The 265,301-nt window shown below is 39.8% G+C and overlaps 11 protein-coding genes across 24 annotated transcripts; 6 read left to right on the forward strand and 5 right to left on the reverse strand.

The window, feature by feature from the left end:
* Positions 1-697: 697 nt before the first annotated feature.
* LOC146645424 (sodium- and chloride-dependent GABA transporter 1-like) lies at positions 698-9,803 on the forward strand. Its single transcript, XM_085393247.1, has 15 exons — positions 698-972; positions 1,992-2,375; positions 2,575-2,706; positions 2,880-2,980; positions 3,129-3,238; positions 3,396-3,528; positions 4,180-4,314; positions 4,408-4,511; positions 5,107-5,231; positions 5,414-5,526; positions 6,187-6,318; positions 6,549-6,651; positions 6,954-7,054; positions 7,218-7,385; positions 7,531-9,803. Exons 2-15 carry the CDS (start codon positions 2,144-2,146, stop codon positions 7,969-7,971), a joined length of 2,130 nt encoding a protein of 709 aa, XP_085249373.1. The 5' UTR covers positions 698-972; positions 1,992-2,143; the 3' UTR covers positions 7,972-9,803.
* Positions 9,804-25,408: 15,605 nt separating this feature from the next.
* Positions 25,409-33,604, reverse strand: LOC146645425 (transcription cofactor vestigial-like protein 4). The gene is made up of 6 exons (XM_085393410.1): positions 33,503-33,604; positions 32,848-32,967; positions 31,600-31,762; positions 30,587-30,812; positions 29,142-29,250; positions 25,409-28,221 (listed from the first exon to the last, which is right to left on the reverse strand). Exons 2-6 carry the CDS (start codon positions 32,912-32,914, stop codon positions 28,031-28,033), a joined length of 756 nt encoding a protein of 251 aa, XP_085249536.1. The 5' UTR covers positions 32,915-32,967; positions 33,503-33,604; the 3' UTR covers positions 25,409-28,030.
* syn2a (synapsin IIa) lies at positions 33,557-47,615 on the forward strand. Of its 3 annotated transcripts, XM_085393408.1 has the most exons (13): positions 33,593-33,675; positions 33,995-34,115; positions 36,938-37,280; positions 42,450-42,507; positions 42,618-42,709; positions 43,050-43,206; positions 43,403-43,492; positions 43,575-43,637; positions 43,759-43,901; positions 43,991-44,065; positions 44,514-44,616; positions 44,778-44,924; positions 45,108-47,615. In XM_085393408.1, the coding sequence occupies exons 3-13, from the start codon at positions 36,940-36,942 to the stop codon at positions 45,240-45,242; spliced, it is 1,404 nt and encodes a 467-aa protein (XP_085249534.1). In that variant the 5' UTR covers positions 33,593-33,675; positions 33,995-34,115; positions 36,938-36,939; the 3' UTR covers positions 45,243-47,615. The 3 variants fall into 3 exon arrangements, with proteins under 3 accessions (XP_085249532.1, XP_085249533.1, XP_085249534.1); XM_085393406.1 differs by lacking the exon at positions 33,995-34,115 and having other exon boundaries at positions 33,557-33,675; XM_085393407.1 differs by lacking the exon at positions 33,995-34,115 and having other exon boundaries at positions 33,589-33,688.
* Positions 47,616-54,124: 6,509 nt separating this feature from the next.
* raf1a (Raf-1 proto-oncogene, serine/threonine kinase a) lies at positions 54,125-66,648 on the reverse strand. Of its 4 annotated transcripts, XM_085394860.1 has the most exons (18): positions 66,587-66,648; positions 66,376-66,477; positions 63,321-63,547; positions 63,033-63,145; positions 62,824-62,926; positions 62,573-62,730; positions 62,094-62,183; positions 60,245-60,389; positions 59,471-59,495; positions 57,994-58,109; positions 57,724-57,841; positions 57,495-57,579; positions 57,161-57,337; positions 57,032-57,078; positions 56,788-56,906; positions 56,338-56,469; positions 55,437-55,571; positions 54,125-55,341 (listed from the first exon to the last, which is right to left on the reverse strand). In XM_085394860.1, the coding sequence occupies exons 3-18, from the start codon at positions 63,519-63,521 to the stop codon at positions 55,207-55,209; spliced, it is 1,899 nt and encodes a 632-aa protein (XP_085250986.1). In that variant the 5' UTR covers positions 63,522-63,547; positions 66,376-66,477; positions 66,587-66,648; the 3' UTR covers positions 54,125-55,206. The 4 variants fall into 4 exon arrangements, with proteins under 4 accessions (XP_085250986.1, XP_085250987.1, XP_085250984.1 ...); XM_085394861.1 differs by lacking the exons at positions 66,376-66,477; positions 66,587-66,648 and adding an exon at positions 65,158-65,649 and having other exon boundaries at positions 62,824-62,923; XM_085394858.1 differs by lacking the exons at positions 66,376-66,477; positions 66,587-66,648 and adding an exon at positions 65,158-65,648.
* A 1,508-nt stretch (positions 66,649-68,156) lies between these two features.
* cnbpa (CCHC-type zinc finger, nucleic acid binding protein a) lies at positions 68,157-71,918 on the forward strand. 2 transcript variants are annotated; one of them, XM_085394865.1, is made up of 5 exons: positions 68,157-68,295; positions 70,166-70,280; positions 70,413-70,478; positions 70,580-70,778; positions 70,933-71,918. In XM_085394865.1, exons 2-5 carry the CDS (start codon positions 70,169-70,171, stop codon positions 71,048-71,050), a joined length of 495 nt encoding a protein of 164 aa, XP_085250991.1. In that variant the 5' UTR covers positions 68,157-68,295; positions 70,166-70,168; the 3' UTR covers positions 71,051-71,918. The 2 variants fall into 2 exon arrangements, with proteins under 2 accessions (XP_085250991.1, XP_085250990.1); XM_085394864.1 differs by having other exon boundaries at positions 68,158-68,295; positions 70,166-70,286.
* A 773-nt stretch (positions 71,919-72,691) lies between these two features.
* LOC146645429 (haloacid dehalogenase-like hydrolase domain-containing 5) lies at positions 72,692-77,480 on the forward strand. The gene is made up of 8 exons (XM_085394863.1): positions 72,692-72,951; positions 73,678-73,881; positions 74,534-74,646; positions 74,750-74,843; positions 74,933-74,966; positions 75,107-75,281; positions 75,417-75,605; positions 75,984-77,480. The coding sequence occupies exons 1-8, from the start codon at positions 72,832-72,834 to the stop codon at positions 76,378-76,380; spliced, it is 1,326 nt and encodes a 441-aa protein (XP_085250989.1). The 5' UTR covers positions 72,692-72,831; the 3' UTR covers positions 76,381-77,480.
* Positions 77,481-77,888: 408 nt separating this feature from the next.
* gp9 (glycoprotein IX platelet) lies at positions 77,889-79,141 on the reverse strand. The gene is made up of 2 exons (XM_085394659.1): positions 79,004-79,141; positions 77,889-78,768 (listed from the first exon to the last, which is right to left on the reverse strand). The coding sequence occupies exons 1-2, from the start codon at positions 79,036-79,038 to the stop codon at positions 78,030-78,032; spliced, it is 774 nt and encodes a 257-aa protein (XP_085250785.1). The 5' UTR covers positions 79,039-79,141; the 3' UTR covers positions 77,889-78,029.
* Positions 79,142-81,547: 2,406 nt separating this feature from the next.
* LOC146645431 (IQ motif and SEC7 domain-containing protein 1-like) lies at positions 81,548-173,685 on the reverse strand. Of its 6 annotated transcripts, none has more exons than XM_085392982.1 (16): positions 172,998-173,685; positions 154,549-154,578; positions 147,907-148,014; positions 94,843-95,122; positions 93,342-94,618; positions 92,538-92,699; positions 92,076-92,198; positions 91,509-91,675; positions 91,113-91,252; positions 90,082-90,111; positions 87,774-87,899; positions 87,591-87,690; positions 87,172-87,333; positions 86,610-86,786; positions 84,833-84,882; positions 81,548-83,482 (listed from the first exon to the last, which is right to left on the reverse strand). In XM_085392982.1, the coding sequence occupies exons 1-16, from the start codon at positions 173,255-173,257 to the stop codon at positions 82,955-82,957; spliced, it is 3,720 nt and encodes a 1,239-aa protein (XP_085249108.1). In that variant the 5' UTR covers positions 173,258-173,685; the 3' UTR covers positions 81,548-82,954. The 6 variants fall into 6 exon arrangements, with proteins under 6 accessions (XP_085249108.1, XP_085249110.1, XP_085249109.1 ...); XM_085392984.1 differs by lacking the exon at positions 172,998-173,685 and adding an exon at positions 171,000-171,072; XM_085392987.1 differs by lacking the exon at positions 84,833-84,882 and having other exon boundaries at positions 83,319-83,482.
* Positions 173,686-178,319: 4,634 nt separating this feature from the next.
* nup210 (nucleoporin 210) lies at positions 178,320-210,222 on the reverse strand. 2 transcript variants are annotated; one of them, XM_085393080.1, is made up of 40 exons: positions 209,618-210,222; positions 208,985-209,124; positions 207,275-207,406; positions 206,299-206,389; positions 205,697-205,847; positions 204,962-205,094; positions 204,570-204,728; positions 203,373-203,441; positions 203,171-203,277; positions 202,923-203,063; positions 202,667-202,804; positions 202,283-202,438; positions 201,700-201,898; positions 201,009-201,154; positions 198,819-199,037; positions 198,406-198,579; positions 197,900-198,092; positions 197,565-197,671; positions 197,043-197,147; positions 196,423-196,524; positions 196,181-196,309; positions 195,804-195,931; positions 195,582-195,717; positions 195,418-195,480; positions 194,549-194,728; positions 194,384-194,464; positions 194,096-194,227; positions 193,691-193,849; positions 193,217-193,308; positions 192,890-193,064; positions 190,720-190,895; positions 186,884-187,104; positions 185,352-185,488; positions 184,536-184,650; positions 184,069-184,215; positions 183,244-183,494; positions 182,929-183,133; positions 182,214-182,333; positions 180,604-180,684; positions 178,320-179,582 (listed from the first exon to the last, which is right to left on the reverse strand). In XM_085393080.1, exons 1-40 carry the CDS (start codon positions 209,776-209,778, stop codon positions 179,479-179,481), a joined length of 5,655 nt encoding a protein of 1,884 aa, XP_085249206.1. In that variant the 5' UTR covers positions 209,779-210,222; the 3' UTR covers positions 178,320-179,478. The 2 variants fall into 2 exon arrangements, with proteins under 2 accessions (XP_085249206.1, XP_085249205.1); XM_085393079.1 differs by having other exon boundaries at positions 182,214-182,336.
* A 7,626-nt stretch (positions 210,223-217,848) lies between these two features.
* LOC146645433 (fibulin-2-like) lies at positions 217,849-242,579 on the forward strand. The gene is made up of 17 exons (XM_085393923.1): positions 217,849-217,944; positions 220,276-221,674; positions 227,898-228,012; positions 228,383-228,512; positions 231,191-231,392; positions 232,631-232,849; positions 233,587-233,685; positions 234,158-234,259; positions 235,002-235,133; positions 237,266-237,403; positions 238,735-238,875; positions 239,042-239,170; positions 239,668-239,793; positions 240,170-240,286; positions 240,393-240,521; positions 240,862-240,985; positions 241,631-242,579. The coding sequence occupies exons 2-17, from the start codon at positions 220,348-220,350 to the stop codon at positions 241,986-241,988; spliced, it is 3,588 nt and encodes a 1,195-aa protein (XP_085250049.1). The 5' UTR covers positions 217,849-217,944; positions 220,276-220,347; the 3' UTR covers positions 241,989-242,579.
* Positions 242,580-245,846: 3,267 nt separating this feature from the next.
* On the forward strand, positions 245,847-254,945 carry LOC146645434 (complement C1q and tumor necrosis factor-related protein 9A-like). 2 transcript variants are annotated; one of them, XM_085393959.1, is made up of 7 exons: positions 245,847-246,138; positions 248,678-248,815; positions 252,300-252,362; positions 252,474-252,578; positions 252,671-252,754; positions 253,279-253,410; positions 253,495-254,904. In XM_085393959.1, the coding sequence occupies exons 3-7, from the start codon at positions 252,302-252,304 to the stop codon at positions 253,776-253,778; spliced, it is 666 nt and encodes a 221-aa protein (XP_085250085.1). In that variant the 5' UTR covers positions 245,847-246,138; positions 248,678-248,815; positions 252,300-252,301; the 3' UTR covers positions 253,779-254,904. The 2 variants fall into 2 exon arrangements, with proteins under 2 accessions (XP_085250085.1, XP_085250086.1); XM_085393960.1 differs by lacking the exon at positions 248,678-248,815 and having other exon boundaries at positions 253,495-254,945.
* The last annotated feature ends 10,356 nt before the right edge of the window (positions 254,946-265,301 follow it).

The following is a 265,301-nucleotide window of genomic DNA, read 5'->3' on the forward strand; positions in this document are numbered from 1 at the left end:
TTCTCATATCATCCCCCCATTTGTGGAAGACGTCGGGCTTTGGACGATTACAGGCAGAGTTAGACAACCAGCCAATGTTCCCTCCCTTTATTGACGGGCTCCCTTTATCACAATTTGCCAGATTTGCAGACAGCCGGTAACTGGCCTCCCCTTCCAAATACACGCGTTTGGAGCAGATAATGTTGCTTATATTAGCCCCCATATGTTTCCATTTTGCACCTCGATTTATTAGTGCGGGGGGGGGGGGGGGGGGGGTCCTTCCGTGTGTATCTGAATGTGGAGGGAGGGGGGGGGGGGTCATCTTTTGTGTAGCCAGGAGCAGAAGATCCCAAAATCTCATTTTGCCACCTGAATAAAATTCTGAAATAATCGCAGTTTATCGCTTTTAAAATGAGGAATAATTGTGAATGGGAAATCTTTATTTCAGCCAGTGTTTTACAAAGTTGCTCTTCTTGTTTGGGGGGGATAATAGTCAAAAAGAAAAAAATGTGATTACCTATTTGACAACAATAATTAAAATGTAAAGGGGGAAATCGTTTGAAATAATAAAAACAAACAGGCTGCAAGTGCGATGTCAGTGCAGCCTATAGATGAGGATGAGGAGGATGAGTGGGGGGGGCGACTTTGAGATGACATTGAGGCTGTGTAGATGGGAGTTGAGTCTCTGGTTGTTGATGTTAGTCGCACAAGGCGAAGCGGCTGCTGCCCGTGTTGATTCAGCCTCCTCCTCCTCCTCCTCCTCCTCCTCTTCATCCTCCTGGTCTTCAGCACTGCTCCCCGCTGGACAGCTCCTGCTTGGACCCCTCTAATGCTGCATGGTCCCTTTAAGTCTTTTAATGGAAGTAAAATCTATTTATGTTTCAAGAAATATTGGGAGTTTACAACTTCACCCACAGGAGGAATCTACGGATACCTCGTTCCGAGATTTGTGGCAGGCAGCGTATCCTCGGCGGCACAGATCACAGATTGACTGTGAGTAAACTGGGTGCTGAATTCTTGCGTCTGTCTGTGCGTGTGTACGTGTTTGAACACCTATACAAACGATGCTGGTTAAAGCATGGTTATTATTTTTATTTATATTATTTTTCGTATCATGTGATAATGATTAAACTCTGAATGGGGCTAGCGACATGTAGCTGGGATTCATGTAAATTGCACGATGATCTCTGAACCTACGCGCTGTATCCAATTAAATGGTGTATTGATTGCTGCATGCCAGTCATTTGGATGTTGCAAGTGTGGAGAGGACGCGATTTCATGCGTTTAATAACGCGCAAGGTTCTCAATTATTCGGGTAGATTGGGGTAGGAATTTGTGCAGCCTGGTGCGTAAAGCTTTTACGCATTGGAGATCCCTTTGTCCCTACAATGCGTTTTGCATTCGAGTTTGTTTGAGAGGTTTATTTTGTATCCCTGCTGCTTTCAGCTCTTTACGTGGTTAACTGTTAAGAATCTGTAGGTGGTAATTGGTGGACTTCGCTGTGCTTAGATCTCATAGGCTATTTGCTATCGCTACGGTGCGTCTTGCGCTTATGTGTGTGTTTTGGATCCTGTAATTTGTCTCCAAGTTTGTTTGCTTTTTTTATAAATATTTTTTTCGGTATCTTTTAATAATATTTGCTGGATAATTAATTGCAAATATTGTTTAGGCTTCCATGTCTGCTGGTCTGGCTTTGAATGCTGTTAATTTATGTGCAATCTACCGTCTGTGTTTTAGTTCTGGAGCAAGTCAGCATGACTTTGCCCTCGATGGTTTTTGTTGTTTGTTGAGTCTGACATAAATGGAAATTTTTTCTTCAGGGTGCCAAATGATCGGGAGGTTCGCTAGTCTGCGTTTTCATATTCATACATCAGAGATAAACAGTGTTTATATTTGATTTCCATTCTTTTATTACACCTGCCGGGAGTATAACATGTCCATATTTGCTTATTAAATAACCACTTTTTCTGCGCTCCCTTGAAGAGACAATCAATTAGCCTACTCTATTACAGGTTAACGACGACTGACGAGCCTTGTGCGCACAGGCTTCATCTCCAGACATTTGGTCCAGGGGTTAGGTCGAAAAACCGCGAAACTGCTGTCTACGTGGACTGGTGCTGAAGCCTCCCGTCCGACTGCCAGGACCTCTGCCAAATCCAGAGACATGGCGACGAACGGCACCAAAACGGATGGACAAGTCACAGAACTGAATGAGGTGGCCACTAATAATGACAAACCCAAGTCACTGGACGTGAAACCCGAAAAGCAGAAAAAGGAGGTGCCTGATAGAGAAACATGGAGGGGGAAATTTGATTTTCTTCTGTCGTGTGTGGGTTATGCAATTGGACTGGGAAACGTATGGAGATTTCCCTATCTCTGTGGAAAAAACGGTGGAGGTAAAGATTATTTTCACAGCTAATTTAACTGCATGTATCATTCAGTTCTATGATACACATAGTCGAACTGACCAAAGTGATCGTGCTGATAACATAAAAATAATTAAATCATCGCCATGTAATTAATTTACTCTAGGCAATTTTAGCCTAAAATTGATAACTCGTAAGTGCATAACGTAATCTCCTTTTGTCCATCCAGGGGCCTTCTTAATTCCCTATTTTTTGACCCTTATATTTGCTGGGGTCCCCTTGTTCCTGTTGGAATGCTCCCTCGGTCAATACACATCAATTGGAGGGCTTGGTGTGTGGAAACTGGCTCCTATGTTTAAAGGTATATGAACAGAATATTTATAGGTAACCAGAAAATATTTACTTTGATGAAAAAAGCATGAATATTTATGATGTTGATGCTTATAAGAAATAAGTATGGCCATCACTATATGTGGAGGCCACACTCAAATCCAATAATAGTTGTATAGTGGCTAATTCATTTTTCTGTGACAGGTGTGGGCCTTGCAGCGGCTGTTCTGTCCTTCTGGCTCAACATTTACTACATTATAATCATTGCCTGGGCCATTTACTACCTGTACAACTCCTTCACCACTGTAAGTATTATACAGTGTGTTTCATTTAAAGCTGAAGGAAAGATAAGAGCAAGGTTGTTCATTGGGAATGTAGCCTGCAATATCTGCAAGAAACTGGTAATCCCTAAATTTGTCATGGAGAAAGAAATCGCAAATTTCTATTTTTCAGGAACTTCCATGGAGCTCATGTAACAATGAATGGAACACAGAGAGATGTTATACAAACTACAGCATTGCAGACACCACCAATCTCACCAGTGCAGTGGTGGAGTTTTGGGAGTAAGATATTGACTGCTTTCTCTTGCTTTTCACAACAGCAGCGCTTTAAACTGTCCTGCATGCTTCCCCGAGCTACATAAAAGGCAGCCTCCTCTGCTGCATGGTTATTTCCCTGTGTGTGTATAATAGTCTTATTGTTGCTTCCTCTGACTTATAGGCGCAACATGCATCAAATGACTGATGGCTTGGAGAAACCAGGCCAGCTTCGAGTGCCACTGGCAATAACGCTAGCTATTGCCTGGGTCCTCGTGTACTTCTGTATTTGGAAAGGGGTTGGCTGGACAGGAAAGGTAAGATGTTTGATAGATTTGGTTACCCAAGACCTCTGATGCTATGCTGATTCCAAAAGTGGAACACTATGTGAGCTATGCAATATTAATCACTTTAATATCAGCTCATCAATCATTCAAATTGCAATCAGTATCGTCCAGATTTGTTTCAAAATAGGAGAGGAGTTAGCATAAACTCATGTTCACTAATCCTGCTCTGCCTTATGGTGGCTCCCCTAATTCTGCTACTCCTGACACTTCCTCTATCCTGCATGTGGATTTGTGATAGGTAGAGCAACAAACAGCCGCTTGCAAGAATCTGGCTTTATCTTTTCCCTTTACTTGGGGCAGATTCCCTCTCTTGGGGTGCCACATTTTGAAAGTGAGGTTTATCACATGACCGTGGAAAATAATATTTGGTTTGGTCACAAAATATCCCATCCCCCATCGCCCCATGCTTTGCACACACATATCTTACACTGTGTGAGAAATTCAGAGAGACAAACAGGCCAGCTGTAAGTGAAGTTTCATTTGCTTTTTTGTTGTTGTTGTTGTTGTTCGGAAAAGCTACAGAAACTTTACAGATCTCATGAAAATGTATAAATCTATGGATCATATATATTGTTAAAATGCAGCGATGTTACCCTGCTGATAATGGTCTTACATTTTCAGGTCGTTTACTTCTCAGCCACATATCCTTACTTCATGCTGTTTATTCTCTTCATCCGTGGGGTGACTCTACCTGGAGCTAGAGAAGGAATTTTGTTCTATATCACCCCTGACTTTGAAAAGCTCAAAGAATCTGGGGTAATGACATATTATTACATGATTCATACCCATGTACTGCATGCCTGAGTGAGCAGATGACGGCCTCACGCAGTTATTTTCTCCTTTTTTCAGGTATGGCTCGATGCAGCTACCCAGATCTTTTTTTCCTACGGATTGGGATTGGGGTCACTTATAGCTCTAGGCAGTTATAACCCTTTCAATAATAATGTTTACAGGTAAGACTGGTGATGATTCATGAACAGGATGTAATCTTTGAGACAACGACAAAGACTGCTGCTGAATTTAATATATGAGAGTAAATTGCAATACCTGAAGATAGAAGTAATTAAATTGTTGCTACTTTATAAGATAAATGTCAGTTCCTGGCATGAATATAATAAAAATCTAAGGCAGCTTCTTTCTGTTGGTGTGTGTGCTGGAGGAAAAAAAAGTACTATTCTTGCAAAGCCTGTTTTCTCCAGCAGCCCCATGGTTCTGGGTCACATAAACAATCAGTTACATAAAAAATAGTTGCATTCATTTTGTGCATTTTGTGCCCTTGATTCAAACGGATCTAGCTTTCTACAACATCTATATCTATAAAAATGTGACAATGGTCATGTTTGATGTGAGGTTTTGAATGGAAATATATTTATATCATTCACAATTAAGAAATATTGCATATATATATATAAAACACTACAATGAAAAAGAACAGGTAACAATGATGACCTCATTTTGAGGTTTTTCAGAGAAGATCAGTTAAGAAGCACAAGAGTTAATCAATTTAAGTCTTTGACACAAGCTGTATTTTACATTTCCTCTCCCCAGAGACTCCATCATTGTGTGCTGCATCAACTCGTGTACCAGCATGTTTGCTGGCTTTGTAATCTTCTCCATTGTTGGCTTCATGTCACATGTGACAAAGAGACCCATCGCTGATGTAGCAGCTTCAGGTAACTACAGATTGTTTTCTTCTGTAATGATTCTGCGTCTGCACAAAAAAGCTGCACTGTCATTGATGCTCACTGATGAACAGCATCAGTCAACACTTCTGTGTGAATATGTATGCATGTCGTTATCAGAATACTGTGAGAGTAACCCTGACGAAATATGATTTTTCCTGTTTTCCAACCAGGTCCTGGCTTAGCTTTTCTGGCCTATCCGGAGGCTGTAACCCAATTGCCCGTTTCCCCTCTCTGGGCCATTCTGTTCTTCTCCATGCTGCTCATGCTGGGAATAGACAGCCAGGTAAGGGGCTTGGAGATGATCTGCTCATGGGCTGACCTAAATATTTTAAATGCAGGTACATATCATGCAGCTCACCCCTGCTCTCTGCATGATAAGCATGCAATTTGCTTCTTGTGGACAGATATAGCTGGGCTTTGACATTGGCTGTCAAGTATTTTTAATGCAACTTTATCACCTCCATTTGCCTGCAGGTCCCTTTACGTGTGCGTGTGTTTTTTCTCTTAATATATGATAGCTCAGTTTGAATAAAGCTAGAGAAATTTGAACACCATATATGCAGTTACACAGTGCCCATGAGCATCAGCACTTCAAAGTAAAAGACTAATTTTAACCCTATTCTAATATCAACAGTGCTTTTGCATACAAGAGCTATTACCAAAATGGCATCCAAGAAGTGAATGCTTGGTCATTCAGAAGATTACATTAGTGATTTTGTCCCATGGTTTGCTGCACACTGCGGTTCTTTGTTAGTCTAACCAGTTAAATAAAGGTTCTCTGTTAAAGAATGCGTTTTGCTATATAACTGCAAATCTCTGCAAAACGTAGAAATCCGTTCTTTTAAAAACACCCACATTAAAGAATATAAAAGCAGCAAAGTGCAAAAAAAGTGCTAGTATTCATACTTATCCCTAATGCTGTTTCTATGACTCTGTCCTTCAGTTCTGCACTGTTGAAGGCTTCATCACTGCTCTGGTGGATGAGTTTCCCAGAGTTCTTAGAGGTAGACGAGAGCTCTTCATCGCAGTTGTCTGTCTGGTGTCCTATGTGATTGGACTTTCAAACATCACGCAGGTACAGCAGGGCATCTTTCTCATATTACCACTGACTATTCATGGCGTTACGTTACACAAATCAGTGAAAGAAAGGAGAAAAATTATTAAAAGATACAAGTAAAACATGTGCATCTATGTACTATGCAAAAGGCAATTTATATTTTAATCAGTGGCTTTAATTGATTACAGCACTAGAGTATATTTGCACATAAAGTTTTCAATAACACCTATCAATTTCTCTGTAACCAGGGAGGAATCTATGTGTTCAAACTGTTCGACTACTACTCTGCCAGTGGAATGTCCCTGCTGTTCTTGGTCTTCTTTGAATGCATCTCCATATCCTGGTGCTACGGTGTGTATCGGGAATGTTCCATTAAACATAGCAAGAGAAACAAAATAAGCTTCTTTTTTTTTCTTTTTCTTTTTTTTACAATTTTAAAATAGGTTTGCAAAAAAAAAATCTAATATGTGAAAGGCTGAAAGCCTCAGGTGCATCCAAAGATATGTGCACAACTTCAAGCGACGTTCAGCCTCAAGGTCACGAGCACTCATGTGTTCCACCCCACCATCCTCATCATCATGCATGGCAGACCAGGGGCAAATTGAAATAAATTGGATATGAATATTTTGATCATAGATTCATTTGTCTCGCAGGTGTGAACAAGTTCTATGACAACATCCAGGAGATGATTGGCTACAAGCCTTGCATATGGTGGAAGTTGTGCTGGGTTGTATTCACCCCTCTCATTGTCGCAGTGAGTCCTCCGAACTAACAGAACAGTACATCTAAAGTCACGACATGAAAAATGAAACAATAAATAAAGTCAATATTACCTGCCTGCAGCCATGTCAGGCTAAGACAGCGCTGCCTGTAGTCAGTGGTGTCAGGATGCATAAAGGGTTTCATGTCTCCCACAGGGGGTGTTCTTGTTCAGCGCCGTACAAATGGTTCCTCTCACAATGGGAGACTATGTGTTCCCAAGCTGGGGTCAGGGAGTAGGCTGGCTCATGGCACTGTCCTCCATGATTCTCATACCAGGATATATGATCTACATGTATCTCGGGCTCAAGGGCACTTACAAAGAGGTAAGAAGGAAATCATCTGTTGTTGGGTCACTGGGTAAACAGCACAGATTTTGCCAGCTTTTATTTGTAGGTTTTTAGCTTCACTCTGTAACCTAGTATCTTCTTTCTCTTATGTAATTATTTTCACCACGTGTTCTGCTCCCAGCGACTTCGGATAATGCTTCAGCCCCCTGCAGTTGTCAGGCGACCTCAGGAAAATGGACCGGAGCAGCAAGTGGAAACCAACACCGCTAACCTGTCCAGCCCTGCCAATCCAACCAGTGCTGCCAGCCCAGCCAACGCGGCTCCTGCGAACACCGCCAGCCCCACCAGTCCAGCTCCTGTCAACTCAACCAGCCCAGTGACACCTGCTGTCCCTCCACCAGCTAATCCAGCCAGCGCCTCTAGCCCTGTGAATCCTGTGACAAGTCCTTCCACCACTATCACCACCACCACCACTACCGCAACTGGTCCGGCTAACCCTCCCACCACAACAGTTAGCCCAACCAGCCCACCACCCAACCCAACTAGCCCACCAGAGCCCGTCAGCCCCCCGAACCCAACAAGCCCGACCTCTAACCTGACCAATGCCGAGGCCAACGTGTAGACAACAAAGAAACCCTCATGGAGCATGTAGACAAAAGAGAACATTACAAAGGACTTCCAAGATTATAATTGATTCACCTACCTCCAGGGGCAATATGTGATCAAAACCGATTTTCAAACCATGTTTAATTTTTTTCTGCATTTGTAAAACCAAGCCAACGATGTCTTATTGTTGGTTTGCATTCCGAAAACAATATCAAAGACTGTTAGTGTCCACAAATACAAGCATAATTCTGGGTAAAAAAAAAAAATGTAAACATACTGTGTAATACTGTGAGAAAAGAAAAAAAACTTAGAGATATAGATTAGAGATTTGTTGAATATCTTCATGAATCAAGTAAATTCCGTGTGAATATAGTAGATGAAGTAGTGAACAAAATTGACAGTGCAAAGGATGGCGTCAATTTTCCTTTTTTTTTTTTGTGGATGTTTTCTAAACCTCACACAGTTGTCTCTTTTCCAAATGTTGCTCTCTGTGAGGTAAAACATGGCCACACGGCAAACGGGGAGCTCTGAGTAAGCCCAATGCCAATAAGAAGTTCATGTTAAGGAGCTCTGGAGCGATCCAGTATTTGTTGCAAAAGATTATGTGTGTGAGAGAGACTGTTATTTTTCCTTCATTTTTTCAGTGAAAAAAAGAGAGAAAACTTTTATGTGATCAAAACATTTTTAGAATTATTTTTAGGATGTTTTATACTATATGTGTTGTGATGGAGGACCAAAATCAATAGGCAGACAAAAGCAAAAACTATGCTATTAAGTATTCGGTTGGTAAAGCACAGGGTACAAAGAAGTACAATAATAATAATAATGATGATGATAATAATAAAAAGCACAGGGTTCAAAAAGCGATTTACAAACATCGACTATCCCTTAATGCTGACAGTCAATCCTGTTTACGTTTTGCATGCTTTCCTCAGGAACATCAGTGAAATACTGCTGAGATGTCTCCTGACAAACAAAAGAAGAGAAACAGAGTAGGCCTTAAGCCAGTACACCAATTCCAACTAAGCCATAGTCTGTTTACATGACTGGGCAGAAGTACAAAATAGCACTTTGTATGCTAGCACAAAAAAAAAACTGGACCAACTCTGTGTTTAAGTACAGTCATGTTTTTTTTCTTTGTGTGTCTTGATCAAATATAGTTTGATCAATATGTATTCAGCAATACATATGTAGGTGTATAAGCGCAGGCCATTAAGCAAGTGGTCTGTTTCTCTTTTTGTTGATGTTGTCTTTGCTTTACCACCGAAAAAGCATAAGCTTTAATTTTACCAGAGTTTTGCCATGGTGTGTCAAGACAATGTTAGTTTGCTTCTATGGCAGCTACTATGAAAGGCATCTGGTTGAACAGCACATGTTTACTTTGAAAAGCAAAACAACTGAGCGAAAATGTGAAATGGCTACAGTTCATGTCCTGTGAATTTTGTATAAAGTTAATCTACCACAGTTTTCTCTGGAAGTTTGTTGTAAAACTGTACTGTGTAAAACATGTAACTGTAAATGTCTGTAATACATTGGAAGTTATTGTCTAAATGTTGAAAAAACTGAGTTGCTGTTTTCTGCAATAATATTTTGATCACAGAAGCTAAAGCACATATCTTACAGAAATATACGAAATGATGATGATGATGATGATGATGATGACAATGAAGATGCTGACGATTATATTAAAAATAGAACCTATGTCTAGTAAAAAACAATATTGTTTTGTATATTTTTAACTGTCTCACTGCCTAATGTAAAACATAATATAAACATGATATGTATCTAAATGGTGTCACATGATAAAGCACGATTGTTATGTTCTACAAACAGAAAAAGACTGAAAAAATAAAGAGTTATAGAAAATATAAATACAACACATGCCTGGCATATGTCCCTTATAGCTTTTGTTTTTTAAACAAGCAGAAAGAAATAGTGGTTCTGGTAACACTGTTACCAGAAAATTAGGTCAACTCCAAATATCCTATCAAAAAAATAAATAAATAAATAAAAACATCCTGCACTGACTCTTCCTGCAGTAATTGGCTGTTGTTCCCTCGCTTGTAAATAAACCCTGTCCTTAGAGCATTTCTAGTCAAAAGATATAAGAAAGTGTGAAACCAATAAAATTACATGGATGGATTTGGTGGGGGGGGGGGGCTTGAAGTGTTGTGTAGCTGCATTCATCTTTTGTTCTTTTAGAATGAGACCAGGTGGGACATGTAAAATAGCTGCTTCTGTAGCTTTGGCTGAAGATGACATCCAGTTTAACTCTATCATGTGGGTAAAATTAAACATCATTACAGTTAAAAAGTAAATAAAAAGCAATTACACATCAAAAGCGAAATTGACTGAAGCCCTTCCTTGTGGTTTACTGAGTGTCAAAAACACAAGCTGATAGAGAGGCCTCAGCAAACAAGAAAAACATCACCACAAAACAACTCTTGCCCCGGGGCCTGCCGTCCCCACCCGCCCCATCTCCCCAACCTCTTACGGCTCCTTGTGTATTTATGTGCACGTGTGTGTGCGCGTGCGGCTGCATCTTCTCCCCCACCTACCACAGTTGCTGCTTCCATTAGCTTCCAGTGTGATAAAAGAGACGGCACCAGCTGACACCACAACAATGACTCGCCGTGGATAAAAGAATGACTTGTCCCCTGTAGTAGCTCATAGCAAACTGTGCATGTGGGCATGTGCGCGTGTGTGCATGTGTGTGTGTAAGAAAGAGAGCGAGAGAGCAAAGAGAGAAAAAGAGGCAGGTCAGGGATAGAAAGCTATCTGTTTGAGTGGACTAGGCTTTGAATAATGCCTCTAATCGCAGCTCATATAAACTAGCCACTGATGGATGACTTAGTAGCCTCCTTTATTCCCAGTTGTGCAATTTAACATCATTACCTATCAAAACCAGTCACCACTGAGACAACCCAAACTGATGTCTTCTGTCCAAAAGAGAGGTGCATCATCATTTTTTGGCAGAGGAGGACAGGAAGAAGGAGCTCTTTATTAGTTAGGCGCAATCTAGCAGAACACAATTAGCTTTTGGTTAGGGCAGGCAATTTCTGCAGTTTCCCCAGTGACAGATGTAACTTTATAATGTTTTATTGCATTACCAATGCTTCCAGCAAAATGTTTAAAAAAAGAAAAAAGACAAAACAATGGGATTTTGGTGTTAGGGTGGGGTTATGACTATGGTCCAAAATCGAGACATTTTTGTTTTCCAACATAGCAATTGAACTATTTTTTGACTTTTATCCTCTTTTTTCCATCTTTTGCAAAGGAATCTCGGCCATATTGCCACTTCAGGTGACTTCATCATTGTGACATCTAGAAAAATGATCGCTCTGTCGAATCTATTTCACCAAAAATATATATATGATTAAAAATATGACTCAATAAGATTTTGATTAGGTCACAAATTTTCATTGTGGTGGCCACTTGTGCATAGATCTGTCTATAGAGCACTAACAGCTCATCTGTGTTCTTCCTGTTTCAGCATAACATCTATTTTAGCATTTCTTCCTCTGATGAATAAATTGGTGCTGACTCCCTAAACAGCCTCTTCTTAATTATTCTCCCTGCTAATCAGGCAATTTTCTCTTTTTGGTCTTAACAAGCAGATAAAGGAAACGCCGCCAAAGTCTAGTGAGGACGACACTGTACGGCCCTCTGTGACTCCGTATTTAAAGGGTTTTTGAAGAATACTGCACACATTATTTGAAGTAGACAGCATTTAAAGACATGATAGTATTTTTTTTTAAATTTCTTTTGTCATGTGGAGCACGGTGTCTCTGTGCTGATCGGCTCCATTTTGTGGACAGATCTGAGCAAGGGGACGTTGTTTGTTATTTAGCATTCCTTGGCACTCTCTGTCGTGAGCCTATTTTTAAAGTTAAAAAGTGCTTGCAGTGTGGCTGCAAGAGAGGACACTGAAGAAGAAAACTGGTGATCCATGATGCTTTTATGAAAGGATGACAGAACGCTACCGCTTATAAACTCACACAGACGGCAATGATTAATCCTCATAGCCCACTTTGAACAAGAAAAAACAATTCTGCGTTGAAGATGAAAAGGCTGATAATTATGTTTATACTTCCTCTGTTTTTAACCCCAGTGCCAAAGGATTTTCTTAATCACAGCGCCCATATGGATTTATTCTATTGTGGGGTCACTGAACCTGCATTTTTTTTTTCTGTGGATTTTGTGTGATCATTTGTGACAATTTTCCTTAGATGCATTTGGCTTGCCCCAGACTCCTGGCTGAGGTACACTCACACGAGAATTCACAGCAAATACATTAATGAATAACTAATCTTTGCAGATGCATGAATCTACATATCAATGTAATCAGAGGATGTTGTGTGCATGGCTATTTCCAGCAGAGGGGCTGAGAGGATGTCAAGCATGCAAAGCCTCTCTGCACGTATGCTAATTGGGCTCCATTTTCTCAATATGAATATGAACCTTGCTAAAATGAACTTGTTTAGCAATTTACTTTTAAGGATCCAACGTCTCATTTTGCCCATGCACGCAAGCTGCACTGCTGCTTGCATACTAAGCATGCATTCATGCACTGCACCTGGGAAAGATGTCAGTTTAATGGACACACTCTGAGACATCTGAAATGGTGGATTCCCAAAGATTTTGCTGTTTCATTATTTGTTCTCATGACACAGCAAATATTTCATAGCTCAAAGCTCAGAGGCAAACAGAGCATGCAGTTTTGGTACAGATGCTCTGGAGGCTAGGTCAAAATGGTTAACCTGTCTTACGTATCACTAGAGATTTTTAAGTGTGCTGTAAAATATCTGAAAGTTTGAATGAACAAATCCTATTTCTCTGGAACTCATGCAGACCCTTGAATTGCTTCTGTAGCAGCTCATAAACCTACAATATTACAATGCAAAGAAACGTCTTTGCCCAACATGGTGTCTAAGGTAAATATTTATACTGGTGAATTTCTCTTCTGTATATTTGTGCAACAAAAGCCATCACCTCTGATAATAATATTAAAAAAAAGTAGTTTCAAGTGTAACCCAAACAGTGGAAAGCACTTTGACTGAAGGAAGACTTCAAAAAAGCAGCTATGATTAATATGAATCTCTATAAGTGAGAGTGAATTTAGGGACACGTTCAGCTAATCAGGAGACTATCCCTGCTACCTTCAGTTTGCTCTAGTGCTTCTCGTCTTTTGTCACAGCTTATAACATCTCCCCAATGTGCCAGAGGCTTATGGGGGAGTCACTGTAGATTACTGCCTGGGTCAAAAACTGAATGCAAATCAGGACGAGGAATATGCAAAGTGAAACACTGAGGGAAAAAATCAGGGTGCAGAAAAATATCTACCAAACAGCAATCTTTTCTTTCGTTCCCATTCTAGAAATGTGAAGTACTCTAAATTCCAAATGCGTGTGTGTGTGTCTAAATATATACAGATGTATATATTTAAGTATTCTGAAAATGTTAGAAAATCTGAACGACTGTATTCTAATGTTAACTATTTTTAGAGAAGCCTAATTTACAAAACTGAATAGTTCATGCTAAACATTTCCCAGTTCACATGTTGCTGTGCGTGGATGTCACGCACAGCGGGTGCTGAGCACAATCTTGTGGTCTGATGTGAAGCCAGTGGGAGGAAATACTAGTTCTCCAGTGAAGCTCCTCTAATGGCTTTCTCCTGGATTCCCTACCCAAATGGGCCTGTGATCTACCCTGGGCCTCTTTATTCTGGAGTTTTTGCTGTGGGACTTTGATAATAGCTGACAAATGAAAAACTCTTCCAGCATCAAATGGAGTTATTTGTTTTTCTGCCCTTACACAAAAATGACAACAGAGGAAACATACCCTGTGTTCCACTGAATTTCATTACTGTGAAGCTAATCTCCAGGATCTTAACCCACACTGACTTGCAGCGCTGCACGTTCATGCATCCTTTTTTCTATCACAACTGCATTTTTTGCATAGTAATACATGAATATTATGTCTTTATTTATACAGTAATTTCTGCATAAAATAGAAAAGCATGTATATGCATGTGTGTGTTTCCATCGGCATGTGTGTACGGGGTTGTTACTGTATGAGAATACGTACAAACGCTCCTGTTAAGTGTGAAGACAGGACCAGGCAGCTGCTTCAGGCACAGCTTTAGTAAAGACCTGCATTCTAAATAAGTTCTGTCAGATTACGCAGGCACACACTTTACACTTCACTCCTCAGGATGTTGGCTGAGTCTACTCAGTTTATTACAGCTGGGACCTGAAAGTAAAGTGGAAAGTAACGAGCAGGTGATTAAGGAAAGCTCATAGCATGACCTTAAGCTATTGTTATTTCACTTCAAAACAAGGTAATGGATTATATGATTTACTTTTTCTATTCTTTTAAATGTGATTTGGATATATTACAGGCAAGAATCCCAGTCGGGATGTCTATGTTTTTGGTGAGAGCAAATGAATATTAATTTGATTATTTTTGGCACATTGTTATATGCAAATGTGGCCAACTGACCTCCACACGTGCTTTGCATGTATTATCCCTACAGTTGCATGACATTTTCACTCATGTAGTTATGCCCTTGACTGCACATTTTAACTGTGCAGAATAAGACACAGAAATTTCAGTCGCCACATATGAATAAATACCATCCTCGCTCAAATATGAGCCGAAAACTGCAGCGAGCACATGAGACGCGTACAGTGCTGTGCTCTCAGGAGACATTTTGAGGGCCTGTTAGGATGCTGTTTACTCTTTCTGACATACAGAAAACACACAGGCAACTTTTATAGAAGCACTGTCATATGCAAACAAGTTCATTCATTCCCTGTCTCTCTCACTCGCTTCCTTAAACAACACACACGCAAACACACATACGCACACGATGATTAAGAGTGCTGAGGGTCTTCTGGGCATGCTTGGACTTGAGGCTGGAGTGAATCACAGCTATGATGTGGTGCATGCTTTCTATTCTGATCTGTCAGAGAGGTTTGGGAACTGTGCTCACAGATGAGTGAGTCGGACCAGGCTGGGCCACAGCGGCCTGCCCAGTCTGTCGTCCTCACCTCGGGCTCCTCGGCTCTGCACACTCCCTCCCTTTAGCTAAATAATGACAGGTAAGACACCCCAAAGAGCAGACGAATGGACGCGCAGCAGAGGTGAATGAGGTCAAGAAAAAGCCAAGCACTGGAGCAAACAGGGTACATTGGTGTTACCTCACAAGACACACATCAACAGCGGAACCAACCTCTATTCAACCAAAAGAAACATGTTGACATGTGGAGACAGAAAAAAAACAAGCATAATGTTCCTTTTTACTTTTTCAGATATAGTAATGCATTTGCCTAAAGCCAAAGTTCAGTCATAGTTTGGGTTTCTTGGATCAACATAAGTTTGGTCTTTTCCCTCAAAGTCAGTGTTGTTTATATTATATGTAGAAGATGGTAGCACTGTTTTTTATTTATTATGGTTTATCATCAGTTTTTATGGTCAAAACTACCTTTAAGCTCAACAGTGTTGAGAACAAATATTATTTCAACTGTTTTTTAGAATTAGTGCAAACCCAAAAGCTGCACAAGGTCTGTAAGTTTCTAAGATTTCTTAACTTAAAACTTAAGTGTAGCATAAGTCTAGCATAAGCTAGACTTTTTTTTCCCCATTTGTAGATAGTATCATAGATGAATATAAGTTTCTTGAATACATTAATGCCTGAGATTTTAAGAATATTCAGCAAGAAGAAGGGAGAGTTCTGCAACAGATGGCATGGCCCCCACAGAGGCTTGATCTCAACATCATCAAAACAATACTGAGATTACAGGAAGACACAGAACAACTGAGACAGCATAAATCCACACACACACAAAAAATCAGTGCTCAGTTCTTCAACATGCTAGTTTAACTAACTAAGGAATACTGAGGATTTGTGCTGTTGTAATAGCAAAGCAGCAGAATGTGCATTTGATTTATTTATTTATTTTATTACCATTAGTAGCTGAGTATAAATAAAAACTGCACCTCATTAAAAGCTTAACTTATATTGTGTCCTTTAGTGGTTCCTTGTCTAGTTTCTGATAATCAATCCAAGTGCTGGTTAGGGAGGGCGTGGTTGGAGATCTCTTAACTTTCTTATTACTTATCATTGAATATGTGGACAGGACTTAATGATCTCATGCTCACATGACAGGTTAGGTGGAGAAAAATGGTCACGCTGAAGAAATCCCTTACTGATGAATCACAGTCCTACACAGGCTTATCAGTTTGTTTGTTTTTCATAACAGTGACTGTAATTGGTTATTGAATGTGTAATTTACAGAACACTTTTCTTTTGGTTGTTGTCAAAGTTGACAGTAAAGAAAAAACAACGTAAGCAATGATTTTTTTTCAGCGGTGGTAAATCTACCTGTTTGCGTCTGTTTGCTTGGCCCCTTACTTATGTAATAATCAGATAAAACAGTCGAAATCCTTTAGATATTTTTTTAGATTACAAAATGATACGTTATCTGTCTAAATATTTGGTACAAATGGCTCAAAATGTAACCTTTGACATACATTTCAGAAACAAAAATGTAAAAATTTAACAAAACACAATTTTTAAAAAATTCTATTTCGCTAGAATATTGGAGTTTTATGGAGATGGTTGTTGAGCACCATGAAAAAAAGTCATTTTTACCATAATTTTACTCCTAAAACATGCACACATATATCAAAACTTGTAGACAGCAGTAAAATGGGAGGCTTGGTGTCTGTAAACATTTGAGTATGTAAGTATAAATGTGTGATTTAAAAAATAAAATACATATTATAACGTTTCATATATTTTTACTGGTAAACAATGAAGGAGTGGAGCATGGCTTGAACTGTGTTTGTGGTTGACACAAAAGTCCAATAATAAAACACTACTTTGGTTCAGATCAGGAAGGCTGTTCCTCACTGTTGATGCCAACATGAGTATTGAAGTCTCCCAGCAAGACAATGGCTAGCTCTTGGGGAAGAAGCCTGAGCTAGTGCAAGGAAGCCACTTTCTCATCTACTTGGGAAAATCCCAACATGCAGGCAGTGAACTGGGGGGATACTAGTGTACACACCTCTGCCACCTCTCACCAAGGGCAATCTATCCAGATGATATCTCTGAACCTCGTGCACTAGCTCAGGCTTCTTCCCCAAGAGCTAGTTTCAGCAGCCAGGGACTGGCCTACCAGGAAATTCACCCATGACTGCCACCTGAAAATACTGTTCACTGGTAAAAACTTATACACGTCACCTAGTCGATTACTAAAATTAAAACAATTATTCTTTCTATTACAAGTTAACTGAATTTTTATGTTTAAACATACAAATTACATATTTTGGATAATTTCTTTTTACCTTAAAGGAGGCATATTAAACCAAAACTTGTATAGTCTTGCCATAAGCTGTTTGATATATTAAGAAAATAAGGTATCATTGTGATATGACATCATGAACACATCACATTCACACAAAAAAACGTAAATAAAAATCATGGATGAAACTGTAATCAAAGTCTGTATTTGATTAAGGCTCCACATGAGAACTTGGAACTACCAAGTAGGTCTGACAATATGAGTCAAGGCAAAGCTGGAGTAAGTTCCTGTGGTCTGTCAAACACATCCTCTGGCTGGGCTTAATGTGGCGTGTGACACGTCACACCCTATCACTCTGCCTTACAGATGACCAGCCGCTTACGTATGCCGCGTGCACCACTGGATCCCAAACCAGACACTGTCAGGTGTGATAACAGTTTGAGCGGCAAACCCACTCTGAAGCCTTGCCCTCTCCCATTCCCCCGCAATTCATTTGATGCTGCAGCTGCACAACTTATGGTCTGCTATGCACTATTGCAAGCATGTGCTCTGTCCTAAAGATGCTTTTATTCCTGGTTCACCTGCTCATTCCCCCCGGGCTGAGGGCCAGTGATAGCCCAGCCACTCTGTTCCCTTGGACCAGTGAACCACTCTCCATCACTGGGGGGTTAACAGAGATAAGGACTGCTGCTGATCCCAGCTGTCTGGAGGGGATCAAATACTTCTAAATCAGCTGACGCTCACTGTGAAGATAGACACTGAGAAAAAATGTTGTATACATGGCATGTATACCTTTATGTATCAAATGTAACTTATGTCATGGCACATATCAAGGCACACTGGCAAGTGTTTGCTCCTTTAGAGCATTTATTCTGAAAAATGAACAGCTTCAGCTCTTTTGGTGCATTATATTTTTTTACATTCACCCTTTAGTCTCAAAATAGAGGTAAATGTCCCTCCAGCACACACTCATTATTTCAATCCTCACAGTGTTGTGGACAGGCCCAGCCCCTCTGACAGCATTTGATGCTCTCTTGCTCTTTGTCTCTCTGTGCTGCTGTTTCCTCCTCTTGATGGAGACTTTTATTTTAGCATGAAAAAGAGGTGGCATGGTCTGCTCTTTTATTTGACTGTTTCGTTGCTGGATTCGTGCATACATCTAGTCAGGTATTTAGTGGAATTAAAAGAGAATTTTGCAAAATGCTGATTGGAAAGCCTCTTACAAAAAAAAAGTTTTCATTATAATTATAACAGGTTTTTTCAGGATATATGAAAAAGATGAAGCTGAGTAGCCTGAGGATATTTAAATTCATTTTATTAAAGCATACTGACTGTTACTGTCTTGATTTTTTTTTTTTCTGACCTCCAAAAGTGAGGCTCAATTGGAGCATCGTCATGCCCTGCCGACCTAACTTTTTTCTTTTTTTTAACAGTCAACCTCAGATCATTCCCCATTTTGCTGTTTGGTTTTCAACATGAAGGGGAATGCTGAAGCGGATAATGATACAATCTACTGTACAGTCTCTTGGTACTGAAGTCTGATAAAACAATGCGATGGTGGAAGAGAAGGAAAATCAGCAAGGAGCAATTTTTCTGTGCTGGATTGTTCTCTTTGATCTGGAGTGCAGTGAAAGGAGGGCATTATGTAACGTGTTCAGCACACACATGGCCCACTGTGTGACTGCCAAACACACAGGGGGGAGTGGTAGAGTTGGTGGTGGTGAGGTGCTGTGGCAAAGGAGGGCGGCAGACAGACAAGAGGAAAGAGATAGGGCCATGGAAGCCAGTAGTAGACGGCCGTGAGAAGAAAAACATTACTGCTCATATCGGTGTTGGGTCATTTTCCTTATTATGGGTGCTCAGTCGAGCAGCTGTAATGTGGGCCCTAACAAGCTGTATAATGAGAGATGAGAATGCCCCTCAGTGATGGTTCAAACATCTATCTTCTGTTCAGTGCCCAAAACCCAATGTTGCAATGCACATCCTTTCTGTCAGTCGTTAAGAGAGGAAATCTAAATAATTATATGGTGTCGTTATAACATTTAGTAAGAATGGAGTCGCAAACTAAACAGAAATATTTGCGCATCATTTGATTGTCCTAATTGGAAGCAATTTATTATTTTAAAGGAACAACAAAACAACAGAACATTCATGCTATTGTGCAGCAGATGGCCCTTTAAATCAATCATTTACAAATCAATAATATATAAAAGAGAGGAATTTAAGCCAACTAAATCAGTGGGAGATCACTGGCTGTATCGAGCACCATACGGCGATATGGCCCGCCAAAGTGTTCAGCAAAGCAGGTCAATAATGAAGCTGATTGAGTGTAGAGGGATGTAAAGGAGAAATGTATGTATAGGATCCTGCCAAATCAGTGTAGCCTGCGTGCCACACAAGGAGGCCTTATGAAGAAGGATCTGTCTTAACTGATGGATGGAGGAAGAGCGGAAAAGGCAACGAGTGATTGGTAGAGTGTGTTTGTAATGGTGTGCAGCTGAAAACTGATGTTGAGATGGCCTGACAGGGTCTGTTTCTGTTCATTGCAAGACTGTTATCTAGAGTGACCGTGTTGTCTTCCCTTCCCTCCACAAAGGTTATGCCATTGCCAGCAGTCCACATGACACAATGAATGAGGCACAATTGCCTGAGCCAGAGACGTTCATCAGGTCACTCTTAAAGCACAAAAGACCCCTGCGCGTAATTAAAACACATTCAGGAGTCCTATAGGTGTAAGCCCGCATTGGATCTCAACTTTTCCTCTTTTGTTTATGACCTATGGTGAGGCTGCGGCTGCATTTTAGAAATGACATGCTTAGTAATCGGGTGTGTTGGGCTGTCAGCTCAGGGTGCATGATCTTGCCAGCATGACTCAAGTCTGCCCGTGAGCTGCTTCCTGTGCCTGTGCATCTACTCCAGTTGCTCGTATGATCTATTTTAGATTCTTTTGCCCAAGGATGTGTGTGCATCCTCACAGCAGAGAGCCACAGAAATAAGAAAAAGAGGAGGGGGAATAGATGATGTTCAAATAATCTACAGGCAATCATGAAAATTCCCGAGACACTGTGCACAGGGGGGTTGCTGTAGATAGGGATGCAGCCTTGGATTCTATTCAGGCACAACAAATTTGGAATTATGCAAACGAATGAATGAGATCTCTATCAGCCATTTGCGAAGGCCAGCATGTGCACAATATGTGAGCCAACATGTCTGACACTCCAAGGACCACTTTTTAAAAAATTGAGTCTATGGTGAAATCATGCATTTATTCAATTAGACCGATTATAAATCCGGAGCCTGTTTTCATTTGTTCATTCGTTTTTAGGTAAGCAAGAGAGCACAAAACGACGAGGACAGATTTCGACATATGTTTGTCTCGACTACGTCTGAAAGCAGCAGAGTCCGTTCTGTTACAGCTGTAGCAGGAGGCAGCGAATGAGAGACCAGTCCTCCATCCCGAGCACAGATGTCATGCTCCTTGTGGCCTTCACACATTGAAGAGGCCAAGCTGAATTTGGCATGACCCTGATGTGTCATCTTGATTTAGACACTTGTTTCGTGTCGACTAACGATGCGGCCTGATATTTGCGTGCGTGCGTGTGTGCTTGTGTGAGTCGGTTTTGTGAGTATCTGTGATTGGTTTTGCGCAAGCAGGAAAATGTGGATCTCCTCCCCGTAATCCCACATGAGGAGGCTTCCTTGGAAGGCACGGTGCAGCAGCAGAAGCAGGGGCATTGTGGTTGGTGAATGGCTGGCTAATCTTGTGGAGGCAGTGGTCTGTTGGAGGGGCTTTTGAGCAGATTTGAGCCTGAGGGGTGAAAGCAACACCAAACCACAAAAAAAGGGGGGGAGGGGGAAATCAAATTTGCTATAGTAAAGTGGAGGTAAGCTAATTTACATTTTCATTCTGCCTTTGAGAATTCTATTTATAGCTCACCTTTTTAAAAAATCATTAATCCACCAGAATTTCTCCAATTCAAAAATGAATGTAAAATAAAATGTCATAAAAGACCCTTGAAAGCAGAAGTCTAGGATATGGGGCCATGTTGAGTAATCTACATACTGAGAGCAACGCATTCTGCTCCCAGCATTAAAGCAATGTATTGTTACTTATAGAACCTTTTTATGTGCAAAGTGCATTTGCATATTACCAATAGACACACTAAAAGAAATGCTGCATCCACATCAACCTTCCCAGGATGATGACGCTCTTTGTTTGATCTTCAGCAACTGTAGAATTTGTGCGTGCTGTAGCGCAGTTTAACAACGCCATCTGCTGTTTGAAAAGAAGACATCACAAAATCCCAGATACGATTACAATTGTTTTCCATCATTATTAGTTCAAGGGATAACATTTTTTCTGGGTTGATGCTTAATTGTCCATCAGACAATCCCCACCACTGAGTCACCAGCAATAATTTCCCCTTTTTCTTGCCTTAAAAGTAACGGATTGTTCCAGCTGCAATTATCCAGCCTTTTGTTACCATGACACCAAATCAAACAAACACCATCTATGGCCAGCTGAGCGCAAAGAGGCTTCAACCACAATGTCAAGGGGAAGAAGTCAGCTGCTTGTGGAGAACAAGCCAACTTGGCCGTATAATTTATTGCATGCGCACACAGCCAGTAAGTAGAAATAGAAAGACATTAAATATACAGCTGTTGTGAGACCACTTTGTCAACAGGCTTTTTATGCTCTACTGGAAAACTAAATCTATAGAGAACATTTTAGCAACCGCAAATGGGACAGGGACCGAAGCACAAAGACAGAGAAGAAAAAGTCTCACGGTGTCAGCAAATATTCAGGTATGTAACTAAAAAGCAACATTTCTGAGTAATTCTTTAGGTTTTGTCAACTTTATTTGTAATATTTGCTTAGAAAAAGTATGGGTACCTCTGGGGAAAAAGTTAATGTTTCAGATATAGAAGATAATTGTGTTTTGTACTAAGGAAATTTTACCTACTCTACATTTGACATTGTGTAAATACCTGCAGCCAACTCAAAGTCTTTCTGTTCTTTATTTAAGACATTTCATACATTAGTTCTAAGATGTCTCATACCCTTGTGTGGGAACAGCATGTTTAAGTTCTATTTAAAGACTTTCAAGTCTGGGAACTGTGAGAGTCGTTTCAAAACTTCAATTTTTCACTTTCATGACTGAGCGCATTAAATTTCCAATCAGAGTTTGTTAATATTTGGTGGAACCCTTCCCGACTTCTAGTAAAACCTCTTTTTTAAATTCTACCCATCTAATGTTTTTTTTTTTTCGGGGGGGGGGGGGGGTTGCTAGTTGCAACCCACAGGTTAATATTTCAACTCTCATGTGTAATCAAACTTTTTTATATTTTCCAAAAATACTTTTGTTAATTGTGGACAAGTGGCACAGTTTGGAGCCTATTTGCACAAATGCACAAAACAACTCTTATCAACCCATTTGTTGACCCCTCTTTATCAAAATTTCCACAGTGGACTTTTTAAGGGTTTGCTGGGTTTGCTTATGATACAGTGGAGGAGTGCATTTGTGTAATTTGTGTGAATTTTCACTCTGTTTGTATGCCCGACATATACACAATTTTATCTCATACATTTCCTAGTTTCCCAAAATTTGTATTGACCTCCAAAGTTCCCCTTAACTGCCACTTCTTGCAAGCCCCAAAGTTGTTGTGTGAAGTGTCAGATTCCATCAAGCTCCAACACCGCCAAAGGTGGATAGTTTCTACTCGCACTTCTTGACCTGTCAACATCTGAGGAAATCAACTATGCTACAGTAACTATTTAAACGTTTATTACATTTTTTTAAGTAAAATAATGCAGTAACAATTAAATAAAGGCTTGTTTTAATGTGTCTTGAATATTCAAAGCAGAGTTTGTTTTCATTCAAGCCCAGAGGTGTGCTTACTATGCTGCTAATCTGCATACCCAGTGTGATCCAAGTTTTCTAAAGCCATCTTTTACAGAAAATAAAATATTTTTGCAATGTTAGTGGCTTTTCAGAAGAGTTTTCAAAAGGCAAAAATCACAGGGTTAACAAAGTAGTAACAGAAAAGCAGGTGATGAAACACCATTACACACTGCCATTCCCCAGCCCTGATTCCACTTTGTTTAAGTGGTCTCACTAATACATTGATAAACCACTTCATTTCAACCAGCAGCAGTAAGTGAAAACAGAACATGAGCAATGATTCCTGATAAGATGGTTCATAAAAGGCAGCTTTAATTACTGAGACCGTGTGATTGCACCATTCCAATTTCATAAATAATCTTCAGATTTGCTACGTAGCTTTTTGCATCTCCAGATAACCCTCAAATAGCTTGTATGTGAATAAGCATGCCATATACAGTGTCAACAGCTACACTTTTGTGTTAATCAGAATAATGTAAAACAATGAAACATTTTTGTACAACAAATTCACAAAGTATTCAAACCCCCTTCATTCCTTGCACATTTTTATTGCATGTTTTCAAATGGATTAAACTTGTTTCTTCTCCATCACATGACAATAATTAACCCATAATGAGAAAGTGAAGACATGTTTTAAAACTGTTTCTGCAAATTTATTCAAGTGTCTTTTAAAACACAAGCTCCCCATTTTCAAAAATATTAAAAAAATAAATTCAGCACTTTGTCAAGGTGCCTTTTGCAGCACTTGTAGCAAGCACACTGTGCATGTCTCATTAGGCTCCACCTTTATTCTTCCAGGCAGACAGCAGACTCCCAACACATTGCTGACACGTCAAGGACAGTCTGAAAAAAGGATTTACCTAAACACTGGCTCGAGAGCTACGAAGGCTGAATATTTTTTTGACAGGTGTTTTTATTTAAATAAAACTTAAACTCACTTCACATTATGAATAAAGTGTAGATTCAAATGTTACAGACTTTAGAGTGAAACAGCCTAAATACTGTGTAAATCCCCCATATACACTACTCTGAATCAAGGCAGCACTGTATGGGAAGATTGTGAGGTTTTATTTATTTCAGCTCATACAAACATCATACCCATTGTTTTCTGGCAAAAAAAAACTATTTTAACTACAGATTTGTGTAGACAATAAATTAATCTCAAACTGTAACCATTCACTGTATTTGCCACTACTCTCTTAATTTCAGTTACAAGTGATTATAAAGGACAAAAAGACATATGCAAAGGCAGGCATTATATGTTTATTTTGAAGAAATGTAAGTAAAAAAACAAACAAACAAACAAACAAACAAAAAAAAAAAAAAAGGTGGCGTTTTCTTCCAGAGAAATAAGGACAAAAATGCACAACTGTTTTTTGTATTTGGATGACACCTTAAACAGTCTGAGATACAGGTAGTGTAAATACAGAAATTAAATAACAATTGACTAAAACCCCAAACATATTATTGAAAACCCTACTTGTGTCAAACAAGCAGATCCTGTGACAAACCCTAATTTCTACTATGGTACGAACAAATCCTACACAAACTAATAGTGTTACAGAAGTACTTTTGACACAAAGAAAGTCTTGGATCAAGAGGCTGTTGTGTTCCTGCACATAATAATCATCTGACAACTGTGGGAAAATAATCAACCTGTAGAAAGTTAGAATCCATGATTACAAGATATTGAGCATCCATGCTACAGAGAAGTACACTACCGAAAGAAAAAAATAATAATAAAAATCAATCATTCCGCACGGCGCAATGATAGTCTTGTGAGTAAATTAAAGTATAAAGTCAGGATAGTGTATGCAATGACTTAAAAATTGCAGAATATTAATAACAAATGTATAGATTTTCACAGGCAGTTAAATGACCAAAATTAGACTTTACAATACCCCCATCTCAGTCAGTGTGGACAAATAGTTTACGCTAACAAAAGAGAATTTGACAAGAGGAAAAATTTAACTTAACCGAAACGTCACTGCAGAAAAAGACAAAACTTTTCTCATTTTTTCCTCAATCAAAACTTTTGCAGCACACACCATGACATCACCTTGATTCAAAACAGACAAAATACTTGTAACAGTAAAAGCTAAACACAACTGAAGTGACAGCTTGGCATCAGGCAGCAGTGATGGAATGTTGATGCCTACTTATAAAAGGACACCCATATTGCATGTGCATGAAAATCTAAAGCAATGGAGAAATCCTTTGTTGTTCTTACTGTTGGGGGGAGAAAAAAAAAAAAAAAAAAAAAAAAAAAAGCCCCCACCTGATCGAATTAGCTGATTTTTTTTATTAATGTGTTTGATGAAGCCATAAAAGTAGTTATCTTCAAAGTTTGAGCAAATTCACTGTTCAGTTCGATACTTGGTTCAATATTTTTTCTATACAAAAAAAATGTTCATGCTTTTTTAATTTGTCATTTATTAAAATTATAAATATATATTTTAACTCAAAAGTACAGTTTTTAAATTTAATGTTGCTGAAACAACAAAGGGATAAAATAATAAATTGATCTGATCGAGAAATCACTCATCTTTAGAAAAGAGACTTTATTACAGAGAAATGGCTCTTTCCAAAATAAAAGCTATACTATACGCTTCTTCTGGGCTATATTCTCAGCAGCATATTAAACATATTAGGTCCCCATAAGGAGAATCATGTGCTAACGGCTGTCTAAATGACGCGGGTAAAGTTTGTAGCATGCGTGCTTGTTGTTTTTGTCTGCTTCCACTTGTCTTTGCACTAGGATGATGTCAGAGTAAATGTGCAGTCATATTCGTTGTGTTCCCACTAGTGCTGTCAGCGTTAATCTGAAATGACGTTAACACCACAACACGGCAAATCTCTGTTAACGAGCTACCGCGGATCGCCCCGTGCGTGGGGCTAGACGGCGTCAACACATTAACGAGCAAACTGCGCTAACGCAGTAGTTCCCACCAATGTAATTGAGCATTGCGTGGCACATCCAACATACTGTTTTACTTTTGTCCATGATGCGCTTACCTTCAGGGTCATACTTCACATGAAAACCAAAATAGTTCCAAACGCCAGATCTGAATGAGGGTGGGGGAGGTTAAATTTGCCATGTTGCAAGGAGCTTAGCATCGGTCTTGCTACCTTGCGCTGCGCTCAGTGGATCTGCGCTCGACAGTGCAGCCTGAGCGGAGTAGTCGAACGCAGATCCACTGAGCTCTCAACACAGACAGCATCCTCAGAAGAAAAGTTGATAAAATAAATTAAAAATTTTGTATTGTTTGATACATATGCATACCGAACCGAAAGCACTGTATTGAACGGTTCAACCATAAGTTACATTTTAAGGTGACCCAAACAATGACGACTACAAAATTAAGGGAAAAAAATATCACAGCTAGAAGATCAGCCTGAAGATTTCTAGAAGATTTCTTTTGAGAAGATCAAATGTATGAAATAACCAATTACTCTAGATTTTTTTAAAGCTTGTTTCAGTTACTCTATATCACAAATTAAAAAGTGCAAAAAATTTGAATGCACCATTTAGTTTCCTGTAACTTTCTATGGCTTTATTAAGCATACTGTAGTTACTGTAGAAAAAAATAAATGTGCTTACTGTGAGGAGGTGAGGGGTGGGAGGCACTAATGAACTTTACATGGAATTACACATTTAAAAAAAAAAAAAAGGGAACAACAAAAAGAAACACATTAAAGTCAAAGATCTGTTGTCACTGCATTTTGCCAAAAGTCAACATGAAACTATCAACATGTGAAGAATAAATAAAGTCACTGCTAATAAAAAGCTACAGAAAGTCAGATTTAGCTGTATTCAGTCTTGTGTAAAGCCGCAGTGTTCAGCTCCACAGAATTAACAAACAAAAAAAATAAAATATAAAAAAAAAAAAGCAATGCAGCCTATTTAACTGTATTCATACAACCTTGCCAGAGGCTGTGACTTGTAGATGGATGCTAGGATATACATCTACATATACTAATGAAAACCGGATACAAAAAAATATATTGAGTACAACTGTACCAGCAGTGAGTATTTCTAAAATGTTACAGATAAAAAATAAATTCTGAGTAAATATATAGTATAGAATAAGGATTGTAATAGAACCCAGCTATTTAAAACATGCTGTCTAGTTAGATATCTACTGTGATATTAGTTTATTAAGTAATCGCCCACAGTGAGTGTATAGACAGGAAACTATAATTATTCAACAGTGGATACGTCCAGTTCACCATCATAAAGAAGACTGATTAGGCTAGTGTCTTCACAAAGCGGGGGACCAGAGCCTTAATTGCATTATCACAATCACAAATGTATTCGTGAACACATCAGTTCCAACTGAAACAGGTAACCTGCTACCTTAAACGGTCAGAAATGTAATAGTGCAAATGAGACCTGGTTGTCCTTTTCAAGTAATATAAATTCAAAAGCAGTGTGATTTAGATGAAAATAAAGAGTAAATCCATGGCTTATATGTTGATTGGAAAGGCAGGAAACTCTTTGGCTATCAAGGCAGGTGAAAGGCAGGTAAAACAGAGCATGAACTCTGAACAACTGACCACTGTGAATCTCATTTTCATTTCAAAATAAAATCTGTGATTGTTTCCACAACTAACACTGTCAACCCAACTATTCAATATTAAGATTCTCTTCTATTATAAGAGAGATTTAATGATTTCAGATTACAAATCTGAGCTAACAGAAGGTTGACCCTTGAGGTCCACAAGCGAACAGCCGGTGTGAGCACCATATGTCTTACTCTGTTCTTGGTTAAGGGAAGTTGATTCTTGGCAAGAAATGAGAGCGAGCGATCTCTACTCTCATTTGCACATACTTAAGTGATTATAATGTTTACTCCCCTCTGATTCACGGATCAGCGTCTGGAGTTTGATGGCCCCCACCCCTGGCCTTGATTTGGAGCCAGGCATCTCCCAGTGCCTTGGCAAAATGGTCATCCACTGAACCCGTTATGGACACTGAGTTAGACACAGACTCTGCTTCTTTGTAGTTCTCTCCAAGACTTCGACGAAAGTGCTCCTCAATCACAGGATCGCATACTAAATTGGATGGAATAACATCACGTGGAGGAAGAAGACCAAAAAGAAATTGTTATTTCCATGCATCTAAACTGAAAACTGAATAAATACCTTTTGATTTCTCAGTTCAATAAAAAATTAAAAAATTAAAAAAATTAAAAAAAAAAATCAGCTTTGGAGATGCTCTCTTATCAAAGTCTAGGAAAAACACAGCTGGGTATTTTGAAAAATAGCTTTGATTGCAAATTTGATGCAAAGTGCAGAACATATAATAGCTTGAGTGCATGAAAGTTAGTTTTTAGATTTATTTTTTTTTAACCATTTCATTTTGTTACACTATTTGGTACATTTACAATAGATCAAATACAGATTCAGATACAATTTGTTTGATTCACTACAGTTTTTCCTAGGTATGTGTCATTTTCAGAGGTTGCCTTTATGATTCAGTTTAGACAAACTAAATCAGAAATCTTAAAACAATCTAGTGCAATATACTGGTGTAATTCATTTTAGGATAAGCTTTTGTTGTGTGCAACCATTGCAATAAACTAGTTTGCATAACAGTGAGTCAAAAACTCAAACTACATCTGATTAGGGCTGCATGATAACTCAAGAATTTTCAAACTGGCCAATGTACAACCACATATTACTTTTATGTTTGGAAAGAGACTGAGAACACATACACAAAGGACAGAGACACCAACTTGTGGCAGCAATTGCTCTTAATTATTGACAAAGTTGGATTTTAACGTTGATAAATTGGTTAAATTAGCAAAATAAAAATATGTAACTTGGATATATTTTTGTGCAACCACCCAGCACTGTTGAAATTAAAACTCCACAGGTCTTTTAGATCTTTTTTTTTTGTCATACTTTAGCAAATCAGTACATGGAAAGACAAATATATTAGTTTGTTAGTGCAAGTATCTTAAAAGACTTACCATTAGCCATTCTCGGATCAGTAGGTGGGCTAGTAGTGCAACCATTCATGTGGCAGTGAGAGAGGTTGCAGTTGCTCGCAGGGGCACAGGTAATAACCGAGGGACGATTCTGTATAAGAAAAGGAGGAAGAAAAAAAAAAAAAAAAAGATTCATTACTGACCCACATTACTGGTTAAATGTTTGTTTGTTTTTTAATCCATCTGTGATCAACCATAAAGTATTTACACAGTACTTCCAACCATCTTGCAAAGGCAGATAGATATATATATATATATATATATATATATATATATATATATATATATATATATATATATATATATATATATATATATATATATATATATACACACACACACACACACACATATATATATACATACACACACACACACACACACACACAGGGGTGCACATAAGTGGTCCGCAGGTGCGCAATCGCTGTCAAAATAAAAGACGCGCACCAGATAAGAAGTTGCAACGCACGTTTGCGTACATAAGATTTTCTGGAGGAGGATAGACCTTTGTTTAGAACTCTTAAAGATGTCGAAGAAGCAAGCTCCTTTAAGCAATTACTTTGGTGTTCCTCCACCTCCAAAGAAATGTCAGAAGGAGTCCGAAAAGAAGTGTGGATTCTCCGAAAAGTGGTTGCAGGCGGTGAGCTGGCTTCAAACAAATGATGAACGCACAGAGATGTGGTGCAGAATATTCTGTGAAAATCCCACTCTAGCGGACAAAAACAGTGCCTTTAATATGTACACAAACGCGCGTTGCAACTTCTTATCTGGTGCATGTCTTTTATTTTGACAGCGAATGCGCAGCTGCGGACCACTTATGTGCACCCCAAATCTGCAAGACAACTCTAGTAACAGGACAACAGGAAACATGGCCAACACACTGTGAACACAGTCTTTATTCTGTCATCTGTGTTAATCGTGGCATTAAATCTCTGCTGGCCATCACATGTAGCAACCTTTACCTTTATACATATCTGTTATTTTGATCTCCTTACACTGACTTAAATACATAAGCCAAAATATATAAAGATATTAAAAATAAACTGATATGTTGTCTTTACAGGCAGATAAGAAACATTTTCTTTGTTCATCCTCTTAGTGAAATTCATATTTTTATTTGTTCTCACATTAGCTCGTAGTTGTGTTTTTCTTTACTGTTGACTGTAATAAACCATAGAGGTTTAAATAGGTCAGTATTTAAACAGTTTCTCAAAACTGATTTTGCCAGCCTTACAATACACCCTTACAATTGTTGTTTTGCACACAGTAAATGCATTTCAGTACATGTTTTATCCATCCACTGGTCATATCTCACTGAACAACAAGAAAGGTGAAAAAAATTAAATGTGTGCAACCTTTTTAAAAAACAACAACAACAAAAAAAAAACCATCACAATGCTCTCTTTATGTGCTACAAGTTGACGTACCTGCTGTCGCTCTACAGTTCCACTTATGACAGACCTCTCTGTTCCCCTAACTCCAATGTCATGGCTGCTTTTGGTCAGAGGTATCGGCTGGTCTACAGCATAGCCAGCAATGGAGGCATACAGATGGTTCCCATGGAGACCATTAGAGGAGGAAATAACGTGCTCCACAGGACTGTGGCTGAGGCTCCAGTGCTCACTACGGTTGTCTCCAGCAGAGGGACGCCCCCTTGATAAAGACAGTTAAAATAAAATGTACTAGCAGCTTCGTGGACAACTTTTGTTTTAATTGTTGTGCAGAGGGGATGTTTTTTTTAAGCAGACACAGATGAAGTACAGGAAGGGGTTTTCATTTGTAATGTGCAGCTTTATAATTATTATTATTGTAGACTTTTCTTAAGATTATATACAGCTTCATTTTAAGATTTGTTTATATCAGTGAACTACTTTGTGTCAAGTCTTGATGCATGCTCAATCAACCAGGTAAGGAAGTATGTCCAGACCAACAGAATCAACTTTTTGGGGTTCTCTGTGTCACACTTTACCATCAAACTTTAAGAGGCTGATCATTAAAGTCATGGTCAGATTTATTTTTTTCCTTTCAGCCTGTATTGTGAATAACATCAGACTGAATGTTTTTACCCATATTGGATAAAATAAATACATTTCACAGCCAGAACACACTGAAACACTGAGTGCTGTATTTATTTATAAATAAATAAATAAATAAATAATACCATATGCTGGCTTCGAGACTTAAATGAAACCAAACGAAAAAAGGAGATGAATACAAGGTTGTTAGGGCTTCTTAATAATTTTATATTTTTGTATGACAATCAGAAAAGTATCACGGGGACCCTGTTTGTAATGCATGACTCTTGTCACATGATGTATTACATTTACAACTCATATATTGCACTGCATACAATTTATTCAATCCAACAAATATAAAAAGCCAATACAGCAATAATTTCAAGACCCACACAAAATCATAATAATTTTTTAAAGGCACTTACAGCTGGGTGGCAAACAATCTGCTCATTTTGGTCATGTGGTCTTCATCACAGTGGAATCGGTCTTCCATTTGTTCTTCGCCATATTTTCGTTTGCTTGGGCAGTGAGGAGGAGGCCCACTTATATTGGACATAGTGGCAGAAAGGGAGGGCATCTTGGACTCATCTGTGGGAAAGAGTTCAGTAGTAGAAATAACTTAATTAAATTAATTTAGACTAAAAGGAAGTTTCCAGAATAAAATACACAATAAACACAGTAAACTATAAGGACTCTGTGTATTCCATCAATTCATTTTAAACTGACTTTTTGAGACTGCACTGGTAGGTGATCAAGAGTTTCATAAATATACCAAGTAATACAATTTGGCCAGATTTTAATAAACCATGAGCTACAAAAAGCAAAGTAGAAACCAGTTTGACTAAGTACATCTTGCATAATGTTAAAACAATGTAAATAACGTATAATAAAGTTGACAATATTACATAATCTGGGGCTATTGCACAAAGGAGAACACTTGATACATATAGTTATAATGGAGAAGTACTTTGGGTTTTGGTGAATTAAAAAAAATAATACCAGATTTATTGGGGGACCGGAGATCATAAATTAAGTAAATGGCAACTAAATTATAATTTACATTTATTTTTTTGAATTCCTATTATAAAACGACTCTGACTTTGTTTCATGTATGGAGGTGCAATTTGTTTGGGAAGTAAACTTTGATCAAAAAAGCCAATAGAGCAATACACAAGCAGTTAAAAATCACCCACTCATCTAAGCCCAAAGGAAACTGTGTGTAGAAACATGATAAAGCACATTTTTGAGCAAAATTTCCTGATTTCTTTAGATGTTTGACTAAGCAGTGGCACAAATGAGTGTTACACAACCTGAAGCTTAATCACTGCTACATCATATGAAGCAGCATTGTAGTGTATGCTGTTATAGCTTGGGAATGTCTACAAATTTCAAATGAATGTTATTATTATTCAATGCCAACTTGTTAAATACAGGCTATAAAAATCGTATTTTAAAGTTGCGATGTTATTAAACAAAACAGTCGTTGTTCTCCGCACCAACAAGTTGTTAAACATGTCGTCAGTCTCGACGCTAGAGTCAGGATAGTCAAAAGGGTAACGCAAATCACAACACAGGGGTATCTGGCGCTGAATTTAGGGAAACCACAACGTGTTGCGTTTTATAAATGAACTCAGGAACTATAGGACCAAAAGAAAGAAAAAAGACAAACTTACCTTCGTAGTGCAGTCTCCCAATGTTATTGTTCATCTTGTCCAGGAACTGAGAGTTTATCATGTCCATTCTAGCATTTACACGAACAGGCTACTTGCTAACATTAACGTTAGCAAGCTATCCTAAAGGAGATAGAAATGTTGTCATGTTTTTAAAAATGGCATACGTTTACACGCCAGTTAATGGTAATCCCAAAAGACATTAGTCTTTATTTTGTTCCACGACAGGCACTTCATGACACTGAAGACTACAGGCTTTAGTGCGGCTAGCTAAACACGTAGCATACGCTGAGCTAGTTGCTACTAGCCGTTCATCAGTGCGAGCTTTAAATTAAACTACGACGTTTATAAACGCTTATATTGAAGAGGTTGTTGTTATTAAAATACAATGTTATACATGTATTGTGACCAGCGGTCTGCTTAGTTGCTGAAGCCAAAATACAAGACAGCGAACTTTGTCTACTTTACTCACGACACAAACTTACGTTAGCCAAGTCGCTAACTTTTCAATGCGCTAGGTCAATGGTTTTCGTTTTAACTAGCAAAAACCTAAAAACTACAAGTCAGTATCTACTTAGTTCCAGGTTAGGTTCAATAGTCTACATCCAACAAACTGAATTCCAAAAAATGGGTATTCCTATTCTTCCATGATACTTACTTCTTCGACAAAAATTAGCTTTACGGCAACACCATAGTTAGCGGAGTCTGCCTACGTACTCTGCCTTCTTCACGCACTTTCACACAGCAGCAGTCCTCAGACAACAAAAGAGCTGAGCGGCCCTAGCGGAGAGATACGAGGCGAACCGGGGCTTTTTGAAGCATATTTAAAAGGTACTTTTATACGGTATGAACACTTTGATATTAACCATTAACAAATTATCCTATCATCCTAAAAGTAACATTGTTTTTCAAGTTTATCAAGCTACGCAGCCTATGAAGATGCCCAAATGAAATGGGTTTAACGTGAAACACAATAGGCTACTTGATTTTTTTTTTTTAATGACACTACTGACCATATAGATAATGTTTTTGATATGTGAAGAAAGTAAACATACAAAGAGCTGCTTTCTCTGAACTGCTGTTGATTTTACACGAATCATTATGAGGAGTTTCCAGTGATTTTCACTGCAGTGAGTTTAGTTTCCTGCAGTCTGACTGCAGCACAGCACATTGAGGACAGACTGAGGGCACAATGCCCTGGCCCTGCTGGAGCGTCTCATCCACAGACATCTGACTAGAATGGCTGGGTTTCAGACTTAAGCAAAGCTGAGGTTGGTTTTGTTGCTCAATACACTGATACTACCACATGGTGTCACAATAGCACACATGTTTAATAGTCATTGCAAGGTACACCATCTTTTAGCAATATTATTTTCAGATTATTCTTATTATTTATTTCAGCCAATAGATTCTCTACCGATTCTACACACACACACACACACACACACACACACACACACACACACTGTAGGTGCAAAATTACTAGCATATAGCAACAATCAGCTTTACCAATAGCATCATTCTAGCTTTTGATTAAAACCATGGACAACAACTCCAGTCAGCGATCGAGAGAATGGTCACATTTATCTAAGCTCATGTATAAACTCATATTATCTTCCTCAACTATGCTGCCACAACCCCAAAAACAAAATTCACCCTTGTTAAAGTGACATAAAGATAACTGTAATGTCTGCCAGCATGCAACAAAACAGAGGAGCCTGTTAATCACAAATCTTTACACCATATCAACTGATAAACTGGACTAGCAAAAGCTTTGAGAGGGGAGAATTGGGCTCAAGTGATCTTGGTATTCCACCCCCCCACCCCATATATGCAAGATGCACAGCTACAAGTATTCATGCATAGTACATTCATAAAGAAATAGCAGCTAGTAACAGTTGTAAACATGCCAAAGCAGGATACAAACACAAGAGACATTTTCTCTCAGTACAGAAGTGGATCAATGAATTCACCACACACAATATCTCCGTGTCCATGCTTGTTGGCTGTGAGCACACAATATCTTCAATACAGTTCCATTTGTTTAGCAGTTTTCAGTAAGGTCATGTATTAAAGCTGCACAAGTTGATAAATGACATCTTTTTAGTTGCAGAAACATGAGGGGTGCTCCCCAAAGTCTGACCTGCATAAGCCCATCTATTCAGTGTACTCCTTAGTCTCGCTAGTTACTACAGTTGCTGCAGAAGCACTAAATTATTTAAACTCAGGAAATAAAGTGAGCCCACACTAGCTTGTTAGTGAAATGAGCTTTAACTTTAAATTTTATGAATTAGTATAACTTGTAGTTGAAGTGTGTCAGTAGGATTCAGCTGACGGGGCACAGTTAGTAGAGGGCAGGCCTGGACCCTGCTCAAATCTAAAGTCCTAGAGGTATACTTATCCCGCTGTCTTCTCTCCTTCCTCTTTTAAGCACCATTTATTTGCTTTGGCTCGCTAAACATAATCCAAATTGCTGCTAACAACTAGTCCTACAGAGTCAGTAAAAGATATATAGTAGCTGACTGTCAACAGGTTTACAGGCATTTTGCACAAATGACAGAGATCAGGGTCAGAAAATACTAATATCATATTTCCCAGAATTTCCTTTAATCAGTGAAATGTAAAATGAATGAATAAATAGTTGTAGACCTGAAATTCAATTCATAAGGTAAATTTATATTCCATAGAATTAATTATATAAATTATTATTATTATTATTATTATTGTGTCACGTTGCCAAGCAACAGAGGAATTTTCTCCAATTTCAGATTTTTAGTATTAGAGGAAATCTTCAAATTCTGTAAAAATATTTATAAAGCATAAAACTAATTCCATGTAAAAATTTAGCAATTTGAAATGTCATAAACAACATATAAAATATACACGGTATGTGCAAGTATCTCATAATATCTAAAAAAGTATTGTATTAATATTTTACCATGTTATTAACCGTTAAAATGCAGGACTGAAGTGGGGCTGTAAGATTTCTAGTTAACAAGTCATGCCATGATGAATGAAGTCATATAGTAATATTAGCCCTTCATTAGAAAATATACTCAAACTGCGATATAAAGATTCAATGTCCTGACTTGCAATTTTTTTATGTGTGCCTATGTTTGAATTTATCTTTTTACACTTTAACAACCTTTTACCACTGCACATCACAAGTTATTGATTTATTGAATTGTTTAAAAAATCCAGTCTTTTGTTTTGTCTTATATAATTAATAAGTGCTTTACAGAAATTACTGTGTTTTTAGTGAACCTTGTGATAATTAGTGCTAAGAATATTGCATGCAGTGTTTTTATGCTCTCATAAGCATCAAACGTTTATATAAAATATAATGAACACAATGAATTGTGCCACCCGTAATGGAGACATGTTAGCCAAGTGAGTTTGTAATGTTTTTAAATTAAACAACTATTGTAGTAAATTATAATAAGGAAAATTATTACATAGAGAGAGATTCATTAAACAATTAAGACAGAGAGTTTTAGTGCATGAATTTGTTTCTCAAGGGACGGCTGATGACGCTTCTTCTCATTCACCAGTCCTAACAGCCATTTTAGATTTTATGGCTGCATTCTATAAGCAGGGAAAACAGCACCCAGACAGAGGGCAGGGTGAACCTGAGTAACAAGGGGAGTAGGAGTAAGGGGAGGGTGATGTAGTACACAGTACACCTTTTTGCACTTTCACTGGAAACCCCTCTATTTTTCATGCTCTGGTTCAAAAAAGGATGACGTCTCTAAGGCAGTAGAAAATGGGGGAGGGGTAGAAAAGGCAGGCATGCCGGGGGGAGAGAGAGGAGAGAGTGGAGGGCGATAGCAGGAAGGAGAGGCACAGCCAGAGCATCATTTGCAATGCTTGAAGAAAGCACGGGGTAAAGTGATTGGCTATGGGAAAGTGTAGCGTCACTGCCAGTGAGGGGGAGCTTCGAGGATGCTCCACTGAGCTGAGAGGGAATACATTTGTTGGGAGTTTGCACTGAGAGCTCAGCCATTATCAGCTGTACCACTGAGAACAGGGGCTTCTCGGCAGAATACTTTTCCACACCCAGTGCTTGTTGACTCTTCTTCTTGCTTCTCTGCAGCCATGAATTATTTGCGTCGGCGTCTCTCAGACAGCACGTTCATCTCCAACCTGCCCAATGGCTACATGACAGACCTTCAGAGGCCCGATCCTGCTCAGCCTCCTCCACCTGCCTCCAACACCCCTGCCAAGTCTCCGACATCTGGGCCAACACCTCCAGCCACTTCCCCTGCTCCAGAGAGGAAACCCCAGCCAGTTCAGTCGACAGGAGCGGGTTTCTTCAGTTCCATTACCAACGTTGTTAAGCAGACAGCTGCCTCTGCAGGGCTAGTGGAGCAGACCCAAGTCACGACACCTAAGAAGTTTAAAATTCTCCTGGTCATTGATGAACCACAACAGGAGTGGTAAGAGAAAATGCTGCTCTTATATCATTCGTGTTGTGTCATTCAGATGCTGCTGTAGGCATTGTTTCTATGTTTCAGCCATATAGCTGTTAGGTAATGGTTAAAGAACTGCTGAAACAACATCTCTATCAAGCACCCTGCAGAGATGAATGGGGAGTGCTGCTGTGGTTTGATGTTACACCATGCCAGTGTTCAGAATAATACACTCAGGCAGCCAAAACTTAATCAAAAACAATCCACTGATTCTCAGCAGTAATGCCATTATCCCAAGATGGAGGACTTTAAATGTCCTTTGTTTGCTCTTTTTTGTAAGAAATGCAAATGCTTTGTTTAATCGTTTTATTTAGTTTTGCATCTGTCTGTACAAAAAGCTGATTAATTAATTAAAAATGGTGAAATACTGCACTGGAATGTGATTTTTCACCATTTTTTAAAAAAGGAATGGTATTCCACAGGTTGTGCAGCATTGAGAACTGCATGTTATTTCTAATACTGCAGTGCTTCCCCTCAATCAATGGGGTTTCCCCCTGCTCACTGATGGAAGATCACATGGCATGACAAGAAATTAAACCTATGGTGCATAGGGTTCTCTTAGTTGTGAGTCCAACCTTAAAATGTATAACATAGTTATGTTTCTCAACCCTTAACCTCAATAACCTTAAGGCATTAAGCAGTTGTACTGGCAGCCGTGTCCTAGGGGATCTTAGTCAGAGGTAGCTTAAAGCAAGCATCTTTGTCAGTCGACTGCTTGAAGGACTTAAAATGTTCTAAATGAGTGTATGCATGGATTTATATGGAAATTACTTTGCGTGTTGTCAAACAATAGAATATATTTGATTAACTCTCTCACCACATGACAAACATTTATTTACGCTGGTGGCATGTTTTTCACTGCAGCATATCCAGTCATTTTCAGTTACCACCTAGACATAGAAAGCATAGAACTGTAACTTAACTCTTTAATGCCTTTGATGCCTTTTTAACTGTATACCACAGAGTATACAGTGGTATACAGTTAAAAAGAATGAAAAGAATCAGCTTGCTTCACTTTTAAACATATACACATAAGATATCTTGCAGTTACATGTATTTTCAGCAATGTGAAATTTGTTTATTTACATTGCTGAAAATACATGTTTATTCATATTCATAGACTACACCTTATTCCAAGGTGTAGTCTATTATTCCCCCAAATCAGCTGGGATAGGCTTCAGCCCCCCAGTGTATCTAAAGTGGATAAGCAGTTAAGCAGTTAGCTGGATGGATGAAAACACCAATAGTTGAAGGAATATAGTAATAGGTAGACAGCATGGTAAAATTTGTCAACACATCATGTCTCAGAAGGTTAATATGTTACCATTGTTCTATATCATGTATCAACCTTAGCTAAATGCCACTGTGTGTGTGTTTATTTGTGCAGGACTGGCCATTAATGGATTAGAAACCCTGATCGTTGTTGTTAATAAGATGAGACCCTCGTTAGCAGGATGGATGCCAGCTTTTATATTCACTTGTTCTATATTTCTTATGAGAGGAAAGGAAGATCAAATATTGCTCTGCATATCTGGCACAGAAACAAGATATAGTAAATTCAACTAAAGTTTTGCCCTTCATCAAAGACCCTTCTTATAAATAATGTAGGTTGAGTCGGTTGAGCTGATAGGATGTGGCATTATTTTTACTGTCAGTATACAACAGGAGCTGATATGTAGAAACTCCTGTGTAAAAACCTTAGGTAATTATCTGCCCTGACTGTACCTATATTGCAGATAAATCCATTTTGAAGCTTGATGTGTTCATAACATGTGCAGTTTACTGTTGTTGCAATGTGCATCTAGTGCATAGCCACTTTGGACATCAGCTTTCAAAGGGCTTCCTCTTTCTTGAGCCTGCATCTATTTTTTAGGCCTGCTCAATATCACCACGAGGGAGATATTACATGTTTGACTAGGTTTTGTTTCTTTTGGACAGGTTTTATGGGACCTTTTGCCTAGTGATTTATGGTCACTATTTCAGTATAAACCAGTTTACATAGTGTAGGCTGGGATTGCTTTGTTTTGTTTAGCCTTTGTACTCATTCTGTTAGAGCATAGAAACCCTAACCGAGAACGATTCGGTGAAAAAAAGTTTCAGAATAGATGTTTTTATATTAATACATGTTTTGTTTTCCTTTGCCATGTTGGCACAGTGTACGTTTTTGCTTTGTATTGCTTACATGCTCACTGTGTGGCAGGATGTCCAGACTTTTGTCTGCACACTGCTGCAAATGTAAGGAAGATTAATGAGAACCTGCTGGCCCAGGACACAATTGAAATCAAGAGAGGTCTCCGGGCTAATTGCATCTGTGAGAAGGCTCAACCATTAAATTCTGTTTACTTTCTAAAACATTTAATTATTTTTCACTTCTGAATGTTTCTGTAACATATCTAATTGCCTGTAACTTATATGTTTTATTATTAGATATCTCATGTCTTTTATGTACCCAGAGCTGGGCAAAGATGAAATCACAGTAAGCGTAGAATGACACGAAATCTAGAATATAGAGAAAACAGAAGATATTAGTATAGACATTCTATTCTCTTCATTATACAACAAGCTAAGCAGAATACTTACAGTGTGTCGTGAAATCTGGGTGTTTACCAGGGTCAGAGCGCAGACTGATGCTTTTTGTTATTCAGCCAGTGTTTGACTTGTTAGATGAGGCTGTCAGTCATGAAGAGTTGTTTATTTTGTTCCAGGATGGCTGTGCTATAATTTGCTTTTACAGGACAGGAGGAGCAGATGGCTCACTGTCTTACTTATCAGACTAATGGCTGAGATGCCTTGGTTCCTTGCACACACTATATAATGTAGCTCAGTTTCAGAAACAGCATTTCTTTAATTGAATTGCTCAATGTTAAAAATTACCCAAAAAATAATTAGTCTACTGCTTCATCTGATATCAGAAGAAGATGCTGTGAGCTTAATCTAGTTCAGACATTGCCAATATGTGAGAGTGAATGTTACGCAAGCAAAGTAATAAGACATTAACATTCAGCAAGGATTCTGGCTTACCAAGCCCTCAGTGACTCATCTGAAAAAATGTCTTTCATAGCAATCTTTAATTTGGCAAATGTTTTACAGCATTTAGCCAAAACCAGCATCCCCTTAAACCTTAGATGATCCTGAGGACATTGTGTGCCATTCCATTTTATATTTTTATGCTATTTTGGCTGTGCTGAATGAATATTAATATTATTAGGATATTAATTTTTTTAATGTTAGAATGTTAGAATTCTTGTCTTGGTTCCTTAAATGAGCAGCTGTGCTGCAGCCATAGTTATAGGTATGAGCATTAGTGCAGGAACAGTCATTTTGGAGCTACTAAAGTGATAAGTGTGTGTCACTATTGATGTTGGATAAGGGTTTATGTGTGGTGCAATACAAATAATAATCAAACTCTCGTTGAATTAAATGAATTATTGTAGTTTTTTGTGGAGCTATGTAAACATATTGGCCTTTAAAGGGTTAAAATAAAAAGAATTATAATTAATTTTTCCTATTTATATTTCAGATTGAAGTAGTTTTAAAAGCGTTATCACTGAAAACAAAACATTAATTTCTTATTTGTTTTTTAACCTCATGTTTAATTCAAGTCAAAAGAACCCCTGTTGATTCTTACAAATCAATGATCCATGTAAACATCTACTGTCATGCTTCCTCGTTTCAAACCAAGCAGGTGTGAAGCCAGCAGTCAAATCCAAAGGAAGAAATAAATATAGTTTTATATAAAAATAAAGTTATTGGTTTTTGGACGAAAGCTAAACTTGACACCAGAGAATCTGTTTGCTGCGAGCTGACAGCCACATTCTAATGCATATTAATGCAGTGCATTGAAAGATCACTTCTTTAAATGTGTGGCTTCGGTGGCCTTTTCAGTGTGCTGAGCTGAGACGTTCTTTGCACAGTGAATAACCATGAATCAATCACATAACCACACCTCTTCTATACAGTCATTCCTTATGCTAAAAAATATTATTATTATAAATATTAATTTAAAAAAAGCTTATTTGTACAAAATAAAACTTATCGTGCATGATGTACTTGATTTCAGGGATCATGTTTTGGAAATAATATCTTTTTTGTGTAGGTTGGCAGAGAGCATTCATTGCAGTGCAAAGCAGGCTCTTCATTTTCCTAAATATTAGAGCGGTGATTCATATTTTAATGCTTGTTTTCTTCAGCAGCCAAGTAGATCCCAATGCTCTAATTACATTTTGAATGAATTATTCAGCTTTTCCTCCCTGTGTGACAGGAGGGTGATGCAAATGAAAAGGAAGCCCAAGTAGGAAGTGAAAAACATGTTTGCAAAATATACTTACATCATGCGTCATAATGTCACATTGTCTACAAATTTTCTTTGAATATAGCTATAATAATTTATGTAGCACACTTGCACTGTAGTAGCTGGTGGTTAGATTTAGTATGAACTTGAACCTGTGGAAATTCAAACCAAAATTCGAGCTTAACAATGGCAGCTTGAGGGAAGGATCTTTATTTGTGCTCTCCCTAGTATTGATTTGTCCCAGTAGTATCTGTGGCCACAGCTTATCTTGTCTGGGCCATCCCCTGTATATCAGTAAGAGACACAGAAATAATAGGCGCAAAATCGCTGTGAGGCTTTGGCAGTTTTCATCCATGTGTAGTTTTTGGTCACTGATCCACCTTAATCGCAAAACCCCGTGATAAGACTTCCTCTTCAACAGTGATCCAGGTGACGAAAAATGTGGGGTGTCACATTTATTTTTAAGAGCTGAATTACAAGTCTGAAAGGTGCAACCATTTTTGGGAATCTTTGAATTCAGTGAATGTTGCCTCATTGCATCATCCGTGTTATCCCCCGTAGGCACTACTGTTACTGCCAGATTGAGGGGGAAAGGTGTTGGAAATCTGCAGTTAGAAAACCACAAAGTGACATGTCTGGATTGTAATACTTCATGCACTTCACACATTTGCATATATTGAGCAGTGATTTATGATCCATATTTTGTGTTATATTTGTTGCAAAGTAAAAACTAATATGATCATTATACTCAGAGGTGCAGTCAGTTGAATCTATTTTGGAAATCTCTGTAATCCTGTTGTTGTATTTGTGATTACATTAAAAGTTAATGCTTTCTTTTTACCCAGGGCCAAATTATTCCGCGGAAAGAAAATACTTGGGGATTATGACATCAAAGTGGAACAGGTACAATTCATCAGCCAAATTAAATCCATTGCAAGTACGCTTTGAGTGCAGAGTATGCGAGTTCATAAGTTTAAATGCACTGTTCTCTTTTCTAACGATCAACTCCCTAGGCTGAATTCAACGAGATCAATGTCATAGCTCATGCAAATGGAACCTGCGATGTTAACATGCAGGTTCTGAGAAATGGTACCAAGGTTGTCAGGTAAGACACATGCAAACACACACAGAGAAGATTCAATGTAAAGTGCTGTTTATGTAGCACTTTTCTAGTTTTACTCAAAGTACTTTAGACTGCAAGTCACATCTAACCATACAGTCATGCAGCCCTTTACTTTGCACACTTCTTATCTACTTCACATCCCATAGTTCATCTTCACCAGTTAATCTAACAAAATGAGTCACTTTCGCTTTCTTTTTTTAAATCAATATATATACACTAACAGTCCCTACCTGATTTATCTACATTGTTATCAACACTTTAAACAGCCTGTCATTTTTATGGTGAGTTCTCGCCACATCTATGCTGTAATTCTATTTTTTAGGTCATTCAAGCCAGACTTTGTCCTCATTCGTCAACATGCCTTCAGTATGACCCAGAATGAAGATTTTCGCAACCTGATCATTGGCCTGCAGTATGGTGGTGTGCCAAGCATCAATACCCTCGAGTCCATCTACAACCTGTGTGACAAGCCGTGGGCGGTATGCAATCAGCAGTCAGGCAGTGGTTTACTTAGAACAATAGTAGCAGGCAGATGGATGAAAACACTGATCTTTTCTGAATGCCCTGGTTCTGGATTGCATTTCATATTGTTTAAAAAATTCTGTGAAACAATTTCCAACTTTTGTATGTTTGTCGGTTATTTCTTTATGTGTGTTTATCTTTATGCATGTGCAGTTTGCCCAGCTTATCAACACCTGCAGAAAGTTAGGTCCTGAGAAGTTCCCTCTGATCGAACAGACTTTTTACCCAAACTACAAGGAGATGGTGAGAACCATGTCATCTCCCCCATTTTTACTGCACAAATTGAAATGTAAGAAGTAACTCAAATTATAACTTGTTACTTTAGGTAAGCATGCCATCGTTTCCTGTTGTTGTGAAGATTGGACACGCCCACTCTGGTATTGGAAAGGTATACAGGTTGTTCCTGTTGCAATAATATGAAAGTATGCAGACTGTGGATATACTCTTCATTAAAACAACTATCTTTTTTCAATATTTTACTATTTTCTGTCTAATCATTTTGTGCACAGGTGAAGGTGGACAACCACAGTAAGTTCCAGGACATAGCTAGTGTTGTGGCTCTTACCCAGACCTACACCACCACAGAGCCTCTCATTGACTCCAAGTACGATATCAGAATCCAGAAGATTGGCACCGACTACAAAGCTTACATGTATGTAGAACACTTTTGTTGCTTGGCATTACAAATAAAACAGAAGATAGGCTGACATTGCTTTAATTTGTGCAATTTACCCATATCAGGAGAACTTCCATATCTGGTAACTGGAAGACCAACACGGGCTCAGCTATGCTTGAACAAGTGGCCATGACTGATAGGTGAGAATGCTACAGTCAGTGTTTGATGTTTATGTAAGCATTGTGGTTATAAAGGGATAGATGGTCAGCAACAATGCTCATGTAGGCTGTGGTGTTTAAATGGTATTCACTTGGTACTAAAGGCCTTTAATTAAATAAATAAAGGTATGAAGAAAAGGATCTCTGAATGTACACCACATCAAACCTTCAAGCACCAGGTGTCACTCATGTCAGCTAAGAACAGGAAACTGAAGCTACACCAAAACTCCCTGATCATTGCACTGCCACCAGCCTTAATCATTAATCCAAGACAGGATGGATCCATGTTTTCAATTCTCTTCCTATATTTGGCATCAACAAAGCATTTTTGCCTAGAGTTGCTCAACTTAAATTTCAACCGGTCATCTTGGCAATGTCTGTATGCCTAAATGTATTTAGTTGGTTTCAAGTTACATATTTTTTTTGTTAGGTACAAGATGTGGGTTGACACCTGCTCAGAGATTTTCGGGGGTCTGGATATTTGTGCAGTTAAAGCTATCCATGGGAAAGATGGCAGAGACTACATCACTGAGGTAGGAATCTAGGACTGTCATGTTTAAAAGTGAACTTGTGCATTTGAAACATACTGAATATACTGTTTGACATGAATGTCACATTTTATATTAGGCCAAGCTTTTTACAAGACACTGCCCTCTGCTGTCTCTCTACTGTAACTATCTTCCACTTGTCATAGGTGGTTGGTTCTTCCATGCCGCTGGTAGGTGAACACCAGGCTGAGGATCGACAGCTCATTGCAGACATGGTGCTAGCAAAAATGAACGAGTTAGTGGAGAAAGAAGCTAATGCTCCCAAGAGACCCACCACCATACAACCATCCCAGGTACAGCAACACACAGGCACAGCAGTTAGAAGCAGTAGCGTTGTGCTAGTTTTGTTTTTGTTTATGTTTTTGAATATTGTCAGTGGTGTGTACTATAAGATTAAAAAAATATTTAGCTGTTATAATTTTTCACCAATTAACTGTTGAATGAGTAAATTCCTAAAAAAAAAATTCTGTTTTTAGGGGACCGGCCAGAAGGGAGAGATTACTGGTGAACCCACCAAGAACGGTGCTGGGCGCCCGCCTCAAGGTTGTCTGCAGTACATTCTTGACTGTAATGGCGTTGCAGTGGGTCCGAAACCAGTCCAGGCCAACTGAGTAACCCAGTAGAATGGGGATATCTGAGAGTCTAGATAACAGCGATGTACCTGCTGAACACATGCACAGACGTGTGTATGCGTGTGTGCGTGTGTGGATGCTCATAGCTAGAGTCAAATTTTTTGGTGGCGTGAGCTCAGTACAGATGAGTGCTGGCCTGGACTGTGTTTTAAACTCTATGCAGTGTCAAAACGTACTGTCTACTTGTTGACCTGTTGATTTAAGTGTGCTTTTATAGGACACCTGTGTTTCAGTAGCTGTGGTTTTTCTTTGGGGCTGTTGTTGATGATGTAAAATGCAGATTGTGCCTACACTGAGTTCGGTGCTGCTCTGTGCTACTCGTTTAACCCAGCTATGGATCTTTCATTTGCCCTTCCCACCCCTTTTCTTTTTGTTTTGGTGTGTACCTTTAGATATTGTTCAAACTGTGGAAGATTGTACAGTTTGAAACTTGTGTATATCTCAATATGTAAACAGTGGGTGTGTATGGCTGTAGTAGTGATTATTTTCGTACTAATACTAATAAATAGAGTTTTTTTTTGTTTTGTTTTGCATGATTGATAGAAAGGCAGGTGCAAGTCAGTTATAAATGTCTGATCAAGTGGGATGTTCACGTAACATCGCTGTTACACCGCTGTATTTATCTAAGCTGTGTTCCCTGTGATTCATGCATTGTGAATGTGTCATAAGAAATGCATATTATAAGTTGTACAGGATAAAGTGTAGAGATACAGTAGAGACATACAGTATATTGCCTTTCCAAAATCTTTTTTTTCTCTTTTTCATTACTAGTTTCACTAGAAAAGAGATTATACAGAGTTTTAATAGATATTTAATCAATAATAGAATTAGTCTAAGATGTATTGATGATTTTATTATGCAGAAGGTGTGCAGGTGTCTACAGACAACTTCTATATATTTTGAACCAAAGAACATATCGGTTACTTTTAATCAGTCTTTGCACTCCAGTAACCCACAACGTAAGTACCAGTGGTGAGACCGTTAATTCTGCGGCTGTCACACGGAGTGTGCAATTTAATCAGAGCTGAGCGCTCCAAGACAACAGTTATGTTTTCAAATTGCTTGTTGTAAGTCACACAGCAGTGAACTGACGCTGCATTCAAGCTGTTGTGTGGAGGCAGACATTGTTTCTGATAATAAAAAGCTGTGTAATGTATGATTTGCCCCCTCCATTCCTTACTCTCACTCTGGAGATCAGCTATCATTGGAGGTGTTGCCATGACAACAGTGCAAGTGCTCTGAGATTTAGTCTGGATTCCGGTAGTAGTACTGTGTCCCCATTACTGCCATTCAAAGATTCCTGTGAGATGTTGGAAGTTGCAATAATTTATTTATTCATTTTGACTCTTTTAGAACAATAATGTATTTTTTTTAATCCAACCAATCATCAAATTGATACGACAAAGCTATAGCCATCCATGCATTAAATTGTGTTTAGACAAGTGGATTGTTGGGTTTTGTTTTGTTTTTTTTACACAATCGATCGTTGTCCAGTGGCTTTTGTGTGGAAGCCATTTCGCATATCCAATACAATAAATGGTGTAACAGCTAAAAAGCAACCAAATCAACTTTAAAAAATAAATCCGCACCATTTTCCAACAATTTGTTTGTTACAGCAGTATAAAACATGTTCAGCAAGTTCTGTGTGCAGTCTTTTTCTAAGTTGTATAAAGTGCCATTGTAACTGTGAGCGTGTCCTTGTAAAAGCCATGCCTGCGGCTTATTGGATGTGTTGTTCTGTTTAATAGGAAGTATGCCATGACAATGATTTTCAAAGGAAGAACATGCAGAGGTACCCCATCAGTAATAGCTGCATAGTGACGCCTTGGTCGGTGATTGTGATTATTTGGTCACTGTGTTGAGGTGGAACTTGTGTCGTCAGACCTAGTGAACTGTATGCGTTAAAGACCGTGGTACTTCTGAGGCCAGTGTTGAGCTGTTCGTATCAAGATCAGAGGACAATATATTGTAGAGGGGAAAAAATCCTCTCTGGAAATTCAACCTCTGTCACTGGCAATAAAGCTTCCTTTGCAATACATGCTTGGTCTGTGTCCTCGTATGTGTTACGATTTTATTAATTTTATTCATTATGGCAACACTGGGTAATATGACAGGCTCATCTAAATTACAGTCTAGTAGGCAGAAGTTCAGCTGCTAAGTGCACATACTGCGATGCTTCCAATGCATGAAATTATATCTGTATTGTGAAAGAGATGGTGATAACACATCTCCTCTGCTTTGTGCCTTCATATTGTGCTGTTTGTCTTATATGTTGAGAATGTGGGATATTTTATTTGTATCAGACAAGTTAATAAATAAAACAGTAATCATGGAGAACTGGCTACTCTACATATGAACACATATGAAGCTTTCATTTATCATTTTGTCTCCATAGCTGTGATACACTTTACAATCATAATTATTATTTTCACAAACACCTGCTCTAAAGCTCATCCTCAAATGTAAAGTGTTTAAAAAAACAAAAAAAACAAAGCATAGCAGATTTTTTCAGACACTGCACCAAGAAAGTCTAAGGTAGACACTTAAGATTCAAAAACCTTTATATTTTCAGTGCACTCAAGTTCCAGGATTGAAGCCAACACTTCAGTTTCTCCATAGAAACACTTCTACCTATCTACACAGAGCTATAAAGCACCAAAACCACTAAAAAAAAAAAGAGCATGACAGTGAGGAAAACCACAATGACCTCCAAAGATGAAATAGGAATACATAGATTCTGTCATCAATGCTCACATCAGGGCTCTGGTTTTCAGTTATTCAGAGAGCAAATATACTCTTGCATGAATTCACACACAACCACACACATGCTGATTGACTCTGCACCTAAAAGGTTATGATTTTCCTGTTTTTCAGTAAATCCCAATCTCTAAGGAGTGCCTCTGGAATGAAAGAAAAAGGCTTTTTCTGCATTTTCAGTGAAGACAAAGCCCATCTGCAACTAGAGGAAGTTTATTTTCTGAAAAAAAAAGAAGTAATTTTCAACCTGTATCATTCAACATGTTGCAAAATAAACAGAAAAGGTGCCTGGTGTTCTGAGGCCTGCCATAACAAGATATACAAAAAACGATATAAATAAAGAATGGAAAACATGAAAATGTACATTTTCAGTTTTTGCATCATCACAAAATTGCTGAAATCTCAAAAGGTTTTTTTCCCCACAGTGAATGTATTTCAAGTGTAACTATGAGGACATTTTACTTTCGATTATCTGATTGTAAAGCTAGTGTTATATTTTACCTATATACTCTAGCATCACCTGTTATCATCAATATTACAGTTATAGACATATATGTACTTTTTGCACCTTGCATTGTTGTGTCTTCTGGTGATATAAAATGACTATTACAATAATTACAAAATACTCTGCATAAAAAGTGGTTGCAGGAGAATTTTTATTTGTAACTCTGTTCATACCTTTGAGGTGTATGTGAGAAAATTTGGACAAAAATGCATCGCTTGTATTTACAGCTCAGTTGTATTAGTATTCCACTATTTGTATCTTATTAAGCTTTCTTATGCATTAAGTAATGAGTAGTAAGGACTAGATTGTATTCTCATTCTAGTCCTGTTTTCTTATTGAAAGATTGAAATAACAGAGCATCTGCTGTCTGATTGAACACATTTAAACATTTAACTATACTTAAATAGGTTTATATCAAGTCTTCATGAACATAATATTTCATTCTTTTCACTTAATTTGTGCTGTGGTGTGTTCATTCTCTTCCTGATATGAGTGGCTGCACAGAACAGCAGTCAGCACTGATAATTTTTTCTGCCGACAGATGATCCATGAATAATTGACATGGCTGCAGAAGCCATCCTGCATTATAATAGATGCATAGCTTTGCTATGAATTCTACTGGAGTTAGATGACAATCAAGTCTGTTGTTTACTTTAGAAGATATCAATATTCACACAGCAGATTAATTTTATCTGTTTGAACAAATATTAGCTGTCTCCCACAGATAAAATATGTTCCACAGGCAGCATTTGTCAGACTTACAGATGGTCCTTTCTCCTCACTACAAGCAGACCGACCTGGCCGGTTGAAGCTTCTGAAGAACTCAAGAGGAATGAATGTGGGTTCTTGAAGCTCCAGCTTCTGTCCAGACTCCTGCCAGCTGTCTGCCAAGCTGCTGCTCAACATGAACACTTTGTGGCCTGTAGGGGCACGCTGCACTGACCATCTGGTGAAGATCACAGTGGATCACCACTAATGAAGGAACATGTAAAAGTGACCTGCAATAAACAGCAGCATCTCTGAAAGTCATTAATTGCACCCAATTCTAACATGTTATATAGATGTTTTTTGTTTTTTCCCAAAAATGTGAATAAAGGGGATAAATTTAATTAAATCAGACCTGTCAATCAAGCTGACTGTTTTCGGATTGATTAATTAATTAAAAACTACTAACACATTACCACCACAAATGCTGAACGTGACATCCTACTTGTGTCCTACTTAAAATTTTAAACCTAATAAAAATATATTAAATGTGTAATGAAACCAAATTTATTATTATCAAATAAAAATCTAAATTTATTCAGTTTACAATAATATAAGACCATGAAAAGTTATATTTCATCTTATGTGAAGAGCTGGATCTAGAATGCGCTTGTTTCAAACGTGACTGGTTATGTTTCTGTAAATCAACTGAAGAATAAAGGAACAGAAATATTGAGCTTTATTGTTGCCATCTGCTGGTGGAGTTGAGGTACAAAAATACTATATATAGTATCTTAGTTTGTAAGATTGCATAACCAGCCACTTGAGCTGCATAGTGTACCTTCAATTTTTCACAGACTGGCATCACAAGAATACATCGATCAACTATCCAGCTAAAAAAGGAAATTAATTGCTTTCTATTTATTGTTACTTATTATTTATTGAAGGTAAAACCCTTGAAAGAGGAAGGCAAGTAGCTGTCTGGCAGACAACGTCAGATAAATCAAAGATTGGTACGACATGTTTTCAGGTCGTTTGTGAAACTGCATTAGTCTAATGGCGGAGAAGAATACATCTTGTTGTGCCCCGCCTGTCTTTGTGGGAGGCTGTAAGGTGTAGACTGGAGTTTAGGGTTATTACAGCTTCCCCTTTTACTTAAAGCATATTTCAGATGGCAACATTTTTTATTGAACTAGATCTCCCAAAACAAAGATCAAAGAAAATAATAATTTCAGAATAATTATCAGATGGTGTAAAACTTAAAAATAAAATGTTTCATAAACAATGATATTAGTTACCATCTGACTTTTAAACATTTTTTAAAAATGTAGATATTGAACTACACAGTCTTGTCACAGTTATTCCACATGTTTACCCCTCGAATAGATATACACCCCTTTTCATATTTGTCCATACTATTGCTTTTCTTTAAATTAATGTTTCCTAAGTTCGCATAAGTTCACATCTTTTCTCCTCTACTCCACAATCTCATTAGCTAAGTTATAGCCAACAATTACAAAAAAGAACAGGTTAACTATTAAGATCTTTAGTTTTAGCTATATTATTTTTACAGTGTAATTAGGATAGTTTGCTTTTTCACAACTTGTGTCAAGAACTGTCCATGTTTCTTAAGTTACTGCTAAAATATCTTGTAATTATTCCCTTTCACTGAGTCACTAAATATTTATTTATTTTAATGTATTTTACTTAGGTCTACTTTTAAAAACATCCTATTATAGTGCATCGTCCTTTATACATGCACTCTCTATTCCCTTTGTGATCCATGGCTTATCCACATATGATTGATTCCTCGTGAATTTTTTAATGGACATTTTTCATCACAAAGCATTATTAATAGGCTTTGTTTTGTTTTGTTTTTTCTTACATTAGCTCTGTCTAAAGGGCAGTGATGGCTTCTGGTGTTCTGCTTTAGATGATTCAATAGGTTTCATATTCTTTCTTAAAAGGTTTTGGAAAAACATTTGTAGACCAGCTATTATGTTGCTCTCTTTATACCTACAGTGGCAGTTCATTACACTACATTACGTTACAAGTTCAAATGCTTGTATTCTAACTGTATTTTACCTCAAAGTATTTCTCGTTTCTGTCTGTTTAAACCTATATTTCCCTGTTACCAATACGGATTCTGAAGTACAATTTCACTAACTCGTGCACACAAGGCATTTTATAGAATGTATAATCTGTGGTAGATGTTTGACTTGAAACAACAGATTTAATCTCCACATTTCAACTTTTTTCTTAAAATAGGATTTTGAATTTTAGCACAAAATTCCAATTTTATTCACAAATAAACAATTTTTTTTTTCTTAATACTCTTTTGTGCACTGGCAATGAATAACATTCTTTTAAACCTTTTTAGCATGTGAGCCCTCACCAAAAAGATTATCCGGTTAATTCAGATGTCTATGAGTGAGGACATTTCTACCAATATAAATAAATAAATAAATAAATTTAACCTAAAAAAAAATTTGTGACCAAGAAAAAAAGAGAAGAAGATACATTTCGGTCCTTGGACCCACATACCTAAACCGTCTAAAGTAGTAGTTTTAAAGGAAACTACTGCAGACTCATCTCACCCTGCTACATCAGAAAAATATTAATGTGTATCGTGATATCGCAATTTATATTTGTCCAGTAGGGATGTTTTGTGATAAAGTACATACCTTCTGATGACATTACATCTTCCTCTACTGACAACTATCAACACCTAGGAAAAACCAGTAGATGGTGCTATTGTAATCCAAGAAAGTAGGGCAGTTAGGACCTGTTGACTTCATTTTAACCAGCTTGTGTGGCTTGTCAGGTTGCAGAAATAGAACAGATAAACACATATAGCAGTTGTAAAAATAGATGACTAGTGGTTGACCTAAGAGTTTGCTCTTGTTGTGTTGCTCTACCTTTGATCACGTCATTCTGTATTTCCCCCGTGCTGGGCATCATTTAAAGGAAAACAAAAGAAGAACTCGAAGAGCTTCCCTCTTATTTCCTGCTGTCTTCAATGCAAAGGGCCACATACAAACAAAACTTTCCACATTTAGAGCATGGTCATTTTCCCCCTATATTTACTATAAATTTGCTCTTGGGACTAAACCAATTAAGTGGTCCTGCCCAGCAGGAACTGCACATTGGATGTTTACACTAAAACAAAATAACTGTCCTCTCTCTTTCCACCACATGTCCCTCCCTTGCTGAATGATTGTTGTTCCACTGAGTCTGCCAGTGGCTATACAGTGCACAGTGTCATCAGCCAATGGTGGAATCCCTTGGTGGCGTGTCTGGACTGTATCCCCTGTGAGGTTGCAGCACGTTGCCACTGCTACAGCAAACATGCCACAAACCCTTACACATGTGTGGGATTTTGCTGTGCTAGTGAACAAGAACTAAGGCAATAATAATAATGTCTACATCACCTGCTTTCATTGCTGGAATTAAAAGTATTTTTAATCAATATGCAGTTTTGGTCGAGTCTTTTTTTTTTTGTAACTTTGTCTCTGTACACTCCCATAGTGAATTTTAAATCAAACTATTGGGAAGTGATTGAAGCACAGACTTTCAGCTTGAATTCAAAAGATTTAGCAAAAATCAAATTTACTGCTGAAGGATGGCTTCAATTTTTTGTACATTTCCTCCCCATCCCCCATTTTCAGAGACTTAAAAGTAACTGGACAAACTAATATAATTTCAAATATACATAGAATTTTTTTAAAACCTTCATGAAAATTCACTCAATGAATGCCTGAAGTCTAGAACCCATAAGCATCACTCCAGCTGGTTTCTGTTGCTGCTTGTTTGTGTCTCTGCCTTTTGTTTTGTCTTCAGTAACTGAAAACCATGCTCTGGCCCCTTGAAGAACATAACATTTCTCAGGCTTGAAACACTCAAGTTTCTTTTACAGTTTGCTTTGGTCTTTATCCATTTTCAGTGCAAAGTTCCCCCCAATTAGCTTTGCATTGCAGCATTTGGCTGAATCTGAGCAGGGTGTGTAACCCTGTACACATCATCAATAAACACTGATGAACCAGTTTCATCGGCAGCCTTATATGCCCATCCTTGAAGACTGCTTCCACCATGTTTGACAGATAATGTGGTAGATATTTTTCTCGTCCACACTTCTTTTCCTAAAATTCTGGTACAAATGAATCTGGTAGTTTCATCTAGCCAAAGATTTTTTTTCCAGAGCTGTGGAGGCTCTTAGAGGTTTTCTGGCAAAGTTTAAACTCTCTTTCCAGTTCTTCAGAGCAACTAGTTTAAACTGTTTTCAACAGTTTCTATTTACATTCATGAAGCCATCTCTTAATTGACTTTGACAATGACACATCTGCCTCAAGAGTATTTTTCACTTGGTTACATATTGTGGTCTTTCTTTATAAAATATAAAATTCTGCAATCACTTTGTTGTCTGTGGTTTTTCAGGCCTTTTGAAATTTCTGAACTGGCCTGTGCATTTCTTCTTGTAAAGATTGTACCAGATTCCTACAAATGTTTTGTGATTTATTTTGGTTTTTCAGTTTAATGATGGCCTCTTTCACTGGCATATTTTGTGCTCTAATGAACAGTATATAAATACAAGTTGAAATAATCTTCTATCAGCTTAACTTGTCAAGGAATATTGAAGTAACAGGTGAAACAGTCAACTGTCCATTCACTTAAGTAGAGGATTGTATATAAAAATTACTAATTCTTCAACAGCTAATACAAATTTCTGTATTAAAGCTGAAAGTCTATACTTCTATCACATATGAGTGATTGAAAAACCCACCGTGGAGGCAAAAAACAATTAATAAAATATGTTACGGTCCAAAATCTCACAGAACTACCTACATGTCCATATGAGTTACAAAGACGATCCATATAGTCTATTTTGGCAAAGGAATTTAACTTAATTTTTATTAAAATATCAAATAAACAACTTTCTCACCAAGTTCACAATAAAACATTTAACTGCCTGAAAGTGACATGGTAACCAAATACAAATTAGTTTCCAAAGAATTTTAAATATTTAAGACAACTGCCTAATGTCCAGCTCATCATAACCTAACAATGTAAGAAGTGATAAAGACGTGTGGGTATCGGTTTACTCAGAGGTATGACACCTTTGTGCAGACTGCTGAAACATATCCATTGTTTTTGCTTTGAAGAATGTGCATGTATCCAACATCACATATGCCAGCTGTCTGACAGACTATAATTCATCCAAAAGGACCCCAAAAAATAAAGACAATTAAAAGAAGTCAACAACAACACAAAGACAAAAATCCCCCCACGTCTACTCCATTATCATTTAAGACAACGCAAAAAAATAAAAACATAAATCAACTACTACTGTGCAACTAAATGGACTACATCCAACTGCTTTGTGATAACAGGAGGAGGTGAAGTTGTGCAGGATCTTAATCCAGGCTTCATTTCCTCTTAAGGCAGGTAAGCTTAAAAAGTCCTTTTCATCAGAGAACAGAACATTCTGGTAGGAGAACAGGCTTCACATCACAGAGCCCAAACTGAGAGAAACATCTGTCTTGAGCTTTCTTCAATGTCCATTCATGGTTGTCTTAGGTAGGTGTGCGTGCATTTATTTACAAGTTATACCAAATCCAATGCCAGCATGAAGCCCTGGCATACATTTAAAATATATATGGTGATAACCAAGACATCACCTTGACGTATCTTATGCCATCCTCTTCATGTGTACATCCAAATGCAATCCAACACTAATCAATCCCTTCCGTAGTTGCAGATGCACTTCCCTCTCTCCTCTTTTTCTTACACAATTTACTGATTAGCATGTATGTATGTAATTTATGTCTTGTATGACTGGATATGTATCTGTCGAGCTACATTAGCATCTTTATGGAGAATTTGGGAATACTGAATGTTTGAGCTAATTCATATAAGTCGATGAGGCAGAGGAGGTGGGTGAGCGGAAGCCGAGGAGGAAGGGTAGTGCTGTCTGAGCCTCTAAAAAACAGGCACTCTGGTCAGAGTACAGGCATTAATATCCTCAGTGTGAGTGGCTCTGTGCAGGGACGGTTCTGAGGCACTGCGGTTTATCTTAGGGAGGGCATGCTGGAGAAGCTCAATGGAGGACAAGATCTAAATTTTTTAAAAAAGAGAGAGATTTAAACAGGGTTAAACAAAACGCTAACAATTGAGCTTGATGATCTACAACTGCCATGAGAGTAGCTCACCTGTGGAAAGAGTGGCCTCTCATCCTTGGACTTCTTGGTGCAGTCAGCCACCAACCTTTTCATGGCTTTGGGGCAGTTTTTATAGAGCTTGCTGAGGTCTGGAGATAGATAGCCTCTTCCCACCATGAAGATAATCTAACGGGAAAGTCAGAAATAGCAGACCGAGTAGAACAGCAATCACATTTTAAAGTATTTTAAAGCCAGTACATCTGTAGTGGACGACTGATCAGTGCTTGATCAGTCCATCTTGCAGATAAAGATATGGCATGAGTGCGCGATGCTGCAGAGATAAAGGATGACACGTACTCTATGTGCCTGCCAGATCAGCACAGTTCAAAGTCATGCTACAGTATCAAGGAGAACAGAAAAGAATAGTGGATCACAAGATTTACGGGTGCACTGTGCAAAGGTTTTAATTGAATCTGAATACAAACACAGTGAAGTAAATTCAGTAAGACGCCACATATGACCCAGGGCAGGACTCATGGTCTACGAGAGGACAAAAACACCTAAACATGCACATATGCACACCCATGCTCCCCTTTTCTCACACACATACAGGGTTGTGTTACGGGGTCTAAAATTAGGCCAGTGGCTCCATGGCGCTCGCCTCTGTTCCACAGTGGGCCTTGGGCCAGCTCCACAACCCCCTTCAGACAGTGACACAGTGTCTTTCCACCACCTTCTAGCCTAGGTTTGCAGAGAGCTACAGCTTAGACATGTGTCTGATTGCAGGCATACAGCACTGGAACCCTTAAGTTAACACTATGTCTAACAAAATCAATGTTCTAGCCAAGTGACTTTTATTTGCATGACAAAAGAGACTTAAGTTCTTTAATGTCATCAAAGATGCAGTGATATACTCTTAAACCATTAGTGTAATACATTTAAACATCTTTACCTGATCTCTATTTCCTATCTGGGAGTATGGGAGCTCTCCCGTCATGAGCTCAAAGAGAACAATTCCATAGGAATAGACATCAGACTGGAAGCTGTAAGGATTATTATCCTCCATCCGGATAACCTCAGGAGCCTGTAAACATAGAAAAAGAAACCAAGTCAGGTTTTTTTAAATAGATGAATAGTTGGTTTAATGCTACTATCTAATCACAACTCATCAAGTCCCTTAATATAGCCCACTTGTGGCTACAGCGGAATTAAGTTCTTAGGGATGAACTTTCAAACTTTAACATAGTTAAAATAATCTTATTCCTCAATGACTGACAGTCCCAGCTTGTTCCAATGCTTTATATAATCTATGATAATTTTTTTAAAAAGAAGATGATAATTGCATCATTAGATGATAATTAAAAAATGTAACTTTGGATCAGCACCATATGGTGTTACTAACCATCCAAAGAATGGATCCAGAAGGCTGCTCGACCTGATGTGAGCCACTCCACCTTGCTTTCACCGTAGCAAGACCAAAGTCGCCAATTTTTACTGTTAGCCCTTCATGCAAGAAAATGTCTGCACAACAGTCAAGGAATTACACTGAGGAAAAACACATCCTGTACACCAGGTGGATACGTTTTTGTTTTTTTGGGGGTTTTTTTCCCCATTAACAGACACTGAAAAACCAATAGAAAGGATACTGTTTGATTTCATGTCTCGGTGAATGATGTTCTTTGCATGAAGATAGCTGAAAATGAAGAAAAAAATAATTATATCCCAGTTATTGTTGATTTGATTTTAAGAAAGAAGTGAGATTCTGTACAACTTACTCCATGCCCTGAGCAGTCTGCCTGGCAATATCTATGAGCTGGATCATCTTGAAATTTGTCTCCAGGACATGTATGTGCTTGTAGAGGCTGCTACCCTCACACCACTGTGTCACAATGGCCAGGTTGTCCTTAGTCATATAACCCATGAACAACAGGATGTTGACATGTCGTGTTTTCCTGTGACCAGATGCAGAAAAGAAGAGGAAATCACCATATCAAAGATCAGAAAAACATTTGAAATGTAGATGACTCAATAAGAAGTCAAAAATATAAAATATTAAAAACACCTGAAAATCTTAATGCTGGTAAGAAAAACATTTTTATGCACTCTCACCTGAGGACTGCCACTTCATTTCTGAATGCCTGGAACTGCTCTGGTGTAGGGTCTGTCACCTTTAAAATCTTTACTGCTACATCACCTACAGCAAAAATAATAATGAAATCCACAAAACTCGTATGACCAGCAATTCTGCATTCACTCTGCTTATTGTTTATTTTTTCTGTCAGGAAACTCTGGGAAGTGATACACGTGATGGTGCGTAGCATCTGCAGCTCATTCCTACCATGCCATTTTCCTTTGAATACAGTTCCGAAGGAGCCGGAACCAATGCGGGAGTGCAGATAAACCTCGCTGGCCTCAATCTCCCAGTAGTAACTGGAGTCACGCTTATCCCGAGGCCTCTGAGTAAACAGGAATCAAAAAGATGCAACTGATGTCATACAAAGCAGAAATACACCTTAATCATAAGGTTTCATTCTGAAGGGGAAATCAAGAGTGCACCAAACTGTCTGATATCATTAAATATACAAGACAAAAAAAAAACAAAGCTTACTATTTTAATTTTGTCCTGAGTGTTGAGGGATGGGGCCCTCTCTCGCTGGGCAGGTGCAGGGGTTTTGGATTGGGATTGGGTCCAGCCTGTAGGACTCTGGTTGGGTGAACTCCCCGCTTCAGGAATACAAAGCAAAAGAGTATATAGGAATTAAGCATAGAAGACTTAGTGAATGATATGGATCCAGGTTATGTGTTATATAGGCATCTCATCAAGTTCACTCTTTTATAGGGATGGGAATCGAAAACCAGTTCTTGTTGAGAACCGGTTCCCACTGTTTCAATTAATTGGAATCGTTTGCCATTTTTGCAAACGATTCCCTTATCGATTCCAGTCGCCTCGAATGACGTCACCACGTTGCGTAGCGTCATTTACCTGACAGGAAACATGGCACCTAAGCGGCACAAACGCTCAAAAGTTTGGTTATACGGATGACAACAGGGCAACTTGCAATACTTGCAAAGTAGATATTTCATTAAAGGGAGGAAACACTACGAATATGCAAAAGCATTTGCTCACAAAACACACGATAACTTTAAATGAATCTCGTGTTTTTAATTCCGCTCCAGACTCGTGAATCTCAACCCAGCAGCGGCGGTAATGTTTGCACGTCCTCTCCCGTTAACATGGCAGGTAAATAATCAACTAACAGTGCATATTATGTTAGCGCGATCGGCCTTATTACAAAACCTGCCTTTACTGTGCATTTAGATGACCACGATGAGAGTGACAGAGTCTGGCTGGCTCAGATGCTGGCAGTTCTCGCTGCAGTCTACCGGTAGCGTCTCCTTTCAGGCCAGGATAGACGAATGTCACCGAGCAGTGACTAAGTTTGTGGTCAAAGCCTTGCACCCATTTGCCACAGCAGATGCCCCGATTTTCAGTAAGTGAATGTGTTTAATTGTAGGCAGGGACATTACTGGATATTCTTGTGTAATTGTTACAGAATAATTTATGTTATACTTTGTTATTGCTACAGAAGAATATTTATTTTATTAATATTTTACATTCACATTTTTTTTCCCCTGTGGACCCGTGACACCCCATCAAAGGCTGTGGATCTCTTAATATCTCACTGTTGGGTTTGTAAGGCCATGCTACTCCTAAATTTCTATCTTGTTCAAAGAGAAGACATAAAACAAAGTTCTAAGTTAATCGACCTGTGTGTTCTCCTTTTTAAAAAAAATAAGAATCGATAGGAGAATCGATATAAAGAATCGAATTGTTAAACAGAATCAAAAATGGAATCGTAATTGTGAAAATCTTATCAATTCCCATCCCTACTCTTTTCACGCATGATGGTAGTTAATGCTCAGTGAGCATATCAACAAAACACTAGAGGGAGCAGGAGATCGCGAGATATTCAGTTAGTCAAAATAATTTGTGAACTTTTTGTTTTGCACAACAAAATAGGAAACTGAAGTGAGGAAGAAGACACAAAAGTACATGACATGAAGCTAATGAAATGCAGACTTACCCGAGTCATGATCACGCATTGCATCCTAAAGAGACAAAGAAAAAAAGAAAACCACAAGCAAAGTTTTGTTAGCTTGTGCAAACACCAGGCCTTGTGCTGTGCTGTCACTCATGGTTTGACAGTACATCTAAGAGATGTGAATGAAGATAGCCTGCTTGCAAGGCATGCCATTGAGACTGCACACAGACACTCTGCTTTCTAACCTTTTCTGGACTCTCAGGTGAGGCCTCAACAAAAGACTGGGAGAAGTGCACAATACCTACTTTCCTCTTCAGCCAGAATCTATGGCACCAGGAGCTGGGGGAGGTATTCAGGCAGTCTAGCTACTCCCCAGAAGGGTACAATACAACAGGCCAGTGAAGAGACAGGAGGCAAAGGGACAGAGCAAAGGAAAGTGAGGAAAGAACAAAGACAAAATGGATTTCCAGGTTTTACCTGGACAGAAACTGGGGAAAAGATCTACAAAGCATTCAAAATGATTGAGCCGATTATGCAAGAACAGCAGCTGCAATAAAGCAGAAGCTAGAACGAACCAGGGGGAAGTCAATTGTCACAGATAATAAAATTTGTTAAAACAGGATGCTATCGGGCTGAAAAACAGACCAAGCCCTTCTGAGTGGCTTAGCTAACACTCAGGTAGATAAGTAGGAAAAAGAAAAGCAACTCAAAGATCATTGGAATGGAGGCCAAGAACACTTGCAAGCACAAGATATTTTAGGAGTGACAGCCTGAACCTACAGGAGCACCCAAGGGGCCCATTTGGTGTGTAGTTACCTCGATCACGCTGCTGTCTACAGGCAGAGTAGTGCTAACCATGTGGACATTTGGTGTAGAAGTGGAGCGCTGCCTCTGGGAGAGACCGCCACCAGTGGGTGGTGCGTAGTTGAAGGCATGAGGGGTGGAATAACGGTAGGCTGAGCTGTGAGGGAGAACAAGATTTTAAATATTAAGAATCAGGTGGTTTTAAATGTCAGTGCTTCAGATGGCACAAACCACTGACATTTAAAAGAAACACAAACTGAATTCTGTAACTTCTTTAAAATTTGGGCCAAGCTTGGGTGTGGTTATAGTTAGTCTAGAGCCTTTCTGGTTTCATTTCTGTCATTTTTCTTCCATTCCCTTTCCCAACTCACATTTTTTGCCAACAACAGATGCCCAACAAACAAAGTCATATACAATATACCATACTGTAACCACAACAACAAAACAAAGGGAAATTAAAAAGAAAGAAAGAAAAAAAAACATTACAGGGAAGTAGTTGTTAGCCAATTGCATTGTAGCCATCTTCTCATGCCATTTTTGGCAAACTTGAAATTCAGAGGTATTTTGTCCTTGATATTTGCCAAGATCAGCGTTGGCTCAGCTGAAGAGAACAAAGCTCACTAACATCTAAAAAACATAACTCATTTAAGATGTTCACTTACAGGAAAAACAAATCATTTGAACCCAAGTTCAAATATCCACAAATTTATGATCACAATTTTGCATGAATGAAAGCTTCCTTTTTTTAATTTATTCAAGCCTCTTGGTACACCCCACTGTTACCGAACCAGTTGTAATGTATTGTAGCTGCTGGTTAAAATTGGGACAGCAGGACCCCAGCTCAATGACGTATATAAACAGAGATCATATTATATCACACCCACAAACATGGAGAGCACTCTTTGAGCACAATCCCCTTTTTGGCAATATCCCACTATGTTTCAAAAGAGCACTGGGGAGTGCTCTACATGGAACAACTTGATACTTTGTAAGTGCTAATTTGGCAGCTCAGAGCACTTTTTAGCCATTTTAAGAGCTACTGAAACAACAGATTCTTTTCACACCGGGCTCCTTCAGCCCTTGGACTGGTTAAGCCCTCATAAAGCCAAGGACGTCATTCAAAAACAAGATTTAATGTAATTAAGATTACGGTTCTGGTAGAAATAACAGTATAGCCATCCAACAGCATCACTCTCCCAAACACGCATGCATACAATATTAACATCTTAATAATTATTGAAGTACTTTCTTTCTATATTTCTCATCTAGTTGCAAGTAGCAGCCTGCACTATTAGCTCTCCCTACAACATCAAACAATGCCTGATAGGGAAAACCCCCCAAAACAAACGCTGGACAAAAGCAAACAAAAAACAAAACAAAAAAAACCCCTTCAAACAGCACATATGTATTCATGATCAGAGCCTTTACACCTTATGAACTTAAAAGTTCCCTGTGGTTACTGCTTTCTTCTGCTAGTTCCATGAAGCTGTTTACATAATTGAAACCCCATTTTGTTTATCTCTCTCTCACACACACATGCACGCACTTTGATACAAATGCATGCTAGTGACATGATACACATGCTGCTAATAGACTGAAACTATCCAAGTGATCTGCAGGTGGTAACATGCAGGTATCAGCCAAAATCAACACAGGGTTTCGACTGCTGTTTTGTTTTTTAATGTTTCGTTCTGTCATTGTCGTGTCATTGTTTTTAAGGGTGTAAAATATATTAAAACATTTCAGAGAAGCCTTTTAAAAATGAAGTTGTTTTAGGCTTTTTCAGAAAAGGGTAGATACATTAACAATTTGAGTTTTATTTGAAAATAACGCTAAGAGTGCAAATTATACCGAGACTCACCTTGGAAGCCGCGTTAAAGACTCTCTCATACGCCGGGACGAAGGCGGTGGCACAGACGGGGCATTGCACTCGCCGGGCGTTTGACACAATCTGACAGAAACAAAGTGTTCGTGCAAACACACCAGTGTTTAATCAAGTAAAAGCTGACGGCTACACAGGACAGTGGTTGTAAGGGGAAATAGCTCATCTATTCAGTGTCATTGATAAAGATCTCAAAAAGATTACCCACAGCCTGCATGCAAAATGCAAGTAACTGAGCACAAACATGCAAAACTGTGTATATGAGCTTAGGCCTACATGTAAAAACTGTAGCATCAATAAAACCTTTTTTTGTTTATTATCCTGTCTGCATGTTAAATCCTACCTCATATATATATATATATATATATATATATATATAGTTACAATTCCAAAAGCTATTATTTTGATGTAACATACAAAAATACGGACAAGTTGTTTACACGCTTTCATATACTTACAAGAGTTGCCTGATATTGATCCAGTCCACACACATTGTGGGCACTTTGGTGCTACAATGCTCATGGAATTTGTAGCCACATGTTTGGCAACGGAAACCATTCAGAAGGAACTTCTGGCAAATATCGCAGAACGCTAGTTTCAGATATGTTTTGCGAACCTGAAACAGACAGGGATAAATATTCATTTGTTTCTTTAACAGTGACACTCTCTTGAGAGCTGAGGATACTTTTGAGTGCTTTTGGGTACTCACAAAATTATGCGTTGTCAAGGGGACGTGATCTAAAACCTCCACCTGCAGCTCTTCCCCAATTAGTGAAGTGGAATCGGTATTCCAATCCATCCGTGATTTTCTACTGAGGGAGGGAAAACAAAGGGAATGAGATATCTAAAAAAGCAGCTACACTTAGCTCTGATTCTCATTACCCGTGCTTTGAAAATCGACAGCAGTCCTGAGCTCACCTCCCCTGTCCTGAATTCAGCCTGAAGACAGCGCAGCACTGAGGCTGCAGGCCCCGCACTCTCAGTGCTTTAATCAGGCAGTGGTAAAGAGTCATACCTGGTCGCACGTTTACCTGAGATGACAAAAAATACCCCCAAAAGAGAAATCAGTTATTTTTTTGTGATGTTCCATATTGCCATGAGTAGTTTTATACCAGTACAATACTTTTGAACTGTTGCTATTTGCAGTTATGATGGTGAAATTTTCTGAAGCACCAGGTATGTCACCGTTAATAGAAATCAACTCACCACAGTGCGTTGCTGGTTCGGGAGGTAGACACGGATAGTGCTGCTAGCCTTTGAGTCGGGCATCTTGCTGTCATCTGAGGAGCGACGCTGGCAGGGATAGCCCTGGACTATGGTCGGAGAAAGGCAGGGGCCCTCAAACGGAGAGTCCTTCATTCCAAAACCGTTGCTCAGGCTCTTCCACACTCCCTGAGGGTGCGCCATTAGTAAAGCCAAGTGCTTACAATAGTCTGAAATGTAAAAAAATAAACAAGATGAATAAATAAAAGATTAAGAAGACAGTAGAAAAGCCTGCAAATTAAAGAACATGAAAGACATCAGCTGCACCTGACCATTTATCTTTCTGACAGAACTGAGTATTAACCTGCTTGTACTGAAAATCAAACATTCAGCCATGCAGTTTAAGGTTGTTTTTTTTTTGTTTAGTTTTTTTTTTTTTTTTAATAGAGACAAGCACAGTTGACTTGTATGCATGCCATCTACAACTGAATGAAATGGTGACACAGAATGCAAAGGTACCACAACAAAGACATAACTGGTTAATGCAATGACAACTTTTTTGCTGCAATCACTAAATATAACCTCAAAGAGTGCAGACTTCTTAGATTATAGCAAGATTGGGCCCAATGCTGATATGAAGGGTATCTAAGCAGGATGCCTTAAAGTGTGACAGGAAACGTAAAAGGAATCTTTCGGTTAGCATCAAATTAGTGGTTATTTGAGTTACAGAAAACCACATTTTGGTTTAAATGTATGATTTAGTAGTCTTGCCATCTTGTAAAAGAAATGTAGACTAACTATACTATATTAAAACCAACAAAATCTCTAACAGGGGTCAGTCACAGTTACTCACAGACAAGGTTCACAATTATTTCAACACAGGATGAATTGAAACAAATAAAAAAGGGTAGTTTTCATGTCAACTGGGACTCCTTACAACTCAAGGTGTATGTACCCACCACAAACAAATAGGTTACTGCCCCCCCACTCCCCTTGTGCTGTTTTCAATATAAACTATAGCGCTTTACACAGGTCATCACATTTAGTAGGTATGCCCTAATTTTCTGTGGTGTCACTTAAACAAAGCCCTGTTAGCACTGGTTAGCTGTCATAGCAGATACACAGGTTTGTTTTTGTTTTTTTCAGAAGTACAGAAAAGCAGGAACTTGCAGAACTGTGGCTGGGCCACCTTCCCCACCATGCTGCTGGAACTGTGTCCAAAACAAGTGCTGTCACCCATCCAGGAAAGAGCCTCAAGAGAAAGCATGTTTGCCAAATCTAGAATAATTAAGATTTTACTCCCATCAGCTTTGATCTGTTCTTCATAGCAAGTCAGTCTAAGCAACACAAGCCCACATCAGTGGTGCATCCACATAAGATCCTGTGACAAGTATCCAAAGTCGCAAATGTAGGTGAGAGCAATCTCAGCAGGTTAGCATTATTTGTAGGTGTTAGGTTGAGGGGATCACTTTACTTTTGAGTTTTGAACTTTGTCCAAATAAATAAAAACGTGCTGCTGAAAAAGACAAGAAGGTACGGCTATAACCGAAGTGCGTGAGTGCTTTGTTCTGCTACAGCAACTATTAGAAGTTACGTGTTTTATAAGGCCTGGTTGATCCAGTTATAACTATGGAATTGCCTGAAGGCCGTCAAACGCGGACTATATCGTCAAACTTCACTGCACGGCTCCGTTCGCCCTCCATTCAATTTTCTCTTGCTCAAACGATTCATTTCTTTGGTAATGCGAGTCGTGGTGAAGCGGTTTTAACTAAAGAGTTAGCACTTCAAACATGAGTCAAAGAGTAGCAATGCTAGGGGCCAGTAGCCTGTATATGCTCACCAAGAGAAGTTAAAAAAGTTGTGCTCCGCCATAACTTCAGGAAAAAGTGGCCTCGGTGACATCATCATATTTGCAACGCATTCAAAGAAAAGAGGAATAATTCCAAGTCGGTAAAGATCCAGACACTGTATCAAATAACCCTGTATCCGGTAAATGTTGCATTAATGTAAGAGGGTAAGGTCATAGGCGGGTCTCCTTTTCGAACCACCCAAAATAAGAGAAGAAAACTTTTTTTCTTCCTCTTCTTTTTTTTAAATCTCCAATTCGTGGTAAAAGCGAAAAAATCCGTCTGTCCGTCGGACCCTCAAAGTGACACGACGAGGGATATTCTTCAAATCCAGCGAAGCACTTTCAAATTAAAACCTCCCCCCACAAAAAGTAGGTCCGCAGTGCTTCGCTTTGCAGCTCAATGTTTACGTTGTTCGGGAGAAGAAGGTGAAGCAGTTTAAGTTGGTGTCGTGCGTCCGGCTGACGCCACTGATTGAAACAGGACCTTGCAGTCATATCAAGAGTTGCAAGCATCATTCACACTGCGCAACTATAGCACAAACTAAGCCCTCCCACTTTACTGGTATTGTGGTTTTTTGTGCTCATAAAAGAGTGAGTATGATTACATCTGAATTTACTGGGTTCGCAATAACATTACATATAAGATACTTTGTAGCCATATTGTGCAGCTTACGCCACCCTCATACTATCGTGCTGAGAGCTCATACTTGCAAAAACATGTTTTTTCTTTTCCTCAAATGGTACTGCGCATGAAAATTTAACATGCATTGAAATTATTATTATTATTATTATTTTAAAGTAGTCGCAAAAGTATCTTTTGAAAAGCAAGCGAAAAGGCCCACTACCGGTTTGGTGTGAAGGAGTAATCCTCTCCAAGGGCACCATCATCTGGAGACTTTAGAGCAGTGCAATTTTGTAGACCTGGACATAATTTTATAGCCTTTTCACCTCTTAATGCTAAAATTCTTATACTTATGTGGCAAAAAGGACAATGAAGTCTTGTGGTATGCCATGCAGGCTGCAGCTATTAAAAAATGTAATCAATACAAAAAACAAATCTCACTTATAATGTGCAGCACAGAAATGCGTCATTGTTTTATTTCTATTAGATTTTTATATGCTTTTCAAACATCCCAGCTGTTTGTTTTTTTTTAAATCATCGAACACCGCCACTTCATCCTACCCAAACTAATACATTATCACACTCACCATGTGTTCACCATCTCTGTTGCTTCCAGGTCTGGGTCCCCTGAGGTGTCCTAATCACAGATGGTTCATAAGGTCTTTTGAGCAAGCTGTAGTTGACACCATCTGAAAATAAAACACCACGTTCCAATCAGTGGTTGATTAAGCATCCTCGTGTTGTTTTCATATAGCACTAGCAGATTATTTTAGTCAAACAACAAAATCAAAAACCTACCATCCATAATCCAGTTCAACAGGAAACTCTACTTTCAGTTCTCATATGTAACTTTCCAACTAGGTCTTCTTTTCTGAAAATGACAGATATTCAACCAAACAAGTAACAGAAACACCGAATACTGTTTCTGTGAAGATGAGGGCAGGGCTTTGTCATTGTGGATCATTTTAAGGTACCCCACTCCACATACAATAGGAGCACAGTTTATCAGTCAGTGAGATATATTAAAATTCTCTTAATATGTGCAGAAATATGCTTTACAGGTGGTTATATTTTGCCAGATCGCCAGTAAACATTTTGAGCTGCAAAATTAAGTCTAGAAAGGAGAGAAATTGCCACCCTGAAGGAAAACAACCAAAGCCACCTTAAGACTGAAATGAATGCATTTCCCACTTATTGATTTGGCACAGCACTCAGACCAGTTAGCTGAGATGCTTGCAGCTCCCACAGATTGTCTCTCTATCAGTTATCCTGTATTCAAAATGTGATGCTCACAGTAGGAGTTTTTAAAGAGCTGGGGTTGTGCAAATGAGAAATCACCAGCTTGAAACACATACCCTTGTACTCTTTATCATAATCAGTGTTACAGGTTTATTGACAATAACATTCATATCCCAGATCCTTACAAGTTTTCAGAAATACATGTTAATGTTCATTTCTTAACTTTGGGCACTCACAAACACGGCAGTTTGCCTATAAACAGTAAATTCAGATATGCTTAATAAGAGGAAAAACATTAGTGTAATGTAACATTTTTAACATATTTATTATTCACCTGGCTATTCTCTTAATTGACCTAATAACGCAAAATAATTTCAGATAAATCCAGTGTTGCTTGATTGCTCTGTCAGAGATTATGACAACGATACTCCAGTCTTTGCCAATTTATGCCAAACACATTTAAACATTTTCAACTGACTGGATTAACAAGATAAATGTCTAAATTGCTTATTGTATTAATTTTGTAAACAAAGCTGCTTCTGAAATCTTTCTCAGCTAATTTAAGTTGTCTTAAATCAAACTGCTCAAGTCTCTATGATAGGGGCATACATGTACAGCCAACATTTTTATTAAATATTGTGAGATCAAAGGCTGTACTTGTTATGATTTTTTACTTAGATGTGGCCTATGGGGACATGCAGACCAACCAGTTTTTAACTTGCTCAGTCCTATAGGCAAATTAACCTCAGTAAAATGAAGAAAGATGATAAATAAAAACTGTCACGTAGAAACCTTTTCAGTTTCCAGATTAAATGTGAAGAACTGTGAGTATTTTGTATGGGCAAGCCTACTGTATCCATGCTGTGACTCTCACATGTGGTTAATTTTTGAAGAACGTATTATTAATAGTTAATAAAAGCGCTGTGTTGTCCTCTTGTGTGAGGAGTGTAGTGCAGGTAAAGCGAAGACTATAACATTCTCTAGCGTTTGTTTTAATAAGATGCTTTTAAATGTTGAACATGAAGAGGGGGGAAAAATAAGGTCAGTCGATTAAGGGAAAAGGGACCGTTCTAAAGCCACGATTGGCTGATTCGCAGAGGCGGTGTCCAGAGCCTCTCATGTCTGATTGGCCGCTCGCAGAGTAGTCGACCAATGACTGTGCGAGCTTTTAATGGATACGTTGAATGACAATTCAGGAACTCCTGCTCGCACCGCATGTAGCGCAAAGAAGGAGGCGTAAACACTGACATAGCTAGGTAGCCATCAAGGTAAGCGATAAAACGACATTAAAATACTTTCATCAATTTACGTTGTATATCTTTTAACTTTGAAACTAAGGCATGTTAAGATTGATGTTAACCGTTACTTGAGCGTTTAAACGAATTTTCTTTATTTTTTAAATACGCACTGGTTTAGTTTAGACTCATTAACGGAGCGTCGGGATCTTGGTCAGGCCCGCTAATGCTAGCTCGTCACAACGACTTTGGTGTTTGCTCCCTGCGCGGGAAATTTTATACTTATGGTAAATTTACTCAAATGCCCGCGAAAACAATGTATTGTGAAAATGTATAGCTGTAACGGTGGGTGAGACACTTTTCTATATGGGGAAAGAGGACTGATCGTCGACTGAACCGTGCTTCTTGATCGTGGTCGTGTGGTGGTGTGCTAGCATGTACTAGCCAGCAGCATTGGTGTCTCGCGAGTACGCAGAAAAATCAACGTGACTAGGCCCGTGTTAGCGTAGCTTCAACCTTTGGTATTTGATTTCTGTTTTGGAAACGCAAAATATTTCTGAAACATGTAGTCAGATATGTACATTTAACAGACATACAGTTATTTTTTTTAAACGACTCGGGATATCGTGCTATTGTTTGTACCTCGAGTTTGCTGGTATCTTTGAAGGCGTTAAATCAACAAATCAACGATGCGACATGCTGGCCTCTGAAGCTAGCTTTCTAAGTAAGCATGCTTTCGTGGTTATTTACGTAGCAGTCAGCAGTGGGTGGCATTAAATTGATTGTTTTAACGAGGATTACTTCATCACGGCTTTCTCCATCAAATCGAGGCGCTTTGGGTGTCCCCATGTGGCCCGTAGATAAACGTTATACGAAATTTTAGAAGGCGTTTAGTGACGAAAGTTGAAGTGGGACGGACACTTGGATGGACAGTAAAGCAAAAAGGAAACACGTTTCACTGTATGCAAAGTCAATAAAATCTGAGTCATTTTGTGTCCCCAGGTCTTCTTTTGGGTGGGTAATACGCGAGAATTGATTACTAATTAACTCACATTCTTCCTGATTTGAATATCTTCAGCACTATCAGCAAACAGAAGTTTGACCTAGGGCAATTACAGCATGATCTCGCTGAGGAAGCCTTGTAAGTTAGCTTAGTAGTTCAGTGTAGTCTGGTGGTCAGTTATGATAGACTAGAGCTTGGAAGAAGAAAAAAGCAAAAACTATTGTTTGATTTTAGATTAGACCCCACCCCGTAGTCATTATACTAGAATGACTCCTGTAGTAACTGTGTTTCAGTTGTGTGGTAAAGTTGTTTGACACTGGCATAAGCAATTTCAAACATGAGACAATAAGAGTTAGCCTACTTTGTCCACCCTTGAAAATCATTATTATTTTTGTTATATTCATGTACTTTTTGATGTTAGGTATTTATGGCAGAATTTTTTTTGTTTAGCCTTAAATTGTTTCATCAATTAAATTGCAAGATTTTTTTGATAATATAAATGTGAAATAGTGGTCTGCACATAGAGATGGACTTAGATTAATGTGCAGATTTCACATTTAAACTTCATTCTAAACTTAAACTGTCATCTATAGAATGTAACACAAACTGGTATCCAAATTTAGCACCAGTAAAAGGCATTTCTTTCATCTACAATGTCCATACATGTACCTCTCAGAGGTTAGACTTAAGTTGGACTTTATGGTCACATCAAAACTGGAAGTTTGGAGAGTGCCAAAGATGATAGCCACATTCTCCAAGGGGGGGAAAGGGGGTCTTTGTTGAAATTGACACAAAAGCTAAAGCGAACAACTGAAAAACAACTGAAAGTCAGTGTTCATAAGGATCATTGAGTACATGAAACGATGTGTTAACTAATTTCTGTTTTGTTTTTTCTTGAAGGTAATGGAGATGAGCAGCAACAGTGAGTGCTTTGGATGTGGCCGCTCTGGACATTGGGTCAAGCACTGCCCTAATGCCAGTGGTTCGCGTGGCCGTGGCAGGGGACGAGGACGAGGCAAGGGTACTATACTATTCTTGCCACACCCAATATAAACTGGATTTAGTTATAGAAGGCATGGGTGAAAATGAAAGGAAAAGGTTGATTCTTGTAGTTTTCTGCTTTGCTTATCTATCTGTGTCATTACAGAGCTGTTCTGTTATCGGTGTGGAGACCAAGGACACATGGCCAGGGACTGTGACCAAACTGAGGATGGTGTGAATTCCAATTGTTTTTCTTCAGTTTTACTTGGTACCAATCTTTCCCAGAAATGTTTTTTTTTTTTTTTTTTAATCGTTTTTTTCCCCCCTGATCAGCGTGCTACAACTGCCACAGGAGTGGTCACATTTCCCGGGACTGCAAGGAGCCCAAAAAGGAGAGAGAGCAGCTCTGCTACACTTGCGGGAAAGCTGGTCACATGGCCCGTGACTGCGATCACGCCAATGAGCAGAAGTGCTACTCCTGCGGTGGGTTTGGCCACATCCAGAAGCTGTGCGATAAGGTGAAATGTTACAGGTAAATATGGTTCTGTTTGGAGAAGCAAGCCTGGTGCTACAGTTTGACCAAATTTCTACTATTTTGAAGCCCTCCAATTCTAATCTTTAGGTATACTTCTGTGTTAATTTTACAGTCTGCTTTTATCACACTCGCCACATTCTTTCTTTTTCAGGTGTGGTGAGATTGGTCACGTTGCTGTACACTGCAGTAAAGCAAGCGAGACTAACTGCTACAACTGCGGAAAGGCAGGCCACCTGGCAAAAGAGTGCACCATTGAAGCCACCGCATAATCAGTGCCCTCTGTTGCCCCTCCTTTTTTCAGATTGATGGTTGGTTGTATTATTTTCTCTGAATCCTCTTCACTGGCCAAAGGTTGGCTAACAGAGGCTAGTCCCAGGCCAGTGAGCCTCTCGACATGTAATACAAAGAAAGGGGTGAAAAAAATATCTTTCTGCATTCAATACAAAAAATGTTTTAGTTTGGTAGCGGTGTTATGTATAATGCTTTGTTAAAGAACCCCCCTTTCCAAGCCACTGGTGACCAGAGATGATGAATAAACGGGACTAAACATATGGGAATCTATAGGACCTCTGAGCTTGTGGAAGTGTATCTCAGTAAAATGAGATAGAAGAAGGGAGTAAATGGAAACCAAACTTCCATGTATGGTCATTTTGGTTTGTTTTAGTGGGATATGAGTTGGCCAAGAGAGTATGACATGGAAACAGTTCATAACATGATGCATTTCAGCCCTACAGCAGCTAAGTGGGCGATAACAAACTACATGTTATATTACTAAGATATAAAAATTTTGGAGTTGTTAAAAGGAACATGCTCTTTTATAGAAATCTGTTTACAATTTAAGTAACACGGTAGTCCAAGGCAGACTTTTCCTTTTAAAATGGCTTTGGAATTATTTTTTTTTTACCTTGGCAAAACTTAACATCAACAGTTGTCAGAACGGCAGAATTAGGAGTTATTTGGGAATGAAAAATGTTTTCACAGAAAATCAAAAATGTTATTTTTGTACAATATCACTTAGACTACTGTATAAATACCATTTGCTTGTACTCAGTTTTTAAGTCGGAAGGAAAGTGCAACTGAAGTCCTAGAAAATAGAAATGTAATTTTAAACTATCAATAAAGCTGGAGGAGCACGGGGAGGATCTTCTTGTCTGATTTCTTTTGCAATACACGCAGCATGTTCCACAGCTCGTTTTGCCACACTTTATCTTTACAGATGCTTCTGTTCTCAACTCGTCTGAACATCTTGCGCAAGATGTGGGACGCTGATAACTTTTGAGCTGCTGCTTGTGTCCTAGAAGTTCACATAAAGGATTATCTGCTAGATAACCTACAGATTATTGTGGGATTAAACAACATGCAAAGCTGGATCTTGTATTTTATATTAATCTAGACATTTTGTTAGTCTGCATCTGCAGTATTATATCCAGAAAATTACGTGTTTAACATGAGCAGCCATATTTCTTCCACTAAGAAATGGTTAAACACTCCCTCACTGGATGGATCGCTTTTGCCTATCAGGCTTCCTGCAGCACATTCCTGGCAATTTTTGGACTCGACGTACTCCTGCATGTGACATCAGCAACTAAACCGAGCTATTTGTGTTTGTGTCATTGCTAAATAAGATTCACCCGCATCCATTTTGAGCTCTCTGCTGTACATATACTTGATCCGGAATGACAAGGAGCGGTGATCAATGAGTTCTGCTATTTTGTCTTTACTCTGCGGCCTCTGTGATCCATGCGTGTCTTGTGCGTACAAGAAATGGAAAGCTCCACCTCGGTGTCTAAAATGGCAGCGGGGGTTGCGGTGCAGATGCAGCTCCTTCCGGCAGAGATGCAGCAAAAGACCCTCCTACTCCTCATATGTCGTCATCGGGTCTCAACCAGTCAAATTATAGGCGAGAAAATATATGCGAGAAAACAAGCCCAACCAACCAGCCAGCCAGCGCGGCCGGTGCGAGCCGGCTCAGGCTTCTTAAGGGGTTTAGATTTACACATTATTGTCTATTTTGTTTTTTCTCCATTAACCCGGTGGGTAAGTAAAGGAGATGAGGGGACTCCTGCCGTTTTACCGGGGTTTGTACACCCTGAGTAACCGCCAAGCCAGTCGTAAAGCTGGGATTGTCGGTTCTCGGTGCGGGCTTTGCGGAACTCAGTCTAATAGCAAGGTACGGTTCGAGCTGTTGCTGTTGCTGTTGCTTCGGGCTCTGGCAAACAACATGTCGTTGACACTGATAACAAGGCGGTACTTTGTTTGTTGTTCTCTCGCATTGTTTTTTTTGTTACAATGTATCGTATCGACGTGGCGTGCGGGGTTGCTCGCAACTTTCTCAGCTGTGGATGCGCTCAGGGATGAAACAACAGAGGCGCTGACATCAGGGGCAGCAGCAGATGTAGCTCGCTGTATTTTTGCCCCCCCTCCCACCATGAGAAAAACAACCACTGATACACTGTGTTCTTTCTTTGTTTTAATTAGTCCCAGCTCCAGGGGGGGGAAGAATTTTGAGGTTTGGGATACTGTAAGATTGATTGTAATATGCTAACAGGCCTGTGTACTGCTGTGTCACCATAGCAGTTCTCACTATAGATTCCTGTCTCCCATGTTGACGTCAAATAGAAACCAGTTGTTATCATTCTTACACGATGATAATGATGATTGCCTACAAAGAATTTAAGTTATGTAAAATAATAAATGATCAGTGTCATTGGAAATGTCATACTGTGCAGAGTAATAGATTATCCTTTTTAAGACATCATTCAAACCCATTGGTTATTCAGTGAACCGTTATTCTACTTAATTTGCCTGCTATTAATCACTCATGTTGTTTCCCCGCTTTAAAAAAAGTTCTTATTTGTTTGGCTGATAAGTGTGTGTCTGTCCTTCCCTTCTGCAGCCACAGCCAAGGTTTGGGCTGTTGTTCGACATTGATGGCGTGCTTGTCAGAGGGAGGATGCCAATCCCTGCGGCAACAAAAGCATTTGAGAAGTTGGTCGACTCTCAGGGACAGTTTGTGGTGCCAGTCGTTTTTGTCACAAATGCAGGGAATTGCCTCAGACAAACAAAAGCGGACCAGCTCTCTCACATACTGGGAGTGCCTGTGAGTTTTAAATTCCTGTGCAAGTTTTAATGGTGTTAAGGGTGTATCCCCTGCTCTTTGGTGTATGCATGCAGTGCATTCAAAACTTTTTCAGTTTCCCCTTATTTAAGAAATAATAATTTGCTAGGAAAATAAGAAATTTTATTGAAAGATGCACAATGTACAAACTCTGTACAAACACACATGTTTGTACAGAGTTTGTACAATTCTAACAAGCTTTAAAGTCAATATTTGCTATCGCCACCTTTGTTTGTTTGTTTGTTTGTTTGTTTGTTTGTTTGTTTGTTTGTTTGTTTTTTCAACATAGGCTGAAGACTGAAAATTGTCCATTTGCTAACCTGTAGATATAAAACACTAGTTCATCTCTTGAGTTCGGCCCTTTTTTTTTAAATGCTTGAATGAATGACAACAACAATTATTATTTTGGAAATGTTCAGGTAAAAGGACTGGACTGAAAATGAGTAAAAACGAAGTCAGTGTTCAAGAAAATCTGGCTCTTTGGAAGCAAAATGTAAAGAAATGGGTGGTGGCTTGAGACTTGTGCACAGTACTGAAACTGAAGTTGTTACGTTTTATCTCTGATTATTTTTGGATAATTTGGTCTCACCTGACTCCTTTGCTATTAACCTCACTACAACTGTGCTATTTTCAGATCACACAAGACCAAGTTATCATGTCCCATAGTCCCCTGAGGATGTTTAAGAAGTTCCATGACAAGTGTGTCTTGGTGTCAGGACAAGGACCTGTCCTGGAAATTGCTAAAAAGTATCCTAGAAATCTGCTTTGTTTAAATTTACAATATAATTTATATATTTACATTTAAACTTGAGTATTACTTCTTCATTTCTCCTTAACGTTCTGTCTTTAGTGTGGGCTTTAAGAATGTAATCAGTATTGATATGCTTAGAGAATCGTACCCATTGCTGGACATGGTGGATCACAACAGGAGACCAAAATTGCCGGTGAGATTTTACAATCTGGTGCACAAACATGATGTTGGAGATATGTATAATATAATGTCATAACTTTAATTTCCCTTCTTTAAATCTAGTCCAATCCTGTTGTCAGCCTTCCGAAAATTGAAGGTAAAAACAGTTGGCTCTTCTCAAATTAAACGTTTATCTTTTGTCATTGACATGGTACACTTACTAACATCTGCTTTGATAGTTTTGAAATTCTTGCAATTTTGATGAACGCTGTTCTAATCTTTGAATTCCACAAACAGCTGTGGTTTTGTTCGGCGAGCCGATCCGATGGGAAACCAACCTGCAGCTGATAGTTGACGTTCTGTTGACCAATGGTAACCTCGGTAGTAGTCACCAAACCCAAAACACTCCTCAACTTCACCTGCTGGCCTGCAACATGGACCTCATGTGGATGGCTGAGGCACATTCTCCTCGGTAAACGTTACAAAAATCTGTCTTTTTATATAAAATGTTTTTAAAAAAATTGTACTTAAGAAACTAAAACAGTCTTTCAAGTAATCAAATCAGTGTACTGACATATCTGTCTTTCACCGTCTCATTTTGTTCCAGGTTTGGCCATGGAACATTTCTTGTGTGCCTAGAGAACATCTACAAGAAGATAACCGGCAAAGATCTGAAGTATGAGGCTCTTATGGGAAAACCCAGTGAGCTGACTTACCATTTTGCAGAGTACCTCATCAGAAGCCAGGCCATGCAGAGGCAGTGGGAACTTCCCGTTACTTCCCTATATGCTATAGGGTGAGACACCAGCTTTTAACTCTGTTTTGCCTTTATACTTAACATAAGACCAGAACTCACTTATCATGATGTCTGATAGACAGATAGGCTATCAAAAGAAGATTTTACTGAAACGTTGCTCAATAATTTGATGAGAAAACTGTTCGCTTTTAAATGCTTACGTGTGTTAGTTAGCATGTCATTCTGTCGTGCTTTAATTTGGGGACTTGCATGTTTCACTTCAGCTTTTTTTTTAGCTGATTGTTTGTTCTAATTCATGTGACTTGCACTCAGCACCAGGAAAAAACCACACACATTTCAACATGTACTGATATATAGGTCAACTTCATGCATGCTGCCTGGGGCACAGAGTAATACCCTTTTCTTCTGCATTTTTAGGGATAACCTCATGACTGACATCTATGGAGCCAATCTGTACAACCGCTACCTGGAGGAGAGAGTTGCGAGAAAAAACCCCAAAGCTGTTGCTAAGATGGTGTCTGCCACTGGGTCCACCACAGCGGTGCCCAGGGAGGAAGAGATTGACAGCCTGTGGGAAAGCGAGCTCGCTCTGCCCTCTGCTACTTCCTGTAAGTCTGTCCTAGTCTGTACAGGGGTGTATAACCCCAACGCAGAGGTGCCGTCTGATGCAAATCACTGCATCAAGGAGACTGTGTTCCACGGGCACCGGGACTTCATATTTGACCCTGGTCTCGTGGAGCCAGGCCATATCGTGCAGGATGTGGCAGAAGCTGTTGATCTCATCTTTGAGCAAGAAAAGTTTGTGCCTCAGTAGTATTTTGAGCCAACAGGCTTCGTGTGGTCATGGAGATCCAAGCAGGGGGAAAGGGAGGGAAAGCGAGCATTAAACTGGTAGTACCACTTCATGTTCAGACCTCTAGAAGCCTAACACTGTGGACTTTGTTTAAAAACCTGACAGGGCATTGAGATAATATAGGTCATCTAAAATTTTAACAATAAAGGAGATTTCAGAGGGGAAAAAAGATTAAATAACTGTTGTTTTTTCTGATAGTCATTACCTGTTTCTTTTTTTTTCCAATAAGGAAATGTGTAAGAACTGCCTTATTTGACCTTATTAAGTATCTTTGTTAGATAAAACTACTGTTCTAGATTGTTACAAACCCTGAAGCCATCCTATATTTATTTACAAGCTAATGACAGTGTTTTTAAGAAGCATATTAACATTTAATCTTTATTCTTACGGTGACCTTTTGTTATTGCATTTTTAGCTATTTGTTTACCCATTTGTCATGGTAAATCTATGCATGAATATAAGAGTAATTCTTGTATCTTTAAAACAACTGTTCGATGTGCAATTTTTTTTCCTCTAATAGCACTGTCTTGACAGTTTCAGTTTCGACAGCCTTGACCAGTTTTTGCACAGATCAGCCTTTCATCTTTGTGTTACCATATCACCCTTTCATAACATGGTTGTTATAATTTAGAAGGTCATTCTTAGTATAACTGACAGACCACTTGTAAGACAAATTTATACGTGTATACTGTATGTAAATACTGCTCAGAAAACTAGGAGAACAGTTTTTAACTTTGCTTTTTGGTGTAATTTTGAATCTAGCACACGAGGGGGTTGATTTCGGTTTTCAATGAGTCATTTAATTTTACTCTCAAGATGTTACGCAGTGTCTGTTAGTATATGTGTGTATGTTTCAACTTGAATATTTAAAGAGCCGATATGTGTTTTTCTAGCGTTCGCTTAATTTTTTGAGCAGACCGATAAATGTGTTAGGGTCAGAGTAAGGTTAGGGTAACTGTAATGAACAACTTTCGCACAACAAGTCAGAAAATGTTCTGGTGCATTTAAAAATGTCAAATGTTTAAAGGGTTCTCTGATTAAAAGAAAACAAAGAAACAAAATGTGTCTCCCCAAGGAATTCTTGTTTGCTGAATCATGAAAGATTTTGCCCTTGTTTTGTTGGAGAAGCTAAAAGCTGAAATGCATTGGTTTGGACTTGGACCTACATGCGGTGGTCAAAGGAGCAAAGGGTTCAAATGATTTGTAAATTGCACAACTGGGTGATAATGACTAAAGAAGCTGAAATACTGAAAGGTATAGTATATTCCACTAAAACATGACTGCAAAGAAAGTTCAGATGACTTAAAAAAAACAACCAAAACTGACTTTTGATGCATCATCTACAAAATAACCAAAATGTTCAGAGTTTAATCCTTCAGGACTTAAAGGACAATTAAGGGTCTGTTATAGTTTAAGGTGCGAAAACATGAATAAAGGAGTGAAAAGTCAAGGACAAGACACTTACCAGCAGAGGATTTTTATTTTTTAAAGGAAAAATGATTTAGGCAAGCAAGCCAATGGCTACTATTATGTGCATTTTATTTCAAAAAGCCAGGATATTTTAGGGTTCCCTTTAATCTTTAAGAGTAACTCTAGTGGACTAAGATCACTCAGGTAGCCTTTATCTTTATATTGTGCTTCTTGTGCAACGCATCCAAAACTTGTGGCAGTAACTCCATGTTGAGAAGCGGCCTTTCTAGATCCTCCGTATGACCGAGAGACTCTGAGTCGACACTGACCTCTGATAGTCCAGTGTGCAGTCTCTTCCTGTGTTTGGGCTTCAGTGAACGTAAGGAGTCGGCCTCGAATCCTGAGTGTCTCTCATCTATATCCAGAGTGAAATTGGAATTTCTGGCCAGACTCAAGCTCCACAGAAGCAGAACAATGAGGCAGCATAGTGCTACTCCTATTATGATGTTGTATATCCCATTAGTGCAGTTTGCAACAGCGCAGTGAGAAAAGTAGTCGTCACTAAGTTCGGTGATGGCTTTGTTAGACACAGAGCTTGGACTGAAGCAAACGGGCTCCTTCAAAACAATAGCCCTGTTCTTCAGCAACCAGTTCCTCAGGTAGTGAATTTGACAATCGCAGTGGAAAGGGTTCTTGGACAGGGAAACCTTGTTCAGCCCAGTATATCTGTCAAACAGGCCTGGAGACACCGAGGTGAGCCGGTTGTTCTGCAAATGGAGCTCTGTGGTGTCGGAGGGCAGATTAGGCACCTCCACGAGGTTTAAAGCGCTGCAGTTAACTACCAGTCCAGCAGGCCCGAGGGTTGAACAGTGGCAAGGCTTAATGATACTGTGTGTTACCAGGACGTGGAAGAACACGAAGCTCAAACTGAAGATCATCCTATAGGATCAGAAAAAGATTGAAGTACAATAAAACTGCTTAATGTGAAAATGTCTCATGTAAAATGGTTTAGAAGATGCTATAGAGACCGAAATCTTAATGTGTATGAGTGAAATAATGTGTAAGGTGAATTCAATTGTTCATGGATAGCCTGAAGTTTTAGAAAAAAATATTAAGTCATTAAATATAGATATATACCCATCCCATTAAATATAGATATATACAATTTACAAACCTTCCAGAGTGCCAGTCATCTTTAAATGTCATCATACTGCCACCGTCCTAGTCCAGTGCAAAATCTGAGCCCGAGAATATTTCAGAAATGCTCCCCATGTCAAGGTATCCCTGTTTTGTAACTGATGTGCTGCTAAGCTCACAATAATCACGCGCGTAATACAGAACGGCATCAGTTTGAGGATTCCACCAATGACAAACGGTTATAGCGCCTACGACATGAAGGAAATCCATCTGCTTAAAAGAGATAAGAGTTTATCTACTAAAATAGTGGTGGGGCCATCTGAAACTCTCCCGCAGAGTGTTTATTACTAGCGTCCACGGCGATGCTGAGGGCACGAGGGGCATTTTGCGGCAAATTACAGCTCTGAGCATGAAAAGCTTTGTGAGGATTAGAATGCACATAAGAAATTTTTTGGAAACCTAACACTGTTTGAGCTCGAGGGCAAGGAGAAAACGCTTCTTAATGGAAATGTTGAGCTACAAAGCAGAATGGACAGTGAGAGTGTCACATTCAGATTTACAAAACTGGTTTAAAGCTGAAAGGTAAGTGTAGGCACAACCATTTTCACAGGCTGATCTTTGTGAGAACTGTGTATACTTTTCACCCATAGGTGGTGTCATGGCACAGATTTTCAGATCTCATGTCATTTTTATTCATGTCCTCTAGTGGAAACACCGAAACACTAGTGGAAAGTGGGAGATATGAGAGGCTAAGGATAAGACCCTAATGTGAAATGCCTGGCCCGAAAAAAGGGGGAAGACAGATTGATTTGTATTAACCATGGAGTCACAACAAACGACACACGTATACCATAAGTCATATATTTGTTTATTTTGCGTTCAACATTGTCACAGTTGAAGTTTTACAATAACTGGGGTCTTACTGACTCACTATTCACTGTACAAACAGAATGCACATATAAATGAGGCCATTCCTCTCTCCTCCTTTTTTTATAATGTGTCTCACGCCAGACTGAACAGCTTGCAGCAGGATGTGTGTCATCTGTCTATGTGTACGCTGGGCTGTACGTATGAAAAGAGAGCTGGATGTAAATGGCAGGAAACTTCCTAACAGTCTGTTTTTGATTTCTACAGCAAATGTCAGTTCACCACTGCTGGAGGCAGAGACAGTCGATATGTTCATATATCACCCCTCACATCCATCCATGAGGTGATGTATATACATCCTGATCTTAACTTAATAGAGTACTGATCCTATACACATTATGTACATCTCCTTTAAGCCCCAGTCTTGGTCCCTTTACAACCGTCATAAAGATAAACCCTCTAAGCCAAGCAGCTCATCTGTTTGCACATCAAAATCCCGTATTTACACGATGAAAGCCCTCAGCTAAGGAAGTGCAATGTTCTTCATGTTTATAATTTACACAATGGCTTTGTTGATGAAATGCATGCTGAGCTTTAGTAACTACCAGGCTAACATGGAACAACAAGAACACATCAACATCTGAAAATTCCAACCTAATCAAAACCAAAGGAGAAGTCAAAATTCATAGGCCAACTTTTTTTTTTGAATCCCCCCATTAGCTCACAGTGAATAGGACACATGATGCATCAGATCCATGCAGTGCATTGCCGGGGTACTTTCTCGCAAAGAATGACTGTAGACATTTGAAGAACTACAACACACACACCAAAAAAATAAACAGATTAAACAGTCTCAAATCATCCCAAGATATCAGAGTTATAGCAAAGATATGATATCAGTGGAGCGACACATTCAGCTGATCATTAATGTCCAGTATGTGATATGTCCGTCTTAAGTCACATGAGTACAAACGTGTGAGTGTAAGCCTGACTTATGGCGATGGTTTTTCTTCGTGAATGTTAAAATACATTTACAACCTGAATATCGGGACAAACAGTTTACTGTCACTAATTTACACACTAGAATAGACTTTTATTTGTAGAATGTAGAAAGTTATTCTTTACATATACCCAGTTTGTTTCTTCAGTTTGCATTTTTGTATATTGTAACTGCATTTCCTGAAAACAATGAAAGTGTTCTTTCAAATGTGCTTATCCAGCAAAATATTTCTGTTCAGCCCAAGGAGAAGTATATTCCCTTTTATTAAAATATATACACACATTCTTCTTTCCACTGTGAACTGTGTAAGTATTATATATATATATATTTTTCCTTATTTTGAATGAAAAAAAAAAAAAAAGATTTTTCTTTTTTCACCTGAATCTTGTCCTGACGACAAGATAAGAGACCTCCACTTTCAGTACAAGTCTGCATTTTCTGAACATGATTGCACTTAACTTGCTATGGTAACACTGACTTGTTATACAATGTGCAGAGGATAGCCTCACATCAACAACATTACATGCAAAATTATCACTTACTTGACATTCCACTGAACTCCAAGTCTGTACCTCTAATGAGACCGTGAGGACAGCCAGACATTAATTTACTGAGAAAAGACTCTTGACAGGGGTCAAAAAAACCAAAATAAATAAATAATGACGCGACACGAAAAATGCACAGATAGGAGGGACACCTTGCTTGTTCTTAATGTACAAAATCAGTACAAAGATATTGCACATATAATAGAAAAAAAGATGAAAAAATACTTCACTATGTAAGAACTGATTTTATTCACTCACCGAATCCTGGTGAATAAAAAAATATTCTAAACAAGGCAAAAAGAAGAGCTAAGAAATGTTTCTGATTTTGAGAGTCAAGGAGGCAGATGTTGCACATGTTAAAGGCAACAGACTTAACATGTCCAGCACTTTGCTTTTGTAACAGAAACAGAGCCACGTAGCATTGGAAATGCCTTTTTCGCTGTTATTCTTCACTACGTTACGTCTTATGCAGCCACAATATTGGAAGGAAGCAGAGCTAACGAGCGACCTACTTTATCGGCTCCTAAAGTTGACAAGTGGAGTCTGCTTTGAAGCTTCAGCTGTGACTCCACAGCATTTTGAGGCCCATATGCAACAGCTGCCATCCAGAGACTCTTTCTAATCCATTTGGAAAGGCAAAAATTCCAGAATAGATTAACAGCCGGACTAAATGGGAGTTCACTCCTTTCAGATCTACATCCTGTTACCATAGAGTCAGTATAATACTGATAAAGTTCATTTTTGCTGATAATAATTGCAAGTATAATCTTACAAATTACTTTACACACAATATACTGTACATGAAGTCTTGACTAAATAGATTATGCAGTAATAATTGGCACATTTATTTATGAGAGCTAGGAGACAACACATATAGCTGTCATCTACAGTAAATACAGCACTAGAACTACTATGACTGACTCAGTCAAGTTCTTCACCTGTCCTTTGATTTAATTTAGTGTGAAATGATTACATCTAGGTTTTTCACTACATATGAGCTCTACAGGAGGCAACAACAAATAGCATTCAGATGATGTTGGGATCCGCAAAACCAAAGATTTGAAAAACTGACTTCCTAAAGGCTGAGCACGACAAGTGATGTCATTGCGACAGAGAAAACAGTCAGCTGAGTTTTCGTCTCAGGCCATCTTTTCCCCGTGGTTACGTGAAGGTAAGACAGGTTATTGAGGGAATGGAGTAGCAGGGAGAAGCTTGGTGAGAAAGCCTATTTTCTCCTCAGCTGTCACGGCCGGATGGTGTTTGTGGAAAACAAAGAGCATCTTCCTGTGCAGAACTCCACCCATACCCAGTACACCCAAAACCCCGATGGGACCAAAGTCCCTGATCAGGCAAGCTAGTAAAGGCCCTTAGTGGAAGATTTGAGTCCAATATCCATCCTGCATATATTTATTGGACCTGGAAGTGAAAAAAGGTGGCTGCATGTGATTGGTTTCCATCACAGCAGCAGAAACACAGTGGACAGGCCATAGAGTTATGCTGTCAGTCCCTTTGGTGTAAGCAAATGTCCCTTCTTCAATAAGTTCCCTCCTTGCTTCTCCTCTCTGAGTTAGGAGCATCACACTACGGTGCTGATGCCACTGTGTTTGGGTTTGGGTCCGCCAGGCGCCGAACCCACTTGCTGACTGTGGTGGTGAGAGTGCTGCGAGTGCGAGGTGTGGTGGGAATGCTGGCTGTAATGGCCGTGCTGCGAATGGCCGTGTTGGTGTGCGTGTGAGGAGTAGGCTGGGTGCTGGTGGTACTGCGTGTGAGGTGGGGGGTGGTAGTGGTGGTGGTGGTGGTAAGGCGGGGGATTCTGCGTGCAGTACTGGGGATGGTGGCCGTGGTGTTGGGTCTGCACTGCGTGCACCACCTGCGCCGTGTGATGGAGGTTGGTCGGGTGGGGCTTGTGCGATATGAGAGTGGGGTGACCAGGTTGGGGGAAAGGAGGGTGGCTCTGAGACGGCGGTTTCCCTCGCTTGCTGCCAAAGAGCGACCCGAGGATGGAAGTCGATGCTGAGTTAGGGATGGATGGATGGCCGCGGGGCACGCTCTCGCGAGGCGTGTTGGCTCTCCTTCGTGTGTGTGGACTGCTAATGATGGACCCCTGCAGGAGGGAAAAAAACAAGGTAACAGTGCGTCTGTGAGACACTGCGCTACTGCAGAACACCTACACTAAATTATAGCTACAAGGCACCAGCAGGATGAATTCACAGTTTTCTTTTTTTCAGATAAACAAGTAGCAAAATGTTATAGGACATGCAAATGAGAAACCAAAAATGTTTTCATGAGAGGCAGCACCAACACTAGGAAAATTTTAGCTTGGGAAAAAGACCTCACGATGAAGGGAGCTTAAATCCAAAAAAAGGTTTTGCTGTAAGGGAACTAACTGCCTTGACATACAGTAAATCTGCAACAAGAGAAATTAAATAAATACTGTTAGAAATATAGATCATTACATTAAGGAAGTTAAGAAAAAAAAACTTCTTCACTGTAGTCAATGTGCCAACCCCTCTAAGAGTCACACATGCAACGTGTTATAATCAAATGAGGCATAGTTTCCACATGCAGAGGGTGGGGCAGGCAAACTCGTCATCCACACAGTAGCATTCATCTAGAAGACAGAAGGCAGGAGGAACTAGGCGCTCATGTGCAGACTTCTCAACACGCCTGGACACTTTTCCCCATGTTTTGGGTCCAACATTACTCGATATCCAGGTGTGACTCTCCTAAAAAAAGGCTTTTCCTTTGGCACATGCTTCATCTAAGACTGGAGAAAGACCACAAGATGCCTTTGAAAGCAGAATGAAATTTACAGCGTCCAAGACTACAACTGGACACATGAACTAATGGACACATGAAATGAGTGAAATATGAATGAATGAAATCCACATCCACATCTAAGTCCATGTGAAACCCATTGCTAGACCCCTGGCTAGGAAGGCTACATTCCTCCCTGAAACTTACATCATTTAAGAGAGGTTGTGGATAAGAGAAAAACAGAAAGACCCAGACAGGGAGAGAGGCTGGAGAGGGTGTACAGTTTCCTAGTGTCTTTCAGAGCTACGACCCTGCCAAAGAGAAGAACCAAATGAAAACCGCTTGGATGTGATTGAATGAAAGACAGAGACAGGCGACAAGGGGAGGGTTCAGAGGAGGCATTAGTAGAGTCATGCTTGTTTGAAGGTAAAGTGTATATTGGTCATATAACATGACCAAATCAGGGAAATTCTCTGGCTTCCAAAAAAGGGGCAGGATCAGAGGCAGGCAACCCACGCATGCACACTAACTGAGGCAAGCAGGTTATAAGGCATCCCAGGAAGAAAAATAAATGATCCAAACAAATGGACTGAGTCTATGAAGCAAAGAAGGTGTAAGACCAAAAATAAAGTTGAGTGTTTCACAGTGCACATCATCACATAGAGAATAGCTTGGATACCAGCTGCTTCCAACTTACTTCCACATTGCTGTCTAGTGATCCTGCACTGCTGCGACGCCCACGCTTGCCTGCCCGAGACATGCAATACCAGAGATTAGAGATCGACAGCACTTCTGGATCGACTACACACGTTTAGGCCGCCCACCAGTCCCATAGGGGGCAGTGCAGTGGATTGTGACTGTGAGTAAGATCCAAATATGGGCAGGTAGGGGGGAGGGCATTCAGGTCTGAGAAGGTGGTGGTTGACAGGTGGTACTGTGGTTTTCTTTATGGGGAAGGCACATCTTCACTCAGGTTCAAATTTCAGCTATTTTGTTCTTAAATCGCAATACGGAGGCTGAGTCAAGCAATACCTAAAGATGTTTGAATGTATTATCATAAATCTCAATAAATACAGACTCCATGACCATCGAGTCTTGACAGAACAAGGAAAAAAGTCCACAGTCAAGTTTTACCAAAACACAGCCGCTATTTCTAAAAACCTCAAGCAGGACTGTTGCTTCACCAGAATTTTCCCAGATTTTATTTTTTTTTTATCGGTTTTTATTTTTCCTCCGAGAAATTCGACAACTTATTTTTAATGTTGTCGCAAGATGCAGATTTTCATCCAGGTCAGTGTCGGCAAGAAAGCCAGTCTCGGTGACAGTCGCAGAGGAGACATCAAAAGCAATACAGTGGTTGCTGCACATGGAATGTACAGGCATATAAAGGTCTGAAGGTGGACAGAGCACTTTTGCCATCGTTAGGCACACTCAGCCAATGATATATGACCAATAATTACACATAAACAGGAGAATACCTGATGTGTATGGGCAGAACACAGTAAATACACATGAAATGTCACATGGCAGGAAAGGAAAAAACAAAACAAAATAAAAAACACTTAACCAAAGTGACCCCACTAACATGCCACGTCCTGCACTGAAAAAACAAAGGAGACAGGAGGGCAGATGGACTTCTGCTACAGACTCCTTCACTGTCTGATCTATCATTTCCCATTCAGGTAGTGATCATAAGAACAAAGCATATCGTATTACCAACAAGTGAGGCAGACCCCCGACTGGATTTCATTTTCTTATCAAGTTAATCACCTGATAACTTCACAAAGCTGTTATCTGTAATGAATGAAATGTATTCTTGCTTCAGAGACACAGCAGCTGTGTTAAACACTGATATTCATGGGTATGACGTGATTCTTAACACCAAGACAGAAACTAAGTCTTCATCTCGTTGCTGCTTAAGAATGGTGTTGTTTATAAACATACAGATGAGGAAATGAGACATGATTGCTGATTAAAACGGAACAGATTGTAAGGAATGTCTTTGGATTAAACAAATGCAAAAGTGCTAAATAACAGGAAATAAAGTGATGATGAAAACACAAATGGGGGAAAAAAACTGCTCATAATAAATCATCCAAATGAACAGGGGTGACACCTGCCTGTCGGTTTCATCAATCAGTGAAAAGAAAAAATCTGCATTGCTAAACCTCTTCTTAAACAGGTCCGTTTTCAGTCTTTGAGCTGTGGAAAGTTGAGGTCTCTCTAAAACAAAGTATGCTGAGTACAAAAGAGGCGCAACACTGACAGGAAACACCGTCCAGACCAAACCATCCAGTCATGGGGGAGGGGGGAGGGAGGGGGTGTTAGATTATGGATTTAAAGGGAAGAAGAAGGTATGGTGCTGTGAAACAACATTTTGCTATTTTTATCCCCTTGATATCATCATAAAGATGTGGATGACAGAAGGAGTGTACTTCTCCCAGCTAGTAAAAGCAAAGATGTTTTGGCTATACCTGCTTCAGAGAGATCTCTAAGGGAGCTGCTGAGGGCACTCCTCTTCAGGCCCTCACCCATGGCGTAGCTATCATCCAGACTGGCCCGGTTCATGTTCCCATTGCCTGCTTCCTTCTTCAGGCCAGAGCTCTGCGACATGCTGGGCCTCACTACCCCTTTCTGCTTCTCCAGCTCAGCTGTAATATTTAAAAAAAAAAAAAAAAAAGCCAAGGAAAGACTGAGGTAAGTGGCAGCGGTTTTACATCTCACTTTGGCCATGGAATGCATTTTTTTTCTGTTACGTATTAAGCCACCCTTTGCTGCCTGAAATTTATGAGGTGTGCAGTATTGATATGCTTAATTTTTAACATCCTGCTCTTGTATGTAAAAATGGAAACCGCTTTAATGTCCCCAATAATCTGCCGCCCCTTCTGGTAACCATCCTGTGAACTTTGTAAACATTCTCTCTTGAAATCTGCTGCATTTGAGTAATGAGACCCATGCTCTGTTTCTACTTTACACAGCCTGAAGCAGACAGAGTAACGGGGGTGGGTGGGTTGGGAGGGGAAACGGTCAGCTCACACTCTATTCTGTATTTCTCCATTTCCTGGACCTCAGCAATGGACTCTCGTAGGTCATCTGTAAACTTCTTGCGGTCCTGGGGGTTGGGCGCATTAAAGTTGATAAGCACTTTGATGTCTGCACCTGGTATCGCTGATGTAAGTCTGATTCCATTTGGATAATCTGGGGCAATGGGAAACGGAGAGAGAGAAAGAGAGAGAGTCATTTACAAAAGGTTCATTCATCAAAACCGAGGCGAAACCCATCGGGTGAATTCTGTCTGAAGTTTTGGAGAGTATAAACAACGTCGCAGCCCATTTGGTTCAACTTCCCATTCCAGCTGCCTGTGTTAATGTGCAACGTCAAAATGTGTGATGTAAATACTGTCAGCTAGCATGCTGCACGGAATATAATAAATGGAAACTCTCAGTGCAACTTACACTGATTTTCAAACAGCATGACTTGCATCCCATATAGAGAAAAGGACTGTCTGAAGCTGTAGGTCACTGAATTCTTCTTTTTTTGGAAAATCTTGGTTACCTGAAATTATACAAAAATAACCCTGTAAGGACGGTTTGGACAGGGGAGGGGAGGCAGAAGGGAGAGGACAGGGCGATATTTACCACTAGGAGGTCGTTGAACAGGAAGATCTCCCGCTGATGCAGGCCTAGCTTCTGGAGCTTGTTTGGATCTGGCACTTCAAACAGACGGCAGTAACACACCAGTCTACGGTGTGGCAGCGATAACACCTACAAGGCAGAGGAAAACAGCACAACACTTTAGAGGTAATTATGGCCTCAGTCCATTGCGTAACAAGGAACAGAAGTTATTCTCCATCTGCAAATTTGAAAAAGGTATGGCCAAGAGATGACTAATTTATTCCTCCCTTGGGCGCTTTTCATTATGCCAACTTATGCCTCCTCACTTCCTATTTCCTCCAGTGACCTAGAAATTGTTAACCTCTGCCATTAGGGAAGATCTTCAAACTCCTAAAGCGCTCCAATTTACAAGGAGAGAGGAGGCTCCTGAAGGAGCCAAGAGCAAGGAATCACAGATGTATCCTTTCCGAAAAAACCTTTTACATTTTACAATAAAAAAGACGAACACTTATTATTGAGCATATAATTATGCTCTTAAGTAAACATGGCACACATAAGAGATCCTTACATAAGATTTAACAGGAATATTAAATGCATATTAAATTTAAAAAACTGAGTTTTTTCGCACTGGTATGTGACTATGTTAAATCACAGTCTAGCTCAAGTGGCTCAAGAGTTAGGAGTTCGCCTTGTAATCGGAAGGTTGCCGGTTCGAGCCCAGCTTGGACAGTCTCGATCGTTGTGTCCTTGGGCAAGACACTTCACCCGTTGCCTACTGGTGGTGGTCAGAGGGCCCGGTGGCGCCAGTGTCCGGCAGCCTCGCCTCTGTCAGTGCGCCCCAGGGCAGCTGTGGCTACAATGTAGCTTGCCATCACCTGTGTGTGTGAATGGGTGTGTGAATGGGTGGATGACTGGATATGTAAAGCGCTTTGGGGTCCTTAGGGACTAGTAAAGCGCTATATAAATACAGGCCATTTACCATAAATATACACCCATAGACCCATAAAGCTTTAGTGTTCATCTTGAGGCAACTGTTGTGATTTAGGGGCTATACAAATAAACCTGTATTAAATTGAACTGAACTGCCTTTCATGAATAATGTGACTCTTCTTCTCCTAATATAAATTTGGCATAATGGAAATTTATGGTAGTATTCTGCAAAATATTGTGAACCAATTCTGTTTTCAAAAGCCACTGTAGAAATAAAACATTTTAGTTTGTTATAAATGTCATTATTTTGGGGGAAAAAGGCATATGTAAAAATTATATATCGAAGACTTTTTGTCTGTTTTGTTTTAAATGTCTTGGTATTTCTTTGTGAAGTGCTTTGTAATCTTTGTCTTAAAAGGTGATATATAAATAACATTTTACTTTACTTACCTTAATTACACGTTTAAGACATTTAGGATTAGAATTTCACATTTCTTCCTGTAAAATGATTCTTACATGAAAGCTTCTTTGGATTTTTGCACCAGTTTGACAGGTGACACAGCTGTGGAGCATGTTTTAAGCAACCATGCTCAAGTCTTCCCCAACCCTCCCCCACACATTCTTGTTGGCAGTAGCAAGGATGCAAATGAAGTCATGCTAGCATAACAAAACCACCTGATGTTTTGGATTCTCCACCCTTTTCGTGACACAGGGAAAATTGTCCGACAGTGAATGCTGCTGCTGGATTTTCTTTTTGAATTCAAAGTTTAGTGATTTATTTTCCTGTAGCAAGTCCCACAAAAATGCCAAGAAAGAGTAATGAGCCATTAATCCAACAGTCGTACAAATGCACACTGTGCAGACTGATCCAATAGGTGTTCTCTTTGAGAGTATTCAATAACTTGACAGTAACAGGTGACAGGCTACCTTCTGGGTTTTTTGTTGTTGTTGTTTTAAATACCTAGGTTACTGTGCACAATGATGAAAACTGTAAAAGAGTTCATTCAAAGTTTAGGTAGCCTTGCATATATAAAAAGCCAGTATACGTGGCACTCAAATGAATGCACTACTAGTGCTAAGTCAGCTTAGCATAGCTCATTCCTTAAGGATTGATGTGACAAGCACACCGCAGTGATATACACCCTGCTGAGCACAGAATTTGTAAACGCTGCGGCTTAGCGCCACCCAAAATTTATGCCTTTTGATTCTGCCACCAGTGTAAAAACACTAACTGTCCATCTCTCACCAACCAGTGTAATGTCTCTGGGAAAAGTCGTTGCCAGTCTTGGAAAGCTGACTTAAAAAGTAACTGCATGATGTTGAGGAATCACTAAAGAGACAGAGATGCAAAGTGAAACAAAGAATAATAAATGATCATCTGATTTACAGATAATCTACTTACACATCCCAGGCCATGGTGGAGAGATCCAATCTAAAAAGAGAGGACAGAGACGATGTTAGGTGCAGTTAGTATATTGAGATTATTTTCACTAATCCATCTTATAACTTAAAAAAAATAATTATATATATTCCCTTCTTAAGAAGGATTTGCCCTTGTTAACAGTTTTCCCATTATAATGCCTATGAATATGCATGCACCTTATTGGTTTGGTGCAAAAGTCGTCGATTTTTCTTTGTCTTCAGATTTGTAAGAATCAATAACGATACTGGAATGAATACAGATCCTGTGCCAGCACTAGTGGACCTGATTATTATAGAGAGGATTTCCAGCATGCCTTTTATGTTAAACTGTTTTACTACGTGTCCTCCTTAATTATGCAGCTAAATGGTGACAAGGAATCATTTTTCAATACATTCAATTATTACTGGCAGAGCAGAACAGACTCCATTCATCTGAAAACCGACTAAAACAAAGTCATCCATGCCAGACAAGCCTCTCCCTGAGGGTAAGTTAATCACACCTTTAACCTTCACACATGGCAGAAACAGTATTGCCTGCAGAATACTGCAGAAAGGCTGTCTCCAGCTGCCTACAAGGGAATGGAGTAATGGGAGAACAAAATCTGATAATAACTTTGATCCAGTATGTATGGAAAGAGATAAACAGACTAATAACTAATCAACGGATTAAAGCAATGCAACTTATGCCAGTCAGTTAAAGAAAAATGGATTTTGCTCTGCTCAAGGATAGCAACTATTATATTGTGTTAAAATGGCAGGATGTGCCTATTTTTCATCAGACTGCAGCAGTGTGCGACATTTCACAAAGGCCTTGTGTGTGTTGAAATCACCAGTGCGTGTCTGAAGACTTTTCTACATCTTAGCGTTCCTTCTCTGAAATAAGCTACGTAGGAGAGGGTAAAGGATATGTCCTGGTCTGTGATGTCTTGCCTTGTAATAAAAATGAAAAATAAGAAATCCAACTAACACTTTTGTGACCTTGACAGAAAGATTAAAAAACACATAACTTACTGGTTTCTTTCCCACAATGAGCTTCTCAACCTTCTGCACCTGGGAGACGTGGTCTTCGTTGGTTTTGAGCTCTCGTTTACGAATCCTCTCGTATATGCCGACCAGAGTCTCCCGGGGTATGTCCTCTCCATCATCCACACCTGAAAGTCAACGTACACATACACCTGAAGGATTAGAACAACAGTAAAAGGATTTTTTTTTCTTTTTAAAGGTCAGGATAGTGAGAGAAGATATTAATAAAGCAAAGAGGATTCAAATTGTAAGGGTTGGTCACCTACTCTGCTCCTCTGTAGTGAAAGGTTTAATTTATTTTTGAAGCTGAATTTCACTTATTGCCCCGTTAAGGTCTATATATAATGCCTTCACATGTATTTCATAATAACAGTTTTCTGTTACCTCTTAAGTTCTTGATAAAGTCCTCCAGCTTCATCTTCCTCTCTGGCTTGACGTTGGGGCTGTACATGTCGGTGTTGAGGAGGATGATTGCAAAAGCTAGGATGAAGATGGTGTCAGGGTTCCTAAACTGCCGCACTACTGTTGGGTTACAGATGCAGTAGCGCTGGCTAAAAATAGAAAACGGGAGCATTAAGTAATGTTAAGGAAGAGCAAAACTCAGACTCTAAACTCGATGCAAGCGAGTCAGAGTGAGGAAATGTTTTCAACACTGCCTGAAGAAAACAGAAGTAAATGGGTTCTCTTTATGAACCAATAATTATGCAGATGACACAGCTGTGAGGAAGACCGATGATGTTTATTAAAATGCTTTCAGTATTATGAACACTAATGCTAATGTTTTACTGCACTTGACTACATGAAATACACAGGGGTCGTTAAGAATCAGCTCGGTTTAATGATCATAGTAAATAAATCCATTTTCAGTAGGAGGATTGGGTCACTAAACTTTCTCAAAAAAAAAAAAAAAAAGTTTATATTGCAGTTTTTTATACGGCATAAAACCCCAACCTGAAAGCCTCAATGAGCCGCTCCACCTTCTGTGCTTCACCCTGGACGCGGATGTGGTTCTGAAATTTCCTCAGGGCTTCGTCGAGCTCCATGCCCTGGAAGTCCATTTCGTCTACCACACAGCTGGTACGTGAGGAGAGGGATGAAGAGAAAAAAGGCAAATACATCAAAACACAGACTGCCACAGTTTTTGTGCTCATCCTCATTCACTGGTAGCTCAACAGGGATGGTTTGGCCCAGATTCTATCATGGAGGATATGTCAGTGAATTCTTGTCATATTGGTGCCATAAGTCACTCTCATAGACTGTGGGATCTTCGTTGAGTAAATCCTCTGAGCAATTGCTTAACTGTTTTCATATGTTCCACACTCCTTTTTAAAAAAACAAAACTAAGTATGCTTTGGATTATGTTGCTGTCAGTAATAACAATATTTTTTTGATCATTCCTGTGGCGATACTTACTCCAAGACATCTCTGTTGAACTGCTTCTGTCGATTGCCAAGAAATTCTCCAATCATCTGCCTGCTTAGCCCCTTTCTCTGCAGCAGGAAGTGAGCCACTCCGACTGGCGTGTCAGGGATGAATCCTCTCTCAGTAAGATACTGAATGCCCTTTTCTGGCTTCCTGAAAAATTCAACATGTCCCCAGATGGTTTGTTTTTAATTCCTGGACAGATGCTGGCACATTTTTAAACTGGGAAGAAGAATATGCTGCTGCTTAATCTTGTTCTTAGAAAATCCATCTATATTACTGTTATTACCCAAAATTTTGACACAGGCCTAAAAACAAAACACACACACACTTCAAACCTCTCATCTTATTGTCATGTAGTTACGTCAGATAAAATCTAAGTAATACAGATGAGTGAAAGGCTTTCATTAAGAAAGAAATATATCTCTGGAAATATTAAAGCAGTGATGGTGCAATTTAGTTTTATCAGTCTTACTAAGCAAACAATAGAACTGCTGTTTGTCAAACACAAATAGAGGTATTACAGTTTGTACTTTTCAATATGAGTTTCATTATGTTGAGTGGGTTTATTATTTTTTTCTATTCCATTTTTCTTTTAAAAATAGTTTTATTAATTCCTAATAAAATTAATTTTTTAATGATTTTTTTTAACTTAAAAAACAAACAAAACAAAACTATAAAAGGATCAAAATTTATGAAGTTCAGAAGAAACATCAGTGATGGCAGCAACATGCGTTTTTAGCCTTCACTATAAACGCAGGTCAAGCATGTGCTCCAGCAGAGCAGAGTACCTACTTGTTGAAGAGATTCAGGCCGATGCGGTAGTGTCGCTTCCGGATAACATCATTGCTGAATATGGGCGAATCCCAGCTATTGCGAGTCTCTTTGTGGTAGGTCTGCTTACTTAGGGTCTGCTCTCGCAGGCTGTCTCTTGATGAGGACTCAGAGCTGCAGTTAATGGTGTCATTTGAGTTTGATGTGCTATTGATGCTGTCATTGTCCCCATCTGAGAAATCAGACTCTGACTTGCTCTGTCTGTTAGCTGAGCCGTTGATAGCCAAGTGGCTTTCTAACTGTCTGTGGCGGTGGCGAAGAGGCGCGTCGTCGTCACGGGAGGGAGCTCGTGGTGGGGGCCCGTGGGAAATGTGTTTGGGGCTTGCTTGGGACGATGTTACAATGTGGCCGTGAGGTTCATACACAGGTGGCCGTTTGACAGTGCTCCGCTCTGACCGGTCGCTGAGCTCTGCGGAGCTATCGCTAGGAGGTTCTATGGTCAACAGAGGAAGATGGTCCATTCTAAGACGCTGCTCTTGGCACTCTAGAGAAGGAGTGCTGCGGCAGCTTGTGTCTGTGTCACGACCCTCATCTTTGGGGTCAATAGGCCAGTATTCTTGAGAGGAGTTAACTGACCGCAACCGTAAGTCTGATTCTGTGCTGGAGGGCTGGTCCCCTGACCTGGACAAGGCAATAGAAGGGGACATGTCCTCCTCATCGATGAACAGAGTAACATCGCTATAAGACGCCATCGTTTCATCGCGCATCCGTCCAGCTGCCCTATGGTGGGACTTCACCTGATACTGCACATCCCCCTGTCTCTCGGAGCAGCCGATAGCCTCTGGGTCAGGACCCTCATCCCCCTGAAGGCTGCGACAGTTCAGAGCATCATCTATCGACTCAGCCAGAGACTTGACTTGTCTTGAAAAGGCGTCCTCCAGCTCTGTGATGGCATCTGTAAGGTCACCCTGAGGTGGAGGGTGTGCCATGTTGGCCTGCTGGTGAACCTCTATATCTCCGCATTCTGACTGCACCATGGACAGCGGGGTGCCGTCCTCCGTCATGGACACCTGCCTCCCCTCAAAGTATGAGCTGTGGACTTTTTCGGGGCCCTCAAATGAGAGCTGCATCCTCATGTTAGAAAGTACAATGCGTCTGGACATACGGTTCTCTGACATAGAACTCCTGAGACGTTCAAAGTTCTTGTTCATCTGATACTGGCGGAACGCCGTCTGAATGGTTCGAGCTGCATGTCGAGTTATGAATCGTCCACCATATTTGCGCTCTAGCATCTCCACCTAACAAAAACACAAGTAAATTAACTGTAAGACTCATGGGTTACTTAATTGGTTTTCTTAGCTGCAGATGGTCTATAAAGTCATCATCGTGGATGTCCTGTTAGAAGCTAACAAAGTGTTCTTTACACAGCTAGCTTTCTGACAAGAAAAGATTCAAAATATATGATTTTTTAAAAACAGATATCATGTGACTCTTTGAATTTCTGTCAAAAACAGTCTTTTACCTGTTTATCCTGGAGGTCAGCAGAGAGCTCATAGCTCTCAGAGAGCGATCGGGACCGCTTGATGGCCTCCTCCTCAGCCTGCTTACGGAGGATGGACTGTGAGTGCTGGAGCTTGGGTCGTCGGGGCCTCTGAGGCCCAGGCTGGACCCCGTGGCTGTAAAGTGGGCTGTCAAATCGGTCGGGGCTGATGGCTGAGCCGTGGGTCACGGGACCCTGGCCATAGCTGGCTCCCCCATCCAAGGAAGGGCCACTATCACTGGGCCGTGCATCCCCTTCCACACTACAAACATAGGAAAGAGATGGATGGATGATTAGAGACGGTAGAAGGAAAGAAAAATCTCTGAGGCAGTACTGGATTTAAATATTATCAGGTTAGTTCAATCCCAAAATGCCTTAACAAAGAGTAGCTTAAGTTAAATATCCATTATATACAATTAAGTATGGTATTAGAAATATGGTATTGCACAATAGCATGGGTGTGAATGAATATAGCCTTTTCTGGGGCATGCAATCCTGACATAGTGCATAAACCACACTTAATTAAATTCAAAGCTGTCTGATGCTAATAGATTTCGCAGAAGAAATTACTAGTGTGTCATAGTTTTTGCTGTACCACATTTAGGAGACACAAAAGACACATAACCGCTCCTAAAATAAAATACATTTGCAGTAACACAGTCCTTGTGCAATTGCTTCCTTTACAAATACTGAGAAAGGAACAAAAAACAAGCGATTACTCACTCACTCTTACATTCTACCACACTAGAGGTCTGCCTCTTACGAAGAGACCGTCTATTTTCAATAAAATGCCAACTCTTCCTCCATATCTTGTCCACCATTCTTTCTGTCAAATGAAGTCCAGAGTACACAGAATCCTCCAGGAAATCCAGGTTTATGTCAGCTCAGAGGCCAATCAGTGGCCCAGGAGAATTACATCATATTCGCAGTAGCGACGACACTCTGTTCCAATTCTCGTTACAAAGTCCAGTTTGGAGAAGAGTGAGTAAATATAACTTCAGTGATCCCTCAGTCAAAAAACAGAAATGCCTTTCAGAGGTGCCGACCCGCTCTGTAACTATCATCACACCAACTAACATTTCTTCCCTTCTCCTCTGATACGATTAATGCACAGTTCACTGGCAGCCTAATGTGTTTGAACTGTGACTTGACACACCCATGCAGCGTACACATCTACTTCCTTTATTGGACTGCCTGAAATCAACATTCGGCAACAGCCTGTCAAACACAGCAAAGAGCACAAGCGAAAAAGTGGAACTGAATTTGGTTCAGGAGTTCAGATGGCAAATGTACTGTAATATAAGTGTAAACTCTTTTTGTGACTTCCGAGTAACCCCGCTCAGCACGAGGATTTTATGGTTAATAAAAGACAGCGAGGCTCAGATGTAATATCTGCCTCAGCTGAGTTTATACTTGTCATTTAGGAAATTTGAACTGGATTTACAACCCACAGCATGTCTTTTGATGTCCCTAGATTTGTGATTAACAGAGAAAGTGCAACAGAAATTGAAAATGTTTTCAAAATTGCAATAACTACACTTGCAAGGCTTAAGGCAAGTCATTATTAGTGATTAACATATGAGTCATGGATGTTTGCAAAGGCTTCAGGCAGCTTAGTTTTCAGATCAACACAAATGCTTTGGAGAATAATGCCCCCCTCCAAAAAAGCACTACTGCTTTTCAACTAAAGATTTTAGAGTGAAATATTAAAACAGATTGCACTTGGCTGCCAAACCATCATTAATAATTTTTAGGAAAAGCACAATCCCAAAAATACTCAGCCTAATTCCACAAACTAAGATGGCATTTGGATGCAAGTGGAAAGAACACACTCATAGAACACTTTCATAACTACACCCATTCAAAAATGTCTAATCAGCCAATCATGTAGAAGCAACTTAATATGTTTAGGTATGCAGACACTGCCAAGATAACCTCTTGAATTTCAAACTAAGTATCACAATGAGGAAGAAAGGGGATTTAAGTGACTTTGAACGTGGGATGGTTGTTGGTGCCGAACAGGCTGGTCTGAGTATTTCATAAAATGTTGATCTACCGGGATTTTCAACCATCTTTATGATTTACAGAGAACTGAAAAGGAAAAACTATCCAGCAAGGGTCAGACTGCTTCAAGCTGACAGGAGGGGGAAAGTAACTAAAATTTTTACTTATTACAACCAAGTTACGTAGAAGAGCATCTCTGAACAACTTAGACAACAAACCTTGAAGCAGATGGGCTACAGCACCAGATGACCACACTGGTATTACTCTTGTCAGCCAACTCTCCTGTCAGGAGACTGAGGTTACAATTTGCATGACCTCACCAAAAGTAGAAAAGAGATGGGTGGAAAAATTGTGCCTGGTTTGAGGGTCATTCAGACGGTAGGGGTGTTAACACCATGAAAGCATGGATCCATTCTTTCTTGTATCAATGGTTCACACTGGTATTTCACAGGGGATATTTCTTAACTGAGCATTGTTAAATCACCACAGCTTACCAAACTAATGGGCTGATCACGCCCATCCCTTTATGACCACAGTGTACCCATCTTTGATGGCTGCTTAATGTGTCACGTCACAAAGCTCAAATCATCTCAAGCTGGTTTCTTAAACATAACAATGAGTTTACTGTACTCAAATGGCCTCCATCGTCACTAAATCTTAAACCAATAGAGCATATTTGAGATGTGGTGGAACAGGAGATCCACTTCATGGTTTTGCAGCTCACAATTCTGCAGCAACTGTGTGGTGTTAACACGTCAATAAGGACCAAAATCTCTGAGGGTGTCTCCAGCACTTCGCTGTATCTGTGGCACAAATATTTAAGGCATTTCTGAAGGCAAAAGGAGCTTCAAACAAGTATTAGCAAGATGTATCTAGTAAAATGGCCAGTAAACTTATGAGGGAGTGGAGGTGAGCCATTCAAGGTCAGCCAAACCCACAGTCAGACAGTGAAACGTCAAGCTAAGTAAATGCTTACCAACTCCCCTCAGGGTAGAAAATACACATAGTGTTTTAGTATGGACCAGTGCACAGCAACAGAGCCAGACTTGCCCTTTACATAGCTGGAACAACGCTAGTACCTAGCAAAACACATTCAAGATCATACTTCATTGCATAATCACAGCTGGGATAAAAGTTCCCAACCATCTGTCAAAGCTGTCATCCCTGGAGTTAAAAATTACACTGTGTGTGCTGTCACTGTGTGCTTGCAGGTGGCAGTCATTGTTTTTTTATTTCTTCATTTGAGATAAATGAAGAATTAACGTTATGATGACACAAGGGATTTGGACATTAGTCAGGAGGAGTGGGCATTTAACAAATGTGACATTTCTCTGACATAGACTTTGTTAGTTCATTTGGCTTCATTTTTCTTTTAATACCAAAATGATGGTTTGTAATCAAAGTCTACAAACATTTTTAGCCAAACCAGCACCAATGTCCATTTTTGGGTCGGTGGCTCAACTCATTTTAATTTTTGCGTTGCTTGCAATGACATTTTGTACACACAGTGAGTTTAATGACTTTACTGATCCTCCTAATTTTCATCTAGCACCATTGTCAGGTCAACTTTGCGTGTCTTATCTGCTTCATTAGACCCCGTAGATGTTATTTAAGCTTAGCACTGTTAATGTGAAAATGTTAGAATGTTAATCTCAGTATTTACCTGCTAACGGTAACCTGACAGAGCTCTTAGGATGACTAAAGTATTGCTATCATTATGTAATGCAGTTTAAATATTTTTTTCTTTTGTACCAATTTGTTGGGAATAATTGCCTTTTCATTGTTTTGCTTAATTGCTTCTGTAATTATTTATGAACCAAAATAAATTTCAATTTATGCTAATAAGATGGTAAAATGAATTGAGTTTAATTGAAATCAATGAAAACACAAAATGCATGCCACCGTTAATAATTACAGCAGTGCACATCTAAAAAGAAAAATAATAATTATATTAATTTAAAAACATATTAAGGCAAAAGTTAAAACTCTAACTGTAATAATTTTCCCCGGGTGAGACCTGTGAGCCAGCTTCTTTACTACATTTTGTTAATAACTACTCTGCTTTTTACCAGCCTAGCATCCAAAGAGTGTTTGAGTGAAAGCAAATGGAAGAAAGAGAGAGAGAATAAGTACTGCTGTGCAGTCAGTGAAAACTCTACAGAGCGAGGTCAGCTGCCAGTGGTGGAGGGAAAAAGCTGGGAATAAGAAGAGAGTGCATCATTTTAAGATCTGCACTGATATTTTAAGCTTAAATGGCTGGTGGAAAAGGGAAAAAGAGCGGGAGAACTATTACAGAGTCAGATATTAATTATTCGGTGGACACAAGTGGCTTCAAATGACTTTGAAATGAATGTTTTATACATGTTTTGGACTTTAATATGTGAGCATTGTGGAACCCAATGTTGAGTGGTGGGGGAAGCAGTGATGTCATGCCACACCACTTCCTGATAGTGACTGTACAAGCCTTGAAATATGATCTCACAATATTAGCCCCGACTGTCCCTCCGTCTGGCTCTTTATCCACCAGGAGCCCCCCCTCCATGAGCTCTGATGTAGGCATGGATAAGCATGTCAGCACGGCTGGCAGTGATTTTCAGCCACAGGATCCAGGGATTTGGAGGGGTGGTGGGGGGAGAATCGACAATCTCTCTTTCCTCCAAACACATCCTGAACAAACAGGCCGAGGCCCCTGCCCAGGCCTCAACCCGTACCATCAGTCGGACCTGAGGGAGAAACATTCCTCCATCCCGGAAAAGAGGAGTCACATCTACAGGAGTTCTGGGAATAGCAGAAGGCTAATGAAGTACAGGCTGGAGTTAGAAAGGAAGAGACTGCTGCACTGTGTAACTAGCGCAACTTCCAAGCAACGTCACAGAGAAGTTTACCACTCTAAAACATAACTCAGTTGTAAACACTAAAGCGATACACACATAGAAAAAATATTTCTACTAGCATTGCATTCAAGGCCTCACTTTTGCCATTTTTCCAACTTTAAAAACATGTAAGTAATGTAGTGAGATTTCATTGAAACCAAGCAAGCTCATGGGGGAGTTTCTTAAAGTGTTAGCATGTGCAGAGAAAAGACTCATGTATGTTTGAAAACATTGTTGCTGGGGAACAATCTAGACATTGTTATATATTAAATGACAGTACCTGTAAAGTTACAGAGGAAGGTCAAATCTGATTTAAAAAAAGTTACTTTTCTTCTGTAGCTTCTTTGTAGGACCTTACCATTTATAGAAATATATTTCTTTATGTGTGTATCTGAACAGAGGCTGTGAAGTGACCCTTCTAATAAAACGAAACAGCGCTTCCATACCGCACCGCACACCCCACATGCAGTGACAGCATGCGCTCCAAGCACAACAAAAGCAGATGTTTTTCCCTCTTTTGAAAGCAACTCAGAGAGCTCATAAATACAGATGCACACACCAGATCTCACTGCACACAGATGTGATGGAATAAACTTTTCAGGTAAAAGGTCTCGCAGACCACACAGAGGCATAATGATGAAGCCCAGCATTAAAAGCTCGAATTGCCAGAAAACACTATATGTCATTTCAGTACCAATAATTGGACTAATGAATTACTTTTTTAGCTGCTCTAAACACACACACACACACACACACACACACACACACACACACACACACACACACACACACACACACACACACACACACACGCAAGTTGGGAATTTACAGTTGGACAAAGCTACGAGCTGGAACGCTGCTCTGGCCAGCAGACTGACAGTAATGCTCCTGACAGTTTGCAGCAGACAGTATATAGTCAACTGGAGTCTCATAAGCCTCGTGGCTGTCAACTACTGTAAGTTGTATCATTCAGAATGAGAGTTTTAGGATCTGACTGTCTTTATATATTTCAGACTGCCATTTGGCAGCTAATGTTATCAGAACCAAGGGTATTAAATAGCTATACCCGAGAAAACACACTGCAAAAACTCAAAATCTTACCAAGTATATTTGTCTTATTTCTAGTCAAAATTATCTTGAAACTAGAGAAAAACTAGAGATTTTTCACTTGTTCCACTGGCAGATTTTTTCACTTATTTTAAGCTAAAATATCTTGTATTAAGTGAAAAAATCTGCCAGTGGAACAAATGAAAAATCTCTAGTTTTTCTCTAGTTTCAAGATTCACTGTCTTGAAACAAGTTCCTTTAGCTTACTGAAATGTTGCCCTGTAGCTGATTGTGTCTTATTTTAAGTGTAATGAGATAATTTTGACTAGAAATAAGACAAATATACTTGGTAAGATTTTGAGTTTTTGCAGTGCAAGCACATTTTTCCTTTGTTTTGAAAACTACAACCATAGCCAATTGAGGATAATTAGCAACAGTAAAATTCCTATTAATACCGGAAAAGCAGCTTTTCATTTCTCTGCCAAGGAGAGAGCTGAGGCAGAGCCTTTTGATAACTAAGCTGAATTGGGTATTGCCTTGGTGGAGGACAATCTTCAAGTTCCTCTCTATTTGCATCAAGCTTGCTGATTACAGGTATGCAATCATTCATCAGGTGCCACTTAATGTCCACACAATAATGAAAAAAAAGTATACAGTAGCAAACTGAAACATACGCCACTGCCAGTATGATGAGTAATTTGATGGTTTGTACATGCCACTGAATGACTTGTTGCTTAAGGAAATCTAAAGTCAATATTACTCTCACGCAGTAACTAACAGTCCTGGTTCTGTCTGATCATCCATCCTCCCCCCTCATGTCAAGATTCAGCAACAACAAAAACAACAACAACTGAGCCACTGTCATTATCTTTCAGTGATGAATCATTAAGCTGTCCTCCAGCACTACGCTCAGCACCTGCCCTTGAAGACAGAGCTATGAAAGAGCACACAGCCGTGGCCAAGTAAGTGGGAGGGCCACGACACACCACAGGAATGCCCTTCAACGGAGCGGAGGGGGAACAATCCAACTCAGATGGATTCTGTACAGTAAGACTAAACATATTATGATAGCACAGGCATACAATGACGCACAGAGAGGGCATGATCTGTTTTTAATTAGAATGGAGTCAGAGCTGGAAATGCAGACAACACTTTAAAAGTCAGTCATTTAAAGTGCAAAGCTTTACATTACTGCCGTCATTATAAGAGGATCGTGTGAAATCATAAATGGAGTCCTGGAACACGGTGAATGATTCAAACTCATAGCAGCTCTCTTCCTCTCCAGTGTTTATTAAACACAGGCTTATGAGGGTTAGCAGCCAGGTGTATCCTCATTCAATGACAACACACACACTCACACATTAAATCAAGCACAGTGTACACTCTCCTATTACTCTTACCAGCTATTCAGCTCCAGCTCCAGCAGTGACTGGGTCTTCTCTGAATTACACTGCAAACACCACATGCTGGCCAGCACTTGTAAGAAGATGTACTCCAAACATTAGCAGATCTCCCACCAGTCCCCAGTGCTCCCTAAAAGGCTCCTCTAAAAGACAGACACAACTCAAAACTGCCATCTGCTACAGCTTGTAGATCTCTGCCACTTACAGACGTTTTCATTTCGTTGCCTTGTGATAGCAGTTTCCTATAGATGGTAGGCGTGCATGGTCAGTACTAAGTGGCAGTCTGCAATCTTTGACAGTCAAATGGAGCCCTTTCTTTTTCTCTTTCTTCCTCTCTGTCGTCAGTGCGCGGGGCTGGTAGGAGTATAAGGGGGGTGGAGGCTATGAGACAGGGGAGTGTGAGTTTCTGCCAGGGCCCGAGCGGTATGGAAGAGGGCGGGGTGCTGGGAAGGGGGTGTGAAAGTGTGGAGGCTTTGTAGCTGGGCAGGAAGAGAGAGAGATGGAGATGAAACACTTATCATGCAAGAAAGGGACACACATGACCAGAGAGGAGGCGACGTGGAAAAGAAAGTCATGTTTTTCAGGCACGCTATCAAAGTGTAAAGACATGAAAAGGAGAGACAGAGAGTGACAGCTGGGAATAAAAGATAAACCAATGCACTAAAAAAAAAAAAAAAAAAAGCCAGGAGGGAGGGTAAGAGAGTGGCAGCTGAGTTAAGTGCATATAGGTATAGTAGAAAAATAGGAGTGAGATGGAACAGAGAGAAATGGGTAAACAATAAAGTATGAGGAGAAAAAAAAAAAGAGAGTGGTTGAAGGAAACAGGGTTTGGAGTGTTTGAATGTCAGGATCTTTTGTTAGCTCTTTTTACACAAAAGGAAAAGGACTGACTTGGTAGCGACTGCAAATAAAAGAGAGCGCCTCTATTAATAGAGCCTTTCAGGGCTGAGCAGTGACTGTTAAGATGTGCACTAAGAAAAGGGCTACAGATTCGGTGTCTTTCGCTGCAGAAAATCACAACAGATACACAATAGAAGCTGTGTATCTTTATGTCTTCAATTTTCACTCGCCTTGAAACAAACACTTCTTCATGGATAGTGTTACACACTGCATGAAATTCCCCTCGTACTGCACCATCAGCGCAAACCTCACCAAGCCCCAAACACACAAACTGTGATGGTGTCTTGTCTCTGGACTTCACAGTGTTGTTGAGACAGGGCAGAGACTAATCACCCCTCTGAGAAAAGGGGGTTGGAGTAAACTGCCCCCAAGCCAAAGGTATTTTCTATCTAATGACAACAGGCACAGGAAACGGAGGAGAATGACTCCCACATGGAGCCAGTTTACAGGGACACCAATCATCCACAGAGGCGTCCACACCAGTCTGTAAAAGAGAGGGATCCTGAATTCTTCTAATTACAGACTCGAACCCCTAAAATGATCACCTTGTCCGAACTGTTTTCATCTGAGGCTTCAAATGAAAGATGCAGAATGAGAGACAAAAGCATAAGAAAGGGTTACTTAAGGAGAAAAAGCAAGTGTATCTCAACATGTGTCATGGATCACAGCAGGGGAGACTTACTTGCAACGTGTGACTCAGTTACAATGAGTATGTGTAGAAAGGCAAGCAGACAGACAGTAACCGGCCAACTGGTCTATTTCAGTTTGAGACCTTGACCCGTACTGTGGCGGCTACAGCTGCTAATGCCTTATGGAGCTGCAAGATAGTTGACTCAACTTACAGAACTCACCTATCACGCAAACACACCATAAACAAAAATGGGAACAAAAGCAATTTAAGACCTCCCTGTAATAAATCTGACATCCTCATTACTGAATCATTTTGTCACACTTCACCCAAGACACAAACACAGATGCAGGCATTTAGTTTGGAAATATGTGCATGATTTTAGATATTTGCCCCAGCAGATGCTTTGTTTTCTCTTCCCCCCACAGTGGACCACAGGGAGCCGCTAACTAGAGTTTATTTGTTTTTGACTGCGATATGAAGTAATATTGTGGTCTCATTTTGAAGGCGAGCGCACGATGCGTATCAACCTCAAGTATATTATGACTGTTTCATCATGGGGCACAGGGGTAACGTCAGTTTAGGCATCAAGGAGGGTTATGCTGAAATGATCTAATTAGAGGTATTCCAGGTAAAACTGGGCTGTAAAAGTTTTCACAAACCTAGCTGTCCTGTGTAATGTTCCCTGTCTGCCTGCCTCCACGTCTCTCTCCTCCTCTAGTGTTACAACCCAGTCTAGTCGTCCCGTCTGGTGAAGGCCCACTCCATCTCCCGAGCCCTGGCTGCACAACGCTTTACTCCAAAATGATGTCATTGAGAATTCCAAGCAGAGGCCCACTCTCCGCTCATAAAACTGTATTTCTCCAACTCAATACATATGGTCTCTCTGCATTTCAGCTCCTACTCTATCACTCTCCTCCAAATCCAAACCCTCCCTTTGTTTCCTTCCCTTTCTTGTCTCAGAGTAAAAAGAAAGCTAACTACAGAAAACAGGGGACCAGTCCCAACAGGCCCCAAGCGGTCAACATACCTACAGCTTTATCAAATGCTTCCCACAGATGTAGTACCCGAGTATCAGGCAAAGAAAAAACACGGACTTTCCAACTGCAAAGAGAATGAAAAAAGGCAGAGCAGAAGAAAAGAAAGCAAAAGAAACGACAGGGGGGGAAAGTGATATCTTCCTGGAAACTTGGTCACAAGTTTGGCAGACGGTGCTCTGTCTACATGACATCATGCATCGTTACTCATTATCTGCTTTTGCTGGATGCTGAGCGACTGAGACCTGCGCTAAGAAACGGAAAATAAAATGAAAACTCAGCCTTCGCCTGGTCTGGAAACAATTAGAACAGGCTGATGTCATAGTTTGATACAACAGCATACTAAATGAGATGTAGTGGCCTGGGATAGTTTTGTGAACACAGAGAACTTTGTATAGGGGGCAAAAAAACAAAAACAAAACAAAACAAAAAACACATCATTCCTCTGTAAATTCTCAGGAACAAAGAATTTCTGTGCATAAGGAGGGACTGGCAGCAGATGTTTAAATAGAGCTGAAATAGAAGTAATTAAAGGATATGCAGAATCTGTTCATCACATCCTGGCAGCAAAGCTGGAGCAGATGTGTTGCCTGTGGGATCCTATGGGAATGATCAAAGATCATCAGTGGCAAGTGATGTCTGTGAGGCTTTTCTTTTTCCCTGTTTGCATATTGTTGCAGTAATGCATCCAGATGCAAACAAAAACTGAAGGTTTTGGGAGAGATGACTTTTTAATTTACCATATCCTTTCCTCTAACTATAAGTACATTGTGAGATTCTTTTGAACTCTTACTGAAAATTGTCTGGCGACAGGCTGACCAGTAGCAAGAGTAAACAAAATCCTGGTGAAAAAGCAGGCTTGCTTCATTATTCTTCGAAGCTTTAGTGGGACATTTTTCAAAAATATTCACTTCCTTGTTTATTTACATGAGAATATTCATACCACTTTACCTTAGATTATCATTAAGGATGGATGCAGGGAGGAACAGTTAGCTAGGAGGTCACGATGCACAGCCAAATAAATGCTCCAACAGATTGCTTAGCCTTAATCCACGAACAACTGAATGAATGCACGAGTTTAAATATGTAAAAAATGAAGCAGTGCAGGCAGGTAATTTTTAAAGCATGAGCCAGAAGTTTAGGATCCATTTGTGCTGCATGCAGTTTTATGCTATGCTCCTGCCTATAGCATCACATGTGGGCAAAGATGATAGTGGTTTCAAAAAAAATATTTCAACAGTGGCTTTTTCCAAAAATGCACTGATCTAAATTACAAATGTGCCAGCATGCTGAGAACAATTTAATGACTTTGGGCCTGCTCGTACAAGGAAAGAAGGTCTAAGGTTTACTTCTTCTTGGTTAGAGTTTTTCTTTGGTCTCTTTGTGTTTGTGTGGGTGTCCTCTGGTTTCTTCTTACATTTTAAAGACATGCAGGTCAGGTGGAGTCTCTAGCTTTGAAATATGAATGGAGGAAACTTGTGATCAGCAGTCGGGCACAGGTCACAAGACGACACTGATAACCAAAACAAATCTTTACTATATAAAACCAGCCACATGCTTTTGTACTCTTTTTTGTGTCTGCATTAAAATAAAATCGCAAAAAAAAAAAAAAAAAAAAAAAAAAAAAAAAAAAAAAAAAAAAAGGAACTACACTAACACATCACTTCAAAATAATCTTGTCTGCTTGAAGATGCCCTCTCCCTCTCAGTTAAAATATAAATAGAGGTGGTGTCTTTTGTGCTGTAACCATTATTAGAAGCAGGCCCCCTTTGTCCAGTAACAATATTTCCCCTTTCAGCTCACTCCATTACCAGATACTGTATTTCTCCAAAGCTCTTAACGTTAGCTCCACCCATCAGGGACACATACTACAGCACAGTTCTCCCCTGCTAAAAATAGACCCATGTGAGGTGACACGCTCTGGTAAACACTCCGAGTGAGACAAAGCTTTGAAGAACAAGAGAAAGAATACACATCAGGAGAATGGCCATTGAATGCCCTGCTGATATCATCTCATTATCTGTTTCTTTGTAGTGCATTGATGTGCAGCGTTTTTTAGTGACACCGTGAAATCTTGAGGTCAACTGGAAAACAGAGTGGTACTCGGAGCAGCCATGACTGTAAATGTGACATAAGCCACAGCGGGTATAAATACTCATGGCGGTCGTGATGACCGCAGGAGCACAGCACTGCCACCAGAACAATAAAACAGACCCGACAGAGGATTTGCAATGATTGGACCCAGTCCACAATGGGCTCTCAGAGTGACATCGCCACCCACTGGTTAGATATGATACTATATGTTCCCTTAAAGATGCACATTAGGTCTGGGGGCAGATATGCGGTTGATGATGTCATTCAGGACAACTGGGGTCAGACATGTTTGTCACAGCTGCATATCAGGAGGGTGGTGGGTTATTCAAAGGCACCGGGATGTAACGAACCAGGTTTTTCGGGTGGGGAGGGGTTTGTGCAATAATCTATTTGAGGCAGCAGCAGAGTCCCCACCTGTCTCAAGTCACACAGTCTGCGGTTTAAATGCATTACAGGTCAGGAAAGATGAGTTTGTGGCATGCTGCAAGACCCCACAGCGAAGATGTCTTATATATGTAACCTATATCTTATATAGACTTAAATATATTCAAAGCTTTTTCCCTTTCTTTGAATCACATTTTAAGAATGTATAAAGTTGTCCAGTACAGTGTAAGCAACTTAGGCTTAACTGATTGGCTAAACATCTTCAACAAATATCAGAAAATATTTCTAATATCGTTTCCAACCTTCCTAAAACATCCATCTTTCTAACAGCACCATGCTGGCCAATCAGTCTTCAAACAGACTCCTGATTTATTGCCAAACACTATCAAAATCACGTCCTGGTGCTACACAGATTCCAGAAATGATTCTGTGGAGCCATCTATCAATATTATCTTAGATTTTTTTTTTAAATAGATAAATATATATATAATATAATCCATCATTTGACATAAACCAAACGTGTTCCTAAAATAACTACTTGTGCATGCACTTTTGAGCATACATGTGTATCTCTCAGTGCAATCATTTTGGAGCCATGAGCTAAGTCACATCATTGAACTGGGTAAATTGACTTCAAGGCTTACAATGATAATAATTGCTGTTTCAATCAGATTCCATTCATTGCCGACAGCAACAGAGATCTGATTAAATAGCTGATGATCTTGAACACGTTGTGTTGCTCAATCATTCCAATCTCTCACAAGATTTCATTAGCAGTCAAGCAAGAAATGATGTTGTGGCTTAGAGGTGATTGTAGTATAATTAAGTGTCTAGTGAAGACACATGCTAATTGCATGGAAGGTTTTGAATCAGAGTCTCTTTTCAAATGTACGATTCAGCATCAATAAAGAAAAACTGTTTATTTAAAATCGTCTACATAAGTTGCTTATTTTATGCAGAAGATGATTGAGATTGAAGAGATACAGATACAGTGAGGAGATGCAGATTGAAATCTCTGCATTCCTATAAAACTCAGACTGCTTACATTCCACAAAAAATTCACCTCTCCGCGCACAGCTGTCTAATAGCTTTACCAGAGCTTGCCTCACTTTGTTTTCCAACAGCCCTGAACTCCCCAGTCAAGACTCCAGTTTCTTGCCATGCTTTGCTGCCCTTCACAAAAGCAAAGCAAACTGCGCCTCCATGGCACCCGAAGCCCACAGCATAAACACTACGACTAAGCCTCGAGGTGCCCTGAGGAGCTCCTTCCCACTCGGCCATATACACTGGCACAAGCCATTGTTTGCATTGGCACATCATGTAAAGGCGGCTTCTCTCATGTCTGCTTCTTTACGCCTTTCAGATTCTGCTCCACTTGGAAGTGAAAGCGTAAAATGTATTTCATTTTAATGCCCCTCATTAGGCTGACAGGGAAGGAATCATTCAAGAAACCCAATGTTATTTCAGGAGAAAAAAAGAAAACCGGAGAACTGAATACAGATGTGGGGAAATGAAGGCAGCTAAGAGTATCTACACTGTATCTAGTGTGCAAATACTATGAATAAGCTTCAATCAAGTCATGCCACAGAGGAGCTCTTACTCGAAAGATTAATGCACTTTCAAGCTTAGCTCCATTCTAATCAACCTAACCACAGCACTGACAAGAGAAATTAAGCAAAACAATAAAAACAAAAAAAAAAAACAAAAAAAAAAAAAACAGATCAAACAACAAGAAATATTTGTTAATGCCCTGGGGAAAAATATCTAAATGTATTTGCTAGTACAAGTTCACTGAGTGCAAACGTCTTGCATTGATCGTTTTAGTCTCTAAGAGGCAGGAGGTTTGAGCAGTACTGAAAGGATTGCTGTATCAGGATCCCAGCTGTCAAAGGAAATCCTGACTGTTAACTTTTTCCTTTTTCCCCTTTTTTCAAAAACTTTGCACATCTAAGCAGAAACACCAAATCAGCCACAGAATTAACATGAGAAAACTCAAGATTGGTTTACATGTTATGAGAGCTTTTCCCTGCCGTAATGAAAACTTAATCAGTCGTATTTAAATATTAATTAAAAGCCACAGCTGAAAGCACCTCAACAATGGGAGCAGAATTAAAAAAGAAATAATTCATGATCCCCACCTGTCCTCTTTATAGATTCGTAGAGACACACATGTCAAAGTTTTCATAACCCTCTTGACAATGAGCCTAAGGTTCAAAAGTTATAAAAGTTGAAAAATGACTAAGTGGCCATGATTCTTTTTTTCACCCCCCCAGAGCCACAGACAACCAGGAAGCAATCAATCACAGAACAAGAGCGCAGAGATAACGCATCCTCGATCTACGTTCCTTTTCCTCACAAACGTAAAAAGGAAGCTGAGAAAACCTTTTGTGCAGGTCACGAGAGTGCTGAGAAATGGATTCATGTTGACATATTCCACAGTGGAACAAGATATCCTGAATGTGCAAGTTCCATTCATACCACATTTCCACAAGACCCGGTGGGTGCATGTCAGCAGATCTTATGCTTCTACATATACTCCATTCAGGCAGTCTGGCTGGGACACGAGGCCCGGCTTTTACAGAGCGATAGAGATTTTTTGAGAGGAGCAGTTATGCAGCACCGTGTTTATTGTTTCATTTCTCTAAATGCCTCCTGTAACCTCCGCTTGAGATGGTGCCAAAGCATTTTACAAGAAAAGGAGGTCACACATGGGCGCAAGCTATGGATTAAATTTGCCATCTCAGTGACAAACTACCTGACACTGACAGTGGTTAATGGTGTTTGGGTTCCATTTAATTTGCACACAATCAAAGCATATTTGACAGCTACGAACTCACATTGGAAGTCAATAACAACCAGTCCTTTAGGAGTAAGATACAGAAGAGACAGCCAGCCGTGTCGTGCATGACCACAATGCTTGGAACAGACAAATTCCCGTCATTTTAAAGGAAAAGGTTTATTTTAAAACAAAATTGTAAATTTGTCTGCTACCTGTCCTTGGAGGCTGGATTTTTAGTCCATAAAGCTTTCAGTCTTATGGACTCAAAATATGTCTCTATAGGCTTCAGGATACATCGATCTGTAACCCGTCGATTACTTATTAGAAGCCCCTGGTTGGTTTTCTGAGCCCACAGGACAAAACGCTAACGTTTAATGGAGTTGGCTCTTTTTATCAAATATGACAATAAATGTCAAGACACGTCAGCTCGTCAGCATTAGAAATAAAGATACCAGATGTTTTTGTTTTGTTTTTTTAACCTTGAGTCATTCTTTTTTCCATGATGCATGTTTCCAAGATAAACAGGTTTGTACACGGGGGTAGAAATATAAGAAGGCAGAAAGGATGTTTCTCTATTTCAAGTTCTTTTTGGAATCCTTCTTTTTTTCCTTGAGAACTCAAGGGTGTAACTAGAAGACTGAAGTGTCTCGACATGCTGGTTTGGTGTTCTTTTTATTGAATAAAGAACAGACTAATTCTGTCAGACAAATTTTAATCAGCTGAACTTCCTTATAGCCTCCAGGGTCAATAACAAGCAGGAGGCTGTATCAGTGGAAAGTAATTCTCACACCCACATGGATCTGTGATTGACATAAAAATCAACATGGTCCAGAGGAGAATGTTTTCTCTTTTGGTGGAGTTCATTTCCCTTTTTTTTTTTAAATTAAAAAAAAAAAAATAATAATAATAAAAAATACTGGCCTGGCAGAACTTTGGCCAATATATGGGAAAAAAATGAATATTTAGGCTACAGCAAAGAGAAGCAGACAGAATTTTGCACGTGTAAAACTGACAAACTTATTTCCAGGTCTGGAGTCACGTGTCTATGTCACACTCAGGGTAATAAAACACATCATACAGAAGCTTTTATGACAAGTTAGGTCATGTTGGTGTATTAAATTTGATAATTTTCTACAATTCCAGTAACTGGAGTGACTGTTGATTCAGATTCATTTGGTAGACTTCAAGGATAAAGTGCTTTGTTGAAACTTTGAGCACAGTTTAGGTAACTACACAGAAATGCAGACACTGTGACGGCTTTCATTATACTGAAGGGAACTGTCAATGTCAGCTTTCGGTGTACTTTGTCATTCCTGCTGTTCAACAAATCCACTGTGTAAAATAAGGTCAACCCCCTCACTTGAGTAAACTGTTCAGCCTACTACAACAATCCTGCAGTAACAGCTGAGAGGAGCCATTCCAGAGGGAGGGACATAACATCCTCAAACCAGCCATGATAACAGGATGAGATACTTCTATAATCTGTTTACGTGTTTGGAGCAGAGCACTTACAGCTCAGTCTTAATGCTTTGAGTTCCACAGGAGGGCCACTGTGAGTGTGACGGGTCATATTGTTGTCGGCTAAACCTTTTGTTCAAGTACATAAACATCTGGCCAACATAAGGTAAATTCTTCCACATGATGCGTTTCTGCTTCATGTTAAAAAAGGAAGAAGAAGAAATGCTTTGTTTTCATATTTTAATGGTTTCCCATGTGGACAAGAATAATGAATAGCATTTTTAGAAAAGCCAGTTCACCATTTTTTGAAATTAGCGTGCATTCGATGATGAAACACCAAGAAATTCTGTGTACTAAAAAGCCATTGAGATTCATAGCAGCTGTACCATGCCTAATTGTCCCAGAAGGGAATTTTGAATTTTATCTGCTATACAATAAGTCAGCGGCATCCTGTGAGGGGACAGAATGATAACAATACATGTGATGTGAAAGCATGTAAACACAGGGCAGGGACATAAATGGACTGAGGGAAGACTGAGAGGAAGGTTTGAGTTGCGTGCGATGTAGGGAAAATGCAAAGTCTGCATACACGGAGTACAATGCAGCTCTGTTTTGTATAAGACTGAGGGAGGGACACGCAGTGTCACGGTCAATGCATCTAATAGGTTCTAATGATGTCCTCACCAAAGCATCCATTCTGTTAAGAGGACTAACGAGAAGATGTGTGAGTGGACAAAGCACACAGGCCCCTCGCAAACACATGGAAAAAAACAGAACGGCAGCCGCCTATAGGTTGAAAATACATCAACAGGATGTGCCTTATGAAGGAGACAATCAGCAGGAATGTGCTGAGACTCAGCCTGGTGAGAAAAAGTCTTCACTGGTAAAAAGGTGGAAATCAGAAAGATGGCAAACAGATGGCAAATCCTTTTTTTTTTTTTTTTAAATGTATCACGAATCTTAAAGAGGTTGAATTTGCACTTTGTAAATAAGACACCAAGTAAGAAGAGAGTAAAGCGCATTAGAGTACAGCCAAACTACAGTGCAGCAGCTACAGCTCTATTTCATATAATCTCCATACATATAGAGCTTAAATGTCTGCATAAATGAATTATTACAGTTCAGTTTCATACAGCCCGATATTATATCTGCACATACCAGTAGCTTGTTTTAACAGAACAATCGTCCGTGATACACCCCCCCCAAAAGCAAACAAACAAACAATTCTCACAAATAGATTTTCAATCGTTTAAATATTTTTTAAACAAATTTGTTAGTAATTCATGATTGATCGTGCATGCAAACCAGCCTGACACGCTGCTGGACAGCTGGACAATATGTAAACAGCTTGAACCTGCACTTCACATCCAGATATACCGCACTCACACGCACCTGCAGACCAGAGCCCACCTACCTCCACACATCTGTCTCCAGGCTGGTCCATACAGTATCAAACCAGAGCCAGGCTCTGATGACAAACTGCTGCTTTAGAGAAAGTTAAGGTGACCGTGGTTACTGGAAAGCTGCATGTTTTTGTTCCCAGTCTCCAGTCATACACGGGGGACTAGGAACCTCCATCTGAATGATGTACTTTCCACTAATCAGCACATTCTCCTAAACGTCAATGAAAAGAGGGGGCTCTCCGCACACTGCACACCCTCCCCCCTGCCTCAATCATCAGCTTCACTTAGCTTTGTCCCTCACAGCCTCAGTTTCTTTGAATCTCTGCCCTTCTTTCTTCCTTTAGTCAGCCCCTCTCTCTCTCTAGCATCAGCTGTCTTCTCACTCTCCCATCCAAATATGCCTCTGCAATGGTCTGTGGTCATTTATTCAGCTGCTGGGTTGATGTCTGTAAATCAGTGGGGGCATGTGTGGAGCCTGCGTGTTACAGCTCTACAAGGTCACTGATTTTTTTTTCTCTCCTTTTTTCCTTTTTGCCCTCTTCTCTTTAGGACACATGGTGTTGCCAAAGGGTAAATCTGAGCTCTCAACCAGAACACATCCTCAGACAGCCAGAGCATTTCTAGTTAGATAACAGGTCGTCTAAGAGTGCCTTCAATTCTGATGCAAAAATAAGAATTCTATTCAGATTATGTCACATGTTTCATGTGTCCTCCTTATATGGGATAAGAAACACTGTAGCATCTCACATTGAGGGATAAGGCTCCGTTTCTCCATGGTTCATGTGCTTTGGTTTCCTGCATTTTTCCATCAAAAATATAAATAAATAAATTATATATATATGATTTCTCTTTTTTTTTCTTAAAGTGTGTCAATGGGGAAAAACGCAAAGGGGCCAAAAAATAAATTAATTAATTAAAAAAAATGACCTCAGCTTTCTTTATTTAGAAGAAAATCAAATCAGGACAGAAATCAATTTCATCAACAAAAAAGAGGTTATTTTTATATTTTTAATCTTCCAGATAATATGAAACAGTTAAGTAAGCCTTGGTAGTAAAGCTCAGTATCAGCAATCTGGGAGAAAAGCCAGAGAAACAGGCTATAAGGCTACAGTAGCCGCTGTGGGACTCCAGACAAAGCAAGAGCCCCCATCTGCCTTAATTTGTCTTTTCTCCCTTCTGCGATGACTCACAGTGGAATTCAGGTCCACTCATTTATATGACTCGTAATATCTCCCATTGTTTAATTTCTTAGCTCTCTGCACTTGACTTACTCGCAGCGGAAAGCCCGACTAGTATGACTCTGCGCCCATTAACAGGCAGGCAACTCTGACCGTTTCTCACTTTCTTCATAGAGAATGCAGCCAAACCCACGGACTATCCACACAGTGGGAGGGAGATTAACATAAGACCTCTATCAAGTAGTCGCAGGAGATTCTCTTAGTCCTTGAGGCTTTTCTCTGTCCTGAAGTCTTTCTACCAACAGATGGTGCTGGTGTACAGTCCACTGTACATAGAATGATGCTGTGCTTAGGGATATATGACTGATTAAAAGCATCCCACTCATCTTTATCAAGACGGGGGAGGAAAAAAGTTGATGTAAAGTAGAACAGCAGAGGGAAGGATGTTACAAAAAGAGGAAAAAGTGTATATATAAAGAATTTAGAGCAAAGGCTACACAAACCGAGGGAGTGGAAATTACTCAGCTCCCAAGGGAGCTTATTTAAGCTGCAGGCAGACATGTACATGTCTTCATGAGGAGAAAAGTTTGATCTATTTGACATGACCGGTCCTTGTTTATTGAGAATGAATGATTTCTAGCGTGACTGTAAAACACCGACAGCTTAAAAAACAAAAATAAACTAAATTTAAAAGCAGATTGATAATGATAATGATCAAAAATGTTTTCGTAACAAGTTGCTAAGCAAATCATTGTATGTATTAAATGCTTCAAACTGTCCATTTTCAGGGTTTTCCTTTTACAGAGCAATAACAGTGTTGATTATTAGAATGTGTTATGGTAGGTATTATAGATAAATGCTTCAACGTGCATCTCGTAGTTGTTTCTATGCGCTTTCATGTTGCAAAATAATTAAAACCAAAATATATATATATAGTACAACTCCTACTATGATGGGCACTGAATGATACAGGTCTCTGTGGATGGTTTCTCATAGATTGAAATCAGGATTTATCACAATTACGTGCACGTGCACAGATCTCCGAGGCCAGTTGTCAAGGCAACAGCTAAGGCTGACAGGAAAAAAAAAAAAGCAAACAAAAAAACCCCCCCAAAAAAAAAAAAAACCACTGTCCATACCTTTAAAAGATGCTGAAGATATGTGTATGTGTGTGAAATAAGAAAACAAAATAACCTCCATTTAAACAGTCCAAACCAATGAGCCCAACCAAGATAAACATTTAACTTTAATGACCATTTACCAGTCGCAGTCCCAGCCTCATGACAACATGCTTATTTCACTCTCGTGCAGGGACATGTGCTAATTCGACAAATCATGCTCACACACAAGCAATAAGATTAATAAAGTATATAATCAAATATTAATTGGTGAAAACAACACATAGTATACAGAGAGCGTTATGTGTCACATCTAATTTGTATTCTTATAATATGACATTGAAAACCTTGAAGAGCTAAAAAGCCCCCAAAGGAACCACTCTGTTTTATAGAGCAAATGCACTGGCGTGCCATTTTAACCCCCCCCCCCCCCTCCCCTCCTCTCTCATCCTTTGACCCTTCCCCACCTTGCTCATTTCTGGCATTAACTCTGGATAATGCAAGTCTGCTTTGTTGCTGAAAAGAGTTTGTGGATTAGCACCAATAGTCAGCCTGAGCTCAGGAGGCTCAGCTTGTTCACAGCTGAGCTTCAGCTCTCTGGACCAACGGTGATGCAGGTAAAGAACAGTGTGCACATGCCAATTCCCATTCATAGCAAAGCACTGCCAGAGCTAAGCGATGAAAATATGAAACCACAGGCACATGATCGAGCTGAGAGCGCATACCACTAATCTTCTGAGGACCGACTTGCAGGTTCGAACACCAGCTGGCGGAACCACTTACTGAATGTCAGTCCTTACTTTCTTCCCCATTTCCTGTCTCTCCCTCATCATCAGTTATCAATAAAAAAGTGGCAATATTTCAATAAAGTTATAAAAAGCATGGATGGCAGCCTGCAGCAGAACGCTAAATTCTAATTACAAAATTATGATCTGCTCTTTTTCATTCTACATATGCTTTATTTTTGAAAGTGAATCAGTCGACCCGATGCACACAAAATAAGCCTGCACGAATGCATATGTGCATGCGCAATAACACATGGCTAAAAAAAAAAAAAAAAAAAAAAAAAAAAAAAAAAAAGACCACAAAATGCAGAGTGTGTCTATAAGAGCTGCAGTGCAGCAGCATGAGCTCATCACTCTTCTCTTCCCCCTCCTCCTTCACTGCCCCCCCAAACTCACCCCTCCTCTTGCTTGCCATTACATAAGTTAATACAGCACACATGCTCATTATTCTCCAGGCAGGCGCTGTGAAGAGATGCAAAGGAATATGTCATCAAAAGTAGTACAACAGCCAAAAAAAAAAAAAAAAAAAAAAAAAAAAAAAAAGCCACAGAAAGCGACAGCGACTGTGCTTCTCGGAGCTCGCGCTGTCCCCGACTGATCACAAAGAGCAGAACAGAGGCAACACATATTTTGGCCCTCCTTTAATCACACACATAAAGTACAGGAAAAAAAGGGAAACTGGGAGACATTCTAGAAACATCGCACTTTTTTTCCCCAGTGCATTTCTGTTTAGTGCATTTTCCACATCAGACACCCCAGTAAACACTGTGAACGTGAAATGTGTCTCCAGAGGGAAGCTTTCTTAAGCATTAGAGTAAACAAACTTGCTTATTAGCATTTCAAAAGCTGCACGGCTTAACATGAGCAGTGTAGATACTGCAGCACAGGCAATGTTCCCGAATATATTCTCCCATAATGTTGCAGCCCTGCAGCAATAGAAGGTGAAAAGACAGTGAGAGCCTATAGCACATATACCCATCTATTACTGTCATGATCAAACATCTACTCAACACAGCGGGGTGACCAAACTCTTACAAATGATTATATGAATTTCAGAAATAATGAAGGGAATAAAACTTTTCACACAATATGATGTCCCTCCGGTAAAGACATGATTCTAAATTATTCAGCAGTATGTGGATACTGACTCCAACTTAAGCACTGATCGGAAAAAGGCACCTTTAGACATCAATACTGAAACGAAACTGAACAAAGTAATGAATGAAGGTCTTTTTTGGTCAACCATACAAAGAAGAGCAGTCGGAACCAGTTTTCTAGTAGATACAAGCATTTTGTCAAGCTTCAGGGGAAAAATAAAGTTTTTAATAGAAGAAATAAACCGGAAAAAATGTTTTACAGTCGTGTCAACTCTTCATCGCACTACTTCTTAATATTTCAGAACGTTAAAAGATGGGCCACTCAGATCAGCAAATGCCATAGATGTAAGTCATCAGGACCAATATCAACCATTATAAAAGAAATGTTACTCTCACTTTAATACACTGAACACCAAATGTGGAAGCCATTAGACTAACTGCAACTAGAGAACCTCTTATTAACAATAACAGCCTGTTCACGTCTTCATCATTGTGACATTTTTGAGCAGAATACGGCTTCTATCCTAGACACGTCTAAGCTTTTCCACCCGGGAGGGTTTTTTCTTTTTCTTTTTTCCCTACCCTCACCGCAGTGGAACTGCAAGCTCGTGCTGGCAGGTTGCTGCTTTTCCATTACAACCCCCCCCCAAATAGACCCAACTTGTCCTATAGTCAGTATGCCAAAGTAGGAAACCAACAGAGAGGTCAGTGTCTGCTCTCGTTTCCCGACTGCCAGCTAACACTAGGCTCATGTCTGAAACACCTAGTTAACCTCACGTTCCAAGTATTAAGGTCCTCTTTACCTATCACGAAGCGCTGCAGGTTAGCATCACAGTTCAGTCAGAATACACTCCGCAGAGTTTCCTTTCAGTACTCTGTCCCGTGAAAATCCACTGTGGATTGAGGAGGCATCACTGACAAGCTCCAGATCCACAGACATTAAATAAATAATGCTCCCGTCGTCACACACTTTGACATAGAAACAGCGAGATCAAATGCTCCCTGGTGTCTACAGTGTCACAGCTAAAAGAGTCATGATGTAATCAGACATGCATGCATCGCCTGAGCAAAGCAAATGGTTATCAATAACCCATTCGCGAAAGATCCACCTACCTGTGCTGTTCATTTTTTCTTGGTTATATTCATAATTTAAGGAGTAAGAACTTATTTGGGGTAGGTTCTGTCTAAAGAATTACACACATGGCCAGCTAATAAATATCTTTACAAATATGCACGGAAGTTTGTCACATTTTATAATGAATCTTTAGTGTATAAGGTTAATGTTTATTTAAATAAATGGTAAATAAATAATCACTACACGTCTTACTCCACAAGGATTCTACTGCACAGACACTGAACTACAATGCGCCAAGAATGCATGTGACCTTGAGAAACATTTCAAGCAGCCTTGAAAATAGTCTAATAAGAGCGACTGCTCGTCTGTGGCACACACAGCTGTTTATGTGCAAATGAATATAATCCATGCATGATACTTGTGCAAAGAGATCCATCAGACATGACAACTTGCAGACAATACAATTTCTGCATCAGTGTGACTTTGAAATCCAACCTCTATTATGTAGATTAGGTCACAAACAGCAAATTGTCTTTAAAAAAAAAAAAAAAAAAAAAAAAAAAACTCTTCTTGAGTGCTTAGCAGCACAAACAGAACCTAAGGTCGCATACTCAAGATTTAAATCTTCAGAAGTTCAAAATTAGATACATGTTTAAATATAAATTAACAACTGATATTCTTAGATCGCATTTTGTGGACAAGCGCCCACATTTTAGGTTCCAAGTTTTCAAGTTTGAACATGCTATGACTGTCATGGAGACTTGCCATTGTGAAATGGCCTGATTATTCATGCACCGTCATATATCGCAGGTAGACTCGGTGACGTTAGGATCAGGGCTATGTGGGGGGTATTTCATCTGCTGCAAGCCTCCTTTTTCCGTATTCTTCACAACAGTCCTTTATGATTGGTGGTGTATATCCGGGGCCACTGAATGAATTTGGGACTGATCAGACTTCTCCCTGATGTAAAAGATAACTAAAAATCAAAACTTCCCAAAATTCCTGTACGGATAATGACTGGAAACTTTGTTTTGCCAGTCGGTCAGGAGCATTTGAAATTCATTTTAAGAGACACAAATCAAAACTATTATAAAAAGGCCTGTTTGACTGAGGTCATATGAACACCTAAGAATACTTGCAAGCTTTATAACCAGTTTGCCAGTTGAATATTAATAAAAAGACACAATGAAAAGGTCACTTAGTATTAAAATCCAATCACTATAGACTGAATAATGTAAGGTGGAAAAGAAGATCTTTCCTGAATGTTGGTTTTTATGTTCATTCCCAAAGTGATGTGTCAGAGGACATTTCTGTTGTAGTCCTATGGCAAGGCAAAGATAAGGGAAAGGACTTAAAGGAGATAGAAATAAAAGAATGACAGATTCTTCTTAAGTCTTTATTATTAAAGGCATGTCCCTGATAAGGTAAACTGTCAAGTAAGACCTTGAAAAGTCTTGACTGCTTCCAGTCTGCTCTCTTCTGCTTTGTGATAGTACATTTCCATAGTTCTAGAAAGGAAACCACCGAGCATATAGACAGGAATGTTATTGGATTAGTCAGAAATATCTGCACAGACTGCTGTGGTCAGTCGGAAAGACAACCATCACTTTTCGGAGGCCCCTGCCATCCGCAGTGGTCAATGCCAGATGGTCTCCTACCTTATAGTTCGGCTGGATATGCAGTACTTCCACATGGCATTCCAGACGGCAGTGACATCACCAGAGGCATCAGACATGCCCGAAAAAAATATACATGGCACCAAGAGGAAGTTTAAAAAAAAAAGTAAAAAAAAAACAAACAAAAAAAACACAACAACTACAGCAACTCCCCTTAAATGAGCCAGAAGAAGAACAGTCTGTGCTCACTCCTTCCTCAACCACAAATTACACCCCACATCCTTCACTTTCCATAGAAAACCCACAGAGAAGTTCATTCTTTCGCTGCTAAAGTTACTTTGTGTGTGCCTTTTCAAAGTTCTCCTCGTCCTAGTTTGTGTAAGGCTCAGAGTTGCTGCTCTTGCAAGCTGCCTGATGACCAAGTAAGGTAAAGGCCCAGCATGTATAGCAGAAGAAAATCATCCCTCTTTTTAACAAAAGCTCTCCACCCACAATAAACCGCGCACCAGTCCTCTCTCTCTGCCTCTCCCTCTCTCTGCAGACACCCCTCTCTGCTTTTTGTTACTTTTTCTTCAGTCCAATGTAATCTTTCACATATCTGCTGCTCCCATGATGCATGCTCCCCAGTGGTGATGGGCTGGGCCTATGTCATGTGTTTCATGGTTACTTGTTTATGTGGACATGCCTTTTAATGAGAGAGAGAGACAGAAGGAGAATGTGAGCAAGAGAAAGAGAAGTAGATGAAGAGAGAGCACGAGAGCTTTTTGTGCCTGTCTACATGGTAATACTTCGGCAAGCATCCAACAATCACACTGCGCTCAATGGGAAGGCCACGCTGGAGGGAGGGTGAACCCCAGTTCAGCAGCTGGGAGAGGCTGTTTTGAGTTACTACACTGACATTGCTTTAACAACACAGGCTGCTACACTGAAGCCAGTGCAATGTAATGAGTTACACCCAGTGACCAGCATATTCCAGTAACTCTGTGGGATTAGACACATAATGAGTTGTTTGCAGTTTTTGGAAAGAAAAAAAAACACACACACACACGAGTGTCCTAAATAATTCCAAACAAACCACTGAGTCATAAAAGTAAGAACAGCTGTTGATACAAGAGTTTGCACTAAATAAAGCACTACGAAATATCGGCTAAAAAATAAAAAATAAAAAAAAAATAAAAAATCGATTATTATAGAATGCATAAATGATGAAGATGCACCTAAATCTGGGGGATTCCCTGAGGCCTACATTCACAGTTTCCTGCTAAATCCGCGATGCATTATTAATGAATCATGGACATACTGTGTCCTAGCCTTCAGAGTACTAATGCCAAAGAAAAACTGCGTGTTTATATACATACAGAGATTCAACAGAAGGCAGGTGCATCTGATTTTCACAGGTCCTTGATCAGCGTCATCACACTGCAGCTTGCTTCTGTTTGAGACATCAAACAGCACGATGGGATGTGCATAAAGGAAACCTCTGCACACATATGTGGTTAGATCTCTCTGGTGTAGCAGGGGGATAATGGTGCAAAAAAACAAAAAAAAACAAAACATTGCAATCTTTTTCTGTGCAGCTCTAAAACCTTGCGCCTAAATTATATTGTTTAAAAGGGAAAGTAATCATTTTGGGAACTAGTGTCTGAGCCTAAAACTGCTGCTTGAAATACTTCATGACTGGACATCAAACAAATAATAGACCACCCCTTACAGCATCTTTATCATTATGGGAAATATATCCATTTCTATTTTTCTATTCTACCTAAAGAGATAATGGTGATTTTCTATTTAAAAAAAATGGGTGTCTAAACTTTAAGGATATGTGGGATATCAGATATTACAAAACACAATTTTTTTATGATTTCAGCAGAGTGGCAGAGAGAAGAGGTGGGCATAAATTAAGATGAGTATATACCTTTAAACAGAAGTGGAAGCTTTGAAACATGAGTCTTAAAACTTGTGTGATATGTTCAATTTAACAGAAATTAAAACATGATTGTCAAGACTGAGCAACTTGCAAGCTTAGATTCACTGCTGGGATTTATGAATTTAAATGTCATCAAGGACACTTAAATCAAGTCTTAGGTGAAGTTTGGCATTTTGAGGTGAAAGACGAAAGAACACAGCCAAATTTAATATAAGCTAAAACGCTAACCTCATCAATCATGCATCGATTGTGCTGTAGGTGAAAGGTGAACAAGAAGAGGCCCCAGTGGGACGGAGACGAATAGATTCAGTGATAGCCGCGAGACACTGACACTGACTAAACAGACACTGACAAGACAGTTACTTAACCAAGCATTTCAATAACAGCTGTAACCTCGTTTGCTGGAAGAAATGGATAATGGTTAAACCAGCTCACTCTCCCTTGAATTATGACTTTCAACATGAGAACCACTATGTCAGCAAGCAGAGCTGAGCACTAAAGTTTTTCTATTAATCAGATGTTCTTTATGAAGTAATTCGAGGGTTGGTTTTAACAAATTGAACTGCTTGATGTTGGGAGTACTTCAGCACAGGTAGCAACATCAACAAGCTGCGAGCGAGCTGTTCAAAACACGTAGCACTTTCAACTTCAAGAAATGATTAAGCCAAACGTGAGCGGCTTCAAAACATACCTTTTATAAAAGTTGTTGTGTGGGTGCAAACACAGCACATGCCAGTAATCCAGGCAAAAAGCTTTGAACTTCCACATCCTCACGTCAAACAGTCAAACGGTTGAACAGCTGTGGAATCGAACAACATTAAAAGGCACCATGGCACAAGCAGAGGAGCAACCAGTGAATCCCAGGCATGGACGATAAATCTGTTCTCCTCTGGAGCTCCAGCTTCGCCACTGCCACTGGATGGCAGCCTGAGTGGTTTTAACCCGCCCAGAACAACCACATCACTTCTGGACCCGTCTCAGTCATCGCCAAACCCAGAAAGCCAGGCCTACGAGGAACCCTCTGGGACTGATTTGGACCAAGTATTAACGCTTGGGTTCCACCTCCCAAAAATAATCTCTATATTAGCTGCTTCTGCTTCGTTTTAACTCTTATCCAGGTCAACCGTGTGTCCTCTGTGCTGGTCCCTTCACACAGTGCGTCAGCCTTGGATCCTCAGAGACATCATGCCTGTATCTAATGCTCTGCGTCGCTCCAGCAGGCACAGGTAGTGGAATGTGTAGGGACGCAGATAGGAAGAGGAATTCCAAAACTCACTCATCTGTGTTTGAACAGCACATACTCAACAGGAATCCTCTTCTGTCTCCTCCCGCTGCAGGAACAAACTTTCCTATGAGGCAAGAGACCGGATCTTTTCTCTCACTGCCAACATGGATTCAGTAATGCCATCTACTGCTCCTGTTCTCCTTCTTCCAGCTAAACCCCAAACCATCTCTGTCTCCTGCTCCTCATCCTCATCCTCTTGCTCTCTCTGTCTCTCCCTCCCTGTTACAGCCGCTGCCATCCACACAGGACCTCCCAGAAATGTGCCGATTCTGGTTGCTGGGCAACACTACCGTACTACTGAAGCTTCAAATGGAAGCTTCGCAGAGCAGCCAGTGATTGGTCGTCTTTTCAGCGAGGAGGGACTGCTGCAATGTTGTATGACCACATGAGTTTATATGCATGCTTTGTTAAAATAAATATGAGCTTCGAGGTTTCTCCGATTTTTGTCAGCATAAAGAAATATTTTTTAGACTCTTTTTTTAGACTCTTCAAGGTCATAGAATCATCATAAAAACCATAAGTGTGCCTAGATTGCTGGAACAAATGTGAGATTATAGTCAATAAAATGATTCATACACTCCAAGTAAGATATGAAAGGTGCATTGGCAGACCTATTCAGAAAGAATGTAATAAAGGAAGAATGGATTTCAGGTGCATAAATAAGGCCGGCATATTAAACCCCTCATAGATAAGTTTGTGTCTGTATTAAAACTGTGCTCATATGTGCTGCAGGTCCTTGTAGAGCTATAAGGCTTAAAACGTTGCTCTCCTTTCTGTCTAAAGGGGGTTTTGCATTTGAAGAGAAGCACAGAGCTGTTCTTTCTCTGCCTGAGATGCAGTGCCACGCTGCAGTGCCACCCAGTCCCAGCAGTCATGGGAAACGGGCGTGGAAGGGCCTCTCATCAATATTCAGCCATTGTTTATGTCCAAACACACAAACACTCAAAATGCCACATATTTACACAAACAATTAAACTCACGTATGCAATTACAGACAAACAAACACGTGGAGTAATGTTCATATTTACATATTAATATACTAATTACTATAGTTAGATCTGTTTGGGCTGAGGAGTCAATCACCACATGACTCCTTTCACACAATATGGGCTTCATGTCCGCTTTCCCAAGCCAAGATATAGAAAGACCAGAGCAGGACAAAGGCTTTAGTGGGAGCCTATGTGAACAGAAGGGAGACTGAGGAATTAATGAACCTAAGCACCATTCATCAGGCTTTTGTCACAACTGAGGCCTCCTGATTTACACACATCTCACAGAAAAATCAGCAAATCTGTGCTCTTCCTGTCAATTTACTTCAGCGAAAGCTGTAAGTGTAGAAGTGCGCTTACCCTCCTGTGTACATTACTGCACTCTGAATTTTAGTGGTTACATGTCATGTGACATTTAAAGACGATACCTAGAGATGAAGACGACAATTAAGCTGTAGGTAAAAAGCGTGTATCTGCACTTAACTTCTGTTCTTCTCACCATTTGGAAATGGTGATGAAAGCCCTTTTAGTTGTCCCTTTCTTTTTCACACCAGTGGTTAGTGTATGTAAAAACCTCACTGCATTGTTAGCAGAACATATTACAGTCTGTCAAGGCAAAGAAGTATGACTCTTACAACAATATAGATGGCATAATAGCTTAGCGGCTCTGATTCAAGAGCACATGACAGACTATTATTTGGGTTTTTTTAGGACAAAGACTTGAGTAAGTGCGTATACAAGTGCAACAGGCTGTAATTTCCTGAGCAGATTGACGATTGTTCAAAATTGTAAGCTTAGGCACGTCCACATGTGTGGGGAGCAAAAATGTGAGAGCAGAGAACTGTTCTGTTAACTGTGGTCAAAATGGGTGCTTTTCACTATAAAGGCTTTTACTTTAAGTTTTTACCCTGTAAAACAATGTCAAGTGCATTTTTGCACAGGTCAGAGTCAAGAGCAGTAATCAACTGCATCGCCCCAAGTTACAAAAAATAAATAAATAATGTAAGTCAAACACAGCCAAAAATTGCTGGCGATAGCTCAGGAGCTAGGGCAGGTCATATGGTAATTGGAAGGTTGGTGGTTCAATCTCTGGCTGCTCCAGTCTGCATGCCAAAGAATCCTTGGGATTCCGCTTGATGCATTTAGAGTGTGAATGTTAGATTGAAAGCACTTGATGTAGAAGAAAGTGCTTGTATGAATGTGTTTGTCAGTGGCTGAAAGAGAAACATTGTATAAAAGCACTTTCATTACTCAAGTAGAGTGGAAGAGCACCAGATGAGAACAAGTCCATACACCACGGATCACACATGTGGACCAATATGCTGAGCCATCTACAGTACAAGCTTTTCCAACTTCTCTTTCTAAGGCTACGTCCACACAATTTTACGTAATTTTTGAAAACGCAGATTTTCTATGTGTTTGCACCTTCCGTCCACACGTAAACGGCGTTTTCGGTCACTGAAAACGGAGATTTCTAAAAACGCTTGCCAGGGTGGATATTTTCGAAAACTCCGTTTTTGCATTTACGTGTGGACGAGAAAAACGCAGCGTCAAAGGTGTGCGCCTTTTTTGACGTCACACTGTGCGCCACATTATTGTTTTGGTGAAATTAATTTCTACAATACTGTTACTGGTAATTGTACTCTCTACAGTGTTTAAATGCTTACATATACACACACAGTTACTGTCCCTCCCCACATACGACTTTGGCATGTTCCTGGCAGCGTTTTCCTTAATTTCTGCGTTTACGTGTGGACAGGATTATTTTTTAAAACGGAAACGGAAAATCTCAGTTTTCAAAAATACCCGTGTACGTGTGGACGTAGCCTAAATCCTTGGCATTAATACAGAATAGTTCCCCCACTTTGCAGCTGTAACAGCTTCCATACTTCTGGAAAGGCCTTTTAAAAGATTTTAGAGTGTGGTTTTAGGGGATTTTTTGCTCATTCACCCAGAAGACCATTTGTGAGGTCAGATACCAATGTTGGCTGAGTGGGCTTGGCTTGCAATCTCAGTTCTGGTTTATCCTAAAGATGTTCAGTGGGGTATAGGTAAGGGGTCTGTGCAGACCAGTCAAGTTCTTGCAAATCAAACTCATTCAAACATGCCTTTATGGACTTAACGGTGTCCCATTGCACAAAGTAAAGCTGAAACAGGAAAGTGTCTTAACCGCATATAGTAACCACAAAGCTACAAACACAGAATTGTCAAAAGATTTCTTGATGAATGGAAGTATTAAGACTTCCCTTTACTGGAAGTAAGCGACACACCCCAAACCCAGAAAAACAACCCCATAGTGTTCTCCTTCCTCCACCAAACTGTACAGTTGCCACAAAACAGTCAGGCAAGTAACATTCTTCTGATATTTGCCAAAACTCAGACTGACCCATCAGACTGCAAGATCATCACTCCACAGAACACGTTTCCACTGCTCCAGAGTGCAGCGGCGGTGTGCTTTGCATTGACTATTGAATGCTTTACGTCACAAGGCTTCAGCTGCTTGAGCTTGGACGCCTGTTACATGAAGGCCCAGGGACAATTTCTGTGGTGATGTTAATGGCAGAGGGAGCTTGGAGCTCTGCCGTTATCGAGTCAGCAGAGAGTTGGCGACCGCGGTCTGTAACTTTACAGTTTTTGCAACTTCATGACCAAGTTGCTGTGGTTGCTAAAGACTTTCCACTTACAGCTGATCATGGAATATCTAAGAGGGAAGAAATTCATGAACTGACGTATTGCAATAATGGGATCCTATTACAGTACCATGGTCAAATTTAGTCAGCTGTTTAGAACGAACTTCACAAATATAAAGCCAAATTGCATGGCTAGGTGTTTGATTTTATACACCTGTGGCAATAGGGCTGAAATCACCTGAATTCAAAGATTAAATTCTGTGTGCCAACACTTTTGTCCGTATAGTGCATGTAAAATAAAATAAAAAATATATAAATATTCCAAATCTTTCATGACTGAAATCCTCAGAGCACTGCAGGTGGATCAATACAGCCCACACTCTCTGAGATCAAAAAGGCTATAAAATACCTGTTCAACCATCAGTCTGAATACATGCCCTCATTTGAACGGCCTTGTGACAGGTTTTGTCTCCACTGTGCTGCTGAATTAAACTAGTGTAGTGATAAATGATGATACTGAGCACTACAGCCACAGGACCCCACTTCTCCCCCATGACTGCCACAGTCAATCACTGATAAGGTTGCTTAAAGACTCCATGATGAGGGGAAAATATGGGGAAAGATGGTGGTTGCCTTTGCTAGTAGGAACCTGGTAGGATGATGGCCTTTACCAAAACCATGCCAGGCCTTATAACATCAGGAAAAAGCTACACAAGCACGCATTATGATGACATAATTATACCCATCATTTCATTAAGTGCACAGTTGATCCTGAGCTTTTGATTTATTTCTGTGTGAAGGACAGTCTGTCTGAATGAATATGTTAGAAAAGTTCACCCCCTGGTGGCAAATTTGGGTAACTTTCATATTTTAAAGGCATCGAAGCCACAAAAGCTGATGTAATCGGAGCAACGAGGAGTCTGACAAGTTTGCCGATTCACTCAAGAAAACAAACAAATAAAACACCATGGAAGTTATTTCTTCCTAATTCATACCACATCACATAAGCAGGGCATCACTTAGATCTCCAGTGGCCAACTTCAATAGGCTTCACAAAAGGATCCATTTTTAAATCACTACAAATGTATTTATTATAAATAGCAGCATAAAATTTAAGAGTGTGCCATGCAGCTTTTCTTCCTCATCTGTTTGGGATGCTGACGTCCTGAGCCCAGCATGTTAATTTCATTACAAGCAAAATGGAGACACAGAAGTTAAAGTGTCCAACTAGCATGACAGCTTATACTACAGGGCAGCTAATCTTACACTAAAGTTACAGCAGTTTGCATGTGCACAAGCTCCTGTATCACACAGACTGTACAGTACAGCTGCTCAGCTGTCAGCTGTCAGCCTGGAAGCAGCCATGCAGAGCATTAGTTGGATGGTGAAAAAAAGGACAGAAGCAGAGGCGAAAGAGAATGAAAGAGAAACAGAGGATGAGCCATACTGACTGTAAATTCACTCCTCCAGTTTTTGTTTTGCATTGAAGAAGAAAAATCCAGACACAGTCATAAAGCAAAGCACAGACAAAAAGAAGAAAAATAAAAACAAAGTGGGGGAAATACTTTGTGGCTTCTGGAGGAGGATCTCACAGCTTTTAGTCTCTCTCAGCCGTCCTGAAGCTGTGTTATAACCTTTGGGCTGGTAACAGAACTGCTATAGTATATGCACTTGTCCAGGATTTGTGAATGCAGGTACACTGCTTTGAAATGTTTAATATCCCTGATAGGATTAGCATGTCTTGTATGAAACAATGTAAGGCAGCATGAGCCACTTGGTAGGCACTGTGCAGAAAAGGCTTTAAGTGTGACAGTTACACCTTTCCCAATTATGAACAGAAAACCATGAAAGTCTCAATCAAAATGAAAAGACAACAGTAGTCAGTGATCGCTTGGTTTGGTTGTTATTATGTAACATTGTTGCAGACAAACACACCCGCATATCCATTTTTATTTTCGCTAAAGGAACAAAATGTTCTGGAGATGCATCCTTTTCTAAAGCACCCAACTCTCCTCTGTGCTGAGGCTTCTGACGGTGCCATTGGCAAAGGCAGAGGCTTATTATGGGCTGTTTCAAACCACAAATGCATCAGCACTAGCTACTCCCCTGAGGAAACTTCAACTCACTGAGATGTGCCCCCGAGAGCCCCACAGCTCCCACTGGTTTGATCATCCTCACACATGGCTGACACAGCTCCAGCTGCAAACTCAGCCACTATCTCAGTGTCAGTCGACAGATGTCCAGCTGCTGACGTTTTAGTGTGCAAATGACAGCCTTTGAGCTGATTGAGCACAGCCAAGTTTGTGCCATTTCGGCAAAAACCAAAATGCTACTGTACTGCTGGTACATTTCTGACTGGATGTTGAAGTATACTATGCACCTGCACCTTCAAAAAAAAAAAAGAAAAAAAAAAGCATGGCATTTGTTTTCATATATTCTGTTTAGTTTTCTGCCAAAAACAATGCTGATGAGGTAAGAGGGGGAACTATAAGGTGTAAATATCCTGCCATCAGTCAAAAATTAAGGACTGATGAGAACGCAATTGATCGACAAACACATTATATATTTAAGTCCTTGAGTAAATTAAGAATTGCCATGAGGGACACTAGACACAGACAAATAAAAGAACAAAGGGCTTTCATGAAGACAGGTTTGTACATACAAAGAGCATGTGCTTTAACAAGTGACTCACTTCCTGCTTTTAAGCATTATGCCCCATCAGCTGATGCCATGTGAACTGACAGCATGCTCGTCGTGCCTTGTGCTGGCAATGCATTACATGCAGTTGTTGTCTTATGCAATAGCTCCATGCATCTCACAGTTCCTGTCTACAGCAGAGGCATATTCAGAGCAGTGCTGGCAGTTGTCTTTGAGCTTGAGCCTCTGACAGCAAAGTGTGCTGGGTCTGCAGACTGAGAGAGCACGCAAAGTGGAGGAATGTGGCGTCACTGCCTTACCCCCTTGGTGACGCATTCTCTTTTTCATCAGCATTGGCGTCACTTGATCAGGGGGCAATGCATTTAGAACATCTAGTAACAGGGATTGGCAATCCTGTTAAAAATTAATTCACTCCACAAATGCCCTCCAAGAATGCATGGCTCATCTCAACGAAAGATAAAGCCAGTTGATGCTTATTACCTGCTTTGTCCATGAAATGTTGTATATTCGGTGCACTGCAGAATATATAAGAAAGTGATTCTGAATCCCAAAAAATAATCCATGCACAAAGATCACACCTTGTGGATGCGAATGTTACGGACAATAGTGATACCAGCTCAATTGATTTTTCACGCATCTCGACTCCAACACATGCATTTTTTATGATTTAGAAAACCAAAAATAGTCTATTATTAAAAAGCAACAACTCTTTTTGTGCACACGCTAAATCAATAAGTACTGAATAATGTGGCTGCTCAGCATTTCTGGTGCAAAGTGACTACTGATTTATGTCCCTCAAAACAACTCGTGTCAGTGTGAACATGATGTAGAGTAAATGTTTTGCATAAAATACCTTCTGAAAATGCCTGAATTCTTCTTCTTTAAGCTTTCCTTGCAAGAATAGTATATATACAGGAGCCAAAACCAATGCATGCTTGTTCCACTGTACTCAACTGAACAAATTACACTTTGTGTATGATGGTGTATTCAGCTCAAGACAACCTCTGCATCCCTTTAGGGCAGGAAAGTCTTTGGTGAAACCCAGGACATCATCATCCTTTTGGCATTCCACTGCTGCAGGGACAGCATCGGAATTCCAGAGTGAGGTGGGCGGCTGCCAAATACGATGAAATGACATTTACAACACAACATGCTTGTCCAACTCCAGCTCCTCATTAAAGGAGTATTGAACAGACATTGTGATCCTCAGTTTGTTTGACAGACACAAAAGTCACAAGCATTAGTGTCAGTCAGCAATACATCTTCTCAGTCTCCAGACAACAATAACCACAATTTGCACAACACTTTCACTTTCCTGCTGTCAGCTCCTCACCCAGGTCATGTGACAGTCTTTGGTTAAAGATTTTACTTGGATTAGAGCTGAGAGGGAATGAGGATGAAAGAAATAAGCGACCATCTCTGAACACAACTGCTTAATATGCAACAACAAAAACCAGAAATGCAATTCAAAGTTAAGCATAAAATTACAAAATTGTAATTATGAAAGAAACTTTAAAATCTGAGGAGTGTCCATATTTACTAATACAGGCTGAACAGAAACAAGGCAGAGATTAAATCTACTAAATGGCAGTGCCAGATTGCCTGTGAAAGACTCAGTGGAGACCCATGAAGGTCTCATATTCATTAAGATGACAGATACCCACGTATGGTATTAAATCCTGACATGACAGCGTAATACAGCTCACCGTTATGCATCAGTTAGTAAGTACATGTGTGAAGTTCAAGTACATGGTTACACTCAAAGGGTTGTAAGGAAATCAGAGGGTCTACAGTGATGCAGCAAAGACACGCTTTAAGAGGGAAAACAAACCTGAAGGTCCCTCTGCAGAGAAATAAGGCAGCGAAATGCTTATTCAGCTGATGTGTTTATGTGCTAGACAGCAGAAGAGCACATGTAAAAAAAATGTGGAGCGCAACAACAACAATAATACTATTATTTAGCTTCAAAAACACATAAGAGGATTTTGTCTCTCTTTCATTACAGGAGAATTCACACATAATTTACTGAAGCAGAAATGCAAGCTTTCCACACAGACCGTAGGACTCATCGCCATCCCAAAAATAACAGCTTAGACCCAGCCGCATTTTACACACACACACACACACACACACACACACACACACACACACACACACACACACACACACACACACACACACACACACCCTCAAATATACAGCAGAAGCTGTGAGGAACTCATGTGCCCAGTACGAGCTGTCACAGCATCATCCAGAAATGAGTCATGTTTCCCAGCCACCAGAGGCTCTAAAACCATTATTCACATGACTCTGTTGTGCTTTCTGTTATAATGGCAGACTCAAAATACCAAACAACACATAGGTTTTATCAATTTACATGGAGACACATGGTATTAACTCATCTTGCTGAAAACTGAGAATGTCATTCAAACAAACGTATGGTCCACCTCGCCGCCCCTCCCCAGGAGAGACGTTGTTTACGATGAAGGCTCAGGAAGGGAACACAAGAGGACGAAGCAAGGTCCGGATGCCATAGGTGACTCAGCATGGACACCAGAGAGGTAGACACCCTGTATTCCACCGCCACCCACTCAACTGCTGTCTCTATGAATGGGAGCTGCATCAGTGCCGCCCAGGCAGGCGAGCCCGCCTGTCTGGCTGTCCTGTCTGCATTCGCACAAAACATGTTACTCACATGTCGTAGAGCCGGTAACCCATGGCGGAGCCCGGTCTGCTTGAATGGGACCCGGGGTCTCTTGTTCTCCTGGGGTCTGTGCTGCTCACCACGGCGCGCCAAACACTTGGTTTGTCCATCCTGTATGCTGGTCAACGGGACTCGACAGTGGGACAGCGTGCGCACACGGGCTCACTCACATTCACACTCCCTCTCCCTCCCAGTCACAAACACGAGCTGCCAGAGGGCAGTGCGTGTGATGTAACAAGGAGCATCCAAGAGGCTGGCAGCTGGTGGGGGGCTAAGGGGGGTGGGGCTGATGGTGGAAGAGGAGGTGTGGGGTGGGGTCTTGTAGAGCTCTAAAGGAGATGTCTCGTGATAAGCCTCTCTTCCTCTTTTTCTTCTTCTTCTTCTCTGTGATTACTAATTCTTTACTGATATCAATGCCAGGGGTGACTTCCACATTTAAAGGAAAGCAAGAAGGCACTACCTCCTGGAGAGCTACTGGGATTTTATTGGCTCTCATAAACAGAGAGGAGCCTCTGTGTACACCTCTCTCCACCCTCTTATCTGCTCTCAGTAGTACAGTCCTCAGCAGGGCTGTATGATTGGCTCCTTGGTCTCCATAGAAACAGGAGGATGTGTCAGAGGTAGGGCTCATTATCATGCCTTCTCTCTCTCTCCCCTCCCTCCCATTTTGTTTTCACTCCCTCTCTCTTTTACCATTTCTCTTCTTCTCACATACCCAACCCCTGTTCCCTCCCTCGGCATCTTTCTCTCCACTGGAATCAATGCACTTTTCTCTGTAGTGTCTTTCAAAACACACAGTCTAATGAGGAGTGGCGCAAGCAGGTAAAGATGCAGCATGGCTCTAGTTAATTATGCCTGCATAAAAAAATATTTTAAAAACTATGAAAGAACTAAGGAGATCAGTTCATGGATATATGGCAAATAATCGTCTAGAAATAAAGGTAAATAAGTTACAAATCATATTACTGCAGTTCATAACTTTGCAATCGCTGACACACCAAGTTGGGTATTAGAAACAACATGGCTTGCACAGATATTGCATCATGTGCAAGTAATTCCAAAACCAGACAGGAAGTGTGAACTAACAAGCAGAAATACAGTTATATTATGGAGAAAACTGAAGTTTTGGTTGCAAAAATGCATCAAAACAACCACAAGATGCACATGATGTACAGTGTGTCTTATTATAGCTACAATGTACCATGCCCTTAGGAAATAGATGTTAGTGTTGTTGACTTGACACCCTCAACAGCATCCAAAGCGAGACTGTAGGCAGGGAGGATAATGTGTATGAAGAACAACTCTCATAGGGACTTTACAAGGCCACACACACACACACACACACACACACACACACACACACACACACACACACACACACACACACACACACACTAGAATATAGACAGAAACCCAAGGCTTGTGGTTCAAAGTCCAAGAAGAATGTGTTTCATCATCAAAGTTAACCTCACTTCAATCCAGTGTCAAATTAGTGCAACCACTATGTTTGTTAATGAGCATGTGCAGTGGTTAAAGATGTACAGCACGTCCATTATCTAAATTGCAGTCACACAAGCTGTGTATGCTGTAATTATTAAGAAAAGTGCAGATTTCTCAATTTCTGGCATAATGTCTTGAATTTGTGATTTATGAGTATATGCATGGAAATCAAGTAATGTTAATCACAGTCAGTTAACACAGTCACAGTCATTGATCAGTTCATACCTCTATACGGAAAACAAGACTCCCAAACAACGAATGACAAGAGTGTCAAATGTTCCTGGGTCATGGCTTGCAATGTGAGATTTAAAATTTAAGATTTAAATTTACATGTACCAAAGGAGACAAGCCTTAGTATAATGCAGGGGTGGGCAACTCCAGGCCTCGAGGGCCGGTGTCCCTGCAGGTTTTAGATGTGTCCTTGAACCAACACAGCTGATTTAAATGGCTAAATTAGCTCCTGCAGTTCTCCAGATGCCTGGTAACGAACTAATCATGTGATTCAGGTGTGTTGACCCAAGGTGAGATCTAAAACCTGCAGGACACCGGCCCTCAGGGCCTGGAATTGCCCACCCCTGGTATAATGGCTATACCACAGTTTTGCTGTATACATCTTGTCACTTCCCAACATTGACAGCGATGGCAACCAGTTGAGTGTATAAGTAATAAGAGCATTCATTTTAATAACCTCAGCACATGCTTCCGGTTCTCATCCAGGGCTCTGATGTTAGCATTGATATTAGTTCTACTTAACATTTTGCTAAATGTATTGAATATTGTACCATCTAACTCACACACTAGTCGTTTTTATTGTTGCACTTTTGAACACATCTGATGTTAAATTCAACATTGGATTGATTGTGTATTTTTTCTTAGATTGAGGGGATGTTGCTCATCTACCTGACAAAGACTGGCTGGAAGATTCCAGGTGCTCAACTGTTCGGGGCCTTTTTTTGTTGTATTTTTAAAATGTATAACTTTATTTCCATTTCTAACTCTAAATACAGGGCTGTAATGTAAAATGTGCATTTATTAATTTTTTAACCAAACTGGCATATAAACATAGTCAGTGTAGGTGTTTGTGGGCATGGATGACAAAAAGATACTTGGTGGTTGGAGGTTGATGGGAACGATGGTAAGTTCCATTCTGTTAAACGGCAAACCAAGAGCAGAGATTTAGTAGTCAGGGCACATACAGACCGAGGAGCACAGTGGCGAGAAAGATGTTCTTTAAACCTGACAAATAACATTAAATTCATGGTTACCATATTCAGCACAAAGGAGAGGTTTTCAGGCCTTCACAACGAGAATGAATTACAAGTGCTGAGGTTGATATTTCAGTTGCAATCTTATTTTATTGCCAGGTGTACCTTTGCACACATTAAGATATGCTTCTGTGCGACCTTTATGTACGATGTTGAATTTCCAGCCGTAGACGGTACGCGGGATATTATGCAGAGGGCATGCACACAAAACCAGACGCAAAGAACACCAATATCTTGTCTGTTTACGTATTTTATATGAACACACAGGCTTTTATACAGGTCTGTCTTCTTAAAGGGGGGCGCCAGACACATTCGCTAAATGTTACGAAGGCAAGTGAAGATGGAAATAGAGATGGTCACAGGACTGTCTTAGTGGATCATAAACAGCAAAGGAAAAAAAACAAATCAAAAGGAGCTGACTGAGTGTGCCTCATGTTCTTGCATGAAAGCTGAAAATAATTTAATTGACGGAAAATTAATCAGCACCGTTTATGCACAGACCTAAAAATCATTAGAGCCACATTCTTAACAGCACATATTGATTGATTTTTTTTTTAAACTGTACCGACAATTTGAAGATTAAACCTCTTGTACTAATTGTGATTGACTTTTTTCCCTCCTGTTGTTTAATAGTTCAACAGTTTAGACAAATAATCACAATCACCACTGTGTACACTTCATCACTGATAATAATCATTAAGCTTCATCTTACACTAAAAATGTCTACTGCTGTACAATACTGCCATTGTCCAAAAACTGTTTCTCAGCTCAACTTTAAAGTTGATGTACAAACATAACAGAGACTGACAGATAACAAGTCCTCTCCATAAAGCAAGTTCTGCTTGGTTTAATGTCTAAAAAAATAAACTATGTATAAAACAATGCATCAACACATTTCCAGTGAAGTGCAATCTATTTTCTTCTCTTCTTCGGGTGACTAGGTGCCTCCTATTTCATCAAAACTGCACACTCAAAATGCAGTGCTACGCATGTGTCTGCACAATCTGTAAAAAGCACTGGTGGAACCGACTGTGCCAGCAGGAAGCCATATTTTGTCCTAAAATGAGCCGTCTCCTCTCATGAGATTTCAGCCCACTTCAAATCAAGACAAGCTGAGTGATGAAGAGCAAGAAGAGAGCAAAAGAGAAGACATTAAGCACAGCACTTACAGTGACAGACCACACGGTGGCAGTGCACTACATCTTCTGCAATAAGATGTGACAGGATGTGATCAATAAGCTTACTGATGCTGTCACTCATGGGGGTTTAGTGTTGCACCAGATGCTACAGTGTTGCTTAATTTGGATACATTAATCAAATGCATGTGGTTTTTAAGCAATCTCCCTTTAAGAAAGAAGGCTAACAATGTATCAAAGCAAACCCATGAACAAAGATTATGTACCGTTTATGTACTTTCCAACAAAAAGGTATCATTAAAGTGAAAAACATCACAAAACTTGACGCTTCAGTCATTTCAGTTTTGTTTTCAGCTTTCAGTAATAATACTTACAAAAAAAATACACCCATAGCTTTTTTGTTCCATAAAAACATTTTCCTAATCACAACAACTACAGTCTCAAAAGCTAGGAAAACTGACCAATCCCCTTTAGATGGGGACCTCTGCACAATGCTCTGGGGAAAAGAGGTGAGAGGGTTAGTTTGCCTGTGTTTTTCCATGCAACAACACAGCACATCCTCTCTGTAGTTCGCTGGCAGAGGGCACAGTGCTGTGCAAAGGCTCCTTCTGTCACTGACTTGGCCTCAAGCCTAAGAACATCAGAAGCAAAAGACAGACAAGCTTTTCATTGCAGGCCAAACAAAGAGCTGTCTCTCTGCCTCTAACTATGAAGTATAGACAAAGACATTACTTGACCCCTTGGGCCTCAGCTGAGGCTCATCACAAGTTTAGACTCCTCCATAAGCCGATGTCAGTAATACTGCTACAGCACTTGGTATATATAACTGATACAGCATGCAAAGGAAGACGTAGAGAGATCATTTATGGCACAATTACCAGTGAATTAATGTAAAAATCCTACAAATTAAACTGACATATTTAAACATCATATGAAAGGGAAACTATATTGCTATACACTTTTTTTTTTTATACTGTTCTAGGTGCTCACTATAAATAAGCACAAATTTAACAACTTTGGGGCTGAATTTCTTTATGTTTTATAATCAAATTTTGGAGAGGTGACCAGACAAATGAGTTGATGCCAAAAATATAAGTCAGTTAAACATGTTTGTTTTTTTATTTATTAATGTGCAATTAAAGTTGCCAGTTCAAAAAGCATATGGCATGACCGGTCACCACCCATGAACAAACAACTGTGCCCTGCTGTTGTTCGTTCTCTCTGTGAATAGAAGTTGTAAATGAGCAAGAAGGAACCAGCGTGGCTGCGCTCTACTTTAGCCGCGTCAGAAAACAAATAATGTAATATAACCAAGCAGCTGACCACTTTCTACACTGAGTTATAGACACTAGAATGGAGGAAACCTAAGCTACCACTGCTAGCACTGATAAGATTAGCCAAATTGGAAATTAATGTGTGCATTTGCAGCATCATCAACCAACCAAAAAAATATTTCTTTGGCCAATGTTTAACTTCCATGCATTTAATATTTTCTTAGATTTTCTGTTATTAGTTGCCAGGAACATCCATAGTTATAAGCTTATCACACAAACGAAAGGAAAAATAAACTGTTGGACTATGTCTGTGTGTACAGACAGAACAGGTATCAGCTCGGTTAAAGTCTGTTGACTGTGAAGGCCGCAGCATATGATTTACATCATGTTCATACTCAGATGGAGCATTGTCCTCCTGGAGGAGACCATGACTTTGTAATTATTAGCACTGATCCTTTTCTCTAAGGAACAGGTAGATCCAAACCACTGCAGCGAAATAGCCTCCACAGTATAACTGAAGCGTTCATCTGAGTCTTCTTTTTCATTTAAAAACGTTAATATGAAAAGTAGCATAATGCTATTACTTTTTTCTGTAAAGCTCACTTACTTTTGATAATATGTACTGCATGGTTCCATGTTTGTATACAGTACAGTACACAGTATGCAATTACTGCATTTGGTGATAAAAATCCTGTTTAATTAGAAGTTTGTCTTACTGTAAGGTCACAAATTGCGAGATCTAAATCCACTTTTCTTGCTCAAGCCTCAATTTCCACCAATTACAGCACTGCTTGACTCGCATAGTAAAAACAAGTAGGAAAGAAAACAATCCAGATACATGCAAATTTTAACTAAGGTTAAAAACAGAGCGATACAGTATGTATTATCGTCATAATTGTAATGTACAGTTTGTCATTCATCTCCTCGCTTGCAGGAAATTTCACCCCCACACAAACAGATCATTCATCCAGCAGCAGCAATACTTTAATATCTTGTTTCACATGCACAGACAAATCCCTGCTCTTGAGTGGCAGAGCTGAAAAAGCAGAAGAGAACAAATGTTTCAGTTTTATTTCCTGGATAAGCTACTCCTTGCGCCTTCACCTCATCCCTGTGAGCTCTTCCCCCAGCTCGATCCGGGTGCTGATGTGGGGCTTTGGAATTGCAAATGCCTCGTATCAAACTGAGAGATAGATCTGAAACACTCCCAGTCTCTTTTGCCTGATATTAATGTTGCACGGAACTAATGAAAGGATAAGCTCTTTGAGGCAGTCGCACAGTAGCACTAATCTCTCACTATATCTAATTTAACACGGAAAGTGGCAGTGGGTAATACAGTGAAAGAAAAGCACTGGTTGAGGAAAAAAGGATGCTCTGACATGTTTTTTCTTCTAGCTGGAGGTGCAGTGCTTGCACATGTATCACCTAAAGGCTCTCCAAATCATACTTGTGTCACACATGATTTTGTCTTGAAATGTAACACCTGTGCCCTGTCACCACACATCTGGGTGACTTTTCATTACTGCTGACGGGATGCATTTATAACAGACACATCGGATTTCAGTCATGCATGAAGAATTGCAAACTCCTGCCTTTCTGAAGGGGAGCACACAAATACATTTTATTCTAATTAAACCACTTTCCTGTGCAGACACATGTTGTAGTTTCAAAATTATTTTCTCATCTGCTGAAAACACAAAATTATTTTTATTTTATTTATTTATTTTTTTTAAACAAGAGCAGTATGTCATATCGCAAATCACGCCATGGCAAATTATTAAACTATTATTAGGTTTTCTGGCTGATAAATGATTCAAGATTGAAGGTTTTAAGGCTACGACTGTAAGCAGAATGTGTGCTCATTTTAATAATGTCTTAATTTTTAATTGCAGCGTGGTTATTATGACTGTCAAGGTAATAGTGCATCCAATGGCAGGTCTTACCCTTGGAAACAGACCAAATAGAAACTGCACAACAAACACAAAATGTTAGGCAATATCTTTTTAAAAAGCTACTATGCCAACAGATACTTAATAATGTAACATGTTTAGAACTGATTTTGTTTTGTAATCAACTTAACCCTTAAAATTCTTATGAAATGAAATGCATGTCATTTACCATTTCCATGAACCATTTCAAAAATGCTCAGCATCTTCCCAAATAAAAGAAACACGCTCAGTTTCCAAGGAATAGGCAGAAAATAATCAACAATGAATGAATTACTTTAAATGTTATTTCTTTCTCAAAACTCTCAAATTTTCAGTCAGCTATTTTATATAATTTAACTGATTGAAAATGAGTTTAATTTTAAAACAACAACAAAAAGAACAAACAAAAAGAACTTACAAGTTTTCTGGGGTCTTTTTATACAACTTTTAGCAGTCCTGTATAGATTATTGAATTGAATTTGCTGCAACATTAAAACCACTGAAAGGTGAAATGAACAACATTTGTGACCTTTAAGATGCTGTTAGCTGTTACTAACTTAGCGCCCACCTAAACACCACAGGGCACCCCCAGACGTCCTTTTCTAATTCCCCCCCCCAGTGTCAGAGCTGTTTTAGTCACAGAGCAGTATAAGCATCTACACAGTATAAGGCAAGTTTTATTGCTGTGCGGGTGATATGTATAAATCATCTGTAATTCTTGATGGGGAACTCTACAAGAGAAGCTTTGTGTGATAATATTTAAAATAAACCTTATTTATAAGGTGTTAAGACACCTTTTCCCCCCACACATGCTATACGCCACAAGTAAAAGACAACAGTGAGAGGGTGAGACTATAGTGCTCACCACTACTCAAAGTTTTGTTAATGTCTAATATGAGCATCCACCATTTTTAAACAGAGTTAAGTCCACACGTTATGGGCAATTGTCAATAAATTAAAAAAAAGAAAAGCAAAAGAAGAAAAAGAAAAAGAAAACAAAACAAAAACCCACAATACACACTGCCAGGCAAACTACGGCCCACAACAAAAAAAATCCTCTCCTGCACATCCTACAGATTCTCACTAGGGTTAAGGTCCGGATCCTGTGGTTTTCGTTCCACATTTGAAATCATATCTCATGTTCCCTGAACCACTCTTTCACAATTTGAGCCTGATGAATCATGGGAATGTCATCTTGCAATATGCCTGTGGCATGGAAAAAGAAAACTCCACTGATGGAAAAACCTGGTCATTCAGTATATTCAGGTAGTCAGCTGACCTAATTTTTTGACACATAATGTTACTGAACTGAAGAAACCCCAGATCATAATAGCGGCCCCACAGGCTTTCACGGCAGGCGCCAGGTATGATGGGCGCATCACTTTGTCTGCTGCACCCATCACTCTAGAACAGGACTCATTAGACCACGTTACCTTTTCCCTCTACTCCTGAGTCCAATCTCTATGATCACTGATGAGTGGATTACTTCAGCTCTTTAGTCCCAATACCCTAAGGTCTCTTTACATTGTATGCATGGAAATATCCTCACTTTCACTATTAAACATGGCAGTGAGTTCTACTGTGGATTTTTTGTGATTTGATTTTACCAAATATTTGAGAAAATGCCAATCATGATTATACAAGTTTTTTCCCAACCCATTTCTTCCTCGAAGGTGATGGTTCGCCACAGTCTTTCCAGATCTGCATAATTCTTTGGACAGTTTTTAATTGAACTGAAGTGTCATTGTCTACAATCTACTTTCAGATGCTCCACATGGAGTCACCACAGTAGATAGATTTGAATGTTTGATTTGACAGATTTTCTTTTCTGTCTGTCCTCCTGGGACTAAATGTACAATCTTTCACTGTTAGGTGAATGTAACCATATATATGACAGAAAATAAGAAAAATCATAAATGCTCCCCATTATGAATGAGTTAGAGTGAAAACATAGCCATAACATCACAACTGACAGCTTGCCAGGCTTTATAGCACAGCATCGCAATCTTTGAAAACTGTTTATGTGCGGCATGGCTGTCTGCATGCGAAAGTGACAGCACACATACGCAGATCAACCACACATGCGTGCATCTTGCCCAAAAGCATTAACTGCAAAACTGAGTCAAGTGAAAGGCACATGGCACAACAAAAAGCATCAAATTCTGCTCTGCTACTTAGAGTCAAAGCAACTTATTACGAACCAAATGGCCTGCGTTTACTTCTAAATCAAAACTGTGTGTTCCCAGCTATGCAGCTTCAGAGCGCAGCGTGGAGCCTGTAATTAACTCTTAAGAGAATGTGATGACGAAACAGAAGCTGGGAACTTCAAAGAGTTTTCTCAAGAGTTCAAACACATTAAGGTAGTGGGCCTTCTATTTCACAGGCCTATTAAATCATTGCACAGATGTAATTTCCCATCTGGTGGAATCAAACCTTTTCAATATTGACGGCAGTAAAGAAAAAGAACCAAAAAAGAAAGCATTAAATAACAGTCTGAATTTTATGGAGGGCGGAAGGCACTTTAATTGCTCTTTTTTTTTTTTCTTCCTTTTCTTTTTAAAAACCATCACTAACTCTTGGACACAACTGCTCATTCATTTATCCGGGACTGTTTGCAGCCACATACAATAAATGTTTAGTGCATCGTTAAACTCCTTTCCAAATGACCACGGATACTGTCAAGGCCTTACAGAAGGGGAATGCTGCAATGAAATACCTGCAATAACAGTCATGATGCAGGGTTCATGAACCTACATATTGTCATTTTTCTGTGTATGTGTCGCTTTGCACTATATTCACCCCTGCAGCTAGATCACAGTCTCCCGGGCTGCCTTTCTGCCTCCAGCCATCAGCAAATAAGACATTGGCTGCATCAGCAGAAGGTTAGGGTGGGGGTCTGCGATCCCAGGAAGAAAGGCCAATTTGCAGGAATCAATGAGCTCTGCAGTGAACGTAATCACAGGTCCTGTTATGAAATAGCCATTTAACTTTATAATTATAATTAAAAACATAAAACCCCGGAATTAAATATGTACTAGTGGAGATCCAAGTTTAGGTGTTTTCTAAAAGTCAAATGCCAGATAATACAAACATCAAATTCAAATAAATGGACCAGTCCAGTAACAGCAAGTTTACAACCTACTGGAGCCTTAAGAGAGGGGTGTAAACACTTCAGAAAGAGTTACACTTCACCATCCCACTTTTACTTCTGCCCCTTAGCTATTAATCAAGTCAGATGGGTTGTTTTAATTGATGAGAGAAAAAGGGAGACACAGATACGTACCACAGAGTCAAAGGAGGTGAAAGATTACAGACCAGCAGATGATATTTATTTATTTATATTTGATTGAGTGAAAGAACAAAGAGAATATCTGGAGAAAAAAAGGGGGGGGGGAATTAAAAGAGAGGCGTGAGGTGAGGAAAGCGTGAGAGGGAAGAGAGGGAAAGCATCTTGGGTAGTTAAAAGCATTCATTCAGCCTTGGGCTGAGCTTGATGGGTGCAGAAGAAGTCTTAAATCTGGACGGGACTGAACTAGAAGGCAGCTGCAGGCAATGAATACATGCAGCACCCAAAATCAGTTAAAACATGCTTTCTGTTCATGTAATTTACAGATACTGAGGAAGAAAATGTGTTTTTTTACCCTTCATTTCATGTGGTTGTCTATATTCCTATATTATAACATATAATATGCTGCTTTTGTACCATTTTCTTTCAAGTTTCCATCACATGCCTGCAGATGAATTTGGATTCTTTTCCCTCAGTAAACCGTATAGAGCAATGATCCTTTCTCACAATAAGCTGAGATCCTGCATCCCTATTGGACTGGCTGTATGCTCCAGTTTCGCTTTCTTAGTCTGACATAAACACACTTCCTGTTTTCACCTCTCCCACTCTACGCTCAACAGTCATGGGAGAGGAGTAGAAATGAAACAGCCACTACTCTTTACAAATGAAACCAGAGCCACAGAAGAGACAGAAGTGGGAGAAATCGTTACAGAGGCGGAGATGGCAAATGATGAGACTGAAAGCTAAATATTTGGCTGTATTTTGAGTTTCAGTATATCGCTCACTAATAATAACAACTAGTTATTTAAAGCAGCACTTAAAAATCATGTTGCGAGATGCTACACAGGAGCAATACAATAAAACCAAGACTGAACAAAATAAAAACAAACTAGAGCTCCACTGACGTTTAAGACCAATATGGACACAGATATTTGGTGATGTAAAAATCTGATATACTGGCAAATACTTTTTTCCTTCAGTCACACAAAATAAAAAGTGAACAGTTATTTATGTGTTCTTTCTTTCTTATAATACAACAACAAGTCACAGATTACTCTATTATTCTCTGCCCGATTGTGCTTGGATCAGCTGGTTGTTTTATTTGTGTGTTGTCAACATTTTTTTTTGTTTTTTTTTTACATTTCATTTATTGGCCATTTTAAATAAAGCCAACATCAATTCCAATAAGTTGTACTGAGTAATGTACTGAGGAAGTAGACTATTCAAAGCAAGTGAAAAACTCAAAGGGAAAGCATTGTCATAAAAATGTGTTTTAAGACTCAAAGAAAGACTGACTCGACTTAATTTCCTCTAGCAGGTCATTCCAGAGCTAGGAGCAAGCGATACACTCAGCGGGATGCTGTACAGGTAAAATTCACACACTGGTGATGCAAGCTACATTGTAGCCACAGCCACCCTGGGGCGCACTGACAGAGGCGAGGCTGCCGGACACTGGCACCACCGGGCCCTCTGACCACCACCAGTAGGCAACGGGTGAAGTGTCTTGCTCAAGGACACAACAACAGAGACTGTCCAAGCCGAGGCTCGAACCGGCAACCTTCCAATTACAAGGCGAACTCCCAACTTTTGAGCCACGATCACTCCGATAAACCAAATGTCATTTTTTTTTACCATGGTTGCTGGGAAACTTTAACCTAATCTCTTTATAGTTTCAGTTCTTAGGTTATTAAAGCCTGTTATCAAGTGTAAGTACAGTACTTTCACTTCTATATGTAGAAGTAAAAACATTTTGTAGATAACAAAACAGTATAATTTATAATTAATATGGAAGTCATCCATTTTCTTTTTGTGAATTCACCCCTTTAAAATAACTTTCCTTTTTTTTTTTTTTTTTTTTTTTTTTTTAAATGTAGTTATGTTTCCTCTTCTCTGTTCCACTTTGGTCTACAGACTCTGATTTGTCGCTGGCTCCTGATTTACTGCACTTTAAAGCAAGTCAAGAATGGAAAAAGAATTATATATCTTGAGGAAAATGATGTGTGCGTCCTGATAGAAGTCAGGCAATCCATCTTCTTTGTTGTGGTTCACATATGCTATTACATTGCAGGCCATCATCACACCAGTAACATTTCAGTGTTTCAGCTGGGTGATTTACGTGTGAATGCTTGGAGCTTATGCTGACACATTTTCCTGTCCAAGGTGCTAAAGACCACCACCAAGAGTAGCAAAATGTTCACAGTTTTTCTTACTGGTTTAAGCGGGCAGAATCCCATCACCAAAATGCTGGTTCCTCTCGACTGGCTACCAGTACGTTTCAGATATCATTTTAAAATTTTCACTTTTAAAGCAAGTTTGAGTCTGGCCCCTTAGATACACAGGAACAATGTTGACCCTGTATGAGCGAATTCAACCTCTAGATGGGGTCCTCCTGGCAGTTCCAAATATCAAGGCTTAAATCTAAAGGCGACTTTGCTTTTGCCATCAGGGACCCTCAGCTTTGGAACTACCTGCCTCAGGAGCTCACACGATGTCCTTCCAATAACTTAGAAACTCAATTAACTGATCTCAGCTAAACATATTTGTTTTTCAGTTATTAAATACAAAACTGAATGCAGAATGACGCACAAACAAGAAGCAACTGAAGGCAGCTGCAGTAAAGGGCCAGGAAAGCTGGGGGAAAAACAGGATTTGATGATGTCCATGGATTCTAGATTTCAGGACTCATCTGTGGCAAAGGACTTAGATCCTTATATTCATCTTAGTATGTTTAATTACTTTTGAGGGGCTATGCATAAAAATGTTTTTAATTCCTAAAGAATTAATGCGATAACTTTACTATACCCCTTGGATTAAAGCTAAAAGTCTGCACTTCATTGTACACTACCACCATAGATTTTAAATCAAGTAGTCAAGATTGAACAACATTTGTGTCATTTTTCCAAAATGTATGGGGCAGACTGTAAGTGATATCTCTTACTGCCTGTGATTCTCTGTAGTTTCTGGATGTTTTGACAGTTTCTGAATGAGAAAAATCGACAATATTTCCATTCTGTTGTCTACATTAAAGAAAACAAATCATGCACTGACAAAACCTGCTGGGACCAGTTTTTTGTGCTCCAAACATTTGAAGGAGATTACTTTTCCACACTGGTGGTATGAAAGTGAACTTTTTCTAGGCTTATTGTTGTTGCACTGGTCTGGTCTGATCTGTACAGTCTCATAATATCACCAGATTTAGTGAAAAAAAAACATAATAATCAGATGTCCATTATTGACTCAAACAGACATGTTTATGCATGAAAAAGTGTTTTTCACATCTAAGCTAATGGATTGCCTTGCTCTAATGGTGATGAAATGGTATTTGATCATGTAAATGCTTTGATGTAGAAGAGAACAGAGAAAGAACAAGTACATAGTAAATAAAGCAGAGCAAACAAGTAAAGAGAAGTAAAGAAAAGTATACAGCAGAAGCAACAATTAAAGTCAGTGCCTGGAGTGTGTTTATGCTGTTGCAGTATAGCAGACACTCTACATGCTCTGAATGTAATTGGCCGCCCCCAGAGACTGCCCTAACTCTGGAGGATGAGGAGCAAGCTGAGCTCTGTGAATGACACAGCTTTGACACCAAACTTGTTCCATTAATCCCTAATAAGTCTTTTAACTTAGTTTCCAAAGTCTAGAATTACTAAAACAATATGAAATAATCTGCAGGGCATAGCACAGCAGGCCACAAATGCCATAGTAATTAATATTTCACCTTCTCCATTTTGTTAGTGCCACAAAAACATACGGTACTTCCAAAAAAAAAAAAAAAGAGTCACCCAGTCGATGAGAGCCTCAAACACCCAGCGTCCCTCGAGAAGGAAGGATAACCCAACATTTCTTTTCAGACATGATGTGAAAAAAAAAATATTGTTTTCTAGTCACTGTGGTGTACAGTGCAACATCCTGGGTTCAAATCTGGCACAGGACCTTTGAAACACCATATGCAGCGAGTTTCCTCTCTTTCTAAAGGAAATAATACCCTCCAAAACAAGTCAAGCATGACAAAAGACAGCTGTGACCAAGGCCTTTATAACAAATGTTTGCTTACATTTTGGGCCATGCAGTGAACTGATTTGCAAACTTCCAGTCCACCCTGTCACTTACCATTTCCTGTGAGTGTGCAAGCACCGGTGCAAGTGTGTAAATGAGTGTGTGTGTGTGTGTGTGTACTATGTTTATATATCTTTGTGGGGACCAAAACACTTGTGGGGACCAACAGCACTTATGGGGACATTTTTTGAGACTCAAAATGTGGTTTTGGTGTTAGGGTTACAACCAGGTTATGGTTAGGTTTAGGCTAAGGGTTAGGGTTAGTCATTCAGTTTTTATGGTTAGGCTTAGGTGTAGTGGCTAGCGTAAGCACTATGTCAATTAGATGTCCCCACAAAGATATGCAAACATGACTGTGTGTGTGTCTGTGTGTGTGTGAGACACAACTCTATCATGTTGACCAAACTGATCCATTTTTCTGCTTTTGCTGTTGGTAATTGTGAGCTCTCTAACTAAAAGGAAAGATCAATAATAATTAACTTGCGCACATTAATAATTACATCTGGGACGCAGCATTAAAGCAAGACCATTTGAAATCAATCAGCAAAGCCAAAACGATCAGGAAGGGGGCTCGTTCTCTTTTACCATCATTTAATAATTATCCCATTCTAACTGTGAGATAAGTAAACGCTGACGGACGCAAGCAGTGCTGCTGAGCTGAAGAGGAAAATATTAAACCTCAAAGCACAGCCATCATCTTGTTTGCAGTCATGATCCATTTAACCCATTAACTTTACGCCTGAAAATTACTTACTGTATAACAATCATATTGAGACAAATAGATGGAGCATGAGTGAATGAGATATTAATCAGCAAGAAATAGCAAAGCCTCCTTTCTGCAGTGTTACAGAAGTCTAAAAACAACCCACAGATGTTACTACTCATCAGAAACCTCTGAACACTGCTCTTTAAAAATAGAGCATGTTCCCACTATGCAGTAGGATTTATTTTTGGGTTGCACGCGAGCTAAAATTGGGCTGTGGATTAGGGCACGTTGCTTTTTGATGATGAAGCATACAGCACAGGGAGGTGTCTCTTATGAAACTCATGCCTTTTAAAGACCACCCCCAAGTCTGTCCCGTCGATGCAACTTTGTGCTCTGCTCCCTCCTCATTGTTGAGAGATTGTCAAGGTCCAAACTCAGCACGGCTAATGGGTACGCAGCAATGAAGGGTCATATTTCGTGAAGGCTATACTTAATGATTTCCTCCTACAGTGCATTTGGTTAGAAGACTTTAATGTGCAGATCAGAAAAAAAAGGCACTGCAGCAATCAAACTGCTGTGTCATAAAAAGCTGATGAGAGCAGCTGCAAAGCCTCGAACATTAGGACGCGGCAAAGTTTGCAGCTGTCAAGCTGTCACGGCCAATACTTCCGACATAGAGAGGCTAATTAGCAGGGCGATCAATATCACCAGTGAAGAGTTTTAGACATTAACAAGAGGAAGACAAGGAAAATATTGTTTTGCTGCAGTGCTTATGAGACAAACTGAATGTGAAGTAACTGTTAAAATTAACATCTCACTGTACCCAAAGGAAGCAGACTTCCACTTGCGGCAGGGGGTGACTCTTCTGCAACCTTCAGAAACCAACCTCCCGGGATTCTCTGTGACTTCAACTGGTAGAGATGTATGTCTCCTACAAAAGGACACACTGTGTTACAAAAAACAAACAAGAAAAAACAGAAATGTGGTACCTGCAAGGACAGATATGACAGAAACATTTTTAAAATGAAATGACGGCTGTGTGAGTCTGTTTGTGTGTGCGTGCGTGCGTGCATGTACACGCCCATGTTTAGACTCTTTGTGAGGACAGAAAATTGGCATGACACTATACTTGTGGGGACCAACAGTCACTTATGGGGACAAAATCCCCGTCCCCACGAGTTTGAAGACATTTTAGAGGCTCAAAATGTCATCTTAGTATCAGGGTTACAATTAGATTATGCTTAGGTTTAGGCATTCATTTTGATGGTTAGGGTTAAGGTATGAGGCCAGGGAAAGCATTATGTCAATTAGATGTCCTCAATAAGATATATAAAATGTTTGAACTCTTCATGTACAAGAAATACATCCAGGTATGCATAACTTCATGCTCTTTTTTTTTTTTTTTTTTAATATTACTCCAAACCTGTTTCTCATTTGATTTTGTGAACAGTGGTGCAAAGTAAGTGCTGCACACTGATAACATAACAAAATGGTGTCTGTACTGCCAGATAATTACATTTCTCTGAAACAAATATGGGTAAAATGCCAGTAGGTAACAGTAAAATGTAATGCGTGTGAAAACTTGGGGTGAAAAAAAGACCTCAATCTGACTGCGTCAAAGAAAATAAATGCAATCCCTTAGCCTCCTAAAACAAACCTATGGTATCAATTTCAAAATAGTATGTTCTCAAGTTATCGCATCGCATTCACAAGATTTTCAGAAAACTTGACCTCTGACCTTGAAGTCGAGATCACTGAGATCTTTAGTAAATACACCAACGGTACCAATTTGTAACTCCTATGTCGCCTCATTCTCAAGTTATCCTATTTACATAATTGGGAGTTCACATAAGTTAAGCTCCTTTGTTGAGTATATGCAACTTCACGGCTTGTGCTTTGTCTGTAAAGTTAAAATAGTTTCTTCCTCTACTACTGATTATTCAGGCATTTCTCATCTTCTTCCACAGGAGATCACTTCCACAGAGATATTTCTCTCTCATCTGTTAAGGTTTTCACTGAGCCAGCCCCCCGTTGGATTGCATGTCTATCATGGGCAAAGCACATTTCTCAAGCTGTGGGTTATAGTCAACCCACCCATCTCTGCCAGAGAATGAAGTCGTCATCGAAAACATACAGCCGCATCTTACTTCAGAAGAAAAACGCTATTATTGTTCATTGTTTAACTCAGTGTCGAGATGAAAAATCTTGCACCGAGGCCCTGAGACATAGCAGTGGCTAATTGTGTCATGGCTGCTGCCATTTGCTGCTGTTTCGGCACAATGAATTATTAATTTCAAAAATGCTAATGTCTCTGCTCTGGCTCAGTTGAGAGTTATGAACCTTGGATTAGTCTGAAATTTTCTTCCCGTCCTCCATTAGTTTTTCAGAAAGTCCCACAGAGTCAAGGCTCAGACTTTGCTTCAGACCATAAATAAATGTCAGGTCTTTCCCATGAGAGTGACACGTCATGTGACTTTAATTTGCATCTTCGGATTCTGTCACCACACACTGCACACTCCCGTGTCTGTAGGGGATTGTTTCAGGACAATTCCTTGTTAAGATCTGAAATGCAGTTTTCTTAATCGGGAAGGACTCGTGCAAACAGCAGGCTCTGTGTCCTACCCATCAAAATTGGCAACACGAGATAGGTTTGTGTGATCCCTGAGGAGTACACCGGCCAAGGGTTCAAGACTGCACTGGAGCAGTTCTGCGACACAGGCCTGTCACGTCTCGTGCTTGTAGACAAGTATCAGTTCAGCTGCCTGACAGTGCACTGGAGGACAGCCCGGCTCTTTGTAGGATAGATTTGTGAGTGAATTAAGTACAGTTCACCCCACGCATTGTGCGGATCTAGAGAGATGCCCTCTCTTCAGAGAGAAATCTGCAGTTCCAAGCCTATTTTAGGAAACGCCTCATGAGCAATAGAAGTTGCAAGAGTGCAGTCTCTTTGCTCCTCTTTAATGTTGTATGTTAATTCTTATAGTATATCACTGAACGTCATAAATCTTCCCACAATCCTGTTACAATAACAAATTACTCTGACTTAATGTTTGAATTAATTGGAAGGGCTTTGCCTATGGTATTATTTTGAGATGCACTCTAAAAAGGGGTTCTGACGCCCCCCAAACAACAGCCCAGCAAAGCTTTATTCTCTTCATTGTCATTCCTACAATAATGACTGAGCTGTATAATCCCCTCCTCTCTGTTTCCCCAACTCTCTGCGGAGGACTACGGGGAAATCAAAGCTGCAGCCCTCGCTAAGGCTTTCCAGAATACCTCCAGTCACCCACTATTACTGCAGCTTGCTGACAAGCTGGCCTTCGTGTGCGTGAAGCCAAACATGTTCAATACAAAAAAAAAAAAAAAAAAAAAAAAAAAGACAGAATGTGGAGTGCTCAAAAGGGCCACGGTCATGGATACAGCATATGAAACAATATGAAATTGGAACTTGCTCTTTGTTCTCAGACACTCCCAGACAACTATAACAACTGCCATCCATCACAAAACACAATCTCACCGAGCCCAAGTAAACAGGTATAAATAAGACAAGAGCATTTTCATCCTGCATTCCCATTGCAGTTGGCGTGATTAAGTGCCCGACTACTCCTCAGCTCTAGGCTTTGGCCATGTGCTCGTCGGGCTTATGAATGAGTGCTGTACAAAATGTGGAGTGGGAGAACACCTTATCATTAAACATTCACTGAAGAACAATCCAATAAAAGCAGGTCACTGAGGCTGATGAGCGCCTGCCTTCCTATCTGAGCCCGGGTGTAATCACATCTGAATGAAACCATCCATTCTGATTACACAACAGCAGACCAATTAAACACCGCCATGTTGCTACTCCTCTCTCATTAGCCATGGAGTGTGTATAAGAATAATCCCCCATCGCCGACTGGGCCAATCTCTCCCCACACGCTCACTCAAACTTCTATCAAACCAGTGCAAAGCAATCTTCCGGGAGCATGGCTTATTTATTTATAGCGCCTGAACCAAGTTCGGTGGCTTTTCCATTATAAATGATAATGAAACCTACCAAGCCATGTAACACACAAAATTTAAAACAACCCGACTCACTTGTGTCATGGTGTGGCATATTAACAGGGTGAGAGATGTAAGTGACTGTAAGTCTGCTGTGTGTTGTCAGCAGAGTGCTGTTTTGGCAGTTGTAGCGATTTTACAGTAAACAGCTTTAAGCTGCGATACAAAAGGAAACTCAAGGCCAAGATGAATCGAGTGAGTGACGGAGAAATTTATGGTAGAAATCATCATTTAAAATCCGTTCTGTAGATCTTATATTTAGAATTTCTCATTTTATATCTCAATTGCACCACTGCTATGAGCATCTTGATTGCCTTTACTTGAATTTGTAAATACATCTGACCTATACAGTATTTTAGATTGTGGACAGTTTGAATACATAAATTGTGAAATAAAGCATCTAACTGAGTACCTAATTTGTATTTCCAAAACTCAAAATAATTAATCAAAAGTCAAAGAGATAATGAATTACGCTCAAACCAATAAATGTTACTTTTTTTTTCTTTTTTCCTTTTAAAAAATACTAGCACGCTTGTTTAACCTAACACAAAAGGTGTTTTGTGCATAAATGCTAAGACAAGGTCTTGTTAGCATGTTGCTAGGTGGCTGCCAAGCTACCTGGTGGCGTCATAACACATCATGCTTAATTTAGATTTTGTGGATATAAATTAGTTGTTATTATACTGAATTTAAAATGATACAAAACCTCATAAAAGCACCATAAGAGCATGAACAGAAAAAAATAAAATGGGCCATATTATCCCGTTGCAATGTGGTTGCTAGGCAATGCGACGATATTGTAACATAATTCCACTTTTGTTGATATAAATGAGATGATACTGCCATGAATTAAAATGATGGGATGAGTTCATGTGTGTAGGCGCATAAACGCAAAAAACTAAGTCTTATTTGGCCATTGCTAGGGGATTTCCAGGCAACCTGATGGCATCATAATATATAATTAAAGACTTAAGTTTTGTGGATATAGATTAGATGTTATTTTCCTGACATACAAATACAAGTAACCACTGGTGTTACCCCTCAGCCTCGAAGTACGTGCGCCTATAGTATAAATTTGAAAATCCCAGGTGATTTTCAGAAAAGCTGACTTTTGACCTTGAGGTCAACATTCAAACAGCGAGACTCAGTTGTTTCGAACACCTCTGAAATTTTTAATAGATGCACCTATGGTATAAAATCTAAAATCGCTGTACTCAAAAACTTGAATACACCGCCTGCCTGCCCCGCTGGGTGATTATAATACCACATCAGCCTTTTACGGCTGAGGGGTAAAAATGATATGATGCTTTCATAAGGTCCTATAGAGGAAGCGTACATGTTAAATAGAGGTATTTTTAGCGTACTGCTAAGTGGTTGCTAGGCAGCACGTTGACATCATACTACGTGATATAGATAAGAACCGTCAGGTGCCTAAGGTATAATTTTGTGTCACATTTGCTTGCTCAATTCCTGATCATGTGGGAGGAGTCTGCAGACATAGAAACACAGCTAAAAAGGCTTTTTGTGTTATATGATTGTGTGTATTCATTTTAAAATCAAATATAAGTTTCTTCGTTTTTGTATTGGTAAATTGTTCTTTTTAGATTTAGTTACCCTCTTTAACCAATTGGACTATTTTATACATATCAACCTTCCCTAAAAGCATTTCAGCACTTTGCTCTAATTATTCATTCAATTAAATCAATGCTTGAATCTTAAACTGTTTGCTGATGGATTTATTCATAGGCTTAAAAAGTATTTTATTATTCTCTCAGCACACATACCAATCCATTTCTAAAATGTAATGTAGATTTAGTCCTGCAATGTGGGGTGAGAGGTCATGAAGCTTTTCACTGATTTACACAGACTACCATAAATTTTATTGCTAAAAAGTGAGCAGCAGCAAGAATTCAGTCACAAGTATTATAAGTCAGTATCAAGTTTGTGTGCAGCTCCCAGCAAAGCTGCAAGATCCAAACTGTGCTGGCAGAGATGCTTAATGCTTGAATTTCGAACCACATTTTACACATAAGCATATTAACAGTTTTGGGACACTTAACGAACGGAAGATTCTGGGACTTGTGGCCAAATTCACAAGCAAGAATTGCAAGCAGAAGGCTGCTGCCATTTGAGACTTTTCCAACTACATTAAAACACCAATTTGGTGAGATGGGATTATTTGGCTCTCAAGCCTTGTCCTCCATTTCTACTGCTTTGCTTCTTTGCTTTTACAGGGCTGAGGTATATGAAAAAAATCAAATTATGATAACCAAAAAATCTGTTCACATCCGTTTCAGACACAGGAAGAAGACAATAACCCTGATAATGTCCAAAGAAAGTCTTGCAGCTAAAAACTCAATTCAGATGTTTTAAGTGAAATTAATATTTGGTAATAGTAAAAAAAAAAAAAAAAAAAAAAAAAAAAAAAAAAGAAGAAGAAGTCCAAAATAGAAAATTAAGGATAAACGCTTTGATTTATCCAAATTCATACAGAACACATAAAAGTTTCATATAACCCATTTTCTGGGATGATTTACACACCGAGTGTGAAACAAACCTCATATACACACACACGTCTCTGCTTTGCAAGCACATACTGAAGTACACATATCCTGGGACTGTACAAAGACAAAGACTGGCACACATCTTCAGGCTGTGGCCCTCTGAATTTACTTCAGATTTGTAATGGGACATTTAGAGCAGAAGAGAAGCAGCCTGGGAGTGCAGACAGCAGAGAGTATAAGGAAAGAACAGACACAGCCTGGAAAATTGGTATCAAAAACACGGGACAGGCTCTGCCACAATTTTTCAACTTTTCTAGACTCTGTTAGGTTCTTGATACACCGCACTACAGAGGCAGGGGGAGAGACTGTTTGGATCCCATAGCGAGACATCCCTAAAGAGAGAAACTGCAGATAAGGAGTGTGTTTACCAGCAAGAGAAGCCCATCTACTCTCTGCATGCAAGCCATATTCCCTCAGCTTTGTTCACAGCAAATGATGGACTCACATTACAGTTTTAAATCAACCCACAACTTAACTCTGTCAGGAGAAACAAACCTATAAATCTCCAGCTATCGAAGTTCACACAGCCAGCAACTATCAACAGAAGAGTGTGACCTTGGACTGGACATAAAAATCTCATTACTTCCTCCACACTGCAATATCAAGAAACACCAATAACAGCCCTACCTCAGTTCCTCACTTACCCTGGCTAGCCTCATGATCCTTGGTTATTCATTTTCCTCACTCAAACTGAAAGACTTATGTAGGACAGTGTCTTCACCAAAGTATTTTCTGGAGCAATAAGACGATTTCCCCAAAAGGCACAAGCTTTTCTTTAAATTAGATAAGTATCAGGCAGATGCATCAACCTAAACAGATAAAAACAATAATAACAGATTTTTAAAAGCAGGTGGACATACCTGACCATTCTGGAGGCGTCACATTCAGATCTGAAAAACAAATGAGACACACGGTTTTAATGGTTTTTGTTAAACAGGTAGAAACAGGGATGCTGCAGTGCTTCAGTAGGACAGCAAAAGACAAGTGAAGTTACATAAAATGGCTCACTAACCACCAGGCTTTGATTCAGCAACTGCATTATTGCAGTAAAGTTCAGCCATCTGACACTGACAGGTGCTACACTTTTAAACAGATCAATCTGGTCTCCTGAGAAGTGGACACAATTTATATTCTAGATACAACTTTGGTGTGACATTTACAAAATATTCCACTGAATGTGTCAAAAATGTGTCTACTGAATCCAGTATCTTGTCCTTGAAGACAAAAAAAAAAAAAAAAAAAAAAAAACACCAAAAAAAAAAAACACCAAAAAAAAAAACCACCAAAAAAAAAAAAAAAAAAAAAAAAAAAAAAAAACCCCAACCTTTTTATACTTTGGTGTTTAGATAGGCATGAAACTTTCATGATGGCCTGTGTAATAGAATAGACGACTCGTGGACAAGAAATGTGAAACTACAACTATTCTGGTTGTAACAGCCACAGTGCTGTAAAATACACAAATAAATAATCCAATTAAATACAAAATGCAGTAGTCACATGTTGATTCATTTAAGGGAATATGGATCAAAAAGGGAAAAAAGGGATGAAAAGCACACATCGTGGCTACAGTGGACACTTTCCATTGCTTGTAAGGCTCTTTATATGTTAGAACTTCTCTGTGGCTGGCTGACTGACCGAAAACAGCATAAGCAAGGGTGGCCCACATGTTAAAAAGTATGTGGTACAACCACATACTATAGTGAAAATAGTCATCTATGTCCACTGTGAGCGACCATCTTTGAACAGAGGCGGGGGTTTACGACACCAACTGCCTGCCATCTATAATCCAGTTTTGAGTTCCCTCCCCAGACGCCTTAACGCCCACTCACATCCTGGGCCATCTGACCTCAGGAAATCGCATGATAAGGTGGGGTCAGGTTTCACAATGAGCTCACCCAAAACCCTGGCTGATTGGGACCCACACCCGCTTTCACACCTTGGCTCATGTGATTAGAGGATCATCAGGGGGTCCTTTTGTCCCTCTTTGGGGGGGATACTCCCACTGGGTTTAAATATTTGACCTTAGAACTGAAGAAGCTTCTCGGATGAGAGGTGAAACGTCTTCAAGCAACTTAAAGAAGTCCAGACGCTTTTCTTTGCAAGCTCCTTTGACTACGATGACCTGGATGACTGAGAACCTTCACAGACACTATAGTGAAAGCATAGTGGATCTCTCATGAGAGCCTTCCCATGAGCGGCTGGCCTACCAAAATCTCTACAAGAGCACATGAACGACTCATCCATGAGGCCACAATAGAACTGGAGCCCTCACTTGCCTAAGTTAAGTTCAGTGTTCATGATTCAACAATAAGAAAGAGACAGGACCAGAATGACATATCTGGCAGAAAACAAATAAACAAACAAAAAAAAACCCCACAAAGTCTTGTCTCAGATTTCCCAAAAAAAACCAAAACATCTTCATGATGACTTGGAAGGTTTCATTTGAAGTAAAACTAACAGCATAAAATGAACATCATACCAACAATGGAACATGGTGGTGATGGTCTCCTGGAACCATGGATTTTCCTCTCTAGCAGAAAATCTTGGAGAATCTCCAACGAGCATGTCATGTCCAAAAGCTCAGGCTTACTTGTGTTATGACAATGTCCCAAACACACCAGCAAGTTCACATCTGATTGACCATGAAGAAAAAGAAAAAAGGTTTTGGATTGGTCTACTCAAAGTCGATGGACTAATGGACCATAAACAACCACACAAAGAAGAGTGTGGGCCGATATCCTTCCACAGTGATGTGAAAGACTTATTGCCAGTTGTTCCAAATGCTTGATTGCAGTTCTAGCTGCAAGCTTGGTCGGTCATACCTATGAACCTTTGACCCTGCCATTTCATAGGTTCTTTTAGAAATTGCCTTTAGTAAATAGCATTTTAAAAGCAAGTACAGTGCTATTCACACTACAGAAATAAAATGTAGTCTCTACTGTTAACCAAACCAAACAATGAGGGATTCATTTGTGAATAGACGGTATAGTTACTGGTACTGTACATACAAAGGCTTTTCTTAGAAGGGTTGTGCTGTTCATCCTTATTGTTGATGATTCTCTGCATAGTTCTTCATTGGTGATTGTTGTCCTCCTCATCATTCCAAGTCATTTTACTTGTTTGCTTGCCTGGGTGTTGGCCATGTACCATTCCTCTCATTTCAAATATCTATAGCTCACCTAAACATCTCCTTAAGACTGTCAGCAATTTTTCAGCAACGGCATCCAAAAATCTTAATTATTTCCATAAAGCACAGAAGAAACCTGATACCGTCTGCATTTTCATTAACGCAAATCCCATTTGGACTGTGGAAATAGGCTGAGGTAAGAATACAGCGGAGTCAATATAATGCAATGGTGGGATGAGATTCATTGACACACATTCTCCAGTCCAGATACAATTACTGGAGAAATTGATTGCTGTGTATACAATGCATCAGTGAAAAAAATGATCAGACAAAAACCATGCTTCACAAATCTTTGACTAAATGATATTTCCATCTTTTAAACAACTTCCCACTTTCTAACCCACCATCCTCAGAGGCGGCCACAGCACACAAGAAGTGGTCAGTACCCTGGACAGCTCCTCCAGCCTACAGATTGAATATGACTTCTACTACTACTAGTACTACTACTATTACTGTTACTACATTTGCAGAAATCCTGACTTGTGTGGTGAGGCATTCATTTTTATGGTCTTTCCTGCAAAACTGTCACCCTTGTACAGAAGACAAATGGACAGCCTGCTGCATCTTATACAGCTCCATGTATCATCAGTCATTTGTATTCATATGGAGCCTGACTTTCTGCCCCTGAGTCACTAACTTGTTGGCTATGGAAGGGCACTGGCAAAAAGGCTGCAAATGCAAGTGCTCATACAATTCTTAATTTAATATGGGAAACTGACAAGAAGCAGCTGCTCATTTACAAATCCAGCTGTTACAGAGCAACTAAAATTAGCATTCACAGAGTCATGTTTCTGATCACTTGGTGAATTTCATGTCTAAAAATCCAGTGCGTGCATCTCTATTGATCCCTTAAGGAAATATTTCCCTCTTTAACCGATGCTCACCATCCCCAGCAGTCAGTGCTCAGTGGGTTTTAGAATTGCCTGCAACAGCTGAAAAAACACATACGAGCTGTTAGAACGATTCAAAATGATCAAGTTACCTAAACAGTAAGCAGAAACTCACCATAAAGTTCTGTAACGGTTACAGTGACATGATAGAAGCACCAATTAAAGCCATTTTAAGGCTGTAAGTGACAGGTGCATCCATTTAAAGACATTCTTTTGCCTTAATTAGTCACAGCAGAGACAGGCAGAAAGAAGGTGAGAAAGAAAGCATGAAGTACACATCCTGCTGGCTAGGAATCAAACTGAGGACATGCTGCTGCTGCTGATATTTTCAGCAATGTACAATGAACTGTAAAAACTCTGATGGCTGCTTTACTGCGATTTGCAGGACCTGCCTCTTTGACTGAGTCATTAGAACTCAATCAGGAATTGTACCAACTAGATTTGAGCCAAATTAGATTTCCGAAATGGCTACGGAAAACAGCGAGTTGAGAAAAAGCGCCTTCAGAATGTAGGGTTATATGAGAAAAGAATATTAATGGATTATTAATTCACTCAGGTTCTCAAAGCTAATTTGGGTGGTAATGGAAATAAAAATGAAATCCACTTTTTATTGCCTTATTTAAGTGGAAACTATCATCTTAATGATGACAAATACATGAATGAAAGCAAGAATCCAAGTTGAGCTGTTTTTCTTCTGCATTGCGCTGAAACACCAGGCACTTTCAGGTGCATTCCCAAAGCCTTTTAAATAATGCATGAAATGCCAAATCCCATTGGAAGTATCATTCCACAGGAAGGCCTCCTCAAGCTGTGAGGGTGGTTTCTCCAATAGCGGCCTGCAGAGAAGTGAAATCTCAAGTGGTAGAATTAAGATTTCCACCCCACAACCAGTATTACATTTACTGCCATCTCAGTGGCTTCCACTTGCCCTTTACCTCACTGCATGTGTACGGTACATATTTAAGCCCCTTTTTTTCTCCTTTGGATCAGATACAGAGTCTGTTGCTGTGAGGACAGTCTGTTTCCTGTTGTGAGAGAGGAAATGATCAGGGAGGGCAGAGCGAGTGCAAAGAACGCTGACTCAGAGTTTATCAATCTGCGTTTCTGCAAGAGTAAGTGCAACTGGACACGGCTGCAGAAATGCATTAGTCTGCTCATTTAATCATATCTCCCTGCTTAGCATCAAATAAACTGGAACATCATCTACTGTGCAACACACAGACAAACACACCTTGCTTCCAACAAATTCCTGTTTTTACACTGTGTATGGCTTATTGTAGGTAAAACATTTTCTTCGCTTTCAGATACGTTACCATGTATTATTAAAGCTTGGGCACATTTTCCTAAAGCTGTTTTACTTTCCTCACCTCTTTCAGGAAAGGCCTGTCCCAATGTAATTAGAAACCCATTATTTGTTTTTCACTGTAAAATATTCAGTAGGGTTAGGCCTCGAAGAAATAGCTTCTAGCACTTCATCACTTTTAATGTGGCAAAAAAAAAATAAAAAAAAAAATAGCACTGGGCAATAAAGAAAAACATGTGCACCCATTTCCTTCCACTTATTTAGAAAATATCAGAAGCTACTGTAGTTATTATTATTTATTTTTTTAAGGCATTTGATTGATGACATTGCAAATAAGACTACTGCACTGGAGACCATATTTAATACTGCATGCAAACAGTGCTGTACCACATTTCTACTGCAATTCTCTTACTGTACTTTGTGTTCTATCGGCCTCAACATTTAAAATAAATAAATAAATACAATCAGGACACACAGACCCATCTTCACCTCTGACCTCTTCACCTCGCACTTGACAAGGCTAACAGCAGGAATGCCATTATGAACGTCGCAGTCCTTGACTGAACTGGATAGACCAAAGTTATTTCCAAAGTTACCTAAACAGTTAGTGGCTTTACTGAATAATATACTGTGGAATTCAGCAACAAGCGTGGCAGTTATGAAATGCTTTAAGCTTCTGCGATCAAACTCCTTCAAGCCGTGATGAAAAATAATAAATCAAATCCAGAGTTGCACTCAATTTTCAAAACTTTCTACTGAAAGCAGAACAGGCCTTGTTGCAATTTCGTGGCTCTTGCCTCCATTCAGAACAATGCCATCAAATGATCAATGACTTGAACCTGCGGTCGGCTATAACAGCTCACTCACGCTGACAGGTCCCTCAGAGGAGGAACACCAAAGCTAGACGCTCTTGTGTACCTTTTCACATTTATTGTCAATATTTTATAAGATGTTTCCTTTTCAAAGAACACTGCAGTCAAGATGCATCATTTTAATGTTTGATGTAGATTTTACACTTGCTTCTCTGGTAAGATGCTTGTTTGTGTGTCTTTATTACTACTTCCCATTTTTTTTCCCCCAGTCAAGTACATAAATTAAGGCCATTCATCAAGTCTTAGGCTCCTCAGTGCAATACACACTTCTTGTGTCCATATTACTGAGACCTAAATGATCTGTATTAATCAGCAGCTAATTAAAAGCACAAATGTGTCTTGCTAAGCAGATCTAATGAGTCCTCTCTGTAGTGGTTTGTTTCTCATGGTGCTGTCAAATTATGTATCTCTGAGGAGTTACTGGTGCATGACCCCCACAGGCTGTCAGCTCCTGCATAAAAGGAAAGTGGCAATTCTTCACAAACACACATTCGTACACACATACACACTTGTACAAGAAAACTGCACAAAGCCCCATTCTTCTTTTGCCCACTTTAAGTTCTCATCATCTACACTGGAGTACCAGTCAGAGTTTTCCCATCTGTGCTTAAGACTGTTTTTTTTTAGCTGCCCAAAAGGTTCAAGACACTCTTTGTAATTTTTTTTGTTTTCACAATGAGCAAAAAGATTTTCAATGGGTTCTTTCAGGTAGTTTTTCTTTTCCAAGCAGCATTACTCTTGAAATATGTGCAGCATATGGTTTGACATCACCTTGCTAATTTAAGCAGTCTTCCTTGAATGTTGGTCAAGAATCAATAAGGCCTCACAGATATGCAAGTTGTCCATTTCATGTACAATAATGTTGCTGAGTGAAACTGGTTGTACAGAAGGTGATGCACTTTCACAGACAAGTCTGTCGCCTCCATTAAAACTATGACCGCGGCGATTAGCTAGCGAACAAAAGCAATCACAAGGAAGTGGTTTGTAAACTGGTTTGAGAAATTAAAGTTTATTCCCCTAGTGGTTGTGGACATCACTGACCCGTCTGTAGACCTGTGTTAACTAAGACTTCGCAAATCATTTTCTGAGCAACTGCCATCAACCTCTAGCAACCAATTGCAACCAGCTGTGGAATATTCACTTTTACTTTATGACAGGAGGTTGTCAGATGGTCGCAGATCATTTTCTAGCCCTATGAGACCGGGGCCTTATTCCTACATAGTTACCATGATTGTCAGACAGCCAAAATGGACAAGTTAATCCCACCTGGTTAGTTGTTAAATATCTGTAAAACATCAGAAGTAGTAAATAGGAGAGCAGTTTTCTGACTCTATAAACCGGCGGTCCCCAACCCCCGGGCCACGGACCGGTACCGGTCCGTGAGTCGTTTGGTCCCGGGCCACGAGAGTTGAGGCTCGGCTGTGAAATGTATGGTTTTCAGGGTTTTTAGTGTTATCGTTTTTATCGTTAACTCTGTTTTCCTGGGTCTTTTCATGTGTGTTATGATTAAATCTTTTTTTCGGTACCGGTACTGGTTTTATTTTGTTGCATTTATCCGCGACACTATAAAGGCCGGTCCGTGAAAATATTGTCGGGCATAAACCGGTCCGTGGTGCAAAGAAGGTTGGAGACCGCTGCTATAAACGCTTTCCTAATGACTTTAAGAATCGTTAGTCGTTAGCCAATGAGCATGCAGTTTAATAAAAAAAAAAAAAAAAAAAAAAAAAAAAAAAAAAAAAAAAAACACCTGCTTTTCACATTCTTTTTTTTTTGGCTGCGCTGGAAATGCTCAAAATGGGACTTCAAATACCAACAGGTGACATTAGTAGCTATGTCCATCTTTTATACTATGTATGAGAAAAAACTACATATGGCATGACAAAAAACTCTGCTTAAGAAAGAAAAAGCTCAGTGATGTCCCCATTTCAGACACTCTGCTGGATGTTCCCTGTGCTCCTTAGCTTTGTGGACAAAGTGTCCAAATTTTGTTTTGCAAGACCACGGGACAGTTGAGCTCTGGTCCAGAGGAGTAAGCGGACATAGTTTATGTTTCTTCGCATGGTAAAATTTTAAACTACATTATTTCTGGATGCAGCAACACATTTCCACAACAGGAAAATGTCTATTTTTAATAAAGTCATACCTAAGGGCCCAAATAGCAGGGCCATTCAATATTAGTTCTTTGTCCATTTCATCCAGAGATGTGGATTCTCTGCCTCTTTAAAGGGAATTCCCAAATTCTTTGCAATCTGACTTTAGTACTATATTGTCAAACACTTTGAACCAACAATATTTCACTTTTTCGCAGAAGACGATCCCTCAGGGAGTCTCTTTTTATAACTAATCATGTAAATACTTTAATTAAACTAACAATGTTGTCCCTGATTGCTGGCATCAGATTCAAAATAGCTCTCTATGCAATGTTCAAAATAACATAATCAGCATGTTTACCAGACATGGATTAACTGCAGTCCCAGACCAAATCTAACCAGTAAATTTAAATTTTTAAAATAAAAACATTCAAAGAAAAGTTTATGATCTACAACTAGGTATAATTCATGTCTGGGAAACTGAGCCGTAGGCTTTAAATGGTTTATAAATTAAAATTTAATTTTGTGTTTCTTCGTATATAAACAGCCTCTCAACTTTTTGGATGGTCGTGTTTCAAACATAAACACAATCAGCGAGATTACAATAGCATCTAAATAATATTAGACTTTTGTTTCCAGACATTTAAAGCTCTTGAGCATGTTAAAAAGGCGCACTGGTTTTTTCCTCCCACTTTGAATCCAAGTGGTCTTAAACACCTGACCTAACAAAGTGAGCTGGATACAGGGGGATCTCACTCTTACTCATGCTGCATTCCTGAACATATTGCTCGGATTTGGGTGAGCCCTCAGAGTCTCTTGCAAAGTCTGAGGTTATAAAGAACAAGAGAAGAAGTGCACTCCATCTACAAGCATCTGAAATGCACATACCGCAAGCCAACACCTGAGTGGAAGCAATTGAACCTGTTAAACCAGCAAGTAACCATCAGCAAACTTAAATACACAAACCAGTTAAGTACTCGCAACAGAAAATTCAGCCCAGCCAGCTGTAACAAGGCCTGTGTTGACATCTATCCATGGTGACTAAGAAGAGTGTGTGTAAGCAGTAGCTCCTCATCTGTGTTTAACTGTTGACTCAGCCTCCACCTTGTCAGCTTTTCACGCACGCACGCGCACACACACACACACACACACACACACTTGGCAGAAAACTAGTGGCAGCATTTCAAACAGCTCTCCACAGGTACTATGCTACAAATTGCCTTCGATTCAGCTGCTGCATCAGCTGGTTTTGACAGCTGTGAGGCAGATAATTGGTTCAACTGTGAAGAAATAAAGAATGAACAGGCAACTATACTTTGGCCTTGTGGCCGCTACAAGTGTGCTGTTTCAGTGCTGATCACAGTTTGCAATAATAAAGAAAGCAAAAACATCAGGGAATAAACAGAGAAGAGAACATTTTATCATCCATAAATCTTCTTTAACACAAAACTGACAAAAATGAAAAAGATGAGACTCATTTAGTACATTTTGAGTAAACATAATATTGTAACTTTCTAGCAAAAAGCTGTTTTTGTCTCCATGAACAGTTTTTTGTTTGCTTTTTTCTGAAAATAACCAACTATGAGAACACAGAAAAAAAATCTTGTCATTGTAATGTGCTACTTGTGAATCGTGAGCTCAGTGCTCCATTACATCATATGCAGTATGGTACTATAATACGCACAATATCTAATTGTGAGTTTCTTCCTTTGTCTGCCAAATCCTACTACAGCATCAGGGGCTGAGCAACCAAACCTGGCCAATAAGTACATCTTGGGCCCCTGAAGGTTCTCATAGGTATCAGATATTATGATGTCATGCAATCACACAGCAACATGTTAAAATAACCCGTTTTTAGGTTTTATAACACATCAGGCAAGCACACTGTTCTTTTTTATTTCATCACAACAACATCTCATTTATTGCCACAAAACTTGAATTGCACATGATATATTATAACGTCATCACGTTGCCTAGCAACTGCCTAGCAATTGGCTAAAATGACCCATATATTTTTGCATTTCGGCACCTACAACACCGTAAAAACAGCACTGTATCATTTTCATTTCACGGCCAACAGCAAGAATAGGCCAAACAATACTGTATCTGCAAAAGCTGTTCGGCGCTTTGAGAAAACAGCATGTGTTCTTTCTTTCCTACTCAGAGCAAGGTGAGACAATTGATATACCTCACTACTCATACACTACCATCAGCAGCGAGTTAGATTAAATTATTAAAAAGACACCCCCCCCCCCAAAAAAAGAGAAAAACACATGAGAAGTTAGGTTTATATGACTAACACTTTAACCATACGTGTTTACTTAAGCTTCGATGTCCATCAACACACCTTAGTCAGATCTATTGGTTTATCCCTGAAGTTCCCGATCATAAATCATTTAAGCGCAATGCAAACAAGCCACACAACTTGACTTTCAGGCATCCTTGTTTTCACTCATTTCATTCACTGAATCGACGCTCAGTCACAATCCAATCATTGTGGTTTCTGAAACGCATGTCAAATGGCGCCATACTATCCTTATCTAGTCCACTGACATCATTACTCTCAAATCCCACAGGAATTGATATCAAGACTTTACTTGCAAGTTAAATCCAGCTGAGTTTGGTGATTTAAACATAAACGGTTTTTTGGTGAAGGCTTTACTTGTAACCCCATGAGGTAACAGTGTTCATTATGGCCATAATTATCCTATCTTATGAGACAACTAGCAAGAACAAAGGACACAAAACAACTGTAACAGTGTCGTGATAGGCCTGATTGGGGGAACCAGAGGTCAGCAGTGCCTGGCTTCCTTCCAGCAAGACTGCAGTCACACTGAGGGGGGACAGTCTATTACACCTAAAGGCAGCCTGCAGTTGATTTTGAGTGCAAGTTTCAAATTCTCTTTGGCCATTGCCTGAAATTTATAGGTGGGTCTGGATGCAAATCATCCCTGTGTAGACATTAATCTAGTAGGGGCATTTCATTAGAGGGGGCTTTGCTGGAGAATGGGAGCCCATGTGCTCGTAAATTTGGTTTGGCACACTGATTGTTCAGCAGATCACCGGGTAAATGAGTGGACACCACCAGCCACAAGAAGCAGCTTTCTCCATTATGCTATTCTTTCCAGCCATGTGGTCCCAAAACACATGCTAAAGCCGTTACAGTGGCATGGGGTGAACTATTTATGAACCTGCCAATTTCCAGTCGACAAGCTCAACAGAGGGGGCTTAGGAAGGGCAACTAAGTTGTTCTTAGGCAGCAAATTACAGCAAAGAAGCCAAGACATAACATCTGTAACCCACACAGAAAGCAATACAAAACCACAGATGACAGTGAACAACAGTACTGACCAAAATCAGCTACCTGAAAGGACATTTATCAAGTACTTGAGTATCTATTGATTCAATTGACGACACTAATTCCTATCAGTACTAACAGGCTTGGTTCCAAGCACTGGATCTGCAATATAATGAGATAAATTAAATAATAAAAAAACCAAAGCTTTAGAAATTGAAATGCAAGTTCCTTATTTAGGTATGAATCTCACGGAGCAACTCATAATAGCTTACCACAAAGATATGTAGCGGTATCACAACACAACGCACAAAACAATTTGTCTATCTAAACCAGGGGTGCCCAATCCCGGTCCTCGAGAGCTACCGTCCTGCAGCTTTTAGATGCATCCTTGTTCCCACACACCCGAATCAAATGAATGGCTTGTTATCAGGCCTTTGCCAAACATGATGGCATGCTGAAGAGGTAATCAAACCATTTGATTCAGCTGTGTTGGAGTAGGGATGCATCTAAAAGCTGCAGGATAGTAGCTCCCGGGAGCTACTATCCTACAGTCCCAATCCCGAGGACTGGGATTGGGCAGCCCTGATCTAAACAGAAAAGAGAACGGAAAAAGAGAAAAAGGAAGAATTGTTCACTTATTGCTGTATTATGGTGTTTTGTGGATTATTATTATTATTATTTAAGTTCAATAAATGTGTCACTTGAGTTATTTATTTACTTCTCTCATTCATTGTTTCTTATGCTCACGTTACCGTGTTTGATAAGTGCAACCAAGAGGAGTCATAAAATAGTGACTCTGGTTAGTCAAACTGTCTGGGACTCCATTTTTTACAAGATAGGAATGGTTCAGATTTTGTTGTTGAACATTTATTAAAGAAAAGCCAAATCTCAAATGCATTTTAAAAAGAAAATGAAATATCCAACTGCTTTAACTGTCAAACATTTGCTCCAAAGCACAGTTTACCAGCTGCTGAATATATGAAATGACAGTAAATGAATCTATAAAACATATACTGAAAATGCACTGCTTGCCTAAAAATGTTCTTCTTGTTCTCACAGCCCTACAGAAACTATGCAGTCTGTGTCTTGGCAAGTAACCAAGCCTAGCACTGCACATCATCAGCAACTCAAGAGCTTTGCTGCTCATTCACCAGCATTCAGAAGTCTTGTTCGAGCACTGGTGTTTGAAATAATTTCTTGTGTTATTGATTAATAATTGATCACTCAAGAGCACATATGCTTCTTTATGCTCTTCATTTTCAAAGACTGCCTGGAATTTAAAAAAAAAAAAAATTTATTAACAAAGTCTTCTCCCACAGTCGCTGAACTCAAATCTCTAACATGACTCGGAATTTTCCACTGTTGTTTCAGTGCATAATTACATCAGATTTCCAAACATAGAATAACCAAAACATCTACATTCAAATATCTCTTTAATACACTTTGGAAAACTAAAAACTCAAAGGCTGAGTGAAAAAAAAAAAAAAAAAAAAAAAAAGAAGAAGAAGAGTTTCAGAAATGACATATCAGCTGTTTGTCATCTACAGTTGAAGTTATCACACCAGCATCACAAATTTTGTTTACACTCGGTTGGCTATCTGGGCCTGGGACACAGTCTGAATGCTAAATGTGGCCTGGCAGACGCATCCACCAGCTCAGAAATGAAAGTAATAGCAAACAGTATTCTACCCCCAAACCCCAGAGGACCTATTCGGATCACAGTGGATCCACTCTGATTAAAACAGCAGCTTCTACTGCATCACGCATGGAAAAACATTTTTTCGCAAACACTGAAAAGGTTTCATTAAAGGTTTAATTTGTGGCTGTAATTGTTTTAATCGCTTCTGAGACTGACCTGGGACACGTGGCCGAAAAGCTGCCACAGTCTCAACATAACTGCACATGTAACCACTTATCATTAATGCGTGCAGCGAAAACTTGCAACGCTGTCTTGAAATACGTGTAACTTAATTCCACTGTGAGTACAAGGAATACAAGAAACCATAGAGGGCTGTTAAAAACAAACTCCATTAGGAAAGAAACTATATGGTCAGCATAAATACTGTTGAACTAAAGGGCTGACAAGGCAGGCAACCATAGAGCCAGAAGTAACATAATATGTATGTGACTGTTAACTCTCACCTGAATGCCACACACCGACACTGACTGGGAATAATTCCTATTCTGTTAGTCTTTCTAAGCCACTATGTAGTCACCCAGGTGGACAAGTTTATAAAATAACAGGGTCTGTGCAAACTGGGAAGATTTTTTTTTTATATATACCTTGGCAGTGGCTGTCCATCCTGAGAACCTGACTGACAATGTTACAAGAACCTTTTCTGTAGAGTTCACTGATAAATAGGTTGACTCTTCACCACAGGTTCCACTATCAGTTTCACATCATATTTCCTGCTCTCTCTGTGTTGTGTCCAAAAGAGGACAAAGAGAAAAAAATGTAAAAACAACACAGAGGGAAAACCCGTCTGTTTATAGCCAACCAGAGACACCAGTAAGCAAGGTAATGCGTCATTCAGTAGACTTTTTCCCCTTTTCTTTGACTTGTAGTCCCACAGCTGTTTTACAGTGGTTGTGTTTTTGTTTCTCTCTTCATGGCCCTCTTGAAGTGACTTACAGATGTCATCTTCAGCCAGCAACAATTGAACCTGCCAGCATAGCTCAGCGCTTCCCATATACAGTATGAACAAACATCACAGACTCTATTCAAGATCACTATCTAACAAGAAAAAGGCATGCTGGCTGCAGCAGACAATCAGGAACTAAAAACTATATTTTGACCTGTAATGAGAGCAAAATGAAGTAACACTAAATCCGCTACATATTGGTAGGGATGGGTATCCGGTGCCATAATGGTTCTGACATAAATGGTAGTAACCAGCGCACATTTCGGTGCTTTATTTCGGTGTTTTGTTTTTTTCCTGAGATGTCATACACTTTGGATTCTAGCCAATAATTTAACCTTTCCAAGGATAGTAGGTGGGCCCAGGTACGTACGTTCTCTTAGAGCAGAGCTACAGATTAAAAATGCCCAAGGCGAAGCGGTCAAAAGTCTGACTGTACTTCACAGCAAAAGATGCAAACTTAGCAGCCTGCAACAAGTGCTTCAAGCACATCTACTGCGGGTGTGGTAAATCTCCATTAGCGAGTTAGCGCGGATCACCCCGTGCATGGGGCTGGATGGTGCTTATCATTTTGCAGAAAAAAAAGAGACTGCTAAAAATAAAAACAAAAGAGGTTTTTGGACAAAGTTTGTGTTCTCCATTCTTTAAGCACCGATTCGAGCACTGTTTAAGCACCTGCACCGTATCAAAAGTACCGATTTGGCACCGGTATCGGATAAAACCTAAACGATACCCATCCCTACATATTGGTACATTTAGCAGGAAGAGTTAGAGGTAATGGCTTTAATCTCAAGAAAAGAAATGAGCAAAACAATGGCATAATGCATCACGTGACCATGCCCCCAACCCCCACCATGCTTTTTCCCCCCTTCCTAATAAAAAGTTTAACACACAGCATGAGCTCAGCAGTTACTTTTCTAGTCTCACAGGAACATATATCTATATCCAACATCTTTCCACAGCATGGTGAATCACACCACATGTAAATTGGGGAAAAGACAACATTATAAATCCCAGTCAACTAATTACATCCAGTTTTCTGAAATTTTGCATTTAAAATATGCAATTGAGCCCTTATCTGGTTAAATATGTGTTAACTACACTTGTTTAAGAACAAATAACAACAAATCTAATATATTAAAGTCAACATTTTACACAGAGGGGATTCTGGAAATCTCTGGTTCACTCCATGAATAAAACCATTGCTAGGTTTTTACAGTGTTGGCTGTAAGTGTTCAGATTAATATTTTGGACTCACAGAAAATTACTATTAAATATTTTTAAGAAACTGACTTCATGCAGCTCTAATCATATAAATTCCATTCCCCAAGTACTTAAATCAACACGATCTTTCTGTGATGGAAGTTGCATGACATTTTATGCTTAAATAGGCAAATGAAGTGCCAGTTTTTCAAGTATCCATTCATTTGAATAACTGTCTAATACATAACACCTATAGTGACATTTTCTTCCAGTTAGTCTGAAACGTACAGAGACAAACTGTCAACATTTACCAGTGCATGACAAAAACATGTTGTTGCCTGTAATGCTTCGCAATCAATTTTAAAAAAGTAAAAACAATGATGCACATGGGGCTGGGTGGAGTTTTACAAAGGTAGTGATCATAATCTTAAAAAAAAAAAAAAAGTTTATCTCTACCATTGAATTTCAGGCTTTGCCTTCCTGAGAAAGACAAAACTCAACGAAACCACTCGTTGTCTTCGTGACAAAAAAAAAGGTGATCAGACAGTCATATTAAATTACTATAGAGAAATGTTTAAAAACATTGCTTTTGGTTAAATAAAAGCAATTTTTAAAAAAAGGTATTAATTAGTGAGACTTAGATGTAGTCAGATTTTTGACATCTTCAAACAAAAACCAGGCAGACTGTTATTCTAAGTTAAAATAAGCATCTCTTGGAGTTTATATCCAGTATATAGTCATGAGTTGGTGCTCTAGTTAGTTCATGCTTAATATTCTCCTTTATTTCCAAGAAATAAAGGAGAATATCAGAGGGTCAATCTATTCCTCAAGAGGAGACTTTTCACACAGACAACTGGCCTAGTTTTGGGAATTACTTGTTTTTCTGGTAAGGTATTCGCTTTCCTTTTTACTGTACTTTTAATGCTAGTCACTTCCTCATTACGTAACCGGAATGACAACTACCACAGTAAGAGGAAAGAGGACATGCCTGACACAGCAAAGAAAGCTTTGTCTACATTCCCGGCATAATGTAAAAAAGAAAAAAAAGGACAAAAGACTGCGTTGACATGGGGGTGGGGCGGGGGCATGCTTTGCCTCATCCGAAGGATGATTTTCAGGACAAAGAGCCAAAAGGTCTGACGTGCGTGTGTTTAAACAACATTATCATCTGCTGTTTGCAGATAATTTTGATATTCGGGCATGTGATGTTTGATTTGCACTGAAGTGTTTTAAAAGCTCATTGTGATCACAGGGGGCATCAGCATGCATGTTTCTGAGATAGGAGGCAGCTCCTCCTGAAGAAAGAAACGAGTGGAAATGTTGTGTGCCTAGAATGGGGGTAATCATACAAGTCTTACAACTGCCTTTCATCGGCCAGTATTTGTTGTGACTCAATGACAAGCGCTGGGTGGTAAAAATAGAAAAGGAAACTGCAGATACAAGTAGCAAAATGAGAGCTCTCTGCTGAGCAGCCCAGAAGGATTTTTGATGGAAAATGAGCTTCTTAGATGTGTCAAAAGATGGGAATATTAGTACAATAATTGGTGACATATACAAAAAAAACCAAAAAAAAACAAAAACCAACCCATTACAAATTAGATGTTAGTTTTGCATGGCTAGGATTAATGTGCTAAACTAAAAGCCATCTAAATACTTTGTGTTAACAAGCATGTCAACATCCTAATTTTCTATAAACAAAGTACAGGTAAGGCTGACCGCAATCTTAATATTTTGCAGGTAAATTTTTGAAAAAGTAGATACCTTTTGGTAGATCTTTGATCAATTTAAAAAACAAAAAAAAAACAAAAACAATATGCGTGTATACATACCATAACTGTGGCTCATCTAACCTACAGACAAGGACTGCTGTCTCTTGGCATGGGTAATACCAAAGCACCAAGTGGTATCAGCACATCTCCTAGCCTTACGAAAGCTGCTCACTCCTTATGGAGGTATGCACAGATATGGCGAAACAGGAGAACACTCCCAAAGTGGGAATTCCTCAGAGAAACAAGTTACTCAGTAGAAATATATGGGCCTATTTTTCTTGCCGACTGTTACCACTGTCCCTGACCTTGTAACACGGGGGGAACATTATGCACTCCACACTGTATATAAATGCCACTTGTTTTGCACATATTCAACTCTGTATATTTTATATATTTTATTATTATTATTATTATTATTATTATTATTATTATTATTATTATTATTATTATATTTTATTTTTTTACTATTTAATTTGTAAAAATGTGTATACACACACACACACACACACACACACACACAGGAAAATATTTAGTATACACATCCAGAAATGCATACACTATTATATATTGTACATATATTTATTAGTTTCAGGTTGGCCATTCTTGTATTTTGCTCGTTTGTGTTGTTGTGTTTGCACATCTCTGTTGCTTGTGGGGCTCGCACACAAGAATTTCACTCGCATGTGCTGTGCCAGTGTGCCTGCACATGTGATGTGACAATAAAAAAAAAAAAAAAAAAAAAGTGATTTGGAAGCATGACTAGACAGTTTAATTTCCAAGCATATGCTATTTAAATCCCATCTTCTCTTTGCTAAAATGACCTTTGCAGATCTTAGAATTAGTCTTGCTTAAGGCATCTGCATTCCTTAAATTACTCACTGCACTTAAGTGGCATTTTTAATCCTGCATCCTCCATAAACCCCACTTTACATTATTAACAGCTGCCATATTTTATCAAGTTCACTGGGTTAATCAGGGGCTCCTCTGTAACCTTTGTGCCAGTCTACCACAACTGGACTCAAATAGTGTTCAGACACTGACAGTACAGAATGAGATGGTGACAGGCTTTTTCCCAGCGAAATCAGCTAGAATACCCACGTGAGATTTATAGATGGGGCTCACTAAAGGTCAGTGTTACAATGTCCCAATCTCATGAGTCTGGCTTTATCAGCTGGCAAAGACATACAGTCCATGAGTCATCAGTATTGATTTGCTGCCAGTGATCTTCATGACACTAACATGCCCCTGGAGATGAAGGTCAAGCACAATCACATGATCCTGCAGAGCGTCAAAACTGAGTTAAACGTCTGCAAGCATTTTGGAGATACAGCCAACAGGGAGTGAAATTCAACACAGAAATGGTACAGGGAGGGTAAGACAGACTGCTAATACAAATGCCCCACAACTATCCTACCTCCTCTGCTCTGCCTGGGGCTTAACCCTTTGGGTCTGTCCTAAACTATTATTGCATAACAGATTCATCCAAAGTAGCATATGTGTGATGTTTCCCAAAGACTGCAACTACTGGTTTCTCATATCAAGGATATTTGGAGGATACGTGTTTGTCTACGCACATGAAACCCTCCTTCAAGTGATCTTTTAAATGAGTTCAAACGATATTCTGCAAGTTTAAAACTCTAATTTTTAATCCAAAAGAACCAGAAAAGGGGGTTTTCTCAAGTGCACAGAACCATGATCATGTTTGTGTACAGCATGTTATCTGCACTAGATCTGCAGACCTCTGAGTGTGTAACTGACAATTGCTGTGCAATTTTTAAGATTTATCTGCTGTTTATTTGACCAACAGACACATAACGATGATGGCTAGTATGGTCACCAACCCATCAGCAACGTTAATAAAAGGAGACCGTTGATTCCCAAAGCAGCAGCTCCGTGTAACTGTGTGCCATGAATGTGGCTCCGCGCACTTTGGCTCTCGTTTAGCATTAATTACTTCACTCACATTTAGAACTTTTTTAAAGACTAAATGAGCAAACGCAGCTCTACGGCATTAATTTAACTTTGACAGAAACAACATAAGATGCCGTTGTGACTTACTTTTCCTGCGTGGCGTGCTCCTTTATGGCTCCCAGCGTGGAGAGGCTGTTGCTGCCCTGCAGCAGCCTGCAGGTTGCCAGGTGCCGCTGGTACTGCTCCTTCAGACAGGCGTTCTCCGAGCATAAGCCGGACACTTGCTGCTCCAGTTCCTCTATCCTCCCCCTCTGCCTCTCCAGCAACTCCTGCTGCGTCTCGATTATTTTATTAAGCTCCTTCAAATATTCCGCAGCCCTAGTAGGGTTCTCCATTGGGCTTTCCATGTCGCTCCAACTGCCGTTTTTCTCCTGCGTTCCCTGTCGTAGCGCAGAAGCCGGGGAGATGGTCCTCTATAGTCCAGGCTCGGGTTTAGGCGCAACAATTCAGTGCGTTGCGCCTTTTACGCCTTGTCATTGTTTTGTTTTGTTTTTTTTAACAAACAAAAAAACAAAAAAACGATGAGGGTGATAATAATCCGAATCAGAAATACTCCCGGCTACACGCGTTTCCAAGTCCCACTGCCACGAAACTAGAAACTACTCACATATCAAGGCTGGGAATGTCAAGCAGGCTTCAACATATCATTCACCCGCATGTGACAGACTTCACCGTGAGGATCCCGGCTGGCTCTCTAAAGTGTGCTCATTCCCCTGTTGGCAACGCGGTATGACATTTTCTATTAGGTCCCTCTCGCTCCATGCCGTTCCCGTGACTTTTCGTAAACAGACGCTTGGCTGACGGAGTGGGCGGGGTTTTCAAGTTTTATGAATCTACCGCTCGCAGGCAGCTGTAATTACTTTTGGCCTAATGCAGGGGGGTAAATGACTGTTGAGTTTGTCAGGAGCTTAATTTTTCCCACCCTTTTCCATTTCAGCGGATCTATTTCCTGTGCACGTCCTCTTCTCTTCTCCAGGCAGGCAGACAACACACGCATCGTCTGTTCTCTCCGACAAGGATTCATATTGCAAAGAGCCGCACGCATTTTGATCAATTTTTGATTAGGCAGAACTTTGTTGCGACTGTGTTTTGCGCTGTAACACAGTCTGGTAGACACAGAGTGCTGCTGCGTCTTCCCTGCAGAGTTGTTTACTATGCTGTTTGTGTATTGCCATTTTCTCCAGCAGGCTATATTCCCCTCTAATGAAATGATCGCGTTAGCAGCAGCATACATTAGTTTTTGAAACAGAAATGACTGATGTGTTCTGTGCATTTGGGACAGGGGGCTGTATATTAAACACGAGGTGTCCCAGAGAAGGCCAAGAGCAAACTGCAGCACCCGACTCTGATGACAGAGGTCGATGCTTAAGTTTCACCTCATTTGTTCGTCACATCCTGCTTTTAAAGCACAGACTTTTAGATGTCGATGTCTAAGAACTGATTCCTGTCCTATATATACTGCTCTAATGGCAGATGCTCATATTAAGCATGATCAAAGTTTCAAATAATGAGGGCAGATATCTGGAAGCTATCCCCAGGAACCAAAAGCTTGGGCTCTAGCCTACCTCGGAGTGTTTTTTTCCTACTGTTGGCTCCTTGTGGTGTTAATAAGTGTGGATATTGTTAATATGGTGTCTCAGGGCTCAGAAGAAAGTTGGGTTAAGGCACGAGGAAAGGGTAGATCAACTTGATGCACACAGATAATAAACTGATGCCCTGCAAGAAGATGAATAAAAATGACTTTCAACTGCAAATCAACAGTATGCAAAGCTACTGTAGAAGAGTCCAAGAATAAAATGGGAGTTGGAATTGAGCACAATGGGTACTCTGCAGGATGTGGTTTTACAAACACGTGTGTATAGGAACTGAGAGGAAGATGGCAGTTTGCTCTTGTAACCATTCCCCCATTGCTGGATTTTTTTTTTAAGAGAAAAAGAATCAAAGCAACATGCACACTCACACTTTAGTTGTCAGAAACTCTGCTGCTCCAACTCTCTCATAACTCCCTTCTCTCATTTTCTTTTGATCAATTTTTCAAAGCTCCAGTTGAGATGCTGCGTTCGTGGATACAGTTACAGTGCAAATGGAGAGTGCGTCATCCAAGAAACTGAGGGCTTTACCTTTATGCTGCACCACCTGACGGCTGCACTTGGATCATCTGAGATAACTTGTTTTAATGTGGAGACAGAGCATCAGCAAATTCATTCAAACCAGGAGCAGTGGGAAGCAGTTTAAGGACATGCAGTACAGATGGAGTACATTAGGTTTTTCCCTGTGGCTTCCTTATCCACATGGCAGGAGGCCAAGGAGAGCAGCACGAGCCTTGAAATGCCACCCAGAAGGATATACCGTATACAGCTATTAACAGCTGAATGTCGCAGGCTAATGTCACATGTCAGCGCTGCGCAATGCCTTGCTTTATTTCTTACTTCTGAAGCATTTCTCTGTGATGGCACATAATGCCTTCAGGTAAAAATGTATCTCACCAAAACTGCCATTTTACTATCCATTTACAGGTCCCCTCAAGCCAGTGTCTTTTAGACAAATTAAATTGCCTTTTAGCAAGTCACTGAAGCCCATCCAGCAATGATGAAGCTGCTCTTCAAGTGACCCTGTGTTTTAAAGGCAGAAAGTGGGGATAAAAAGAATCCCACAAAAATCCCAAACATAAAAATTTGATTCCTTTAAACTTTGTCCACAATTACACTATCAAACCACACAGCTCAATTAGCCATACCTTCAACTCCAAGTTGAGTGTACTGGAACTCCTGTTTTGTGGATAAGCAAATGCCAGCAACCACATAGTATTAACCACTTCAAAACGCACTGTCTGTCAGTATTATGCTCTTGGGCTGGCTCCTTTCTTCCTCTGGCTGACCAGTCATACGGCGTTGCCAATGTGGGTGGCAGCCAGTGAGATTTATTTTCTGAAATCGCTCATACAGTATATTTGCCCCTAAACAAACCCAACCCGAAGCCTCTAGGTTCAGCCCTACAAAACATTTACCAGCTGCGATGAAAGAAAGACCCCAATAATCTCACCAGCAGAGTGGAAAACATTTCCTTTTTCCCTCCAAGAGAATACAAAATAGTCTCTACTGAGCCGACAACCACCTCATATAGATGTGCATTTGTGTGATGGATCTGAAATGGCACACGAGAGGAAGCGTAGTAGGTGTTAGAGCGATTTACTCACTGATCTCATATTGCACGAAATATATAATTAAAATCATAAATGCATGAACCAAATGGGGAGTTTTCTGAATGGTGCTTCTGCAATAGTTCAAAACAGTAATAATACAGAGCGAGTTGATTAGCCTGAGTGATTTTATATGAATCCTGAAAATTGAACTTCAGCACTTCTCTCGTCATACTGCCGCAGTGTTGCTTAGGAAATGCATCGGCAATGTATTTACATCCATTATACAGATATGGAAAAAAAAAAAGACTATTAACTACCAATACTGTCATGAGGTCCATCAGCCTCTGACGTCCCTTTTAAAAGAGATCTTCACACACAGTCTTGAAAACATGTGGGAGCTGCCTTATCATTCTTGTCAGGTCTCATTCAGTACCACATCATTGATCCTCTCCACCTCCAGCACAGTGACACATCTGGAACAGTGGCGGTTTTGCTTCACCCGAGACACAACAGCCTGATAGGCAGTTTTTCCACAACCTGTGTCCCTTAATGGCGAAAATAAATTGAGTGTCATTTATCCACGGAAGACTGCCTTAATAAGCCATAAATATACTGTACAGCCACATGCAACTACCTGTTGATGGGAGTAATTTAAGAGACGTTCACTGCCGCTTTTGAATCTCAATGAATTTTAACTGAAGCAGACAGCAAAATAACAACTGCTACCAGTGCCTCCTGAAAGCAGTTATTGAAGTGGCAAGGCAGTCAAAGGTTGGTGGGTTTGCTTACACAACACACCGGTTAAATGTTTCCTTTTTCTAAGGCAGCCAACATCTTAAGCATACCCACGAGCCCCCGTTGTGGCCACAGCAGCTGGTGTTCCTGAGCTTTCTCATAAACAGCTCTCAGGCATGAGTTGAGGCTTTGTCTGTCTAACACCCCCTTTGAGAAATAAGGAGCGTGGGGGAAATAATGCAAAGACTATAGCTGGAGCTGAATAAGTCCCACTCAGGATTCTTCTTCTTGTGCAGCAGTTTACATTGGTGAGGGTTTATGTCTCACAATATGGTTTCCACTGAGCCCTGGGACTAGCCTAACAACAACACTGGAGCTGAAATGATTTAATTAACAGAGCATCAGAAAAATAATCTTTTCTTCTTCTTTCTGTTGCTTCCTTTAGGGGTCACCACAGAAGATCATCTGCTTCCATCTCACCCTATCCCTAGCATCCTCCTCTGTCTCTCCATCCCTTTGCATGTCATCCTTCATCCCCCTGTCCAATAATCCACAATGTCAGAAATGTGCCTTCAGTTCTTAAATGTAAGAATTGTGTGCCTTTCCTTATTATACATCATCATGATTTTACCATTTTTTTATTTACAAGGCATTTACTTACACAAGGCATTTAATCAAAACTGCTGTCAGGCTCGTTAGCTGCAGTCCTAAATAAGATGAAGTCGTAAATTACTAAAAAGTGCACATGTCGACAAAGTGAAAACCCCTAAGAGCTACTTTTTGGATTGTAGTGTATGTGTGCCACGACTGATGTTCTGCTGCTTTACAAACGATCCTGTGGTGCACGGTCTGCTCTGCTCACCTATTTGGGTTTGCATTTGCTGACATGCAGGCGGCTGCTGAGGGCATACAAATAAGCCAGGTGACCGAGTCCCACCACGGCAGCCCAGAGCAGTGTTACAGACAGATGGGAGATATTTGATCAGTGGCCACAGACCTTTACATGTCCTGAGGGAGCCCAGGAGAAAGACGCCCCACCTCACCCCCCCCCCGTCTGTTTGTGTGAAATAAGGCGAATGCGTGTATAGAGCGTGCTGGCCTTTGGATACGTGGGAAGTCAACCGTTGCTAATGCAAAAATCGTCCTCCTTTCTTTCCTTCTACTGCTATTGATGTTTTGCAAAACTAATCGTGTTCAAGTAGTTTACAATTTACTGAGAAGTTAAAAATATGCAACTTCAACAACACTGAAAAGGATAAGAACGTCATGTCATCAAAAAGCAACAAAGAGGAAAACAAAATGTATTAATGAGCACATTAATGAAACGCCGATGCAGAAATCCACAGCGAGTTGCAAAATTGCCAAATGTGAGTGACAGAATCGATGTTTCTAGTTTTCTGCATTTTGAATTATTCAAAGAAGACAATGCTTTCTGTAAGTCTTTGCATCTGCCACAATTATACTAAACTGACAGCATGTGGAAAGAAGAGAAATTCACAAAAGGTTTTTGATGAATAATTCTGACAACAGTGAACAGAAAAAGTAAAAACTTTAATCAGCAAAGAGGAGAGTATATTCACACAAATTCATAACTGCATCATGTGCTAAATGCAGGTCAGATGTGACAGTAAGGCATGGATCTGGAAAAAAAAAAAAACAAACAAACCCAGATGGCTAGCATAAATACAATTCCTGGTCGTTAATTTTTTTTTCTTCACATACAAAAATATGGCATTTAAAACAAAAATCACACATCAAATGTTCAAGCAATTCAACAATGCTACAGTAATCTTGTTCAGGATAAATGGGCTGTAGGAATAAACAGAAGCATTACATTTTCAGAAATGAGACCTGGTCACATTTGAGTGCTTTTTGCAATCAAGCAACACTGGGATAAAAACTAAATGACAGTTCACATTTCGTTGCCGTTTCACATTAATGAATCAGACAGAGGCTGGATGCATTGTGGCTCGAAAATCAGTAATATTGAAAAATGGGAAAAATCAAACTCCCCCCAAAATGCCCTAAAACAGAAGTAGTCCAACCTTTTCACGGTCAGTAATATGCACATTTAAAGGGTTCATTATCTTTGTGGATGGATTCAGTGGACGGCACTTTTCCTCAAAATGTATACACTACAACATTACAGAGAACAACATCTGCTCGTAAAAAATAAATATTTTCAAACTAACAGTTGATTTCTGTCTTATAAGAGAATGTGGTTTATCCTGAGTTACTGCATTTTACACTTCAATTTAGTAGCCAAGCAAACAAAAAGAAAAAGAATTATGAGCATAAACTAAAAGTTTTTAAGTGCGCTCCTCACTGGGTGTCAGTCAATGAAGTGGTTTTGTATAAAAAGCTATTTTCATGGCAAACCACAAAAATACATACAGGATATGTAGAATTGTGCACACACATATAATTTATATTTACTTCCACACACATAAGCAAACACACAAGAAAACTGGAAAACAGCCCTATAATAATCTTGCATCGCCTTTTAACTGATCTTCCACGGTAGAAATTGTTTCATTTATGCATCTGTACCAACATTTCAAAACAAAGATACTGAGATTTTGCTGTCACCTCCCCACAGCATTCATCCTGAGGGACAGAGGCACATTCTCTACACTTTAATGGCCTGGGGTGTTTTCATTTTAAGGAGGAGAGACTAAGCAGCCGGCTTCATCAGGACTTGTAGTCTGGGGAATAGAGCCGGTACCTGGGGCTGCTGTTCAGGCTGGTTCCGGGTAACGTGCGGTTGAAAGAATTTGATAATGGTGAGTCTAAACCTGAAGAGAGAAATGTTAAATAAAGAGTGTAAACAAGGCATCAAGAGCCAAATGGCACAACCACTCTGTGTGACACAAACCACAAGTGGAAGAAGTCTGTTAGAAGTTATTAGTAAATAAAAGCAATCTAGAAAACACTACATAGTTTAAATGTCATTTAACCAGCATAATTTGACACGCTAACACATACATCTTATATCAACACTCCAGCTTCCTTCAAGACAAATGAGTCTGTAGAATGATAAATAATTTATGCTTTAGGTTCACATCCAAATGATCTTTATAACATGTTGAGGTGACATCAGTACAACCAGGCTAAGGGGGAGGGAAATACTAACAGCTGATCATGTCCAACTGAAAAGTAATCAATTACTCAACTGGTTAAAAAGCTTTGACTCAAGTTGGAACATATTGTGCACTTCTGGAAGAGTTACAATGTAAAATCACTTTAGCTGTTGTTAATCTAACATGTTTAGTTGTCTTATACTAACAAATTTCCAGGGAAAACACTACCTAGGCTACTTTTATGCTTATATTTCACTTATTCTGAGTTACTACTATTGCACTATAGCACTGCTGCTGCCAATGGCACCTCATTTCAATAATTTCACAGTACAAATTAAGACGCATCTCATCAGTGACAGCAGTTCATTGGAAAATTATTTTTTCCTCATATATTGTTAGAAATACCATCATTGCCAATTTTAAATGGACCTCCGGTGTCCATGTTTTTTGGGGGGGGGGGGAGAGAGAGAGAGAGAGAGAGAGAGAGAGAGAGAGCTATCACCCAGAGCCCAAACAATAGTCCACACTAAGATGCCAACTTCAGATAATGTGGGGAGCTGTGTAAAGCTGCATAAGGGGGCTACTTTGAAGGGGACAGTAGCCAAATTAAAATCCGATATCTTTCTGCTTTTTAGGCACAGTCAGCTTTTTGATCAAGCTGTATATTCTCATGAATGTATGTTCTCATCTATTTACAAATCGCTGTTTGGGTAAAGTCACAGTGACATTGCCCTACCTGAGACTGGTGACGACGGTGTCCTCTGGATGAAAGCAGGATGATAAGTTCGTTCCCTTGGCGTGAACACCGAGTGGAGGACTGCCCGGGGGGGATACATTTAAAAACATGAGTGTTTGTTGACCTTCCTATATAAAAACTCTTAGCCACAAAACATAGTATTACAACTTTAGGTGCTTTAAATTATGACCACCACTGATAACTGACTGTCAAGTTAAAGAAGTACTTCACTGTGAAAGAACTTGTACCACTGCAATACACTGATGCATCAGCTTGTGTTTGAAGGATTTAAAATTTTAAAATACAAAACATGTTAATAGCTTTAATGGATGTTCCAGTAACAGTGGAAAAACCTTGCTTGTACACAGTCTGGATAATGAGTACTGTAACTTTCCTTCAGGCTCTGTGCTTTTAGCATAATTAATTTTGACAAAGTAGTACCGCATTAAAAAGATGCAAAGTCTCAACTTTAATTTTGTTTAAGACGTCAGTATTGAAAGGGTTTCATGTGAGATGCACCCCTCAGGGCACAAACAGTTATTCAAAAGTATTTGGACATTTTCCTAGTTAATGTTCTTTGGGCTGTGGTTCTGTCTCATTCACAGAAGACTCCCTTGTGGCTCGAAGTTGATTGATATTTGAGAATTGATGCGACTTCCACAGGAAGGACAAATCATTTTAGAGACTGGACTACACCTACGTAATCATGACCCGTTTCCCTGTCAGTGGTCATAGTACAACTTCATGACCATACCCTCAAACTGATGGCGAGCTTCACAAATAGAAAAGCCTAGTTGGTAAAATGATCCTGCCTCAAAATGATAGACTGTAGTGTAGAAGAAAAGGGGAAAAGAAAAAAAAGGGGGATAAACTCAAAGCATGACACCTCATCTGTCAGAGAAGGTGGTGCATCCGTTATGGTTGCCTTATTGATTTCAAGGCTGACAGAGGCAACAGAACTGTAGAGGTGCACAGGAGCATTCTGTGTGCAGTGATTGAGTCAAATCAAAACTAATTGGTTGCTTCGGCTGTACTTTTGGGATCGCTGAATGATGAAACATCCTAAGAGCTTTCTAGGCTGAGCACTTGGAATAGCTTTGATTCATCAGTAAATATTAAAACATTCCAATGTGCCTCAACCTAAATGAAGAGCTGACTCCAAGCAGGGTTACCCCCACAACAAGCTGGAGCTGAGGGTGGATCTAAAGAAACGCATTAAAGTGTAAGTTGAGACAGTCGAGGAGTGCAAAAGTTTTCCACAAAATACTCAATGACATTTTAATTGGCACTTGTACCTGTGATGTCTTTTACATGGGTTACAATTCAAACAGCAATTTTTAAACCTACTAAAATGCATATTTTGTAGTATTTTTGTGCATGAGAATGTGCACAGAAATCGATTCCCACTCCCTAAAAAAGTAACTGTCCAAATACTTATGGTTTGGTCTGTGAACAGCTGTCGAAAAGGACGATTTTGGTACACTCCAGGTACATAAAAATATTACTTTGATGACAGAAAACAAACTAGAGTGCAGTTCTTTAAAATGTGATCTAACAGGTCCTCCAATTATGTAAGGCTTAGTAATTCCAACAAGAATAAGGCAACCCACCGATTATGAGGATAGCTGTACCAGCCAGCAGAGCGAACAGGGTGCAGAACATCATCTGGTAGGAGTTTATGAAGCTGTGGAAGGAGTGGCCCCCCTCCATATAACCAACTGGAGAAGCAGCTGCTGAGAGAGAGAGAGAGAGAGAGAGAGGCGTTTGAGATAACAAGCCCATTTGAAATGCTGAAATCACACAACACACTCAACATATTAGCTACGGCAGAAAGGATAATGATGTTGTTACAACACTGGTGATGTCTGATACCTGAATGGAAAGATGGTTACTAAAAATATGCCATGTCAGTGTCCTCATTTCCCACAGATGGCAGGGCTGGTTACGTGGCTGGCATTGATTACTTAGCAGTAACCCATTTAAACAGCTAATTACCTCAATACAGAAGGTTTTTTTTACATTATGGCCACATTTCTATTTTCTGTTCAATTGAAGGGTAAAAAAACAACAACAAACTGTTAAGCACTGTACGTTGAGATGTGCATTTTCTGTCATTGAACAAAATGATGATATGTATTAAAAATATAAGATTAAACAATGTGAATCATTTACGATGAACTATGAGTAGCTTCACATTTATAATAATACATTGTGAAACAACCCAGCTACATTTCCTGCAACATTACACATAAAATACACTTAAAGTAAAACGACAAGTTTGGCTTTAGGTTCTGTGGATTCTCATTTGCACTGTTAATATCTGACCTTGAATTGCAGCATTGGGATCAGCTACGTGAATCAAAGTGACTGGGATGACGAGATTCTGGTCGGAGGAAGTGCTGCTTATAGAAATGGAAGCAGAAACTGCTAAATGGGGGTCCACAGCACTGACGGTGTACTTTGAGAAACTGGGGAAGTTATGGTGTACCTCCTTCTCTTGGACAACAATGTTGGGAGAAGTAGACGCCACCTAAAGATACCACAAAGTGATGCATGCTTCTAAACATCATATCTTAAGTTCACTAAAACATGGAGAATTAAATTAGAATAGCATTATTTAGCTTTAAAAACATATTGTACCTCCACATTGGACAGGGCTGCAGTAGGGCCATAGACTGTGAGTTCAGCTGATGGGTGTAAGTTTGAGAGCAGCAGCTCAGTCTGGTCTGAGTACAGGCCTGGCTCAATTGGCAGTCTGGCACTGACTTGTACCCCAGAGAAAGTACTGCCCTCCAGGCCTGCCTTCACCAGCAGGTTGGTCATGGATACGCTGAGCACACGGGTCTGCTGGTCAGTGATGGGCTGCAAGGTCATGGAGCATGTGTAGAAGCCTGAGGCATTGGACACAAGTAAAGGTGATGGTTAGAGATAAATTACTAATGTGTACATTTGGTACAAGACCTGATCATGAATACCACCATGCATGTGAGCCCTGATATAACTTTGGTTACAAAAAAGATGCCAGGTACATACAAGAAATATGTATTTTTCCCCTTTAAACTCTGAATATCTGAGAAAGTATCACTTCACAATCACATAGTTCTATTAGAAACCCTTTAAAATTCAGCTGAATGGTTACAACCTCATGAACACACTGTGGATCCCATTGTACATAAGCCAGCAACTAGGGAGAAGTCCCAAAATCCCAAACACAATTAGACCAGTGATTTCAGGCAACAGGGCATCTGCTCGGTTCAATACATCACCCGGACAACTTTTATAGCCCCTGCTAAATTCGTTGTATGGGCAATGCAGGTATTGATTATGCCCTTGTAAACAGTACTTTCCTACCCCCTTTGCACACCATACACATAAAAAAATAAAAAATAATAACCTATGTAGTGGGGAGGGAGGTTATGTTTTAAAAGTATCTTTTAATTTAAAGGGGGGGGGGGGCTCTCTTACCAATGCTGGGGTCAAAGGTGACGTGCGTTTTAAAGACGTCATTAGCAGAGAAATCGACAATGTCGCTGGTAAAGCTGAGATGGCAGTTTACAGATGTTTCTGGCTGCAGCTGTGAAATAGCTTCAATCTGGTTAGAGGAACAGGTTCCTGTAGTTTAGGACACAATAGAACAAGAAATTTGTTATTAAAAAAAATAAAAATAAGACTTCATGAATCTTTACATTTATATAAGGGGGGAAAAAATCCAAAAACAACAATAACAGAAAGTTTTGATATTTGGGATGTCTGCTAAAATGGTTTCTCATATAGAGATGATTTACACAGCTTCCATATCTGCACTATAACGTGATTATTGGGTGAAAGAGCTAGCGTGGCTGTGTGAAAGTAATAAATTCCTATAACATTTCTTCTAAAACACACAAATAAACATTTAAACAAAAACAAAAAACTAAATATGAGTTCAATACCAATGAGGTTGGTTCCTCTTTCTTTGGTTGTCAGGAGAACCTTTGTCTCCTTGCCATTCCTGACTGGTGTAGCCTGTGCCATAGCTGCTGTCCGTGTAGGAGTTTCCACTACTACCTACAGAGGCATAGAGAAAGACACAACAGCTAAAGGAAAATCCAAGGAAGATATAAGTGTGTACATGGAATAATCACACTGAAATTTGCATTCACTAGTAACCGTTTACATCAATCAAATCAAACCGTCGGGGAAGCAAACTAATTAAAACACAGCTGAGTGCTGAATATAACATTCCACCCACTTGTTTCAAAGACTTTCTCACACTGATAAAAAAAAAAAAAAAACCAACATCTTAATTCAGTTCCTTTTAAAATGCATGTGAGCTCTTTTCTGTTTAAGATAGATAGCCAACATAAAAACATTTTAACTGCTCTAAAAGCAAATATTCATTAAAAATTGTGGTCACATTCAGGGGGAAGGAGCATGATTTAAAGAACAGCAACATCCAGAGAGCCAATTAATCCTTTCCACGCACCGTGTACAAGAATCCTAACAACAGCATTTCATGCGCACACATTATGCATAAATTAAGTGTTGTGGAAGTGATGATGGATATGCAATCCACTTGTTTTTAATTTTTGTTATGATACATGTCTAGAGGATTCCTGCAATATTCTGCACTAGTAGAGGAACAAATGTATAAAGAGCAGCGAAAGATCAAAATGGTACTGCATGCATAATTAGAATTCTGTTTATTAGTGCACATTCATTAAAGCCATGGCTAAACCACATACCAAGCTGCACTATAAGTAACATACCTCTCTGTATGTTTTCAAAATACCAGGTATCTCATAGTACACAGTAGCTGTCCCAGAGTCTCTAGCTACAGCAGCTCCAGTTTTAGGGTCCACCTGAAGAACACCATCTGCAGTGGAGCTCCAAGTGCCATGAGCACCTACAGAGAAGGCAAAGATAATATTGTGCTTTTAAAATATGTACAGTACACTTAAATTCACGTAAATTGGTACTCCTTTAGTTATTTTTGTGACATAAAAAGTAGGGCTGGGTATCGTCACTGATTTCTAGAATCGATTCGATTCTGATTCACAAGGTCCCAAATCGATTCGATCCACAATTCGATTCAATTCGATTTGAATATGGGAAATTTTGACAGTCAGAAATATTATAATTCAGATCAGTAAATTGACATATTTTTGTATCTATAAAAAGGAAGTTGACACACGCAAGATTTTATCAAATCATCACACAGATGCCTTCGTGTCAAAGTAGCTGAGGATAAAACACAGAAAAACATGAAGATTTTCCTGGCCTGGGATTTTATAAAAATACTCTGCAGTACATCAAAAACGAAAGAAAACCATTAATGAACATATGAACGTTACCTCTGACGTTACAGCGGTTTTATTAGAGACACGGCTGAGCGTTTTGCATTTTGTATAATTTTAAAAAGTTTAAATTTGTTCAGTATTGAACGGCAGAAATTAGGTTTGATTTTCAGAAGTATGTAAACGAAAAAAAAACAGCGGCCGACAGCGCTGTAAACAACGGTAGACTTGTGCGTAACAAACAAGCGAATAACGAAGAAAACAGTACAGAGAGAAAGAGAGAGAGAGAGCTGTGCATGAAGTGTGATTTTATCGTGGTGGAAGCAAAACAGTAAAAGTAAGAGGGAATTCATGACGATGTTTATGTGAAGCGTAGTTTGGATCTTCTTTTGCTGCTGGTTCAGTCAGTTTTATTTTTATTGTTTGGAGAGAGATAAAACTAACAGCTTTAGAATCGGCGCAAAAAGGGCGTAAACACAAAGCGCGGATCCGCCGACACATCAGAGTCAGCGAGCTGTCGGCTTTCAGCCCCGACTGTGTCCGTGCCGTCGGGTGAGAAAGTCACATCTCACTGATTCTGATCCGCGGGTCGCGCTGTGTGTTTAAGTCTTTGTGCAGAATCCGTGTTCCTGCTCGCATTTACTGTCTTAGCTGTTTGGTGGTTGTTGAAATTTTGTGAGATTTCACCTGAGATTCTGTCATTTCGGGCAAAATAAATTTATATTAAAAAAATCGATTCAGGATTTTAATGAATCGATTTCACGTTATCCAAGTCAGAATCGATTTTAATCGATAAATCGATTATAAAAACCCACCCCTAATAAAAAGTACTTTGTCCTTATGGAAAGTCAATGAAAAGCAATCAGAAAACATAAGAAATACTTATCTAGACTGTAAAATTGTGCCAAATTTAACAGACATTTTATTAACTTTCACAATGTTTTGTTGTGCTTTTTATTATTTTATGACAGCATTTGTGACATTTTAACGTGTAAATCTCTTACCACTGGGATTGGTTAACTGGATGTGGAAGCAGACCACATCTCCCACCATCAGTTTTTTGGCATCATCCATATGAATAGCATGTCCCACTGGAATTGGAACATAGTCTGCCACACCCATGTTTTCGCTGTCCCAAACTGCAAGGAGTGTGAGTCCTACATTAACTGTTCTCACTGTGAGGGTGTGATTACCAGGCCCAACCCCAACCTGCACAAGATCATCTCTAAAGAAAAGAACATAGGAACAGATTTAATTATGATTATCATTTGTACACGTTTCTGTGAAAGTCCTAATTTTTCAGGGTGTTTCAAATCAAGCGAGTTAGAAAAAAGGTTGGCCAAAACAGCTCCAGCCTTAGACATCAGTAAAAGAAGCTCTTAGGGGAATTTTATCACAGGCCAACAATCAAAAATGTGATACTTTCCCACTAAAATCATCTGTCAGCACCTGGAGAAAACCATAATAGAATCAATTTATTGTATTGCCAGGCGTGGGAGTCCCTCATTGGAAAAAGTGCAACACTGCTCTGTTCAACACACACATTTACCTCGCTCAGTCAGGTGGAAACAAGTCGTTCTGAAACTGGGGTTAAAGGAATACCTCTCTAAATTAATCAAATTACTCCTCATACAGGCTATCACTAGATGATGTTGTGACCTCAACTGCTCTGGTTGGATTGTACAGAAAATGAATGTACAACAGTATGAGTCAAGAGGAGTAGTAGAGTAGTATCGTGCAGAAGAATAAAACAAAAATAATGTTACTATTAAAGATATACGGCGATGAGCCAAACATTATGACCAACATTGGCTAATAAGCTGTTGTTCCTTCACCTGCAGTCAAAGTAACTCTATGCTGCTGAGGCGTGGACTCTAAGTGACCTTTAAAAGTGTCCTTTCACAATAAGACCATAGTTTTCCAAGTTGTGAGCGGACCACATCTCCAGCACACTGTTCATGGTTTGTCCAATCTTAGACCAGCAGACAGTGCTGACCCAGAGCACTATGCAAGTCTTGCCTCAAATCACCTGAGTGGCCAATATTTTTTGGTCACACAGATGAGTCATGTGTGAAATGAAAGACAAAAAACTCCAGGTCAAATATTATATCTTATTATAATACACAAATTCTCTGTTCATGTGTTTGCCTCTTTTTCAATTCCTACTACACAATCAGGAGTTGTATAATATATATTTTTTTAATTTCATCACAACAACATCTCATTTCCACAAAACTTCAGTTATGCATGATATGTGACGCCATCAGGTTGCCTGGCAACCATTTAGCAACGAGCTACAATGACATCTTTTTCTTCCTTTATGCGCCTACAAAACCTTATGAAAGCATCCTGTTGTTTTCACAGCAGTAACATCTCATTTATATACACAAAAGCTGAATTATATAGGATATATTAAACCATCATGTTCCTACCACCTAGCAACGGGATGCAATGGCCCATTTATTGCATTTATGCACCTACAACACCTTATAAAAGCATCACATTTTCATTTCATGGCCGACAGCATGAACAGGCCAAATGATACCATATGTACTAGTAAATACATAGACATAAATTATACTAATATATATATACATACATATATATATATATATATATAAATAAATAATGCATATATATCGGGTCCTGTACCAGAGGCCTGGGAGCTTGAGGGTCCTGCAGTATCTTAGCTGTTCCCAGGACTGCGCTCTTCTGGACAGAGATCTCCGATGTTGTTCCCGGGATCTGCTGGAGCCACTCGCCTAGCTTGGGAGTCACCGCACCTAGTGCTCCGATTACCACGGGGACCACCGTTACCTTCACCCTCCACATCCTCTCGAGCTCTTCTCTGAGCCCTTGGTATTTCTCGAGTTTCTCGTCATTCGGAACCGCTACATCGATCACTACAGCCGTCTTCTTCTGTTTGTCTACCACCACTATGTCCGGTTTTTTAGCCACCACCATTTTGTCCGTCTGTATCTGGAAGTCCCACAGGATCTTAGCTCGGTCATTCTCCACCACCCTTGGGGGCATCTCCCATTTTGACCTCGGGACTTCTAGGTTATACTCGGCACAGATGTTCCTGTACACTATGCCGGCCACTTGGTTATGGCGTTCCATGTATGCCTTGCCTGCTAGCATCTTGCACCCTGCTGTTATGTGCTGGATTGTCTCTGGGGCATCTTTACACAGCCTGCACCTGGGGTCTTGCCTGGTGTGATAGACCCCAGCCTCTATGGATCTTGTGCTCAGAGCTTGTTCTTGTGCTGCCATGATTAGTGCCTCTGTGCTGTCTTTCAGTCTAGCTTTGTCCAGCCACTGGTAGGATTTCTGGATATCAGCCACCTCCTCTATCTGCCGGTGGTACATACCGTGCAGGGGCCTGTCCTTCCATGATGGTTCCTCGTCTCCCTCCTCTTTCTTGGGTTTCTGCTGCCTGAGGTATTCACTGAGCACTCGGTCAGTTGGGGCCATCTTCCCAATGTATTCTTGGATGTTCCTTGTCTCATCCTGGACTGTGGTGCTGACACTCACCAGTCCCCGACCCCCTTCCTTCCGCTTAGCGTACAGCCTCAGGGTGCTGGACTTGGGGTGAAACCCTCCATGCATGGTAAGGAGCTTTCTTGTCTTTATGTCAGTAGCTTCTATCTCCTCCTTTGGCCAGCCTATTACCCCAGCAGGGTACCTGATCACGGGCAGGGCGTACGTGTTGATGGCGCGGATCTTGTTCTTACCATTCAGCTGACTCCTCAGGACTTGCCTGACCCTCTGCAGGTACTTGGTGGTTGCAGCTTTTCTAGCGGCCTCTTCATGGTTCCCATTCGCCTGCGGGATCCCCAGGTACTTGTAACTGTCCTCTATGTCCGCAATGTTGCCTTCTGGTAGTTCAATCCCCTCAGTTCTGACTACCTTCCCTCTCTTTGTTACCATCCGACTACACTTCTCCAGTCCGAACGACATTCCAATGTCATTGCTGTATAGCCTGGTAGTGTGGATCAGTGAATCGATGTCTCGTTCACTCTTGGCATACAGCTTGATGTCATCCATGTACAGGAGGTGGCTGACAACTGCTTCGTTCCGTAGTCGGTATCCGTAGCCAGCCTTGTTAATGATCTCACTGAGGGGGTTCGGGCCTATGCAGAACAGCAGTGGGGACAGAGCATCTCCTTGGTAGATCTCGCACTTGATGGTGACTTGTGCTATGGGCTTGGAGTTGGCCTCTAGTGTTGTACGCCACATCCCCATTGAGTTCCTGATGAAGGCTCTTAGGGTCCCATTGATCTTGTACAATTCTAGGCATTCCAGTATCCAGCTGTGGGGCATTGAGTCATAGGCCTTCTTGTAATCAATCCAGGCAGTGCACAGGTTGGTCAGTCTGGTCTTGCAGTCTCGGCTGACTGTTCTGTCTACCAGTAGCTGGTGTTTTGTCACATATTGACAGTGGCTCACCGATGCCAATGACATAATTACCCAGCTACACTTAAGAATCTAAATAGAGAACACTGATGGATAACCTGCTACCTGAAATACAGTTGATAATGGCTAGGAAGGCTGTGGGTTGACATGACTTGGTTTGCTGTATTTGAAATAATTGTAGACATTAGCTCATGTGAGGCTGGGCGAAGATGCACAAAAGGAGTACTCAAAGTGAGGCCTTGCTTTTTTCCCCTCTATAAATAGGGCCCAGAACAGAAGGATAATAGCTTTTCAAGCTTGGGGTATTACACTAACAGAAAAATAAATCTTCCTCTTTTTCTTTGTCATGCTTCGATCTGAGAATCATACAGCCTGAAGCTTAATGAGAATTGCTAATGAACCTATAGGTTGCTTAGTCTCTCACCTGTTTGTGGTAAATGTAAGGTGGGAGTTGGAGCTGTGTAGTGCTTCTCCAGTGCTGGCATGAAAGTGGACAGTAAAGGTGAGTACAGTTCCCAGGGGGAAAGCCTTCAGGTTCTCTTTGGTGTTTGTGTGGAGCACCGGACTGGTACTGAAGCGCAAATAGGACACAGGCACCACCTGAAGAATAACATTAGTGTCGCAATCAGTAACTGCAGCGAGATGTCAGCTGTCACTTCAAAGGCCTGTGCTGTTGCTAATAGTTACAGAGTGGCTATAACGATTCCAGTACGGGCCAATTCTCAGTGGGCAGAGAAGAAAAAGGAGAAAGGCTCAGTCCGACATACGACAGGCAGTTACTACTGATAATATATTTTTAGAAAGATTCAATAAAGAAAACTGGCAATAGAAACCCTCTCCTGTATTCTTACTGAGTTCTAATGAAAACAAAAAGCTAGGATTTTAAATAAGAAAAATAAAAGGCGAAAAGAAAGTTGTCTTTTTGTTTTTTTTAAATACAAGCCATACCACACAAAAATACCAGATTATTAAATGTCTATCACTCCTAGTGCTATGCATTTTTGTCACTTATGTTTTAAATTTTATTATTACACAAACATAACAAAAGTAAACACAATATTCAGTTTTTAAATGATGATTTCTCTGATTACGAGAGAAAGGTTATCCAAACCTACCGCATCCTGTGTGAAACAGTAATTGCCCCTCTTGTTAAATCATGAATCAAGTGTGATTAAACAGATTTTTTGGAAAGCTTCAGTTTCACCAAACACACTCAGGCCTGATTACTGACAGAACAAGAGAGATCACTTAAATAGAACCTGTCTGATAAAGTGAAGCAGGTTAAAAGACCTCAAAAAGCAACACATCGTGCGACGACCTAACAAAACACCTGAGAATTAAAAGTCACTGTCATCTCTGTCTGGAAAGTGTTACAAAGCCATTTCTATGGCTTTGGGACTCCAGTAAAACACAGTGAGAGTCATTACACACAAATGGAGAAAACTTTGAACAGCGATGAAGCTTCCCAGGTGTGGCCGAGCAACCAAAATTACTCCAAGAGTGCAGGAACGACTCATCCAGGAGGTCATAAAAGACGCCAGAACAGTATTAAAGAACTGCAGGCTTCACATGTCTCATTTAAGGTTCATGAGTTCATGTTATAACAAGAAGAAAGAGACTGGGCAAAAATGGCATCCATGGAAGAGTTCAATGAGAAAACCACTGCTGACCAAAGAACATGAAGGTTCGCCTTACATTTACCAAAAAACATCTTGATGATCCCCAAGACTTTTGGGAGAATATTTTGTGGACTGATGACTAAACTTTTTGGAAAGTCTGCGTCCCATTACATCTGGCGTAAAAGTAACAGCGTTTTAGAAAAGGAATATCATACAAACAGTAAAATATGGTGGTGGTACTGTGACGGTCTGGGGGTTTAGTGCTGCTTCACGCCCTGCAAGACTTGCTGTGGTAAATGGAACCATGAATTCTGCTGTCTACCAAAACATCCTGAAGGATAATGTCCAACCATGTGTCAGTGACGTCAAGCTGAAGGGCTCTTGGGTTCTGAATCACTTAAGAAAAACAAAATGAAGACTTTGGAGTGGCCTAGTCAAAGTTTTGACCGGAATCTGATTGAGATGCTGTAGCATTACCTTAAAAGGGCAGTTCATGTACGAAAACCCACCAATGCAGCTGAATTACAGCAATTCTGCCAAAATCCCATCCTGTGCTGCTTATCCTTTTCAGGTTGTGGTGGGGCTGGAGCCTATCCCAGCTGTCTTGGGGCGAGATTTGCCAGATATTGCAAATGCTTGATTGCAGTTGTTGCTGGCCTGATCAGTTATTAGGTTTAGGGGCAATCACTTTCACACTGGGCCATATAGGTATGGAATTTGTTTTTTTACCCTTACAAATAACACTGTCATTTAGAAACTGTGTTTACTTGTGTTATGTTTGAGCCAAAAGCATTAGATCTTTATATTGTTGTGCTTTTTAAGCTGCTTAATTTGTTTAATCAAGGTTTCAGCAGTCAGACCGCGCATAGTTTTTGGCAGGAGGTCAGAAGATGTGTTTTATAGTCAATATCCACATGATATCATGTTTAAACCATGAATCTCAAACAATTTTCACATTGTAGCTCTTAAACTGACCTTCACAGCAAGGATGAGAGTTTGATTGACACCAAAGGTCTCTTGTGAGGTAACCAGCAAAGAAGAGATGCCAGTGAGAGAGCCAGAGAAGAGGAAGCCCTTATCGTCTACTTGAGCAATAACAACCTGGTCGGGACCATCTAACATTCGATAGGAGAGAGCACCCAAACCATCCCTATTGGACAAGAAAAAACAAAATCACATCATTCATTCAAACAGTATACATATTTTTATTACATGCTATAAACTACTGAAGAGCTGTTTTTCACCTGTATATGGAACAGAAAGAAAAAAAAACACCCCACTGTGCAGGTGATTCCTACTCACCTGTTAGTCTGGAGTTTCAGAGCCGAGTTCGGAGCCATCAGTAACTCCCCAGCCTCTACTTTGGGATTAAGCATGTGCAGCTTGTCATAGACCTTGATCAAAGCAAAATGTTGAAACTCCAATTATGCGAGAGCCTTAATCATTCTTTGATGTTTCTGCACTAGTGACATGTCATAGTTTAATACAATTTGAAGTTGGATGCACTGCGCTCCCAATAATCTGCAGTGTTATCACTTCAAAGTTAACAGCTTCAGATTTTTATTAAAACTCAGCAATTTCAATGCTCTGCTGCCTTAAATGCCAGCTTTCCCCATTATGGAGAAGCAGCAGGGGACACAGTCAAGATATGCAAAGCACTCCATAAAAGGGGTATTTATAAAATACCTGAATAGGATGTATTTATGGTACTTTGTGTTTCCCTTCCCATTGTTTACAGATGTCTATAAAAAGTGAGCTATAGCCATGGTGCTGTACCTGAATCTGGATCTCGTCACTGAGCTCCTGCAGGTTGTTCACAAGCTGCTGAGCCGTGTGGTCAGAAACTCTGAGTACCACCTTCAGCCCTGTCCGCCCTCTCGTTCTTCCAGTCACCCTCATGCCAAAGTTGTGCTCTGACTGAAGCTCCACATTAGCCTAGATAAGACAAGGACCATTATGAGCATGGCAAAAATAGAAGCAGCAAATCAAATAAAAAGGCAACAGCGATGAGGAAGCAGGGGAAAAGCAGAGACAAAGCAGACGCTAGTTTTAAAAACCATAGTGAAATGGATGGACACCAGGTCTGAAGTAAATCTAAAACGATCAATGGGAAATGAGAGACAAAAATAGAAGCTGCTTATGATATCAAATACAAGAATGAAAATCCTCAATGCTGGGTACCTCAATGTGTCTTGGCTGGACATCCAGGATGTCTCTCTTAGTAGTGGACCAGTGGAAGGTAAAACCAGGTAGCACACTGCCAAATGAGAAGGGTGTTTGACTGTTGGTCAAACCCATCACATATACAGGCATCTAGAAAAGGAAAGAAGATTTAGAAATACAAAAAAATAAAATTGCGCTGTTCAGTTATTGGTTTCAATTTTGAGTCTAAAATTGCTATTTGGACTCTAAACAGCAAAGAATCGATTTTGAGTCCGTTGTACTGATTCAAGTATAAAACGTTCACACCTGTGCTCCCGTCTCCATTCTTGTAATAGGTGCTCTGATTCGAATGGCAGTCAAAACCACAACTTCGACTTCTACTTGATCCTGAGGAAACAAAATAGTTTCGTCTGTCTTATGTGCAAAACCCACCCAAGCATTACACTTTTAAAACCACAGATATACATTTACCTGTGAGACAACAACTAGCTTCCCGGTTTCTGCGTCAACAGCTTGGACCAGTCCAGTAACAGAAACATTTCCAACAGCAATACCTCTGACATGGCCCATGGGATTAACAGAAGCTACTTCCTCATTAGAAATGGAGAACAGGATATTGGACTGAGGCTGAGGACCACCTTCAGATGTGATCTGTAAACAAGCAGGATTGAAAAAAGAAGGAGTAATTTAAATTTAAAGAGTAATCTTGACTAATTTCTCCACAGTGTAGTGGTTTACACATTTCCCAGCAAGCAAAAAACCTGGTCCTGGGAAGAAACACAAAAAACATGGAGGTACCCATTGTGAATCAGGGAATAGCTAAAAGTTGATTTTTTCTAGGGCTCTTAACTAAACTGAATTAACTCATGTGTGCTGCCAGTGCAACGTAGACCTATTGTGCTCATATCCAAGTCTATTTTTTATTTCTTCTTACTAATCTACTGAAGACGATCGTCTTGATTCATGGTTTGAAATAATCCTAATTTTGATACACTGATAACCCCCACAGCCCATCCACATGAAAAAAGTCATTGTAGTTCTGTTCCCTCTTCTTTTAACCCAACTTTCTTCTGACTGATTGTCCTGTCTACTGCATGAGAGGGGGGGGGGGGGGGGGGGGGGGGGTGTACACTCACAGTCAAAGCTATGTGCCACAGATGAGCACATCAGGGATACCTGCTCTGACAGTTTTTTTTTCCCTTTTCCTTTCATTCTCTCTCAACTGAGTGTTTGGCTCAGTTATTGCACACACAGTTGACCACCATCTTCTACTGTAACAGTACACATTAAATATTTTCTAATTAGAGTGTGAAATGAAGCAAATGACGTATTAGACGTACCTGCATCATTGCTCCAACTAACAGGGTCATCTTCCTTGGGATTAGCTTGAAAGGTGGAAACACCTACAATAATAAGAAGAAAAAAATGTTTTTTCCCCCTGTATAAAATGTGCCGCTAATAGAAGACCCAAAATAGACTACAAAAAAACTCCACAAAATTATACCTCTATTTGCTGGGGTGCTGAAGCAATTTTTCTCCCATTTTTATCCACAACAACAGCTGATACAGTGGTCTGACCGATGGCAACACCTTTCACCAAGAAAACAGCAGTATCGCTTTCTGTGGACTCCACTAATGGTCTGCAGAGGAGACATTCAGAAACAAAAAAAATAAAGCCTTAGATCCCCTTTCACTCTAAAGGTAAAACACATTTTCTACTACTTACTTCAGAGAGACTATTGCAGAAGCTGTCTTGAGTTTAAGATTCATGAATTGGAAATAGCTGGCAGGGAATGGCTTCCTATTATCATCCAAGACTCTGACATAAGCTCTCACAGATTTGCCAATCTCCACCTGTAAGAGATGAAAAGCATCCATTAGCAGCAAAATAATTCTGGTTCACAGGAAGGGTAAACCTAATGATGAGTGTTAAAGACAAGCTGACTTTCAGTGGAATTTGAAAGGGAAGTGCTCAAAGACAATAACCATATTTAGTGCTTATAAGTCACTGAAGCATTGCAGGGATGTGTGATACTGAGAGATTTTTATAGTCAAGTAGTGCTTAGACCCCTCCAGGATGAAGGGCTGAGGCAGGACACTGACCTTGTCAACCACTCTTACATAAACCTCCAAGATGTCAGAAACATGTACAGTTGCTTTGGCGGGTGCGGGAAAAGCCAGGCAAAGGTCATGAACCATCACCTTAACCATGCCTGGAAGGATGGGAGAGACCTGGGCAAACAGCAAATGAAACAATTACATTTCAATACACTTTTTTGAAATTCTACATTTCGTAACGTGTGCAGTCTACTATAGATAGACACAGTTAAGATGTTCCTTCTTACCTGAGCGGTGCCCTGAGCCTCCTGGAATACCACATTCACCATCCCTTTAATGCTGGTATTGACAAAGAAGTGCCCTGAACCCTCTCGCAGAGCCAGATTCACCTACAAAACAAAACTGGAGTGAGCAGTCTGCAGTGAAAATTAATCACAAAAATGATTCAGAAGACCATCTGTGTTCACAGTTGTTTTTCTGACAGGCAACTGGCCTTGCATGTTACATAAAAGGGGACAGATAACCACCTCTTTAAAATCCTCTAACACAGGTCACCAACAGTTATTTAACCCCCTACACCTACTTAACCCTGCTCCCATGTCACACATGATTAAGAGGGGAATGCTTACTGAGTAAACGGGGCAAAGGGTACACATTACAACTACGTGTGGTGATAAGCACCATCTGAATAATTCAGCAGTTACCTGAGGGAGTAAATCACATTTCTGCCCTGCTGAGGTGAAATGGTGAAAAGATCAAATCACATCCCTCATAATAAACATTAAATATACATTTTGGTAAAACAAGCCATGAGAAGTCAGTGAGAGTGTTGATGTCCAGACTTAGGGGGGTAAAAAGTAAATGTACTGATGTGTCTGTCCACTGGAACAGTAATCCCATAACTTACTCGCACATCCGGGTGGTTGTATATGGTCACTATGTCAGGAGAAATCTTCACATCTTCAACCAGCAGAAGCTCCAGTGTGGCTGAGACAGGAGTCATGGGGTCATACTTAGGAGGACAGAGGCAGAAGAAGGGGAAGACAAGTTCAAGTATGATGACTGAGGCTATTAAATGTATGATGTAAATATACAACAACAAAATTAAAGCTTTCCACACATTCATTATATGCAAAAATAGATTTTTCCTCTCCTGTACAGAAACTGAGTTACAGATGTATTTAACAGGACAACATGGCTGTTTAAAAAAAACAAAAAACAACTCAGCTGATGAAGTCCTGTTCACTAGAAAAGCGTTTACAAAACAAAACGTAAACTCACTGAGATGAATCTCTTTTGCAAAAGAGACCTTATTACAAAAACAATCCATAGATCTTGAATAATACTTTAGTTAACCACTTCTACTTTTTAAGAGGAAGCGAGAAGCTGTTTTGCATGACTTGCTAGCGGAGCAACTATTTTGACTTACTGGACTGGGGACTTTGGCTGCAGCCAGGTGTGAAACCTGGTAACCGAGAGCTGTTGCTGTGATGGCAGCAATGCCTGTTTGCTGGTGGACAAGAACTTCCTGCCGTCCTATCACAGATCATAAAAAGAAGTAAAAAGTAAATACATGAAATCAATGCATTTTTCATTTTGTAACTTATGAATAATATCGTAGATAAAAACAAAAACAATCTATTCCTGGAGATACTTAAACTGATAACTGACCATTCCATTCAAATGCCCTGAGATTAAATTTTTCTCCTGTTTTTCTTTCATAAATTTGAAGTTCAAATGATATAAAATGATATGATCTTTTACCGTGAAGTTTCATCTGTTTGTTGCCCTCCCTGAGCAACTGAAGCTTCATTGGCATAGTAGGTTCAATACTGGCCAGCGATACCTTTGTGGATTCCCACAGCATGCTCAGAGAGCTAAAGTTGTCAAACTTCCTCCCTTGATGATCAAAAGCAGCCAAATCCAAAACAGGGTTGCGGTAATTTGAAACAGGCACCTAGAAGATCATTGTTTATATGATGAATGTGCTTTTCAAACAGTTTAATTCCATTACACAAAAACAAAACACCAAGATCTTGGACTTCTTTTTGTTAACAAATATAATTAGCTATTTTCCAGTGCCCCTTCATACAAATCAAATTTCAGAAGATCATATTAAAAGAAATAAATAAATCATAAACTTGACATTTCTTCAGCTGGTGTTGAAAATCAATGGATAAAAAATTAAATGAAAGAAGTAGCAGTATAAAAATCAATCTACACATCTAAACACAGCAAAGGAGTCTATTAAACAGTGACCACATGCATACCACTTGTTTATTCTGCTGCAGCAGCGGACAGGTCAGGTCTAGCTGTGGGCTCGTATACACGGGCACCAGAGTAAGGCGGGATGGAGGAGCACAAACGAACTTGACGACTGCTGGCTCTACAGCGGGATAAGGATTGGTCACACTGGCTTTGTTCCCCACCATCACCTCCAGAACCTGGAAATAACATTTAAATTCAGTTGAAAGATAAACAGCTGTACTTTTACAATGGTTGTAAAAAAAATCAAAGTAATTTATTAAGGACACCCTTGAGTTATGCTAATCGCAATGGCAATAAAACGAATACGATTTTAGCTATGACTTCAAACCACGATATTCATTTTAGAAACACACAATATTTTAGTTAGCGTTGGGAATGGTAAATACAAGATATACAATTACACTTAAGGTCCTACCTGCTCTCCCAGGGCTCTGCAGGTTGCCCTGACCAAACGCTGATTATAGTTGTGAGACAAGGGACTAATCAGGGTAAGACTCAGGCTGGCCTCATCTTCAGCACTCAAGTTGCAGAAAAACTTTGAGGGCTCTAAGACCCAAGGCCGCGGCCCACCCTCAAACAGCATGTCTTTTGATGATCCCAGTGTCACCACAGCAACAGATACAGGGTCAATCGCCTGCCAGAATAACATTCAACTGTTAAGAAGAACTTGGCTATGGAAATGTTAATACAAGGCATTACACAGCAGAGAAATAAAACTGGGTCAAACTTTAGCTGCTAGGGCAAAACAAGCGAAGAAACTCCACAAACATGTCTGCAGTATTTTGAAAAACACAAATCAGTGCCATGTGAGGCATTAAACAACGCCGTATGCTACTGACAGCTCGATTGTAATGTGCACAAAAAAACGACAGTATGTATGTTGTTCACAAAAATGACTACCGTAAATGTCGGGCTATAAGCCGCTACTTTTTGCACAAGCTTTGAACCCTGCGGCTTTTAGTCAGGTGCGGCTTTTCTATGGATTGTCCGTGATTTTTGTCATATCGTAAGACGATTTGTTTTGTGTGTTCCGCTGTTGTACGGCACTACGTTGCCTGGCGGAAGGATCGGGGTTCAAGAGTGGTATGTTAGTCACATGTCCGTCCGCCAGGCAACGTAGTGCCGTACGAAGTAGCGCGAAAAACAAACTTCAAAGTAGCGCTACGCGTTCAGCGGGAGTCGTGGATGATGAGCGGCGATAAACTTGCAAGTTATGCCCAAAAAGCAAGTTATGCCCAACTCCACCGGTGGATTCTGACAGCGTGGAAAAGTGTGAAAACATCCACGATCACCAACGGATTTTGAAGGGCTGGACTGCTGCATGATGGAGAGGAGGACACCGCCACGGCCCTTCTGAGGGTGTTCGACTCTGACACTGACAATGAGGATTTCTTTGGTTTTGAAAGTGACAACGAAGGAGAGAAGAAGAGTGGATGATGAAGCCATCATGAGCCTGTTTGTATCCGACACTGGAGAAGAGGACTTTGGTGGTTTTAGTGCAGGAAGAAGAGAAAGATGGTGGTGAATGACTGACTTTTCTTCTTGTTAAAGCTGTGTCACTGCACCTGAGCCTAAAAGGTAGGCCGAATCTATTTTTCTGGTGTGCTGTAGGTTACTGTTATGTACTACATGTGCAAATATGTACCCATAACTTGTTTTTCAAAATATTAATAAAAGTGATGTCTCCAAACAGCCATCTCTTTCCTGACAATTCCCTTTGTGCATATTCTCTTACATATGATAAGTCAACATTGAAACACCTGCGGCTTTTGGTCAGGTGCGGCTAATGTATGTACAAAACAGGATTTTCCCCTGATTTTAGCTTGTGCGGCTAATATTTAGGTGCGCTTTGTAGTCCGGGAAATACGGTAAATATTTTAGCAGAGAAGATGTGACATGTCAAACTGTTGCATCCAGTCACTGTACTGCAATAGCTGTCAGTTTTATTCCTTTGTCTTACAGTGTTTGTGTATTTAAAAAACAAACAACAAAAAACAAACAAAAAACCACAAACACCTGTGTCCCCTGTGTATAACGAAATACTAAAATTCCCAACGAAAACCAATGAGAAGTAAAATATAATACTCGCCAATCGTTGCATTTCTGTAGGGTTAGTCTGCATTCACTAATCTGCATGAATGTGCTTCAGTGAATCTGTTTTCTTATAAGATCCATGCTTATTGGCAGTTTACTGCAATTTTCTTTTCTTCTTTCACCTCAAAGTCCAGCTTAATATATTATTTATTTATTTACTACAAGGTACTTAGCAACTGAAATAGCAGCTCAGCCACACTTTATGTATGGTATCATTTATTAAAGGAAGATGGGTGTGTCTTTGTTTGCTTGCACAACCCAAAATGCCACAAACAGAATCCAATTCAGTAGAAAACACTGAGATATATATAAGTATTTGTGTATTTCAGTGTATCTCAGACATACACGCACTCACACAAAAAAAAAGAAAGAACATAACTAAAAATGTCCCAAAAATGAAATCAGTAATTGGACATGAATCCTGGAAGCCTTAAGAAAAAGATATTATGTACAAATGCCTCATCCATCGTGATGAGCCAAGTCCTGAAAAGGACATGACCTTTAGACTCACTCTGAGAGGAAGATAGGCAGCAATGGTGATCTTGGCACTGAGATGAACATTGCCGTGAGTGTAGCTGACACTAAGCACGGTATACCCAGGAGCCAAAGCTTTGGCTCTCACTCCACTGCAGTGGTCCTGGCCTGCAGTTAGCCTCCCTGTGAATCAGGAAAAATGGGGTTGGAGAAAGTCATAGTACATGATAATCTGATATGACAATGTATTAAAAAAAACAAAAAAACAAAACTCACACTCTACAAGGTTTAATTATACATTCGTTTAATTGTAAGTAAAACAATTCCATAACGGAAAACTAAAGATTTTTGGAAAGATGTAGAATATAATAAATACTGTGATGAAATCTAAAATGTTTTCTTCTCATTCTAGTGTTTGTTTCTACTTGAAATCAACAATGGGCGCCACCAGTAGACCCACCAGTAGTCCACCCCCCCAAAAAAAGCAGGCAATGTGGGGCCCACATTGGATTGACACTAAACATAATAATCAATCCCTCGCTCGACAGAATGAGCCTCATTTGTTTGGTAGCCATTACCAATCGTCTATCTAAAAAGGACAGTGAAATAAAACCACACTATGCATTACTATTAAACCAGCTCATACTGCTTACATTTTTGCATCTTCTTTTTTTAAATTTACTGCATCTTCACAGTCCAGTCGAGGCGGACAGACAAACCGGACTCACCGTCTAGTATTTCAAAGATGCCATAGTTCTCCTGTTCAACCACCAGGTCAAAATGGGAACAGTCACTTAACATGACCCGCTCTTTTTCCCCCTCTTCAAGCAGACCAAAAATCCTGAGAGGCAGATCCAGTATGAGGCCCAACCTGGCTTCTACTGGGCAAGGAGCAAAGTCCATTGCTACAGGCTCAACAACATACACCTGGAAGAAAGCATGATCCAAGACACGGTGAAGAGTGTTACTGAAAAGTGATTAATGTACTTTTGCCCTTAACCTCCTAAGACCCAAACTCTTTCATGGCATGCATTTTTATTTTCTCTTTGCTATTTGGGCTGATTGGGACCTAATGAATGTAAAAACAAAGAATTTTCTTTTTACCTGATATACACTTACAAGGACAATACATTACCACTGTTCTATCAAATTTAAAACGAGTCCATTTAGTATTGTGCTCTAGACAACCCAAAATGTGATGTCCACATATGTGGACGCCAGGTCCTATGAGGTTAAAGTTGGAAGAATCAATGACATCTCATACAATGAGATATAAATATCTCATTTAAAATCGGTGTTGTGTTTACTTACCTTCATTTGGCCAAAGTGTAGTGGGTTACGTAGATCATGAGCATAAATTACACTGACGCCTATGTCACTAACTGTGGTCATCACCCCTTTCACAGTCACTGTGGCAACAGCTGCATTTGAGGAAGTCCAGCTGAAATTTCCACTACCTCCTGTTGCCTGAAAAGCACCAAAGAACAGGTGTCTTTTTTTTTCTTTTTCTTTTTTTTTTTAAATAAAAATGACATCAAATTTTTGGATCTGACAGTTAGACTTGGTGGTAACAAAGCTTGATCTATGGTGTTTCACAGAATATGAAGGAATGCAAATGCTAAAGCAATTTATACAGGATGTTAAGTTTAAATTGCCTGCCCCATAACAGAAGTCACTTAAATAAGGAATGATTACCTTTATTGTGTACTGATAAGCTCCAACTTTGGGCTGCCATGGAAATGTGAGAATACTGGGACTAAGAACTATGGGGTTATAGATTTCCACATCCTGTTCATTGTGGACTGGGTTGGCGAGAGGATGGACATTTCCACTCTGAAAGAGAACAGATAGCACAGGAAATGATCGAGCCCTCTCGACTGAAGCGGAAGAACGTGTCAGTAGGTTGTAGCAATAATAATAAATCCAGGGTCAAAGCTGCATCTAAACTTACTTTATCCACGACAGCTTTTAAGGTTGCATCAATAAGTGTCAGGCCTTCCTTGAGTGCTCTGACATGGTGATATGATCCATTCAAAGAAGACTCCAGGATTTCAAAATACTCCAAAGGGAAAGTAGTGTCAATATGGACATTCTGCAAAATAAAAAAAATAAACCACACACAGATTTATAAAACACTGCCTATATATTGATTTTTATCTGCAACTAGTACACTGCAAATGATTTAATGGAAGCACTTACATCAGATAGGTAAATTTTGTTGCTAGATTTGTCAAATACTTCAATGTGGATATCATACACTCTTCCACTTTCAAGAATCCAACTATCTCCTGGGTGAATTTTAAAACCTAAACAAATTGCAGACAAAATATTGGTCAACTTAATCTAAAACACACACAACTTTTTTTTAAATTAGACTTTCAGTGAAGAAAAAGAAACAGACCTAAATAGCCTGGTTCAACAACATATAGGGTGCTATTGGGTAGGCGAGACACTCCTTGCATCCGAAGGCCTGAGAAGATACTGTTAAGGAAAATTTAAATGATAGACTCCTCTTAATAAAGAAAAAAAAAAAAAAAAAAACTGAATCATTTCAGTTAATTGACAAATAACAGAATACACATGTTGTAGTAAACATTAGATTAAACAGTACTATGCAAAAGTCTTGAGGTACCACTCAGTTCTTTATATTATGCTTCAAAAGAGTCAGACTTTCTTGTAACTGTTTTTCAAGTGATCTTGAGCAATAGTTCTCCAGGCTTCCTGAAGATCTTTTCTTTGGAAATTTTTGTGAAGTCCCTTAACATCAATTCAAGGATAAAAAAGGAACCCAACTCAATGGATGAAGCAATGTTGTGTCTACACAGACAGTTTAGCAAAGAAACCAATTTTATAATACATCTGTGTGCACTTTGCTACCAATTTGATGGCATTTGTTCAGTTTAATATATGAAAAATTCCAAAAACAACACATACTCCAAAATCCACTGTAACAGGTGTGGTGCCTACATTTCAGCCAGTGATGTTTGAGATCCTGTCAAATTTGATGGACAAATGAACACAGAAAAGTGCCATCAGATTTTGATCCACCATCTGGAAAGTGTGCGATAGGCAGTGGCTTTATTTTTCAACTTGACAATGATCACAAACACACTGCCAATGCAGTAAAAGCATACTGAAACAGAAATAGCACACAATGGAACACTATTAGTCATGGATTGGCCTCCTCAGAGCTTAGACTTCAACATTATTGAAGCAGAGTGGGATCATCTTTACAGAATACAAAAGAAAAGTAATCCAACATCCAAAGAAGAGCTTTGGATGTCCTTCAAGAAGCCTAGAGAACTATTATTGATTTAACTACTTAAATTACAAGAACACTTGCCAAAGAGATTCAGGCTGGGTTGAAGAATAGAGTTGATCATACTAAATATTGATCTTCAAGCTCACTAGAATTATACCAACTTTATTTTTGTTTTATATACTGCATTTCCATTTATGTTTGTACATGTTTAATCATTCCGTTCATAAACGATTTTCCTAGTAAAATATCAACAAATGAAAGGTGCTCAAGACTTTTGCACAGCACTAGACCAGAACAGTAACTGCTCAATAGAGGTGCAATAGGTCAGAAGGATACTCTTATGATCCAGCACCACATTGATGTGTCCCAACTGAACTGCTGTAACAGTGGAGGTTCTTGGATCCAGACTGGCCACAGCAACATCTGGGTTTCCATTAGTACCAACAACACTGTTCTGAAGGTGCAGCTCATACTGATCACAAGGCATAGAGAGCTCTAGACAAACAAAGAGAAATTAGCTGAAAGGTTGGCATTTATGTACCATGCAGAGCTGCTCCTCTCATCTGTGACATCAATGACTCGACTACATTTTCACTTCATATATTAGCAACACTCATGCAAACTCATGTAGTACTACTGAATGTCTTTGCATACAGCTTCAGGAAATGTACATCAAGTTAAGTAAACATTGAATGAAGAACTTCACTCCTCATTAAACAGAGTCAGACCTGTTATCGTTCCCTGTCTTATCTTCAAGACTCTGTATCTGATCGAAGTTCCGGCCAGCAAGTAGATATCGTGTGCGGGGCTCAGCAGGATGTTCTCTAAGATCAGCAGCCTTACCTCTGCAGCACCCACATCCTGTGGCATGGATACCATGGTTACACAACACAACACAGCTTCAGCTTCCCGCCTTTTCAAACCAGATCAAACGGACTGCAGTTTTATAAATGCTGATATGAATTCAAACTACAAGTGCCCAACAGCCATTTTCGCAGATTTTCTATACTACCAAAAATAACTTTCCTTTGTTACATATGGACTTAATTGGACATTTATTCAGAATACAAGTGCATCAGATGAAAACAAAATGCCATCTTAACAAAAAAAACCAACCAACCAACCAACCAACCAACCAACCAACAAAAAAAAAAAATTAAAAAAAAAAAAAAAAAAAAAAAAAATGTTGACAAGACAGAAGCACAATTTAACTGTCAGAGCAGCCTTGACATCCTAAAGTACTGCTGCTATGTAATATTTTGCTATTTTTAGATGTCTTCGTCTCCAAACTAAGTTATTACTCAAAATGGGCCAAATTTTACCAGAACTCTGACTTCTTTTTACCGTCCAATAATAAATACATAAATAAATAAACAAACAATATCATTATAACAATAAAAGGGAAATATTTCTACTCTCTACTGGTGACAACAGCAAATAAAATGTCCTTTGCACCATCTTACCTTATAAAGAGGTTCTTGTATTTTTGCCTTCAACTTTGCATGTCCCGTTTTCAGGCCTGATACTAAAATAATATCACCCTGTTTCCCAACACGTTCCATTTCAGATATGTATCCAGGAGGGGTGTATGTGGACTCTGAGAATTTAAGTACCCTTGAACACAGAAAAGAAATCAGAAATACATTACTCAAGTCAGTGTAGTTACATTTTTGGCACAGCGCAGAATGGACCACCAACACCAAATCAAGAGATTAATACCATAAGAAGTGTTTAATCTTTACTATCAAACAACTATTAAACAGCAGAACATACGTACTTCTTCAATACCCCTCTATCCATAGCTGCTATAGTTTACATATGAGGCTACACCGTAAGCTGCGATCCTTCTGTATTATATTTAACCTCGAGATAAATGGGTTTTTACGGGACGTAAAAATATAAAATTAAAATACCGCACAGGGAAATCCAACAGGATTGTTCAATAAGCTGTTTATGATTACACTAGCAGTCAGTTTGCTAGATAACTTTTTTTTTATTTTTAGTTTACCATCAATAAATCACGTAGTTCAAGACAGCCTTAAAGTAATAACACACGCAAACCTACCGTAATGAATTGTAAGAGTCAGAGAATCCATTCACATCTTTCACTAAGGTCCAGTCAAACACTAGACCTGCAAGGGTGCTGAAGGTGTTTCCTGAAATAAAGCAAAATATTTATTTAAGTCACCAAATAAAACATGGCTGTGTGAGACTTGGTGAGAATTATCTGCAATGAAATTCTAACTTGTGGTTTAAGGCCAAAGTCATTAGTGGCTGTATCTAATTTTTTTCCTTCTTCTTTTAGCTGTTGCCTTTAGGGGTTGCCACAGTTGATCATCTGCCTACATCTCACCCTGTCCCTAGCACCCTCTCCTTTGACACCAACCCTCTGCATTCCCTCCTCCTCTGCATCCATGAATCTTCTTTGTGGTCCATGTCTTTTCCTTTTGCCTGGCATCGCCATGTATAACATCCTTTTTTCAATATATCCTCTATCTATTTAAATAAAACTTAAAACTGATCCCTCCCTTGAACACGGTCCAAGCAGTCTTAGCCTTAGCCTCGCTATCATTGTCTCCAAACTACTACTAATCAATTGTCTGTCTTTAATAAGCAGGTGAAATAGGTGAAAGAAAACCAAAAATGAACCTCATTACAAGATGCATACAGACCCTTTAGATTCCTTAGATGGTGTATACAAAAATTGCATAACACCCATAACACTAGACCCTCGAGCCACCATCAGAAAGAATCAGGCTGTAGCTACAGCTCATTAAACTAAGTGTGCCAGGCCTAAATGGAACCAGTCGAACAGAACAAAAAGCCACCTCACAGCAGCAGCCTGAGGGGGAAAGAAAACACTACCTTGAGCCAGCTCACTCATTACTCTGAACACTCAGAGCACAACATAAACACTGTGGACTCCTTACAGCTTAAGAACTGAGTAATAATACAATATGAGGAACTATTTACCTTACCAATAACACCAATAGGCTAAAATTAGAATAGCACTCTCCAATAAGAAGCCATTTTAATGTCACCTTCAGAGTCCAGTGCATGAATCCTGAGTGCCAGTGGTGAATCCTCAAGATGTAGCTCTCTGGTGGTGGACACTATCTGGATTTCACTGATGATGTCGACAATAGCATCGCAACGCAGCACCTGTCCTGTAACTGCAAACAGAAGGCAAGACTATTAAGTACGTAGGGATGTTTTCTCCAAATTGAATCAAATGCATTTCAAGATTTGATTTGACATGCAAAGCTTGAAATCTACTTCCTCACTAAAACATTTTATCGCGACTGTATGGAAATGAGAGTGGAGAGCAGCAGCTCTAAAGCTTCCTTTATTCCTTGTAGTATGCAGAGTTATCAGTCAAGTCAAATGTTGTGGCTTTTTTGGTTAGTGGGCATGAAAGAGTGAGCGAAAAGGCTATATTAAATTAGGCTTTTAGAAACCTAAAACTGCTCAGTTATTGTGAAAAAATAGATTTATTTATTTTGTTTGAAACATTTCAGATGTATGTGGCAGGGTAACCATGTCACAGCAATGACACAGGGTCTCAGGCAACAGATGACAGCTTATTTCACAACTGCAAAGAAGGAAGGATGGAGAAAATGTGTTGTGCAACAATGATTTGTATGAAGCTAACCATTAGATATTATTTGGATAGATTATAAAGTAATGATCTAACCCTAAAGAGACAATAAGAGATCCAGGGGGGGCATTGATAAGAATGAAGTTGTAAAAATTAAACCGCAAAAATGTGCGGTTGTAAGCCCATAAAAAGTGAGATAAAGAACCCTCTGTCAATACAAAAAAAACCTAGACAACATGCCACCACATTGTAAATATCAAGAATTTCTAGGCTGTTTGAGTTCTGTTATCTAATTTGAATTAAACTACGGGGAACTGTGAAGCCCATTTTTAAACATGGGGCAACATAACTTTGCAGTCATTACTCAGTCCTATTATTCTGACATAGCTGATTTTCCCAATCTAGTGCTCAGTTTGAAATTCAAACAGAGCATCAGAATGAGGAAGAAAGGTGATTTAAGTGACTTTGAATGTGGCATGGTTGTTTTTGCCAGATGGACTTGTCTGAGTATTTCTGAAACTGCTGATCTACCAGGTTTTTTTCAGAGAAATTCACAGTGGTGTCTGCAGAGTGCACAAATACTTCTTTGCAGACAGGCTTAGAAAGGAGATGTGTCTGCTTGGATCAGGAATAGAGTAAGAGAATCAGACGAACGTCTTCATCATACTGCAAATTAAAAACAGAGCCGCTGAGGTTAATTACGTTCCCATTTCTCTCACTTAGTTCTCCATTTTCCAAAACAGTCTTTTGAGACACATGCTTGTTCTTGCACTGGTCTAATAAAGTGACTACATACACCTCAGACTTCTGGTGTTTTCAAAAATATTTAAATATTACAAGCAAAATTGCAGCCATTGCACCTGTCATGACTATATCTCTTAAGTGTTGTACTTCATTTCCACCTTAAGCTGTCATTTCTACTTAATAGCATCTTTTTTAAGCTGGATTGCACACTGTAATTATACAGCATGCAATTTTTTTCCCCTGATGGAAGCTGCATGATCATGAACATTTCTCTACATCTTTATGCAACAGTGTGGAGAGTTATTAAACCATAACACAATACATTCTTTAATCTGACGGCCTGGTTGACAATCTGACTATCTGCATCAATTTCCAATGGCAGTTGATTTAAGGCTACTGCTGTTCTTACCAACATCTTCAGCTAGGATAATACTGGTCAGTCGGGACGGCTGTGTTGAAAGAGCCTGGAGAACAGCTTTCCGGGAGCAACCCCTGATGTGGTCCTCATCCACAGCCTGGATGCTTGCGACCTCTGGTCTGGTGGAGGACCTGAAGAACAAGGACAGCGATAAGTCGTATACACTCCCTGGTTATTTTATAACGTACTGTTGTTATAAAATTCTGCTTTGCTCTACTGTAAATTATACTTTTACAAAGCTTTAACATTTTATTTTTTTTTTTTTTTTATGTACTTGGGTAATATATCAGAAACAATTGCAATGTAGCTTAGTAAACCACCAGGACCACCCACTATGAACTCCTTAGTCAACAACACTGTCACCTTTTGACATCAAGAGAAACTAAGATTATATATATAGCAGTTAACTTATATTAGCTTTAATTTGGATTAAAAGATTAACTCAAAAACTAACAAATGACACTGGAAAGCCATGTTAAACCTAAAAAGTTTAGCCTCTTTGTGGTCCTCATTATGGCCTCAAATGTACACACAGTGCATACAGTAGAGATTGCCATGTGGCCTCATATGCACCACACACCTCGACACCCCCTTCGGCTACGAGTTTCCAGTTTTTCTACTCACCATCTGTAGCAGCCTTCAGTTGTTTCCAGTGTGAAGTTAATTCTTGTACTTCTGGCAAGCGGAAGCAACACTTTGGGAATATTGAGCTTGGAGGAACACTTAACCTGATAAGCGGTTAATAATAATAGCAACACCAACAGTAATAATGTCAGCGCTTTCATTTCCGATTCACAAGTGATTTACCAACGGTCGAATGAATGAACGCTAAGTTTCCGTCCTAGCTAAACTTCCTCCGTCTCATTAAGTTGGCTATTTCCGCAGTAGTTTTGGACTTATGGCTCTGAGACAGGCGGTTAGGTGAGCTAGCATTGCCAACACTGAAGCTATTTCTCAATCAAACACACGCTGCCTTCCTCACAGTTTCAGTTCGTATCAGTTGTTAACGGAGAGCTGCCGCATGACGATAAGAACTACTAAGTCCTCCTCGGTGCTCTATTCGACTCCTCAGCCTTTTTTATATTCCAAGGTTCTTCGAGACACAAAGCAACTATTTATATGAAATTTACTCTTTCACAGTCAGCAGACGATAGCTTAAAATACGCATGTTTCGTACAATACCCGCCATTAGCAATAATTGGACTTCCAGTGAGCATGCCGGGAGTGAGGAAACGTCATAACAAAGGAGGGAGGGGGAGAGTGGGTGAATTCGTTCTTAAAGGTATACTGTCAATTCAATATAATTCAAATGACAAGTTTAATATACTAGGATATATTGGGGACAGCTGTTCATCTACACGTTGATGCAAATATCTAATCAGCCAATCACATGGCAGCAGGTCGGTGAAGTTAAACAACCTGATGAAGCATCAGGACAGGGAAGAAACGTTGTTTATGTGACTTTGAAAGTGGTTGTTGGTGCCAGATGGACTGGTCTAAGTATTTTCCCTCACAACCAATGTCTGAGGTTTACACAGAATAGTCAAAAAATATATATATAGAAAATATCTGGGGAGCATCAATGACCAGACTGCTTCAAGCTGATAAGACGGCAACAGTAACTCAAATAATCACTTGGTTTGCAGAAGAACATCTCATTATACATTTACCTAACAAGTGAAAACTCCTGAGAGGAGATCCTGAAGGGGTTGGGGAAGGAGGAGAAAGGCATCCAGCATAAAAATCTGACAAATCAAACATGGAGAGCTACTAACTGTGGTGACCCCTTGTAATTAAGGCAGCAGCCAAAAGTAGCTTTATGCATAGGGACATCTCATCCTTAAAGCAAGTGAGCTACAACAAAAGCCATACTGGTTCCATTCCTGTCAGCTATGATCAGAAAACCCGATGCTACAATTTGCACAGACTCACCGAAGCTGAACAACAGAGATTGTCTGGATGCTATGGTCAGCATTTGGCATATACAGCATAAAAGCATGGATTCATCCTGCTGTATATCAGCCAGAGTTATTTGTAATCTCTGGCTCTCTTCCACAGTTTGATTTTGACCCATCTCTCTGCCATTGCACCCAACTTGGTTGTAGCAGATGACTGCCCCTCCCTGAGCGGGATTTTTTCTGAGGTTTCTTCCTGTTAAAAGGGAATTTTTCCTTCCCACTGTCGCCAAGTGCTTGCTGAAAGGGGTCCATCGCGCTGTATAAATACAATGTAATTGAAATTAAAATCAGGGATTCAGAATGGTGGTGGTGTAATGGTGTGAGAAATATTTTCTTGGCACACTTTTGGCCCCTTAGCAGAATATATAAAATGCCTTGACATGACTTTTGTTGATATATATATATATATATATAATTATTTTTTCTTCTGAAAATTGAGGAAAAAATGAATCTTCCCATTGAACGTTTTTTGTTATTTCCTTCCTCTTTGGAGTTAAAAGAGGACAGGACATATCAATGGAAATCCCAGGATGTCGTCTATTTAGTAAATCAGGACTTATAAGTCAAATGATATAGACCACAAACAAAGCTCCATTACAGAACTGAACAGAATAGAACTAAACCTGAACTGAAATCATTTCAAGTAAATTCAGCTGAGCATAGTTTGAGCAACACCATAGAGTGCTGTTGTTGACAATACCTATCCCTTTATAACCACAGTATGCCTTATATCTTATGATGACTGATTCCAGGACAACAGTGCACAATATCACAAGAGATCAGAAAGATCAAATCTTGAACATAATAGTTTCTTGAGCATAGCAGTAACTTAACTGCACTCAAAGGCCCTTCCCAGTCATTAACTAAAGTAAATAAACAGGAAATGTCTTTATTTTTAGTCTTTCTAAATTTCGCCAAATTTAGCATTACACCAAGCAAAAGGAGACAGTGATGCATAATCTTCAATGAGACTGGGATTGTCTATAGCTTATGTAGCCGTGTACCTCAAAACTACTAAAAATACTCTATTCATTTTGGGCATGTTATCTGAGAGCAGGAACTCCGAAAAACCCTTGGAGTTTAAGAGGACTGTAATTGAAATGAACTGTTAATTTTTGTTAATTTTTGTAACTTCTAGTTATTCAAATAACTATAAGTTACAAAAATAAATACACCAACCCAACTGTGATCCTGAAAAACATCCATCCAGCTGATAAATCAATAGATGGTTGGATTTCAGCTCTGTCAAAACATCTGACTGACTATAAATTGCATATGATTTAGAGGCTAGCTGCCATAAGTAACTGTTATAAAGAAAATTTGTACTTTATGACAGGTTTTTAAACCCATAGTCTATGATTCACACATCATGGCAGAAATCATTCACATCTGCTTATTACATTTATTTTATTGATGTATTTAAAGAAAATCTACCAATATTTGCTTGTTTGGGCCTCGAGTATTAATCATGAACATGCAATGCTCAACTTTTTACCCCTAGGTGTCACTGACAGCTACCTGTTTGTCATCAGGCATAGATAACAGTAACATAAAAAGTTCATTTTAAATTCCCTTGAAAGACTGCAGCATTTATCAAATGAACAATGATTTGAAGCCATATGAATAAAAATGAGCTGAATGGTGATGTGTTTGAAAGATTAATGCGTGAAAAAATCAAAGGCAATGCTCTAAAAATCTCAAATCTTATTTCCCCTTGTGTGTGAGATCATTTCTGGCATTAAAAATTGGTCCTGAGATAAAACATAAATTGTTAACAGACTGTTAATTATACACTGCAGATTCAACTGGCAGCAGCATTATTTCTGATCCGTCCTCCCGTCTCCTTTGAAGTTAATACAGCAATGCTCCTCCTGAATTGTTCATCTTCTAGACACATAGACACGATTTGATTAGCAGATGCACTGTGGTTTTGATATGTTTTACATAATGCTGCTTTGTGCCAAAGGTGACATATTGTTTTCGTCAGACAGCATTAACAAAAAAAGGTCCATCACTGTCTGGCGCTGTGTTACAGCAGATTTTAATATCACCAATGAAGTTGCATTCAAAATATATGATAGATGCAGCGTACGTTCACTCTATACAAGGAGCGTGAACTAAAGTGATGGCTGTTTCAACTCGTTTTGACTTTTTCAAGCTGTTTTGGGGTTGAAATAAAGTCACACATCTTTCTTTAGTGCAGTAATACCAGTTGAGAATGAAACCCGAGAAGAAAATAAAGCTTTCATTTACTTTGACAAGGCTGCACTGTGAAAGCTCCAGTACCACATTTAGTTTCATCTTTGTACCCTGTCCATGGGCAGCTCACATATAATTGATGTTAGGAGTGAATGATGTAATGTCTGTGAACATGGAAAACAATACCTGAATGTCACGCTCTGTGAGTGCAGGAGGAGGCTAAAGACTACAAAACACAAAGCGGAGGACTGAGCTCATTCCAAGGCAAATGTGTTTGTACTCAATATGAGTAGTTTCTTGGTAATAGATAGATTTTTATGTGATTTCTTCTCAAATAAATTCTCAAATAGATGGGAATATTTATGCAGAAGATTTAACTAACCATTATTTTTTAAGGGTTACCATTTCACTTTCCAATGTGTTGTAATGGGAAACCACTTAAAAATTAGGTAATGGTCATTCAAAGCTTTTCACCTACACTGTGAGTCCAAAATTATGTTGCAGCACTCATACGTTGTGCATTAAACATCTTCCTGCATCACAAATGCCTGCAGAACTTGGCAATCTTATGTATTGTCTCCTCATCTGGTATGCATCAGCAGTCACATCCTTCCTGGTTTTAAATCAGGAACCTTTCTTGGCCACCATGCTTGGCTTGGTCTAAACAAGTGGGTGCAGAAGGCCATAGCGATTACTTAAGCTCTTACTTATTGGCAATCTTCTCAAATGGTGGTTCTCCTTTCACCAGAAATGTAATAGGCTTTGGAGGGGTCACTTCTTCAAATAGCTTTGGAAGCAAAAACCTTAAAGGTCCCCTAGGTGTGAGGCGCAGTAAAAGCTGCTGTAGGTAGGCATAATAAAAGGTGTTACTATCCGGTGAAATAAGCCTTTGCCTCGGGGAACTTTCTTGGGTGTTCCAAGAAATGTAAAAAGGGACAGGGAGATGGGAGTGGTACAAATGATTACCATGGTACCACTCTGTGATAAGAGTATAGATGTCCACAGGGTTTGTTTTTTGGGGGTTTTTTTTACTCTGTGCAACGCTACATTAGGTGATGTTTTTATGAATTATAACAGAAGAAAAAATCTTTAAATATCGACATTTCCCTTGAGAAGTAAAACACCTTTTTACTTACAGATTAACATGGTCTACATAAAGTAAAACAGGCAGAACAGGGAGGGCTAAAGAGCTGTGCTGCAAGTATTAAATCCACTTACACAATCTACAGCATGCTTTAAATTCCCTTGCCATTTCCTTAGCATGGCCAGCAGTCTGAGCTCAGTGGGCTTGGGTTTGCAGCTCTGCACATTAATAATCGTGGGCATTGTAATTTTGCAGAAGTGATTCTATTTAAGTGACATTTAATATTTAATGACCCACTACAGACTGTTAGATATTTAATTAACAAACCAAGTAGAATCCAACATTTTGCTGTAGTTTAACTAAAGCCAGTTGTGCTATGGGGCTGCACCCTCTATCAGCAGACATGGCTCTTTACAGCAGCCTGGAAAGTCTTTAGCAGACACATGTGGGGAGCTACTTTCACCGCATTATACTTGGGTCCTAATTTCCAATGGTGTAGCCCCCTGCAGAGCTTTAGTGCCCTGTCGTTGCTGGTTACTTTAAAGACTTCCTCTCTTCACTTTATCCAGTGGACCTGCAGCAGAGCAATGACAAGAAACATATTGGAATGCACAAGAGGGACATTTTCATTAAGAGGTTTTACAACATTTACAGTTCATTAGCCAGATGTTAGGGTTTGTTTCTGGTGACCGGTATTGTTAGAAGATTTATCTGGAATATTCTGTTTGCATGTACTTATTGATAGGATTCGGGCTGACGAACTGTATTGCTCAGTGTTTTAATCACATTACGTGTTACGATGATTATAGTGACATTTTGTTTAATTACTATTAAAATATATGCAATCCATCAGCTGACACCATTTCATATTGCTTGTTACTTAGCAAGGGTCACAACAAATACTATCCAACACTCCTATTTAAACAAAAGCAGAAGACAATGTATCACCAAATGGAAAGATAACATTAACTCCAACTGCATTAATGCGTAGCACTGTCACCATCAAATGAACTGAGGATAGAAAGACGTCACTGCTCTCGATAAAAAAATAAATAAACACTCTGTATGAAACTTTAATTCAATATTTCTTGCATAATAAAGAATTTGGTAGGATAATACAAAGCAGAGGTGCAGTTATTGGGCTTGGGCAATTATCAGTGGCCATAAGTCACCATTCAAACATGCATGAATAAGAAATTACAATAGTGTGGGGTGCAATTAGCTCTCCTAAATCAGTGCGTTTCAGATGACATTATCTCACCGGCTGTGAGCTATTACTGCACTGAGAGTTTCAAGACCCAGAAGAGTCAGTGGGGTCAACTACTGTGGGGGAAAAGATCGTTTGGTCCCTGCTTGTAACATGAAAACATCTCTGTGGAGTCTGAGATCCTCCAATGTTCTGAAATCTGCAAAGCCTGAGGCATTTAGGATTTCATTTCTGTTAAAACATTGTTAATTACAGGCCTCATTTTAATTGTATAGTATGTTGAATCTGATACAATGTGTTGGTTTTAGTACAATTTAGAACTGAAACCAGCATATGTGGTTGTTGAAATTGTTGTGGTAATTACCAAAAGTGTAAGTAAAGTGCATTTTAACATGCATATTACTGCAGGTGCAAACAGGAAATCTGTTTTATATCAGCTTTGTCATTTGTCTGTGGAAGAAAGGCTCCTGCAAATCATTAATACTTTTGATGGAAATTTTACTTGCCTGCCACTCAGTCTAAAGGTCAGGAGCTGATGGCCATTGTGTAACTATGTTTTAACAGCTACACAATGGCAACGCATAGCAGGGCAATGCTCTGAAAAGGCGTGACTGTCACGGTCTGCAGAGGCAGACCGTGCGGAAATGTGTGTGGTGGACCCAGGAGCGAACACAAGTGAGGATGCAGGAGTGGAGTTAAACAAAAGCGAGCCTTTTATTCTGGCTGATGAAAGGAACAAAACAGAGTGAGGGCAGCATAAGAGTAATAGTTCAAACAGAAACCTAAACTGGACATAAACTAAGGCAAAGCTATGGCTGGAGATACAGAACACAGGGGGTGGTAACACAGACGACGCGACACAGACTACATGAAACACAGAGACTAAATACACAAGAGGGATGATCAGGGGAAGTGGCCACACATGGGAACACAGCTGACACAGATAAACATAACAAGACATGGCAGGAGTAAACAACACTGACGGGAGACTGTCAAAGTAAAACAGGAAGTACACAGGTGCAAACAGGAGGAGAGAGAGAGCACGGGCATAGTGGGCTGGGGAAACATGGAATGAAACAAGGAGGGGAGATGAGGGCTCACAGATACATAGAGGGGCACACAGGGGATAAAAGTCACAAGGGGAAGTCAAATAAGGAACACCACAACAGGACAACTTAGGAAACATGGCCTAAATAAGGAACGAAATACAAAAATACAAGAAACTAAGAATACTGGGCCCACATGGCCCAGGACCATGACAGTGACAACAGTCTCTCTGCAGAATAGCTCCCCAACCACTTAACTCATTTGTTCTGATTTTTAATTATCTTATGTGTGGGTCAGTTCAAGGATGAACTTGAGTCCAGTGGACGTCATACATGTTTCTCCTGCTGGGGTATAACACAAGTTGCCTACCAGGCATTCTGGATGAGATCATATCACTGACCCATGAAAAAAAAATTGTAGCTGACTCATGCACTAATCTAAGTTGTGCAACCACGTTTAAATGGGCTGTCAAGGACTTGGATGCGCTGTTTCCTTGGATTCTGTGATCCATGCACTGTAAAGAAGTCACAAAGACGTAAAGCAGAGTAGTTATTCTGAACTGTGTACTAGATGAGACATAAAGATTTCATTTGAGCAGGACATACATATAAGAACCTGGGAGGTCACACAAGAGTGTGACTTGTGCAAATGTACCTGCATTTGATTATAATAAGCAGAGAATACTAATAATAGGGCAACTGTCTCATCCATGTCATTGATTAGTCAAGGGAGGGCCCTGAAACAAAGTGGCCACTTGCCCATCCGCTTGGCTGATCAGTCTATTCACCAAACCAGGCAGCTTTTGTTTGTTTTTATTCCTAAAGTGACTCTGTGATTCCTTAAGTTTAAACTGGAAAAAACAACAACAGCGAAAACGTAGAAAAGATAGAATTCACAGAGGAGTCCTTTTTTATCCCGTCTGAAAAATTTAAGCTGTAATACACTTACAGCTTTCTCTAAAACCCCATTGAAAAAGATCACAGACAACATGTGATGTCTATAATGCTGGTATGAGCTTTACTTGTGAGTAAACGTGTTAATCTGGCTGCTAAGGTACAGGATTTCAAGGTGAATTGTGCAATACCTAAAAAACAAAGAACAAACGTGATGTTTAAATCGTCCTTATATTCATATAAGACCACATCATACTCGGCACTGTTTTTTCATTGTCGTCATTGGATTGCATTTCCAAACAGGCTTACACAACCTCAACTTCCTTAATTTTTTTCCTCGCAAAGCACATTTTAGTGTTGTCATTTCTTGTACTTTGGCTGAATCATTATGCTCAAAAGGAAGCTGAAAAAGCTGGGAAAAGGTGGAAATAATTCTATAGCAGTCTGTCCCGCCCTTCCCCAAAAAAGAGAGCGGAGGCGCTCCCATCCAAAGAGTGAGCCCGAACTTTACGCACAACTGTTGCTCAGAAGCACACCAGCGCTGCAAGATCCTGGAACGCGAGGTAAGCACTTTTAGAAATAAAACTGAAAAAGTACTTGCAAACATGAGTTTCTTTTGATTTTCACTTAGATCTCATGAAACATGACGTGAGCATATGAACAGACGCTTAAATTAAACTGTGTATTGCACAGTCTAATTACAGCTAATATTAGTTTAAGTGTTTTGGACTGCCGTTTCTTGTTCTGACCGGATAATTTGATGAATGAATTAAAGCATCGGTTATGTAATCTTTATGTGCGGCTCTGTGACTGAGACGTTCAGTCAAGGCACCTCTAAGGCGGGGTGTTGCTCATCACAAATGATTGTAAATGATTTGGAAGTTTGTGCTTTGCTTTAATAGGTGTGACACTCTGTTTTATCAACCATCAGGGAAACGTTTAAATTATGACAAGTCAGCGCGTTTGCTTCTGCGCAGAGGGCAAAAGCGGTTTTTACAAGTTTTTGCGTGCACGCGCGCGTGTCTCGGTGGGCACAAGGGTAAAGGTCAACTTTTGGCTACTGCGTTGGCAAAACACACAGATTGAAATGCTTTGCAGGACATTTTCTGAGCCGAACCGAACCTGAGCCGAACACACCGGCCCACAGACTATTTTTCAACATTATGATTTCCTTATCAGTGGTCCTTTCCATGTTTAACTTACCATTTCACTTACTATGGGTTTTATAGACAAACAGGCAGAAGCTTTAGTACTTTTAGGGCTGAGTTCAACACTGCTAAAGCACCACAACAGAGTGCTGGTTAGAGGCTGTAAGATCTGGTAAAATGATTTTGCAGCAGGAGCACAAAGACATCATTGATTCTTTAAATGGAGCTGCAAAGCACTTTGTTGTTCTGCCTGTGCCTGAATTATGAAAAGAAGACATGGCAACAGATGTCACATTATTGACCTGGAATCCATTGTGATTACATCTAGACTTCATTTTATTACCTTGGCGTAGATGCATTTCATATTTTTTGAATAGTTACTCAACGTTACATGAAAACAAACTTACAACAAGATTTATGTTTAGATAGCATCGAACCCAAGTCAGGTGTTTATCCTTAAGAAAAAGTCACCTTTGAGCATACACTCTTACGTACCCTCTACAGCAGCTCTTCACTGGGTGGGGATCTGCTCCACAATGTTGCTGGTGCAAACGTGATAAATGGCCTGCATTTGTATAGCGCTTTTCTAGTCCCAAAGGACCCCAAAGCGCTTCACACTACATTCAGTCATTCACCCATTCACACACTGGCAATGGCAAGCTACATTGTAGCCACAGCTGCCCTGGGGCACACTGACAGACAGGCTGCCAGACACAGGCGCCACCAGGCCCTCTGACCACCACCAGTAGGCAAACATGGGGTTAGTATCTTGCCCAAGGATTTTTGGCATGCAGCCCGGAGGCAGCCTGGGATCGAACCACCGACCTTCTGATTAGTGGCTGACCTGCTCTGCCACCTGAGCTACAGCCAGAATAAGCTTCAGGAAGAACTCTGTTTAAGTTAGAAACATTTCAGCAGGAAATCGCTTAAGACAAGTTTGTCATGCAGAACAGTTTTGGGCTATTCTCTAATTTTAAAATCATACTGTTTAGTAGGAAATGTCACATAAGTGTTTTGCGCTTGGCACTAGAGCAAGCAGAGAGGAAAAACAGGAAAAGTAAAATAGAAACCACCTGGTTTTCAGTATGCTCTCTGATCTGAAGTCACATCACTTTTCTCACAGGATCAGGCTTGACACACTCTGACTGCATCTTGCCACTCTGTCTCTGCACTGTATTGTATACAAAGAAAAGGCTCCAGATCTTTAATGAAAAACATTTATAGCTCCTGTATAATTCTTTGTATAGATCAACGTGTCTGATGTACTTAAAATATTAATTCAGTGTAGGCAGCAGCAAGAGCACAGTTTGCTGAAAACAATTATTATGGAAAGATATCAGCAAGTGACTCGGTCAACATATCCACCATAATCTAGGGATGCAGACAGGACTTTTAAGAATATACTACATGCATTCAGACACTCAGATGACAGATTTTTGAATACTGAACTATTGTATTGTATGAAGGGTGTTTTTGTTATTGAACAACATTTTTTTTTCAAGCACTGAGAAATGTAGCTGGCGTATTATTGTTTATATTTCCCTCAACATCACCGTTTGCCAAATTTCCATGTGCAATCAAAATATAAACCACAGCTTTCACCCTCCCTGGTGCCAAAACATTAAGCATGGAAAATATGTACATCTGGCATGTTGTCAAATGAAAACAGACAGGTCATTAAGTGAAAAATATGCTTCTGATAATAGCTGTGAAATTTATATCAATAATCACTGTTTACTTTTACAGGCTAAAGAATGCAAACATCCTTGTCATTTGGAGGCTTATTTTGAAGAAGTGAATACAAAAAAAAAATCGAAAATGAACATGCAAAGAGCAACATTGTTTCTATGTTCGATGATTTTGTACGTGGACGTCTGTCTAAGCCAGAGAGACTGCACAGGCGTGGACTGTCCTGTTCTCCAGAACTGCATCGAAAATGTTTTAGAAAAAGGTGCTTGCTGTCCTAAATGTATACAAAACGGCTGCACCTGTGAGGGCTACCAGTACTATGACTGTGTGAAAGCAGGCTTCAGGGATGGGAAAGTCCCAGAGGGGAAATCTTACTTTGTGGATTTCGGAAGTACCGAGTGCTCCTGTCCTCAGGGAGGAGGGAAGATAAGCTGTCATTTCATTCCATGCCCTGAAATTTCCCCCAACTGCATTGACATTTTACAACCTGCAGATGGATGTCTGCAGTGTGGTCGTATTGGCTGTGCCCATGGCAACAAGAAGTATAAAGCGGGGCACTCCTTTCAGATAGATCATTGCCAAGTTTGCCACTGTCCAGATGAAGGTGGAAGGTTAATGTGCTCACCCATCCCTGGCTGTGACCACCGCAGTGTTAATAAGCCCATGTCGGTAACAACTACAGAGAACAACAATCCTTTGAGAGACTTTCGAGGCAATCGCAACAGCCAACAAACGAGTCTTGCAGAACCATTTTCCAAGCTGGTGAGGGAAAACACTCTACCGCTGTACAAGCAGGACCCACCCAGTTTTGGCACAGAGGATTATGACTATACTCTGGCAGAGCCAACATCTTCCACTATCCAAAATCTGGCCCAACCACTGGAATCTACTACATTACCACCAGCTTACCCAGAGTCAAGCTCCACTAGCCTCAGCTCTCATGATGAAAGGAGACACAGGCTACAAGAAGAAAGCCCAAACACACAAAGGAGCACAGAGGATGAGGTTACTCATAATATGGATCCAACTACCACAGGAGGTGAAAACAAAACATCATCACCAAAGGCAACTACTGCCACACAGATAGTGACCACCGGGCACCACAGGCCACAACAGGAAACTGGAGAAAGACCCATGAAACATGGCAGTCACAGAAACAGAGCGGGCCAGGATACTCTAAGAGACACAGCACCCACTGCGCGTACCAACAGCCGGCCCTTTGGCCACAACAGACAAAGTCATGGCGACCCCCGTTCTGTCTCCAACAAAGGACATGAAAAGGCAGTGGAGCACAGGCAGCTGATTGGTAAAGAGGAACGACAGTTATACCCTACAGTTCAATTCAGTCCCACTAGAAGAGCTCCAGTCAGGATGAGAGAGGAAGGCGAGGAGCATCAAAGACAACCTCAAACACTCAGCAGCTATCAGACTCGAGATGCTGAGGCCTACACAGAAAGTAAGTTAACATATAACGCACAGTTTTAAGTAATCCTAACCTTAACCTGATAAATCAAAGCATCCCTACTTGTGTGAATTTTCATTGAAGGTATTGAATTTAAAACAAATCTGAAACATGAAATGTTTTTGATGCATTCAAGGCCTGCTTCAAAATAAATCACACCGTGATGATGTACTGATGTACTCTTTCAAAGGAAATCTCCATTTCCTTCTCTCACATCCTCTCTCTTTTCAGGAGGAATTTATAATCACTCTATTTTATCTGGCAGGGATCCAGGAAAAACAATTGTTCGTGGAAAGATTGTTCTCCCAAGATATCATTTATCTACCTTACTCAGAAGGGAAAATTACTATATCTAGTATATATTCATTTTCATACATTCACATTAAGAAAATGCTATTTTTATTTCTCTAGAGGTTTCTAAACAGCAACAAAGAGTAAGCCAGGCACTGCTTTAAACAAAAAATGATTACATCATAATGCTTCGAATAAGTCTGTGTCTCATATTTTCCCTGCTTTGCTCCAGTGAGACCACACCACTTGCTTAAATCCTTCATGTGTTTATTAGCATATTCTCTAACAGATCAGTTCCCCTTCGGTGCATATACTGCTGGTCAGAGTACTGGATAGAAAGCAGACGATGAAGTTTGTCAAAGGCAAGTTACACAGCACTAGGAATATGTGAAGTTAGTTTACATATATGCAATAAATCAAAAAAATAATTACAATTTAATAATCCAAATTTATATTGCTTTGAGTTTAGTGAAGAATTTCATTTCAGGAAAACCTACTTTTTACACGCTTTATGGCTTTAAGGCACTGGTGGGTTCACTATATTATAGATCTCCTATATGAGGTGGGTGAACTAAATTATAAATGCCTAAAAGGGGAGAAGCTTTTAAAAAATCTTACTTATTCCTGGTGTTTTGTCCAGCAAACTGCCATTGAAAGGTGTGTAGTTAAGCTACTTTCCAACTCTATGATTTATTGTTGAGACCTGTCAGAACCAATTTTTCCTTTCAGCGCCTGGCCCCTACAGGTATGCACAATATATGCAGAATGCATCTATGTGGTTTTTCTGTTGGAGCGCACTTCAAGAACTAACTGTAAAGCTCATGTACAGAGAGGTTACTTTATTTGTATCCATAGGTAGTCTGGTGTCCAGGATGTGAGTCGTCTATCCTTACATTGAAATTTTTAAGACACTACAGACAGAAGATAAACATAATGCAACACAGCTGAAAGTCTAAGTGGGCATAGTATTTCACCAGCAATAAGGAGCTCGAACTAACTGGTCTGGCTACTCAGTTTGCATGATGGAATGAAGTGAGAGTTCACTGGACTGGACTAAAGGAAGACGTCCAGTTTGGTGACACTTCAAGCACAAGCTGTCATGGTCCTGGGCCATGTTGGCCCAGTGTTCTTAGTTTTCTTGTATGTTTGTATTTTGTTCCTTGCTTAGGCCATGTTTTCTGAGTTGCCCTGTTGTGTTGTTCCCTAAGTGTTTTCCCTTCATGGCTTTTACCCCCTGTGTGCCCCTCTGTGTATCTGTGAGCCCTCGTCTCTCCTTATGTTTTATTCCATGTTTCCCCTGCCCATTATGTCTAAGTTCTCCCCGTGCTCTCTCTTCCCCCTGTGTGCCCTCTATGTATTTATGAGCCCTCGTCTCCCTTTGTGGTTGTTTCATGTTTTCCCAGCCCGTTATGTCTGTGTTTTCCCCGTGCTCTCTCTCCTCCGGTCTGAACCTCTGTGCACTTCCTGTTTACTTTGTGACTCTCACGCCCGTACATGTCATGTTCAGTTCACCCCGCCCTGTCTCGTTATGATTATCAGTGTCACCTGTGTTCCCCGTGTGTTCCCACTTTCCTCGTTAACCCTCTGTGTATTTCTGTCTGCGTCTCCCTCTGTTCAGCGTGACGTCGTCCCTCATGTTGTGTGGATCTCCCTGTGCCTTCCTGCGAATGTTAGTTTACTTTTTCCCAGTTAGTTCTGAATTTCCTGTATTCTGCCGTGCCAGCATTAAAGCTGTGTTCTTTAAGTTCATCCCCGTGTCTGTGAGTTTTGCATTTGGGTCCTCCTCCTGCTTGCCACACAGCGATCCATGACACAAGCAGGAAAAATCCCAGCTGATAAGAGTCCTGACTAATGCCTTTTTATCAGTGCAATTATCTGAAGATGCCAAAGTTATTTAGACAGCAAAAGAGAAAACATAAATAACAAGAACACGGACATTTTTCACAAAACATAAATGAGTTGCCTTTGCTGCGGCCCAAGACAAATGTGTTTGTGCTTTTCTTCAGTCAATAACTCCTGCTCATTTGCCTTTTTTCCTTCCCAGACAGATCCAGAATGTGCTCAGAAGGAGGGTGGAATTGTTTAGACTGTTTAAATGCGGGGCTAACCTGGTTTAGGATTTCTTGGGGGTTGTACCTGTGTGCAGCATAATACCCATCTGATGAATGAGCCTACTGTTATGGCTTGATTGCCAGGCGCTGCTGCTTCTCCCTCATGAGTCCATGTGATTACCCATCTCTCACGAGGATGCTGGTTTCCCAGTAATCACTCCATCTGAAGCGCACCTCTGCACAAATTTACTCTCACTAACTTTCGTTCCTGCTGTACCAAACACAAACCACAAAACAAAACAAAACGGGAACTGTGGATAAGGCACAAGAGTAAAGGACGAAGAAATATAAGAGGTGAAGTGAAATAACGTGGAGTAGTGCTTGTTTTTGCCAACAAAACTGTCACAACATCTTGCATGTGGGCATGGGGAAGGGAAATGTATAATTTTCCTTAGGATAAAAGGCGGGTGAAATCCAGAATTGGCTACGTGAGAGTTCATTCCAACTTCTGTAAAGATCAGTTTGAAGAAGATAATTAATCTAAGTATCTTTCAGTTCATTTAATTTTGGTTTGTCTCCCATACGCATCATCCGCTTACTAAAAAACCGCCTGAGCCTCATGTCACCCATGATTATAAATATATTTTAAAAAAAATTCCAGATGCTGGAAACCACTCATAAAACTCACCCACAGCATAAGTAAAGCGAGATTGGTGATAAATTGTAGAAAAATAACAGGTTTGTGTCTTGCACCCATTTGCAGTTCTGTCATAAACATATACGCATATGAACAAATACATGTAATCCAAGAAGTAATTGACTATTTCACCTCCAGTCCATACATTCTTTTACACAAAATATTTCATTTATACTTTAATGCAGAAACAGAATTACTTCTAATGGGACTTTTAAAAATTGAAAAGCACAAATTAGGTATGAATTATTCCCTGCTGTTATTTCTATGTGTCAGGTCCAAAGATTTCCTCAGGCAAAACATGGCTAAATTTCCTGTGTTATGGCTTGTGAACATAACTTGGAATCCATAAGGCTCCATGAGGGAGGGGAAAGTAGGTTCAAATTACAAGACGGTGGAAAATAATTTGATAGAGGTGTGCTGAGGAATGTACACTGATGCAGATGTTGTTTATAACTCAAAATACACAAAAATGTGTGGGCTGTGATGATGGGTGTTAACACTGGGAAACATTAGGAAGCTATAATTCAAAGTAATTCAATGCAGCAAATAGTGGCAACCCTGGAAAGTGTGTATTAATGTTTCACTCAGATTATTTTACCACAAGGAGGTGTAATTGGATTGGGGTTTACTGTGCAAAACTATCAAACAATGTGACAACCCTTCAGGGCTTCCATGACTACAAGTCTGTGAGCCAATAATCGTGGGATTATTGGCTCACAGTCTCGGGGGAAATTAAGGCCAAAGTTGCAAATAATTGAAACCTGAAATGTCTGTTTTGGAAATGAAATCATAGCATGCGAGTCATCCCTGTTATGTCACGGCCAGCTGTTCTTGGATAGCGACTGTGTGTTTCAAAAGACACGATATCTCTGCAAGTACTCGTGTAGAAGTGGGGAAGAACATTGTGTCACCTCCTCGGGTGCTTAACCCCAACCTACGCACACACACACACACACACATCTCCTCATGCTTTTAAGCTTTCAGCCTAAATCATCTGGCATGTTCAGCCTCATGAGTTTGCATGTCGGCGACCTTTGGCATGCGCTGTTTTTCCTCAGTGCTGGTCCTGATCTCTTCAGCCCACCTGTCCAAGTGCACAAAAGAAGAGACACGCGAGCCTTGATTAGTGGCAGCGCACTGCTTTATGACACCTCCAGACATGTTGAGAGTTGCCCATTTTGGTTGTTATTGTAGCTTCATATTTTCAGAGGGTGTGATGTCACCAGTTCTGGATTTAGACAAAAGTGAAGCATCTGGTGTTAATGTTACTTTAATGGACAGATTTAATGACAAGCCTAGAACAGAGAGATGACGCTAAGCCACCTTTCAAGTGCATCTTGAATCGCTGTCGTGGAAGCACAATAATTAGCTTAGTTAATTATTGCACAGCTGAATGGAAAATGTTTCTACACAGGCTTAATTATAAGGACTGTCAGAGAGAAAGGAAGAGACTTGGTTTGACTAGATACATGTTTGGCTGATATAGTTTATCATTGTTTTTGCCCCCAGTAGCTATTTTCATGAAACATAATCTCCTACAGACGCAAAATCCTTTTGAAACATGATGATGAGCTGTATGTATACATCCTGCATTTTGATTTGACATGTGGAATTTATGCTTGTTTGTTACAAGTGGAGTGATTCCACTTGGAGAAAATGAATAGGAGGCATAAGGAGAGGGTGAATAATTACGTTCCCTGTCGTTCTCTGTCTTTTAATATACTTCCAGAAAGGTTCAAAAGGACTTGTTTACCTGCACGGCGTACATACAGATACTGTAGTTGTGTATCAAAGAGGCATCATGCCTTTCAAGGTTTAGATTTCCTCATTTTTAAACCCTTAAATTATGCAGACTGCAGCATTCACTCACTCCGCTATGAGTAATTGCTTGGGCCTTATTACACAGGTAGGTCAGAGAGAAATAGTTCAATGAAAATAAGTGAACATGGAAGTTAAAAAGCTGAAGTGGCTTCAGGCATGCTTGATTTCTCTTCAGAGCATCATCTCTTTAGAAAAGACTTTTGCTTGGTCTTTCCTCTCTATGATCCCTGCCCTTACTTATGGCTGATTTTCCAAACGACCATACTGCAAGAAACCAATTAGAGCTCTCTGAGAGGGGTTTTTAAAAAAATCTTTAAAAATAAAATAAATCATTTTTACCATGCTCTAGTATCCTCTGCTTTGTTTCAGACTTAACTGAATTGTCTCCAAAACACAGAATGGATTACTACTTAATCTCGCACAGAAGACGAAGGCTAACTTTCATCACCACCGATGAAATGTTAACACAAGTTGCTTTGACTTAAATATATCGTCAAGTATTGAATAGAGTGGGTAGCAGCATTTTTTTTTGTCTCAATTTGAACGTAAATTGGATAAGAACATGTTATTTGCAAAATTAGGGTTAATTGGATGAGTAAAAAAGGAAAACATAGCCATTGCTAGGTGTAAATTTTATGATATTTATAATCTTGCAAGGTGTGACAAGCTGAGAAGACATAAATGCAAAGAGGTTTGTCTTGTACAGTAGTGCAGGGGCCACAAATCAGCACAGGAATGCGCTTCCCTGTTATTCAGGAAACACATATAAGCTCTTTTTTTCCTCTGTAAACCGAATCATGTGTTTTTGCTCTGTCTGCTCTCAGCTTAAAATGAAGTGCTAATATATTATCCCTTTATTCTGATCCAGCAGTCATCAACCTGGATTTTACAAAAAAAAAGAACAGTTTTACTCTGAAGCTAATTTTATAGAGTCTGGGGTTTCCTACTTTTTGTTGCCATTTAAAGTGAGAGCAGAGTCAAGGAGTCTGAAAAGAAAAGAAATGCACACACACACACACACACACACACACACACACACACACACACACACACACACACACACACACACACACACACACACACACACACACACACACACACACACACACTGTAATTGCTATTCTCAGCGTGCAGTCACCGAATCCAGCAAACTGTCCCGCAGGAGATGAGATTTGATTGTATTTCAGATATCAATAACCACATTTTTACAGCATCTCGCTGACGGGATTCTTAGATAAAAATGATGTACAATTAGAATCCAGCGATATGCATGATGTCAACATTATTTTATGTGGCTTGAAACCCTGGCACACTGAGTAGGATAAATCTGTATCTTGGTGTTTGTGTTTTATTACAGTGTCTGCCAAGGAGCAGCTGAAAACCTGCTGTGAGACAGGGGCGAAATGGGCTTCGGCTAATGGTCACTGTAACAACATGGAACCACCCGCAAAAGATATCCACTCGATGTGCTTGTAAGGGCATTATTACGTAACACCGATCTACTTCACTGAACATATCAGAAGAATATATTTCTCACCTCATTAAAGGCCACAAAAGACATAATGACAAAGTAATTTTCACATTTCGTTACAACGAGGTGTTTTCTTGCATGATTAATCACATTTTAGCTCACTTTTCTTTGGTGTTGCTGAATGATTCTCAGAGCTAAATATTAAGATTTTCATTTCAGTTTCTCCATCTAATAGAATTCACAGAAACCTGGAAACACAGTCCTGTCAGCTCTGTGGTAACACTCTCTGGAAGAATTGTTGCCGCTGGAAGGCCACAGTTGCAGTCCAGACATTTCTGCAGTCATTTCTCATGTGTGCTTTTCTCTGTCAGGACTGCCCAACAACAGTGTTGCCTCGGTTCCCTGAGAGAAAGTCGGTGCTTGGCTGGAGTGAATGCAGCCAGAGCAGGAAATATGTGCAGAGAAGATGCCAGCAATAAATGTGGGATTGATTATTACAAGGCAAGTATATGTGACCAGGTAACCTGGCAAACACAGTTCAGCACGGCATTTGCCAGTATTTTATTTTATTGTAGATGTCCTCTGAGATTTACTGGTGTTGTGCCAAATCCTTTTTATTTAATGATCCTATTTAATCTAGACACTAATTTAGGGCCTGATACAACCCCAGATTCCCACAGTCTTGCAAACTTTATTAACTTCACAGCAGCCCTAGGCTATTGGACATGTCAGATTTTGATTCTATGAAACTGTGTGAACATGGTGTCATAATTAAAGATGTCAAAAAAGCAGCAGGGCAGGAGAGACATTGAGGCAATCAGTGAGGTCCATTCGCGATGACTGCGTAACCATTATATGTCCAGATGCCCAAAGTAACTCATTTGCTACCTGACCTGTTGAAGGAAATCAGCCCATCTGTTCAGAGGCACATGAGCAGCGTGAGGCCATTACTGGCACTGTACAGGTGTTAAATATTGGCTTTCACCACCTTTTTGAGGAACCCCTGTAGTTTTAGTAATATTATTCCATCTACAAGCACGCTACATCACAGCAATCATTACTTCAGTTTTATGTTTCCCCATAGTCCCGGGCACTTGCAGCAGTAATCTTGCTGAGAGCTAGAGGGAAAACGAGTAAGAGCCCACACACAAGGGGAGAGCTGCCCCAAATTCAGACTTGTAACTACTAAAGATCAATCCAACAAGATGAAAAGCTTGTGGCTCTGTGAATTTCTTGCACAGCAGTACTCTTGGCTAAATGCTAACAGGAGTCTGTTAATATGCTTACAATAATAAAAGTCTTCAAAGAATTTAGAAATGAGTATTTAACACAAATACATCTGAGGCTAAGGGAATCTAATTCATTTTCACGGTGTGAGAAAACTATCTGACTTGATGATGGCACAAGAGGAAAGGTTAAGGGATATTTATCTGGAGGGGAACATAAATCTGTGTATGAAATTTTAGGATTAGCATTAATTTTAGGACCAGTTCTCTGAAACTAGCCCATAAATAGCAACAGTAGCAACAGAGGAATAGTCAGGAACATTCAGGTGACTGCCAACATTACAAGTATACACTCACTACTCACATCCTGCCAGTAACAGGTCAGACCCCCTTTTTGCTGTCAAAACCACCCTAATCCTTTGTGGCATAAATTGAAGAACTTGCTGAAGATATTTAGTCTATGTTGTCATGGCAGGATCACACAGTCGCTTCAGATTTGTCCACTGCATATCTATGATGCCAATCTGCTGCTCCATCACATCCTTAAGGTGCTTTATTGGATTGAGATGTGATCGCTATGGAAACCAATTTGATTGTAGTGAGCTCATTGTCATGTTCAAGAAAGCAGTTTGAGATGACTTGAGCTTTCTGACATGGTGTGTTACTCTGCTGGATGCAGACGTTAGAAGATGAGTAGACAGTCATCTGCAACATTACTCTGGTACACGGTGGTGTTTAAACTATGTTCAGATGGTGTGAAGTGTGAAAACATTGCCCACACCATTTCACCACCCCTGGCGTGAACTGTTGATGCAAGGCAGGATGGATCCATCATTTCGTGATTTTTACACAAAATTCTGACACAACATCTGAATAACGCAGGAGAAACTGTGACTCATCAGGCTGGGCAATATTTTTCCAATCTTCTATTGTCCATTGAGTCCGTGTGAACTGTAGGCTCAGTTTCCTGTTCTAAGCTGACAGGAGTAACACCCAGTGTGATTTTAATTTTGCTGTATGTTCAGAGATGTTCTTCTGCAATACTTGGTTGTAACAAGTGGTTGAGTTACTATTCCCTTCCTACACCTTGAAGCAGGCTGCTCTCATCTGACCTCTGGCATCAGCAATGCATTTTTTGTTCAGATAACTGCTGCTCACTGGATATTTTCTCTTTTTCAGACCAGTTTCTGTAAACCCTAGAAATAGTTGTGTGGGAAATTCCCAGCAGATCAGCAGTTTCTGAAATAATCAGACCAGCCTGTCAGTGCTAATACCACATCCAAAATCACTTAAATCACCTTCTACATCATTCTGGTGCTCAGTTTGAACTTCATGTCCACTTGCTGCCATGTGATTGGCTAATTATATGTTTGTGTTAATGAGCAGTTGAACAAATTAACCTAAAGAAATGGCCAATGAGTGTCTTTATCCTCTGGAAACCATTAATCAGGTCTCTGCAAAACAAATCCACAAAGTACAGCACAAATCTCGATATATTTTACTATAATTTAGAGCTACTGGCACTATGAAGAGTCAAGGGAAAATATGTAAGATTAATTATATAGGCAGCAAGCATGCCCACCAAGTTTCTGGAAATGAGTCCCATTTCAAACATTTGACTAAAAAAACAATTTGCAGAGCTACTAGAGGAGATGTCAGGGTCTCATTAAAAGCACAAAACATTATCCTCAGGGACCATACTCTGTAAAAAAAAAAAATTAGATTGATAAAAAAATGTAATTTCCCTGTTTGGCAATGCAGCTGACCTACCAGTTGAAATATTAAAACTGCCATCATTAGACCCACATTGCCGGGAGAACAAATCATGAATATGGGATGGACCACAGTATGTTTTGTTTTTCACAAAGTGGGTTTTAGACTTGTTTCCATGCTACTTTCAAAACTTACATAAACCCCAACTTCACGTTCAAAGGCTGTTTGTGTGAATTGCAGGAGTGCTGCACTTGCTGCTCCCTTGGGCTGCAGTTTCGCAGTGAGGGGCATCGCTGCGAAGCCCACCACTTCCTGGATTTTCACTGCAGACACATCTTTCTAACCTGCTGCGAGGGGGAGGAGGGGAGGACTGTGAATCAAGATGGCCGGCACACTATCAGAGAAAGGCCTCCTTTGAACTTTACTCCACCACCAAAAAAAGGTATTCTGAACAAATATTGACATGCATGAATTCACATTGTGAAAGGCATGCTGCAGGTTGAAAGCAGGAGTATTAATGGGAATCCGGCAGTGCCTGGCACCAGTTTTAAAAACAAACCAGGTCATTTTATTTTATCAATCTTTTTTATCAACATGGTATTTCTTCAATATTGAGAAAGAAACCGGCTGAAAGAAACATATAATAACCAAATGTAATATAATTATAAGAGATTTAGTGTGTACCTGCTTGCACTGTATTCATTTCTATTCTAGTAAAACACTGTTATTGGAAGTTACCATACACTGATTTTCTTTGGCTGCTATAGGTTGACAGACGTTCAGTCCATTGCATGGCTAAATCTTCAGCATAATTAGAAATACAGCACGTGTTTTGGTGGATTTTATTCATCTTGCACTGGATTGATTTTCATAATAGCCCACCGATGAACTTGTTTGGGATGCGAACGGTGTCATATGTGACTGTTGGTCATGGTCCTGGGTCGTTGACCCAGCGTTTTGTGTTTCATTTTGGATTCATCTTGTGTTTTGTGTTAATTCTTATTTTGTATTAGTGCTTTGGGTTTGGTTCTTGTGTTTAGCGCTTTATTGTTCTCCCTCCTGTGCTCTGTTCGTGTCCCTGAGTTTGTCTTTGTGAATTTCCTGTTTTACTTTGAAGGTCTGTGTCTGTTATCACTGTGTCAGCTTGTGTCTTCCTGTCGTCTTGTGAATTAGGATCAGCTGTGCTCCCCTCCTGTGTGCCATTACCTGATTGCCTTGTGTGTGTGTATATATAGTGGGTGTCAGTCTGTGATCCTTGTTGGTTTGTCTGTGTTGTGCCGTGTTAGTCAGCTTTTCGCCTCCCCTCTCTGCCCTGCGTTCTTCGTGTCATCTCTGTGTATCTCCCGCTGACCTTATGTTTCCAGGTTTGTTTATTAGTTTTTCCCAGTTTAGGTTTATGTTCTGGTCTGCCCTCACCTTAGTTATTGTTCACTGTAAATAAAACTCGCTCGCACCTCCGCCGCTGTCTGCGACTTGCGTCCTCATTCACTCCACCACACGACAGCTGCCCCAGCCGTCACACTTTTGTCCTGTGCAGTCAGCCCTGCAAAAATAAACTAATAAAATAAATCCCCCTTACTACTATGTTCCATGTAAATATTGCAGGTAATTAACAGGTTTTGTCCTTGATGATATGCCATGACTTGTGAGAGTAACAGCTGTTCTCTCCTTGTGCTGTAGTATCGGACAGCCCGTATCGTAGAGAGGCCTTCTCCATTGGTCAAGACCAGAATGGGGAGAATGCGGTGGAGAGTCCTGTTGAGGTGGAGGATATGGATGAGTGCCTCATATATGAGGGCAACATCTGCCACCACATCTGTGTTAACACAATAGGGTCCTTCCGGTGTGAGTGTAACCCCGGGTATGTGTTGCAAGAGGACGCCTTCTCTTGCGTGCAAGGTAAGTAAAGATCACCAATCTTTTTCTGTCACACTAAATACCACAAGACCTTTCTAGTGATAGCAACACATGGGGAAAAGGCTCTCTCTGCCATTTGTTTTTTTAAAGCAATGATTTACAGTCTGCATGCATCCCAGAGATAGCCCATTTATCTACACATTCACTGTGTATTATTTTCCTGGCCTATTGAGTTCCTTCCTGTCTGCAAGGCCTGATAGTGCCTAATAATAATTATTCTATTCATACAACATCCCTTTCCTGACTGACAGCAATGGCCAATTAGTCACATCTCTGCTGTCGTCAAATGGGATTTAGCGAAAGTTTTTCCACGCTGTTTGAAATGTTTGTTTTTTTCAAGACAAAAGTGAAGATCTGCTCAGATTCACAGTTCAGGAGTATTTTTAGATAAGACTGCAACGTACCGGCCTTTAATCAACACTAGCTTTTACCAACAGAAGCCTGTCTCAACAGGATACTAATGCTAGAGCTCTCAGCAAATTACAGTGAGCAATGGGCCTCACTGATAAAACCAAATGTTTGTCTGCAGGCAGTGTTTTTTCCTGTCTCACCTATATTGCTATTACAACTTTCATCCGTAGCCACTAGCCTCATATCATCCTAAAACGCAGGTATTGCACAACATCTAAGTCTCGAAGACCTTTGTAGATGGAAAGGTGGAATTTGTGATTACAGAGTAATTCCTCGCTTTTGTCTTGACATTACTCATGTTTGTGCAGAGGCGGTGGATGAGGAGAACAGACTGCAGGAGGTTGACAGAGCAGCAGTGGAACCCACCTCTCCACTTCCGTCGTCAGTCCTACTCGACCCCTGTGAAGGTTAGAAATGCAGTGCTTGATAAATGGAGAGAGAGAGCTGCAGATCTGGCGGCTCATAGTGAGCACGCTCATTCATCTGGAGACCGGAACATCCACCTTAATGCCGCTGAATATAACTCTCCCTTTCCATCACATGTGATTGTGCTGCAAATGTCAAACACAAGTGGCATTTTGGTGTTAGTAATTCATTCTTCATATCATAATGAGTGCCATGTCACATTTTGTTGCTCTTGTTTGGTTTCCATGACACCAGGGTGGAGGTCCACCACACTGTGAGCCAATAGTATGAAATTGAATATGACCAGGTCAGCAATCAACCTGGAAACCTGGAAGAAAATAAGCAAACGGCATTACAGTAAACAGAGTGTTTTCCCCCCAACACAAGCGCTCCACTGTTTCTGCTGAAGTAGTGCTGTGTGTAATGATAATGCAGTGCATTTCATTTGACCTGACAACACGGCACTATTTTCAGGAAACAACATCTGTGAGCAACAGTGCACTCCAGTGGGCGGACAGCCCCGATGCTCCTGCTCGCCAGGATTCTCTTTGAGAGCTGACGGACGCTCGTGTGAAGGTAAGGAAGTAAAATGTTGAAATAATGCAGAAAACCTTTGAAGAAGTGAAAGCGGCTTGCATTTGCAGCACTCATTTAAGTCTTCTTCTTGAGCTCGCAGACATTTGGTTCCATTTGAGAAGTTTCTTGGCAAGACTGTCTGCCACTGTTTTGTCTCTTCCGCTCATCAGCACCTCTAGATTTGCAGAGGAGATACAGCCCTTAATCCCTTTCACTTTTAGCCACCAACTGGAAAAGAAAAAGAAAACATAAGTGGAGAAGTTTTGATTTTCCAAAGGGATTATCCCAACTATCCATGCATTATCAGAATATAGCTTAGCAGCTGCATACCATACCTCTTATTTACATTCAGAATGGACTTTTTATCCTTTTTATCCTGAGTCTGATCAGCTACTGCGCTATGTGTGTAAGCTCTTTCCCTCAGGATCTGTCTTTAAGCTATAACCATTGGTCTGTTCTCTACTTGGCAGCAGCAAACTGTGACAGCAGCTCACTGTGGCAACAAATTTCTCATTGTGTGGATTTTATACCCAGTGGTCTTACTCCTGATCTTTCTCTTGGAGGAGGGTCTGACCTGTCTCTTTAGTCTGCGTCAAACTGCTGATTGTCAGATACCAGACAAAGACATTTTTTTTCTCCCCACATCTTGTCTGGTTTCTCTAAATCTGTGCATCTTCTCATTGTTTATTCTCTTTCTTCACACTCTCACATTTGTCCTGATTCTTTTCTTTTCAAAATCCAGACACAAATGAGTGTTTGTCTCCACATGCCTGCCAGCTGAATGAGCACTGCATGAATACTGCAGGGAGTTATGTCTGTCAGAGACTGATCACCTGTCCGCCTGGATACCAGATCAACAATGACATTTGTGAAGGTACACTACACCTTATCAGCATTAACCAGCATCAATGTATTTACTTACATCCACAGTGAATATATTGTAAATGGCAGCAAGGGAGTATGTGAACTACTGTGTTATTACAATGTAATGAAACTGCACTGTTCCAGTGTTTATAAGCCTTATGAGTATTCGCCCTTCACCTTAAAATCACCCTGTAATTATGACATTTTAAGCACACAGTAAGCTTGAATAACAAAAAAACCCCAAAACAACAAAACATGAAGAATCTACCTTTTTCTATAGTATTTCTTGCTGCTAATTGTATGAAGAGCTTCCAGGCTCAAGGGTGGGTGGTGCCCAACTTTGGTATGAAATAGTAAACCTCCCTATGCGTCTCATTATTTCCATGCACCATAAATTGGGCCTGTGCAGTGGTCTCCTTCATAAAGCACCAGCAGTGTTCAGGAAGAAGGGCCTCTAAGATCAGTATTAGTAGCATTTGAAACTGCAGATGGATTTCGAGCAAGGACAGTCAGCTAATCCGTATTCCTTGTGAATGTAAAGGATCTTCAGTCGGGCAAAACGAGCATTTAAGAAGAAAGTAAGCCTCCAAACAGATCATTGGCTCTGAAGTAACAACATTATCCAAAGCGGGTTGGGAGCAATCAGACCAGCAAAATTAATGATAGTCTGTCAAAAGCACACAGACCTTTTCTTTCTTTTAATTTGTCACACAATGTGCCAAGAATGTGGCTGTTTCACCCTAGGTAAGATAATGCAAAAACGTCTTTATGCCGTGCTACTTATTCCAACTTAATGTCTTACCACGAATGCTATAATGAAACACTCATTTAGCCTCCTCACACAAATGAAGCACATTCAGCCTTCAAAGAGAAACAAATGCTTTCTTCCCTCATCTGGGAAGTGAATGACTCAGTTAAGACCAGAAAATTAATTGTGCAATCTTGCATTAGTGCTCGCTGTCTTGCCGTTGATTTTGAAAATCTTGGTTCGTGATGAGCAAATAAAGACTTTTCCCATTATCAAATACAAAGCACTCGATTGCGCATTTGTAGCTGCAAACAGAGACAGCTAGCAGCAAATGTAGCATGATTTTCTGTAGTGCAAATTATTTTAATATTAGGAGATTAAAAACATATGTAGCCCACAGCTAACCCAGCGTTCCACTGCAAAAATTACATTTCTCATTTTCAGCACCCAGAGCAGGATGGGGAGAATAAAACTAGAAAACATTAACAAGAATTTGTCAAAATAACTTTTTTAAAATGTGACCTCTGAACATGGCTGCATTACCTAACTCTGCAGTATTTAGTAGTATTGTTTTTAATTTTTAAGTGAAACACTGAGAAAACTGACTGGTTAAATCGTCTCTCGCAGCAGCATGCGGAGTCTTTGACCTTTCAAGGTTCCTTGATCCCTCTGACTTCACTGCGAGGGGAAATCACTACCAGTCTCTCACACATTTATCCTGCTTCCTGCTTTTTCTCTGTCTTTCTGTTGGTGTCAGGCTCACTCAGCTTCTTGCTGAGTCTGCCAGGTTTGTGTCAGGAGCGAGATGCTCAATCACTATCTGCTGTTTAGAGACCTACCCTGTGTCTGCAGGGCTGCCAGAACTAGTTTAGGCCTCTGTACAACATTTGCAGTGGTGAAATACTGCACACCTACTTGAAAACACAAGACTACTGTGAACGTTTTCATGCACAGACATACACAAACACATCAGTATTTTCTTTTTTTTAAATATTTTGAGAGTATGATTTCCCTCCAGCTTTGCTTCACACCGTGGCAGCAGATGTGAAAAGCTGATTTTCAGCAGGTAAATCTTTGAGTAGACAGGTGTTGTGAGACTCTCGGGGAATATAACGCGGTGTTCACTCATGCAATGCACAGGAGACTTGTGTTGGTTTGACTAGATGTGCTAATCAGGTTAATATACCTGAAAGGTCTTTTGTCCATGACAGCTTTTTAGTATACATATGATTTCTAAGTTGTAATTACTTCTTTTAGCCTTGACTTAGAGTGCTTTATGATGAATGAACAGCAGCAAAAGTCAAACACTCGATCTGCTGTTTAACCAGAGTGCCATCCAGTGGTAAAATGTGCTATTACATCTTCTCTCCATTAAACCCTCTCTTCTCCCACAGACATCAATGAGTGTGCGCAGAGAACCCATAACTGTGGAGATGGCTTTGAGTGTGTGAATACAGAGGGCTCTTTCAGATGCAACCCCAAAACTCGATGTCCTGTGGGCTTTAGCCACAACATGCAGGGCAGGTGTGTAGGTAAGAGAAACCAAAAAATGTCCTTGCTAGACCTGCAGCGCTTTGTTCACTGTGTTTTCTCGGTTACAGGTGTAATAGAAAATTTTTTATTTATTACAAAAAGTGAGCAAAAGATATAATTTCATACAACATTCCTACATGTACAGAGACACATATCATCAGTTTCACCTTTTTCTCTTATGTTTTGTCCAACTCCAAAATGATCAATATTGCTGCAGATTTTAATCACATATTTGTCTTTGGATATGTTTTTATTTTGCTTTATTTTTTCCATTTGTTTCAAAACAAGATCCTCTGCCTCAGACTAGTTGTAAAGACCTTTTTCCTCAATATTCTGCTTATATATATTTTTTTATTTTGATTTTGATTGAGTTCTACTACTAATAAGATGAATAAACATATGAACAAAATAAAACTAAATGAACAAAACTTGGGTTAAAATCGGGGAGTTGCTCAAACAGAAGATGGTCCAAAAATTCAGAAAGACAAATCCAAATACTGACAACAAGGATGCAAGGAAACTAAATCCAAAACACAGGAACATGGGGTAAAGACCAGCCAGGGAATGCTGGCAACACAGACTGACAAAAGATAATCAGAAGACGTGAGCCATAAATATGTAGAGAACTTAAACGGGTAAAACTAAACAAAGGATGCCAAGGAAAAAGAGACACACAGAGAGAAGTCATTAAAATTGGCAAACCATAACAATTTTTTCATCGTTTGTTTTTTCTTTTTTTTCCTTTTAAAGAGATTTCTTATCTTGTTTCCAAACAAATGAGTGAATCCGGGCAGATGCACCAACAGAAATTCCCCCACAGGTGAATCATAGTGCGGGAAGATGCACGGTTGTTTGTCATGCAGGTGAATCAGCAGGTCTGCAGTGACAGAGGGGTTAAATGCCACACAGACATGAGATCAGAGAAGTTGCTGTTAGGGGCTGCAAAGGGTGGATAAAAGCCAATCCTATGTCCTCCTCCAGTACAAACTGATGCTGTGGAATTAGCCCCCAGGGGCAGGAACTGAGGCATGTCGAGGCAGAAGACGCCGCTATAAAAGGAGCGTGAAAGAAATGCTCTGAGAAATGAGAAAATGGAGAAAATTTCTGACACACACACGCACACACATACACACACACAAAACAACAACAAAGTTATCCAGAGGAATGCAACTGTGTGATGTGTGGTTGCTTTGATATCACAGCTGTACAGTGTGGCTAAAAAGCTGCACTCTGGTCTCAGGACCCTTGTCTTTGTGCCTTTGGGGCTTTCCTCTTCTCCTGCCTTTCTTAAAACGTATCTTCCTCCCCCCTGTGGTGTCCGCAATGCCAGACGTTGACGAGTGTGGTGCTTTGACCCAGCCGTGCAGTCCAGGATTTAACTGCATCAACACAATGGGATCCTACATTTGCAACAGAAAGATAACATGTAGCCGTGGCTATCATGCTAGTCCTGATGGGTCCAGATGTGTTGGTAAGATTCGTATTGAAACGCATCGTAAACAAACAACCCTACATGTGCAGACTTAAGGTCAAAATCAACATGTCTTGTATGCGTGTCTTGTTTAAACAAATGCTATTCATGAATATAATTTCTGCCTTTTTTCCTTTTTTTGGTTTATAAATGATGCCTTTTTTAGATGTGGATGAATGTCAGAGCAACGTACATCGATGTGGAGAAGGCCAGCTGTGCCACAATTTACCTGGCTCGTATCGTTGTGAATGCCGAACAGGCTATCAGTATGATTCATTCAGAAGGATGTGTGTAGGTATGAAGGACATTACATATGTAATCTGAAGAAAAAGTTCCTGTTTTTCCTTGTGCCACTGTACAGCAATCCCTCTGGTTTGGCTGCCTCTTCTTCTCCCCCTATTTATTATTCTGTTGTGGGAGAGCTGCTGCTGTTTCCCAGCCTCTGCTGTTGGCCTCTGCCGCTGAGCTACCCATCACGTCTCCTGCAGCAGAGGACTTTGGCCCACCCCGGCTTATCCTGCCACTGCTCCCTCTGTTCGGGACTCACTGTGTTGTGACTCTCATAATAATGGACTCTGCTCGTGTGTTTAGACTATCAGCAGACAGATGGTCCCCTCACATCGCACTCTCGTTAACATGCACGCAAGCACACACAGGCACGTACGTATTTGTGCAGGACAACAAAACTGCACATGCCTGGTTGCGTGCACGCACTTGCACACATGGATGCAAACTCACAAACACAAAGTGCACTCACCTAAGTATGATGATGATGCTGCCTCTTTCTTTCAGATATAAACGAGTGTTGGAGCTACCGAGGCCGTCTGTGTGCCCAGACCTGTGAGAACACCCCAGGCTCCTATGAGTGCTCTTGTACCTCTGGTTTCCGCTTATCTGGTGATGGCAAGAACTGTGAAGGTGTGTATGTGTTAATGTCTGCCTGTACGGGTGTGTTTGCATCAGTCTGTGCATGCTGACACATGTCACTGTAGATTTTTGTGCATTTGTGCATAAAAATATGTGTTCTTGTGTATTTATTGAGACACCATGCTTGTATGCATTGATAGACAGGCTGTAAGGCTGAGCTGATGTGAAAGCTGGGCACAGCACAACATGTGCTGGTTAGCTGCATTAGTGTATTGTACTGTGTATCATGCCATGCCTTCAAGCTGGAACCATTAAAACCATAATTGGCTTCATAACAACATCTTGTTTATATGTTGGGATAAAAACATTGAAACTGCTTTGATCAAGTCAGTTGTGACAGTAATGAGCTCTAACCTCTAATCCCCAGATGTGAATGAGTGTCTGGCCAACCTATGCAGTCAGGAGTGTGCCAACGTCTATGGTTCCTACCAGTGCTACTGCAGACAAGGCTACTACCTTAAGGAGGATGGCCACACCTGTGAAGGTGCAGTATGCTCTATTACACATTGCAAGCACCGTGTTTATACAAAACGTTTGTTTAGACAAGTTTATATATCAATTTGACATGATTTATTCTCCTTGTCATGCAGACATTGATGAATGCTCCCAAAGCATTGGCCATCTGTGCACCTATAAGTGTGTGAATATTCCAGGCAGTTACAAGTGTGCTTGCCCTGACTATGGGTATACCATGTCTCCAAATGGACGATCTTGCAGAGGTGAATAGCTCTCCACAACATGCATGCGCTCACTGTACTGCAGCCGCCTCAGAGCAAGTGTGCCCCATCGAGCTTCGCCCTGAAACTGACTTTAAAAATGGCTCAGCACCCACTTACATAGCATACACTAATGGTTCTGCTCAGATAAATATAATTGTTGGTTGGTGCAGTAATTACACAGCCTGTAAAACTTTATTGGCCTAAAAATCTTGTCAAACTAATTCGATTTTTTGCTTGAATAGTCTTTTTTCCCCACAAGGACATTTTTTTCCCTCCATTACCCTGTGACTAACCAAGTCGGTGACTAAACCAGCTCTTGTGCATAAACTGTCTGTTTTAGATATCGATGAGTGTGCCACAGGGGCCAATAACTGCTCCTTAGCTGAGACCTGCTACAACATTCAAGGAGGGTACCGCTGCCTTTCTTTTAGCTGTTCGGCAAACTACCGAAAAGTGTCTGACACGTAAGTCAAAACATGCCTTAAAGAATTCTATTCATTTGGTCTTTGTAAAAATTTACAGTGTCTATGGTTTTTTTGGGTGGGCCGGGTGGGAGGGGAGGTCATAGGCAGTTGCATAATTTTAGGAAGGATCACTTCAACTGTTGAAAAATCAGCTCAGCACAAATAACCCCTCTCAGTCAGAAGGTCATCATTATAATTTTCAATTTTTTCTGTTCAGTTTTTTCTACTCTAGGCTGTGTATGATGTCACTTGGATGGCATATCCCTACTTTGATCAGTTCAGGTGCACAGGTCTGGTTGTGAGCGTTTGAAGCCCAGCCTGTCTTTTGTTTAAACCTTCTGTGTGTGAAGGATAACCAATTAGAAGAATTATACCTTAAACACAGGGTGTCCTGTAAGTCAAAATGACTTGTTTGAATGAACAAATGCACAACACAAAGTACAGAATAAATATAGAATAATTTTGAAATGTAGTTTTTTTTTTTTTTTTTTACCTGTCACAAATTCAGATATGGAGCTACATTGGCAAAGCAGAGCCAGTGTGCATTTAAAACAATGTGTCTTAAAGTCATTTTGAAGTGTCTTGCTATTGGAAGGTGATAAAGCTGCTGTATAAAAAAAGGTTTCCTTTCTTTCTCCCTCATAGGCGCTGTGAGCGAATCAGCTGTCCTAACTACCTGGAGTGTCAAAACTCTCCTCTAAGAATCACCTACTACTACCTCAGCTTCCAATCCAACATCATCATCCCTGCTCAGATCTTCCGCATCGGACCCTCTCCTGTCTATTCCGGAGACAACATCATTGTCAGTATCACAAGCGGAAATGAGGAAAACTACTTCAGCACAAGGAAGCTGAATGCCTACACGGGTGCCGTGTTCTTAAACCGCCAAGTTCAGGGTCCCAGGGATTTCCTAATCAACGTAGAGATGAAGCTATGGAGACAAGGGACATTTACCACCTTCCATGCAAGGATATACGTCTTCATCACAGGCAACTTACTTTAACAGCTGGAATTGTGCTGTGGCCAATATGGACCTTTAAGCAATTCCTTAGGACTCATCTTTAGCGCTGTTTAACAATACCACTGTCACTAATGTCCAGCAGAAGTTATTATTAAAGCATGGCTATAGAAATTATGGAAAGAAGCTTTCTACTTTGTGCCACTTAAAAATTACATCTTTTCAAAAAATATTCAAAGTCTTAGTCAGAAACAACACATTTGGGGATATGAAATATTTAAATATCACAAAAATGACGCTTTCTGCAAAATCATAGACAATGACCAAGCTTCTGCCACTTTTTATATATCCACTTTCGGCTGATATCATTGCGTTTAATGGCAATTTGTAGGTTTATAGCATTGATAAAAATGATTTGTGAACAGCTGTCCCATTTCTTTTACTGTGTACTGCTGCTTTTGTTCTGTCTTTGATGCATATGCAAAATATATTTAATCCTACATTGTATGTTACATTTTTATATCTCTGTACCTCTCAGACATATTATGGATGGATGTATCATATTTTTTATGCTAAACCCATGAACAACAAAGTATTTTAGTAAAATATTTAAAAACCATGGTTTGGTGAGTACTGGTCTATTTGTATTTGCAAAGGTGAGTGTTGTTTGCATTTTTAACTGAGACAGAAAAAGTCTTGTTATTTTGTACACAGCAATTCCAGTAACATTAAATAAAATTGATAATTTCACATAAAAACTATTTTTATCAATTCAAAAAGCAGATGCTCATTTGTCTAATTCACTGAGATGCTTTTTAAAATAATTTCTTTTCACCTGTCAAACTGCTGTTATTATGCATCCAATAATATCTAGCACATTGTATATTATAAACATTATTCCCCAGCTAACCTTTTAAAATATACACTGCCTGACACAGAAAATACCAATACCTGCTTTCATATTCGTCTAAATAGTTGCGAGAACTTAGGATAAGCATCCATCATTACACACAGGTTGATCAACATACAGGTTTATGGCTCATAAATGTAATCGGCATGTAGTGTTTAATAAAAAACGTAGTAGTCTTTTCATTTTAACATGTGAGGTCTTGCAGACTCTGCACATTACAGCTGCTGCAGTTTATAAAATAGAAAGTGTTACACTCCCACCTACAGGATGAAACAAATGCTACATTCTCTAATGTTGGCTCTAAAGCAACAGTTGCACAACAAGTTCTAAAGAAAAACTGAAGGTCATTAATTGTGAATACATTTTAATCACTTTTAGTATATTAAAAAAAACCCTCCTCTTCCCCCCAAGCTACAATCTGTCACTGCTCAGAGTTCAGTGAACCTCCTGGACCTGCTGTAATCGTCGGAAAGGGCGTGTGTTTCTCACTGACAGCTGTATTAATGCATGCTGCGCATCCAAACAGAGCCCCTCGCCAGATTACTGTTCTCCCACATGAGTTATACTGTCAAAGGTCATTACAACAGAAAAGTAATTTATGTAATTCTTGCTCTAATTTTAGTCCACTTACTTGGCAAAAATTATTATATCTGGCTAGTTTGAAAAACATAAAGGAAACATTCAACCCAGCATTCATAATCTTCAAGTTCTGGGCCATCCTCTAGACATAACTCATAATAATAGCTATGTGTGTATGACTGACTCAAGCTTTTAAACACACCCATTGACTGAGATGCCACTCTTGGTATGTGCAGTAGCCTACATAACAAGGCCTGGAGCACTGATTGATGTCTCTTTCCCCTAATTAGCTTTATCTGCCGTTCAAGATTAGGTGGTGCTGGGTTTCAGGGACAGTGAATCACGCATCCCAGACAGGGGAAGATATACACATCTATTATGGGTTTAGTGATACTGACAGGAAGTTGTGAAATATTCTAGACAAAGCAAGATGGACTGTAAGAGAGTTATGGGAATGGGCAGTTCTGGAAGTGACCAATATAGCGGTGAAAGTCACTCTAATAGAGACACATGTAGGCTCAGTGATCCCAGATGTGCTTTGTAACATATCTGCCAAATATCCACTTCGAAAAAGGAAGGTAAAGGATATACATTATATGTATATATAAATATATATTTAATATTTCTTTATTTTAAGAATATTTTTTAACATGCATCAAATGTCTTTCATCATGGGAAAAAGAAAGTGTTCAGTCCCTTTACACCTTTACTGATACCATTAGGATTTAAAGGATAAGTAGCAGTCAGGTGCTAATGAAATGCACTTAAATTATTAATCATCAACAAGTGTGAGCACCTCTACAAAAGCAGAAGTTTTGGCAGTTTGCTGGTCTGGAGCAATCAAATCAAATATCCTAGGAAAGCCTCCCTAAAGCCAGATCTTGCAAAGCTCAGACACAAGTTAGGTTTGCTAAGGTGCATCAGAAGAAACCAGAAAACTGGAACAATATCCTTTGGACAGATGACACCAAAGTGGTGACATTTGATCATAATGTACAGCACCATATTTGGTGAAAAAAAACCAATGCATGTCAGCATAACACCTCAAACCAACTGTAAAGCATAGTGGTTGAGGGGTTAAGATTTGGGAATATGCTCCAGCTATAGGACCTGGCCACCTTGTGGTTAATGAGTCAACCATGAATTCTTCTCCATACCAAATCATATGTGAGGCCATCTGTCAGACTGCTACAGACAGGACAATGATCTCAGGCACAGCAGCAAATCTACGTCAAAAATGGATGAAAAAGAAAATAATCGAGGTGCTAGCTGCAAATGCCCAGTCAAAATCCAGACCTCAGCCTGAATGAAATCATGTCACAGGACCTTAAGAGAGCTGTGCAAACATGAATGTCTGCAAACCTGAATGAAATTAAGCAACGTTGTAAAGACGAGTGGACCAAAATTCCTCCTCAATGACGTGTGAGATAGACTGATAGTCATTAATGAAGCTGGTGAATCATACAGTGTACTTTTCACAGGACTGTGTAGAGTGCTGTATTTTTTTAAAATCTTTTTCACATGACTGCACATATCTTCATAATACTGTGTTGAAAAGATTATTAATAATATTGTGTAGATTAGGAAACTGAATGGGCAGTGCTTTTCCCTTAGGCTGTACTAAATCATAACAAACACCTGAGCAGTTATGTCAATGTACACTAATCAGCCTCAACATTAAAACAGCAGACAGGTGAAGTGAATAATATTAATCATTTTGTTACCACTTTTCTAAATATATATATAAAACCTATATAACCTAACCTAACCTAACCCTAGATAGATAGATAGATAGATAGATAGATAGATAGATAGATAGATAGATAGATAGATAGATAGATAGATAGATAGATGAAAATGAGGTCAAGAATTGAAACAATGAATCCGAGTATGTTCTACAATCCACAAGAGCTAAATAATTGGCTCCCACCTCAAAGAGGCTTCATGTTTATGCCTCAACAGATTGGTGCTGTTTTGGAGCCACACAAATTTAGGAAAGTGGCTTTATTGTTATGGCTGATCGGTGTAGCATCAAATCAATACTTGGTTAACTTATATTGGTTCTTTGATGGTGTTTTCACTTGATTTTATATTTGTTTTTGTCTTTATCTTTTGGACTGTTTTACTGTTTTACAGACTTTCTATTGATAAAAGTATGATTTCTATGGAGATTTGCACATCATACTCCAACAATCAATAAATATAACAGTGAGTTGACCCAAAGTGGGTCAGTTTTGAACGTTTGTTTTTGAGTACCTGTTTTAATGGCACAGGTGCGTGAGGTTTGCTTGCCAACAGTGAAGTACACCATCTGGCTCTCTGTCAAGGGACCTTTGTACCATGTTATTTTTCTCTCTCTGCCAGCTTTGTCCCCGACATCTACTTTAATAATCATAAAACTAGAGATGGACCGATCCGATATTACGTATCGGTATCGGTCCGATACTGACCTAAATTACTGGATCGGATATCGGAGAAAAATTAAAAATGTAATCCGATCCATTAAATATCACGAAAGCACCTCACAAAACTTGCAACACCCGTAACTCACCTCAGAACGTTAGCACGTCGGAGCAGTATCCATCACGTGATAGAGCGGCTGTGGCATGCAGGACCTGTGGTGGTGTGGATAGCATGTGGAGCTTCGCTAGCAACCCGGCATTTCATCTCCGACAAAGTTATCCCCGAGAGAAGTAAAGCAAGTGTGTAAGTCCATCTCTGAATGTTTGTAAAGCATTCCTGCGTTAAGCTTAACAAACGACTGCCTCTTCTTGTTGCTACTTCAATCATGAAACTGCTTAACGATCAGCTGATTGGCTTTTCTGTCGCGAGTCCGTCTCTCTTGTTTGCTTTTGGCCCACTTTGCACCAGAAAGAGGAAACCAGCGGCTGAACAACAGCAGCACGTTTAAGCTTGATCAGCTGTTGTTAGAATTTATTTATTATTACTTTCTACTCGAGGATCTTTTTCTACGTAGCTGACGGCTGTAACTGTACAGGGGCGGATCTAGCAAAGTTTAGCCAGGGGGGCCAATAGGGCATTAACAGGGAAAAGGGGGCACAAAGACATACTTTTCTTTCTTATTCTCATTTAAAATGTCTAGCTTTTAATAAATAATTATCTGACACCCAAAGTTTTAATTTGATGCAAAATGAATAGAAGTCAATTACTGTACATAGTGACTATTAAGTCTAATATATATACCCTAGTAAGCTATAGTACTTTTTCCTTTGGGAAGGTACCATCTGTGCAGTCTGCAATTCTGTTGAAGAAAGATGTTGAATCTACTTAATATTTCTTGAAAAACAATTGATTTCTGTGCATTTTTTTTTCCACACTGCATCAAATTAAGGTTGATTACGTCGATTAAGCATCATGAGGTGGAGCATGAGGGGTGGTTCCCTATTTTTTATTTATTTATTTTTGTTGTTGCTGGGAGTTGGAACCCTATTAGTTAGGTTGCTTAATATTTCCGTTAAGTACTCTTTAAAATACCAGAATAGGGAGGATGGTGTAGGTTTAAGTTTATTAGATTGATCAGTATTGCTGAACTATGAAATATTTTTTTTTGCATACAGGTATAACAGAATAGCTTTAGTGTTGTTGTTGTTGTTTTAAACTTGAGTATGAACTTATACAAAATGCAGCAAGATATTTAAAAAACAGTTTTGTTGATTAAAAAACACTATATCGGATTCATATCGGTATCGGCAGATATCCAAATTTATGATATCGGTATCGGACATAAAAAAGTGGTATCGTGCCATCTCTACATAAAACATAATCTGTTTTATATCTGCGCTCCAATAATACAAACCTGTAATGATTTCAGTGCAGAAATCTGCTCCAGAATCCATTTAATGAGTGAAAAGAGAAAAGGTTTAACAAACAGATGAAGGTACCAGGATGGACAGCTGCATAAAAGATTCAATAAAAAAGTTCAAACAAAAACAAATTAAGAATATTTTTCAGTTTTGCAAACATAATTACATCCTCAGTTCAATTAAAAGGGCAGCAGAAATCACCAACATCTAAAAACTCAGAAAATGCAACCTAAATTATCTGCTTGGCTGGATGCTGTGTGAGTGAGTGAACAGGTGAGATGATATCTTCCTTTCTAAGGTGCTGCTGTGCTGGATTGTACTGAACATATTTTATGTACCAGTTTGACTGCTGTGTAGCTGCAGAGGATAAATAATAGTTGAAAAGATCACTATTACACTGGTGATAATGGTGACGATGATGATGTTGCACAGATTCTGAATGCTCTTTCACAGGGGAAAACCGTTTTGACTGTACATTATGTGTCTGGGCGGCGGTCACAGCAAGGAGGGGTAAAGATGGAGCATGATGAGGGTGGAGGGAAGGGGGGTGGTGTTACAGACACGTTTGTCTTTGATAGCTCAGGTGGTCATCACCCGAGGGGGAAAAGAGCATTAATGGGCATTCTCAGCAGCAGACAAGCATAGGCTAGTGCTCCCTCTTCGCCGGCTGCCGTAAACAGGGGGAAGTATGCATCATTAGATTAAGCTGAGGCTAAGTACCTGCAGTCAAGTCCACTTCTTACAGTAGCAGGGTGCACAAACACATCCTCTCTGCTTGGCTTGGACAGAAGAGGGACTAGAGGGATTGGTCAGCTTGCTAAGTGATTACCTGTAACACTGAAAGATGTATGATTATAGGTTGCATGATTTGTCAGCATCTCTATTACAGCAATTATGCAGGGTATCATAACTAACCATTTACAGAAAATCTGGATCATATTAAGAGACAAAAGAAGAATCTTTTAAAGGATTTGACCTGTGGGTGAATGCATTGACACAGGCTGAGCATAGCAGGATTATCTGGTTAAACTTAAAAGTCAGAAAAAAAATAATAGTAGAAAACTTCAGAGCAAGAGATTATGCTTGATTTTTGTTAAAGGAAAACATATTTTAAAAACACACACACACACACACACACACACACACACACACACACACACACACACACACACACACACACACACACACACACACACAAGAGAAGAGTTGGGAAATCTTGAAGAAGAGACAGAGGAAGAGGAATTTGCCTGAGAGGAAAATGAAGGAAGGTATGCAAGGGTGCCTGTCACTTTGAGGCGCCTGATAGTTCAACCAAGCTGTCATCTATCACACTTAGATATTTCACTATCTATTTTTCATTTATGGGAATAGAATTAATCACAATGCATGCCCTGAAAAGTCTAACAGAGCTTTGTCTCTAGACTCTGAGCAGACCAGAAGGAAGAGACCTGGATATGAGATTGGGCCTGAAGGGCAGATACAGAAGAAAGGAAGAGTCATTGCTGCAGGAACAGCCTGACCTCAGAGGGTGGAAAGATTTACTAGAGTCTAAATCACAGGTCAGTACCTTGGCAACAGTCTCTGGGAGAGCAACCAATGGGATAGAAGTCACAAGTGATGCGCTGCCTTGTTAACTGCCATTCTGACAGACTGTAATGCCAGATATCTTTGGCATGTGGGACTTCTGACACTACAAACCATGTTTTTCTCTTTATGAGTGTCTTGTATTGACTCACTGAAGTAAGCTTACACCGGTATAAATTTTTTATTAAAGGTTTATTTAATCCAAATACCTTGCAAATATTTGTTATTATCATCTGTAACCCTCATGCAGGTTTGATTAACTTACTTTTTATATTGTTTTCAAAAATTTCTTTGTCCACCTCGATAAAATGACAGTGTGGCAGGGTGTAGTCTGCAGAATAGGTGGTGCAGTGAGTTTGGAGAGGAGTGCCAGGGAGGCTAGGCTGGGAACAATATAACAATCAAACCTTCCCACATTTGATTGTAAGACACTGGGACCCAAGGGAGAGCGGAGCTGGAGACAAAGCAGCTGAAAAGCTGGGGAAGCACCTAAGCGAAAAACACTTTTGCCGTAAATAAGCGAACACTTACCTGCAACACTGTCTGTGTGCGTGTCTGTACCACAAACAGTTATCACTGAATGTGATGTGGCATGCATATTTGGTACATTACTATCACATTTTTATATCAAACTGGTCTTGTGTGTGTGAGTGATTTGTGTGTGTGTGATTTCCAACTTTAATAATTTTCCACATTATAGCTAACTTAAATGATTTAGCTTCTATACTTTTAAGACTTTGTAAAAAGGTAATAACAGAACTATATGCTAACCAGTCACACTGCAGAAACTCAGTGCATTTAGGTATTTAAATGCACTGAGTCTAGGCTTTACAAAAAATGGTCTGAAAAAGAGACCAAAATCTGCCATAAACAACATGAAAGCATGGAACCATCCTGCATTGTGTCAATGAATCAGACTGGTGCTGCTGGTGATGTTATAGTTTAGGGGAAATTGTCTCGGCCCACTTTGGGCCCCTTATTCTCATTATGGAAACATGACCAAAATCTCTCAGCAATGTTTTTTTAGGCCTTTCTGGACGTAAAAGTGGATCCAACCTGACACTACTAAGGTGTACCTAATAGAGTGTCCAGTGGGTGCTGTTTAGCAGATGGTAATATGGTTAACACACTAAACTTTGATGATTATCTTTGAATTGTCCTTTGTAACATGCTAACATTTTTTTTAGCCTTTAGCTCATATCACTGCAGTCCCACAGAGCCGTTAGCATTAGCATGGCTGTAGGCTGTGAACCAACCAGCTGTGTATTTACAGATATGGGGCAAAAGATAAGATATGTTGTGTAGGCTGGTTTACTACAGTGCAGTTAAAAAAATAGATTTTTTAGCAAAATGAAGCAAAAAACAAAAAAAACTGTATAGTTTGTTTATTATTTAAACATTTGTTAAAGTGTTACAAGGTTTCACAAAACAGTGACATTTTACAGTCATATACAATTAATTGACGATAAGATGATACTGATCAGTAACAAGTAAACAACTGTATATCAGTCGATAATCTGTAATTAAAATAATTTTCCAACTAATTCACACACACCTAGAGTTGTGATAAGAAAGGGTCTCCCCAATTTAAGTGGTTAAATTTCACAATATTGAGCAAATGAACTTGCAAGATGCAACAGGTACTGCTGCTTTCATGACTGTCTGCATACCAGTGTGACCACAGTCTAACTATTACTGTCTTTATCTCTGCCCCCTGCGGCACACAGGTAGAAAACTCTATGTTCTCTTTCCAAAAAAAGGCCCTCTTCTTTAAAACTTCTGTGGGATATGCACATTTGTTTGTGTTTACCCCTACAGCAAAGATTTTTTCATGACAGGTCTTTGATTTTTACAGAGAAAAGCAGATAGAAAAATTGTATGAACAGTAAAAAGCGAAACTATCCGGTATTTTTTTGCTGTACTAAGGACAACATTATTACTCATCTGTGTTTTCTTTCCCACCATCTGAGTGTTTTCTTAGAAAGATTGATGACTGCGTGTTTATCTGGTGTGAATACAGTTGTACGTGGCAGTGAGGAGTTCTGACTGACAGCTGCTCAATATTCTTATTCATAAACACAAGCAGCAATCAGCATAAATCATGTCATTCACACCACTTTATTCGCTTCAAGAAATATTTTTTTTAACGACAGATTGATTTGTTGTTATTTCTCTCTAATTGTCTAACTTGTCACTGATGCACACGCTTATGACTCACAAGCAACACGCCCACATAATGGTCCTGTTGCAGTGGGAAATTTCCCTAGCTCGTTACAATAACTTGCGGGTAGTCAAAAGACCTGTGTGGACGCCCGTTTGCGCTAAAGGACTTGAGGATAATTCCAGATCCCTTCTGGGAAACAACGACACCTGTCAGAGAAAAAGAGCCTCTGGAAATGATCACCGTGTTTACATCAAGCGGTGTTATTGACAGAATTGAGTTAGATGTACTCCGTTCTCTTGCACAGACTGGACACTGATATCAGTGTTTGCCACTGAAAGTAGGTCATGGATAATGGTGAACTACATGTATACATTATTACATGCACATTACATGGTGTTTTTTCTTGAAAAATTTTGTATTTAATCTCAAAAAAGTTTGATAACCTTTGATTCATCTGTCCAGAGCATAGTATTCCTTTGTAATTTATTTAATTCATTTGTGACAGCACTCTGACACCAACAGTTGCTCGAGGATTCCTAGAAAATTTCTGAGGCTATCAGCATCAATATCATCTTTATTTGGCCAAGCTTGTGAAACAAGGAATTTAACTCTGACTCTGTGCAACATTTCAGTTTTTTGAAATCTAAGTATTTATATAGTTGTTTTTTTATTAGTAAAAATAATTTTAAGTCATTTAGAGAGCTGGGCATACCTATTAGCAAACTTCTATCTATTCAAAGCTCTCCATTGCAACATCCACTCAGTGATATGTGTTTAAAAGTCTGAGTCACACACCTGTCTATCCCATACCTGCCACACTACAGTAGCTGTGATCTTTCTCACACATTTGGCAAATCTCCATCCACCTGACACATTTGGCCTTGAAATCACCCATAAATGACCCAGGCACACACAGCAAACAGGGCATTTCGTGAATGAAGATGAGGACTTTCATGCCTTCATTTATGGTTCTCCTGCTTTGCCATCTTTGCAGGGCCCAAATAAACAGCAGTAACAATGATTCTGATGATGAGACAGATTTGGCTGGCACACAGAGGCCCAGCATTGAGGGAAGTGAAGACGATCAGGTGCTTCAGACTGACATCTGGGTTGAGCTGTTGGCTCTGAGAGACTTGGTGGTGGAGCAAAGTGTAGAGCTTAGATACTTGAAAGACAGAGTGACAGTTCTGGATAGCCTGGTGGAGGCCTTACAGAAAGAAAATACAGGTACAGTGATGAGGGAATCACTTCATTAAAAATAGATGCAACTAAGCTTACATGCACTTTTGTTATAGTCATGGAGGCCAGGATGACTGCAGCTGAGATCCTGGTTGAAGAACTGCAGATAAAGAATGATGGTAACTAAATGCCCCCGGCCCTAAATATTGTATTGTTGTGTTCATTTTTACTTACTCATAAACTGTTACAACTTGCTTCAACTTCTCCTATCGTGTTTTCTATCATGCTAGCACAAGCTAGAGAGCTTGCAATAGCTCGGCAGGATCTCGGCGCTATCCAGGAAACACTGACAGTCTGTGAACTTCACGTGGAGGAGGTGGAGAAACAGCAGGAAGGTAAAGGGTCAGGGTTTTTGGTGTTTATTCTCTGACTTGTAAACCTTCACAATATACTTCCATTTCATTTATCTCCCTTTTCATCATGTTAGCTCAAGCTAGAGAGCTTGCAGCTATCAGGCAGACGCTGACAGTCAGTGAACTTCGTGTGGAAATGCTGGAGAAACAGCGGGAAGGTAAAGCTTCGGTTTGGGATGTATGGAATGATTTGACTGATTGGTTATTCATGTGTATCTTGTGATTTCACGGGGAAATACCACAGCGCAAGAGCTTCAAAATATTAACAGAGATAAATACTTTTCTGTTTCCCTGATAACAGGGGGTTGGGAATCGCATCTGTAACCGGAAGGTCGCCGGTTCGATCCCTGGGCTCTCTGTCCTGGTCGTTGTGTCCCTGGGCAAGACACTTTACCCTACTTGCCTACTGGTGTTGGCCAGAGGGCCTGATGGCGCGATATGGCAGCCTCGCTTCTGTCAGGCTGCCCCAGGGCAGCTGTGGCTACAACTGTAGCTTGCCTCCACCAGTGTATGAATGTGAGAGTGAATGAATAGTGGTATTGTAAAGCGCTTTGGGTGCCTTGAAAAGCGCTATATAAATCCAATCCATTATTATTAATTAGTGGATGATCATTAATGATTCTGAGTTTACTTTATTTATTTACTTATTTATTTATTTACTTATTTTGTTTTCTTGCCACAGTAGTGAAGGTGGCTTTTTCTGCCTCCCTCCTGGAATCTGGTGAAGGTAACATTGAATATGGCTCTGAATTTGCAACACTCATCTTCAGAAATGTCTTTACCAACACTGGAAACCACTACAACCCAAACACAGGTAGGCAGATTAGGCTTCTATTTAATTATTGGTTTCATTAGTTTCACCACAATTAGTTGTGACTTTTTTCTCTCTCTTTTTTAGGTTATTTCACTGCACCAGTAAGAGGAGTCTACTACTTTAGATTTACTGGTCATATAGCGCACTATGAGAAAAATATGAGGATGAGACTTGTCAAAAATTCTGATGCCATGGTTTTCATTGGGGACCGTCAAACCACAACCACCGATCCTGAGGACAATGCATCCAATGGTGTGGTGTTGCAGTTAGAAGTGGGAGATGTTGTTTCAGTACAACTGTCTGGTAGTGTTTGGGATGACCAGTACCACAGAACAACTTTTAGTGGCTTTCTGCTCTTTCCTTTGTAACTTCCAACATACGAGTTGGACACAAGGCAAAGGTAACATCAAATTCACAGAGGATTTTGTTTCTTAATTTCTCTGCACTGGGTAGGTTTATGGAAACAAACTCATAAACATAAAAGCATGTGTAATTCTGGAGCATTCAATTAATAAATTAAAATTCTCCTACACAAACTTAGTCTTAACTTTAATCTTTGACAAGACTGACAGCCATACAGTAGTTGATATGTCACAAATCTATAGCCCAAACTACATATTTTAAATTATAGGTTCAAGGCAGACACATCTAATTTGAAGCACTGTTAAATGACTTTATGGAAAATGTTATTCTGAAAAAACTAAAGTAATGGTGAGTTTAGATTAATTTACTGACTTACTCAACTCGTTCTAAGCCTCTCACACTCTAATCCATAAAGAGAAAATACAACACTGTTTTCAGTGCAACTAACCACAACCCCATTCGCCAAATAATTAAGAAGTTGTATAAACTATAAACAAAACATAAGCTTTACAGATGACTTGATTATTTAGAGAAGAACTTGCATATTTCAACAAGACAGTGCTAAACTGCATCTATTACAACAGCATGGCTTTGTAGTAGAGTCTGGGCGCTGAACTGTCCTGCCCGTAGTCCAGACTTTTCACCAGTTCAAAGCATTTGGCACATCATGAAACAAAAATATGACAAAGAAGACCCCAGACTCAGTTTCCAGATGTGTACAATCAGTTAAAAGTAGAGAGGATGCTGCACTTTTGTTGGACTAACATGGGCCCATCCCAACTTTTCTGAGCTGTGTTGCTGCTATCAAATTCAAAATTGCCTTACTTTTTCCCAAAAGGGTACATTTACTCATTTGAAAAATGTTATACTTCTTCTATGTTTCTATTATGTATAAAATATGAGCAAATCATCGCATTCTGTATTTATTTACACTTTACACAGTGTTCTAACGTTTTTGGAATTTGAGTCGTGGATGTGTGGATGGTTGTTATTGCAAAGTAGCCATACTGTACATTACTAGTGAGACTGGGGTCAGGTTTTCAAACAAAACCTCCTAACAGGGCCCCAGTTTGGAAAAGGTGAACACATTACGTTATGAAAAAAAGGGGGGCAAAAAACTAAAGAAATTCCTCAGATAAAAGTGGAAGAAAATGACATCTTATGAATGTGATCATTGTTTCCTTTCCTTTGGTGTTTCACATCATAAAGCTCCAGGAATGCAGCTGCATCAGCGTTTGAGCTTTGACTAAATCCATTCAGACTCTTTGTTGTGCAGTCATTCAGATCACACAGGCATACACAGACACACACACATTACACAACACCACACCTTAGTTATCAGTCATCTAGCATGGGTCCGATAACCATGATCAACACACAACACAGAGGCAGGCAAGCTACATCTCCTTTCACTGCCAGTGTCTGTGATGAACTCTTTCTCTCTCTTTCTTTCGCTGCCCTCTACTTTCCCTGTTTATTTCCCACAATCCACAGAGAACGCTATCAGTCGCAGCTGATCTACAAGCTATCAGATGCCCTCACAGTACAATTTCACACCCTTGCTGGAAGATATGGAGACATTGTCCAATATCGTTACGCATCTACCGCTGTGAAATTTGTAGTTGGTAGGTAGTTAACATTTCTTCAGCCTCGTGAAAGGAAGGTGGACGTCACTATCAAAAAAGGGGTGCTCAAAGGAATAATTCAGCGGTGTTTATGGAAAGAGCCCGGAGTGTATTGGAGACGCGGTGTCTCCTTTGAATTTGATGAGGAGTTTAGATCAGACCTGAAGCTATGGTATGGCTAAGGAGCGCTGTTAGTCTGATCAAACAGCTGCCAATATGAAAAGGACTACCGTATCCTCTCGGCACCTGGGGCTGTGTGAAATGAATGCAGCTTCTATGGTTTCCTCTCTCACAGGCACCTCTTGGGTTGGAAACATTTTTTCATAATTGCATTTAATTCTATGTTAGGTGTCCCCACAGTGCCACTATTAAGGTTGAGGCTAAGCTGGAGAAGCTTTTCACCCTTTGTCATCAAGGCTTCGGCTCGTTTAGAGGTAGTATCATTGATCCGACTTTAAGAACACAAGAAAACACACAGCACATTAAGGTGTATCCCTGTTATTGTCGATATTTGAAATATGCCCATAAAGACAGCATTTTAATTGATTATGTGTGCAATATTGTGAAATCCCTCTGTTTTGGGATAATTTAGCCAGCTGATGAATCAGCACTTAACGAGAGAGGGAATTTCCCATTTGAAAACCTTAGTTTCATTAGTCTTTCATTTATTTTTTTTTTCTTTGTCCTGGAGCTTAAGGTGTGAAAGCTCATTAAAGCTGTGACAGTGCACGTCTTCTCTGTCTCGTGAACGGCTTTTGCAAGCTGATCTTTTGAAGTGCGAATGTTTTAGTTAGAGCTGAGTGCACCAGAAAAGGCTGCTTAAAGTGTCTCCAATATCATTTGTTTGGCATCTTCTTGGTCAATGAAAAAAATCAATCAGAGCAGGAAGACATGTTTGAAAACCTCGTGAATGTTCTTTAGACACACTCATGCCTCCACTTGCTTGCATGTGTGCATGTGCACCCATACACAAACACACAACAGAAACGGCATGATTTCTTTTGACATTTAAATTAAAGAGGAGGTTCATTAGAGCCTGATAAGAGTCAGCTATAGATTTTCATCAATGCAAACTAACTATAAGGTAATTTATGACATAAATATGATAGCAATTGCTAAGCAAAATCTAAATCATTGTAACAATATGTTCTACATTTTTACATATGTGGAAAGAGTACTTGTTACACATTTAACTCGGTATACCCTTTTCTTGTCACATTTCATGCATAGCTAAAATAGAAATTAAATTTTAAGATAGATCTTGGACAGTGTGCCGTAACAGCTGAACAGATAAAGGAACCCCCATTAGTCTTCCTTCTGCACTCCAAAAAACATGTTTGGTGCAGGATGAGCCCCAAGGCGTGTGAGTGTAAATGTGCATTCCTTTCTGCCTGATTTAAAAGAGAAGTCTCCTCTTTTTTATGCACTTTAGTTGATCAGAGATGAGCAAGAGGCATTCCTTAATCATCACTATAACTATAAAAAAGGTAGACATCATGTGACTACTCTGGAAATTTCTATAGCTTCCAAGAGAGTTTCTATTGAGCAGTAATAAGAGTACTAGGAGATTGAAAGTGACAGCTGGTTTCATAGATCGCAGAGAGGGAAAAGCTGATTTCCGTTTGCAGCAAATGCGTCTATTTGCATGACACGTTTGCATATAACAGCGCAATGTGCTGTAATACAAAGGATCCTGGCACCGAATGTACATATTTCAAGCTCTGTGATCCGAACGTTCTGGTGCAGGCAAGTTGCAAGCAACAAAAACACAAAGGAACGACACACACAAGCAGAGACTCATGTAGAAACGCAGGTATGCACACAGAGGGCAGCTCTGAGCCAACAATTCACTGGAAATGAAGCCCTCCACTGTAGCCAGAGTCTATAGATGCATATCTACTCAGAGTCAAACAGCTGATTGTACTCAGACTCAAATGGACATGTTATTGGGTTGTGCAAATGCACACTGTTTTATTAAAAACATACTCATGTTAAATTATTTGGCATGATTAAGTTGCATTATTGAATTTTATAATGAGTAGGTGCACTGCATTAAAGGTTATTGACAAAGCTCAGTATTAGTGCTGGTCAGAGAGGCTGCAAAGTACTTGGCAATCACTTCACATCTTCAAGTGATGAAATGTACTGGAGTGTTTGTCCAGTTGCATTGGGTAACAGTAGATACTAGAATAAGATAGCCGGTACTATCACGTTTCAGATGTGCAGTTATGGACCTTCAGTTTTGATCAAACCAGGGTCACCTTAGGAAGAACAATGACTGCAGCAGAAGCAGCAGCAGTTTAGACCTGGAGAAGCTGACTTACTGTTTAGGACCCCCTGCAGGATACCAGAGTAACTGCCTCTGCAGGTTATAAGGTTACATCTAGAACTTCTCTCTTTTTATGTAGCTGATATATGTGCATTAGATGAGATTAGATAAAATGATATTAGAAGAAACAAATGGTCTGGGACATGCTGCAACTTTCTGCATCACTTGTAGATTTTAGTGTTTTCTATTCATAGATAAAACACAGTAATTTGTAAGTTTTTTTTCTTGTAAACAAGTTGTTTACACTTGTTTACAAGTGTGTCTGGTCAGCCCCTCCGGCCAACCTACACAGCCAGTGGTTAATTAGGAGGCTACTCACTAAACTAAAATTACATTATGTAAATACTACAGGACTTTTTTGGGAACCCTTTTTTCGTTGCAGTTGTACTTCTGTAGTGGTTAACATATTCACTTGACAAGGGAAAGGTTGCTGGTTTGATTCCAAATGGAAACAAATCTCCTTCAGGGTTGTGTCAGGATGGGTGTCCAGTATCTGCGACTTTAAAGGTCCTGAGTTTGACTCCACCATCTGTCTGGGGCCTTTTTTGTGTGGAGTTTCCGTGTTATCCCCCTGTTTGCATGGGTTCTCTGCAGCTACCATGCAGTTAGTGGGGCTAGGTTAATTGGTGATTCAAAACTGCCCATAGGTGTGACTATGAGAGCATATGGTTGTCTGTCTCTCTGTGTGAGCCCTCCATCAGGCTGGAAACCTGTCCAGGGTGTACCCCACTGTGGCATGTTAGCTGGGATAGGATCCAGCCACGACCCTGATGAGGATAAGCGGAAGAGAATGAATGCATGGATGGATCGATAGATGGAGCAACCACCTTATATCAATATAAATATAAATATATCAATGTAGATATAGAAATAGAAAAAAGACAAACCATTCAAGATTATTTAAATGAGTTGGTGGTTGCATAAAACAAATTAATTATATGTGCAACTTCTGCATGGAAGCCAAGCCTGCATAACCATATAGTAAGAATCAGTGACTTAAAAACTTTAACTGTTTTGGTTACAGAAATTTGCCACATAGGAAAAAAAGTATACTGAAGGTCATTACTTACATTGGGCTGGCCTATGTCACTAATAGCGGCAACACAGTGTAAGTAATGATTCAAACTTGACTTCAGCTATAAAACTTACGGTTGCAGTGGTTCCACCACTGCTATTATGACTGATGCAATAATGACCAAATAGCTCCCTCTGTACAGAATTAGTCGTTGGCTCAGTACGCGTAAAAGGTTTTCTGAGCCCGTGACTGAGTTTTACCTCATTTCCGTGAGATGTTTTGCATCTGAAAAGAAAAAAAAAAGAGCAAAGGAAAAAGACTGATGACGCCGTCTTATTTACTTTGGCTAGGTGCTTATCTACCTTGATGAGATTTGTTTGTTGAAATGCACAGATCTGGGTGGCCCCAAAAGGTTCCAGAGAATCCAAATTTAAATGTGCAACTGTGACTATCTGCTGCCTGTCAGTTGTAGTGAAGCTTTGCAGTTTCAAGACCAGAAAATATTTTGTTTAGGAATTTATGATACTGTAATCCTCTCTTTTCATTTCATTCATGATGGGAAAAAGATTATTCCACCCCAAACAAATATATCACTCCTTACACAGGAAGTTCTGTTTTTCCTGAATGACATAATGTATCTCTATCATCATTGAAAGCTGACGGTTGAGCTGTGTGCCCACCTGATATAATATAAAAATGTAAATGATCCTTATGTTCCCTTTTCTGCTTTTTTCTGCAAACATTTAGCTACAAGTTCTTTTGCCTCTTTTGCAAAGAAGTTATTCAGCCACTTTCAAGCTTCCTCTTTCCATGAGTATTTTTAGCTGCAGGGCTATGTTTTCTGTGTTTTTGTTCTCATCTGCCTCATTGACTCTAATATGGGCTTCCTGAATGGGTTATCTTCAGACTTGTTCCCACAAGAGCTGATGACTCAAAATGAACTGAAAAATGCATGATGAGAATTCAAATCTTTTTGGTTTGAAGGAACTGGATTTGGTGCATTTTACACTAAAGTCATATTAAAAATGTCCAAGTCAGCAAATGAAGTTAACATGGAATACGCATGTGTAAGCCAAGGCAACTGTGTTTCTTTCTTCTCTACTTCTATGCACATTTGAAGCCTAGAGCTCCTGAGGCAAGTGTCCACAGCCAGTCTACTCCCAGTTGTGTTCTTTCCCCACCCAACATGTTTCTGAAAGTAATTGAATTAATATGCAAATTACACAGACTTCAAAGCAGAAATGGCAACATCAGCACGTCAGTGACATGAAGGCAACACTTTCAATGTTTCCAAAATTTAAAAAATGGATTCTTCTTTAGGGGTAATGCTGGTTTCTTAATCATCCTACCGCTTCTGTGCTGACTCACATATTTTGATCAGCTACAGGACTGATTGCCGGGAAATCCAAAACAATAGCTGGTCACGAGAGAATGAGTACTAATGAGTTTGCTGACACCCTATTTTCTCTCTTACCACGATGAAAACAATTAGTTTGTGAATCTGTCAAGAACTTTAATTAATACCTATCAAATAAAATTAAAGATGTTGGTTAAAATTTGCACTGCTGAATGCTGCAGATACTGAACAATATATCCTTTTAAGTCCATATGGGAGTCAGTTGTTTTTACAATTGGATTCACCTTAAAAAGGTAATTATTTTAAGACAGCCACCATGCACTGAATTCATTTAAACTATATCTAATGAATATTAATAAACCTTTGTTTATCCAAATAAAATTCTGACATAATTTCCACTAAATTCTGATTTTACTGCTGGAGGGAAAATTGCATACTTCTTAAAAAGTCTGTGTTAGGATGTTGTTAAGGTGGTGATAGACTAAATCAAATGTCTTTTTGGCTTAAAAAAAAGACCAATTACAGTTCCTATTCTTGCTCTTTTCTTACTTTTGCTTTCACTTCCTGGTTAGGTTTGGGCATTAAAAACTACTGGAATAGATTTAGACTGTGGTGGGGGTAAGAATGCCCCTTTACATTCAAAAGAGGAAATGTTGAAAGTGACAGTCAAGTGTCACTAATGCCATACCCTTGTGTATATATGAGCCAGACTGAGCCCATCGGGTGAAGTAAAACAGAATGTCAATAAAAAACAAATATTCTCTTCCTATGCAAAGCCCAGGTAAATGAGGAAGGCTGCATCAGAAATGGCATCTGAGGCAAAACCATCATTAAATTAAACATGGAGATCATAAAGAGAGATATTTATGTACTTGATCTGTCAGGGATTGGGTGGAAACTGTGCTGCTGTTGGCTGAAGACAAAGTTAGGAGTGTAGAGGTGAATGTAATAACTCTAAATGTAAGTAGTATGATTTGTAAAGGGAAAAGCTTGGCTGATTTGATAAGTGCAGAGAAAGGATGTTGAAGATAAAGCTGCCAGGCTCAAGGAAAAGAAAAAGACCTCTGACAAGGTTCATTAATGTAGTGAAGGAAGATGTGCAGAAGAGTGATGTGACAGGATCATTTTCATAAGAGTGGATGAAAATGATCCACTGTGGTGACCCCTAAAGTGGGGAGCCAAAAGAAGAAGAAGATCCTAATGAGTACTTTTAGGTCGTGACAAGAACCTCCCTTCATTAGTTCTTTTCTTTGCTCTGAGAACCGTGAACAAGTGACAGAATTTCACCCAAACCCTTACCCAGCTTTGGACAAGCAGAAGCTAAAAAATGGATTAGCACTTGTGAAGATTGATTCAGAAACAACAGTATCTAAGAATTAAAGACAATATATCACATTGCATTATATAATTGTCTCTCTATAGATATTATTTAACTGTCTATTTGATCATCTCAACATTATAAAAGAAAGCAAAATTAAGCCAAAAAAATGGAGACCAGCATGTAATACAATATTCTGATGTGCGGGCCTCACAGGTGGGGTTAGTTTTACAGATGGTTCACAAAAGCTGTCTTGTTCTTTAAACACAGGCGCCGTCAGTTCATTTCAATATCAAGTGCAAAAAATAAGACATCCTTTTTTGTTCAGTTCACTTTAATTCAGTCACAACAACAGCTGCCTCAAGGCGTTTTATTTTGTGAGGTAAAGACTCTACAATAATGCAAAGAAAACAGAGACAACCCCAACAATCATATGAACCCCCTTTGAGTAAGCACTTTGGTTACAATTGGAGTGAAAAACTCCAGCAGAACCAGTCTCAGGACCGGTTGGGGTGATGGGGGGAAGACAGGACAAAGACACACTGTGGAAGAAAGCCTGAGATTAATAATAACTAATGATTCAATAGAGTGGCAGCCCACACAACTCAACAGGGTGAGTTTAATGTACAGTGTTAAATGTCAGAGCAATTAGGAGTAAATTTCATCTTGCAAACATTAGTAAATCAGTTTGTGTGCTTGATATAAGTATTCCTTCCTTATAATTTATGCCTTGAAGGAGAACATGCTAGAAATATGTATGCAACAAGGTCAGTCCCAAAAACCTGCAAGCTCCACTTACACATACTCTTGTCACTGTGCTCTCTTTGTAAATACCAACATTTTTTTTAACACTAAAACCCAGTTTGCACTGGTGCAATAAGTTGCTAAATCAGGCCTTGGGAGTCTGACATTAGAATTTAGCTCAAAGCACTGCTGCGCCTACTAGCTGCAGAGTCCCAGGGCTGCTAGCGCACCTCAGCAGATTCTCTGGAATAACTGTCATGTTCTTGAATGCCTGCACTAATTACCCCACATTTATCTATTTGTGGTCAAAATCACTGGAGGCGTGGCTTCAAACCTGACATCTCCTCAGCTGGTGCAAGGCATTCATCTCAAACTGCTTGGCTCTCATAGCCAACCAACTATGGAATGCATATTGTCCTAAGTGGATTTGAGCAAGGATAATAAATTTTCTTTTGGTGAGCAATAGGAGAGTTGTATAATGATGAAAAGTTGAGGCTTGCCTTGGAAGAAACAATGTCACCCAAGTAATGAGCTGGCTTCAAGTGTTTGTTATTTCAAAAGGCATTTTTCCTCTTCAAGGTGCAATCGTCATACAGTTGTGGACTCTGCTGTGGCATGTGAAAAGAAAATGTGAAGAGGGATTTGTTTTTAGCATTCCCTAAAATAATGTCAGTCAGTGAAGACAACCAGGAGCCAAAAATAGTATAACTGTATCTGATGCCATTAAAGATTGATTGCAAATTAGAAAAATATCACCTTACCTGGTTTAAACTGATGGTTCCCGGTTATTGTGGATCCACGATCATGAATAAGAATACATTTAGCACGGCAATGCAAAACAGCACTGCGCTTTGGACAAAGCATAGGACTTTTCATTTTGACTCTGCAAAGACATCAAAGCAGTATAATTTGTTGTAATGCTCTTTTAAAACTCTTAATCTGTTTGACGCTCTTGCCTGCACTGTTTATTCATGTCCTTAATCTACATTAGGATTAAATTTGATGCATCAAGATGTTCCAGCACACAAGAACAGGCAGGAATCGGTTAACGTGAGGTGCCGTTTTGACTTGCACATCAAACACAGGTATGTAAAAAAAAAAAAAAAAAAAAAAGCAAAGGAAAGGAAAGCATTTCTGTATAACGCTGCTGTTTTTGTGAGTGAGACACAGCTGAACAGTGATAAATATACAAAAGCGTTTATCACGTCTTAATTGGAACCTGTGAGTATAAGTAGCTGCCAAATCCTAGCGTGCCGGTCTTCCCATAAAACTCAACACATGTCGACCTTCCTAAGCCACCGAGGCTATTTAAAGCACATTGCTGTATAGTTCACTGTGGCCACTTGATTAGTTGATTATAGCGCGAGACACACGTCATATGTGTTTGTATAATCTGACAAGTGTAAAACAACACTAGTTCTTCTTACCATTAGACAGTCTGTTTACCTAAGGCTGAAAGTTATCAGGTGGTGGTATTGACTGGGTATTTTCTTCTCCTACCAGTAGTAGGAATCAGGAGTTTGATGTTTAATCGCTGTGTTCCTGGGTGTTAATGTAGGAGGATTGACCTTACATCAAGGCAGCCCATTTAGTGGTGTTCTCCTACACATGAAACACGGTTTCCATGTGCAAATAGTTATGCAGGTTGGCACAGAACTCTGACAGAATGTGCTCATCTTTTTTTTTCGTATTTTTTGTTGAATGCATAAATTCAGGAAGCCCAAACATTGGCCGACAGCGCTCGCTAACCAGGACTACTCTCAGAAAACACGTGTCAAATGTAAATATGTGCACTCAGTCAATGCCACTCATCCATGATGTGATGATAGTGCTGTCAGTGTGGCCCTCTTAAATGGAATTACTGTCATAGTTGGCAGGATGACTCTCATCAGGTGATAAAAGAGGTGTTGATACAGAAGCATCTGGCAGGCTTCAGAGCTCCAGACAGTTTCTACTCTCACCCAAATCTATCAAACTGCAGACAACATCTGCTCGGGCTGAAGATTAGCCTAGTTAGCAGATATTGTGAGTTTCAAAGCTTGTTTCTTGTGCAGAGCAAAAATATTGATTCTGTTGATACAACTTAGATTAATCATAAACTCACCCAGGATGGGGGGGGGGTTTACACTCAACTAAGCCATCTTCAGCTCCTCCTCCGCAGGGTTTTTCCTGCATTTGTTACCCAAGGCTTGTTTTGGAAATGTTTTGATTGATCACCAGGATTTAGGCAGGAATCTCACACAATTTAACACAAATCGCTGTAGTCTTGGAGAATAAACCGGGGATGCTCGATGCCAGTGGCGTTTGGAGTTCTACACAGTCTTAAACAGACTGTAACACTGTCACTGCTCCATGGTGATGACATATAGATTTGATAGATGTTGATTTACAAAGTTTATTGTCTGTCGTGTATTTTATATCAAAGAAATGCTGGCAGACACGTTTAAATCTAGGTCAGGTTAAAGCCTCGTGAGACCTGTACAGTGCTTTAGACTTCTTTTTCAGATTCATTTAACTGGAAGGACTTTGATTGAAAGGACTGTGGAGCTGATGTTAAAGAGACAGAAATCAGGGGGAGTGATGTGAAGGAAACACGTGTGCTGAAAGTGTGCTGAAACCCAGGCGTCTGCAGTAGGTCATATGCTCAACCCAGTGAGCTATACTGGCATCCATGCTGACGATTTTGGTTCACATACAGACAGACCGCACGAGACTCCATCCATAGATCACCACGGGTCACTGAGGGGTTGGGTGAGTAGAGAACACCTACAGGAGATGATGATGATGATGATGATGATGGTGCTCTGTAACACCAAATCAAAACATATCAAAACATCAAATAAGGAAGTGTGCTGTGGAAGAATCGAACATGGCGGAGCATTGAGATACTTTATGTTCTGTTTTCTTTTCATTTGCCACCTGCCTCTATATGCTCGTACTAACCGTCAGTGCTTCTTCTGTACATCAGCATTTCTCCAGCGTTTCTCCAGCGTTTCACACACACACACACGCACGCACGCACACACACACACACGCACGCACGCACGCACGCACACACACACACACAAAAGCACGCAAAGACACCTCTTCTGTCTCTCAAATGTGGCCAAAACCCCTGAGGGACCAAAGCCATTTTTCAT

Source organism: Rhamphochromis longiceps, linkage group LG20 (assembly GCF_057381845.1).
Source record: "Rhamphochromis longiceps isolate RC_006_pf linkage group LG20, R_longiceps_female_GT1.1, whole genome shotgun sequence".
NCBI classification, from domain to species: domain Eukaryota; kingdom Metazoa; phylum Chordata; class Actinopteri; order Cichliformes; family Cichlidae; genus Rhamphochromis; species Rhamphochromis longiceps.

Coding starts and splice junctions, on each gene's coding strand:
- nup210 (XM_085393079.1), bottom strand. CDS start 209,778: ATGAAAGCGCTGACATTATTACTGTTGGTGTTGCTATTATTATTAACC. Junction 202,805..202,922: donor TAAAAGCTGTCGTGGATAAA/GTAAGTTTAGAT, acceptor GTTCTCTTTCAG/AGTGGAAATGTCCATCCTCT. Junction 183,495..184,068: donor CACCTTTGACCCCAGCATTG/GTAAGAGAGCCC, acceptor CCAATGCCTCAG/GCTTCTACACATGCTCCATG.
- gp9 (XM_085394659.1), bottom strand. CDS start 79,038: ATGATGACATTTAAAGATGACTGGCACTCTGGAAG. Junction 78,769..79,003: donor GATGACTGGCACTCTGGAAG/GTTTGTAAATTG, acceptor CTGATCCTATAG/GATGATCTTCAGTTTGAGCT.
- syn2a (XM_085393406.1), top strand. CDS start 36,940: ATGAATTATTTGCGTCGGCGTCTCTCAGACAGCACGTTCATCTCCAAC. Junction 37,281..42,449: donor GATGAACCACAACAGGAGTG/GTAAGAGAAAAT, acceptor CTTTTTACCCAG/GGCCAAATTATTCCGCGGAA. Junction 43,638..43,758: donor CCCACTCTGGTATTGGAAAG/GTATACAGGTTG, acceptor TTTTGTGCACAG/GTGAAGGTGGACAACCACAG.
- cnbpa (XM_085394864.1), top strand. CDS start 70,169: ATGGAGATGAGCAGCAACAGTGAGTGCTTTGGATGTGGCCGCTCTGGA. Junction 70,287..70,412: donor GGGACGAGGACGAGGCAAGG/GTACTATACTAT, acceptor GTGTCATTACAG/AGCTGTTCTGTTATCGGTGT. Junction 70,779..70,932: donor GATAAGGTGAAATGTTACAG/GTAAATATGGTT, acceptor TTTCTTTTTCAG/GTGTGGTGAGATTGGTCACG.
- LOC146645429 (XM_085394863.1), top strand. CDS start 72,832: ATGAGGGGACTCCTGCCGTTTTACCGGGGTTTGTACACCCTGAGTAAC. Junction 74,647..74,749: donor GTCCTGGAAATTGCTAAAAA/GTATCCTAGAAA, acceptor TTCTGTCTTTAG/TGTGGGCTTTAAGAATGTAA. Junction 74,967..75,106: donor CAGCCTTCCGAAAATTGAAG/GTAAAAACAGTT, acceptor TTCCACAAACAG/CTGTGGTTTTGTTCGGCGAG.
- LOC146645425 (XM_085393410.1), bottom strand. CDS start 32,914: ATGGACATGATAAACTCTCAGTTCCTGGACAAGATGAACAATAACATT. Junction 30,813..31,599: donor AGATTGTTTGCCACCCAGCT/GTAAGTGCCTTT, acceptor GTCTTTATCAAG/GGGGCGTCCCTCTGCTGGAG. Junction 28,222..29,141: donor TGATCCGAGAATGGCTAATG/GTAAGTCTTTTA, acceptor CATCCAATTTAG/TATGCGATCCTGTGATTGAG.
- LOC146645424 (XM_085393247.1), top strand. CDS start 2,144: ATGGCGACGAACGGCACCAAAACGGATGGACAAGTCACAGAACTGAAT. Junction 4,512..5,106: donor TTCAATAATAATGTTTACAG/GTAAGACTGGTG, acceptor TCCTCTCCCCAG/AGACTCCATCATTGTGTGCT. Junction 5,527..6,186: donor TGCTGGGAATAGACAGCCAG/GTAAGGGGCTTG, acceptor TCTGTCCTTCAG/TTCTGCACTGTTGAAGGCTT.
- LOC146645431 (XM_085392982.1), bottom strand. CDS start 173,257: ATGGAAAGCCCAATGGAGAACCCTACTAGGGCTGCGGAATATTTGAAG. Junction 92,199..92,537: donor TTCAACAGAGATGTCTTGGA/GTAAGTATCGCC, acceptor CTCACGTACCAG/CTGTGTGGTAGACGAAATGG. Junction 90,112..91,112: donor TCATTGTGGGAAAGAAACCA/GTAAGTTATGTG, acceptor CTCTCTTTTTAG/ATTGGATCTCTCCACCATGG.
- LOC146645433 (XM_085393923.1), top strand. CDS start 220,348: ATGAACATGCAAAGAGCAACATTGTTTCTATGTTCGATGATTTTGTAC. Junction 221,675..227,897: donor TGCTGAGGCCTACACAGAAA/GTAAGTTAACAT, acceptor GTTTTATTACAG/TGTCTGCCAAGGAGCAGCTG. Junction 232,850..233,586: donor CGCCTTCTCTTGCGTGCAAG/GTAAGTAAAGAT, acceptor ATGTTTGTGCAG/AGGCGGTGGATGAGGAGAAC.
- raf1a (XM_085394862.1), bottom strand. CDS start 63,521: ATGGCGCACCCTCAGGGAGTGTGGAAGAGCCTGAGCAACGGTTTTGGA. Junction 57,842..57,993: donor CTCAGGACAAAATTAAAATA/GTAAGCTTTGTT, acceptor CTGTTTACTCAG/AGGCCTCGGGATAAGCGTGA. Junction 55,572..56,337: donor AGATAGGAAATAGAGATCAG/GTAAAGATGTTT, acceptor CTTTCCCGTTAG/ATTATCTTCATGGTGGGAAG.
- LOC146645434 (XM_085393960.1), top strand. CDS start 252,302: ATGGAGGCCAGGATGACTGCAGCTGAGATCCTGGTTGAAGAACTGCAG. Junction 252,755..253,278: donor GCTGGAGAAACAGCGGGAAG/GTAAAGCTTCGG, acceptor TTCTTGCCACAG/TAGTGAAGGTGGCTTTTTCT. Junction 253,411..253,494: donor CCACTACAACCCAAACACAG/GTAGGCAGATTA, acceptor TCTCTTTTTTAG/GTTATTTCACTGCACCAGTA.